The 261,492-nt window shown below is 30.9% G+C and overlaps 3 protein-coding genes and 1 long non-coding RNA gene across 11 annotated transcripts; 2 read left to right on the top strand and 2 right to left on the bottom strand.

Moving 5' to 3' along the window:
- Positions 1-21,851: 21,851 nt before the first annotated feature.
- Positions 21,852-76,039, bottom strand: LOC142332862 (protein takeout-like). Of its 2 annotated transcripts, none has more exons than XM_075379538.1 (6): positions 76,012-76,039; positions 46,321-46,413; positions 27,987-28,137; positions 26,621-26,763; positions 25,217-25,366; positions 21,852-22,615 (listed from the first exon to the last, which is right to left on the bottom strand). In XM_075379538.1, exons 1-6 carry the CDS (start codon positions 76,022-76,024, stop codon positions 22,443-22,445), a joined length of 723 nt encoding a protein of 240 aa, XP_075235653.1. In that variant the 5' UTR covers positions 76,025-76,039; the 3' UTR covers positions 21,852-22,442. The 2 variants fall into 2 exon arrangements, with proteins under 2 accessions (XP_075235653.1, XP_075235652.1); XM_075379537.1 differs by lacking the exon at positions 76,012-76,039 and adding an exon at positions 62,072-62,308.
- Positions 76,040-80,123: 4,084 nt separating this feature from the next.
- Positions 80,124-120,139, top strand: LOC142332874 (uncharacterized). Of its 3 annotated transcripts, XM_075379560.1 has the most exons (8): positions 80,124-80,184; positions 82,848-83,001; positions 91,211-91,826; positions 93,332-93,480; positions 103,481-104,174; positions 110,793-110,972; positions 114,093-114,380; positions 119,270-120,139. In XM_075379560.1, exons 3-8 carry the CDS (start codon positions 91,218-91,220, stop codon positions 119,897-119,899), a joined length of 2,550 nt encoding a protein of 849 aa, XP_075235675.1. In that variant the 5' UTR covers positions 80,124-80,184; positions 82,848-83,001; positions 91,211-91,217; the 3' UTR covers positions 119,900-120,139. The 3 variants fall into 3 exon arrangements, with proteins under 3 accessions (XP_075235675.1, XP_075235676.1, XP_075235674.1); XM_075379561.1 differs by lacking the exons at positions 80,124-80,184; positions 82,848-83,001 and adding an exon at positions 80,190-80,320; XM_075379559.1 differs by lacking the exons at positions 80,124-80,184; positions 82,848-83,001 and adding an exon at positions 83,946-83,974.
- A 7,325-nt stretch (positions 120,140-127,464) lies between these two features.
- On the bottom strand, positions 127,465-166,140 carry LOC142333506 (uncharacterized). The gene is made up of 6 exons (XM_075380763.1): positions 165,859-166,140; positions 156,749-156,841; positions 138,740-138,890; positions 134,303-134,445; positions 130,189-130,338; positions 127,465-127,892 (listed from the first exon to the last, which is right to left on the bottom strand). Exons 1-6 carry the CDS (start codon positions 165,941-165,943, stop codon positions 127,738-127,740), a joined length of 777 nt encoding a protein of 258 aa, XP_075236878.1. The 5' UTR covers positions 165,944-166,140; the 3' UTR covers positions 127,465-127,737.
- Positions 151,095-243,467, top strand: LOC142333507 (uncharacterized). 5 transcript variants are annotated; one of them, XR_012758621.1, is made up of 4 exons: positions 151,103-151,303; positions 199,453-199,717; positions 226,669-227,177; positions 243,362-243,467. It is a non-coding gene; the product is annotated as an uncharacterized LOC142333507 (long non-coding RNA). The 5 variants fall into 5 exon arrangements; XR_012758620.1 differs by lacking the exon at positions 243,362-243,467 and adding an exon at positions 230,078-230,215 and having other exon boundaries at positions 151,104-151,303; XR_012758619.1 differs by lacking the exon at positions 243,362-243,467 and having other exon boundaries at positions 151,095-151,303; positions 199,456-199,717; positions 226,669-227,436.
- Positions 243,468-261,492: the final 18,025 nt, after the last annotated feature.

Raw genomic sequence — 261,492 nt, 5'->3', positions numbered from 1 at the left:
ATAAATCATGTAGTGTAACTATAGGTGACAAACATTTGTGACTTTATTAGATATAAAATAAAGCAGTTAGAAAGATTAAATAAAGGAGAATTATTGAAGAAAATTGAGATTGGTTTTGAAGTAGATGAAACAATGGTTAGAAACCGAAAAATAAAAAAAAAGCCTGCTAGTATATATTTTTAAATTATCCTCTGAAGGCCTTATCTTATTCCTGTAATATGCTAAAGGACATAATTTGAATGATAAACTTTGGTTGTAGTTTATCAAACAGAGAATAATAAAAAAATTATCAAAACATCTGTCGGGCTGATTTATTCATTTTTGATAGTATCATTTATTTAATCATTAAGCAAAGAATAAAAAAGAAAACAGATGTACTTAGTATTGTTTTTTTTTATCTCGGATAAAAAAAAAAAAAAACAATAAAAAGAAGCATTAATTGAGGTCAATTAAATTTGTTAAGAGGAAATCTATTCTACATATAATAAAAATATAAATTCAGGAATTTGTTTCTGATTATTCAGAAAAATTAAATAAAGGTAAAATCAGTCTCAATTGTAAACATACATTCCAGCTATTTATTTACATCTTGTCTCTTGCAATTTATCAAAACATGGAACATTCATTGTTGTGTGATGTGTATAACTATTGGTAGATTCGCGTGATTTTATCCTGATTGAAAAAAATAGAACTGAATCCAGATTCATACAAGTGAGTTGTTGCAAATAATTTTCTTTTTTTAATTTTTCTAATGTGGATGTTGGCCCAATGTGATGAGGATAATTATGATATATAAATGAGGTCGTGTACAGACTCAGGCTGACCATTCGGTTGTTAAACAAATGGCTTGTTATGATGAGTTAACCAGTAGATTAGCTCAATAGGTTAAAAAATGGGAAGATAAAGTTGTTTGCCAGGTAAACAAATAAGTCGCTTTTCTGTTAAACATAAAGTGTTTTCTGCTAAGTTTTAGGAAAACATCCAACATAGCACACCATAACATCTTTAAAGACTTACCTTCAAATTGCATTTCATATGCGTAATTTATCTACAAATGAATAAAATATTCCTTTTTTTGTTAATCATATAAACCTTTTAAAAATTTTAGAAATATGGATTCATGATTCATTTTTTGAAGTCTATAGCAGTAAAATATTTATTAAACAATACTGATAACATTTCAAAATAATCTATAATCTCTTCCCATATAATAAGAATTATGAATTCAGTTGCCTCTAACAAATGAAAATCTAAGGAGATTAAATTAACAATGAAGAAATATTGACTGTATAATTATAATTTACCATTAAAAAATACATAAAATACTGGCAGCTAGTTGAGTGATGATTCCAATACATCAATCAAGGACTTCTCATTGTTTTACTCTCTGAATTTCTACCTTGCACCCCAGTTTAGATACTTCTAATTTATAATATTTTCACCTTAATATCTAAGAGTGAATGTCAACCAGAATTATAAAAAATATGTTATAATGTTATAAAAAAAATTGTTAAAAAATAATTTCTATATTTTACTGCTGGCCACATTATTGCATTAATTTTATTAAATACAAAAAAATAATATACAAATACATACTTGCAATGTAATTTATGGTGATTTTAAAACAAATGAAAGAAGTTGATGTATATGGTACATGAATTTGTACAATTATGATGCAGCAGTATTAATATTATTTTAATTCTGTATTTAGTTTCTTAATACACTTTCTATATATATATATTTATTAACTAATCAAGCAAATCATTTTATAAAAAATTCTTAAAAAATCATTCACCAAAAAATAAAATGTAAAAATTTTATTGTTAAAGTTAGCTAGTAGATAAAGGGATATTATTGAAGACATGTGATAAAGATATAAAAAGAAATATTTTTAAAAAAATTTAAAAATAATAAAAATTAATAATTTTAGAATAATTATTTTATCATTATTGTTAATATTTCATCCCGTATGAGTAGAGACAATGTATATAAAGCACTGTTTCTTATCAAAAGGAATTTATAAATGTGTTGTTTTATCAGAATCAGATTTCAGTTCTTTTCTGTTAATTCACTGCTGTTTTAAATATCATTGTGTAATTCAACACTATTCTGTATTTACTTTAAATATCACTTTTGTTGTTATTAATAAGTTGTATATAATTTGCATATTTAATGTTAATTAGGCAAGGTTAGCAAGCAAGTGTTAGGTTACGTTGGTATCGTACGAAGTCAAGTACAGGGAATCATTAGTTATAACCTAACCTTAACCTTGACATAAAGCTAGCCAACTTTTCTGTATTAATCTAATACATAATCTAGTTTTATATATTATAATATATATTATATATTATAAAATGTATAGTTAATATAACCTAGTTAATATATATATATATATATATTAACCTAGTTAATACAATATATAAAATTAAGTATGTATTGTAATAAAATTTTAAGGTGGTAGTGAATTAATGAAAAAGAACCCAGTTTTCTTAGACCTGTGTCACCTGTAAAGCCCCAAAGATATATAACCATTAATTAGAGTGGTTTTCTGAGGTAGTAATGATGTTCATTAGACAATCATTATGCAATGAACAGAATGAAGGTGTTGTTTATATAACTTAATATCACTTGCTGATCGTGTGAATAGTATATTTGACGCCTTAAAGAAGACATTAGGAAACTAATTCACTCCTTAATTAATCTACTAATCGTGATATAGGTTGTTTTTTGATTTCTGATGATGGACTTGCCATTTTCAGAATGCCTGTTGTTTTTTAACAGGTCACCTGTAAATGTTCGGGTTGTGACACACATAATATGTACAACATTGTATTATTATTTTATTTACATCTAAAAAATAACTGTTATGGTAGGATTTACCAGATCATTGATTGCTCATGAAAACATTTTTTTCATTGTTCTCTGTTTTTAAAGTTATTACTTTTAGAATTCTGGTTAGATTTTCTCTAAAATTTTATTTTATTTACATTTACTATAAAAGGTTTTTTTTTGTATAATTCCTGTTGCATTTATATTATATGTTTTTCATTATAATTTTATTTATTTTTACAGTAATTTTATTTTATTTTTCAGCTTAAGTAATTTAAATTTTTTTAATCTTCTTTTTACTTTAAATTGGAATCACTGGGTATAGGAATTAATTTGAAATATGTTTTAGTATTTTTCCTATCTATTTTGTTATTTTTAAAGATGATTTTGTCATTTTTAGCAGTGAGTTGTGATTCTTGTAAGGTCACTTACAATTGTTACAGTTGCGATATTTAATAAAGTTATAATTATGTCCAGTTTGTATAAAATCTTTATTAGTGGATAGTTGTAAAATACTTTTTTGGTATTTCTTGAAGCAAGATTAAAGTGGAATATATTGGAGGATAATTTTAACAGGACTATCATACATCATGGGTTTCTATATAATTTGTGTTGATTAATATTTTACATCAAGTAATGTAATGTATTGTTTAATTGATTATATGGAATTTTGTATATTTATCAATCTGGATTGTGGTGTTCTCTCAGGATTTTTTTATTTTAATAAATTAAGTTTTTATTATTAACATTTATTTGTACTTTGTTTCATCAGTTCTTTTTTCTGATTTTTTTTTTAATTTTGTTTTTTCAAAATAAAATTGAAAAAAAAATTAGAAAATTCTGTATTGTTTATTCTTTGTGATGATTTATTAACAATCAAAATTTATTTTTATTTTTAGATTTTTATTCTTTGTTATTTTTTGAGCATTTTTTATGAGGTTCATTCAGATATAAATCAGAATTTGTTTACATATCTTTATTTATATTAGAAAAAATTATAATAACTAAATTACCTTATTTTCTACATATTTTCTTTTAACAGCAATACATTTTCTCTACGAGATAGATAGCTTCCTGATCCCCTCATCAAAAAAACAAGATGTCTGTCCCAACAACCAAATGTGCGCATAATGCTCAACTGTGGCATTGTCTTTGAATATTTCCTCTCCTAAAACTTCTTTCACCAAATCAGACATGTAAAAATCACATAGTGACAAGTCTGGACTGTACGATGGATATTCAAGAGTTGTCCAGTGAATTTTAGCAAGTTTATGGTGAGTATGAGCTGCTGCATGCAGCTGTACATTGTGGTGGAGGACATTGTGAATCATTTGCTGGCGTCATTTGTTGCAATAAGCAGATCGTCATCATGCAACAGTTGGCATTAGTTTGCCACATTTACCATCCCATCCTTCATTCATGCAGCAAATCAATCAGCAGCACACGTTTTGAGTCCCAAAAGGATTCAAAGTTCTGACTGTTGTCAGAATCTTTCCAGCTTACAAATGTTTCCTGACCTTGGTCAGTGCCCAGGTCACTATACGATTAAAAAATACCCTTCCTTCTTCTTCAAAGCAATTCAGAAGCTGTTGGTAGATATCTTTCCACATATTTCTCTGTGCTTCAATGAGAAGATGTGTTGACCCGCCTCACCGACACTTTAATTTATCCAAAAGTGTCTGAGAACAGTGTATGCATACTCCCAATACTTATACCTACCTTTGATCCAATTTCAGCGACAGTTATGTTTCCACATTTCACGAATGACCTGAATGTTGTTGTCATTGATGCTGGTCCACAGACAACGTTTGTGACTTTCATTCTCCATTGCATCACGGCCACATCAAAATTTTTTAGCCCAAACATTTGAATCTTTTGAAGGATCTCTGAACTGTGCCTGTAGTACAGTCAAAATTTCAGAGTATTTGACATCGTCGTTGGGGAGAAATCAGATTATAATTTGTTGCTCAAAGGACGATGGTACTTCCTGCTTAGACATTTTGCTACTGATGAAGGTATGTGATGTACAGATGTGGCTGGTCGATTGCTCCCCTCCACACACATCAACTAACTGTCCGCAGAGCCCCACCATATTCACTGCTCTTAGTCCAGACAGAAAAAATTCCACTTTATATTTGAATGACCCTGGTATTTAGAAATTTATTTCAATAACTTTTTTAGCAAAGTTATCTCTTTGTATATAAATTAAGTAGTATTAAACCAATTACTATTTTGTACATTTTTTATTTAGGTAAATAAATAATTTTTTTTACCAATATATATAAATAATATTAACTTCACTTAAAAGTGATTCTTTTTTTAAAGATTCTACATTTATTGTTAAATGTTATTTTATATTTTTTTAGAATTTTATTGTTTTGTTTTGATATTTATTTTTTTATTGTTGTATTATATTTTATTTTAAAAAAAAGTTAATTTAATAATTGTTGATTACTGTCAGTTAAAATGTTTTTTTTAATCAATTTTAATTTGGTAAATAGTGCAGAATTTATAAATGTAAGTATTTTTTTAAAATGATTTTTAAGATGAGTTTTCAATGAATTCATAGCTTGTACTAAAAATTAGTTTACTATTAACTTTGACAAATGAATGTTGAGGACGGGGAAAACTAGGTATACACTTATGGAATGTCCAAATAAAAATGTAAATATAGTTTTATTAAGTAAGAGTAAGGATCACATTTAAATTGTAATAAAAAAAACAAATCTCTTAAATATTCAGATTGATATCCTTCAACATTAATACACTCCTGTAGTTTAGATTTTACATTCAACTTTGTTACAAAATTGTTTGAGTTCATCAATTTCTTGGTAGGCGGCTTCCTTAATGAACTGAATCATATAATCAACATATGTGGTTTACTTGAAAATATCTTTAATAACTCCACAAAAGAAGAAATAAATTGTGGTAAGATCAAGAGGCCATACATTGATTGCCATTCAACTCATCCTCAACAACCTATCCATATTCTGGGAAATTTGTGGTCAAGTAAGTCGAACATACTTAGAGCATAGTGGGCAGAAGTCCCATTTTGGTGAAAGTAGAACTCTTCATTTTCTTTCCGACAATCTGAATTAATATAAGAAAATAAGTTATGCAACTGTATACCTACTTTTTGAGCCCTCCTCTTCCACTGGTTTATTATCATTTATTATTTCTATTGACTAATATGAGTCATTTTTTGAATTAATTTTTGTCAATTGTGATTCTAATAAAAAAAAGATGAAGATTACACTAGATAAAGAAATTAGATTCATAACTAGATATGTTCCAAATTAATATTAGAATATTGAATTATATATTTAAGGTAATTAATTATTTAATTAAGCACCTGTGTAGAAGTCATAGGTCAATTATAGTACATGAATGTTAAAAAAAAATTACTAGTACAATATTCTTTTTAATTTTTAAATGCTTCTCTTATATTTTAAATAGTAAAGTTTTAATACAACTAATATCAAATCTATTTCTTTACTCTGCATTGTTTTTAATATTTTACAACTGTATTAATGTTATTATTAAATTACGTTAGGTTTTTTAACTGTGTTAAAAAAACAGTTTGTGAAAGGTTTATATTCTGGTTATTTACTGTATGTCCTACAACTATGGGTAGGATGAGTGTTTTCTTAAGGATGTTTGTACTTGCTTGTTCTTCATACAGCCTTTTAATTCTCTAGAAAAGATGATTTTTATTGTAGCATCAGCTGTTAATGCATTATTTTTTTCAAATGGATAAAACTTATCATCTTCCAAAGAGTAACAAACAGAATTGTACATTCTACATGTTGTAAGTGGGCTTTAAACTTATACTATTGATGGGGTTGTTTGTCTTATTCTGCGACTATTTTATAAGTAAATCATTTTTATCACTATCTATTCGTTTGTTAATCATTAATAATATCTTCCCCGCTTTAAATTCTATGAATGTAGATTAAATCTTGCTGCTTGATCCACTTTGATACTTCAATGGTTTGTAGAGCCTGGTATATGTTGTGATCTGGTGGGAGGCGGCACCTACCTGTAGGTCTGTCTAGAGACTGTTCCATTCTGATTGGAGTACATTAAACCTAATACCTGAAGTGTCTTTTGGATAAAACTGGATTTCTACGAAAATAAAAGTGATAATAATGTAGATAATAAATAACAGTAAGAGCTATTTGGTTGAATGTTCAGTTTGAGCTTCTAAATGTATGTTCAATTCCTCTCTACTAAAAAATAAACATGGTTTAGGAAATAGAAATTAAAACCAGTTTTGTGTACTTATATGTTTATTTTAAAAAACAATTTAGGAATTGCTTTTAAAAAATGAATCGCTCCTTTTTTTATATCTTATCTATAAATTTTTCTCATCTCTAACAAAGTGTGATTTTTGTAATTTTAATATATTTAAAGTGAAAATAACAAACATATGTGTTATTATTTATGATAAAAATTCTTCATTTTGGAAACAAAACTTACATTTAAAATAATCCAGTTCATCTTATAACTTGAGCTGAAATTAGTTTTTCCATTTTTCTTTGTTATTTTATAAAAATATAAAAATTAATATTTTGCTAAAAAGAAATTTGAAGGAATATAAATAATATTTTTATATAATTATTATTTATTACCATTTATAATTTTTTTTAAATAATAACTTTATTAGTATTTTCAAGTGTAATTAAAAACAAAATCCAGCTTGAATGGTTTACCAGGTATATACTATGAATAAGACCAAACACGAGCAATTTTTCTATTAATTTTGTACCAATTTTTACTTCATTATTATTTTTATATGTTTTACTTTTTATATAAATTGTTTTTAATATTATTACAGTACTTATTGTTAAAAAGATTATTAAACAAATTAGTTGAATCATTTTACAAAATTAGATGTTCAAGGTCCTTGAACATGAAAAAGTAAACAATGAAATTTTACATGAACAAAGTAAACAAAACTGTTCCTGACAGGCAAATAAAGAAAACCTTGATTAGAATACTATTTTGGAACATCCACCAATGAAAACAAGCATCTGTTTTTCTGGTACGAACTCACCTTAATAGTTAATATTTATTTTCTCAGAGAAATACACTGGGTTTATATTTATAGTAATTATTGATTGCTGTAGTTGGTGCAGCCCTGATTTAAATAATAAGTAAATGAATCAGTAAACATCTCACTATAATGAACTAATTATACTATATAACATAAATTTAATCGTCTAAACCCATTTTTAAAATGAGGTTTGACTTGTCAACCTAATTAGGTTGACTAATGCTTATTTGGTCCAAATCGAATTATTTTTAATTTGTTATATTTTTTTGTTGTACTCACTAGAATACCATTGTGTTTGGTAAACTATCAAGGCCACTTAAAATTAATAATAAGAGGCTTGGTTTATCCAATAGGCACTTCAATCATTAGTTTTACTTTTTATGAAATATTCCAACAGGAAATAAAATCCTTAGATAGTTTCACAAAAATACAGGTTCACTAGCCCAATAAAGAAGTGGTTGACGTTCCAGCAAGGGAGTTGATCTAATGCTAACATTTGTCCAAAAAAGAAGGAATGTAGGCTTGGGAAAGGGGATGTAAGAAAGGGGAGTGAAGAGAAAGAAGACAATTAACCCATAAAGGAATTACCTCTGATCAGGATAGATTACAGTTAAGCCTAATATCTAATTTATCGAAAGGTCACTTATATCAATTTTAATACTTGTCAATATTTAAATATAAGTGACATAAATAACCCAGAAAAAATATATATGCAAAGAAAATAGATTGTTGGACTAATCATTTAACAGAAATGGATTTATCCATTTCTGTTGAAATTTGAAGAATATGTATTACTCAACAAAATTAATTATTATGTAGGGTGATGCCCGGTGATGTAGATTGCGACTGACTTCTTGCTAACTACTATGTCCTGTTGTGATATATTATCCCCTCGGCCGTAGTATTAGCAGTGCCAATGCTATCCCATGTAAAATTACTGTACATTATGTATTTAAACTTTGAGAGGTAATAAAATTGTTATTCAACTTAAGTAGTACTTACTCTTAAGGATATTAATTTCATAATCAAATGAATGAAACCTTATCAAACATGCATATTCAATCATTCTACTATTAGTTGTGATGTTAGGTAAAAAAGCTTGATTAAAAAATCATTCTTAGTTCATAACATGACAAATTAAATTGTAATTTTATTTTTAATAATGTACTTATGATTTATTACGGAGTTTATGTAGAAAACAGGAAAGAGAAATACTAAATGTTAAATTTGAATTGATTCTATTTTATATCTATAAAAAAACAAAATAAAAATATTTCTGTTTGTTAGCAGATTTTGTTTGCTTTCATGTATTTTTTTTTTGTTTAATTTTTTTACATAACATAACCTTCTTACCATATAAATAAATTGTTTGTTTTGAGTATAAAAATTTTAAAAAATAGTGGTTGAGCTTTAATGTTTTATTGGTGATAATGCTTTTTAAGGAAGTATTTAATTTTAAGAACCTAAAACAGTCCCCAAAATTTAATTGAATTAAGAACCTAAAATAGTCCTCAATTCAAAATTAATTCTGTTAATTTAAAGTAAAAATCTTCCCAAATTAAATTGATAATTTTTGTAAAATAAATACAGAATTTATACATGAACTGAATATAAATTATGGTATATCATGAATTTCCAAATTTTTTATAAAAGTTTATAAAGTTTACAGTTTCCTATATCTTAGTGCTGTTTGTATTTCAGTTTAATTTAGAATTTCTCTTTGTCATATTATGCAAAAACTTTTTGTTATATTTTTAACATTTTATATATATATATATGCTATTACTTTATGAAAAATGTACTTATATCATTTATTTTCACTTAACATTTTTCAATTAACACTTTTTTTCACTTTTTGAGAAAATTTGTTTAAAATGCAAAGTTTTAAAATAAAAAGTACTGCATTAAGTGGATTTTTAAGCACTGTACAAATAAATTAAGTGTTATAGATGAAGAATATTTGTTTTTTTTTTGTAGCCCTATCTTTTTAATATTTCTCGTAATAAAAGGTGAAAATTTACTATGTAAATTCAATATTAAATATAAGTACTTATACTCAATGACAGGTTTAGTTGAGCTGTTGTTTAAATGGAGATGACTTGAAATATTCTTCTCAAAAAAAATTGCAATTCACAGTCAGCCGTGGGAAAAGGAAATGTTTACATTTGATATCGCATTTTGTTTAACGTTTCCATGTGTATTTATTTTTATCATTAACACATATTACACCATTCTTATTAGTACATATATGTATTTACAAATTAGTTGACAGGTATTGACAATTGTGATTAATGACTGATTATAATGTTCTGATTCATATAGAAATTTTTCCTTTACATTTAAACCTACTTAATCAGTATTTGTATACCTTGTTATTATATTGCAGCTATCATATTGGTTCTGGCAATGGTGTGATAAACTGCCTATAACTGAATAGAATGTTTTTATTGTGAATATTAGTTATAAACTCCATTAAAAAAGTCACGATATATGCTACTTTATAGTCTCAACTAAACATGTCATTGAGTGTAGTTGATAATTTATTTTGTTATTCTAAAACAATTTATTTTATTAGCATTTTTTTTTTTATGTCATTCAATTAAAAGTTACTTAATAGAATAATTTAATAGATTTTAAGTTAAAGATGAGGTTAATCTACTACTTTATTCAATAATTTTTTTATTTTCACTTTTTTTTAGATTGTTTTATTAAAGTATGACTGCAAAATTTAAAAAAATCACATTTTTTAAAACTCTTATTTATTTTAAGTTCTAAAAATTATTGAAATTAAAAGTGAAATACTTAAAAAATTGTACTGTAATTTTTTTTTTTTTTTAATTATGCAACATAATGTGTTATTAAATCTATTTAATACATATATATATATATATATATAAACAAAATATTTTATAAGTTGTATTTGACATTATGAATGAACTACATTAAAATAGAAGAGTTAAATTTGAATTAATTTTTAAATATATTTTAAAACATAAAATTAAATATATTATTTTTAACATATATTTAAATATAAAAGTAGGTAAGCCTTAAAATCTATCGATCATTGTTACATTTAGAAGATAATTACATAGTGTTAATTTAGTTTCATATGTTGGTACTTGTTTAATGTAAGAATTAATATTATATTAAATGTATGAATGTGATATCTTAGTAATAATTTTATACAATTTTTGTGGTGCTATTTTTTTTCTGGGTAGTGTTAAATTAATTGCTACTTTTTTAAGTTTATGTAAATTAGATATTTGTATTTGGTATAATTACATTTTGTTATATAATTATTTTTATACTTTAAGTTAAGTGTTTGTTGTAGTGCACTTACAGCATTTATTATTATTATTATATAAATAAAATTTATGTAAAAGATAGCACTATTAAGTTCTATATTTTCAATTAAGATTACTTTATAAATGCAAACTTCATTTCATAACTTTTTTATATTTATGGAATGCTACAACCTAGTAAAGTGAGTTTTGACCTCTTTCACAAGTCTTCACCATCCCTCATGATCCTTGGTTTCATCTCTTCATCACCTCAATACCAGCTCTCTTAAGTCCCTCAATGTTTGTCACTCATCTAAGACTCAGTCTACCAACTTGCCTTTTCCTCTCTAGGTAACAGATAGTAATTTCCTTAGCAATCTAACCTATAATCAGTCACTTCCTTTGTAAAATATCGTATAGCACCATTCTTTAAAGACTGTGAATACATTTAGAAAAAAAGCCTAAAATCGTTTTTCCTTTAGACATTTCAGGTCTAGTTGCCTTGAACCCAGTTTAGTTTCTGTTAGTCTTGCTTTTTTAATCAACTAAAAGTTAAGGTTTGTAGGACCAGTAGTTAATTGCAGGTCCTAATATGATGCTGACATCTCTTAGGTCATGTTTTACTTATTTGAATTTACCTTCACTTGGTAACAAATTTTCAAGTTTCTACTTGTTGAGTTGACAACTGAGGACAGAATCTTCAGCTCCCTATGTAAATATCCTAATCAACTCATTTACCATGAGTTTGGATACCTGAAAAATTACTGGGTTGCTTAACTTAACAGAGGCATCTTTTATAGATTAAACATTTGAGTTGTATTGATAGAGGCTAAGAGAAATCTCTTGAATAAATTCTTATTTTGTGATGTAGATGCAACATCATTCTTAATCACCAGAGCTGAAGCTCTCTCAGGTTGCTTCCTAAGGCCTACGTAAGTACCTACATATATACATTACTTTTACAGTGTTACCACCCACATTCAGATAATTATCATACTACATCAGCTTTCAGAAAATCTTATTAAAGAACATTATTGTCAGAGCATTCAGCTATTTATTAACCACATTTGTGATTAAAATCATTGAATGGCTCATCAGTTTTTCATCTTCATGAAAATATGCCAGTCATTCGGCATAAAGTTGTGCATTGTACAAGAATTTAAAAATCTCCCATTTTTGCTACTCGATTACAGATTAAGGATTCAACTTTATTTACTACTCGACTTTATTGTGGATTCAATACATTTTATTAGTACATAAAAAAAATTCATGGACTTTTGTAGAAGAAATAGCAGATTTTAAATTTCAAAAGTTATTTTAAACTGCAACTATCCTAATATTTTTTTTGTTTTTATAGAGGAATCTCATATACCAAGTTTTCCTGGGACAGTCCCAGTTTTTTCTTGGCTTGGTCTTGAAAAATTCCCTGAAAACTTGTTTTATAACAATGAATGCAGTGCTTTTATTTACTTATTTTTAAAATGCTTTCTGATAATAGGTACAATTACTAGATACACAACATCTTGATTATTTATCTTATTTTATAGTCAATATGTTGGTAGATCAATCTTTCTAGTAAATTACACCTTTTTTTTTTTTTTTGTTTAGCCTTGATATTAAAATAGATCAGTTGTGACAATCTGCTAATATTTTATTGAGTTTTTTCCAGTGTATTTAAATTCCTAACTATTGTCTCTAACTTTTCATTTTTTTTATAAGTTTTAATATAATGCAGAAACCTCACTTCAAAATACTGGATTTTATTTCTCTCATTTTTAGATAAATCAACCATTTCTCTTACACTTATAAGATATTATAGAATATGTATATTCTGATATAAGTGTATTATACAGCTGTAGTTTTATAAGTTTAAAATTAAATTTCTTTCCTTACTTATTAGTTTATAAAATTTTTCACACTAATAAACAAAATCCCACAAAAAACCTTTAAAGTTTGCATTCTTTACTGTAGCAGCTCCTATGAGGCACATATTCCAGTATTCTATCACTTATCGTAATCTTTGATTTGACACAAACAGCACTACTGGAAGCAACACATAGAGCACATCAAATACATACACTGACAACAACACACAAGAACCTGCAGAAAACAGGACACACTACTAACATCCACAACACCCACGCTTTACACACCCACACAGCCGTCAAGACAGAAATCTTAAATAGTCACACCACTTACCAGTAGCCACCATCAAACGCACGAACAGAGTGTCTCCGGCCTCATCGCACACAGGCAACCCCCACCCATAAGGGGGCAGGGGGGCGCTAGGCACTCAGCCGAGAACCTGTCCGCCTCCACGCCCTCTGGCGCCATTCTCCTCTGTGGGACTCCTCATATAATTGGAGCTTCCTCATGACCATCCTCACGAATCTTTCCACAGACTTCCACTGTACCTCACCTTGTAGTAGGACTCGTAGGGTATTTTCAGGGCGAAACATGTGCTCACGTCTCAGGTTGCTGATCATCTCTCTATGCTCTATGGCGAATCATGAACACAAAATGAAAACATGTTGGGGGGGGTGTTTACCACCTCGCACTCCGGACAATTTTCAGATTGATAGAGCCCAAATCTATACAAATAAGAACTGAATCCCCCATTACCCGCCAGGAATTGCGTTAACTCAAAACTCAGCATGCCGTTGGTCCTCCGACATCATGCCCTGATGTCCCCAATAAGGTGGGGTCCACCTACACTTCATGGCCCGATCCCACCGCTCCTGCCATGTTTGTGCAATCTCTTCTTCTAGTTCTTCAGCAGAACGCTTCCTTTCCTCTAATGTGAGTGTTCTCAGTTCCCTAGTTCTACTACGCCGCATTATCATCAAGTCTACAGGTGGGAATCCAGCAATCACCTCAACCTACTCTGATGCAACACCTCCTATTGATGGATTCCAATTTACCACTGTACCTGGCAAATCTAACAATGCCCGCCCATAACTCGGCGCCATATAGCAGGGCTGAATAGACCATACCAGTAAACAATTGCCTCCTATGTTGAGAGGGCCCATTCGTATTCAGGAGTAAGCTAGCAGTAAGCCTCCTCGTTTTCTCCGCCTTTTCTAAAGCCCAGAGTACATGAGTACTATCTTAGTCTGGAGTCAACCCAGATTCCCAAGTATTTTATAGCCAAGTATTTTATGCTGTCAAGGCTCAGACATAAAATTGGCCTCCTCCTGGCGACAGAGATCACTACCATCTCCGTCTTTTCAGGAGCCAACTCCAGTCCTACCCCAGCCATCCACTCACTAATCCTTGTATACGACTCAGTTTTTTTGCCTACAGCCTCATACCTTTTTTCCGCCTTCACTAGCAACGCTATATCATCTGTGTAGCCAAATAATGTAACCGTTTGTGGGAGAACAGCCCGAAACGCTCCATTATAAGCCATGTTCCAGGGGGTCGGTCCAAGGACCGACCCTTGTGGCACCCTCTAACGAAGTTCTTCTCAACATACCCATCATACAGTCTAATGGTCATTTGACGCCCAATGAGGTAATTTCGCACCATCCGTCGCAGGTAAGAAGGAACACGAAGGTCCTCCATTATTGCTGAGTGGTAAATGCAATTAAACGCGTTTCGTACGTCCAGTGTAACAAGGACACAGATCCTACCATCACCTCTCCTCAAGGCTCTTCCCACCAAGTCGCAGACAGCAGTCATAGCGTAGAGGGCGGACTTACCCCGGTGAAATCCATACTGATTTGCAGAGAGCCTGCCCTGCTCTTCCAGTACACCAACTATCCTTTGCTGAAGCATACGTTCCAGTACCTTCGCTAGCGCATCAATCATCGCCAGCGGCCGGTACGAGGAGCGAAGTACCAAATCCCTCTCTGGTTTAGGAACCAGCACCAGCCGCTGATGCTTCCATCTGCCAGGAAAAACTGTCTTGTTATGACAGGCATGTTTCTAAAAATGCCTCTGGCTCAGCCCGAGCCGCCACCTTGATAACCATATTAGGCAGGAGATCCGGGCCATGGGCTCTAGCCGACGATATTTGTGTGATTGCGGCCTCCAGTTCTGCATCGGTAAACAGCAGTGCAGTCCCAGCCGCACCTCTTACCTCTGGGAGTAATTCGACCCAACAGTTATCCTAACACCTAGCTCATCACTAATGAGTTTTACCAATTCACGTTTTTAGAGATGTTCTATTGATTTTAATTTATGTTCTATAGTTCAACATTACATTTTCTTTTTATCCTGCTCATTTTAAACAAGCTCTAATCACAAATGTAATTAAATTAAATAAATAACTAAAACAGTATTATTAACTATTAAAATGTCATGTACCACCAGAAAAAATATTAATAAGTGCACTATATAGAGTTACACCGGATAGCAGCAGTTAAGGCAGGAAGCAGCTGTCCTAAATCAGTCAAGACAAAAAAAGGATCACTTTATAACAAAAGACAATTGCCACTACAGTAAATTGAAATGAATCATTTCTTGGAAGGTAGGTGCATTTAAAAATAAGTAAGTTAAGAGGGAGTCACTCTATTATACAAACTGTAAATCACAGCTATGTATATGCTTATACACACCGAACCCTTTTTGTTATTTTAATCCTTTGTTGTTTTCTATGCATTGTAAAACACACTAGACACCACTGGTTCTTTGTTAAAGATATGAAGATCTTTAAGAAGTAATTGTGTAGTTTGGTAGGAGTAAATCTGCCTGTGGACCCATCCTAGGATTCCAACCCAGTGAATAAATTAAAAACCTAACCAGGGGTGAGGTAACTGTTCGGTATGATGAGATACTTGTTTCAATATATTACTAACCATGAATCATGCCAAACATTATGATTTGGATATACTTTCATCCAATTCATTATGTTATTGAAAATAACATTTGAATTTTATTTTAATTTATAAATGCTATAAGCTTGATAATTTGTATATGTGAAAGTTATTCTCAGAATGAAATAAACAAGAAAATTATCTAAGTAACTTTTGTTGTAGGTTGTAAATTTTATTATTTTTTATTTTTGTATTTATTTGAGCTATAAATCACATTAATAGTCAATTTTTACTGCGATTATTAATAATATGTGTATAATATGTTGTTATTAATTAATGCTGTATTGTTGATTGTTGTACTTATTTATATAGATAACTGAATAATATTGATATATAAATTTGAAGAATGTATTAAATCAATAAATAATTATTATTTTAAATTTAAAAATTACCTAAGTCTTTTATAATACCTTTCAAGATTCCCTCCTTTTTTATACTTTTGCATAATTTGTATATTTTTTATATCACATTAAATGGAGTGGAGGTTTCATAGGCTAATCCTTCTTCAGCAATTACTTTATCTGTCTTGCCTGTTCGTAAAGATACTACTGTTCCTAAGCTTTACTTTGATTACATCTGTTTAACTTAGATTGCTAAAGAAATGTTGGACAATCAGCAGGAACTACTATGGTAGAAATGCTGGAAATTGGAAGAAATAAACAACAAATCATAAATGTTGAATGAATGGAATATGCTATAAGAAGTTAAACTAATTTGAGCTAATCATTTTAAGGACAGAATTAACCGCTGTTAGTTGATTAGTAAAAAAAAAAATTATTGATAAAAGTAAAAGCGTACGATTGCTTATTTAAAGATATTGTCATTGAACTGGAATTTCTATAACAATGTATGATTTATCTTGATGATAAAGTGAAGTAAATTAATTTTATGAATGTAACAAGAGTTTTTTTAGGTGCAGTTAGATCCTTTTAGATCATCAAGAGGCACCAGTGGATTTCCTGGCAGAGGAGAGATTACCAGGGCACGGACAGGTCTATGGCTAGGGTCTTCCTAATAGGCCGTTAGCAGGAGAGATGTAGTGCCCTAATGGGCCGATGGACTTTCAGGCTGATACACTGTATTGAGAAATGGATCTTTAGGAAGTATGGCGAGATAGATTTTTGAATTGTCCAGTGGCTGTCTGGCCACAGATCGTTCAACAAATACTTATATAAAATAGGGAGACGAGCGTCACCGGAGTGCCTGTATTGTGATCTTGAACGATGCAGAGCATACCTTTCTTTGGTGCCCAAGATGAGCTCTGAATAGACCATTTGGGGCAGAGATCTCCCCGCAAGAAATTATGAACATTATGCTTAGTTCCAATGACAGTTGGAGTCGTTATCGTGGTTCCAGGAAGTACTGTTCAAGAAAATGGAAGAAGAGGAACTAAGGTAGGACGGTGTTTAGTCCGAGAGAAGTGGTGGAGAGCTAGCCCTCGGGGTAGGGTAGCGGGGGTTCTACAGGGTCGTCGCTCGCTTAAAGCCGCTGTTTCAGAACGACACAGGTAGAACCCAAGACACTCGTGGGGATGATGTGTGTCTGTTTAGGCGGTCCCATCCCCATGCTGTGTGAGGAGGAGGGTTTTTAGTGGGTCCCTGCTTAGGTAGGAAACCCCACACATCCAGTAGTAAGGGTTGCTGGGCGTCTAGTTGCAGATTTTTCCCTCCTCCTCTGTAAAAAAAAAAAGGAAAAAAAAACATCAAGAGGACCACTGCATTGGTCTAGTGGTGAACGGGTCTTCGTAAATCAGCTGATTTGGAAGTCGAGAGTTCCTTCCATAGTGTTTTAGTCTTACTAAAGATAATTACTTTTACATGGATTTGAATACTAGATCGTGGATACCGGTGTTCTTTGGTGGTTCGGTTTCAATTAACCACACACCTCAGAAATGGTCGACTTGAGACTGTACAAGACTACACTTCACTTACACTCATGCATATCATCCTCTTAAGTAATACCTTATGGTAATTCCCGGAGGCTAAACAGGAAAAAGAGAGATTATCAAGAGGGGTTTCAGTGATACTTCAGCAACAAATTTTTTACATTTTCTGCTTTCAAAATAATTAGATGACGATTAAGTGATTGTGTTATACCCCTACCTACAACATTGATTATGGACTGCAAAAACCTCTTTAAATATTGAATTTAATTTTAGCCTATAAAATATAATATAATTTTACTGATTTCTCAAGAGAAATCTTTCACATAAAAAATAAAAAAGTAATTTATATATGTAGCCTATAAAAATAATAAAGTTGTGAACATTTATGGAATTTTGTAAAACTATTAGTTCAAGAGTTAATCCTTAACAGAATTTGCAAGTTATTTAGGCAAGTGTCATAGCACAGCACCAGCTTCTATGACTTTTGCAAAAACTGTCCCATGACTGTTATGTTGAATTTTACCATGCCTATATTACAAAAACAAACCATTTTAAAAATGTAAACTCGACGTTCAACCACTGTCATTAAAAATACATTAGCGAAATCATTCAAATTAATTCTTCAGTACAAAATATTTGTAACCGAAATGTATTACATTACATACAACATAAATTATTATAATTTGTATTAATTCAAAATGTTTGAATTCTTTTGTATTACTATTAACTTCATAAATTTTGAGATTACCAATATACCTTCAACAGTTAAATTAACATCTCGTTTTTATTAGCTTTGTGCTAGCTATCATTTTATATTTCAAAAGCTATGAATATTATTTTAGTTTTTGTGTGGATGACGTCAAGGCATTATCAAGCGTTTGGCGGATGATTGATTCTCGTGAGTTAAGACTTTCTTTTTCTTGTTTAGCCTTTGGTAATTACCGTTCAGATAATACTTCAGAGGATGAATGAGGATGTGTATGAATGTAAATGAAGTGTAGTCTTGTACAGTCTCAGTTTGACCATTCCTGAGATGTGTGGTTAATTGAAACTCAACCACCAAAGAACACCGGTATCCACGATCTAGTATTCAAATCCGTGTAAAAATAACTGGCTTTACTAGGACTTGAACGCTGGAACTCTTGACTTCCAAATCAGCTGATTTGGGAAGACGCGTTCACCACTAGACCAACCCGGTTGGTTAGTATGAAACAGCTAATGAACAGCTTTATTATTTTATTAAGAACATCAGTGTAGTGAACCTTAGAATGTTGCATAGTGAAAATTTTGTTTGGATTATGATATAAAGTTGAAATAACTTTAATTGTATTGGTCACTGCATGATCTGTTAGAACTGGCTTTTTTTAAAGCTGTATTGTTTTTAATTTAAAAAATACCGTGCCTGTGAGAACTTCCTCTGTTTTGAAGTTCAATCTGTTAACAAAATTTTCATATAAAAAAGTATCTCTTTAAACCTAAATTCATGAAATAAATATGCATCTAATAAAGGATTTTAATTTAAGTTCTACAGAGTAACCAATAAACTTTCTACATAAAGAAATAAACAAGTATTGTTTATCATTATTTTGTTTTATATTTTTATATAAAACTTATTTTAAAATACATCTGTACGAGCTCCTCCACTGTTTCAGACACCAAGTAGATTCAGACATTCTCTTCCATATTGATAGATCAAAGTTGTAAAAACAGTGTGACGTAGTTTTTAACTCATCAACATTTTCCTCCGATGGGAAGTCTTATTCTTTAAGACTTTGAGGGTTAACATCCCCATGGCCTTTGCTTCGGCATATTTTCTTCCCACTACACACCGAGGTGCCAAACCTCTTACACTACACACATATACCACACCATAAACACTACAAAAATTACAACATATACTGTTACACAGCTACACAACATCTTACTTTGTTCTATTTACACTCGGTGGTGTTGTGACACCCTACGAAACGCAACCATAACCCAAGGTGGACACTATTGTGCCGATGGGTGCGTAGCTCTACGTAGTGAGTCTCGAACAATGTTCTCTGGGCATCAGGGTGAACCCAGTTGTATGAAGCCAGTACGCGCGCGCTATGCTGGATTGGTCTGTTATATCGCCGGTACTCGTGGGAACTATATGTCAATCCCAGTGAATATTCCTTCGGTGATTGTTGATCCACCTAAAAAATCAATAAACCTGGGAGTTATAAGAGACTTCGACCGACTTTGTTAGTCGATGATTTAGCTAATGGTGAGGAAACAAGAAACGTTACAGAGGGGTGAAATTTTCCTGTGTAAGGTTTCTTGAGAAGAAACCCAAAATCCAAAACAAATTTGAATTTTGGAGTTTTTGTTAAGTGCAGTAATTAGTCCTCATTGAGAGCTTTTTAACGATATATCATAAGTGGTACTTACTTTCATTAGTTCTAGAGTTATAGCCCAATAAAATTTTAATTAATGAAATTTTTGGATTTTACAAGGGTAAGACACATCGGCGAGAATCCGACTTCATTTCCTTTTTTAACTTTATTTTTTTTAATTGAAATATATTTATTTATTAATAATTATTAACCTGTAATTGCAAAAAAAAATTAAACAATAAATAATAATTCATTAAGAAAAAAAATAAAAATAAATATGAAAAAGTAAATAAAAAATATATGTAATGTAATAGGTTTACAAGGAAGTCGTGTGGTGACCACATCAGATTTTTTCTTTAATTATCCCCCAAAGAGAGTTATCAAAGTTATTATAGCCTTGACTTCTAAGTGGCCATTGAATTTTTGTGCCCCTACCAATTCACTGTCTTTCAAAATGTTAATTTAAAAAGTACCTTACCAACTGAATGTAATAAGCTGGAACTCTGTCTTGATGAAAAGAGGCAGTTAATTCCATACCCATCAGTTGAAGCTGAGGAATGAAATAATTTCAAGCATTTTAAGGTAGGAAATGCTGTAAACATTTTCATCAAAAAATTATGGCCCTATCAAATGTGTTTCAGATATCACTATCCACAACATTATTTGTGATGGACAAACTGTGTTCTCATAAAAATAAGCATTTTCTTTACATGAAAAATATACATTCTGAGGCGTTATTACTCAGGAAAATTGTACAATCGTAGAACAAAACTGGTTTCCTTGATTGGAAATCGGGTAAAACCTTAAAAGAGGTTTGAAACAAGTTTCCCTTAATCCCATATCCCTGTTGAAAGCTCATTAAAAGAAGCAAGTGGCTTAAAGATATAAATTGAGATCTTTTTTCATTATATTCTGATGTATCTTAAATGGGAAATATTTAGCTTAGAAAAATGTTTTCTAATAAACTTAAGAAAAGGCTGCAAACAGGATTCCTCAATAATATCAGACTTATTCAGTCGACTGGAAGGATATCCAAATCATTTTAAATCGAGGACTGATGCAGTGGAAAGGCTTCTTTTTCCCTACATTTGATGTGTTACTACTGATGAGCTTCCTTACCAAAATGCTAAACAAATCTTTCTCTTATGTTTTCATAGTTGTGTTTCTATCCTCATGCACCTGAACACTATTAACAAGCCTTACTTCAAAAAGTACTTTCTTTGTCTACCATTTTAACTGAATACTGCATAAATCAAAATGCTATGTGAAAATAACTTCAACTTTCAACAAACCTGGCACTTTGTTGAGTAAATGGAAGGAGTGATGATCTTTATGAAAATTTGATGATGTACAGTGTTACCAACCTAAATTTTATATCATGGAAAGGGGGTTTGTGGCTAATATGTACAGTCATACTTTAGATAAGGGAGTTTACAGTTTTTTAGTTGTCCTTTACACAAGATGTATAAAATATTACAATGTTACAGACTCATTTTGTTTATCATAATAAGGAAACAAAGATGAAAAAATCTTACATTAACTTGTGAAAATTGATTAGTTACTAATTACTTGGAATTGAGTTTATATTGGTTAATTGGTGATAGGTTAATAAAATATATAATATAGTAATAAAATTTTTATTACATAATAACACAAAACATAGAATTAAATTTTTATTACAATATTGTACATAAAATAAAATAAATCGCATATAATTTATTTAGTTTAAAAATATTTTGTGCGCTTAATTTTTGTAAAAAAAATAACCTTAAAATGTTCATATAATAATACCATATTTACAATATATATATCATTGCATTTACTATTCTAAGCCCTTAATGTGTGCATCGTTATTTATTTTCATGTTACGTGTAGCGTTTTTTCTCATTTTAATTGTATAAGTGTGTTTTACTTATTTATTGAGGTTTAGATGTTAGAGAGATTACTTTGTGATGTAATGAAGCAATGCTACTTACTTAGAATTACTTTGTAAAGTTGTGAAGTAATAAAATAATTTCTGTGGCTGTGTGCATTTTATTTTTTGTATATTTAACAGTGGTAAGTATTTTGAAATTTCAGGCTAGATTTTAAGAGAAAGTGTATAATTATATTTATAACAAACTTTCTTAATACAGACACCCTTATGATACATCTATATTTTTTAATATTTTGTATCTGTTATTTTATATATATATATAATAAATGTAACTGTTTTTAAACTACAGATGGTGTTTGTGCTGGTGGAAAGAGTTGGTCATATGGTATTTTAAGAAATACTTTATTGACTAATTGTCTTAATATTTTATCAAAACTTTCTTCAGCATATGGTAACATTTCTTGATATAATACTTTCCAAAATCTGTTTACAAATGCGAGGGCTACTTGACCTGAAAAAAAAAATTATATAAATATAGTTTTTTCCTTATGAATTCATTATTAAATATCACTGGTAAGAAAAGATATAGCAGTGAGAATGTGAAGAAAGATGTGAAACAATGTAATTATGAAGAAATTAATTGTTGAAGAAGCTTTGTACAATAGTAGGTCTGAAATATCCTTACGGAAATAGTTTCTACTTATTTTTTCAGCAGTTACCTTTTAATTTTTCTTAAAAATTATTAATAATAGTCTACTTTCAACAAATCAATTTTTTTTTTAATCTTCTCTCTCTTGCTTTTGCTGTCCTATTTCCACCTCCCATCTCATCAACAAAACTACAGCTAAAGATGAGAAATATAATTTTTTTTGCTCTGTGATGTAAGGTAATCTTTTATTAAATAAAATCTGATTGTTAAATTTATTAGTTTTTTATAACTAAAAAATAACTTGTTTTTAATACACAGTTCTAAAAATAGTTGAAAAGCTTTTAAAAATCAACTTAAGGAGAGTTATAAAAATGTAATATTTACGTTAGTTTGTTTTCAACAAACTACGTATTCTTAACAGCTCCGCATCTTTGGATATGTGTGTAAGAGAGAATTACTTTTCTTAAGTGTAGAGGTAAATGTTTCTCTCAGATCCTGTTCTTCCTTATCTCTCCATCTTAATTTTGATCTGCCTCTTTTTTCTACCATTTTTAACCTTTTACTCTTGTTTTCAACATACTCTTAATTTTAACATTCCATATTCCGAAGCTTTTATGTATTTGTTTCTTATCTCATCCTTTCATGTCACTCCACTCATCCATCTAAGTTTCACATATTTACAACAAGAAGAGTAGCATGGAGAGAATAGACATCTTTGAAATGTAGTATCATAAAAAGATTATGAAAAATAGGTTGTTTGATAAGTTTGAAATAAAGAAGGAAGGCTTAAGAACAGATGAAGAGAGAAGAATTTCTTGTAGAGGTGAACTTGTGTGTTGATGAGTTTATTAAGACAACCAAGCTAAATTATTTGGTGTAAAAGGAAATAAAACTGTAGAGGAAGCCAAAAATTAATACATAGTAATGTTTGATGTTACGCAATGAAGTAATCTTAATCCATCAGTATACCGTTCTAAATATGATTACTGATTATTAAGTGTTTTTAACAGACAGTATGTATAATCTAGTATACTTATGTTTATTCATCATCTCAAAGACTGGTTTGAGCTCTTCATTGTTACTTTTCAAAGATTAAGCGCGATGTGAATCTAAACAACTTGGGGAAGTTAGGGCTGTTGGGCTGTATATATGTATATATGTTACCAACTATTGATTAGAATGTTCTCATATGATAAAAAATGTGTTATAAAATTAACACACTTCCACCTTGTTCTGACTTGCTGTAATCAGTCACCAAAACCACAGCCAGAGGGCTTGTGACCACACTGTGTATAATTTGATTTACCTTTATGTATTCCCTTCAAATTGCTAAATATCATATCAATTGCTTTAGCATAGATCACGACCTTTGTAGCTATGTAGTCTTGATTAAACTGTCAGACATCACCATATATATTAAATATATTTATAATGATAATTTCTTTAAATATAATTTTTTTTTTCTTACTTGGATGTTAATAATTATGATGAGGATAAGAAATTAATAGAACAGAAAGGAATGGAGAATTGTATTAAACAAGTCAGTCAAGTGATTGATTACTAAAAATAAAAATTATACAGAATTATTAAATTTTTAAATGACAAAACAGACTTATTTTTTACTTTCATAAAAGCACTTTCAAATGCTTATATGGTTATTTTTTGTGATATTGTGTTGTACATAGGAACACACACACACACACACACACACACATACTTGTTGTTTCTAGGTTACAATACACATCAGCTATTCGGAGTCCTTAATATCCATTTTACGTTAATTAAATTGGAAAGTACAAAAGAGGTTTCTCTGTTGTTATAAATTAAGCATTTTTCTTGGAGAGGTGAGTGGTTGGAGGTTATTAAAAAAGTATCTATTTTAATACTGCGATAACTAACCCTAGATTGCAGTATTTATTTTATGAAGAACAGAAACCAATCTTACCATGAATTCTCTTGTATCTTTTATGATATGTTTTTTATAATATGATTGGTTATCATTTTTTTCTCTTTGTCATAAGAGATTTAGAACATCTATGATGGTGTAACAATTTAGATTAATAATTAATTGCATGTGTACATAGGCTTTTTGTTCATTTTTTCCACCTTGGCCTCTCAAATGTTATTGCAGTGTGGTAGATTTTATATTACACATAATTTATATTTATTTTTTGTTATTTATTTGTATGTTGTTTAAATTTTTTAAACTGTACCGTACGTAGTAAATATGTGGAATAGTTAGTCTGAAGTAAGATTTTCTTTCTCTTTTATTTTGTAAATTTGATGACAATGTAATTAATTATAATTTATACATTGTAATTGTTATTATTATTTATAGTAATTGAACTTAATTTTGGTTGTTATCAGTGAATAATGAATAAATAAATAATCCTTTGTTATAACACACTGAATTATCTATTTAAATTTGTTTTTTTGGATATGTACAATCTTTTTTATACTTACTTAATTCAGGATTGTCGTTGATTAGATTTGAAGCATGTACTTTTAAGTTACCAACTTCTGGTCTTACTGATAACCTATCGATACGCATAAATTTTTCCCCATCTTTAGTTACTGGACTACCAATCAAATTCCATGTTCCAGTTACTTCGGCTATAATAAAAGAATTAGATTATTATTTATTAATAATATGTTATTGTATTTAATGTTAACAGTTTTAATGATTGAGATAAGGACGTGAGTTTTATCATTGAATAATATAAAAATAAAATAATTTATCTGAATGTAATTTATTCAACAATTTGAAGGTGTTAATTAAATGTGATTAAATTAGATACATAAAATATAAAATTTTTTCCTCGTCAAATTTCAAAATGGTAGACATTCAAATATTTTAATCCTTAATATTTCAATAAGTGTATTATTTTTTAAATTTTGGTTCATTATCAAAATTATTAAGCATATTTTTATGAACAAAATGATACTTCATCTGCACAAGTGCAATTTCAAACAACCGAGGTATATTGGAAAATATCTCAATTATTTTGTAGCTCTTTCGATTTCCTCTGGTGTGCTTATGTACAGATTGTCCCGGGAAGATTCTGCTAAACTTCATAGGTGTATTTATCTCATTAAAACAATGAAAAAAGTTCATATAGACATGGGTCCGAAAACGCTTCATTAGCGAGTTACGGCTAGTAAAAGATTTCACCCCGATTTCTGCTCCTCTGCTGAAGTCCTAGCTGAAATTCTGGGAAGGTAAATTAAGGGGCAAATTTAGTGGTTTCTTATGGGTTTTGACCTGAAACATTTTTAAAAATGGGTCAGAACTGTATCCCCATTATTTTCTACAAAATAGGGTGTAATAAACAAAAAAATTGAGTTGAAAAAGATAGTTTTTTAGCTTTGGCATAAAATAAATTTTTTAAATTGTCAATAAACAAATAAAACTTATTAAGTCGATAGAGAATTTAATTCTGAGAAAATTGATGTAAATAAAGCCAATAAAAAATAAATAATAATACAAGAAAATTTTGTATTCTTTAATGCAGAACAATAAGGAAAAAATTACCAAAATACTGAATATGAACTTTTTTCATTATTTTAATGAGAGAAATAATGAGGTTAGTAGAATCCTCCCTATATATATATATATATATATATATATATATATATATATATATATATATTTTTCTGCAGTACCTATCAACTGTATAAGAATGTTTTATTAGTATTCATCATTATGCTGAGATTGTTTTACATTACAGTGGGGTACCTTCAAATTATAAGTGTTTAAAAAGATGCTTAGATAGTAAGAACTGTTTCTTACCATCGAATGAGACTTATTTCAACAAACATTACAAATTATTTAGATGATTATTAATTATGCTTATTTTTATTACTTACTTGCAGTAATGTTGTAGATTCCTTTTCCATTTATTGGGAACTTAGCAATGCGTCCATCCATTTTATAAATACCATTTGTTACAACACGTGGCACATAAAAGTCTATTTCCATACCAAAGAAATTTGGATCATCTGTCTTAGATCTGTTAACAGAGTAATGATTGTATGTTGTAGTAAAAATTAATTATACTTAGAAATTACTGTTTCATTTTGTAATCTGTTACGGTTTTTTTTATTTACCTTGCATCCTTTTCTTCGTATTTTTTAATCCAGTCGGATACAAATTTCTCAAGAAATTGGTAGGTCTCTCACTATTTTTTGTGAGTATTGTATGACTGTGAATAGTTAGTATTTAATTGGTTAAAATAATCCTGTGAAATAAAGTTGATTTTGAAGATAGTTTTCTTATTTTTATATGGACAGGTAAAATAATTTATTTACAAATAGCATTTCATTTTTCTTTAATTGTACAAGGTACAAATATTTTCCTTAAAGGTTTCTTTTTTTAATTTAATCCATTGATTTATATATTTAAATGTTCATGTAATGATATCACATAATGATTACATTAAAAAATAAATAAATAAATAAAATTATATGTAATTTGATAAATTTAAAAAAATAGTGTATTAAAAAAATATAGGGAATAAATTTAAAAAAAATTTAAATGAATAAATAAAATGAAATAAAAATAAATTAAATAAAAATTTTTTTGAAGGAAACTAGATAAATGATTTAAGTAACAGATATTTTAATATGGTGTTCAGAGCAAGAGATGGACTGCACTTAAACAGTGTACCATGTGGGCAACTCAAAAGGTGCACATGCTTCCTACATAACATTCAAAAGCAGAAAACCATTGTACATATTCTAGATACGTATTGAATTTGAAAGAATATTAGATTCTTCTGATATGGAAGAAATGAATCAGAGGAACAGAATATCATTTCTATACTTAATAGACAGGATTGGACTAAATTATTTAATTATATCCAGGATGCACTAAAATTTAGAAAGCAGGTGGTAAATTTTAATTTGGAAAACCAATATTTCTTGCATAGCCTGTCTTTGAGTTACGACTTTGTACTGAAACTAATACTGAAAATTATTAAAATTGAACTGTTTTTATTTTTTCTTTGCATTCTTGAAGCCAATCCGCCAAAGACTCGTGGTCATGCTAAAGATGTAAAAGTATTATTTTTATATGAATTTTTGTACATTAATTTTGTTTTTTGACCAATATATTTTGTTATAATAGTATTTTATATCAATAAACGCATTTATTAATATTGTTATTTTTAAAAATATGTAATGAATATTTGTGTATGTGATTATTCTTATCAACTAAAACTTATTATTCGATTACCTGACGTCTATTATTTTAACTGCAGAAAATCCTCTTGTATATGTATCTAACAATGTTACCTTGCCTGCAATATCACCTCCATCATATGTCATTATAAGTTCAGCGATTTTAAGCGGATCAAGGGTCTCTAGTTCCAGCTCAGGAATACCAGCTGTAATAAAAAAAGAAAATAAGAATGAAATAAATATTAAGTATTCGATTTAGGAAACTTTTTTATCATGTTTTAATGTAATACATAAAAAACTTGTATAACTTCTTGGCTGTTTTATACAACACAATCATGGTTTTCTTTTTTTTTAATCTAATGTAAAAAAATATATATATTCTCTGTTAAACTGTGATGATCAGGTTAAATTTTTAGATTTAAATGGTTGTGCCAAAAACATTTTAATCTGTATGTTTGAGTAATTAAGCATCCCCTCCGTTGCCCAATGAGATTAGGATGATATATATAACTTGTAAATGAGATACAGTCTTGTTCACTCAGGCTGACCATTCCTGAGATATGTGATTAATTGAACCCCAACCACCAAAGTATATCAGTATCCACTACCTAGTATTGAAATCCATCTAAAATAAACTGACCTTAACTAGAATTTGAACCTCAGAACCTTCAGATTTGAAAGTCAGCTGTTTAACAACTTAATTTGATGAACAAAAAATGTTTTATGAAATAATGGTGATTTCCTCTTGATTTTTTATTTTTTCTGCCATTTTATGTTTTTAAAAAAAAATTTGTATATCAAGACTGGATTGAGGAATTGTGGTACTCCTTAATCCGGTACACATGGTTTCACGAACTTTCAAAAATGTAATTCTTTTATTTGTGGTGGATATGAAATCTGGTTGAAGATTATGTCATTAGTTTTGTGCAATAATTTGGTTGTTGACACAATTTTTTTAAAATAAGGTTTCTTTTAATTTATAACGAAAAGTTTCATAATTGGGTTAATAAAACATATTTTAATCTGATATATAAAAAATTCATGTGACTGCTATGAATTTATGAATATGTTTGCTCTGTAATTTTTAATTATTAGAGAAAATTGGTGTAAACATGTGTATCAAACATTTTAAAAATTCCTTAATCCGATCTTCAGGTATAAATTTTTCTTTAAAAGCATAATATGGTGGACAGAAGGAAAACTATTCGGAATTCTATTATTTTTTTTTTTTAAGAATGCTGCACATTTTAATAAGTAGAGTCTAGAAATCTTTACCTAGATATACTTTTTTGTTACAACCAGTATAACCTTGTATATAACAGTAATAAAATAAAAACAAGCTTTGGTCATATTGACATTCTTTTTTGATTATCAAGGTATGATCAATCACGAATATGCTCCTCAAGGACAAATGTCAATAAAGAGTGGTAAATAACTGTTTTTAATTGGCTAAGAAGTGCTTTCGTTGCAAGAGACTACAGCTTTGCGAAAATGGTTATTGAAGAATTCATCACAACAATGCTCCAGCATATGCGTCACAACTTATCCAGAAATGTTTGGCAAAACACAGGATCAAATGACTTCAGCAGGTTCCATACTCACCATATGTGTGACTACCTGGAATTTTTGGCTCTTTTATAAAATTAAAACTCCATTTTAAGGAAAGAAATTTGAAGATGAAGAAATCAGATGAAATCCGACAAGAGGACTTAGGCCTTCACTAAAAATTACTTTGAAAAATGCTTCCTATTATGGAAACATTGCTAGGATAAATGTTTTACATCAGAGAACACGTCATTGAACTAAACCGGTTAAGTTTTTTTGAGCCGAGGTCGGATACTTTTTAATCATATCACAAATAAGTGCATAGCTTCCTTATTTATTTCCATTGTGTTATTTATTTTTGGATTTAATAGAAAGAATTAATTTAAAGGATTTTTTATTTCACTTCTTTCATTTTCTTTATCTCCCTCTTATGTGTCATAAAATTTAAGGACGTCGATCAACTTGTTCCTAATCCACAGTAGCCAGTCTTTTCAAAACAAACTCTATACTTTTCATGATGATCTTTTTACCTTTTTTTTTCTACTTCCTCTTAGCTCTTTCTCAAATTTGTCTTGCCTTTGTAATTTATTTAGGTAACTTTGTGTCTGACAACCATAGGTAGGAGCTCATCTGAATTTCTTTAACTAATGGACTTTATCCAACTTTCCATGCGCTTTAATATTTTCTTCTGTAGTCCTGTCTTAAACTCGTTCAAAATTGTTTAAATAGCTTTGATTAATTAAAAAAGTGAAGTAATACTTATATTAAAGTAATTATAAAAAGTTTGTGACATTCAATTAATTCAATTTTGTTTATAAAAGATACCTGTTTACTCTTTTTTTAAATTTTATTCTTAAATTAAACTTCATGTAATAACTGGTGATATGGAGCCAACTGAAAATCATAATTTTTTATTTACAGTTTATGATGCGACTCATCCATAATAATTAAAATAATTTAATTTTCTTTCTTTTTTGTAAAAAACTGTTTGTTTGCTTTTAACCTATTAATTTACTTGGAGAGAACGTTTGCATAAACTGGAATCTGAAAACCATAATTTTGGATAATCTATGGATGATGGCTTTACTTGGTGAATTTACAATAATTTTGTGTTTATATCTTTATGGGTGGCTCACTTACTTATTTATATATCCCTTATTTATAGAAATCCCTTTGATTATTCTTCTCTAAATTCTTAAAATATCTATAAATTATTCATATTGTATTTATGAACGCTAAGAAAAGTTTCTCTGACTTTTATTGAAATTTAAATTATTTTCATTGTTATTTAAAGTTTTTTGTATTATGTATCCATTATATTACAGAACCAAAAATGTTTTCAATGACCTTTTTTGTTTCTGTGTTTTTTTTTTTAGTACATTATAATATATTTTATGATCTACATTATTATTTATTCTTATTGTACTTTATGGTAATACATATGTATAATTGACCTTAAAGATGGTTTTTGTTTATATTAGCTGTTTATAACTATTTTTTTTTTTTTTTTAATATATTTCTCTGTAATACAACAGAAAAATAAATGACGTCTTTCAATGAGCGTTTATTATAATACTATTTTCTAATATTTACATGTTTCAAGGTAAGGAAAGTGTTTGCAAGTCATCCTCTTAAACTTTTATATTATTATTACCATATTTGCTAATGAAATAATCATTTATTAAATTGACAAAGTTTTTTTTTTCTTTGACTTTGTGTGTATTTATATCACCTCAAACATTTTGAAACCTTTCTAAATATAATTGAAAGGTTAGTTTTTATGTACTTATATAGCTTAATCATAAAGAGTGGTCGAAAATTGTATTATTTAAATTTATATTGGTTTAAAAACATCTACTTTCGTAAAGTTTGCGTTATTAATTATTTCTCAGATGTTAATATCGTCCAAGATTTGATTTGAATGTTTTATAAAACCAGGAAACGTAAAAAAATATGAGTTCCTTTAGAATAAAAATGTGTTAAAGTAAGAAGGAAACATATGACTGTTATTAATCAATTTACTCGCATACGACGAGCACCTTTTTTTAAAAAAATCAATCAGAAATTTATAGGTGCGCGTGATATGTAAAGATTTCCAAATGAGGGTCGTAAATGAGAGTAAAGTAACAAATCGTAGCCTGAATTCTAATTACCTTTGATTTCTCTTCGGTTATGTAGGCTATATCATAATTATCTGTTTATAAATAAACTTTTCCCATAACCATTTTTGTTTATCTCCGCATTTCCGGTTATTACAAAATGTTTATTATTCATTATCCTGTATTTTTATATCGGGCAGAAGTCGTCTTAACTAAACATATGAGTAATTTTGCTTTAGTCAATTGAAGATAGGTTATATGTTCAGTTTACATTTATACTAAATTTTTCCAGTTTGCATTTTAAACGCGCTAATAAAAATTAGTTCTGTAAAACGTTTGCATTCATTTACTGTTGGCGAAAAACTAAAAGTTATTCGCTTAGCTGAGGAAATCGATAATCGTGCAGCAGGCCGTAAATATATTTCGTAATAGTCTGTAAGAGATTAACCCACCGGGTCGGTCTAGTGGTGAACGCGTCTTCCCAAATCAGCTGATTTGGAAGCCGAGAGTTCCAGCGTTCAAGTCCTAGTAAAGCCAGTTATTTTTACATGGATTTGAATGCTAAATCGTGGATACCGGTGTTCTTTGGTGGTTGGGGTTTTCAATTAGCCACACATCTCAGGATTGGTCGAACTGAGAATGTACAAAGACTACACTTCATTTACACTCATACATATCATCCTCATAAATCCTCTGAAGTATTATCTAAATGGTAGTTACCGGAGGCTAAACAGAAAAAAGAAAAAAGTCTATAAGAGATTGGTGAAGAAAAAAAGAGAAGCTTATGAATATCAGTAAAAGTAGAAGAATATTGCTTGGTAATCGAAGTTTCCTCAAGCAGATCAGTTGTTTTATTACATTCAAGATATACGCGAGCAAGGATTTTCTGTTTCAACATAGATTGCACAATTAAAAGCCGCAAAAATTGCGAGGGGCCTTCAAATACCGAATTTTAAAACAAGTTGAGAGTGAGTAAATCATTTTGTGAATAGGTATGAATTATCTATAAGAATACATACATCTATTTGTCAACTTTTTCCGGATACCTTTGAGGAAAAATTATGATTTTTCCACAAAGAATTTCTTTGAGGAAGTAACTGCATTCCAGAGAAATGTAATTCAGTTAAAAGAAAATAACTTTTTAATGGGACTTATGAAAAACTGCGATCTAAAGTCATGTTTGCGGTATTTGCAGATGGAAAAAAACTTTCGCCATTTATTGTATTTAAAAGAAAAACCTTCCACCGGTTGAAAATTATCTGCTGGTGTCAATGTGTTTATCAAGAAAAAGGATGAACGGATAACGCGCTAGTTTTAGAACGGGTAAAATGTGTGTGGGAACTGCGACCTGGTGCTCTTTTATAACTGAAAATTATGTTAGTTTCCCTGAATGTGTAACAGACAGTCTGAAAAAAAGACTTTAAGAAAGTAAAGCGGTGCAAATTTGTATTCCTACTAGAATGACGTTATTACTCCAGCCGTTTTATAATGGGCCTTTCAGAGCTCATTTGGAACATTTTTATATAAAGTGGATGGTGACTACAGTCCATGAAACGTCTCCTACAAGAAGATTGAAAAAGCCGAGTTTGACATTAATATGCGAGTGAATCTTGGGTGCATGAGATCTTCAAACGATTTGGTTGTGAAGAGCTTCATGAAATGCTGCGTTTCTAATAGTCTAGATGGAAGTGAAAACTGCCGTATGGGATGATGAAGACCATCACGTCCCTTCTGAAGTTGAAGGTTTAAACAGCGATGAAGATTAAAAAATCTGATTCCTTTTAAATTACTATTAAAATCCTATTAAATTACATATACACATTTCTTTAAAATGAAAAGTACATAAAATTTTATTTCATTAATAATTTCTGATATTTTTTAAGTTTTTTTTTTTGTTACTATTGAATTATTATCTATCATAAAATTCTTTTTACAATTGGAGATTAATAATTATTAATAAATCGATATATTTAAATAAATTAAAAAAAAAGTTAAAAAAAAAGGAGATGAAGTCTGATTCAAACCGATCTGCTCTTGTAAGTTCCAAATATATCGTTAATTAAACTTTAATTTGACTATAACTCTGGAACCAATGAAAATAAGTACCACTTATAACATATAGTTGAAACGCTCTCAATGAGTGCTTATTCCTGTAGTTAAGGAAAAGTGAAAAATCAAAACTTATTTCGGATTTTGGGCTTTTTTGGACAATTTTGGTTCAATCGATTGCATTTAAAAGAGAAGATGCACAACTAGATGTTACAACAGTCCTAAATCCAAAATTTTAACATCCTACGGCTAGTCGTTTTTGAGTTATGCGAGATACATACGTACAGACGTTACGCCGAAACTAGTGAAAATGGATTCAGGGTTGGTAGAGAATTTTGTTTATTTTATCAATTGCAGGCTAATCACTCATTTGCAGTTGTTAGTAACAACTGTTACGCTTAACTGTTAATGCTTATGAAGCATTAGTATTTTATTTCATTAACAACTTGTGATATTTTTTCTTTTCTTTCTTTTTTTGATTCAATTATTATTTATCGTAAAATTCTTTTTACAATCGGAGGTTAATAATTATTAATAAATCGATATATTTAAATAAAAAAACAAGTTAAAAAAAAGGAGACGAAGTCGGATTCTCCTCGATGTGTCTTCTCCTTGTAAGATCCAAATATTTTATTAATTAAAATTTCATTTGGCTGTGACTCTGGAACCAATGAAAATAAGTACCACTTATGATATATTGTTGAAAAGCTCTCACTGAGAGCTTATTACTGCAGTTAAGAAAAAGTCCAAACAACAAATTTTTTTGGATTTTGAGCTTTTAGCAACATACGGCCCGCGGGGCGGATCCGGCCCGTGTAATGAATTTATGCTGCCCGCGAAAAATTTTTCAATATTAGCCTTTTTTTAATAAGAAATTGAATAATAGGAAATACGGAAATTTAAAAAATTAACACGCCATATTAGTTTTTTTGTTAACTTTTTATACTAAATTACTTACATTTATTCATATACGAATTCCATAATAAATTTTTTTATTTAAATGAATTGTTTTTGTATTTACCATTTTTTAATTTTTTTTTAATTTTTCGGTCCGTAAAAAAACCTTCCAATTCGGCCCGTAGGCAAACCTTTTGGCCACGTCTGTGCTAATGAAAGAGTACATTTTGTAGTGTATGAAAAATGTCAAGCTTAATCATGATTCAAACCCAGAATCATGTTATTAAATGAGAAAAAACAGACCTGATTACAAATAAAATTTGAATAGGTAAAAATTTTCAACTAATGAGATTACCTTTGACTATTGCGTGTAGATAAATTGAAAAAAGAATGCAAGTAATTGCACATTAGAATACATTATGAAATATTTTTATGTAATCTGACTCGTTCAAAAATAGGGTTCAATTTTTTCTTAATTTTAATTATTTTAATATGAAAAAGTGTTTTGTACATTTCTTGTGTATGGAATTTACCTGTATTTAGAACATGTTCCAATTAGAATAAGTTCTACCGTATCAGTAGAAATGAGAAAGAATTTCAACTTCTGTTGGAAATTCATTGACTTAGTATTAATTAGTTATTTTAAAGATATATTAATTTCGTTTAATTCATGTATTTTTCATATAGGAGTTATACCTTAACTGCTTCAAACAATCAAAAAGAGTTTTTATTCCCATTTGCTTGTTTCTACAAAAAAAAATACATATAATTTTTTATAATCTGTTATAACCAATGATAAACGGAGGATTAAATAAAGTGTAAAATATATTTTGTAAAATGTTTTACAAAATACAATTTAAAAATACAAAAAATATAAATTTTTAAAATACAATTTTAAAAATAAAATATTTTATTTTTTTCAAGGATCAATTAATTCTATACCAGACTGAAAAAAAATTATCACAGATCCATAACAATGATATATAGTATTAGTTTCCTTTTTAATTCGTGTAGGAATTATAAATTACGAGGACACTTTACTAGAAAATACCATCAATGTCGATAAATATAATCATTACATCAGTACGCCACCAACTGTATTGTGTGTTCTGTTGTATGTGTGAACTGCTAACGGTGCTAAACAACATTATATAACATCTTAACAATCAATTTATTTAGAAGATCTCGCATTCTGTAATGTTATACTCTTTAAACAATCAAATATATATAAATAAAAATGTAAATGTTCGTTTATTCAAAATCTTAAATTTCCGAAAGTTCTTAACCGATTGCTTTGAAATTTTGAGACAACATTGCATTCTAATACTTTCTTTTTCGTGTTTAGCCTCCGGGAATTACCGTTCAGGTATTACTTCAGAGAATGAATGAGGATGATATGTGTGGGTGTAAATGAAGTGTAGTCTTGTACAGTCTCAGTTCGACCATTCCTGAGATGTGTGGTTAATTGAAACCCAACCACCAAAGAATACCGGTATCCACGATCTTCAGAGTGATTTTTTAGTCCTGTTACCCAATTGTTAATGTCTGATGATTTTTTTCTAAGAAAGGGAAATTTTGTTTTGTGACACGACGTTGGTAGCGCTACTCAACCGGTATAGATACGGCAGTGTGAGTTGATTCTCCTTGAGCTGTATAAAATTTTGTGCCGTTTCCGGTCGTGTTACGAACATAATGTCTTTTACTATAGAACAACGAGTTTTCATTCTTGAACAATATTTTGCTACGAAATCGTACGCGAGTGTAAAAGAATCATTTGAAATTAAATTTGTTGGTGTTTCTCCGCCAGAAAAAATGTCAGTTTCTAGACTAGCAAACCGATTTCGAGAGACAGGTAGTGTTTGCGACCGAAAACGTAGCGGCGGTCGACCGACTCGCTTGACAGATGACGTTTTAGAGAATGTGAAAATAAGATTGCTCAATTCTCTACGGAAAAGTTTACAAAAACTTTCTACGCAAGTCGGTTTGTCATATTCGAGTGTTCAGAAAGATGCTTAAACAATTGAAATTGTATCCGTATCACGTACGATTAGTCCAAGAGCTTCAGCTCACCACTACGTTTTCTGTAGTGTTGAAATCCGTGTAAAAATAACTGACTACTAGGACTTGAATGCTGGAACTCTTGACTTCCAAATCAGCTGATTTAGGGAAGACGCGTTCACCACTAGACCAATCCGATGGGTTTGCATTCGAATACACGCGTGTTTTTATATACCTAAGATGTCACATCTGGACAGGTAAAAACATGCTTTTTTTTTTTTAAAACAGCGCTATCTGTTGGACGTAAAAACAACACACGCTATACTAAATATTTTACGATTCCATTTCTATGTTTCCGATGTGTGTCTGCTATAGACTAAAATAATATTGGACCGATTAACGCGCGGGGAAATACGGAGAAAGGGAAAAATCGAAAAAGGTAAAAGGGAAGAAGGGGAAAATAAAAAAGAAATAGGGGAAAAGGGGAAAAGCGAGGAAGGGGAAAGGAAAAGGGCGATGAGGAGAGGGGATGGGATTGGAAGGGAAGTGAAATATGGTAAAAATGAAAATAGGAAAAGTAAAATTGGAAAATCAAAATGAAGCAAAAGAAAGTGGGAAAGGGAAAGGTTAAAAAGTTCCGTAATGTTCATTTTGTTAATGTTTTATCAAATTTTCAATTGTGTTCATTTAATCTATATATATATATATATATATATATATATATATATATATATATATATATATATATATATATATATATATATATATATATATAATATATATATATATACACGCACACACACGAAGCATTGCCGGGTCTGCTAGAGATATTTATCAAATAAAAAAATTAACGAGTTAAATTTGAAGGCTAATTACAAAGTTTTTTAACTACTATTTGCAAAGATTGTTTAAAAAAATATGCACTGAGGCATGGAGAACTTTGAATGTAATTTACGTTTAACATTGTGTAATTAATTTATAAAATAATAAATTTTGTCCATGAATATTCTGATCAATCTTTTTAAATATGCATAAATTGCTTTGTTTTTTTTTTTTTTTTTTTTTTTGTTGTGAAACCAACGTTCATGACTATCGAATTAAGTTTTATTGTTTATTATAATTAAAGAACTAAATATTTTATTCAGATCAGTATATACAATTATGGTGTGTGTAAGTTGTCCTTGAAAACGAGAATATTAAATTAATAATGTTTTACAAACCTTAATTAATGACCTTTTATAATTAATTTTATACGATTAGGTTTAATTGATTATAATTGTAATTTGTATTGTTATGTTATAATATTTCTCTTTGAGAATTGTATGATTAATTACTTTTTGTTATCTATCATTAAATTTAAACGTCATTAGACAGCGTACATTAGAGGTAATTAATGTAAATTATTTTTAGCATATTTTTTCTCATTTTTGTTTTCGTTACATGATAATTAAGAAATCTGAATTATAATTATAATTAACGCTTTTATTATAGAATTATTTCTTTATTTCAATAATGTTTTGCTTATGTTTTTAAAACGTATTGTTTTTCTACGTTAATTATATTTTAACTATCAAAATATCTTTTTTCATAATTTATGTCTGTGTTAGATACAGATGTTTATTAAAAATGAATTTATGTTTACATAATGAATGTACTACATGTTTATTTGAGAAATAATAATCTTATGTTTTAAAATATTAAATAATAATATTTTTTTTTATAATGAGTAAAATTAACTTTCTTAGATTCTTCATAATTAAATCACATGTTGACACGTTTCGGATATATTCAATTTTTAAAATTTTAATTACGAAAAAGCTAAGACAAGTAGATAAATGTACTCGATATAAAAATTATGATGACATAAATTTTAATCGTTTAAGAATCTTCTTTTTTAAATATATGGATTTTAGATATCTAACTTTATTTGTTGAGTTGTGCTAATCCTGTAGTTTTTAATTACACATTGGAACAATATATTTTACATTAATGATAATAGTAATATTTTTGTTGCCCTTAGAGTGGAATTTTTTGGTGTCTTATTATTTGATAATATATTATTGGACAATAAAATTGATTTTTTAAAATAAAATCGAAACAATTTTTTTCTTTGAAATTACTTCTGAACATTCTAAGTTTGTCACCATTATTTATAATTTGTTATGTCTTATGTAATTATATTATAATTATAACATAACATTGTTGTCCTAAGCAAACTTAGGCGGAACAAAGAGAACTGGTACAAAACCTTGGATTTCAGACGATATAGTGCAGCTGATATAAGAACGTAGAAAATAAAAGAATGCTAATGATGAAGAAAGTAAAAGGATCTATTGACAATTAAGAAATACTATAAACAGCAAGTGCAAACTAGCAAAAGAAGAGTGGATTAAAGAAAAGTGTTCATCAGAAGTGGAAAGGGAAATGAACATTGGTAAAATAGACAGAGCATACAGGAAAGTTAAGGAAAATTTTGGGGTACGTAAATTAAAATCTAATAATATATTAAACAAAGATGGTACACCGATACATAATATGAAAAGCAAAGTCAATAGGTGGGTGGAATATATTGAAGAGTTATACGAAAGAAATGAATTAGAAAATGGTGTTGTAGAGGAAGAAGAGGAAGTCGAAGAGGATGAAAAGGGAAAAACAATACTGAGATCTGATTTTAAGAGAGCGTTAAATTTGAATGGCAGAAAGGCTCCTGGAATAGACGGAATACCTGTAGAATTACTGCACAGTGCAGGAGAGGAAGTGATTGACAGATTATACAAACCCGTGTGTAGTATTTATGAAAAAGGGGAAGTTTCATCAAACTTCAAAAAGAGTATTGTAGTCATGATACCAAAGAAAGCAAGGGCAGATAAATGTGAAGAATACAGAACAAGTAGCTTAACTAGCCATGTATCAGAAATCTTAACTAGAATTCTGTACAGAAGAATTGAGAGGAGAGTGGAAGAAATGTTAGAAGAAGACCAATTTGGTTTCAGGAAAAGTATAGGGACAAGGGAAGCAATTTTAGGCCTCAGATTAATAGTAGAAGGAAGATTAAAGAAAAACAAACCAACATACTTGGCATTTATAGGCCTAGAAAAGGCATTCGATAACGTGGACTGGAATAAAATTTTCAGCATTTTTAAAAAATTAGGGTTCAAATACAGAGATAGAAGAACAATTGCTAACATGTACAGGAATCAAACAGCAACAGTAAAAATTGAAGAACATAAGAAAGAAGCCGTAATAAGAAAGGGAGTCCGACAAGGATGTTCCCTATCTCCGTTACTTTTTAATCTTTACATAGAACTAGCAGTTAATGATGTTAAAGTATTTAGATCCAGAGTAAAAGTACCAGGTAAAAGATAAAGATGCTACGATTTGATGATGTTATAGTTCTAGCTGAGAAGAGTAAAGAGGGTTTAGAAGGAACAATGAATGGCATTGATGAAGTCCTAAGCAAGAACTACCGCATGAAAATAAACAAGAACAAAATGAAAGTAATCAAATGTAGTAGAAATAACGAAGATGAACCACTGAATGTAAAAATAGGAGGAGAAAAGATTATGGAGGTAGAAGAATTTTATTTAGGAAGTAGAATTACTAAAGATGGATGAAGCAGGAGTGATATAAAATGCTGAATAGCATAGGCGAAACGAGCTTTCAGTCAGAAATATTTGGCTTATATCAAAAATTAATTTAAACATCAGAAAAACATTTTTGTGAAACTTGGACGATCGGAGTACCCAAGAAGAAAATATTAGAAGCTTTTGAAATGCAGTGCTATAGGACAATGTTAAAAATTAGACGGGTGGATAAAGTGACAGATGAAGAGATATTGCCAAAAATTGATGAAGAATGAAACACTTGGAAAAATATAGTTAAAAGAAGAGACAGACTTATAGGCCACATATTAAGGCATCCTGGAATAATCGCTTTAATATTACAGGGACAGAAAGAAGGAAAAAATTGTGCAGGCAAGCAACGTTTGGAATATGTAAAACAAGTTGTTAGGGATGTAGGATGTAGGGGGTATACCGAAAGAAACGACTAGCACTAGATAGGGAATCTTGGAGAGCTGCATAAAATCAGTGAAATGACTGAAGACAAAAATATAAAAATAAATAAAAAATAAATATTCTAAATTTTCATGTGTGAATAGAGCTCCATTTGCTAAAAAAAAAAGAAAAAAAATAATAATAAAAAGGGAGCTCTGTACAATACTTTAGTCTATGAGAAACTGCTTCATTATGAATTCACTGCCATATGTTTTCATCATCGTATGTTCATTATTTTCAACATTTAGTCTCCCCACTATCTCCGTCCCCGTTCTTTTCTATTCTTAGATAATGCTAGCACTAGTAATTTCCATTTCCTTTTAGATCATTTTTAATTTTTTACTCTTTCCTGTCTTACATTCATTGCACTTTTTATTACTTCTTCTTGCATTGTTTTAATTAACTCTTCTTTCAAATATCCCAAGTAGTTACATTGCATTTTTTAATTAGTTCTCCTAAAGCATACTCCTATTCTTGCTACTTTTCTCATTATTATTATTATTATTTTTCATTCACATTTCTTGTAAATTCTAATTCAATCTTTACTACATAATAACTTTTTATTTCTATTAAATATTTCCTTAGCCGTTATTTGTTTTTCTAATTTTCTCTTTGTACTTAAAATTACTTTCTTTTCTGAAGAAATATGACAGTATTAAACTGTCAATGAGACTTTAAATAACACCTAATACTTATTAAAAGAAAATCCTGAAAATTTGTTACATCATTTTTAAATATGTATAAATAATTTTCATAATGTTTTGTAAACTTTTTTTTATTGATTTTATTTAGAAACGAAAGAAAAAATAAAACGAATCAGAATTAATGGAAAATCCATACATTATATCCTCCGCTTTGCAGATGATATTGTGTTACTGGCAGAATCAGCAAGAGGAATGGAGATTATGTTAGAAACACTATCTAAAGTACTAAATTAATAAGTAGAAGACAAAGATTATGACTGTAGGAAAAACAAAGGAAGGTACTGTTGAAGAGAAGGATGACAGTTTTAGTTATTTGGGAAGCACCATCACTAGTGATAGTAAATGTGCCACTGAAGTAAAAAGAAGAATAGCACTGGCAAAATGAGCTTTCCATGGTAAAAAGAATATACTGACTGATAATCATATGAGTATGCAAATAAGGAAACAGTTCACTAAATCTTATGTCTGGAGTGTTGTAACTTATGGGTGTGAAACATAAGATGCTTGGGAAAGCAGAAAGAAGAAGACTGGAAGCAATGGAAATGTAGATTTGGAGGAGGATAACATGAACAAACTGGGTGGGTAGGAAAAGAAATGTCAAGTGTTAGCAGAAGTGATTGAGAGGAGGTCCTTCCTAAATGTTATACGATGAAGAAGTAGAGAGAACTTGACAGGACATGTAGTAAGACATGACTAGTTCTTAAGGAATATATTTGAGGGCAAGGTTTTCGGTAAAAAACCTAGAGGTAGACCAAGATCAACCATCATCAATAATGTTAAAGAAGAGATGGGCCGCCTTGGTTCATATAATGACTTGAAGAGAGCTGGAGATGAGAGTGACGTGGCTAAATCGACAAGGTGTAGCCTTTAGTGAATGATGATCATATTTAGTATAGATATTTAGTATTGTCATATATAAAGATATTTTTCGTTTACAGAAGGTAAAGGAAATAATTCATATAAACATCATCTGAAAATGCATTTTTTATGGAGTTATGGCTAGCGAAAAATTTCGCCCGTACTTCAGTTCCACCGGTGAAATGAAGTTATATTGAAATTTTTAAGGCGTTATATAAGGAGTAAACTTTTTTTATGTTTGTTGCTCTGAAAAATCGAATAAAACAGGTCCCAGAACTGTATCGCCCTTAGTTTTCCTGATATCGAACAAAAATATTTCGTGACAAAAATACTTTTTTTTAGGTTTGAAGAACAACAATAAATTTGTTAAATGATTGATAAATGTGTAAATTTCATTATCAAAATGTGTAGAGAATTTAATTTTTAGAAAATTTATGTAATAAATTCTATGAAAAAAAACGTTTATTTAAAAAAAAAAAACAGATTAGAACAGAGTTTAAGAGAAAAATGTTATGGATTATAAAAATTAAAAATAGCTGTTTTTAGTACAATAAATTTAAATATTTGAAAAATTAAGTTGGCAACATTAACTGTATGCTTTAAAATTAATTTGACTACTCATTGTTTTTGTAATAATGTAGTTATGTGTTTTTTTCTGTTTAACCTCCGGGTCCGCATTAAGCATTAGTGCACAGAGGATGAGATGATTGAATTGTAGCGTGTGTGAAAAGTTTTTTTTTCGCCATTTTTTTTGGTGAAAAACGCGCCACGGAGGCCAGCTGTATGGCGTGGAGGTTACCTGTCGTGGAGTTTACCGTGGTCATGTAGTTATGTGTTAGTAGTAATAAATATTACGCAGTTTAGTTGTTTTTTTATATAATTTTGAGTGTGTTTAATTATTTTTGAGAATCAAGTTATGGTAGAATTTTTGTGTTGTAATCTAAACTGTACCTACATTTTTCCAATTGAATCTGAAAGTGAAATTCCTTTTTTAAATATTCTTCAATACGACAAATTTAGTTCTACAATGAACATGCGAAGAATTTCCACATGACTAAATATTCTACAAAATACGGTATGGAGGTCATTACATGCCTACGGACTGCGTTATTTTCAGAAAGTTCAGCACCTCCAGCTTGTGACCGTACCAGACGACTGCAGTTTTGTGAATGGTTTAACAATAATTCCGTTCACAGTATTTTTAGATGAAGCTACGTTTACCCGTAATGGCATAAACAACGCACAGAATTCACATCGGTGGTCTGAAAAACCCCACATGTTGTAGTTGAATCAAATTTTCAGCAACGATTTTCGGTGAACGTTTGGTCGACAAACAATTAGTAGGCTCTTTCATACTAGAACGTGTCACGAGGAAAATGTATCTGAAATTTTTAAACAATGAATTTCTGAAATTTCGCATTGGTGAAACGAAGTGTATTATAAACTTGGAGTACAACACATTTCACTGAGGACTTTAACCATTTATATATTTTCTATTTTTTATAATCAAATTTGTATTTTGTAGAAAAATTATACACCTCTGATGCAGATTTTACTATGGTTTCCCTTGAATTGTCCAGGTAAATCCTAGTGTAATTGCTTCTTTCTCTCACTCACTGTTTGTGTGTGTGTGTGTGTTTTATTTTTTTATCCGTAGAGTAGTGAACTTGTTTATGATCTACAATGTAGAATTTGAATAAAATATTATATATTTATAAATATTATATTAAAAGATATATATATTTAAATTTAGTTTTTAATGTATAAATATGTGAAACTGATTGTATTAATTTTAACTGTAAGATATATAATATTTATATTACATGTACACATGCACACACGCATACACACATATAACCTACACATATCATGTATATGAACAATATACAAGCTTCTATAATTGTTTATTTGTATCCCTCCCTCTCCATATTCACGCTCTCCCTTTTGTAAGTGTGTGCATCAAACCACTGGAACTTCTAAGTGAAATTTACTATTATGCAATAACCTACCTTCTGCTCATTAATAACTGCGTGCTAAAATGCTTCTTGATCATTTGCCAGTTTCATAACTACTTGTTTATATATTCTTGCATACATACATATATATATATGCACACACACACATGTTTAGTTTTATTCAATATTATACAGCTTGTGTAGTGCAAATATTATATAAAGTGAAAGCAAATTGTATATACTTTAAATTAGAAATGTGATTGAACTTTCTTGTATTTTTTTACATTTTGATTTTTAGTAACGCATTTTCTTTCTTTTTATTTTAATAAAATTAAAATAGTACTAAAGGAAGAAAACATTAATAAAATAAAATTAGAAAATAGAATAAAATTTCCATTTTTATTTTAAAATGAAATTAAATTTCAATTTTATTTAAACTTTCTACTAATTACATTAGAAAAGAATTAATGATGAAAACAAAAGTACAATTTTAGTTTTTTTTTTGCCAGTCATTTGACTTGGTTGATGCAACTCTCCAAGATTCCCTATCTAGTGATAATTGTTTAATTTCAGTATACCCCCTACATCCTACATCCCTAACAATTTGTTTTACATATTCCAAACGTGGCCCGCCCACACAATTTTTTCCTTCTACCTGTCCTTCCAATATCAAAGCGACTATTCCAGGATGTCTTAATATGTGGCCTATAGGTCTGTCTCATCTTTTAACATCAATATCTTTCCAAATGCTTCTTTCTTCATAATTTTGCCGCAATACCTCTTCATCTGTCACTTTATAGGACAATGCTTTTTAACATTGTCCTATAGCACCTTTAGCATTGTCCTATAACAAAAGCTTCTAGCTTTTGAAATGAAGCCATGCCATTCATTGTTTCTTCTAAATCCTTTTTACTCTCGGCTAGAATTACTATATCTTAGCAAAATCGTAGCATCTTATTCTTTTCACCTTGTACTGTTACTCCGAATCTAAATTGTTCTTTAACATCATTAACTGCTAGTTCCATATAAAGATTAAAAAGTAACCGGGATAGGGAACATCCTTGTCAGATTCCATTTCTTATTACGGCTCTTTAGAGAATATTTTAAGAGTAAAAATGAATCTCGCTTACTTATTGTAAGTTGTATCATGTCTGTTTATTTTGATGAAATTTTGAAATTAATTAAATCACTAATTTCTTAAAAATATCTGTATCATTATTATTATTATAATCTATCTAAATGTTATCTTCTTTCTGAAATTTATTCACTGATTATTATATAATATGAATGTAAAATTTATTAAATATTCTGTACTTGCTTAAAATTTAAGTAACTAATGCAGTGCTATGTCATTTAATATTTACTTTTACAGTAATTAATATTATTATTAATTTTGATATTTTTTGTTGTAAATAAGGGTGCCCATTACCTCTGGTTCTCTTTAAGACTTATATTAATTTTGTTCTTTGATACAGGTTAAAAAATGTATTAAGATACCTCCTGATTGGAGGTGGTAAGAATATTTACTATTTTATCTATAGATGATCAGGTGGTATTGGCTGAGGATAAGCAAATATAAAATACATGATAAGAAAGCCTATTGATTATTATGATAAGGAGGTAAATATTAAAAAACAATATATATGATAGCTGGAGGTAGAGGACAAGATACTGGTACAATAATTAAATGAAAAATATTTTGTAAAACATTGATAAAGGTAAAATGATCCCCAAGCTCTAAAATTTTATTTTATGGAATATTAAAAATATAAAATTATACAAAAAAGGAAAATTCTTTTTATTTTGTTATAGTCGTTCCACATATGGATCCGAAGAATGAATTCCCCCTCTAAAATTTAAAGTTAGAGTGACTGCTACGAAGATTAATTTAGAACAGAAGTGGTTTACCTTTGATCAAATAAGAAATAATAATAATTCTTAAGAAAATGAATAGCAAATCTCTTTTCGTGGATGAAATGGAAGAAAGAAGACAACAGATGTTTTACAGTCATCTGAGATGTATGAATGAGAGTAGGAAATTTGATCCAGGATTCTTACTAGATGGTAAAAGAAGGGTCGACCAATAAGAGGCTGAATGAATGATATTGTGCTATAGCGAAGGAAGACTGCAAGATGAAGACACTTAAAGTAAGTAGAGGTTGATAATGTTGAGTTGTACTACAAACTTCTGAAGAAAAAAATTGAAAATACTACTAATTTTTTACTTACTTTTGCTTAGTTTTCCCATAAGTAGTTGCAGTGCATTTCTGATACATTTGTTAAACTCTGGTGAATTTCTTTGGCATGGTTCCAAATAAGTTGCTGTAACATAAATTAAAATAATTAGTACACATGTAACAAAACAAAAAAAAAATTAGTTTACTATTTAAAATGTTTGCTTCTCCAATTACTAGTTGTAATTTATTGCTCATGTTACTGTAGAATTAAGACAGTACATATAATTTATTGTTTTACTACAGGATGAGAATATTAATTTGTTTTCTTTACCCTATATATCCCAGTTTATCCTATGTCTGTAACGCATATAAAGTACCTGATGTATACTAACCACCAAATTTATGTTGCTTTCTCCGATAAGGTTAATAATATACAATAGCCATTCATTGTAGTGAACTGAGTGGTTATGTCGTCTGCAGAGTTAAATGTTGCCTGGATTTCTGTGGGTTAACAGACACACTGAGGTCCAGGGAGCAGAAGTCTCTAGCTAGATGGGAAGGGCTCGCCCTGACCGGCTAAACATCCCCTGACCTTTGTGGGAAATGCAAATAACCACAGCGCAGGCAAAGCCGCAGCAGGGGAGTTAGTTATAATATATATTTTTAAATAGCAAGTTGTGGTTTTTGTTAATTTTTACAAAAATGTAAATTTCAAAATTCTAGTCAGTTTATCTTCATAAAAACAGAAATTGATACATAGTTACTAATAATAATTTTAGAAAGTTGTTTAAAAAGTAGGTTTAGCTTTAAAAAAATGTTGAAAATTGTTTACGAACTAAATGATTTTTTGTCCTTGGGTAAATCATTAAAGTTAGAGGGTTAATGAACTTTTTGATCACGTAGTATAGATTAATATGCTTTTATTCGGACTCTGGCTATTTTATGAATATGTGTGTGTGTTTGACATTATCTTTCCGTTAACCTGTATAACGCAATACCGATATAAAATTAAATGTAAATTATTATGTTCACAATACATTTATACAGGTTAGATTACTTTCACCGATGTTTTAATGTTTTATATACTTCAAAGGGACATACATCAACTAATTTCACGGTTCAGTTAAATGCTTTCTCCTCTTATTTTATATGTTTCTTTGGTAATTTATATGTATAATTATTACAATTGTAATAAAAAAAAACCTGTTATTAAATGAGTTATTTACTAGTCATAAAGTAATTTATTTTTTAAAAAAGTAAAACATTTTTTTCTATTTACTGTTGAATAAATGATTGTTTGACTGAGTGAAGCGAGTTATTGTTTTAACTTAAACTTTTGGTACTTCATTTGTTTGTGAAAGATACGGCCAAATATATTTTCTAATTTTTGTAAAGTTTTGCATTAAGGTTTCTTAAAATTAAGTAGAGTGATGTAAATGCAATAAACATTTTTGGGAAAATTTTCTGTTTAAAAATTGATTTCTTATACAGAAGGTCTACGGTGAGGTGAGGTGGAGGGGACGTTTTTGTTGCTAAGCCACTGCTGCTGCAGATTTCCTTCCATATATACTTAAATTTTTAGGTTTACAGTCTGATGTTTAAGACCATTTTACTTCTTTTGTAGAATATTTTGTCATTTTCATTACATTATTAATTACTTGATCTTCATTTTATCTTTGGACACCTTATTTTCAAAAAATAAGATGGGGATATTATGAAAGTACTTAAACAGTCATCAGTCAGTGATGTAATATACAATTTTGGGATTGGCCGAGCAAACTAGATGGTCAAAATTAATTGTTAAGATGTAACCTGACTGATTTTATTTGTTTTGAGGTTATACTATAACGATTAAAACTTATTAAAAATAAGTAATTTTATTGCTCTTAAGATATAAATCTATAAGAAAATTTGTTCCATTTGACCCAAAATACTTGTATTTAAAATATTTATCCTTCAAACAAAGTTATTTTGTAAAACAATTCCAGATTATTTATTTTAAGATAAATTATAGTAACATAATAATTGCATCCACTTTAAAAATGTTCTTAAACAGTCTGCACCATAATAAAATCTTTATTTTTACATTCTTTGCTTTATTTCAGAAAAAAAAACTATCATCTGTCAAATGCTTGCAAATACAATGTTGAAAAAGTTTGTTCTGTTCTACAGAACTTGTTTGAGTATTACTCCCTGGGACTGAAAGTATTACCAAGAGATGATAAATGAGCTTGCACCTATTTCTATATTATACAGATCACTTAGACCTAATTACATCATAACAATCATCTACCTATTGTTGAATGGGATCATGCTTCCTTGCAGTACTAATATACTGATAAATATTATGTTGATTGTCGTCTTAATAGTCCATAGACTACACTCCTATATCCACATATCAGTTTTGAACTTCAAAACAAGCACTTTTCATCCATTGCATATCCAGTTGCCAAAAACCACTGCACCAGCTTTATGTTAATGTGAAGTATCGCTTCATATTTCTATTGGGATTTGAAACTAAGAGGAATGGGTTTTTCTGGGTTCATTTAGGCTTCAAGCACACTAACCCTATTTTGGTGCAGTCATGCAGCTCCAACATAACCTAAAATTGCAACTCTGCTGAGGAGCAATCAAACACAGGGACCTGACTCAATTTGAGGTTATTGTTGCTTATCATTATGGTGGAGTGTGGTAGAGTCTGCTTTTCATCCGTTAAGTCCTGGTTTTGAATCCCAGTCAGGCTTGGTATTTATCCCATTCTATAGAAAATCATCTATTAACAGTGGTATTGCACGGCTAGCCTATAATTATTATTTGTTTTTATAAAATTGATTTTAAGTGTTTTTTTACTAACATGGTCATCACAAACTAATAAACGTTAATCTAAAAAAAAAAAAATTACAAACATCTCAAACTTATAAAAAAAATCTGATTAATTAAGCTTTTTTGCATCGTCTTTTTTTATTAATTGAAATATACTGCTGCTGCTTATCAACTCATGCCCAAAAAATAAGTGATATTCAGTTCTACAAAAGGTGATTCTTTCATTGTGTTTCACCGCATAATGAACATCATTACTCTAACAGAAAGAAATTTTCATTGGTACTTCATGTCCTTAGATCTTTTCAAATATCATATCCAATTGAAAACATCGGACATAAACTGTTCAAAAACAAACAGTTAACCTTATTTCTGTCTAGAAATGACACATTAAAGCATCAATATATGAAGATTGAAGAATATTCACACTTTCTATACTTCCATTGATAATGTATACTATGATGTGTATTAAATATGCACCGGAAATAATAAAATACTTTTTTTAACAAGTTTTTTTTTAATAATTGGAGAAACTGATTTTTTGTAGCTGACCTAATGAAACTGGATCAATCAGGCCTTGATTTAAGGACTTCCAGTTTGTGAAGACTATAAGATTGTTGTTTACTGTTTATTTAAACATATAGATCTTTTCCTTTTGTAATTGACCTATGATTAGAATTAATACAAATAATTGAGATTTTTAGTTGTAATCTGTTGATTAAAGTGATTTTTTTTTTTAAATAACTATTCCAAATTTATTAAAAAGTTTTAATTAAGTTATTCATGAATTAATTTTAAAATGTTTTACTTCTTTACCCCAAAGCAAAATATTTGTGAAAGTTTTGATTTAGGCTATCTAATTTTTTAGCATTATCTAAATAGAATGACATAAAATGCCAAAATCTATTTTAATCTTGAATTAAATCTATGTTTTTTTATAAATATCAGTTTATAAAAATTTTATTAATGTAATAATTTAAAAAAATAAAAAACCTTGTGTATTTTTTATTCTAATGTGTACGCACTCGCATGCACATATACCATATCTGAATGATCTGAGCTGCAGAGAGGCATGGAAAGTGTTGTTGATGTTTGAAGGACAGCAACATTTTAACTCGATGAAAAATATAGTCTTTAATTCAGCTGGCTGTGTTCAGATTAGTTTAATACTGGGTTATTTAGTAAGGCGATGTACGTAGAAGATGTTACCTTGGATGGTTCTTGTTTTCACCTCCCCCCCCTCTTTTTTTATAATATAGACACTTTTTCGTTAGTAAAATTTACACGTTATTACATGTAGCAGTAAATTATTATTTATGTATGTACTGACTAGTAAACTGAGTTGGGCAATTAAAATAAAGTAATTCAGTTTTGCTTCATTTAATTTTATTATTATTATTCTATAATAAATTTTTATTGTATTTTTTATTTTTAGGCTTCTTTATATTTGTTAGATATTTCAACATGTGTTTTCTACAATATTTTTTTAACATGTTTTTTTAAAATTTAAATTAATTTTTCTGTATAAGGGGAGAAAATATTATAATTTATTATGAAAATGTTTTGTTAACCTATATTTTGTTTTTCCTTTACTGTTTACCTTTACCTTTTTTGGTACTATATATATATATATATATATTTATATTTTATTGCCCATAATTCTTTTGTCTAATCTAACTGTAAATGAACAGATTTAAAATAAAACTTATAGTTAATTTTTACAATCGCTCTCCTCTCCCACTACTCATTTTCTGTCTCGTTTTCTCTCTTTCTTAAAAGAATATGTAAATATATACTATGTAAAGAAACAATGTCTTTCGTTTGTTGAACATAAAATTGGAAAAATTGAGAGAGAATGGAACTTGCTGGGTTCCTACTATGCCTGTAAAGTTTAGCAGGAACATCTTTATTATTCTATATACTAAAAAAAATAGAAGTGTAGATCTTATAAAAATTACATCATTCGGTAAATACAACCGACGTAGGATTGGTTATAAGTTTGATTATTTAGTTATCAAAAGGGTGTGAGTGTGTACGTGCCTGCAAAGTATTGCATGACTTTCCCTATTCATATTGAAAATTAAATAGAGTTAGTCACTTCTTAAAAACAAAAAAATATATTTTTTAGAAGTGAGAAATAAATTTTAAGAAAGATTTTTCTAAAAATATTCGTATATAATTTAAGCTTAATAAATATTTTTAAATAAAGTTTTCACTAAATCTAACAACCCTTTCATTAAAGGCTAAAATAAGAAAAGTAGAATTTAAAAATCTTTTCTGCATTTTAGATCCTATGAGGATGATATGTATGAATGAAGTGTAGCCTTTTACAGTCTCAGGTCGACCATTCCAGAGATGTGTGATTGATGGAAACCCACACCGGTATCCACGATTTAGTATTCAAATCTGTATAAAAGTGATTGCCTTTACTAGGATTTGAACGCTGAAACTCTTCAGTTCGAAATCAGCAGATTTACGATGACGAGTTTAACCACTAGACCAACCCGGTGGGTAAATCCAAGGTCTATAACTAAAAAATCTGTTGTGGATAACCCATGATTTCCTTGTACGCCTATTAAATTATATACACACATTTTGTTTTTTTTTTATATTATTGAATTATTATAAATCGTAAATTTGTTTTTACAATCGGAGGTTAATAATTATTAATAAATCAATACATTTAAATTAGAAAAAGAAGGAAATGAAGTCTGATTCGAATCGACGTGTCTTCCTTTTCCTTGTAAGATCAAAATATTTCATTAATTAAAATTTCATTTGGCTATAACTCTCTCTTTTTCCTGTTTAGCCTCCGGTAACTACCGTTTAGATAATACTTCCGGAGGATGATATGTACGAGTGTAAATGAAGTGTAGTCTTGTTCATTCTCAGTTCGACTATTCCTGAGATGTGTGGTTAATTAAAAAACCCAACCACCAAAGTACACCGGTATCCATGATCTAGTATTCAAATCCGTTTAAAAATAACTGACTTTACTCTAGGACTTGAACGCTGGAACTCTCGGCTTCCAAATCAGCTGATTTGGGAAGACGCGTTCACCACTAGACCAACCCGGCCGGTTGGCTATAACTCTGGAACCAATGAAAATAAGTAGCACTTATGATATATCGTTGAAAAGCTCTCAATGAGGGCTTATTACTGTCGTCAAGAAGAGTCCAAAATCCAAATTTGTTTTGAATTTTGGGCACTTTTGGTTCAGTTGATTGCAATCAAAAGGGAGATGCACAACTAGATGTTACATCCTAAGGCTAATCGTTTTTGACTTATGAGAGATACATACGAACAGACGTCACGCCGAAACTAGTGAAAATGGATTCAGGGGTGGTCAAAATGTTCTGGAGTTCATTAAATGTTATTTTTTATTCCATTTCATTAACTGTATCAATTTTCAATTCAAACGATTGGAAGGTACAATGAAACGAAAAAATTAAATAAGTCGTTTGTACAAACAACACAAAAACAAATATTAATGATTTGAAATTTGGCAGATGAATTATAAATATATAATGTTACAAGATTTAAAATAACTTGGTTACAGGTTTTACAGACTTTTAGAAGAAAAGTGCGGTCTATTTTCGGTCGTATCGAGGGAATGGGGGATGGAAATGAATTTTTTCTACGTTTTGATGTATGAGGAAAACGAAAATATCATTAAATTAAACTGGGTTTCCTTATCTACTATATACATAAAAGAACATGTTCTAACCGACTGACTAATTCATCAACACCCAGAAAAGATTGCTCAAGATTAATCGATGAAACCTTGTATACATGTTATTCTGAATGTAAAGTTCACATTAAGAGAGAAATTTTTTGGAATTGCGAGTTTAAAAGATAAAAACGCAGTAACAATGAAATTCACTGTTTTTTTAATTTCTCTGTAATAAATGAAGATATCAATTTGATTTTTAGTATGCATAATATTCATGTGAATATCTAAAAACAATTTCTAGATTTTTCGAAATTCAACCTTGAAAGAGGTAAAGGAAGGTAAACAAAATCTGAACAATGATTGAAAATTTTCTTCATTTCAGACTATAATAAACGAAGTACTCATCAGATTAGGTCTTTCAAATACTCTTCAGATAAATATCTGAAATCCATTTTCAGGGTTTTTTGAATTTTGATTTTTTTAAAGAGGTGTGACGGTGTATGGCGTGCCGGCTCAACCAACACAATTACTATATGTGTGACATGACTCTGGTTATTTGATTCTTTTTTTTGTCTTCAGTCATTTGACTGGTTTCATGCAGCTCTCCAACATTCCGTATCTAGTGCCAATCGTTTCATTTCGGTATACTCCCTACGTCTTACATAATTTGTTTTACATATTCCAAATTTTGCCTGCGAACACAATTTTTCTCATCTACTTGTCCCTTCAATATCAAAGCGACTATTCCAGGTTGCCTTAATATGTGGCCTATAAGTCTGTCTCTTCTTTTAACCATATTTTACCAAATGCTTCCTTCTTCATAATTTTGCCGCGATACTCTTCATCTGTCACTTTATCCACCCGTCTGATTTTTAACATTGTCCTATAGCGCCGCATTTCAAAAGCTTCTAATCTGTTCTTCTCAGGTACTCCGATCGTCCAAGTTTTACTTCCATACAAAGCGACACTCCAAACATACACTTTTAAAAATGTTTTCCTGACGTTTAAATTAATTTTTGATATAAACCAAATATTTCTGACTGAAAGCTTGTTTCGCCTGTGCTATTCGGCATTTTATATCGCTCCTGCTTCGTCCATCTTTAGTAATTCTACTTTTCAAATAACAAAATTCTTCTACCTCCGTAATTTTTTCTCTTCCTATTTTTATATTCAGTGGTCATCTTCAATATTTCTAGTATATTTCATTACTTTCGTTTTAGATTACTCAAAGTTTCGGATCCTATTCTGATCAAACTGTTGCTCTGATGAATTTGCAATACACTGATATTTTAAAAAAATTGAACAGGCTTTAATTTATCTTTATCATTATTATTCTCACAAGCATGAATTTAATGAATACAGAGGAGTTCAAGCGGAAGAGCCCTCTGACTAGAAAGTAAGAGCGAGCGAAGCATGCCCTAACCTGATAACATCTTACCGTGACTGAAAACGCAAATAACAATGTAATGCGGGCGAAGCCGCGACGGGTCTGCTAGTATATCTATATATATAAAACTACAAGTCATGAATAATTCGTAATCAACATCCAGCAAAAACTATAAAGATAAATTTAGAAAATTTGTATCCGCGTTCTTCTTGCGATGTAAGTGGACACTAAGAAAGAATTTTTTTGAAATTCCGAGTTAATTTGGAGTGACGATAAAATTTACTGTTTTTTGTAATTTCTCGGTAACATGTGAAAATATCAACTTTATTTTTATTGCGTGTAATCTTTATGTGAATATCTAAAAAAAAAATTTCTAGATTTTTCTAAATTTGACCTTGAAAGAAGTGAAGCAAGATTTCGACGAATTATTGCACATTTTTCTCGATTTTCGACTGCACTAAACGAGATTTTCAGTAGATTTTGACTTGAAAATACTCTTTAAATATTTAATAACCATTTCCTTTTTTTTTATCTCAGTTTTTTTAAGTTGTGCATCGATGTTTGGTACGGCGGCTCAACCAACACAGTGAATGCCTTTGTTACTGTGCATTATGTGCGACGCGACGGACTGCACATGGCACGGAGGAGGTGGTGTGCCGACCGGAATCCTCACAAGGTGGGTATCTCTTCCCCTACGAGGTCAGGATGTTTTAAAAAAACGGTCTCTATTATTTTTCAGTTTTACTTTTTAAAAAAATCTTAAATAAAGGAGTTTGAAATATTTTCTAAAAGTGTTTTTAACAAAAGCAAAAGTGTATTGACTAATTTTTGTGTATACTTCATGTAATTTGAAGATTGAAACACGTTTCGATTTCTCTTTTTTTGTTTACTAATTTTATATTAATTCTCTTTTTTTTTATTACCATGATCTATGCGAGATTCATGGTACGTAACCTATCAGTCGAATTTTGAAGTACTCGCTTATCCATCGCTCTGAAATTTTGTCTACAGGTTTACTCCTGATGTCAACATATTTTAGCAACATTTTCAAGTCGCTAAGATGCCCAGTTGCTAAATAAAAAAAATGCCCGTTGAACTTATGCAACCTCGTTTACTTGCATATTTTTTTGTAAAAGATAACATAACCTGTTTCGGTAAGTTTGAATCTAAAATTCGCACACGTTTGAATTCCTCGACGAAATCTGAAGTTGAACCTGCCTAGTGCGATTACGCACCGTCATGTTGTAGCCGGCAGTGTCTGTCTTCCTCTTCAAAGAGTGCGATGAACTGAAATAAAATATCCTGATACCGTTCTGCATTAATGGTGTACTCGAAAAAAATAGGACCGACTATTTTCTTCCGCGATATCGCGCACCACACGCCCGACTTCTGCGGGTGTAATTGTTTTTCGTGATAAACGAGGGGATTTTCAGCGCTCCAAATTCTACTGTTTTGGCTGTTTACGTAGCCGTCCAAATGAAACCGTGCTTCATCTGTGAAAAATAACGAATCCATAACGTTAATTTCCTCACGCAGAAAGAGGCGGAACCGTTGACAATATTGTAGCCGTTTTTCTTTGTCGGGCTCAATAAGTCGATGAACCGTTTGAATGCGATAAGGTCGTAATTGTAATCGTTTGGTCGCCCGATAAAAAGCTGATTTAGAGAAATTAATTTCAGCAGACAAACTTCTGATCGATTTATTTGGCGAGGCGAGTAATCGGTCTTTGATTTCAGTGACTGTATCTGTATTCAACAGTGACGCAGATCTTTTGTGTTATTAACAGAACCGGTCTCTAAATTTTGCGACTGACGTTAATACTGATGTTTTGTTAGGAGCTGGTTTATCCGGGTACTTATGGCGAAACAAATCTTGCACTGCAACCGCTGATTTCGTACTGAAGTACGACTCAACAATGAAAACACGTTCATCTAGCGAAAACACCATCTTGTCTCTAGCAATACACTGAACGTTATGATTGCATTGTTGTTACTATCGGTAGTGTTCTACTGTAACAGTAGAGTAAGCTTGACTTTTGAAATTTCATGGATGAGTGATTGATGGGTTGCGTTTTATATGGGACACCTGTATATTTGGGTGTGCAGATGCTATTATAAATTCTATACAGTACCGACCGAAGTTATGGGAAAATTTATTACTTTTTAACCGGATCCGAATTTTCGGTCGAAAATCGCAAATATCTCGAAAACAGTCGGTCGAAGCGTTCTGAAACATTTTTTCGACCTTCCTCGATCATACGCCATTCGCTTGCAGTGGTAATCGTCGGATGATAATATTTTCAAGTGCCCCCGGAGCGCCGTTTGGAAATTGGTGAGGAGGTGCGATGGGGTGCCACCGTAGTATCTCGGGAACCGCTCGTCCGATTTTCACAATTCAAACGGCGTATGTATCAGCAGGTCGAGCGCTAATTATTTAACGCATCGGGAACACTCTTGATGACCGGATCTTGGTTATTAGGAAATTAAACTGTTTAGTCGTATATTATGATCATACTCGCCTATCGTAAAACGTACTGATCCGATCTTTCACTAAATACGCTCAAACCTGTGTGCTAGAGCAGATGTAAAGTATAAATTGGTGAAGACTAAAAATTAGAAAATAAAAGATATGTAATTTAAATTTTTAAAACACCACTCTTAAATTAAACGTACTAAAAGGGAAAAAATAAAATTACTTTTTACCTTTTAGTGCGTTTAATTTAAGAGTAATGTTTTAAAATTTTTTTAAATATTTTTTTAATAATTAAATACCTACAATCTAATCCTTCGGATTTAATAGAAAGCATCTTCCGAAGGAAGACCTTCTTCTTCTTTCCAAAGAATCTTTTGATTCTTGGAATTAATAGATTGTTAAACTTTATTAGTCTTCAATAAGTTTAACAACAATTAACTCTTCTGTATTACATTTTTTATTTTGGCTGGTACTCTTAGTAACTGTCGATGGATGATAATGAAATTAATTTTTTGGTAATGTGTGAAAAATTGCCATGCCTAACCGGGATTCGAAGCCAGAACTTTGGGATTAAATGCAGACAAATACGCTACCATTCTGTCACGGAGATCGGCCAATCGGATGAAGTTAAATTTATTATTTTATTAAACGTTGTTTATTCATAATTAATTATTAACAGGAATTGTTTTAAAAATATAAAATTTAAAATAGGAGTTATTTTTAGAAAACTTAAACTCTATTAAATAAAAATTGTTTATCAGTTACCGTCTGCGTAAATTATAAGGAAGTATTATTGGTTAGCAATGTTTTTTATTATTATAGAAATAGGAAAAAACAGAGTTATTATCATTTTTACTACTAATATTTACACCTGCGACATGAAGATGCGATCGAACCTTAATATCTCAATCGGAAAGTTCTGGGTTCGTAAACCGATCAAGCATGTCATCTTTTTAAATATTAAAAAAAAGTTCTCAGATAGATATTTAAGTTGATTTATTTGCCGAGTTGTTTATCTCGGGTATAATAATAAAAAGTCGATTTATATTGTTAAATCAAGCAGAGCGGAGTGGTTTCCAGTTGCCATCTTCGAGCATATTATAAGATACTGTTTCATATCACGTATGCTAAGTTGTAATATAATACTTTTTCTTGATTAGAAAGTAACGATCCTTATTTTTCTTTAGAAAGTATGCACACGCATGCATGTACCAACACGAGCGCGTAATGAAAGTAACAAATCATCATTATTTTTAGAGCATATAAATCTGATTAGAGTGTTTTATTGTACTTCAGGTATTTTATGTACGTAAAAAATATTAGGAATTTAGTATAAAGCAATAAATTCATATAAAACTTGATAATAAAAAAATTCCTCGAAAATAAGATTGAATTCATGTTTGAGATTTCCAAAAAAAAAGTATTTTTTGCTTAAGTCGCCCAGGTAAACTTGAAGCTTGTACGGGAAGTATGGAAATTGAAATTTGTAGCGTAAGAAAAATTTCATACCTGACCGGGATAAGAATCGGGGGATCACCGGATGAAAGACCAATACACCATTCCGTCACAGAGATCTTTAAATGCTATCTTACTTTTCATACTATTAAACTTTTTTAATTCAAGCGAATTCTAACGGAATAAATGCCAAAAATAAAAAAAAAAAATCGTTGCACAATTCTAATATTTCAGATAGACATCTGTCCTAGTCATTTCAAATCAGCAGAAGTAATTCCTGTTTTTAAGTCGAGCAAGAATAAATTAGCTATAAATTAAAAACCTATTTCATTGATATCGAACTTTAAAAAATTATTAAACCTTTTTGAAAAGTACAATATTATATCTAAGTCTCGGTTTAGAAATGGTAAAAGAATTTATTTTCACCCCAATTCCCACCACGCGACCGAAAGTAATATCGTAATTTTTTTCGAAAAGTCTGTGAAACCCTTCCGTGAACTTATTATGTCAATGGATTATTAAGTCATGAAACTTGATAGTTATTAAATAGTAACTGAAGATGATATTCTATAGGAGAAAGAATCAAATAATGAAAATAATATCTTCAGGTGTTATTAATTATGATGATAACGTTAATTGAACTACTGTTCGTGTGTTATGAGTGAATTTTTGAGAAGTAGTGAACTCTTTAATGCATTTTTTTTCATAAAACTATAGAAAAATAATAAAGATTTTAAAAATGCAACCCTTATTATTTCTTTTAAAATATTTCTTACTAAATATTTTGTTCAGAATTTTACATTTTTACTTCCTTGTATGAAATAAACGAAATGTGATCTCGAAAAATTTCGGTTTTCATATTTCAAAAAAATATCCATTTTGACTAGTTTCGACGTGACCTCTGTACGTACATACTTGTAGCACTGATTTAACTTAAAACTTGTTCGTTTTCTGAGACATTCACAGTCACGAACGGTGCTGTCAAATTTTGACTCGGTGCGGGTTCGCGCTTCCGCGGTTTCGGTCAGTTAGTTTGAGAGAATAATGTTAGGTTGGATGTGAAAATATCCGTTTGAGGCCTACGTGAAAGCGAATTCTGCTGAGGCATTTACATCGGTGGTATACCGACCGAGGCCTGGCTGATGATTGTGAGATGTAATTTGTTAGAGGGTCTAAAGACTACCTCCGGTGAAGCCCGTCAGGGCTTGGAACGGAAGGGGTAATGTAGCGATCGGTAACGTCACAAAGTGGTGGATATCTTCTACCTACGGGGTTGCGATGTACGTACATACGTATGTATCTCTCATAACTCGAAAACGACTTGCCGTTGGATGTTGAAATTTTGGATTTAGGACTGTTGTAATATCTAGTTGTACATTTCCCCTTTTGATTACAATCGACTGGATCAAAAGTGTCCAAAAAAGTAAAATATTCAAAACATTTGGATTTTGGACTTTTTCTTAACTTCAGTAATAAGCCCTCATTGAGAGAGATTTTAAACGATATATCATAAGTTGTACAATTTTCAATTGTTTCAGCGTTATAGCCAAATAAAATTTTAATTAATGAAATATTTGCATCTTACAAGGAGAAGGCACATCGGTTCGAATCCGACATCATTTATTTTTTTAACTTTTTTTTTTTAATTTAAATGTATTGATTTATTAATAATTATTAACATCTCATTGTAAAACATTTTTACAATAAATAATTATCAATAAAAACAGTAAAAAGAATATATATAAAAAAATCAGAAGTTATTAGTGAAATAAGATTTTAAGTACTTTTAAAAATGTGTATATGTAATTTAATAGGCGTACAAGGAAGTTCACATCAGATTTGTTAAAACATCTGATTATTTAATATTAATTGAGAATTGTAATTTAGAATCGTATTATTTTTATTTATGCATTTGTTTCAGTCTACTTGACAATAAATATCGCTATAAAATTTAGTAACCTTCTCCTGTTTCGTTTTTGTTTTCATTTTTTTGATGGTTACATTATAATATTTTTAAAAAACATAGTATTAGACGCATATAAGACTTAAATTTATTTAAAGAATAATAAAGGGACTTTTTTCTATCCTAATATTTCATGTAAGATTGTTGAATTAATAATTGTATAAATATTTTATGTTAATAAAAATTAATATTTTCGCAATTGTGTAACTGTCGACTTTATTAATGAATAGGAGAATCGTATCTCACTTTCAAATGAAATAATTTTAAATGAAGTACAGCAAAACTGTGTATATGTAATTTAACAGGCATACAAGGAAGTCATGTGGTGTCCACATCAGATTTTTTTGTTTAAAAAATATCTTATTTTTACACCTTACCCGGAAACAATTTACAGCTGGAACAACAAAGAATTTTATCTAAAAAAACAATGATAGACTAGGGTTGTACATAAAAAAGAGAGAAAACTAAATTTTCGGTTCAATTTGAGAGAACCTGCTCTTTAAAAAAAAAAAAAAAAAATGAAAAACTTTCAAATTTATTTTTTTTAAAATTGGGATTCCATTCAAACCATTGAAAAACTGTAATTTTCTTATTAATTTATTCTCTGATTATAAATTTAGTGTTATTATATTCCATTATTTTTCTCTTTCCTTCCCCCACTCCCTTATTTTTTCTTTCCTTTTCTGCCAAGGGGAAAATACGTGCCCAAAACCTACTTCCATTCAGTCCAGACGTTCTACTGGATTTATCGGGCTGATTTCTTTTTATTCTACTCGGCATGGCCCAAAGATATAATATCAAGCATCGACACACCTTCAAAGTGATATTCATAGGAGTAATAACCTCGGGAAATTTCCCAATTAAGGAATAAATAAAGATTTTTTTGAGGGTCTTCTCTAAGAGGAGATCCAAGTTTAGGGTTCGATGACGCTTGAATCTTTGGGCATTCCGAATAGAATAAATAAATAAAAAATCCGCCCGATCCGTTCAGTAGAACACCTACATGTACTGGAAATAAGTTTTCAACCCAATTTTTTTAATATATAAAATTTTATTTTTAGGGAAATGTTTCTTTAAATTTAAAAATTAATCTTGTAATTTTCATGGAAATCTTTTTTTTTCTAATTATTAATTATTCCAATTTTAATACCATAAAATTGTTTTCAAAACGATCTATTTTTCGGTGTGAGACCAGTAAACTTCCAAGCCCCCCTCCCCCATTGGGGATAACTAAAGATTTTTATATGAATTGATTTAAGTCGTGATAAACTATTTTAAAGAACATTGAAAAACAGAAATTTTAACGTGAAAAAAAATCAGGGTTACGACGACATCCTTTAACCAAAATAAATGGAGATTTAAAAAAATATTTTTCTCAATTTCAAAAGTATTCTATAATACTCAAGCTGAGGTTTCATATTTTATATTTAAAATGCGTTCATTTTAAATTTAACTTCCAATTTTTTTTTTAAATTAAAAATTAATTTAAATCCTACATTATATTTCGTATAAATTAGATGTTAAGAAATAATTCGTTAAATTTTAAATATTCATATTAAAAAATTACTTTTTCTAAAGATATACGAAAAAAGTAAAATAAACAGTATTTTCATATTTGTTTTACAATTTTAGTTATGTTATTCACGAATTATAAACTATATATTATTTGTTTTATTTTTTAAATAGAATTGAAATTTTATAGTTGTAAAAAAAAAGAAACAAAAAACAATAATATGTAGATAATAAAAGAAATGAAGATGTGTAAAATTTACGAAAACGATTCTAATAAATATATATATATATATATATATATATATTATATATATATATATATATATATATATATATATATATATATATGTATATATATTTTGTATTAAATTTCATTAGGTCTAGTAATTATCCAATGAATTTTTAACCAAACATTGGTCAGATATTAATTTTTAATATTTATTAATAATACAAAACAAAAATATAATTTAAAAAACAAATTGTACATTATAATAATAAAAATAATATTAATAAATACTTACGGACTTCGATTCCACCTTTGATTGTTGCTGAATGTACAAAATTTATCCCTAAAATTGTTAATAAAGCTAATACACGTTTCATGATTGTTATTTGTTAATAATAAAATTGAATCAAATTTATATAAATATAATTATTTTTTGTCGTTAATTATTTTTGAAAAAAAATGAAATGTTAGTTGTAGAGCTTCTTTAGGTTTGTTTCTTCGTGAACGTTCATACAAGACAAAACCCGAGAGTATCTTTAAGGTGTGTTTTTATATTTAACCCGATTTCCAGTAGGCTATAACCCCCACTCCTGGTTGTTTCTTTTTTTTACTCTTCGTTGCTTTCATTATGTTATTATTATTATTATTATTATTATTATAATACTCATATCTGTTATTTCTAATATATGCTATATAATTGCATTGTAGGTTGGTTTCATTTTTAGTTTAGTTATGTATGCACTCAGGTTTTTTTCTTTTCTTCCTCTCGTATTCTTTTTTGTTTTATGATTTCAATTCTGATTCGTATTCCTAAGACGTATGTCTTGTCACATAAGGGAAAGTAGATTGTTTTTTAATATCTTTATTTTATTCTATATGCTTGTTTTAAATCTCTCGCAGTATTTGCCTTCACTAAATCTCTCTCCCACCCCCTCACTTTCTCTCAAACTCTTTCTCTCTCTCTTCTCACATCATCTACCTTCTCATTTATTAATATATATATATATATATATAAAAGAGAGAATATGAAATTTTTTTTCAATACAATGCTTATGTGATTTTTTTCATGATATCTTGCGTTTCATATAAAGCTAAAGGAAATTTATCCATTGTATTACACTCGTGCTTATTTATTATTATTTTTTTTTTTTTTAATGCAAAAAAGTGCTGAACCGATTTTAATAATAAAATTTACTAAAATAGTTTTTTATTATTTTTTCGTATGCTTATCTTAACCGATTTAAAAATATATATATATATCTTTTCTATTTTTACTTTCCCTGGCGGTTATAGCCGGAATAACTAAAAGAGGAAACTACAGTGATCGTATAAAAGAATGAGGTATCGGTTTTATTTTGTAAATTTTTACGTTTTCATGGCCAGCTACTTTAACAACACAAAAAAATCTGATGTGGACACCCCATTATTTCCTTATACGTCTATTAAATTACATAAAAACATTATTTTTTTTTTTTTTTTTTTTTTTTTTTAATGAAAAGTACATAAAATTTTATTTCATCAATTTTATTTCATTTTACGTTTTTTCTACAATCATAGGTTAATCAAATATTAATAAATCAATATATTTAAATTAAAAAAAAAAGAAGATGATGTCTGATTCAAAGCGATCTGCCTTCTCCTTGTAAAATCCAAATATTTCATTAATTAAAATCTTATTTGGCTAAAATTCTGGAACCGATGAAAATAAGTACCACTTATGATATATTGTTGAAAAGCTCTCAATGAGAGTTTATTACTGCAGTTAACACAAAGTCTAAAATCAATTTTTTTGTTTGGATTTTGGACATTTTTGGTTCAGTCGATTGCAATCAAAAGGGGAGTGCACAACTATATGTTAGAACAAATCTAAATCCAAAATCTCAACATCCTACGGCTAATCGTTTTTGAGTTATGCGAGATACATACGTACGTACAGATGTCACGCCGAAACTAGTCGAAATGGATTCAGGGATGGTCAAAAATGATAAAATTAATTCTTTTTTTCAAGAAATATTAAAGAATAAGGATATCAAAAAAATTACGATTTTTACATTTTAAATGCAATGGATTACTTACTTGAATTTAAATTTAAAATAAATTTTTAAAATAAAAAAATTGTTACCCTAGACCGCTGGAGTGGGATGGTCAAAAAGATTTTGTACTAGATTCGCCAGCACATATATCGGCGCAGAGACTGAAAGTCTTTGTGCTATCATTTTGCATGCAATGACCTCGGTTATAAACAAACTAAAAACATTGAAATTTTCTATATGTGTTTTGCGGTATCATAATATAAAAAACACAGGTTTCATTAACTTGCTGGAGCGTATGTAATTGTTGAATTTTATTGTAAATTATATATTGTTGTAATCTAGTACTACTTCCTGTCCTCTAGAAACTAGTAATAGTAGAATCATTCATGAATCCTACGAGTCTAATGTGCTATTTATGAATAGTTGTAAACACAATACTTAATTCTAAGAATTTCATTTACTTATTTTTAATCTACTTCAATCATTGCGCTGTGAAGAATCATATGTCACACATCGCTTGTAATTACGTTCTTTATTTTTTCCTGTTTAGCCTCCGGTAATTACCGTTCAGATAATACTTCAGAGGATGATATGTATGAGTGTAAATGAAGTGTAGTCTTGTACAATCTCAGTTCGACCATTCCTGAGATCTGTGGATAATTGAAACCCGGCCACCAAAGAACACCGGTATCCACGATCTAGTATTCAAATCTGTGTAAAACTAACCGACTTTCCTAGGACTTGAACGCTGGAACTTACGACATCCAAATCAGCTGATTTGGAAAGCCTGCTCTAGAAAGAGCAGGGTATAGCGGAGTAATTAATGGAATAGCCGGTAGCCTTTCCGGCGTACCAATTGGACACCTCATCGCACGGATTGTGCAGGCGTAACTCGGTGGGTATCATAGGATTGTCGGACGAGTAAATTTACAATAAACGTCCTGATATTTGTTGCCAAGCCCGTACGCTACGCCCACTAGCATAAACTGTTCGCTGTTAGCGTAACTGATTTGAGCACTGTTTGTTACAAACGGCAGCCTAAATCCTATAGGCTGTGCACGTTTTTCTTTCTTTTTCCTGTTTAGCCTCCGGTAATTACCGTTTAGATAATTCTTCAGAGGATGAATGAGGATGATATATATGATTGTAAATGAAGTGTAGTCTTGTACATTCTCAGTCCGGCCATTCCTGAGATGTATGGTTAATTGAAACCCAACCACCAAAGAACACCGGTACCCACGATCTAGTATTCAAATCCGTGTAAAAATAACTGGCTTTGCTAGGACTTGAACGCTGTAACTCTCGACTTCCAAATCAGCTGATTTGGGAAGACGCGTTAATCACTAGACCAACCCGGTGGGTTTATATGCTGTACACTACACTGCACCTTTTTCACTTCCGATGTGATGGATATATTCTTAAATTCGGCCGGCGACAGGTACCATGGCAGAATGTCGACAGGAACGTAGGCGAACGGCGTGGTGACGAATCCGACGTTCATCCAGGTGGCCGGTACGGCCGGTTTTTTATCCTCGGCCGGAATGTGCGCGGTCCACTGCGTCTTGCCTGTCAGGAATTTGAACTGGTAGCCGTGGAACTACATGAAGCTGTGGTGGTTGAATTTCAGTCGGCCGGCTTTAAAATTGGTGCACGAAGTCGGTCGCGCCGGCCGCCTGGTTGTGCGCAGTCTTCCCGTCCACTTTGGCTAACTTGGCGGGAGGTTTGTCTGCAGCCATGTCCATATCAGATGTCCGGCTTCCCGACATGCTTGGATATAGTACTCCAGTAAACGATGCAATTCCGTATTTGAGCGAAAGACCTGCGGCGCCCAAAAGGCTGTGCCAATTCCCAGTCCTAACGAAGTCCCCAGCAAAATCGCCGATCGCGCGTCGATCAGCCGCACGTATATGACTATGTTCTCAGGCCGATTCGTATCGTAGGTCGTGCTCAAGCGCGATCTGATCATCTATGTCGACCGGAGGCCCGTTGTCTATCGGGTTTCCGGGTCCCAGATAAATGTATCCGGGAAAGTTCATGCGACACTGAAGCGGCGTCGGCGGCGGTACGGCTTTTATACGCTTTCACACGGCTACCGTCTCCATCACCCGGTTCTAGCGAACTGGTCACTTGTTCGGATCTTTATCCCGAAAGGGAAAAGATCCAGCCTCGCACCGAACGACCGAACCGCATAGCCGCTAATGTATCGGAAGTAACGAAGCGACTACTAGACCAACCCGGTGGGTTGTAATTATGTTCTAGAAATGGTCAAGTGAATAGCTGTTGGTGATTTATTTTTACTATTTGTTCTGTTGTTTTGATTTAAGGTTTTGTCATAAATTCAGTAATTTAAATTTTTACTATTTCAATACAGTTATTTCTTTTAAAATGCCCAAGTTAGGAGGAAAAGGTTCATAGTCAGTAGAGGGAAATTTTATTCAGTGTTTACAATTTCTTTTACGAAACAATCTTGAAACCGGAATAGTGAGAAAAGCTGAAGTGCTGAATACGGTTGTTTAGGAGACAAAAGTATCAAATCGAACGGTCCAAAGAATTATTGTAAAAGGGAAATCAAATGAAACTGAGAAGCAATCCGTGTTCGTTTCGCCGAGAAAACGTGTAAATCGCCCCAGTACTGTGTACAATTTAAATTCGTTTAACACGGATGCTTTAAGACGTTTAAAAAATAATTTTATGTAACCGAAAAATGCGTTCCTATTGTGAAAAGAATTATACAAAAAGTTTGCGAAAGTAAAATTAATTTCAAAGGGAATGAAAGATATTTAAGGAGAACATTACGTAAAATGGGAATTAGATGGGAAAAAACAGAAGACAACCAGAAAATACTAATAGAATGGCACGGTATTAAAATGCAAAGAATGAAATTTATACGACAAATTTCCCTGTTTCGTGAAAAAGGGAGACCGATTCTATGCACAGATGATCACAATAGTCAGACGACACCAAAATCGTGGGTTGACACAACAAACCTTCATGAGGAACTGAAAACACCAGTGTCCAAGGACCCACTATTACATGCCGACTGAAATAAAGGAATAATTAACAATGCTTTAGTTATGCATGAGTCAAATAAGAAAGGAGATTGTCACAAATCGATGGATTCCGAAAAGCATACGAAATGGTTATCTCCATTGTTATCAATTGAGACATTCATACTGACACGACGGATAATGTTTATATTATTTCACCTTTTGACGATCAATTGTTATATTTATAACTTTTGTCTTTAAAATTCAGGTAAGTATAATAAATGATATGTGAAGTAAATAATTATAACACATCAATGTTCCTGAGGATGAATTACTAATCCGAAAGCGTTCGAACATACTATTAAAGATTGTTGGTAAGTGGAAACTATTATATAAATAAATTATTTGTTAATACCAACGGGCTATGATTAATAAAAAAAATAATAAATAAATAAAAATATGAATTAAAATTAAAAGTACATAAAATTTTGTTTCACTAATAACTTCTGATTTTTTTTGTATTTATATTGAATTATTATTAAAAGTTTTTTTTTTACAATTGAAGGTTAATAATTATTATTAATAAATCAATATATTTAAATTAAGAAAAAAATATTAAAGGAAAGGAAATGAAGTCTAATTTGAACCGATGTGCCTTCTCCTTGTAAGATCCAAATATTTCATTAATTAAAAATTCATTTGGGGCTGTAACTCTGGAACCAAGGAAAATAAGTACCACTTATAATATATCGTTGAAAAAATTTCAATGAGAGATTATTGCTGCAGTTAAGAAAAAGTCCAAAATCCGTATTTGTTTTTGATTTTGGGCTTTTTTGGACACTTTTGGCCTAGTCGATTACAATCAAAAGGGAAGGTGCACAACTAGATGTTACAAAAGTCCTAAATCAAAAATTTCAACATTCTACGGCTTGTCGTTTTTGAGTTATGCGGGATACATACGTACGTCACGCCGAAACTAGTCAAAATGGATTCAGGGATGGTCAAAATGGATATTTCCGTTGAAATCTGAAAATAGAAATTTTTCGCGCTTACAATACTTCCTTTACTTAGTACAAGGAAGAAAAAATAGAGATATCAAGATTCTCTGATGAAATTTTTTGTTTGTAGTAATTAAAAGAAATGCGGAATGACATGTATTTACTAAAACTCTCACCTTTAATATTCAATCATTTCAAGTAAGACGTAACATTATGATTTTTATTTCATAGGATGGATGAATAATATCATTAAATTTGATATATTCCCTAATTTTTTTGAATTTATGTTCTCTAGTTCGATTTCGAATGTGTCGATTGTTTCTTATTCCTTTGGCAAGAGCATTTCATTCTAATTTGTATTTTCATTAGAACATTGATGTTAGTAACTGAATAATGTTTTAAATATTTACCCGTTATTTAAATAATATTTAATAATCAGTAAATAAATTATTTATTACTATTTAATTTTTAATAAAACTTTTTAATTCGATTATGTATTTTTTTTTTCTCTTTTATTTTAATTATTTTTATTTGTTACTGTATTTTTAATTTTATTTTAACGTAATTGTGTTAGTTGCCGCGATTTATATAGGTAGATTCATAGGAATTATAACCGATTGTAAAAGGTGGACCAGGAAAAAGAAAAATTTTGAATTATAACGTCATTAACGTTATAAAGTGTTTTCGAGAGTTTCATTGTTGAAAATTACATACCATTAAGGGTTCACATACCAATTTCCAGTTTTTTTAAAAGAAATCGAGCAAGGGGTGTCCGTCCCGTTGTATGCATTCCTCGAATGATTTTGTATGGTTTTTTGTATGACGCGAAGATTTTGTATGGTTTTTTGCAATATCACTGTGGGAATCTCGCGAACTTCCTCTTGAATTCTGGTTTTTGACTTCGCGATTGTTGTTGATCGGGTGAAGTAATGGTTGTAATTTTGGGTGTATTCGTTAAACGGTTGTTTGGATGTTGCGTATTTATGAGCAGAACTTCAAGGTTTTCTGGTGAACGAAGCCCGAACAGCCTCAATATTCTTTGGGATTCGACGAGCTCAGAGCTCGTAACACTTTGTTCTTTAATGCTGAACCCTTGTCTTGAATATTTTCAACCCGTATTTTGACCGTATCCCAAGAGAGTTAACGATCATGACGTCCTAAATTTGTAGTGACACCGAAATTCCCTGCTAGCAGCAGTCAAACTGTCAGTTTTTGAAATAGGCCTTTCCCGTAAACGGCTTGTGAACTAGTTCACCGATCAATTGTTACTTAATGGCAAGGTTGTCTCTTCAGTAGCGCAGTAATGAATTGCTGCCACCTTTACACAGCTGCGACTAGGCGTTTCTAAAAATCCCATTTTCCTAGTTCACTGTATGAAAATGTTTTAGAATATATTTATTTCATCAGCGGCACACTTTCGGCACCTCTATAAAAAATTGTTCGGAACATTTTTGAAATCCATTTTGAGATATTGTTCGCAGCTGTTGTTCGTCGAAATGGCAATCATATCATCGACGTTTTTGTATCTTATCCTTTTATCTTTCAATTTAATTTTAGGGAGAATTTTCAAATGAAAAGATTAAAACAGATCTAGTTGTATATAAATTTCAATTTTTTTTAATTAGTTCAGACGAAAGTGGATTTTTTAATTTCTTTATATTACACATTTCTTTACCCAGAAGCACATATATTTTTTTTTTTGTAATTTACTTGATGATAAATTTTAGTAATTTTTTTTCAGTGGGTAGGAAACAATAATTAAAGGAAATTATATTTGAAATAATTTTCGTATGAAATATTCTTACCGACTTTTCGAAAAGTACGGTGTTACTTTCGGCCGGACACGGGGAGGAGGGGTGAAATTGAATTTTTTTAACGTTTTGAGGTATGAGAAGTACGAAAATATCATTCACTTAAAATGTAATTTCCTCACATATATATATTTGATGATACCTAGGCCTATATAATTATATACGAATGTATAGAGGCCTAGGTATAATTTGCGGCTCAAGATATTCCAAAACTGCTTGAACAATATCATTGAAATTTAGATACGCTGTAGAAATAAATCTGAAGTTGTACACGTGAAAATTAGATAAACATTGATGGAGTCGTTCCTGAGTTGCGCTCAATTTAAGGTAGACAACAGACAATATAAACATAATCTGAGATATTTTTACGGGGATGAAAATTATTTTTTTTTACTTTTTAAGGTATGAAGATACCGTTCATACATAAAATTTTGTGGGTCAAAAATCTCCAAATATACTGGATCAGTTTCATTGAAATTTAGATATGCTTTTGTAAAGGTGTATCTAAAGTTGTATATTTGAGAGTTTGATGAAGATTCACTCGGTCATTCTGGAGTTACGCTCAATTTAAGGTCGATAACAGATAACATAACCTCAATTTGAGGTTATGGTGACTGTGTAGTGGTATATTTTTCATACGCGCTTATGCTATAAGTCAGTGGTGAGTGAATAACCTTATGCTTGTGTATAGGGTTTACTCGTTAATTAAATGTATGTAATGCGTTGTTCTTAGAAAATCAGCGCGGTTTTTGACTACGAAATAGTTAGGGCGTCGAGAACGAAAAGTCGGTCTTCTTGCCCAGAACCGCACTAGAGATTTTTATTTTTATTTTGCGATTTTTTTTTAAAGGTTGACTTCTGGATTAGAATCTATAAACTTCGATTCGCTATCCTTCCTTTCTTATCTTACACTTATTATCCTACAGATATCGATCGCATGATGGACCGTCAGATGCATTCCTCCTAGACTTGGCCTTCAGTGGACGGACTGAAGGGAAATCGCGTCGGGAGAAGGACGCAAATATTTTGCTGATGTGCAAGGAATCACCCAAGTTAAAAACATTTCAAAACCCGATTTACGAAGGACCGAAACGCAGTCTCCACCAACTCTGTCCATCTTAAAATAAAAACAAATATATAACCGCTATTAAAAATTAAATACCTTCCAAATAATTAGAAATATCCAGAAACAAGGGACAGTCGTCCATGTTTTAGGATGCATAGGAGAATAAAATGTCTACCGTAGTGGAGGCTCGTGGCTAAAATTAGTGGGGGTGCTGCTCCAGAAATTTTTTTTCTGAACCTTTCAAGGCCACGGTTAAAGTTTTCTGTAAAATAAAAGAACCGAAAAAATGACTCAAATAGAATAGTTGGAAGCTGGAAAATAATCTAATTCTAAACTTTATCACATTCAAGAATATGATACACGGTTTTTAAGCACAGCACACGCGGAAAAAAACAACCTTCTACAGCACGCCAGGGTCGGCAATGCGGGAGTGACAGTATTCTCTCTCCCTCGTAGCCTCGCTTGCTGTTTCGTATGTGCGCATGCGCATAACAGCCGAACACCACACCACTGGAACTGTGAAGTACACAGTTCCACACAACGATTTTTGTTTCTTTTTCATTAACTAGGGGATGGCTACTGACGTTAAACTTAAGGATTATATATTGTACTTATATAAAGAAAGAATTAAAGAAAAAAGGACTCATTATATTAAATGTTATCGATAATATCAAGTGAAAATAGAGGGTGCTGCAGTTTCACAGTGCCTATACGCGAGCCACCACTGGTCTTCCGATACCCTTAATTTCCGTTCCGTTACTGCTGGGTCATAATTAAGATCTGTTTTTACCCGGAGGAAAATTTAGGTTGCTCAAATTTAAACATTTATGGTTTGAATATTTTTAAAAAGGGTTTATATAGGGGAAAACACTGAAAGCAATGGTTGAGTAGTTGAATAGGTAATATTTATATACGTATTTTTTTCTTGTATGCCCTAAATGTATATATATATATATATATAGATCTGTGTGTGGATGTGTATATATATATATATAGAGCCTCAAAGATAATAGTTATTTAGAACAGAATAGCTACTGCGTGTTAAGTTGAACGCATGAAACGATATACGTAATATGTGGCCGCATAATTTACTATCTAAAAAGAGAGCTAAACAGCTAACAGCTATTAACAAAGAAATGATATACAACAAAAGAAGAAATTAAAGAATAGAGAATAAAGATGAATGGTAATAAATAAATATATATCCATCTTCACTGTTTTATTAATTAGAAAAAAAAATTAATTAATTTAATCATATATGGGTCAATGAACTTATGACCTGCTAACATAACATTGTATGAAATGAATATATAATTTATTATTAAATTAATGATAATATTTATTATCATATATGGAGTGAAATTTACCGTGATTCTGTATAATATTACGACGATACCGTGTATTTTAATTTTTATGACAAAAAATCAATAATTTTCTTAGGAAATTTGTCGATTATTAATCAGGTGCTAACAACTAATACTCAGGAAATCCGCCGACTTTTACATTCCCAGTTATTATATTGTGTTAGAAAGTAATATTAAATTATATAAGAATAATCCTTACTCGTATATGTTTAGGATTTATCAGAGTTTTAAGGACCCAAGTTGCTTTAAGTTCGTTTTACAAAATTTGTATTTGATATCTAAAAGGTGGGGCAGAAGTAACTTCCATATTTTGATAATTAATAAAATAAAAAAATTAATAGGTACACGAAAAATCTTTTTATTATTGAAAAGCACATATGATGAAGTTTTTTTAATTAAATTTAAAAATTAGTCGACCGTCATCGGTCGAAGCCTTTCTCTTAAGTTATCCAGTACTCTTCGACACATCTCTGGAGGAATCAACCGCCCCAATAACGAAATATTTGTTTGTTGAGGGCACCAGAGAGATATGAGCTTTGCCATTAAAAAGGACAATAGTTGTAGAAGGATCAGCTGAAGATTTTCGTACATACTCTTAGATTATCAAGTGTTTCTCGTTTAATTTGTGCACCATCACCATTTTATAGGGATTCATTTGAAGGTCTTTATGGAGAATTCTTCTTACACTTCAAACAGAAATCTCAAGTACCAATGGCGGCTCGCGTACCGGCACTGTGGAACTGCAGCACCCCCTATTTATGAACTGTGCCAACACTTAATGCAACTATTTTTGCTATATGTTCAACTGTAATACGTCGGTCTTCACGAATAATGTCGTCATTGTGGGTTTCAAGCGAAAGAGTTGACACTTCAACTGGCCGGCCAGAATGTTGGTTGCTCATCAGTCACTGAGGTTTGACCTCTTTTGAAATGTTCTATCCACTTATAAAAATTTGGACGGTTTACACAACTTTCAACATGCTGTAAAATCATTCGAGAAAAGATTTTAGCTAGTTTTTCACCTTTCAGAAAGTAAAAAAAACCACACTGAGCGTTGTTCAACTAATGTTGAAGGTTCAAGCGAACACGCCATCGTTAAATGCAATGTTGAGGTTATAAACAAAACAATTATTATCCGTCAGCTGTTCTCAGCTCATCTCAGATGCCAACCTAAAGTCATGAAAGTACAAAACTAAATATAAGGAAAGGAAAAGGAGAATATTGTGACAAGTAATTTTAAAACAAAAATTTTTACATAAAAAACTTACAGTTACAATTTAAGCAGAATGGCGGTCATTTAATAATTTTCATATTTAGTTTTGGAAGTAGGATAAAGTATAGTAAACGGTGGTGATGTAATACTGAAAAATAGATAGTTTTTAGACAGGAGCATTTGTTAAATTATATATTTTTTTGTGTTTCATTGTTGAGCAGTTGTTAAAAATTATTGTTCAATACTTTTTAAAATAGCTGTGAAAAATATTAAATGACCATTATTTTGGTTAAAGTTATTTAAATCAAAATTTTTTACTTTAAATTTGTTGTTTTTCAATGTCTTTTAAAATATTTGTAGCATAGGGACTTATATTTCCTTAGAGATTAGGGAACCTTTACTCAAATGAGAACAGTAAATTACTGTTCAATCAATAATTTTTGCATTGACTGGCTTAAACGTACAGATCTACTGGAAAAAAAATGTATTTTACCCTACGAATTATACAACTAACAAAGTAGATGTAAAGGGTCCCTGAACATACATTTTTATTTATTTCTGGAATTGTACATTATGCTAAATTATTCCAGATAAACTTTAAACCATTCGGCTAGACCCTCACTGGAATTAAATATCTATTAGGCTATTCGGTTTTTTGGTTGAAGCCTTCATCTTTATAGCTTTATTTATTTTTTTGAATAAACCATTTCTGGATTTTGTAGATAACAATGATAATAAGTTTCCGCATTTCTTTGTAGTATCATACATTTTGATAAAAAAAGAACTTTTACCTATCTTTTTTTTGAGGGAAAAGTAGGAAAGCAAGGAAATGAAATCTAATATTTAATAGTTGTAGGTTAAACCGTTTGTTTAAGTCTATTGTCCTAAAATACAGAGAGTTGCAAAAGTTGCGCGAATCAAAATTCAAATGTCAATAAATGATAGTATAATTGAAAAAGTTCTATCGGCTAGTACAAGATAGCACCATGGGTATTAACAACAACAAACCTAGACCCCATTGTGATGTTTATTGATCACATGACGCTTGCAGTAGGAATGGAATGCAAACTTGGCGGGAGTTTCAAAAATTCTCCCTACAGATCGCAGAGCCTGGAGAGTGTCCCTTGCTGTAACCCACCGGGTTGGTCTAGTGGTTAACGCGTCTTCCCAAATCAGCTGATTTGGAAGTCGAGAGTTACATCGTTCAAGTCCTAGTAAATCTAGTTATTTTTACACGGATTTGAATACTAGATCGTGGATACCGGTGTTCTTTGGTGGTCGGGTTTCAATTAACCACACATCTCAGGAATGGTCGAACTGAGAATGTACAAGACTACGCTTCATTTACACTCATACATATCATCCTCTGAAGTATTATCTGAACGGTAGTTACCGGAGGCTAAACATGAAAAAGAAAGAAAGAAAAAGTGTCCCTTGCTGCTGGATGATTCTCGAATCGGGCGTTTTAAGGGTTTATTTTTAATGACGGGTGTAAATTTTAAGTTTTAAATTTTAAGGACGGAGTTAATAGCATTCCAGCTTGCAGTAGTACTTTGTTTATTGCTTTTTAAACTTGTCGTTTTCCCAAGAGCGACAAGTTTTCATTGTTGAACATTATTTTTCCAATCATTCCTATGTACGGGTTGTAGACAAATTTTGTGTGAAATATCCGGATATGGCAGTGTCTAACAATTTGACCATAGCGAGAGTAATAGTCAGTTTTAGAGAATATGGATCAGTTGTTGACAAGAAGAGAATCGGTAGACCGGTAGTTTTGACTGATGCTAAATCGGCTGAAATTATGAATGTGATTCAGTATTTGCCTTCAAAAAGCTTGAGTTAACTCTCAGCGCACTTTAAGATTTCATATGGAAGTGCTCAGAGACCGATCGATGAAGCGGTTACAATTTCGTGCATCTTTGCAGTGTTCAGAAATTGAAGGAACCGGATAAAGGAAAGTGCGTAAAAGAAAAACATGGTAAAAAGAATTCGTACATGCATTACTGAACGGGGAAGCCATTTTGAGCATATGTTGGGAAAATAAAATAAATCTTTAAATATTATTACTTAATGTCTTATTTTTTTTATTACTTCGATTTGTGCGACTTTCGGATCTCTCTTATATATAAATATTTCCCGTAGATGATATGAATTAAAATTTTTCTTTATGCTGTTTATGAGTTAGGTAGGATGTATAATCAAATTATTTAATCTTTAACGTATTGTGCTACTTAGTAAATGTATTAATATACATTTACCGTCGGTGTAATGTTTTCAGTACTAATATTATGTAATTTTATATTTATTTAGTAAGCATTCTTTATGTTATTAAATTACATACTGCATAATTTATTTTTATTTTGCACGCATAGTGCAACTTTGTTTCTTCTTTGTTTTCAAATAGAGGCAATATTTTTTATTTTTTTATTTATGTATGCATCTGATTTATAAATTTTATTTGAATTTATTAACAAATTACTATTGTTACACGTGTAATTTACACAATAATTTTAATTTCAGTTATTGATTGTGCTACACTCAATTATATTGACTAATTTATTTATCTTACTCGGTTAATTATTCACAGCATTTATGGAGGATTTCTGCATGGAGAGATTAATGAGTTATTCTTTCAGTTCGAGAAAGTTTTAAATTTTATAATGAAAAATTATCTTAAACATAGAAATATACTCTATACTCTAAATAATAAGTCATTTCATAATATATATATAGTACAGAATACTGTGATAAAACACATCTTACCGTAATTTTTCATTAATGTACTTTCATTGGATCTCGCACCCTTAGTTATGATTGAAATAATTCTATTACTGCAAAATAAAAATACTAAAATAAATGAGAATTGCGTATTAATTTACATAAGTGCTGCTATCTGTTGCAACGTCTTCAATTACTAACGTTCATAAGAAACGTCTTCAAATACTGTCTGATGGTTTTTTTCAAATTGAAATTTTGTTTGTATTTATCTATATAACATTTTTCTAATATAATTAATCTGTTATAATTATTATTAATAATAATTATTATTTATACCCTCGTAATAAACAATGATTATCTAATAATATTAAACAAATTAAATTCTTAAAATAAAAATTTTAAAACCACGTTTGAAATAGATATTAGGATTTTAAATTATGTAATGTCAATATTGAAATAAACAAGGGCAATCAAATTATATATCAGTATATAGAAAACCTCCACCTAATAAAAAAACAATTCATAAAAAATCAAATCACTCTTGATCTCATAAAATTAGCACATATACAAATATGATTAATAGAAAAATCAAATACACACATAACAAAAAGGAAAAGTTAAATAATAAAATTACACCATAAAACATATAGCGATTGAAAGTGGATACAATAATACCTTAATTCATAGTATTTATAAAAAGAAAAAAAACTGTTAAAACACGTTAACAAAATAAGTATCTTATAACCAATACATTATAAGATACAAAAGAATAAAAAAATATACATAAAGTATTTATTCACTAATACCACCATTGAAAACATTAATAAAACTTACAATAAAGAAATATTTAAACCGGTATAGAAACCTCACAATAACCAGGTAATAAAATATTTGAAAAACGAAAATAATAAAATAAACAATCTGCGTATAATTTTTAAATTAGGTTTAACTAATTAGCAGACCATTTAATATACAATTAAATATTCAAATTCTGATATTAAAACAAATTTAAAAATTATTAACGATGACATAAAATTAAATGTTTTACAAAAATATTACGATATAAATACAAACAAAATTTAAATTAGATGAACCATCAGATAGTGTTTGAGGGAGATAGTCTTATAAAAACTACAACAGATCAGCACTCGTTTAAATAATATCCAATTTTCATTATTTAAATATTTATAATTTTTTTATGCGATAACAGTTACTTCAATTTTTACTTTGCGGGATCCCGCAAAAGTACGTTCATGAAAAATTAACGTAAGATTTGTCTTGCCTCAATATTTTTATTATTATCCGTGTATATCACGAAATTCTCCCGGTACTTTCATGACCTATTCTACTCGTGAAAATAATGGAAAAAGATCATATTAACATATTTACTAAAATGTTTCGTTTACCGAGTTGGCTAGGGAAAATTTCGTTCGGATTTCAGCTACGCTTGTGAAATTAGATCGTATTGAAATGTTTCGGACGTTAATTATGAAGCAGAATTAGTAATTTATTATGGTTTTTGACCGGAGAGGTGGAATAAAGTAGGTCCCAGAACCGTATCTGCAATAACTTTTGAAAAATCTGGGGTCCAAATCAATAAATTGGGAGAAAACCACTGGTTTTTTTATATTTGACGTACAATAATTTTGTTAAAGGGATAATAAATACAAAAATTTTAAACAAAACTCATAGAGAATTTAATTCTGAACAAAATGGACTAAGATAATTTGAATAAAACAAAGAAAACTTAGAAAATTAGAAATTTTATTTGAAGCAGTACATTACTACATTTATCAGGAAAGTTCTTACTTAATGCAAACAAAAATCAAATTCTTTTTTGGTAATATGAAAAATTTGTAAAACCAAAATTTACTGTTAAAAACAACTGGAAATTACACAATTGTAAAATAAAAATTACTTAGATAATATTTTTTTTATTAATGAAAGAAATACAATAAATTATTTGAAAAATTATTTCAAAGTTGGCAGTAACAACAGCTGATCAACAATGTGCAATATTGTATTAATAATTAAATCATTCTCAAGAGAATGCACCTTAGATTCTGTGAAGCATTACTGTTACATACACCCAAAATGAATATTAGCATATCACCGTATTCCTCTTTTGTAAATCAGTACGGCATTACTTAAATGGCAAACCGATCACGTTCAAACTAAAATTCATAGAAAACCTTCGCTAACGACAGTAAAGTTAACAACTTGTCTGCTTTCAGAAAAGAATCATGTTTGCTAGAGGGCTCAGGTATTTAGATACAGCTCCACAGCTATTTTAATGAATCAAGTATTATTTATTGTACATCCCATGAACAAATAATTTTAGGCAAACTGACACAAGTCAAGGGTAAAAACAGCATAGAATTTTTTTTGTAACCTTTTATCAATAAATAAATAAATTCTCAGACATAACAGTTCTATTCAAATTTCTATTCTATTCAAATTGTAGTGTGATCCTAAGAAATGAGACATTTTCTTTGCTATGTTGACAAGAGTGCAATTTGTGTAGCATGTGTACACGTATTATTGCCATTAGTCGAGATGAAATAGCGGACAGAACTTCAATATGCATTTATTGTAAAATAATATTATAAAAATAGAAACTGTCTAAGCCTCTTATAAAAAGTTTATTGACACTTTAATGTTCATCATCATGATCCTATCCTATCTGCTCATTATAAATACTTGGGTTACAAATTTAAAAAAAAAAAAAAAAACATTCTCAGCACAAAAGAAATAACCTATCACTAAAGCGAGACCAGTTCATACAACTGCAAACTGAAACTGTTAAAGTTGCTGTTTTGAAGAACAGTCATTGGCTCAAGGTCATTCAAGATAACTAAACATTTCACCTACAAGTTTATGAAGAATACAGTCAAAGAATTTGAATTTTCATCCATATAAAGTGCTGTTTGTTCAGTTTGAAAAATTATGAAAATGTTTGTGAGTTAACTTTACAAAAGATTGAAAGTAATAAAAACTTTCTTTCCATTTTATGGACACAAGATAAAGCAAATTTTTACTGAAATGATTTTGTAAGTAAACAAGATTTCCAATATTGTGTGTTAGAAAATTCAAATGGGTTCTTGAGTGATTCTCTCACATAGAAATGATAAATGATAGTTTAGTAAGTTTTCTCATCCTGTATTTCTTGGAAAATGAGAATGGCCATGCTACAACTGATACTGCAGTTTGATATGTCTATATGAACAAAATAATTAAATAATCAATTAGGATGATTTGGAAGGGGTCATCTGTATTTCAATAAAACAGTGCAACAGCATATATTTCTTAATTTTTTTTATTACAGCAAAGCAACTGCTGTTTTTGAATCATGTTATCTTGAAAAATAAAGGCTTCTATGGGCATCATAACTCCCAAATTGAAGTGAATGTAACTTATTTTTTTTTTAGTTTTTTTTGAAAAATAGGGTGTACAGCACTAAATTAATGTTATACCAAATAACTAAGGAATGAGATCGGTATTAAGGCATAAGGAAAGCAATCACTAATTTTTTATCATTAACAATTTCAAGTAAGCTTGATGTATTTTTAATTTTTTTGGTGTAAAAAAATTGTTTTTCTGGCAAATGCAACTTCTAAAGATATGCAGGCTATCTTAGTAAATACTGAAAAATGAGAAATGAAGCAACTGTAAAAGAAAAAAATATATAAGTTGGCAGATGATTTTAAGAGAAAATGAGGAGTAGAACTTGGAAAAAATAAATAAAGGTCATGAAAAGATAAGAAAACAATTGATGGTTACCTAATGTTTTTTTTATCTTTTGTTTGAACCTTCATCTTTTATAAGGATAGAATTCACTCTTTAATCCTGGTATTGTTAGGTGTTTTTTTTTTGTTTTTTTTTTTAATAAAAACAAATTCTAGACAAGTTTCCTTTAAATCGAGATGATTTAAACTTTGGGTAAATATTGACCGTAAACAATGAATAATTACCTTTTTCAGAACAATCTAAATAATAGCTTTATAGTCTTATTTTATTAAGGTGATTTTAAAATAATGAAATATGTGCATAAAGTAGCAGCAAATGTTCAAACATAACTGTTTATTTACTTCAAAACATTTGTTGCAGTGTTTTAACCAAACATGAAACAAAAACAATTGATTTTAATTTGTTTTATACTTTCATCACACTTATTACATATCTTTTCTTAATAATTAATTGTGAATTTTTTACATTATTGTAAGTAATCATATTATTTAATATTTATTATTCTATTCATTTACACCAAAATTATATAAAAAAAATAATGTAATTTAAATTTAATAAGCATCAATAACAATGCATAAAATTATAACGTAAATTTAGATTTCTAAAGGTAGGATATCTATAAGTATAAATATGTTGCTTGTTGATGTGGTACATTATATTATTTTAAACTAGTGTATCATTTAATAAAAATTACTTAACCGACTGAAATCATAAAAAAATTAAATAAATAGTGTTTATTCATACGCATTGCATTACAAATAAGGTATGGATTTTGATTATAGAATGACTTATGTTCCAATTCTATAAAGAACTTTTAAAATTCAGGGTACCCATTTACCCAATACTAATTATAAAATTATTTTTATTTTTTTGAGGTTTTTAGGGGCATCGACTACTTTGGTCATTAGCCCCGTCCCACTTCAAAAAAAAAAGTAAAAAAAAAGGTTCAATATTTTACATTCTTCTATAACTTCAAATCCAAAAATTACCGCCTAGGCTTTCCTTTCGGCCATTCTTTCTTGCACCGTTTTTCTATTCTGCGAACGGCCTCAACTTCCGATGACAGGTGTCTGAGGACTCGGACATGGCATCTTCTTCTCTTTCTGATGCCAACGACGTTCGCCGGCTTACATCAGGCGATGAAAGCTTCATTGGTGCTGTTAGCATCGTTGCTATGGAATCTAAACTAGCAAGCGATGCACTTTCGGCGGCTGATGAGCTGGATTCAATCTCTAATGCAGTGCTGGGTCCAGCTGAAATAGATGCTCTCGCTGAAGCTGTTCTTTGAGCTTTTGGAGGCTCCATTGTTGTAGTTTTTATATCATCTGTGTCTGGTGCTTTTTCAATAATGACTAGCACCTCCATTCTGGTAGACTCAGACTATTCCGGTACTCTCGGGACAATTTCTTTAGTCTTATTACTAGACGACGGAATGATTTTTTTTCCTTTTTCAAGACTTTTATTTATTACATCAGTTGGTGGCGTCATAATCGCTGGTTTTATAGGCTGTGCTGGTACGTGTCTTATGTCAACGGCGTCAGTCGGAGAGTGAGCCTTTTCATGTTTAATTGGTTCTGTCCGATGAGTCGACTCAATCTTTGAATCAATGATTCTTTCAATCATTGTCCCAAGACTTGGTGCCATCGCGTTAAGCAACTGCTCCACGTTAATTTTAGATGTGGAAGGGGCAGCAGCTGCTTTTGCATAAGTGGTCAAGGTATACGTTGACTAACAATTCTCTTCGCCTCAGAATAACTAACCTTTTGAAGCGTTTTAACCTCCTGAATGGCAGTTTCCAATTTATATACTGGGCAATTCCTTGATCGGCAATTATGATGCCCTTTACAATTAATGGAGCTTGGAGGATCTTTACATGGATCACCCTCGTGTGTTTTCATTCCACATATGAATATTTCCTGCGCTTCACATCTAGCTGCAGTGTGTCCGAATCGTTGACACTTAAAGCATCTAATAGGCTGCGGAATAAAAGCTCGTACATCAAGTCGATGAATGCCAGCTCGTACCTTTTCAGGAAGGTTCGGCCTATTAAATGTTAAAACATGCGAGGCCGGAGGAACAACTTCACCATTTCTCCGCATGGTTAGTCTGCGACACTGAGTCACTCCCTGACTCGACATTTTTTGTACAATTTCTTCTTCTGTACAACTTAGAAGATCGCGACAAACAACAACTCCTCTTGATGTATTAAGTGTGCTATGCGGTTGCATAGATACCGCAAATTCACCGATCTTCTTCAACACCTGGACTTTCTGGTTTTGCATGTCGTTGATAGTTTCGACGTGCAATCCATTAAAATTCTTTCGGATTTCTTTAACAGGACCACCAGCACAATTAGCAGTCTCTCTAGCGATTAAGAATGGACTAACTTTTTGGAAGTTTCCATTCTCCTTAGTAATAATTAAAAATCTTGGCTTAGGTACGTTATAGCCAAATAAACTTTTCTTTAAGTCTTTACTGATTCTATCAGCATCTTTTTTTATCTTATCAGACTCCTTACTTTTTTCCTCTTCGCTTGTGGCGAATCGGAAGTTTCTAAACGAGGGTGTTTACGTGCAGCCTCTGCCACGTTTGTTTGTTCAAGTATGTTCATTGTGTTAATCCCTTCTATAGCAAGGCTAGCCGCCGGAGTACACCCCCACTCCAGGTCTACTAACCTTGGAGGTCCGATCCGGTACTCCGGTGGAACCGGCATATGTCCTGGCAGAGAGCGGATGCGCAATCTCTGCACTGACTCCAGGCTCCTACTCACTGAAGCTTTCAGAGCTCCCATGCACCGACATACATGGGCACCATTGCTACATGCTTGCCATCGCAGGGGGCATTACTGAAAATTCTATCTTGGTATGAAACCAGTTTTGTGTACAATTAAAAAATAAAACAATCAATTTTTGATGCTTAATTTTACAATATTTAGAGTACAGAGCAGTTTAGAGTACAATTTTATATTATAGTATTATTTTTTAGTACATTCTTTTTAAGTGTTATTTTATTTTAAATCTGTTAGCTTTATTTTTATTTAAAGTATGAAATTGTCCATGCATAATAAAAAGTAATTTAAAAAGTAAAAGATCGATAGTTCTGCATCTTGATAAAAATTATTGGCTGTTACGCAGATCCTTTCCACCAGTTGAGTTAAAAGGAAAGAGCTCCACAAGAAATAATATTATTCGCAAACTAATAGGTTCAACATGAGAAGCAAAACCGTTAGTGTTTCAGGCCATGGCAAGACTCTGTGTTTGTAACAGGAGAGTACATAGTCCCAGTATGGTAAGCATCTATATCTGTAAACTTAGGAGTGTCAATGTAACTGAATGATGTAGTGCACATTGTAACTGGTTGTCTGTAATCAACACCGGTTTAAAGGATTTACTCTTTAGCTGGTAAAGAACCTCCTAGCATAAGACAGAAAGTGCTGGCGGAAATGGAAAGGAAAAACAGATGACTTACACATCCTTTGTATAACCATGTGACTGTCAGTCCTCAGCTTAAATCTAGAAATAGCTTCATCCATAGAAAACAGCACTTCTGGAGGTTCCACCTGAAATCCAACACAAATAGTTGTGAAATAAGACATTACCAGATGAAATGGTCTTATACTCAAAATAGAGCTCCCTAGAGGACATCAGCCGCCATATTGTACTTGGCGGGCCCTGAATCGACTTAGGACTAGAATGGCAAGAAGTCAAAGTAACGTGGTAAGAATATGGTGTGGAGAAAGTGATAGGAATGATTTTGGGGAAATCCAGATAATGGAACATCTGCTCCTGTGCACAAATATGGGAGAAGTGTACACATGAGGAACTACTGTTGTCAAGTGATAAGATGATCATAGCTGCTGAGTACTGGAAGTGAAGAATATGATGGAGGTTTTTTATTCTTGGACATGGAAAGTAAGTGTCTTCTCCAATCTGCCAGTTATTCTTGAGTTATCTGAACTATATGAGGCCAGATGTTATCATGAAGCAGAATGATGCCTTTGAACTGAAATACATATTGTTTTCCAATAAGTTAAATCTAGTTTCACTTTGTTCGTAAGCATGTCACAGTTGTACGTGCTGTTTATTGTTCTCTAATCAAAAAAATGAACAAAAACTAGGCCTAATGCATCCCAAAAGATTGTTTTTCTTGCTAATGTTCGGTTTCAATTTTTTTTCTTGACAGGTGAACTCTAGGTATTCTTTCGTTCCCTAGCTGTCTTTTTGATTCCGGTTCATAATGGTGAATTCATGTCTCATCACAGGTTAGAATGCCATAAAAAAGTATCACTTTCCTGCTAATATTGTTGTTTCAGTTCTTTGCACATGCCAAACCCTGTCTTTTTATGGTGATCTGCTAGTCTGTTGGAATCCATCTTCCACTTGTTTATAGTTCTTGAACCTATTGGTGATAATGTTATGAACTGTACTGACACTTGTAATTTTTCAGCTATAATCTCAACTGTAATCCGTCGATCTTCTTGGATGAGAGAGTCTATGTGAGTTTCAGATGGTAGAGTTGAAACTTAAATTGGACATCCAGAACAATGCTCATCGTTGCGGAAATTTGATTGTCTTTAAATTTTTCTTTGCTTGTAAACATTTCTGTGGTTTATACAATTTTGTCCATATTCTTTGGTCACACAAGATTGAATGTTAAATTGTTTTTCACCTTTGGAAAGCAAAAAACAGATCACTGAACATTGTTCAACTAATTCGCAAACTTCTACAGGATTTACATTTGAAAATGAGTTTTCAAGTTTATCAGCAAAAAAATTTTACTCAAATCTAATCAAAAGCATCATAGGTTACCAATTTACTGTTCTGAAAGCATCATAACCTTCTTACCAAATGTTTTGCCTCACAGTTATTTGTATCTTTAATTATTGAATGACTCTTGTAACTTAAATACATATCCATCTATCCTTGCCTATGCAATATATTTTACCACCGCTTTTCTATCGCTCTGAGTTAAATGTTTCACATTTGATATAGACACATTTGTATCATTTAACACATTATTCCATATTTTGTGAATAGCCAATTTTCTTGTGAAGACACTTTCTTTACAATGAGAAATGAATGATAAAAAAATTGTCATTTATTCATAGATCTGATGATGTTTAAGTTCTCTATGCTTATTGAATTTGTCCATACAATCATTTACATTTATTGTAAGAATACACACTTGTCTGAATCCATAATAAGTGGTTAGGTAAAATAGTACCATTCTGCATTTTTATTCTTGTTTTGTCATACATAATTTTTATTACTTTCAAAATATGTCAAAGGAATCTTCATTCTTTTTTATTTGCAAAACTGGGATTTATTAATATTATAAAAAGTTTTTTCCATTTTTTTCCACTCTAATCATAAGATTTGGGGTTTTTCATATTATAACAAGACCAATATAGTAGACCTGAGTAATGGATTCCTACCAATTAAGAAGAAAATAGAAGAAAATATAATAATGGGAGGAATTCAGAAAGGGGCCAACAGTTTGTTTAACATTTGTCTTTTGTAATACTGCCCCCTGTCACACAATAAACACATGTTGTTTCGTGAGAAGAGTTACTGGACCAAGGTTTGGAATGCATGGAATGAAAGTGCTCGGTTTATCGTTCTCACGCTCAACTGGGGACTGTTCAGGTAGGTAAAAAAAATACGAGTATAAATACTCCAGGAATCACCAGTTAAAAATTAGTTTCACAAGGAGAATCTGCAAGATGTGAGTACTGTGAATCAGTATCAGTGAAATGTTATGATGGAGTCGTGAGGAGGTCATGAAGGAGTGAATTCAAAGTGAACTAAGTCAGCTCAATTAAGGTGACATCACAGGTAATGATTTGGTGAGTTACTGTAAGACTATAAGTGAAAGAGATAATGTACTAAATTTCATTCATAAATTGTTAGGGTAGTTTTATTTGTGAACAACAAAGGCATTTACAGTGAAAGAACTTCATACTTGTCTTATCTATTGTACTATAGTTGCTAATACAAGACTAGTGGTTAAAAGTGTTAAGACTAGTAGTCTTTTGTCAATGGGACTGAATTCTGGTTTTCATTATTTATCTACATGTGAATAAATCCTGACGATTACTTTAAATTCTGTTTTGTATGTAATCTCTGTTTACTATTATTATTGACATTTATGATTATTTGTGTTATTGATATTTAATATTATTATTTTTTACTGTTGCCATTATTGTCATTATTCTAAATATTATTGTGAGATGTTTCTTTATTATTATTTTTTCTAAATTTTAGGGGCATCGATTGCTGTGGTCATTAGCCACTTCCACATCAGAAAAGAAAAAAAAAATATATATATCTTTTCTCCCCTAAAAAGAACACAAGTGACATAGTCACGGACTAGTCTTGTCAAAAAGAGCATCTAAAGATAGACTTGTAAATGGTTATTGAAACCCCGAAAACACAAAATAACAAGGGTGTAAAGGCCCTTGTTATTTTAAAATCTTTCTAGCCATTTCATAAGAAATCTGGTCAAAACTGTGAAAAACCAAACTTCTCTGTGATGAAAACTAACCTGTACATTAAAAAATCTATTTAACAAAATATGACAAAGGTATGAAGGGCCCTTGCCATTTAACACCACATAGAACACTTATAATAAAACCTTCAAAATTTCATAGTAATAAAAAATAAAAAATATAATTCAATTGTAAAATTCTTCATTTAAAAAAAACATCTTTCACTTCTACAAATTCTATCGCCTCGGTTTCCCTTTCGGTCACACTTTTTACTTCTTTTTTCCATCTTCCTAAACGCCTCAATGTCGATATCCGTGTTATCCGAGGCCTCGGAGATGGAGTCTTCAGTTCCTCCGCCGTAAGTCTCGGAAGATCTCCTGCTACCGGCATCGGATGACGCCGGCTGCTCTGGTGCAGTCAGAAGTACATCGCAGTCCAGACTGAATGTACTCATCGTTAGAACGTGTGGGGCAGCTGAGTGTCTCGACCTCTTAGCCAAAGGCTTCCGTAATTTCGAAGGCTTTATTATAGTTTTCCCTAAATCTTCCTTTTCTAAGATCAGTATTTTCGATTTCGCAGGTGGCATTTGTTCAATGTGAATTTTAGCTTCAGAGCTTCAGCTTCCTTCTGCATTTTAGCTTGAATTTGCGTCGCCTTTGAGTTAGTCGAAGGGCTCATTCTTCGGTGAAGTAAGACACTTTGGTTTTGGCAGGTCTGCTTTTGTTTTAGACGACTTTGAGCTGCTGTCCCTAGTTGTTCGGTTCTTTAATTTCTGAAAATATAGAAACTTAGGAATATTATTCTTTCCAATAATATTCCTAAGGCTGGCGTCAGTTCTGTTACCACGTCCTTTGGTTTGACGGTGACCGTAGGAGCAGCAGCAACCTGTGCATAAGACGTGGTCTTTGGCGTTCTGCTATGTACGATTTTCCTAGCTTCAAAATAACTGACTTTCAGAACGGTTTTTACTTCTTGTATCGCAATATCTTCCTTATATTTTAGACAATTCCTTGATCTTGCGCTATGTTATCCGTTACAGTAAACACATATCGACGGGTCCCTGCTCAGATCATTCGGGTGCAACGGGTTACCAGATGTGCAAATCTGTTTCCTCTTGCATCTCACTGCCGTGTGTCGGAATTTTTCACATCCGAAACTCCGCAATGGTGTTGCGATGATCGGACGCACATCAAGCCTATGAAATCCTGCCTTTATTTTCTCCGGACTTTAGGTCTGTTAAATGTTAACACGTGTGACGTGAAGGGTAAGACTTCTCTGTTTCGTCAAGTGATTAGCCGTCGATATGCAATGACTCCATGTCCATATAGAGTCTTTTTTCCTCTTCTTTTCCATTTTTCGAACAGCTTTGTGTTTGATAAGTATGTCATCGCTTGTGTAGCTTCCGGCATTCGAATCGGAGACCATCCAGGCCGCGGAAGACGATGGGCGTTGATCGGCTCTTGCTTTAGGCGCCGATTGAGAGGCGGGAACCTGGAAGTTCCCTGCAACAGGAGTCGCACCAGTCACTGCTTCAGACAGGGGGGAACAGATCTCCTCCTGTGTGATTTTTTGTGGCCTCTGTAGTTTAAAGGCCACCTCGGTTGCAGGAGGCTTGGGAGCCTCCATAGAAGACTGCAAAACAGTTATTTTCCTCGCACCATCATCCAATATTTTACTCAAACGAACTTGGACTTCTGGCTTGGTATCTGTTTTTTCTGATCAAGAGCACCTTTGTTCTTAATTTGTTATGATCAGAAGGCCGTATTTTATCGATGGATTTGTAATTTCTTTACGAGTGAGACACTTCATTTTGTTTTCTATTATTCTCCAATCATACTAGCTAAAATTGGTTCAAGTTTGCCAAGAAGCTAGTTTGTATCAACAGCAGCTGGAGTAGGAGCAGAAACAGCTGCCTCAGCCTGAGTATAAGTTGTTGTTACTCTAGGCTTGCAGGCGTTTACAATCTTCTTTGTCTCAAGGTAGCTAACTTTCTGCAGGGTTTTGACTTCCTGTACAGCTACTTCATCTTTGTAAACAGGACAGTTTCTCGATCTACACGAATGCTGTCCTTTACTGTCTCTCGCATCGGGCAACGGTGTGGCCAAAACGTTTACATTTGAAGCACCACATTGGGTGTGGTACAAAAGCCCGCACATCCAATCGATGTATTCCTGCACGCACTTTCTCCGGCAGGGTTGGTCTATTAAAGTTGAGGACATGAGAAGCAGAAGGTAAGACTTCGCCGTTTCTTCTTATGTTCAACCTCCGGCAGTCTATCACTCCTTATGGTGCAAATTCCTGAACTATTTCCTGCTCTGTTCAATTCAGCAGATCCCGATAGACCACAACACCCTTTGAGGTATTGAGTGTGCCGTGCGGATCAACATGTATAGCAAATTCCCCAATATTCTTAAGCCCTAAGATCTTCTGCGACTGTGCATCATTCATAGTCTTCACATGAAATCAATTACATGTTTTCCTTATTTTTTAGCTGGGTTTCCAGCACATTTACTTATTTATCGAGGAATAAGAAACTTACTCTTCAAAAATTTCCATCATCTCCCGTAATTACTAGATACTGTGGTTTTGGTACATTACTCTTGAATAGAGCCCTCTGCAAACTCTTAATCTCCTTTTCCATTCTTCTCTCAAGGCTCTTTCTCCGTTTCGCCTCAGGTGAAACGGCTGGTTCTAGACGAGGATGTTTACGTAAACACTTTTTCATTTTTTTTTTTTTTTAAGAGGTAGAGGAACTCCATTTACGGGCGCCTGAGCAGTGTCGGACTCGCCAACAGGTTCCGCAAGATGTTATTAAGTGCATATATATATTCCTGCGCACTACCGATTAAACCTCCACCCCTGACTGTCCACTCCTCATGAAAACCGCTTATGTAGCATTACTTCCGGAAGGGGGATACGCTCACACACATAATCGGATACCGCAATTACGACTGATAACACCCATATAAACACACACTCACGCAACACTCACACAGTCACCAACGCCAAACACCATATCAGGTTCAACACACAACCCATACACATCACAACACTCACGAATACAGTGACTTTTTTTGTAAACTGGGAACATCCGTAGAACCACACGCAAAAGGCAATCACTAACATACAGGCAACCAAATCACACAGACAAAATTCATACAAACTCACAGAATAACACACAACCCGAACTCACGATCAGTACTTACCACACAGTACTTATCCACGGCAAGTTATGGAGAACGGTTGCAGATATGCAACCGTCCCGGATCTCCGTTCCAGATATGGAGTGCCCACGGCTTCATCGCACCAAGACGACCTCCAAATGCACAGGAGGCACCAGAGGCGCTCGGCCGCGAGTCTATCTGATCCGGCTTCCTCCGATGTCTCCTTCCCTTACAAAACTGCTCTATAGTATGTAGCCTCCTAGGTGCTCCGCCGGCGAGCAGTCCCCCAACCCCGAGCCCTCCGTCTCCTTCGAGCTCCTTCCAAGGCTCGTAACTCCTCCATGACAGTCCTAGAAAATCTTGCTACTGCCGCCCATTGCTCCTGTCCTTGCAATATAATCTCGTGTACATCCTCGGGTGGGAACTTGTCCTCCCGACCTAAGTTGCCCAAAATTTTTCTCCGTGCAACCTGAAAATGTGGACATCGGAAAAAGACATGATATGCCGTTTCCTTCTCTTCACAGACAGGACAACTGTCTGAATAGTCCACGGTAAACCTAAAAAGGTACGCTCTGAAACCACCATGTGCAGCCAAAAACTATGTGAGGCTATGGCCAATCGTACCATGCTCTCTCTCACACCAGTTCTTTATATTATCTACCAAGCGGTGTGTCCACCGGTCTTTCATGCTTGCGTCCCACCATTGTTGCCAAAAACACCCATCATCTGCAAATTAGCTCTAATCAGTCTACTTTTTTTCAACGGCGGCATCGCCCTTAGCTTCCTTGGTCTCCTCCTATGAGCGATTAACAAATCTATAGGCGTGATATTTTATTCCTTCTTTAGCAAGGCTAGCCGCCGGGGTACACCCCCCTCTCCAGGGCTACCAACCCTGGAGGTCCGGTCCGGTACTCCGGTGGAACCGGCGTATGTCCTGGCAGAGAGCGGATGCGCAGTCTCTGCACTAACTCAAGTCCCCTACACACCGAAGTTTTCAGGGCTCCCATGCATCTACATACATTGGCACCTTAACTACATGCTTGCCATCGCGGGGAGCATGTGGACAGCTGAAGGGCCTCCGTTACACCTGCAATCGCTTCGACCCTGGCCGCCACATCGCCAGCTCTAAAGATGGTGTGAATCCATTTCCTTAATCATTGAAGTTTTTCATATCTGCAGGTGGTCGAAAATCCAGTCCTTGTATTACGGCCGTTAAGTGGAATCAGGCCGAAGAAAATTCCATCTTCGAGAGAAAGCACTCGGAACCCCGTTAGCCAGCATTATGAATAGTACATATGTACAGTTGTTTCCGCCCTGGACGTGGAACGTAGATCTTACGTTCCGGATGTGGGGATTATCTACTTCAGGTCAATTATTATTATTGTGGCTTTTTTTTGTTTTCCGTAGGGGGAGGAAAAAGATCTCCCAGTCGCCGTCAGGCCCGCACTAACGGCAGTGCGGGGCTCTCACCCCCTGAAAAACTTCCGTCTCTTTTCATGCAGGGGCCGGATCTAAACATATGGTATGTACACAGCCACTGCATGAATACCCGGGCACTCTACTATCCGAATCTAGATGACCGGAAGGCGTCCCCTGGTGGCGATCGACGACTCCGAAAACTATATATTCTACTTTTTTATGCAATTTACGAGTATTTCTGGGATATGATAAATGAAATTGTGTATTAAAAATTGCTAGTAGCTTGACAACAGTTGAATCATTGACAGTTGATTCAGAAGACATCATATGAAGTAGCATGTTAACTGATATGTATAATGTATTTATTTCTTTGTATGTATGTTAATGTTTATTTAATAGTACAGTTATATTTTTATTTTTGTTTAAGGGAAAGTATGGAGATGAAAAGAATTATTTGGTTACGCTTTGTATTATTTCTGATTACAAATAATGGTCAGTTTGTGATTGACGCACAAGAAACAAGATCCAATGAATTAACATCAGATGAACCAAAACTCCTCAAAGAATCCTATGTTTCAAAATCACCTGAATCAGAACTTGATAAATCAAAACATCTTAAGTCAGAATCCACTCAACCAGAACTCCCCAAATTAGAACCTCAGGTTTCAAAAGACACTGAATTACAATCAAATGAATCTAAACTCCATGAATCAGAATCCAAAGAATCAAGAGACCTGAAATTAGAATCTAAGGCTTTAAAGCTCCCCAAATCAATACACGATGTTTCAAACCCCTCCACATCAGAAACCCATGAAGTAAAAAGCTCTGAATCAATATCCAATGAATTAGAACTCCCAAAATCAGAATCCCACAAATTAAATCTAACTGAATTCGAATCTTTAAAATTAGAATTCACTACGAAAATGGTAATGTTTTGTAAACATTATTATGATGAGCAAGTTTGTATAGCAGACTTTGGAGAAGTTTTTAAGCTTGCAGAAACAAAAGGACTTGAAAAAAAATATTATGATAAAATTTTTAAGGTATGTCAATTACAATTTTCAAATAATACACATATATATTTAAATTTGTAATCATTTATTAAAAAATAATGAATATTTGCTTACCTTTATTTCTATCTTTTAGCTGGTGTTTGGTTCAATACATACTTCTTATACTGGGCTTTAACTAGCTTCTCTTTTGACTGTCTATGCATATACTTTCCTACTGTGGATACTTACATCACTTATTATAACAGTTATAATTTACTGTAGAAAACTATAACTGTTCCTGATGCAGAAGTTTTGCCACTTCTTTGGCGGGATATTGAGATGCTTTGATTTATAATGCTGAATCTCATTTTGAATCACATCTGGTCATTCACATCCCCAGATCTTACATCTACATATTTTTATTTATGGGGAGCAATGAAAGCATTTGTTTACAAGAATAATCCTCACATTCTGATGTACTGAAAAAAAATTAAAACATAATTGACTTTGTATATTACTCTTTCGGTGCTTCAGCATGTATTTTCGAAGATGTTGAAACATGTTTAAGTATGCATGCAGTCAAATGGCCATATTGACATCTCTTGTATAAAAAAGATCATTATACTATTAATTATTCTACGGTTGTTATTTGAACATAATAAATTAAATATTTTTAATATTGGTGTGCAGTTTCATTTGGTATACCTGATGTTTATATTTTCTTGTTATTTTTACCTTTTTTTATAACTATTTATTTAGTAATTTCTCTGAGTAATGAATTTTTACGTGACTTTTTATTTTCATTTTGTTTCTAGGGGTCCCTTATAACATATTATTGTAATTTCTCTTTCTCCATGTACTCCCAAAATTTAATTTTTGTTCTTTAAGCTTGACATTCACTCAACTTTATTTCAAATTTATAGAAGTATTTTTTTTATTTAGCTATTGAATTGATGCTTAACTGTGTAAGGTTTTTTTCAGCAGTAATATCATCGCTTATTTACTCATTTAAACAATTACATTGCGATGATAAAACAAATTACATGATTCATTGTCGAAAAAACTGTTGATTCTTATTCAGATTTAATTTTGTTGTATCTATGAAATGATGCTTTGGAATTGAGATTCTTTTTATTTAGAAAACGAATAATTTTTTGTTTAAAAGATACAAGTTTTAGCTCATTATTATTCTGATTAATATATTGTTTCTGATTATCTCTTCAGATTTGAATTCATTGTAGATGATGAATTCTTATAGTCACTAGATTACTTCTGAAATGGTTACAGATTGCATTGTTGGATACGTACATGTCTTGAATTATTTAGAGTTGGATAAATATTGCTTATAGAGAAGTAGAACAACAGCTGAAAATGTGTAGGATCTGCGTTAGAGAAATTTTGTATTACTCACATTGTCAATGAACAACACTAATGTCAAGAAAAAAGAATCATTGGATGGCAAAAATCAGCCATACTGAATAGTTTAATCTTGAAAATGTTCTATTTAGCTCTTGTCAAAAATTATTTAACATTTTATGTTAATTTGTTTGTTTTAGGTTTTTGAAAAATGTATATCTGTATGCCAATATTCTGATGCTGTTATAGTTTCTCATTTAATTATAGAAACTAATGAAGAAAGTGTTGATCTTTTATGGCAAAATTATTATGAAAAAATTAATTGTACAACTTCTTTTATTAAAAAGAGGTAAATAAAGTAATTCTTAATATTACATAGTTTAGTAGCACTTTCAGTAGTGGAAAGTGAGAGAAGTTTAAATGGCAACTTGTGTGTAATTCGGTTTGTTTTCACCAAGTGTCTAAACAGAATGTAAAGTTTTTACAAAACAAAATTTAACTTCAGGTACAAATGTTTTCCTAACAAGGACAGCTTACAACAGAGTATATTGTCATAAACTTTTGCAGGATGGTAGGAGGGGAATCTTATTTTAAATCTAAAATGGCAACTTCCAACTTGGCTCCGTTTTGGAGAAATACCAAGCTTTTTGAGTCGCTTATTTGTTTATCAACAGTAATAGCACCGGCAGTAGCCAAATGTTTCAGTCACATAATTGAGTCTCTGGTTCAAGTCTCCTTAAATTCTTTTTTAACTTTATTTTCTTCTTACACATAGTAAGGCAAATGATTTTTCACTATACAGTTTTTGTAATAACTATGTTTATAAGAAGCTGGAAAAAACTATGAATTTCATGTTTTCTGATTAATATTTTATTTGAATATAAGAATATTAAACTAATAAACTTTATGAACATGTGGGAATAGGGCTTCCATGAGGAATGAAGGATTAACAAGTAGTAGGCAAAAAACAGATTTTGTTTTGTAAAAGTTGAAAAAATTGAATTTATTTTTATTTTCTCTCTTACAATCTGCAAGATGATAATAAAAAAAGAAAATATATATAGATATTTTTGTAAGCTGAAAATGAAAAAAAATCTATTTATTTTAATTTTTTCAAATATTATAAACAAAATTTGTTTGTTAGGTTAATAATTTGTTATATTCAAATAAAATAATATTCAGCCAACATGAAATTTATGTAGTTTTTTCCATATTCTTTTGAATATCATTGTTTTAAATATTATGTAATAAAAACTCATCTATATAATAAAATGAACAAGAAAAATGAAAACCATATGAAAAAGAAGAAATGATACTAGCTCAATAAGCCGCTTTGAAATTAAAATAAGTCATCTGCATTTATGTATATGTAAGAAAATTAAAGCTTAAAAAATGACACATAGACCCAAACTAGAGGTTATTAAATTTCTCAATTATGAGACTGGAATGCTTGCAACTAGGCTATTGCCAGTGCTGTATGTAGATATACAATACAAATAAGCTACTTGAATCATTATCTTTAAATGAGGTTTACACCAAAATGGAACCGAGTTGAAGTTGCCACTTTGGATTTAATTGTGATTAAGGAATGTTTAAATTAGAAAAAAAATTTGCTGAATCATATTCAAAACAGTGTTATAACAAGATTACACTGTAACTAAAAAAAAACGTTAAATACTCCTAAATTAATAGTATACATGAGCAACTGGTTTGACAATATTATAATCATTTGGGATTACCTCAAAAAGTTAGAACAAGTTTTTAAGATACAAAAAACCAGATTATTGTTTGGCACCCGTAAGAATGAATCATTTCAACCAATATTAGGGAATTAAACATGTTAACCTGTATATTTGGACATAGATAAGCAATAAAGAATTGCAAGAAGGAGTCAACCGGCTTACATGATGCATTATATACATCAGTTAAACTTATATAATTTAGGTATTCATGTTGGAAGTACAAAGACAGGTATATTTAATAATCTGGTGTGAAAATGTAGCAAGGTATGAAGCTCAAGAAGCTGTATTGTATGTTTACTTAAGTATATTAGGAAAAATATTAAGACCCCGGTTAATGAACTGTATATGTTATCTGATTCTTGCAGGGAACAGAATCAGACATATTCTCCTATTAAAATACTGCCTGTTAAATCACCAGTGGCTACAAAAAATATTATGATTTTGGGGATACATATTTATCAAATTATTCAGAATTTAGAGATATCTAGTATTTATTAAAAATTCAGTAAAGATTATATGCTGTTATAGACTACATCATTATGATAAAATAAAACATCATTATGGAGAAGCCATGAAATAAAAGTAGTTAAGGATGAATCCGGCTTACATTATTTTTAGAAATTATCCGACAAGCAATAAAGATTTGCAAAAAGTAGACATTCATAAAAGTGTTTAATGAAAATTGACAGTATTAGCTTGTTTTAATTGACTGAGCTGTGGCCTAATGACAAGATCTTGTCAGACGTAAAAATTAAAGATTTGTTAAAATCAATGAAACACATTCCTAGTGAAGCACAATACTTTTTAGGGACAGTACCATGAAATTATAGTCTCTATTGGTAGGATAAAGTTTTTAGATAATTTAGAAGATTTTGTTGAAGGTATTGACTTTCATGCTGAAGAAATTTATTACTCAAGATTATTTTTTTACTGAAAATATTCTAGTTTCAAGAGGGAAATTTTTTTGTCTGTTATTAACAAATTAATATTATTTTCTTTACAATGTTTTACAAAATAATTTTTATAGATATTGTTTCTTATCTTTAAAAACAAAATTATACTTTTTCAATATCATTATTTTATTTTAACAAAAATAATTATTTTACTATCATAATGTTTATAATAATAAATATTTTAATACTGTTTAGTCTCAATTTCACTTTTTTTGCTAAAAATATTCTGTTTCTCTGTAAATTATTTGTACATATATATTTTTTTATTTCGCTGGTTATGTTGTGTTACTTTATTTATTGTTGTTGTTATGTTTTGTTAGGTTTTTTGTGTTGCGTTTTATGATTTGTTGTGTGTCGAATTCATTTTTACCTTTCAGGTAGGTAGAGTTCAGTTCCTTAGTTCTTAGAAAGTCATTCATTCTTGTTCGAGACTTAGCTAGATGTGTTTTGTTTGGAGTTTATGTTAGTTAGTAGTACACCGATGGGAATGTTGCTTGTGGCATTTCCATCAGTGGCATCCTGTCTTAGGCTTGGCTGAAAGATGTCATTGCCGAGGTACTGAAGGTGATTTCCGATAAAGTCCATAAGGGCTAGGTACAGAGGGGTTGGTGTGGCGACCGAAACCATCATATCGAGGGTGTCTTCCCCTATGGATTCAGGATCTACATACATTGGAATTTTTGAACTTTTCAATTTTTTTATTTTTTAACTTATTAAATTATCAAGATTATTATTATTAAAGCATAAAGAAAATAGTAATAAAAAAAAAATTCCATTAATGTTCAAGTATGAAAAGTAATCATAAAGTTTAAAAGCTATTTTCTTGAAAAGTAGAGAATGATATTTTTACATTTGTTTATGATTGTATTATATTTATTAAAAAGAACTGCCAGTTATTCGAAAAATAACAATATTCACTTCTGTTAAGCCTAACAACAGAATTTTTTTTTTCTCCGCTCTACTTGGGATGGATTTGCATTAAAGCTTAGCACGGCCCAAACAGAGTGTTCTTTGACTCTAACGAGCCTCCTCACCCGCCGACTGTATGTCCGGTACGGTAGGTCGGCTCGCCGGTTCGGATCTTTTGAGATTTCTTCTCTTGCCATCCCTCTAACAAACCAGAGTGTGGTAGTGCGGCCCCGACTAAGTCGTTCTCGGCCTCTCCCTGGCTGTCGGGACTCGGTTTTTTAAAATTTTTATTCCTATCCCTTTATCTGTTTCCTCTATTCACCTCCTTATTTTCCATCGTATTTTCTGCCTGGGTTAAAACTATCCATAGAGAGCTTCTTCTTTATCTACCATCAATTTCTATTCATAAACTTATCAAGGCAAGATGATTGCTGTGGGTTTCGTCTTTGTTTACCACCGGCCAACCAGAGAGGGGTAATCCGGACCCGACTATATCGTTCCCGGGTCCATCTCCAGCCGCCGGTTGTCTTTTAATTTTATATTATTTCCTGCAGCCAGCTCTTGCTATCTGATTCTTTCGTATCTAATATTACGGTAATCACGTTCTTTATTTTTCTCCACTCCTGTGCACCACAAGCTTATTACGGTATCTGGGGTAATATTCGTGATTTGTTCTCTTACTCTGATGCCCAACCACTTTTCGCGAACGAAGCGTGTGTGCTGTGGCAAGTCAGGTAACCCAAGTAACACGATTATCAAATTCTCTTTTCTTGAATCTGTTTAAATAATCTCCAAATTCCCCATGGCCAGAGAGAAACTGGAAGATGTAATATCCCACTCCTCGTGACCTCTCTCCAACCATGGGCGCAGTCTGGGTATCAGTCGTTTGGTCCACAAACTATTATGGGCTATATCACACATCGTCTTCCAGACTTGTAATATCATTTCAGCCGCAACTTGGCGATTCATACTATCATATATACGTTTACGCTTCCTTGCCAGAAGATGAATCGGCGAGATCCACGCAAGGATTCCCGCCACGACGGTAGACAACGTTCTGTAAGCAGAAGAGATCTTTAGATTCAATCTTATTTGTAATGAATTCAATCTTCTTATATTCCTCTGTGTATTAAAGCTGTGACAACGCGGGAGTCTCATATAATATAATAGATATCATAGCAGCCGATATCACTTTACGTTTTGATGCTTTGGGATCCCCCCCCTCATTTGTGTTCCGTCAGTCGACCTAGGGAATTTATTGTTTTTTCTTCTTTTATTGTAATTTCTTCAATATGCTTGTTGTATGCTCCTGACTGCTGGAATTAAATCCCTAAGTATTTCGCTTGCTTCGTCATCTCTATTATGTGATCACCACGCTGACACGGATAGTACTAATTTTTCATCTGCCAGTAATCGCTAGATTACGACACCACTCTTCTCAAGGCGTCAACGGTGGATCTACCCTGTATAAATCCGAATTGTGCTTGAGATAAGCCTCCAGTCGCTCTGATTTCTTCTCCCATTCTGTCCGCTATCAACCTCTCATATAATATGCCGACTGTCGGTAGAAGACATATAGGCCGGAGTGCCGGCGCCGTATTCTTTATTTCTTGTTCGGAGATTAACAGTAAAATACCGGTTTTCCATGTTCTGAGGAAGCTGCCCCTCTCCAGCGCTTCGTTAAATACTTCTAGAACTCTCCATGGATATGTCTTAGTCAAATCTTTTAGCAGGACACTTGGCACCCCATCAGGAACCGGACTTTTATTGTGGGGGGGGGGGGTTAAAACAGGAATTGCCCGTTGAAATTCGTCCATGGAAAAAACGTCTTCTATCGAAATCTGGTTTTATCACTTGTTCATCTGCTCTAATAATAAATAGCCTTTCGGTTGCTTGTCGAATCTGTTCTCGTAAGCTTTGAGGGGGGAGGCGTACCGAACCTTTTAATAATAATCCTGTACGCCCGCCCCCGTACATTGTCTTCCAACTCTGATACAAAACGCTTCCATGCCGCTCTTTTGGAAGCTTTGACCGTTGCACTAAATTCTTCGCGGGAATTTTTAAACCGAATTTCAACTCGCGTAATCTCGTCGAACCTGTTCCTTCTAGCTCTTTGTAATTTCCTGCGACCTGCCCACATTGATGCTCTCAGTATCACGATTTCAGGCGTCCATCAATATATGTTCCTTCTCTCCCGTGCTGGTGGTGGTCTTAGTCTAACACATTCTTCAAGCATTCCTTACTATCGTAAGGAATCCATCCGGACTTCTGTCTCTTATTACGTTCATTTTTCCTTCTACTGCCTGAGCAAAGGCGCGTGATTGAATCATCGTAGGCTTCCATCTTTGTCTCCTTCGTTGTACCGTTGACTTAAAAAAAATTCCTAGATGGTCACTTGTAAAATCTTCCTGTAGTATGCGCCACGAAGTTAGCTTCCCAATACTGTTGCTCGAAATGGCCGTAAAGTCGACTACCGAGCCGCTACCGCGACCCACGAATGTTCAGATCCCCGGTGTATTGATAACCTCCATGATAAGTGACATGTTAAGTGCATTTAAAATTGCCGCCAGTTTGTAACCACGTAGCGTGGATCCGGTGCACCAAGTTCGAACGCTTCAGCGTTAAAATCCCCCGTAAGGATTACCGGTTTTCTTTCCGCTCTGATCGTATCTTCCAGCTCGTTTAGAAATTCTACATATCTATCGTCGTCACAATTTTGCGAATATACCCTTTCTTTTTCCTGTTTAGCCTCCGGTAACTATCGTTTAGATAATTCTTCAGAGGATGAATGAGGATGATAAGTATGAGTGTAAATGAAGTATAGTCTTGTACATTCTCAGTTCGACCATTCCTGAGATGTGTGGTTAATTGAAGCCAAACCACCAAAGAACACCGGTATCCACGATCTAAATTCAAATCCGTGTAAAAATAACTGGCTTTACTAGGACTTGAACGCTGGAACTCTTGACTTCCAAATCAGCTGATTTGGGAAGACGCGTTAACCACTAGACCAACCCGGTTGCGAATATACCCGCAATTGATTACGTACACAGACAGTCTCATTACTATAATGACTCTACCGTGTTTAGTATCAAAGGTCGCCCAACGGCTCGACACATTTCCGACCGCAGTGTCCTGCAATTCATTTGTATACCAGTTGTCAGAGGAAATCGACTTGATATCTGGTTTAACAGCCGGTAAAAAATCTGCCGTCTTCCAAGCGAGGTCATGTGCCGTCACCATTTTATTCATGTTGAGTTGAATAAATTTTATTCTTTGTTCGTTTCACATATCCTGCCTCCGATCCGGTATCCTAAGAACAGAACTAATTTTTCCCCCTGTTTTAGCCTCCGGGAATTACCGTTCAGGTATTACTTCAGAGGATGAATGAGGATGATATGTATGAGTGTAGTCTAGTACATCTCAGTTTTTACCGTTCCTGAGATGTGTGGTTAATTGAAACTCAACTACCAAAGAACACCGGTATTCACGATCTAGTACTCAAATCCGTGTAAAAGTAACTCCCTTTACTAGGACTTGAACGTTGGAACTCTCGACTTCCAAATCAGCTGATTTGGGAAGACGCGTTCATCACTAGACCAACCCGGTGGATTAATTCTAACAACAGAACTGTTTTTGTGCAACTCAACACAATACTTTGGTTTGTGATAAGCGGTCTTATTTTGTTGTCATTACCTTTTTTAATAAATTACTGAACCATTTAAAAAGTCTTCCCACCGATCTATTTATTCAAAATACAATTAAAAGATTTTCTTTTAAAGAAATAATTTTGCTTTGTCAATAAATCTTTAAACAATACTAATAAAAAAATTGATAAAACTCGTGAATTTTCTGTATTCCATTCAACATTTACGTAAATTTATGCTCAAATAATTTTCAATAACGTCTTCTGAATTTTGATCTATTTGTAGTTATTTTTTGTAACTGAAATAAATCACTTATTAAACCATCAGATAAATTCTGGGAAAGTGTGATTTTTATCTGTAGATTAGTATATCTACTCACTCCTGATGTGATCTACATAATGCATAATTATGTATCGATCAGAATAAAAGATTTATTTATTTGTCACAAGAAAACGGAATATCATACCAAATATAAAATATAGTTAATACACATAATCACAGATAAAAGATAAGTTAACTGTTAATTGTTACTTATATTAAGTATTGAAACATGAAATTGAAAGTCAAACTTTTCCTCTTTAAAATGATTTTTTTTGCAGTCTCTCTAAAGATTATTTTTTTTTATTGTCTTCTTCAAACTTCTTAATGAAATCATTTATTTAAAATTCGCAATTATAAAAATAACAAAGAAAACCTTTTTTGTGTAAAATTTTCTCCCCTTTTGGCTTTTGATACTAGTTTTTACACATTTATTTTATTTTTTAAAGATATTTGAGTAAAACAAACCAAAATTTTACTATTTTACTTTGGTGAAAATTTTGCCTGATTTATTTATTTACTTATGTATATTTATTTACATACACATAATTAAAACCTCATTGACTCATTTATCACTAATTCTCCTTTTCCTGGAATTATTCTAAAGTTGGTATCAAAGAAAATATAGTAACGATTATTTTGAAAGGGTTCCACGACTGGATACTTTTATGAAGAGATTTTTTTCGCTTGCTCATAAAGGAGTGAAAATGGTTATGGAAAACCTCTCATTATTAGTTTTATATAATCGACGGCTAAGAAGCAGAAATTCGGCAGAATTATTGAGAAGGTATTAAAAAAGTGATGATCTATAGATTACTCAACAAACATGTCACCTGAAGGCCATATAGAGTTATGTTTCTCAACCTTCTTAAGCAATAGGACTGGTAAAATGTCTCAAATATTCTATGAACCACTGTTAAGTAGGCCTCATTCTTCTACCTAAATGGGCATTTCCAGCAATTGGGACATACTATGTCATTTATTAACATAATAATTCTAAAATCATGTTTTCAATATATATGAAAAATAATTAATTAAATGGAAATAAACTGTTTAAAGTAATGCATCATTGAACAATGATTTTGTCTTTATTAAACAAGTAAGTTATGATATAATTATGTTATTTACTTTTAATAAGATGTACTTGTTGGCACTTACAAACTTCCTGGTTATCAATGCTCAATATTGGTCAACATCAGTCAAAGATTTACACTTACATTAAAGTGATTTATTTAATTTTTTGTTTTATTTGAAGGAATGTTGAAAATCCTTCTTACAAAGATAGGTTGTTGAAAACTAGATGATGATTTTCAACCCTTCTTTAGATAATTTAGTAAATTCTCCTCGCATTGAAGTGAGATACAAAATCAGGCCAAACCAAGATCACAGAATTGCATTTTAGGTCCACTGCGACTTGATAGCTCAATCAACTATTCTCTTTACAACAGAAAAACTTTGTTCTTGTGAATGTAAGCCAGAAATAAATTATGAACCTGCAGAAATTTATCATAAAAGTAATTCTAAAAACATGTTTCAAGTTATTATTTGTTTGTCTGGGTGATTTTCAATTTAATTTAAGTCTGCTTGTGGATCATCTGTCCCATAATCACAGAATAGCTGAGAAACGCTGACATAGAAGAAATCAATGTCATAAAATATAAAAGTCCTTTATTTTTATTGGCTCAAATAAAACTTTGTATAGATCATATTAGGATGGGTAGATGTGTTACAACATGAATAAAAATATCTACTGCCACAGCATTTTACTGGATGGATTAAGGGAAAACATGATAAAACCCTGATCAAAGCAGCATTATAGAATACACAATTAAAAGATAAAATTTGATTAAAGTCCTTATTAGTTATTTAAAATATAAACACCTGAAATAATGTTACGGTAAGTGTGTGGAAATATTGAATGTAAAAAATAATTACAAATTAATTCATAATTCAAAAGGCTTATTGAAAATTATTTGAGCACACATTTTTGCACATGTTGAATAGATATAAAAAACTCAGTTTTTTTAATAAGAATTTTAAAATAAATTGGCGGAAAACTTTTTTAATCGGTTCAGTCATTTTTTAAAAGTCGCAACAGAGTTAAAATAAGATTCTTGTCGTAAGCCTAAGCATGTCATTGTGTTATATGAAAACAGTTCTGTTTTCTAATTTGAAAAAGGTGGATATTGCTACATTTTAGAGAGGTCTTTTTAATAAAGATTACAAATTCATAAATGTAAATACAAGGATAAGTTAACGTTTTTAATTTTCTAAATATGTATTCATGATTTATACTTATGGGGTCACCAAACAATGAGTTAATGATCTGTTTTTGTATTGTGAAAACTTATTTGACATTTTGTAGTGTACCAACACACGATATTATAATTCAGACAAGAATGTATGATATGTAAGAATAACAATTATTTAATACGAGTAATATTAATAAGCTTAATGTTTTATTAAGACACTTCAAAGAAAAAAAGAAAGATTTCATTTTGTGCAAATAAAATCAATTTGATTATCCCAAGAGAACTTTCCATTTACTAAAATATGCCAAAATTTCACTTTATGGTTAACAGAGAACTTATCATTAACATTATTATAAAAATTATTGTGCACTGTGTGGCTAATAATAATTGCTTCACAATAATTTTAAATAAATAAAATTTGTATTGGTTTGGCCAGTCTGATGTAACTACTACCAATGCTACATTCAATAGAATATTATCAATTAATTAACTAGAAATGGTTTTTGATCACATAATTTTTTTTTACAGCCGTGCCACTTATTATTTTTTGATAGATGTTTTTATCAGCATAGTGCAAGAAGCTAAAAACAGTGCAACAGGAAACACAGAATGGCCAACTATTGAAATAACAAAATTTATAGGTAAATTGCTCTCAAATGCTTGGAGTAACATGGAAATTGGCTTATTATTTAAATATGGTTATGATATCGCATGTTTGATGAAAACTGGTAGATATAACATAATTAATCATATTTCTGCAATCGGAAAAAGATTTAATATTAAAGATACTGATGAATTGGGATTTAAAACATATTACAGTATTTATAAAACTGAATTAAAAAAATTTAAACTAGAACATATAAAAAAGTTTATTTTTGATGCAATTTTAACAAAAGATATTAAAAATGTACATTACTCACTTTTTGCTGTATGTACTACCTTTTTTTATGGTAGATTATGGAAAGGATCCAATTTATCAGCGACTGAATTCAAATATATATACAATGGTATTTTGCCACTATATTTTCATTGCAATGTTAATACACGTGCTGATACAGATAATTTAATACATAATCTAACTGGTCGTTTAATTCAAATTAATATAGAAATGAAAAATCTTAAGACTTTTGTCGATAAAGCTATTGAGTTGAAATTAAACACAAATGATATCTCTAATTTTATTTATATAATTCCATCTGGAGATCGGCTGGAAATTGAAAAGGTATGATTTCAAAATATATTTTTACAGTAATTTATTGTATTTCAAATACAGCATAACCTTCTACCTTGTATTTCCTTATGAAACACATACAGTTAAATCTGTTTCAATTAAAAACTAGTTAATTTTTTCTTTTAAATTTATTGGTACAGATATTTTTATACGAGCATAATAATCTGTTTATTCACTGACCAACCATTCAGGTATAACAGAAAGTGTCGTATAAAAGAAAGAGTAATAAGCCAAAAAACAAAATCAACTTAAGTCAACATCAATTTTACGCTCAAGGAACTCATAAAAAGATTAAAAAGGGTTCATAACAATCCAGTCAAATAACTTTAGTTTAAATATTTTCAAAGGAGCTTTCTTCACTTGCTTAGGAAGGGTATTAAGAAATCTAACACCTCTTACAGACCAGCTATGCTTTAAATTAGTACGGCTATAAGGAACATTAATGTCATGTTTATTTCTCATGTTATACCTATATACATTTAATTTCTGATCAATATTTCTCAAACTACATTTAACCTCCAACAAACTATAATAAATATAAAGATTGCAATCAGTTAAAATCTTTAGTTTTACAATGTCTTAGTGTCCATTAGGTGGTTTATTGATAATAATTTTCAGTGCCTCTTCTGAGTTTCATTTGATGCAATAAACTCTCCAGAGTTTATTGCATCAAATGAAACATGTGATTTCCAAGTAAGTGAGATCCAAATGAAAGCCCAGAAATTAACACCATCACCATCATCATTCAATTTTCTTCAGACCAAACATCATCACTTGGGTTTTGTTTTCATGTAATGTAAACCCATTGGAGAAAAATTATTTCTTAGCCCTTAATAGGATCTGTGCCTGCTTTCCCCCAAATTCACTTAAATAATAATGACCAACAATGAGAGCAGTATCATCAGCATACAAAACTGGAGAAGAATTGAGACCCAGAGACAGATCATTAATCATGATCAAAAACATAATGAAGTGATTATTAATGTTAAAAAAGGAGGACCTGGATAACCTCATAACCGCTCCGTTGTCATCAGCTTCACTTACTGGCTCCCAGTCAAACTCATGAATTACCCTTCCATCCAATCTGAATCCTTGAATAACCAATATTCTATAATTATCATTAACATAACCTTCGCACTCAGAAAAAAGCATGTTAATGTGACCAGTTCTATAGCGATTGAACCCATTAGAACTAATCTGAATTTCATTAACTTTATCCAATTACTTAAAGAACCTTGTCATTCTTTCTTACATTACTTGGTATTTAGAACTGGTTCTCTGATGCATTATTCTGATTGACGATTTTACAAACATCTCTAATTTATTTAAGACACCTAATATTGAAAATGCTATGGAAAGAGTGGATCTTCTTTACAAAAAGATTTACTTATAAAACAATATAATTTTACTGAATTTCTATAATTGTTCAATCTTTACATATGTGGTCGTTTATTAAGAGCTAATAATTGCAATTTTTACTTGTCGAGGAGTGTAATTTGGCGCTCAATAATTAGTCGTCTACCATACCGTACCATTGCAATTGGTTTGTTATTTATAATTCTGATCTATATTCTACAGATTTATTTTCAAAAAATATTTTGCAGCATGAATGATTTATTTTGAATTGTTACCTAACATTATTTATTTTATTATTATAATTTAATTATATCAATGGGATTTTTCCCATATATTTGGAAATAAATAAATAAATGGAACATGGAATACATTAAATTTTGTGAAATATTAAAAAATTGGGGTAGTTTTCACTATTTTTAATTTTTGATTTTTACTTTCCTGGTAAATATAAATAGTTATAATAGCTATATTAAAGGGGAAAGTAATCAAAGTTGTGATGTCAAATTTTTTTTAAAAACTTTACGTTTCAGCATCCAACTAGTTAATCTAGATCAAAAAAGCATGTGTGTTGTACTGCTTTTGGCATTATATCTCAGGATTGAACTAACTAATTTGCAAATTAGGCTCAAATATTTCTATAAGTGAGACATGGATAATGGGGATGGGGATATCACGAAAAAAACCAGATTTTGATTTTCTTCAGAGGCATTTTAGAGAAAATTATATATATTAAAATAAATTTGTTACCTATAATGCATATATATAAATAATCCCAAATTTGTTTTCCAAAAAATCAACCCCACCCATCTTAAATTTGAAATATTTATTTTTTGTTCTTTTGCTCTATCTCCCTTTCATTTAAATAAGTTTTTTAACTTTAAATGTTTATACTTCATATATAGAGCTATGAAGTAATGTCTACATTCTTTTTAACTTTTAGACCCCCAGACCTAAAATGCAGAAAACGTTTTTGAAAATTTTCTTTTTCTTATTTTAGCCTTTATTAAAGAGGGTATTAGATTTAGAGAAAACTTTGCAAATTTGTTTAGCTTAACAAATATTAGTAATTTCAAAAAAGGTTTTCTTAAAATCTATTCCCCCCCTGAAAAATTTATATTCTGTTTTTGCGTCTAACTCTTTTAATTTATATTTTGTTTTTTTGTTCTAACTCTTTTAATTTCTATAATTAATAGTTGGAAAAGTCATGCAATACTTTACCAACTTTTTTGTATAGTGTTTGTAGAAAATTGAGCTTTATTTGATGAAATTTCCTATAAAGTTATTTAAAATTTCAAAATGTTTAAGTCAAACAGATTTAGGGGTGAGGATATTGAATATTATTTCTAAACAATTTTAGCGTTGCACCTTGAAAACCCGTTCACCAAAAAAGTTAAAATTTAGCACAAATATATATTTTATTCTGATTGGCAAATGACAATATATTATAAGATAAATTATAAATATAAAACAGATTATAAGATAAAAACTAGATGTAATTAAAGTTCATATCAATCACTTAAAATATAAAGTAATGAAATAGTGTTAAAGTAAATACATGAAGGTACACATTAAGTACAAAAATATATATAAAATAATTCAAATAATATTTTAAAACTTCAATAAAAATAAAAACTTTTAATTCTATTTTTAATAAACCGGTAGGTAGATTTTTCAAATGGTTTGGCAATTTATTAAAAATGACAAAAAAACATAATAAGGCCTTTTCTTGTAAGCCAGAAAATTGTTTTGAGTTATATGAAAACAGTTCCGTTGTCTGGTTTGGTAAAGGTGAATAAAGGTATTTTTTTAAATAAGTGATCATTCTTTTCACCAAAGACTGCATGTTCATAGATATAAACATAAGGATAAGTTAACATATTTAATTTTCTTAATATTGATCTATGCAATTCATACTTATGGGCATCAGTTAATGATCTGGCAGCCAGCCCATATTTGGATTTTAAAAACTCATTTTGAGTTTATGAGGGAGTTTCAAAAGTTAACATTTTAATTTATATGAGCGTAGTAGGCATAATAAATATGTAACAAACAAATCTATTCAGTGTAATACTGACTCTGAAATGGTTCAATAGTATGGTTGTTTGACATACTCAAAAAGGGATAATTAAATTCCTTTATCTACGGGTCAATCCATTTGAAGAGTCCCAAAAAAACATAAGCTGGTTGCTTAATAAATTAAAAAAAAAATTGAAATTTACCCACTTCTTTCCTACATATCTGAGAACCTTAAATTTTTTATTTAACCAATTTACCTGTGGTGGCCATTTTTGTTACGGTGTGGACACCTATTTTTGTGATTTTTAAGGGTTTACGGAAAAAATCATAAATAAAAAACTATTGGTCCTGGAAGGAGAAACAAAAAGCAATTTAATAATATTTTTCAAGGTAAAAGATTGGTCTAGTGGTTTATTTGCCTATCTCTCTTTTTTCTATGAGAAAATAACAATAAAGTTGAACATGAAAGAGGGTGAAATTTCACTTTTGGTAATTTTTTTCAAGAGGCAGGAATGGCATTCACAGTTTGAATTATTTTTTTATAATTAGGTAAATGTTAGAAGTTTTACCATAAATAATATTAATGGTGACATATTTACCCCTAAATTTTGATGGATTTTTGAAAACTAATTTTTTTTTTAAATTCAAATTTTGGCTTCAAATAACTCTGATGGGACTGTTGATCACAGCTGTTGGTTAATCACAGTAAATAATAAACTTTCATTGCTACAGAAACAGGAAATTTCATTGAAGAATAATTAAAATTTTGCTACAATTTATTTTTTCTTCAATAGTGTTTATAAAAATAAAAATGAATTCTTGAAAAAAAATGTAGGCTTCTCATTGAAATTCAGTTTCAGTCAGTTTGGGTAAGTTTTACAAGCATTTTTGAATCAAAATTGTATTAGGTTACTGGTATTGGTTAAGTTATTAAATACTTTTAATGACCAATTATTAATAATTAGAAAAAAACTATTTTAAGAATATTGAAAACGTCAACTTCAAAGGGGCTAAATATAAAAAATGTAAAGTGCAAAAAAGACAAGACTGTCTGACAGTCACCTCAGATTGTCGTGGCAGCCATGACAATCTGAGGTGACTGTGTTTTGCTTAACGGCGAGGACCAGTTGCCTTAGGGGTGTTTAAAGAAAAAAAAAGAAAAACAAATAGTGTCAAGGCAAAGATCACATCAATACATAACAGATGAAACACTTAGAAGTTGTGACTGTTGTTAAAAAGGTTATATGAGGTAGCTGTCAAGCAAGGGGGTCAATGAAACCCAAATTTTTTTACAATTTTTTTTATTCACTTAAAAAAAAGAATTTATTAAGAATTTTGACTTTTTCCCCTTTGATTATATTTTTAATACTGTACAAATTTTAAGGTAAAATGTCATTATCAAGAGGGTTAAATCAGACCCAAATTTTAATTATAATATTCACAATTTTTATTTTCATTCAAATCAGACCCAAATTTTAATTATAATATTCAAAATTTTTATTTTCATTTATTTAATAAAATTATTGATTTTGATTAATATTAATAAATTAATTATTAGGCTCAAAAGTATCCATTACAACCTTCCAATAGACTTGCTAATCCACGAGTGGATGTTGCTTTCTAAAACTTTACATCACTTTTTTTTGGAAGCTGATGTGTAATGTCCCCTTGTCTGGACAATATGGTACTGAGAAGGACTGTGTTGGTCCTTATCAACAGTAAGTATGGTTGGAGGAAGTTCAGTATTTCTCTTTAATCATTCATGATCTAATCTATATCTGAGAAGTAAGCAACTGTTCTCTTAAAAAATTTGCATTGTATACTAGTATCTTTTTTTAACAATTATATACATTTGTACTTGCAAATGTATATACAGATATATGGATCTGTATGTGTGTGTGTGTGTGTGTGTGTGTGTGTTTGTGCATACAATTATACTGAACCCATAGAGTTATGCTTCTCCGCATCCTTCTTGAAATGTTGAAAAACATCTCCAAAGTTATGGTTCTAAAGACTTTCTTAGCATTGTTAAGTAACTCTTCAATTGCTTCACAATGATGTTGAGACACATAGGACTTATAATTCCCGATAATGAATTGTCAGGGCTTTATAGAGGCCAATAAATGAGTATAATGATGTTTGTGAACCGCAGTCAATTGAGTAATCTGGAAATTGTTCATTTAGGAAATTTTGCATTCAAAGAGCAAAATGAGTTGGAACCTTGAATTGCTGTATCCAGATGAATCCTCCACAGACACCCTTCTCTTGAAGTTGAGGTGTTAACCATCTTTCTAACATTTGTAAATAAGAATTACTATTTATGTACTTTAGAATATATGTTCCGAATAAGTACTGTAATGTCATCCTGGCCCATAACATGTCATGAGATGAATTCCTTGTCAAGTTTAGAATTCCACACTCCTGACTCATAACAGCACATAACAACACTCTTGTGTGGGACAATGCATTTGAAAATTATACTAATAAACCGCGGCAGGCTGTAACACACTTCCATATCTTTATCTGAAATTCATTCATAAAAGTTGATCTTTTTTTGTTCACTAAGGCCTGTCTTTAACACTATCGTTACTAAATGCCCTTTTCTCCTGATCAAGTATTTTTGATTTACAAGGCAGGTCCTTGTTAAAGCATCCATGAAATGGATTCATTATTTGCCCATACATCAATCTAAACAAATATCACTGATTACTCTTTAGGTCTATAAATGTATTCCATTCACTCACATCAGCCATCGATTTGCAACAGAAGCGAAAGAGTGAGTAAGTGTTCTATGTGACCTTCAGAGGAGGGATACCAACTTCAGTAAAAAAATTATTTTCTAAAAATCCTTTCATTCATAATTTTTAATATCTTTAGTATGTTTTTCCTCCATTTTTTTCTCTATTCATAATTTTAATAATATATATGAAAGGGTAAGAGTTGCTGTCAATAAAAAAAATGATTTTCATAAGTTTTGAAGCCAATGAAAAAAAATGCTTAGTTATAAAATTCTACTTGTCTTGATATGTTTAGTTAAGGTCATCTTGACTGTTTATTTTAAAATCCTTGATTATCTTATTTTTGACCAAATGTTTTATTTTGTTTAAAATAAACCCAAGAGAACACGTTGGTAATTCGACTAGTAAGTACTAAAAATCTCCTTGTATTGTATCTGTGTTTGTATAATTTTTTTTTTTTAATTTACTATCAAAATTATTTTTCATTTCTTTTTTTTAGGTAATCGCTATTTTAGAGTGGTACAGTGAAATGCAACCAATGTTTAAAATATTTGGAAAAGATGTTTGGGAAACTCTTCGTGATTGCCACAATCTTGATTTGAAGTGTTATAATTTCATTGATAATTTCAATCCTAATAATAATTTTTTAATTTATTATGGATTTATTTATTGTTCAAAAGTAAGCATTATTTTTTATACCATGTTACTGTGAAATTTCTCAATAACTGGTCATTATATGAATATCTGGCCAGAAGAAGGATTCTTGCACATGTCTGTCTCTACTTGCCTCCACTAGCTAACAAACTAAACTACTGAAATTCTGATAGCTCCCATTTCCTTTTAAATCATCTGTAATTTTAGTCTATTGATCTCTTTATTTTGCATCTGCTATCAATCCTTCTAGCACTGTTTAAATCAGTCCTTCTTCTGTGATATGTCCCAGCCAGTTATCGGTACTATTGTAATTGTGGCAGCTCATGTGTAGGCAGTATGTAACTGCAGCACTCCCTATTTCCACTTGATATTATCGATAACATTTAATATTATAAATCCTTTTTTCTTTAATTCCTTCTTTATACATGTACAATATATAATCTTTAAGCTTAATGTCAGTAGCCATCCCCCAGTTTATGAAACGATACAGAAATTTTTGTATGCAACTGTGTACTTCACAGTTCCAGCAGTATGATGTTTGGCTGTTGTGCACATGCCCACATAGGAAGCTGCACATGAGGCTGCGAGGGAGAGAGAGCACTGTTGCTCCTGCAGTGCTGACCCACTTGCATATCAATTAAGTAAAACAGAAGGCTAGTCTTTTAAAAATTCAATAGACAGAACTTCAGAAACTTAAAATCAAGTTCAGTGAAAAATATGTTGAGAGCAAACAAGCACCTTTTAAAAAATTTGAAGAATTTAAAACATGCTCCTGGAAACCACAGAGGAGATATCTAAAGAATTACAGCCATTTAGAAGTAACCTAAACTGGTTGTCCAATGAAACTGCTCAGCTTACAGAGGAACAAAGAAGAATGAAAGACACCAGCAATAAAAATTTGCAATTTGATTTTTTAAATAATAAATAATTGTAATTACTGAATTTATTAAATAAATACTCAAAAAATTACGGTGTTAATTAGTCAAGGTTAGCGAGCGAAGCGAGCGTAGGTTAAGTTTGGTTAAATTATATTAATAAAATAAATATTTATTTATTTATGTTAAACTCTATATCGGCCCATTTTCCACCGATATCTGATTGACTACTTTGTTTTTAAATAAAACTGTAGTTGCGGTGGTGTTAATATGTAAGTACTGAACAAATTTATTCTAATAATTGAACTACAAGAATATTTGTTATCAAATAAAAATTAAAGGTTTAAATTCTGTTTTTATGTATTTGAGCTAAAGAAGAGCTCTTTATAAATTAATGTTTAATTCTATATTGTCTAATAATTTTATTGTGACATTTTCTAAAAACATATTTTTTATCATCTGTGGTTAATAAAATTTTATTTATTTCTGTTGCACACAGTAAGTTTATTCCATCCTTTAAAGGCATATTTCTGTCATAAAAATAATAAAAAGAATTGGTATGAAATAGATCTGGAAGTAATAGATCTTTGTTTTTGAGTTGTGATTAACAAAAGACTTCACCCAAATTTTTGTTCTGAAGTTCAAATAATGTTATATTACTACAAGGATCATTGAGAAAGTTCTCTGTCTGACAAAGAAAACATAATTTTTTTTACAACTTAGTTACTTTACAGTTCAATACATTTAGACCAACAACTTTCCAAATTTTTAATACAATTATAATAATATGACTTTTGCAATATGTAAAATTAGCGGTTATCTCAACTTTGATCGCATCATTTGAAGTGAATCTTCATCCAGCAAACTATTTTTTCAGGATTAGGAAAACAAATTAATCAGTGGGAGTCAAATCCGATGAAGATAGCACTTCATTGTAGGCCGAATTGTAGGCGGTGGTGTTATGCAGTAATAATCTGAGATGTGCTTGCAGGAAAATTATAGCGATGAAAGAGTACTCTCTTTTTGGCCAGATGTGAATCTTTAGCCTGAATAGCATCCTTCAATCAAACCAGTAGTGAAGCATAATACTCCCTGCTGATGGTTCTTTTTCCATCATCACTCCATGAGAATTCCATAAAACTGTAGCTATGACTTTTCCTGCAGATGGAACCATTCTTGGTTTCTATTCTGCACTTTCACCTTCTCTCCTTCCCATTGATTGGACTGTTATTTGTGCTCTCTGGCATGTAATGGTGAATTCATGTACTGTTTTCATCTACTGTTAAAAAATATTGAAGAAACTCAGAGTAATTGTGTTTAAAAAATGTAAACTCCTCGAGAAGTGTTCAGTCAAACACTTTTTTTGTCAACTGTTAACAAATGCAGCACCCATAGAGTAAAAAGCTTTTTTTCATATCCAAAGTACTGTATAACACATAGCAAAGATGATTTTATGAGATATTTGTTGCGCCATCAAACTTACATTTCTTCAGTCAGTGATCATTTAATAGAATTGTGAATTTTTGTGACAATTTCATAAGTCATAGCAGTTAATGGGTGTTGCAAGCGTTCTTCATTTTAAATCTATGTACAATCATGTTTAAATTCAGTAGTCCATTTTTTAATATTAGAAATGAAGGGGAAAAGTCCTTTAATCTGGAATCTAACTCTTTTTGTATGTTCATCCATCATTTTGTTTTAAAAGGATTAAACCTTTTAAACAAATACTTTATAACAGCTCAAACTTCACTTTTATATATTTCTTAGAGAATGTCAATGTTTGCTTTTCTTGATCCCCACAACCAAGCAACTAAATGTTGCTCACTCCTGAAACTTTGTAACACACCATCTAAAGGATCCTACTTATACATCATAATCATTTGGTCATATCTGTGTCAACTAAAAACTTTACCAACAATCTTGGTAAAATTCTGTGTATATAAATTACTAAGCAAAATTACTAGTTTTTTATGTAATATTACATGAAAAATTGGAATTTTTAAGTTTGGTGTATTTCAACATGTTCTAATTTTTTGTTGTAATTCCATTCTAATCTATTGAATATAGTTTCTATTTAATTTTGAAGGTGAATCATTAACTTTTTAATATTTTTTAAAAAGTGTTAGCATAATGCTGATCAATGAAGAGAGGACGACACTAATTATTATTAATTATTTGGTAAAGATATCTTATATTTATATGTTAGCTTGTTTCTCTGTTATATTGCTAGATTTAACCACATAATTATTTTAAATATATCTGCATTTCAGGTGGAACATACAAATTATTTGAAATGTGCAGTGGATGCTGGTACGAAGTTTGTGGAAAAGGTTGGAGATGAAATTAGTGTAAATTTTGGAAAAGTTATACAGATGATCAAAGATAAAAATATCTATTCAAACAAATGGAGTAATGAAGTGTTGGTAAATATACTACAAAAAGGGTTAACTGGCCATAGCAAAGAAGTACTAATGGTTGCATCCATTTTGGAGCATTTGACTATTGAAAAATTTGAAGAAAAATTCACTGGTACTCAACCAAAGAATCTTTCCATTGATGTAAATATGCTTTATTATCTTTTTACTACCTCCTGTTATGTGGCTATTTGAAGATCACTTTGAAAGCACAGAATTGTCTGTAAAGTTTTAATCCAGGATCTATAAATAACACAGAAAACAGAAACAAATATAGCTGTTATGTTCAATTTTAATAATTTGTTATTCATATATTTATGTTAGTATATATATATATATATATATATATATATATTAGTGTGGTCCCTATTAATTTCCAGAACAGCGTGCAATATTTTAGGTTAGGAAGATAATGCTATTTTATGTTATGAAGAGCAACTGTGAGATATCCTACAAGGGTGTCTTGAGAACTGGATTTTGGTTTTCTATTCAGACCAGGCAACTCCCTAGCCATTCAGAATTTTCAAAGAATTAGAAAAAAACATTATTCTGAAATAATTATTGTATTGAATTTGCCTTAAAACCCGTAAGGCTTTGTCATGCAGAAAACAAAATTATTTCAAATTAGTGATTTGTAAAAAGATAATCATGATTTCTTCCAATATTATGTGTCTGAAATATTCATCACTCCCACGAAATATATTTTTGCAGGAGGATTTGCCTTCCTGCTTCTTGAGGTAAATCCTCCTTTTTGATAATAATCTGTATCAGTCTGTTCGTGATGAAATGAAGTGAATTCTGATCCGATCTGTTCCTTACTGATTTTCTGGTAATATTATAATTTTCATTCAGAACATCAATACCCTAACATTTTGTTAGTTTAATTCTAGATTATCAATATTAGAAATTTTTTCTTGGTGGAAAATAAATGAATCATCTTCATACGAATTTTTGAGATAATCATAAATTTTATTTAGTTGAACTTATTTCTTAGGTTTGGGAACAACATAAAAGGTCTTAAACCAATAAATCTGTTCTAACCTGTTAATTTTTTTTAATTTCTGAAACTAGGCGAATTACTTCAACAACACTTTTCCACTTCTATTTTCAATAATCGGTATGTTCTCTTGCAAAGGTTTTTCTGGGTCTTTCATTAGATTCAATCTTGCAGTTTTCATAATCCTTTTTTAGATTATTAGTAACTTACCGGCTAAATTTCCTTCAGGCTCTAAATAATTCAGAAGTAAAGAATCTGACGTAGACACCACAAGACTTCCTTGTACGCCTATTAAATTACATATACACATGTTTTGCTGCACTTTATTTAAACTTATTTCATTTGAAAGTGAGATTCGATCCTCCAGTTCTTTAATGAAGTGGATAGTTACGCAATTGCTGAAATATTAGTTTGTTATATTAACATCAAATATTTATGCAATTATTAATTCAACAATCTTACATGAATTATTAGGATAAAAGTATCAGATTTCTGGTGTGTTGTATAAATAAAAGTTAATAATAATTAAACTATTCTATTTAGTGAACTCCTTGGTTACAAATGTTAATTTTGACCTTACGATGTAAAATATTCAGTTTTTATTATTGGATTATTTGGTGAATAATTAAAAATGTAAAAGAAACAATCACACAGGATAAAGAAAGATAACATGAAGAAATACATATTAAAAAAACAAAAAGAAATGAATATGAAGAAGAAAATGTTAAGAACAAGGAAAGAATAAAAAAATTAAGGGAAGATGATAAATATAAAGAGGAAGAAAATGTTAAAACCAAAGAAAGAATAAAAAGATTAAGAGAAGATGATTAATATTTAAATTGCAATCAAAAGGAGAGGTGCACAACTAGATGTTACAACAGTCCTAGATTCAAAATTTCAACATCCTATGCCTAATCGTTTTTGAGTTCCGTGAGTTACATACATAGACACTTCACACCGGAACTAGTGAAAATGGATTCAGGGATGGTCAAAATGGATATCTCCGTTGAAATCTGAAATTTTTGTGATACAATACTTTCTTTACTTCGTACAATGAAGTAAAAAAGGATGTGTAGAAAAGTGATTTGTGGTGAATCACTTGGCCAAATTAATCAAGATATTAATTTTGATTCTGGTATTGCTTTACATGTATATATAAAATAATATTTAAACTACCAAATGGTAAGTTAAACTTACCATATTAATTCCAAGAACTGATTTTCACGTGATCCAGCACTGATATTTAATTTTATAATAACATTAAAATCATTTTTTTTTATATTTGAATTTAGAAATTGTCAAAATTGTTACTGTTATATCAATTTTGAATTTTGTTATGGATGAATATACGAATTATGCTGTCTGAATTGGAATATATATAATTTTTATATACTGTATAGGCTCATATATAAATATGTATTATTTTTATTTGTGTATATAAAATTTATTTCTATGCATTTACATGAATTTATTAAATGTATATGTTTAAGGAATATTTATATATATCTGATAATAGACCATGAAAAAATTAACTTATCTAATGGCTTTCAATCCTAGTCTTCTTCAGAGTATTCCCCTTTTGACTCCACACTTTTGCAAGCCATCCATTACTTTCTTTTCCTGTTTAGCCTCCGCTAACTACCGTTTAGATAATTCTTCAGAGGATGAATGAGGATGACATGTATGAGTGTAAATGAAGTGTAGTCTTGTACATTCTCAGTTTGACCATTCCTGAGATGTGTGGTTAATTGAAACCCAACCACCAAAGAACACTGGTATCCACTATCTAGTATTCAAATCCGTGTAAAAATAACTGGCTTTACTAGGACTTGAACGCTGTAACTCTCGACTTCCAAATCAGCTGATTTGGGAAGACGCGTTAACCACTAGACCACCCCGGTGGGTTAAACCATCCATTACTGGAAATATTTTTCATAACACTTTCTTGAAACATTTTCCAGCTGTGATATCACCTTTATGAGATTGTGACAATTAAATTGAGACCATTCAGCATTATCTTCAGCTTGAGAAATAACAAAAAAATTAGAGAAACCTGGTGAACCAGATGAATTCCTTAAGTGATCAAGAAATCCCTAAACTGGATGTGTCAAGCTAGTGTTATAATGCAACTGTAATTTAAAAAAATTAAAACAATTCACTACTCTACGATTTCTGACCAATGATATAGGTCAGAAATTTGGGTTTTGAATAACAGATTAAAATAAAGAAATGCTACAGGAATTATGTACCGTTGGAAATGCTGTCAGGTGATATTAGTACGAGGGATATCTCTAAAGTAAAGACCGCTGGGAGATTTCTCTCCTTAAGTTTGGCGAACCTGTGTCGTTCATAGCCACGCTAGTAATGTACACACTGCATTGTTGTCTGTAAGTTGTAATATCTTTTATTACGTGTGAGTTATTACGTCATAAAATGAATAGGAAAATCGATGTTGCCCCGACTGTGAAAGACGTGGAGTTATACGTTTTTTAAAACATCGGCTAAAATTCATAGGCAGCTGGTTGCTGTGTACAGTGATAATGTAATGAATGAAAGAAACGTCCGAAAATGGTGTGAAAGGTTTAGAACTAATTTGCACGATGAGGAACGTTTGGGGAGGCTCTCGATAATCACCGAGGACTTGATGAAACGTCTCGATGATGAAATCGGAAAAGATCGTCGCTCAACGATTTCTAACACGACCCTTCTTTTTCCTGTTGTTTCAAGAGTTGTTATTGGTCGCATTGTTCGTGATCATTTCGATATCAGAAAGGTTTGTGCACGTCGGATGCCGTAGGTCTTAACAGAACCTCACAAAAAAATCTTAATTGAATCTGCTTTGGAATTTTAGATGCGCTGCACAGAAAAAGATGATGAGTTCCTTACTTAATTCGATTGACTGACGATGAAACATGGATTTCGTATTACACGCCAGAGAGAAAACGGCAGTCAACTGAATGGCGTCATTCTCGATCATCAACCAGACAGACAAAGGTCAAGCCACATCCATTTGGATACAAACTGATGGTCGCAGTCTTTTGGGATCGGTTTGGCATACTGCTGATCGATTCAATGACATGTGGAACGACTATAAATGCAGAAGCCTACTGCGAAACTTCCGACAAGTGATTTACTGAGAACATTTGGATGGGAACACACCCGCCATGTAGTTCGGACTTAGCTCCTTCTAATTACCATTTGTTTCGGAAATTGAAAAAACGTTTTAGTGGTAAGCAATTCGGGAGTTACAATGAACTTAAAAATGCTGTTAATCAGTGGCTAAATTCCTGTCACGATTATATAGAGAAGTAGTATAAGGTATATAGTTTAAAAGAAGTAAAAAATATTTATAAAGTTTTCAGAATAATTTTTTTTACAATGAACAATCTACTTTAAAGATAACCTTTCGTAGATAGAGTAATAAGTGAGAGGGTCAGGAATATTATGAAGATTTAATATTCACTGACTGACAATATCTCATCTTTTGTGGTCAGTCAAAAACATTGAATGAATCCAGAGAGAGATTACCATGTCAGATTTGAGAGTGGCAGTCATCTAACAGAAGAAGGGAAAGACTGTGGAGAGTGTTACTAAGGACTGCTTTCTAACATTCATCTTATTTATTTGAAGTCAAATCTTGTTTGATTTATATATGACATTATAAAGTTTATTTATTCTACGAGTATTGTATTTTCTAAATTTTTTTTGTTTAATGGATTATTTTGATTTGTTAGCATTCTGAAAACCACATTATATCCAGATCTATTTAAGTTGTAAGCTTTTTGATGTTAGCCATTGCAGCAGCTGAAAGATTTTGTTACAAGTTATTCATTAATAACAAAAACTTTATAATAATTTTGTAATTATTAAATTTTGCTTTCTTTGTTGTTTCATAAGTTTGTAGTTTTAAATAAACTCCTTTGATTATTGCATTAAATTTCAACGATTCATATTTACAAATTTATCTCAGTTTACATAATTACATGTAGTATTTTAGATTATAGAATCTGTACTAAGTTATGATTAATTGTTACAGGTTTTGTTTTCATATGTAGATAAAATGAAAAACAACTTTAATAATGATTATGAATATTTATTTAAATTCATAAATATATTTAACAGTTATGAAAATTTTTTTGTAGAAAATAATTATTTAGATATTGCTGTAATAAAGAAAATTCCTTTATTTATTCTTAATAAAATATTTTCTAGTGAAAATAGTGGAATGTTGTGGAAAAATATTGTTGATGCTATTAAGGATAACTGTTCATTTAGTGAATCGTTTCATCTTTATCAAGAATACGAAAAAAACAACAATATAAATTGTTTAATAAATCAATTTGTTTTTTATTCTGAAGGAACTTCATGGTCGTGTTTAGAATTTAACAACTGGTTACAGTTGACGATTCCATTGAAATTTACAAATAAATGTGATATTTTATTAAAAACTTTAAAAAAAATTGATTTTAAAGCAGGTGGTTTAATAAAAGCTATTCAGAAAATTAATTCACAATGTATTTATAAAGAAAACGGTTGCGAATCAATTATGATAAGTAATGATGTTCAGTTAAACATTCAAAGTAATGAATCGAAATGGACATTTCTACAAAATAATTTGAGTAGAGTTGCTACAGCATTAAAACTCACGAGCAAGAAGAATGAGTAACTTACTATTTTTTAGCCATAAAGATGAATACATTTTTTTTATTAAACTGAATGCAATGAAAGACAAAATTCAATGATTTAAAAGATGTGAAATATTGTTTTCAAAATTACAGTGTAAATATGATCAGGTGTAACCAGGGTCAAGGAAGTAAGTATATTTTAATAATATTTACTGAATTAATAAATTAAACTAGTCATAAAAATTACATTTTTTATGAAAATAAATATACTAAAACCTGAATTGAGTTTTTTATTTATTAAAGATATAACCAATTTTAATTTTATCATTTTACTCAATATTAGTGTGGTGATCCTCATTTAAATTACATATTTATAAATTATACAGCAGAAGAGTTGATGGTATTTTTTTTTTATTATTGGTTACTGACCATGAGGGTCTTGGGGATTCCACTGACTTTTCAGTCACCATGGAGATGTGAAAACATTTTCCAAAAAAAAATGATTCTTTCATGCTTATAGACAGAAAATTCTGCCAACATTTCAATGTTGGTCACCACAGTCCTGTGTCTTCTTGTAATGATAAAATTTTGGTTGGAGAATTTCAGGAGGGCATCCATCATTAGCATCAAAAAGAAAATTATCTGGAAGATTGAGATCAATACAGATGCCAAAAACATTGAATATTTAAGGCAGGCAATTAAAGCTAGTGTTTGGTGCATCAAAATTACTCCGCTTTGAAAATTCCCAAACTATGAGAAGAATACATGTCCTGACTTTAATTTCCCTCCTCTAAAAACTCCAAACTGATGGTTGTTCAATGAAGTGACTCCTCTTTATCAGAATTAATGCCGAGTTTTTGCAGAGACAATATTGAAAATGATGAGAAAAAATACAGTAATCCTCATGATTTGATGCAAACACATGATGGCTTCATGAACTTTATACACAGAAGATAAGAGTATGGTGCCAGCCTTCGTGGTAGCGTCTCGACCTTTCATCCAGAGGTCCCGGGTTTGAATTCCAGTCAGGCAAGGCATTTTCACACACTACAAAAATTGTCATTCATCTCATTCTGTGAAGTAATACCTAACAGTGGTTCCGGAGGTTAAGGAAAAAAGAGTCAGAGTATGGTGTGAATTGGCACAGTTTGTGGTGATTAGCCAATATTTATAGATAAAGTAACTGCCTTATGACTGTCTGACTAGGCAGTCTTAATGAATGCAGAATAGTACACTTTGATGCTGCAGAACTTCACGAAAGAGATAAACCAAGCCAAGCACTGGTTTCAACAGGATGAGGCAACCGCTCACACATTTCCATGGAAGTATTAAGGAGGATGTTTCCAAAATGTTTAATTTTCCTAAATGGAGACATCATCATCTGGCCATCTCATTCTCTCTTCTTCGATTAATCTTTTCTCTTTTCAATCCACTATTTGGCTTTGCAATATTTTGATTAGTTTATCCCATTTGACACAATTGAGTGCTTTCTCCATACCTACCAAACTTATACTTATTCCTTTACATTTTTCTGTACATTGTCATCAAACAGTTTTTATTAGCTTTCCTGAACTCATACTATTCTTTTGTACCATTTGTTGAATGTGAAATTAAAATAATTGTCTTATAATCTTAACATTTTACTGTACTATGATTTTGGGACAAAAATCATAGTGCAATAAAATGCACTAAAAGTAAATGATGGAATCGTGGATATTTTAAGAATACCTTCTGACTATATTCCATTGTTGTAGATTATATAACACAATTTCACCATCTCTTATAATTCTTCATTAAGAAATTTAATTACTTGTATTGTCAGTTCACCTATTTCTACAGTTAATTCATTATTTTTATATTATATTGCTTCAATAAATTCTGATTAAGGATTGTTGTTCCTATTTTATTTTCTTCCATTTCAGCCTCATTTTTTATGGATAGATCATATGGTTTTTCCTAGACCAGTGTAGATCAATACGTGTACTAGAGCAGATATTCCTTTTATCTTTTAAGTATATCTTTCTCCTTGTGTAACATTTTGCCATTTCTACGGACAATTTTTTTGTGCCAGTACTATTCATTCACTTCCCATGTTACTTTATTATTTATTACATTAGTTCATACTGTCTTTTTCTTTGTAAATCTTCTATACCTGAGAATTCATCTGCAAAACCTTTCTCCTTTGCTTTTTATTCTATTCTTCTTAATTAATTATTAAATTTCTTGTAGATCCTACTACCTTTTTTGTACATTCTGTTCTTGTATTTTCAATAATCTCTAGTAACCCATTTTATTCTTTTTCCCTTAATGAACTCAGTTGTTGTTTTGTTGCCTGTTTTTAAAGCATCTTTTATATTCAAAATTCATTTATACTACTGTATTGCGTTATCAATCTCTTCAATTTTCAAGTTAACTTCTTCCTTATTGCCTTTTTTGCAGGTTCCATTGAGGTCGACTCTTCATTCTTTTTATTCACTTCATTATTACTTTTATTTCTACTAGAAATTTATGATCAGTATTTATATTGGCTCTTGGCAACCAGTAAACCTTTTATTTTTGAATCGGATCTTTTATCGGCAATAATGTAGTCGATAAGATATCTTTTTTCTTTTTCTGTGATTAAAATGTATTTAACCCTTTTTTTATAATTTTAAATCAAGTATTTATTATTAATATTTTATTTTATTTGCATAACTCAATAAGCCTTTTTCCCCATTCTTTCAGTGTGCCTAGTCCATATTTTTCTACTACTTGTTCATCCTATTCTGCTACCACACTATTCTAATACTTCATTATTATTATTCTATAACAGTTTTTATTTCCTTTTCGATAATCTTCTCTATCTGTTCATACATCACTTCAGCCTTATCATCTTCATATTAACTAATTGGTACTTACATCTTTATTAAAGCATATTTTTGGGGTTCATTCCTGGGACCATTTATCCTAATAACAAAAACCACCCTTTGGAGACATTTTGCTATTTCTTTCTTTGGAGTAAGTGATTTCTACATCATTTCTTCCTTTTCTTTTTCTGCATAATGTATTGTAACATTATTCCTTGTTATCTCTGCATTTTCTTCCCATCTCACTCAATTATTCAGTTATATACATTCTGTTTATTTTTATTTTTTTATAGTTTTTTTAATTCACCTGCTTGCAGAAGTGTTCTTATTCTCCAAATGACTATTTGTATCATCTTTTCACTTTTTATTAATTCCATTTTGGAATCTTTCCACAAAAATATATCTGACTCAGTGAAGATATCAATGTAAAACTACTTTACCCTAGATTTTCATAACAAGTATGGAATAGGTTTCTTGTTATTCTTGGAAATGGCTGTACCATTTTTATATCAAATGATATCATGATTTGATTATGCTGTAGTTTTAAACATAAAGAATAAAAATTAAAAACAATTATTAAATATTACTCAGTGACAGTGTATTAGAAATTTTTTTCTGCTTAATTTTCTTGTTAAAAATTTTTTTTATTTTTTAAATTTTTATTTGGGTCATTTTTTATTATTACTGTACATCCATTTCATTAACTTCACAATATAATGATTTATGTGCATAAACATGTTCCATACAAATTAATGTTTTTCATATAAAAATTCAGTCAAACCTTACAATATTTTATTACTAATAATTCTTCTATTTTTTTAAAACAAAAATTTTAATCTTTTTGAAATGTAGCAAGTTATAGTAAATTTTCAGATCTGCGTAAATATGATGGACAAATCTATATTTTTGAAGTTGAAGGTTCTGAGGTTCAAATCCTAGTAAAAGTTACTTGCTTTTATATGGATTTGAATACTAGACAGTAGATATTGGTGCACTTTGGTGGTTGGGGGTTAATTAACTACACATCTCAGAATGGTCATCCTGAGTTTGTAAGTGACTATACCTCATTTACATGTCATACATATCATCCTCATCACATTGGGTCATGGGGGGAGGGTTGCACATTGTTCACTCACTAGTTGAACAGATTACAACGTACATTTACTGATGATATAAATCATCAGTATGGTTTTTTCAATTAAAATTGTTGTCAACTTTAATACCATGAAATTGTTATGATGAATTTAGATTTGTAATTCAAGAATAACTTTAAGGTGATTTGTTTTTCTTTCTTGATTTTGGGTGATTTAGAAGTGAAGCAATTTTTTTTTGAAGCCAAAAAAAATTATCTGAGCTCAAAACCACTCAGATAATCCTCAAGGTTAAATAAGGCTACTTCTTGGAGGTTTTTCAAATCAAGAGACTTACAACACCAGAAGGATCATCTGCAAAATGATATCTCAATAACAATCTTTGCAAACAGGTCACCTACATAAATTACAAAGAGAAATAGTGTGAACTGTAGCCTATAGAAGATGAGGTATTTCTGTTAAAATCTATTAGAGATGTAACACTTAAACCAAAATAAGAATGTTGCCCATGAGATACATTTTTAATTTAAAGATGTAATTAAAAACCTTGCACTAAGTCACAAAACAGTTCCAAGGCCAACTCATCCAGACTCTTAATATATCTGACATTAAGGTAAACAAGTGTTCCTTGTAGATTTAATTTTTCAAAACCCAAATTGATTCAGGATTAAATTTTTTTTCAAGGTAGGACATTATGAGTATTATTTCTTAAAACATGGCAATTCTGGTCACCTCACCACCTCCTCCAATCCTGTTCTAGTCCTGATAAGCTTTTCTGCAACACTTATTCTATATCAAAATCATCAACACTCTGAGGATCTTACAAATGTTTTTAACTTAAATGTAGAAAGAACGTGTTATACCATCAATAAAAATTGTCTATGAACCTACAAGTTTACCTGGAAGTTCTCAAAAGATTGAAATTCTGTACACAAAAAAGACTAGAATTGTGGCGAACAGGTAATTGGTGTTTTCATCATGACAATGCCCCCTCCCACACCGCACTCACTGGCAACAGTCAAGGAATCGGCTGTTTTTTGTTTCTCCTCTTCTATCATACCAAATTGCTTTCCCTTGAGAACCTTCTACATCCTTGGAAATAAAAGGAATCTCAAGATGAGTGCAAAGGATGTGGAAAAGAGGTCACTTCATTTCCTGTCTTTTGAGACACAAGACAACTCTGTCTTGTTTTTATGGTATCGAGTATCTGTGGCCTCACCACAGATAGTCGCTAAGGTAGCAAACAAGTATACATTATCTGTTTTTTCAAAGGCTTGAAAATTTCTTTGTGAAGGATATCATATTTTTAACAGAATTCTGAAATATTCACCTATAACTTGGTGTTTTTATTGGTTTTACACATTTTAACTTGTTTAAAGAATAACTTCTGTAGACATACTTCATTTTTGATACTTCACATCTGACTACAAAGAAAACTGATGAATTTCAATTCTAGGATTAAAAAAAATTAATTTTACAACTGACCATAGTTTTAGGAAAAAATGACTTGTTGACACAGCTATTACTCAGTTTTTGAAAATATTTTAAATAGTGTAGAGTAAAATTTCACTTTCAATATTTTGTGATCTCAATGAACCATTCAATTTACTTTCACATTTTTAACTAATTAATAACGTTGTTGTTATGGTATCAGAGGAGCTGTTTAAAATTAATTAAAGACAGAAATAGTAAACAGGCAGTTGAAATTTTATATTTTGATAAGAATACACATTTTAAATGTAGGTCGTCACTTCGAAGATTAAAACACGAGTTGCCATAACCAAATATCCTTGCTTTTCTTACTGTCTATTAATGATCTGTCTCAAAATCTTGAACCATTCACTGTTTCCCTTTCTGCAGATGTCATAAAAGAATGATAACTGAAGATAATTATTCAAAAGGACCTGAAAATTTTGCATTAGTAATTCAAAAAATTATTCATTTGATGGATTGTAATCATCTAACTTCAAATATGGATATAATTTTTGCATTGTACTTCTAAGATGGACGTAAAATCACCTAGATAGAATATACACTTATGATAATGATAGTATTCCTTTTAACCATAAAGAAAGATTTCTGGGTATATTATTATATAAAAAATTCTCTTGTGGTGATTAAAAACTATTTCACTTGCTTTATTGCTTTAAATCACTTTAATAAAATAAGCTTGACATCATTATTAAATATTTATTATGTTTATATTATATATTTTCACCAAAAGTATAACATTTCTTATGGTTCCCTTAAAAAGTTAGAGTGAGTTTTCAAAATACAAATGGACAGTCAGATCATTGTTTGGTGCCCATAAGTATGAATCATGTAGACCAACATTCAAAAAATTAAACATATTAACTTATCGTTGTGCTTATATTTATGAAATGCAGTCTTTACTAAAACGAATTGTCACTTATTCTTAAAAAAATATCAATATCCACTTTTACCAAACTAGACAATTAAACTGTTATCGTATAACTCAATACAATACTTTGGCTTATGAGAAAGGTTCTCATTATACAAACATTTAAAAAAATCTTCCCACCAGTCTATTTATTGAAAATACAATTAAAAGATTTTCTTTTACAGAAAAAACTACTAATTTGTGGATAGATTTTTAAATAATATTAATTAAAAAATTAGAAAGAAAACCTGAATTTTCTACAATCCTTCAACATATTTAAAAATATATGTTCAAATAAGTTTTATAAGCCTTCTTAATTGCAACTTCATTATTTTTTTTAATTTAATATCTTCATACATTAACCTTGGTGTTATTTCATGATTTTCTATTTAAAATATTAATATGGTTTTTAATCACATCTATATTTTTTAATCTATATTTATTTGTGAATTTTTCATTACTGCTCTGATCAAGATTTTAACATGGTTTCCCTTGATTCATCCAGGTTAATGCTGTGGCAGTTCCTTTTTTTAATACATGGAATAGCATATCTACTCATTCCTGATGTGATTTATATAACATGTTATTTATTAATCAAAATAAAAGGTTTCGATCCCATAAAAAAAGGATGATGCGTGGTTTTGTTTGTTTGTTGTGTGTGTTTACATTTTTATTTTAGCTACTATTAGCACAGAGCAGACCAATAGTGGTGCACCACCATAAGATTTATACTTCTTGAACGATTCATTCGTTTGTACTTCTTGATATGATTATCTAAAATTATATTTGTGTTTTTGGAATATAAAGGAAAACGTTGGGGTTAGAGCTGTGTTAAAAAATCACAACTCAAGTAACAGCTAAAAATATTCAAGATTTTGAAGCTTTACGTTGTAAGTTTTTGTTGTTGTTAGTATGTTACATTCATGAATGTTATTTAGTTACAATTGGTAAAAGCCTTTAACAAAATCATATGTAATAAAACATAAACCATGTAACATTTTTGTGGCTGGCTGTAGGCCACTTTTTTCCTAGTATTTATAAAAATTGATTTTACATGAAAATTTTAAATGGATATAAATCACTTGCATAGTTACTTGAAAATAAAAATTTTTCAGTTTTAGTTCTATTTATGTGCACTTACATATAAATATAAGATAATTTTCTTTTTGATTTCTCGCAAATTTGATAATATAAAGATAAACAATTTTTCAGAATTAAATTATTATCAATTCAGTATAAAATAAAAATAAAATAATAAAAACATTACGATGATTCTTAGAAATTTTATTGTTTTTTCTAAAAACAGAAATAATAATAAAAATGATTCTTATAATTACTATATCATTAATAATTAAGTATTTATTACGTTCTTAATGAAAAGTCATACTTAAAAAGTGATACTAATTATAATTTGATGAGTTTTATGAATATTTACTACAATGTGTGTTTGTTTGTGGTATGTGTGTATTTATCCACATATTTTAATATATTTCTAATATTATATACATAAACTATGACTAGAAATTTTCTAATATTACTTATTATTCCTGAGCAATCAATTGTTTATACGGTATCGAAAGAAGTATTTTATTCACAAGTACTCTGGATATTTTATCGAAATATTCTTGGCCAATCGGTAATGTTTCTGCATAAAATAATCTCCAAAATTGATTAATAAACTGATTTGCTACTTTGGCTGAAAAATAAATAAAATATTCCATCAATTAAACATTTATTTATTATATTATAATTAAATGTATTTAATTATAGGTTAAAAATTAGTTACAGTTAGACATTGTATGTCAAAGTTATGAAATGAATTTTATAGCATGAGAGAAATATAAAACACAGAGTATAAACCTTCCAGATAATAGGTATTAAGTATTATTCATTACCATACTTGTATATAGATGGGTTTTTAATGTTATTTTTGAATGACATCAGTTCACCCTTTTTTGGGTGGTTGTTTTAATTTCACTTTTTTATGTATTAAACAGAATCCTAACATACAAGTTATATAACTGATATATTGTAAATAGTTTATTTTTTTGGGTTAATAACAGCAAATATATATTATGGGATAAATATATTTAACCCATGATTTATGTGTAAAATAAACTATGAATATCTAAAGACACCATTGATTATAATTCATTTACTCTTTATGTATTTGATTTGATTTGAAATGATTATTTAATTCGATTACATTTTATCAAATATTAATAATGTTATCCTTAAGTATTAACTAAGAAGCTCTTGTTTTCACTCTATAAACTTGAATTACCGGTTGCACTTTAACAATAAAGAGTTGTTCAACATATATAAAATCTTGAAGTTCAATCGATATATCTATAGGATCTATTTTATTAGCAGTAGTAAACTTACTTGGATTCCATTTTTCAGTGTATATATAATATATATATTCATATATCATAGAATTTGTGCTGCATAATAAGCTACAATACACTCATGAAATTGTAGGTTCTCATAAATCTTCTTCAAATTCTTCCCAGAGATTTTTAAATTCCATACAGATAACATGATAAATATTATGTTCTTTATTATAAACCTCATTTTGTTCCATTTTATGCTGCTGTCTCATTTGTCTTGATCTATTATTAAGCAACTAATAACGCATTATCTGCTCTTTGTGTCAATATTGATTTACATAATAATTCACAGTTATAATCAAGAATGCAAATTCCAATTCTTTTTGGAATTTTAAAAATAAATTTAACAAATTTTTCATTTTAATTTATTAAAATCATTTTATTTTAACATACCTTTCTACGTGTATATCACTATAACAAGACTATTATTTGAAATCTAATTTAGAAATATTCCAAAAAGTTGTTTACTTATATTATTCTCATATATTCATACAATACATTTTTGATAAGTTAAACTTACCATATTAATTCCAAGAATATATATACTATTTCAAATCACTATTTATGTATACGTATATATATTTATACGTATACATAAATAATGATTTGAAATTTGATAAAAAAATTTGTAAGTAACATCCTTATTAAATCCAATTAACTTATTTTTTAATTAATTTGAATTGAAAAATAATTGAATTATATGAAAAATTCCACTTCATAATTTTAAAAATTACCATTAGAAGTCTCTGTTCACTGTGCAACATTTTGTATTACTGGATTTATTGCTTGTCACAAGACTTTTATAATAATAATAATAATTTTTATAATAATTATATAATACAAATTTGAAGTAAATAAATATAAATGTGTATAAAAAAATAGAAATAATACTTAATACACACTTACATATTATTTTACTGAAATTAATCTTTTTAAAATTCATATTATTCCAGGGTACTGTTAAATTATATTTAAATTCTATTAAATAAACCATTTAGTACAGTATATTGAGATAAGACATATCTTATCTTAATTTTTCAAGAAAATTATTTTAGTATTTTAAATTTTATTATGGAATAACGTAATTATTTCAGTCATGACTGAAGACTTTGGATCCTGCGAAAGTACTTTTCATGAAAAATTAAAGTAAGATATGCTTTATCTCAATATTTTTTACTAGGTGGTTTATTTAATAGAATTTAAATATATATATATATATATAAAATATTTTTTCAGCCTGTGCAAAGAACAGAATTAGAGAACACTCTTACCTTTACTTTTTTACGTTCAAAACGTTTCATCACACCAAAACTTACAAGAATGTATAAGAGTAAAGTTTGTAGAAATGAAAAATTCACTTACTTTGCAGAGTTGGACAAATCACATTATACTGAGAGTATTAAAACGTTAGAAAGTTGTTCTAAATTTAGCGAATTGCAAGGGTTTAAAAACAAAAATAAAAAAATTTCTGAAAAATGTTGTTTTTTCTTTGTCAGGCCAAAAACTTTCCGAGTGGCCCTTGTAATTTTAAAATGTTAAGAAGAAGATTTGTGTGTTATGGGATTTCTGGATTCAAAAAAGATTACATTTAATTATACTTACACAATTCAGGATTTCCATTTACAAGATTTGATGCGTGCATTTTAACATCACCAATATCTGGTTGTGATGAAATTTTTGTTGCTTTCAAAAATTCCTCCCCACCAATTTCAACGACTTTAGCTTCCATACGAAGTGTGTCATTTACATTAACTATAAAAATAAAAAGTCAGTTAAAAATTAGTTTTTAAATAATAATTTAATTTATTATGCTGTTTAGAATTTACATTTAAAAAATAAAAAATAGCAACACAAATATCTTTTTAGTATTTCTATTGACTCTTACTAAGATGATTTGTTACATCATTTCCCTTTTCATTAGATGCTACATTTAAAATCTAGTTTTTAAATATCCCTCATTTATTCCCTTTGATAATTACAAGTTGACACTTGATTGTATCTTTCTGTACTAATAATAATAATTCCCTTTTTTTCTTTTTTTTTCTCCTCCTCTGGGTCAGTCGAACTGGTGGGAATAACTCCACCCAGAGAAGTGTCTGTTTACTCTAATGAGCCTCCCCACCTACCAGCGGTAAGTCTGGCATGGCAAGTCGGCTTGTCGGTCAGCTCTTTTGATTAATCTTGCCCACACTAATGAGCCATGCCAAAGCACACCCCGCTGGTATCGGGTCTTTTCAATGTTCCTAACATTTCCCATGGAGTCACCAATCGATCATTGGAACTGGCACAACTAGGCATGCCAGCCCTCATAATTGGGGCCATCCACCCTTCCCTACGTTAGTATCCCCGTTTCCTTCCCTCTTCATCTTTTGTCCAAATAGCCGTGACCAAAAAGTCATCTACTAGTCTCCACTGTTCCAGAGTTGGTAGCATGTATTCAAGTAAGTTGTCTGGTGTAAGTCCAGCTATCCCTGCCCTAGATTCGGACATTGGAAGATTGTATGCTCGGCTGAACTTTCTTCAGAGCAAAACATGCAGGTTGTTGTATCCCTTCGACCTATTCTGTTTAAATAGAATTCACAATTCCCATGACCAGTGAGATCTTGGAGGTATAAAAATTAACTTCACTATGTTTCCTGCAGTATCATACCAGTAAATCGTGTATTAGCCTCTTTGTCCTCTGTGAGGCACCTCCGGCTCTCCCTCTTTCTACCTAATTTGCCATGGTCTTAACCCTCGCTTCTTGTTTGCTCACTTCTCTAGATAATTCCAATCTTTCTAACATCTGCAGACCTATCGGAGGGACAGACACCAATACATACAAAGCATCATATGATACGATTTGATATGAGGACATCACTCCCAACAGAAATTTTCTGTTGCCAAATTCCTTTTGACTCCAAGCAGTCCCCCAAACTGGGACAGCATACAATAATGATGTGACCACTGACATAATTAATTGCCATTTAGATGCCTTAGGAGCCTTCTGTGATGACATCAGTAAATTGAGAGTTTTAACCATTTTTTCCACCTTGTTGCAGCTTGCCTGTATGTACTGAGTGTATCTGCACCCTTTGTTGATTATTATCCCAAGATATTTCAAACAACTTTGGACTGAATTCACTGGTCATTCACTTTCAAGGTTATTGGTGAGATCTGGCTATTCCTTGTGAGAGTGATGTACTCACATCTGTTGGAGGCAAGCATAAGTCCTCGTTCTCTCATCCAGTTGCTTACTAAGCCCAATGCTATGTTTCCACGTTCCTGTATTTTATGGTCCGTTCTGCCGCTCATCAAGATGGCAATATCATCAGCATACGTAAGCACTTCTGTGCCCTCAGGCATTTGTAAGGCTAGCACGGCATTGTAAGTTAGGACCCACAACAGTGGTCCTAAAACTGAACCTTGGGGGACACCTCCAAATGTCTGAAATCTAAGCAGTCCTTCTTGCACCTTTATAGTATTCCATCTATCGGAAAGATATTCATTGATTTGCCTACGTAGATATCGGCTTATCCCCTTTTCCTCGAAGGCAGACATGATGACCTTTCAGGATACAGTGATGAATGCATTTCTGACATCCAAAAATATGAATAGCAGAATGCTCCTGGTTCTCCACATCCCTGTTCGAACCTCACCTGCCCATCTTACGACCCTGTCTGAAGCCTGGGTCACAGAATCTCCTCTCCAAAATCTGTATTGATTAGCACTGATTCCTACTCCATTGTTTAGCTCATTTATTATTCGAGTGACCAGTATTTTCTCTACCAATTTGCCCATTGTGTTAATAAGGCTAAGCGATCTATATTCAATACTCTCTGCTTTTTTTGGTGGAAAAAGACTCATGGGCGTCTTTCCAAAATGTGGGAAAATCTTGATTTCTACGCCATGACTGGCAACATCCACCATTTCCCAGAAGATCTTATTTACAAGTCCTTTTAGCATGGCTGCAGGTATACCGTCTGGTTCAGGACTTCTTTTATTGCCTAATTAGTGTACAGCAGTCGTTACCTTCTCCAGTGTAAACCTTTGTTCACAGTCAATTTTGACCCACCAGGTTGGTGTAGTGGTGAACACATCTTCGCAAATCAGCTGATTTGGAAGTTGAGAGTTCCAGTATTCAAGTCCTAGTAAAGGTAGATATTTTTACGCCAATTTGAATACGGGTGTTCTTCGGTGCTTGCGTTTCAATTAACCATACATCTCAGAAATGGTCGCCTGAGACTGTGCAAGACTATAGTTACACTCATACATATCATCATCATTCATCCTCTGAAGTAATACCTGACGGTAATTCCCAGGGGGTAAACAGGAAAAATGAAGTATTGTTCACAATTTATGTCCTCTTTTACCACCTCCTCGGTGCAGGGGAATCGTGTGGAAGTCTGTACTTCTGTCTGTCCTTTTGACAGGTAAGTGCCTGTCAGGAGGATGATGATTAATTGCTCAGAATCCACCACCAATACTACTGGTGGGTGACTTCAATGTATATAGTTCTCTTTGGGGGTTGGATCGAATAGATCCCTATGGAAGAGAATTGGAAACACTCCGGCTGAATTCTGAATTCAATATTTTAAATGATGGTTCAGGAACTTTTTTCAATGCCAGAGATGTATCGATGTCCTGTATAGATCTAGCACTTATAAGTGGATCGATAGCACCGAGGTACGCCTTCCATGTTTTAGAGGATCTACATGGAAGCGATCATTTTCTGGTGCAAATTGTAACCGACATTACAAGAAACACTTATCCCATCTCCAAAAGATGGCTGTTTGATAAGGCAGATTGAACAAACTTTACAGTTAGGACGATACTCTCTGAAACAACTGGAGTTATCGAAGCCGATGTCGACTCTATAACTAATGCCATACTTGACCTGGCATCAAGATATATTCTCAAAACATCTGGGAAACTCAAGAAGCAACCCGTTCCGTGGTGGAACGATGAAATAAGTGAAGGTATTAAAAAAAGACAAAAGCATATAACGCTTTTAAGAAACATCCAACACTAGAAAATCTAATTGCCTTTAAAAAATACAGGAAGTATGCAAAAATACTTATGATAGATTCTATAAAACGATCCTGGTAGCAATTGACAGAAACGTCAATGTGTTATCCATTAACAGTAATACAACTGCATCAGACATTTGGAAGAAAGTGAGGGAGATTTGTGGGCGTGCAAACGATGCTCCCATAACTTGCCTCCAATATAAAGATGACATTAAAGATTCTCCAAACCAATTTGCAGAACTACTAGCCAATCATTTCAAAGAAGCCAGCAAGACGGCTAACAACGATGAATATGTTAGAATGCATAAAATAGAACTTGAAGGTCTACTAAATTTCAGAACTGAAACAAATTATTCATATTATTTACCTTTTAAAAAGGAGCAACTTGTGAAAGCATTTGAGAAAGCCAGCAACACAGCTGCTGGTCCGGATGAAATTCATTATGATATGATCAGGCAGCTGAATACCACTGCAAAACGTAGAATGTTAGACTAAACTGGGATTTCAATTACTGATCTTGTTTACAGCTACTGATCTTCTCTAGTTTTAGATTAATTACTTCTCTAATAATGTTGGGGGGGGGGTTACTATAAACCCCCCACCAGTTGAACTATGATTAATAAGTAAATCATAAATGTTTAAATTCAATTCTAACAATATTTAACTGGAAAATAATAATTTATAAACATTATTGCTGTTTTACTTACCAACTGTCATGTTATATAAACCTCTTCCATTCAATATAAAATTTCCAATTCGGCCATCCATTTTATAAGACCCTTCTGTAAATACTTCAGGGAAATGTACATCAGCTTCAATGACAATTTTTTCTTTATTATCGAAATTAGCTCTGAAAATGATAATTTATTAATATAAAATTAAAATATTCATTTTACCATTAATTTTATTTATCTATTTATAAATTAATTAAATGCATTTAAAATACAATATCAATTTAGCAATGATATAAAGAGTGTTCAAAAAGTGATGCAACCTTATGGAAGAATGTTTCCTTTTTTGTTGCAGGTATAATTGAGGAAAACTGAGTTATACAATGCAGCAGAGAATATTCATTGTCACCCAATACATTAAATGTGCCAGTTTTGCCCAGACGTAGAACGCCTTCACGAAAATTATGGTGTGACTGCACCAAACAAGTCCTCCATCAAGCAGGTGTACGACAAGTTCCAAAAGACAGGGAATGTGGCAGATGCAATTAGAAGTGGTCGACTGAAAGTGCTAACACCAGAAAAGTTAATTGATGTGCAAGTTGTATATTCTTTTAGTCCCAAGAAGTCTATGTGACGCCTATCTAGCCAGTCTGGTCTCTCTGTTGGTAGTGCTCATATGGCATTACATAAGTGTTTAAAGATGCATCCATATGGAATTTGTGTTATTAACGAGTTATTTGCAGACACTGGAAAACATGTGTAGCTTTCTGTTAGCGGTTCATGTTACCATCTGTAACACCAGACAAGGAAGAACTTGATGATTGGTTTTGGTCTGATGAGACATGGTTTAACATTGATGGATATGTGAATGCACAGAATTCAAGCATTTGGTGAACAGAAAATCCATATCAGCTGCATGAGTCTCCTCTGTACAGACAAAAAGTGGGTGTTTGGTGGGCAATTTCATATAGGTGAATCTTCATGACTTTTTTCATGGCACACTGAACAGTGAGCCCTACATACAGATGGTGCAATAATTTGTACCACCATTTCAACAGTATTGTATTGTACCTACACTACAACCTACACTACAACAGTATTGTACCTACCATTTCAACACTATACCTGGAGACCGGATAGAGTGCACATGGTTTCAACAGGACAATGCTATGGCTCGTACAGCCAAGAACACTATGACTTTTATAGATAAGTGTTTTCATGGAAAAGTGATTTCGAAGAGATTGTGACCCTCTAAGTCTCCTAATTTATCCTCTCCTGACTTTTTCTTGTGGGGATATCTTAAGGGTGTTGCTTACAGAACTCATCCTAACACCATTCCTGAATTGCAGAGGAAATTGAACGATGTGTCACTGCAGTTCCTCAACAACTGTTATAACATGTGCTTAATAGCATGCAACATTGTATTCAATTATGTGAATCACGAAATGGAGGCCACTTTCAACAATTAAATTAAGTTCCTCATTTTCCCATAAAGTTATGTCACTTTTTGAACACTCTATATAACAGGCAACATACAATCCAGGTTACTTTTAAAATATTTCAAATGTTTTCTATAAATACTTTGACTTAAATCTGTCTTGGAATTTCTTTATTTGTAACAAGCACAAGAAAAGACATATTTCAGGAACAACTTCCAATGTTAGATGCAATTATTTATTAATCAATTACAATTAATTAATAATTAACAATTAATAATTAATTAATCAATTTATTAATTTTTGTGTAGGTTATGATGTAACAGTCTTTATGTATAACTTTCTATAAAACAATATCTTAACAATAAGAAATATTGAAAATAAGTTATCTCAAGGAAGCTGGAACCTATTCTAAGATTGTTATTAAAATCTAAAGCAACTTGTTGGTATCATATATTTGTGGACGTCAACAGGAAATTACTTCATCAGTCTAATACTGCATACATCTTGGGTAATCTCCCATAGAACTGTGAGCAAGTTGGGCATCTATGAACTGCAGGGGCTATGAATTAAAAAGGACTTCAGCCTCTTTAATTTGGCCTCTTTGACTCATTTTGCATTCCCTTTTAAGGATAATTATTCCTTTCTTATTATCCATCATCCTTTGTTCTCTGGATTTTGGTTAGAAGCATTTGCTGACACAGGAACCTTAACTTACTGGACATATAGAATTTGTATAGTTTGTGCTCAATTTATGGACCAATTCAGATTTTAAATGAAAATAGAACTAAAAAATATTAAGTAAAATAAACTTAAAAAAACTGCATTAAAAATTAAAATACAGTATTTTTTCAATTATTTTTGAATTTGATTTTCAGTTAACAAATTGCAAATAAATAACTACAACCAACTTACTAACTCTTAATGTAACATCAACCTCAAATTTAAAAATATCATTAATATTTGGTGCAGTTTCTCATTTTAACTTAGTTTTTTTTCAAATGCTTAGTTGTCTGCAGCAGTGGTTTGATGGTAAAAATGTCCTCTTTATCAGTAATCCCTTTGTTTCACCTACCCGAGGTAGATAACAGCCACCAGGTGATTAATTAAATAACATTTTAAATCCATGTTTGATCCTTAGAATTAAATTAATTACTTGGTAATGTATATATATTGCCTCTAACTTCAAGTATTGGCTTCAATCTCTACACTATAGGAAAATACATATGAAATACAAGTTCTGTAACTAAAATAATGAGACTAATTTTTTTTGGCAGCCAAAGTGGCAATACTGTAAAGTTACATATGAACTGTTAGTATATGTAAAGTTATTAAATATGTAAAATATGTTGTTAAATATGTAAAGTTAGTATATGAACAGTTGATTTATATTAGGTATATTTTTAGTCTATTGTTTCCATGTGAGACATAAACAAACTTTTCGTGAAACGAGTTTTTGTTGTGAGTTATAAAAATTAGTGATACTAATTATGAGCAATTCGATGAGAATGCTACTGAAACTTTTTCAAAATTGAATAGGGCATATGGAAATGATGAACCCAAGTTTTTAGGTGGTTTAAAGCATTTTCAGATGGCTGGTAATCAATTGCGGGCTAACCACGCTCTGGAGGACCATTAACATCAGAAAGTGATGACAATGTGGAGCGAATTGGAGACTTGATACGGTACAACCGGCGATTAACTGTCAGAATTATTACAGAACAATTGAATTTGAACCATACCACAGTCCATCTAATTTTGACAAATTAATTGGACGTGAAAAAAGTCTGCAAAATTGGTCCCATAAAACCTCACTGTTGAACAGAAAAACAACAGGTTGGAAGTGTGCCAAGATTTCTAGGGAGAACTGAAACTGATTCTGATTTTCTAAAAAAAATGTTATTACTGGTGATGAATCTTGGATATTTGAGTACAACAAAATGCCAGAGCAAGGAGTGGTACACTTCAAACTCACCACATCACAAAAAAGCAAAAATGAGCAAATCAAAAATCAAAACCATGCTAATTTGTTTCTTCGATAGTAATGGCATTGTCCATAAGGAGTTTTTACCTACAGGACAGACTGTAAATCAATATGCTTACTGAGAAATTCTTGAAAGACTGCGGAAAAGAGTTGCCCACGTGAGACTAGTCATCAAAGACAACTGGAGCTGCCTCATAACAATGCACCTTGTCACACTGCACTTTCAATTAATGAATTTTTGGTAACAAAAAACATTCCTGTAGTTTCTCTGCCACCTTATTCACATGACTTGAGTCCCTGTTACCTTTTTTCCTGTTTCCACTTTAAAAAAACACCTCAAAGGACAAAATTTTGGAACAGTAGAAAACATAAAATTTAACCGACCATCTGAAGGATATTCCCGTTTCTGAGTTCAACACTGCTATGAAGAGTGGGAAAACCATTTGAAGCGTTGAATGGCTTCCCAAGAGAACTATTTCAAAGATGATAGAGTCCATGTATAATTGGATTGAAAATAAAAAGTTTCTCTGAACCAGTCTCATTACTTTATTTACAGACCTTGTATGATCATATTATTTTCTGTTACAAACGACAATGTAACCTAACCATGAGATATGGATTGCCACATTAGTGATTGCATGAAGAAAATTTATTTTTTCACTTGTTAAGCTGTTATCTTTCAAATTAGAAAGCATTAGAGTTGTACTGGCTATCCCAGAAAATGTTTTATTAAAAACTCATTGTATATGTCATTATTGGAATCTACTGGGAAATATAAATGATCACAAATAAATGAAATCCTAAAAGTCAACTTAAAACAGGACCTCATTTCACTTGGCTAATTATTATTTTAGTTACAAAATAATAGTTGAGATAGTTTTACAAGAAGTAGAAAAAATTTTAATCGTTTGATTTCTTTGGGGCTCTACTACAGATATTTAAAAATAATATTTTTTTTGTAACCACATTATATACCAAACTCTCTAATGGTTGGAAAAAATCCAGTCATGACTTAAAAAAAATAATCAACTAATTTATTTTACTTTAACATACCTGATTTTTTTTATATCAACATTAGTTGCTCCATGTACATATATATTCTTTAATAACACATTTGATTCCATATCTGCTCTTTTATACGTTAATATTTGTTCTGCCATATAGAATGGTTCCAATGGTGGTACACCTATATGTCTAGCACCATCTGAAAATTGAAAAAAATATTTTTATTATCTTGATGAAAAAAATCTTGCATAGTTCTTCACAAGAATACTGACTTTTCGTTAATTTAATTTGGTTATTTTTTCAATATTGCTAATCATAGACACTGGAGAAAAAGAAACATTCCAGTTTGCAGTATCATAACGAACTACACTTCTAACTTACCCTGGTCCAATTTTTTTAAAACTTAAATTGAGCTTAAGAATGACTCAACCATGCTTTATCAAATTTTCATGTGCACAACTTCAGATAGACTACTAGAGCATATCTAAATTTCAATGAAATTTATCTAGTAATTTTGGAGATTTTTGCCAGAATTATGTACACACACACACACACACATATATATATATATATATATACATACACACACACAAATATATATCCTCATACCTCGTAAAACAAAGAAAATTAATTTTCACCCACTCCCACCATGCGACCGAAAGTAATAGCGTACTTTTGTTCTAAAAGTCAAATTTAAAACACTTCTTTAAAGTAGTTTTATAACATTGAAGTATACTTCCAAAAGATCTTTCAAGACTAGTCCATCCATTAATCAGTGGTGCTTATCTCAAAGTGACTGGAAAAGCTAAGTGTGTTGGAAAATTTCTGATTTGAAAAGATGATAAATTAATTTCATTTTATTACTTGCTTTATTTTAACTCACAATGTTTTTTCAATTTTGTTTTCCATGTTTGTCCTCAAATCTTGCATCCTTAATTTAACATACTTCCTGACATTGCGTATTGATGAAATTTTGCACAGTTACTAAGGTCAGGGACAATACAATATTCCACCATTACTTTTGTTAACATTCTCCCATATGAGGTAAATTTGTAAAATCTATTTAAGCGATGAAAAAAGTTTTGTAAATTTACAATTGTATTTTAATAATCGAAAACTTCACTACTTTGTTACTTTGAAAAGTAAAGGTTTGATTGAAAATTTGTTTGATATTTTATAAATATATTAGGTATTTCAATATATGATTTTATCTGTTGAAATCCAAATTAACCTACTAATTAAATTCATGCATGTATGATAATAATTTGATTAAAGTGATTAAAAAGTATAACGCAAGTTCTTAAAAAAATTAAAAATATTATTATAAATATATTTCATATTATTATACAGACCTCAAATTAAAAACTTGAATTAAAATTATGATAGAAGTGGGGTTCTGAGGTTTCATTAAAAATAAATCATTTATCTATTTAAAACACGTTGATGCTGAATTGTTCCATGTAATTCAGATAAGCAGATATTTTAATATCTAAAGATGAATGTTTGACAATTTGAATGAACACATCTATTTTTCTAAACAGTATTTCAGAATTCCTGTATGAATTTTATTTTTTGAAGCTGAGCTTAGAAAATACTTGTAATACTAGTTGAGCCTCTGCATTTGCTTTTTATAATAATTAATTTAATAATTATTTAATAATAATTCTATTTAATGAATTGTGAATGTTATGAATTCCATTCAACATCAAAGATTCCCCAAGAAGTCAATAAATACAAATCATAAAAAATTCAAAAAAGTTAATAAATTTAAATATCTGGGGGAAATAATCCAAATTAATGGTTTAGATAAAGAAGCGAATCAAACAAGAATGAGAAAAATGGAATTGGCCGACCAACAAAAATATTTTTAAAAAAATGAACTTCTCAATAATAGCCTAAAATTGACATTTCAATATGGTAATAAAAAGTCGCATCAGAATATATCTTCAGTTTGAAATCAGGTGAAATAAATGTAACAAACAAAAGAAAGGAAACTTTTAAGAAAATTCTTAGGACCAGTAGAAATAATTCAAAACAAATATAAATTCAAATGGAGATCTTTAGAAAATAAAATAAAACTGAAAAAATTCCTTTAGAAAAAGGAGCCAAATTCTTCTTGTTATGAGAATGAATGATTCTCATGGTTCTTGTTTTTTAGAAAAAAAGTAAGACTTTTGGCTTTCTATGTATCTTTAATTTTAAAGATTTTATATATTATAAAAATTAAAAAAGGAACTTGAATTAATTCCCTAGCCTTTATCGACAATGTTATAATCTTCAACCACATTTAGAATTCAGTGGTACAAAAAGACCTTTATTTTAGCCTCTGTGATCACCATTAGACTTAGAAGAAATGAAATATCTGAAGAAATAATAGAAGATAGGTCTATTGAGATAACTGGTACAGGATTTCAAGGATTTTCAAAAGAAGGAAAAACCAACAATGTCTGGTTAGAAGAAAGGCAAAAACACAATAAGTAATGAAGAATTGGTGAAGACCAGGAAAGAACACTGAAAACAAAGAGAAATGTATGTAAAGTTTTGCTTCACATGGTCTGTTCGCCATACTCAAAAAAAAATGTATTAGAAATTTTATTTTCAATTAATTTATCCTACTGAATTGTTTTTTTTTGTGGTTATAATAATATTTGCAGCTCTCTATGAATCATGAGACCTTGCCAATGGAGAGGGGGCTTGTGCTCAGTGATACAGAGTAGCTGGACCAAAGGTGCAACCATATCGAAGAGGTATCTGTAGAGAGTCAGAGTATGGAATGATTCCTAAAAGAGGGTAGCAGCTGTTTCAGTAATTGTTAAGGGTGCAGGTCAGAAGGACTTAAACGGCCACATCAAAATCACTGAATCTTCTGAGTACTGCACAGTTGTAAGTAATGGAAAACTACAACTGTTTTTTCGAAGAAAATGTAGCTATCTGGATTTTCATGTAACAAAGATGGAGGTGCCTTCCTTGATAAAATATTCTGGAAGTAAACTAGTTCCCCGTTTGGATCTCTGGTGGGGACTACAAGGAAGGAGCCACCAGAAAAAAAAAAAAATAACATACTAAAAATCAGAGCGTTGTATGTTAGAAGTCTAAAAAAGGTTGGTAGGTTAGAAAATCTAAAGATGGAAATGGGTAGGTTAGGTTAAATGTAAATGTAGTAGGAAATAGTGAGGTTTGGTGGGAAGAGGAAAACAACTTTTGGTCAGATGATTTTAAAATAATTAACTCAACGTTAAATAAAGGGCAGGTAGAAGTAGGTTTCATAATGGACAAGAAGATAGGAAAGAGAAAAGAGCATTTCAAAAAGCTTAGCAACAGAATCATTGTAATCAGGAAAAAACAAAACCTAAGCTGACAACGATTGTTAATGTCTATATGCCTACAAGTAACCATGATAATGATGAGGTAGAGTGTGTATATGAAGAAATTGATGAAGCAATTAAACACATAAAGAGGGATGAAAATTTTATAATAGTTGAAGATTGGAATGCAAACGTAAAGGCAAGGAAGGAAATACTGTAGGTGAATACAAGGTGGGCAAAAGGAATGAAAGAGGGGGCTGACATATTGAGTTTTACATGAAGTATAATTTAGTAATTGCCAACACCCAGATTAAAAATCATAATAGAAGAATATACACTTGGAAAAAGCCAGGTGATACTGCACCGTATCAGATTGATTATATAAAGGTTAAGCAAAGATTTAGAAATCAACTTGTCGACTCCAAAGCATAATCAGGAGCAGACATCGATAGCAGCCATAATTTAGTGTTAATGAAATGTAGACTGCGGGGTTTAAAAACCCAAAGAAAAGGTGTCAGATGAATCGGTGGAATTTAGAGAAGCTTGAGGAAGAGGAGGTAAAGAAGATTTTTGAGGAGGATATTGCAAGAGGTTTGAGTAAAAAAATAAGGTAGAAAATATAGAAGAAGAATGGGAGAATGTTAAAAAGAAATTCTTAAATAAGCAGAAACAAACTTAGATGAAACAAAGAGAATTGGTAGAAAACCTTGGATACCAGAGGGTATATTGCAACTGATGGATGAACGTAGAAAGTATAAGAATGCTAGTGATGAAGATGATTAAAGAAACTATTGACAATTAAGAAATACTATAAACAGGAAGTACAAATTAGCGAAAGAAATGTGTTCAGAAGTGGAAAAAGAAATGATCATTGACAAAATAAACGGAGAATACAGGAAAAATAATATTATTTTGAATATATAACAACATAATTATGAGTTAAAATGTTAAAACAAAACAGAAAGGAATGTAGAATAGCATTAAACTAACGAATACAGTGGTGACAAAACATAATATGAGATGAATCTGTTTAACATCTTCAATTTTTTATATTTATCATAAAAATTGACCTTATGAATGACATGTAAAATGAAAAGTGAGAGTTATTGTAAACTAAAAGTTAGTAGTTCATTGTCCTTATTTTTACATTTATTAATGTAGGCAACACTGAAATAAACCTGTCTCTCACTTAACAACCTGACATCCTTGAATTCTTTTTTTTTAAATCCTTAACCTTGATATAAGTTTTTATTTTGGTTTGCTATTGTTTATTTTTGTTTTGCTGATACTTACTATATAATAATATTATTAGTTTATTCCGTATGAGTTATAATTAAGTTGAACGTATAAAGACCTTAATTTTAATCAATTTGAATAATTATATTTTCTCATCATCATTCACTCTGATTGGTTAGATGTATTAAAAATACAATAATAATTTTTTTTTAATCTCAATTTATTTGGTATAATATACAATTTCATTCTTTTTTGTTTATTTGTGTGTTCTAATCATTGTTTTTCAATATAATTTTTTAGATTTGAACTAATTTCCATTATTAAATTAATTAAATGTGGATGCTTTAATAAAAATATAATGTATGACAATAAATTCGTCTTAAAATTATCTTAAAATTTCATTAATTTAACTTTCATTAAGGATGAATACTAGAAGCACTCAAATTATAAAAAATAATTTTAAGTAATAAATTCATATATATAAATGTTATGAAGAAATAATGATTTATAAAGTCAATAAAACATATTGGGTTGCCCAGTCAGGCATAGCATTTTTCATATGCTACAGAATTCCATTTCAATATTCCTACATATAAGTTTCAAAAAGCTTCTGCGGTGAATTAAAGAATTAATTCATTATTAGAAAAAATTTATCATTATCATTCTGAGTGAAAAATATGGTGAATTTCAAAATTCTAAGCTTGCCAAATTTTCACTTTGGCTATAAAATGGAGTGTAATTCTCAGAAAAAGTAGTTTTGCCCAGTATCATTTATATCTCAGGTGCTTTACATGTTTCCAAAAAAAAAAGAATGAGATAAAAAGTGCAAAGTAAAAAATTAATGTTCCCCTTTCTTTTCTTTTGTGGATAATGAATTATAAATACACTGTTTAAACTCAGCAAAGGAAAATATATAAATAAGTATTGAAAGATTGTTTAATTACTACAACAAAGAAAATTGGAAATACATAAAAAGCTAGCAAAGGGTTGAAACAATTTCCTGGCTTTGCCCATGACTGATTTTTATTTCAAATACTCCAAAGTGTTTTTAAGTATTAATGACTTAGTTATGTAGTATTAAGAGTATACTTACAAAAAAGATAAAAATGTTCAGTAAAAAATTTTGATCCAATTTGACCCCCTTGATAAATAAAATGTACACCTTAAAAGTGTAGTATAGTATTAAAAGTATAATTGAGAAGAAAGTTTCTTATTAAAAAATTTTGGGCTGCAGAGCTGACCACCACCTACTTATTAAATGCAATTTTTATCATCAAAATTAGAGTGTATTTATATTAATTATAATTAAATTACTAAACAAAGATTTTATAAAAAAAAGGTTGAATTTTTAAGCTTGAAAATTAAAGTTTAAAAGAATTGATAAATTAAATATAAGTTGCGATCACCTTCTTGTTTTTGGAGACATAGAAATTTATCTATTGTAGTAATTATTTACTTTAATAAGTCAGCTCGATTTATAACATATGCAATGTTTTTCAACGAGGGTAAAAAAATAATAATTAGCTAATAATGAAATATGGATACAGTGATAGCTCCTTGTCTGATGGCGTTTAGTCATTCCCAAAGGTGGATACATTTATCCAAATATTTTTACCAAATTTCAACTTTTTTTGGTAATGGATTTTCAAGATATGAGACAAAACTACTTAAAGATAATGTAGAATATCCACTTCTAAAACTTTTGAGTTTTAAGTAATTTAATAAGTACTTTCATCATACTAAAACTTAACTTTCTATGATCACTGTATACATAAAACCTCAAAAATTAAAAATGGTGAAAACTATTCCTCCCCTTTTTTGATTTGTCTAAAATATAATATCATCAATACCTGTTTTATTGGTATAAAGGGATGTTGAATATCAGCATTTGCAAAAAACCTGCTATCAAAAATTTTGGCAACTTTTCCTTTATAGCTATGTTACTGCTACAGCAATAGATCTATACTTGGAAAATAATAAAATGTTCTGTTTTTAAAATATCTGTAATATTTATTACTCTGTCAATTGTTAAATCTTTATCCCTTGGATCATAATCATTTCCACAAAGTGCATTATTTTCAACATTTAACTAAGTTCATCTTCAAATTTTATTTAAAAGAAAAGTTTCAGTGTGTAAAAAATGGTGTGTTAACAGTATTAGTTTTCATTTTTTGTTACAATTGCTGTTCAATAATACAAAAACTTGTATCAGATATAATTATGACTATTTTAATTTGGATTATAATAAACATGTATCTAATATACTTTGATTATTATTAGAATTCAATTAACATATTTTTCTTAGAACTGGTCGATCTGAGACTGAGTAAGACTGTTCACTGAGTTCTATATTAGTCTACAGGTGATGTGGTATAGTATAAACATTGAATAAAATATAGATTTAAAAAAGAGATTAAAAAAAAAATTAATATTCTTTGAAGCAAACTTTTATGCAGTTTATAATATTTATTAATTTATTCTTCTCTATGAAAAAGCCATTCTGATTGGATTTTAGATCCACAAACCTTTCAGATGAAAGTCAGAGATGCTACTACTATACCACTGAGGTTGCCGGTAATTTATGTTACCATATAATTCCAATAATTTAATCAGAATTTCTCCTCATCAGGAGTCACATCTTTTAGTTTAATTAGATATTAAATTCTTAATAAATTTTTTCATTAATTTCCTCATGTCTTATCCAGATTCAGGAAATAAAAATTTATTATATAAATTTATTTATAAATTATTTATTATTATTTTTATTTTGTCCTTGAATATTTTATTTTTGTCTTCTTCTGAATACAGTTTTGTCTTTCAATTACTGTTAGTTAAAATTCACATAGTTTAACAGATTACTTCTTATGAATTATAAATAAAATATAATCCGAACTTAAATAAATATTTTACTTGTTAATAAATTTTTATTTCTTTGTTCTAAGTTCCCTATTAAAATTTACATTCATTATTAAAATTGGAAAGTTTATTTTAATTTTGTTTTTTACTTCCTGGTACTGGATTTTTTTTCACCAGCTACATAAAAAAAGCAATATGTTGAAAATTATGTAAACATGTTTATGGCATTCCTCTATTCCAAAACTGTTGTACTTATTTTCCTGATTAAATTATTAAACTCTTTGATAATTGATTTGAAAATCAATAAATCAATTGAATATTTATTTTAATCATATAATAATATCCTATGTGAAATATATTAATATTCTTATTTTTAATTATTATTTTTTCTTTAATTTCAGTAATACAATGTGAGATATGTTAGCACATAAATTAATAAGAAAATGTGATGGATGAAATGACAGGTGAGAAACTATTTGAACCTTTATATTAAAGCTTTATATAGCATACCCTTTTTTTCTAAACATAATTTTTTTCTTTTATTATTACTTTTTTTATGGTACCAGTAAGTATGAATTATATAAAATGAACAACAAAGATATTGCCTGTCACCAATTTTTCCTTTTAAATTTAGAGGATATTTTGTGAGGTTGGATGGTGACAAGAGTGAAAATTATACTGGGTGATTAAAAAACGGACTTCACAATTTTAAAAGCATGTAAAAATTTATTGAGGAAACTTACAGATTTGGTTGAGGTCTCATTTCATAGCAAAACACATCAAGTTTTGACTCATGTAGTTTATTAATTCTGAATTCATCCACCAGTACTGTTACCAGTGTTGTTAAAAATGGATACATTTACTGGTTGGAACGTGCTCACTGTGTGTTTTGGTTTCATGATTTGCAGTCAGCAACTGCAGTTCAATGTAGTTTGTATAGAGAGTACAGCAGGGTAATTGTAGGCAAACAATTTATTCTTGGTACCAAAGCTACATTGAGATAGGTTGTTATTCCAGGCAGAACGGTCCAATCTTCTTCCAGGAGGCAACTGTAAATGAATCATCTGGACATGGTTAAAAATTTCCTAATTCCTCAGACTAAATTGATCAAGATGGACGCTATTACTATAAGCAAGATGGGACACCACCTCACTACCACCTAGAAATCCAAGATTTTCTTGATAGTCAACTCCCAGGACAGTAGATTGGTCATGAAGGTCCAATTGCATGACCTACAGATTTGACCCCAGATTTTGCATCCCCAGATTTGACCCCACTACATGTTTCTTGTAGGATTTCATTAAAGATCTGCTTATGTACCACCTTTACCTGCTGATCTTGTTGAGCTAAGACTCTGAATTAACACCTTAGCTGCAGAGGTAACGCCCGACTTGCTGGTGGAATTAGATTGACTTCAGGTGGAATGTATGTTGCATTACAAATGGAAGTCATATCGAACCAAAGTGAATGTTGGGTGACGAATTTAATGTGATTTTCTATGAAATGTGACCTTAACTGAATCTATAAGTTATCTCAATTAATTTTTATATGCTTTTAAAGTTGCGAAGTCATTTTTTAATCACCTTCTCCTGGTGTATATATATATATATATATATATATATACACACACACACACACACATATCAAGTGATGAAAAACATACTACTTAAATTTTAAGTATCTAACAATATGAGGAAATATTGTTGAAAGATTTAGAGAAATATCAGGACGTGTGATTATGTAATTTGAAAAATATAAGTATCTGGGTAGTGTGATATCAACAGAAACTATCTCAAGATGGAAAAGAGATTGGATAAGCCGGACAGAAAACACAAAAACTGAATAGATTACTGTGTATAAAAAACATAAAAAATAAAACTAAAACCAGGATGTATTATACTATATTATAGAGTATTTTATAATTTGACTTAAACATATCAAAATATATTTGAGGTAGAAAAGCATCCAGACTGGATCAGATTAGGAATACTGAAATAAAACAGAGTCGGAGCATGTGGTACGACATTCAATGAAATAGCAAGAAGTAACTAAGCACGAAACTTTTAAGTTAAAAAGCTAAATTTAAATTTGTTATACTTTCTATCAGATTTGGCTACCATAAATATAATTATTTGGGTTTCTATTTTTACTTTTACTTTTAATTCTAATTCTAAAAACCCTAATAAAAAAAATTATTTTAGTTTAGTTTTGTTAGTAATATATTGAATATATAATATTAATGAATTAAATTTTTTTATTATTTCTTTGTTTTTTTAATCATACTATTTTTATAAATGCCTTTTATTATCTACTGATGGTAATTGTTTTGCATTCAAATGCCAATTTAAATTAAGATTTTAAGTAAGAATCTTTAAATGATTTTTTAGAATACTCTTTTTTACAGTTTGGTATTTAAATTTATTTTAACTTGAGAATAATTAATAGTTAAAATGCAGATCTTTTTCAGTTTTTTCTTTTGTAAATATTTCTCAAACTTTTCTATTAAGTATTTATTACATAACCTTACCTCTTTATGTGATTTATTTATAGTTCAAATGAGAGAATATTTTTTATGAAAATATTATTCTATAAATAAGTCTTTAAAGAAAGCTGATTAGATTAACTTGATTTAGTAAGCCTTTATTTAATAATTACTTAAATATTTTAAAATTAACACCTTCAGAATTATTATATACCTTGCAGTGATTTTATTTATTAATATTTGCATAATAGGATTATCATTTTTATACATGAATATGAACTTTAACCATTCCTCTCTCATTTTATATATTATGATCCTGCTTTGATCAAGGTTTTCCTGTAGTTTCCCTTGATTTTTCTGTTTAACGCTGGACAGAATAATAGCTTTGAAAAAAGAATATAAAAGAATAGAATAATAGCTTCGTTATTATTCATAGATTAGTTCACCTATTCCTGACACGATCTGTATGTTTATATCACAGTATTTAGAATAAAATAACTTATTCAACATACATAACTTTATATTTTTTACATGCTTATCTAAGTAAAATATTTATTTGTTAACATGTGGAATTATTCAACTGAACTATGAATCAATGTAGTGGATTAAAATTTACTTCCCTTTTTTACATGTAAACATGTCAAAAGTAAAGATTTTTTTTTATGCAATATACAATTAAATTTCTTTAATTATTTTAATCTTATTCAAAAGAAAGTTTTTATAATGTTCTAAATTAAACTTATTTGTTGTTTTACCTTGACAGATAGTATATGTCTGCCATATTTCAACTTTTCTTGAAAGATTTCTTTTCAAACAAAATCTAGAAATTTCTTTTCAGAAATAAAGGTATAACTCAGTTTTAATTCTATATGTGTAATAATAAGCACAGAATATACTGTATATATATTATAGTATTTATATTTTATAAGCTATCGAGAATCATGAAAACAAATATGTTAAGAATGATATATTATGCCTTTTTCCACAGCTTAATTAATTACGGAATTATTGCATGGGGTGGTGCATACAAAATGTAAACAAACTTAATATAGTCCCTCCTGAAAAGAATATTGAGAATAATAAGTAAAAATACTTTTAGTGCGAAATTACCTATGAACATTGAAGTTTTCTTACCAATCATTTAATTACAATCACATTGAGTTACAAAATAATTTCATCAATTCCAATAGTACAAGAAAAAATATATCCCAATGCCAAGAATAAATAAGATTATTAGCATCAAAAGCATTTATATCAAAGCTATAAAAATATTTACTCTATTGCCAAAAGATGAGTAGAAAATAAGCGTACACTTAAGCAGTAAATTTAAGGAATGGATTAGAATGAATATATAAGTTTTATATTTTGTTAAAATATTCAACAGGGTCCTTTAACTTGTTAAAGTGCTTTAGTTGAATTTTTTGAATGCTATGCTTAAAAGGTTGATGTACTTTTGGAAATATTTATAATATGTATATCTGTTATGTTTAAGTTATTAAGTTTATTTTGCTTTAGTATGTACATTCCATTCCTGCAAACAGGTAATCACTATTATCTCTGCAGGTGTACTGATGTATATTGACTGGTGAAATAAATATTTGTCTGTGTATGTTCTTAGGTAAATAATTTTTTTCTTACATTTTTTCATAGAATAATGATGCTATTTATAATTTTTTTTATAAAAGCGGAACAACTTTTTAAAGTTGTATTACTGGAAATCCCATTTTACATAACAATATGTTTTTTCCTTTTTTATTAAACTAATTAAATATGGTAGATTTAAGAAAAAAGTATTACATAATACATAAGACCTTGATATTAATTATTTTATTTATTTATAAACAGCTTTTGATTAATGTATTAATTTCTTATCAATTTTCAAGAATTATACTGATTTGTTCATGTCTTTATCTTATTTAGATTGTATAATAATAAATTATTATTTTCGTTTATTGCAACCTACACTAAAAAGATTCCGTTCTGGAGTTTTAATTTTTATGATACTTTGACAAACTAAAACTTTTAGCATACTTTTAAATATATAAGCCATCGAGTTGGTCTAGTGGTGAACGCGTCTTCCCAAATCAGCTGATTTGGAAGTCGAGAGTTCCAGCGTTGAAGTCCTGGTAATGGCAGTAATTTTGATACGGATTTGAAAAATAGATCATGGATACCGGTGCTCTTTGGTGGTTGGGTTTCAATTAACCACACACCTCAGGAATGGTTGAACTGTGACTACAACACTTCATTTACTGCTCTCATACATATCATCCTTTGAAGTAATACCTAAACGATAATTCTCGGAAGTTAAATTGGAAAAGAAAGAAGACTTACAAATATATAGCTAAGTACTAGAATTAGTCTGTCCTTTTTTTAAATATTTTAATGTAAACCCAAAATTGGATTGCACTGTAGTCTAATTTACTCTGCCTTTCCAAGTTTAATATAACATGTATTACAATCAATTTTCGAATAGCTCGTAATTGTTTTAATTCAGTAGGTTTCATTACAGTAGACATTTGTTTTTTTTTTTAATTTTTCTATAGCGACGAAATCATGGTATACTTTGCTATTCCATGTGTTTTTCGGCAAAACTCTCGTGGTAGTTTCGTACATAATGGAAACTTATTATGTTAAGGTATAACGAAACATCCTCTTTTTTTCGTGAAATTATTTAGTTTTGTGTGTAGTGATTATAGTTTATTGATAATGCTGAGAATTCTGAAAAGCCAGGTATGGTTATACGGGTTCATAAACAATTTATGTTTTACAATGAGTCTTCATAAAATTAATCCATTTCAAAATAAGTTGTATGTTATATATGGGTATTCCTCAGTTTATGACTTAAGCTGCTGTGCTGAGATGTTTCTTGTTAGTATTAACCTATTTTTTCGTACACAATTTATTTTACGTATATATAGATAATTGAGTTATAAAAAAAGTAGCTGAAGCTGGCTATGAATTAAATTATTTCTTAAAATTTTGTCATATTTGGTAAATGGAAAGAATATAAATTTCCAACTCAAATTTTTCAAATTTGAATTCAAATTTTTGCAGTTTGTCAAAATTTTTCCCATAGATATTAAAATAGTAATTTAATACCGCCTTCATTATTTTTATTATTACTTTGACATCATTATAATTTTATATTTAGTCTTTTGAAATTTAATTATTTATGGTAATGGGCACGCTTTTATTATAGATTAATGATCAGTGTATGATATGAAAATATAATTATAGTATTATTTAAAGATTTACTGTTAAACATTTTAACAAGGTCAATGTGTATGTATAGTTTTTGAAAATCATAATTAAAACTTTTAATTTTACTCATTTTCATTACATGTAAACATAAACTATTTTTTTACATGATAATTATTTAAAAATTTATACATATGTATATATAATGAACCAATGATGAAAAATTATACTGGAAGTCCTTGTATCTAATATAGAAGTATTTCATTTAATGTCAGTATATATATAAATATATATATTAGTTAAAATTTAATAATTAATTTAATCATTATGTAATGATGATAATCATAATAATTATAATATCTTACTTTTTGCACTTTAATTAGCTTGATGGTTTCTTTGTTTTTTAAGGATATGTGTTAATACATTTCCTCGACCTAGTTTACTTGCATATATTTAATATATACATTTGACCTCTCTTTTAACTGCCTCCTTTTTTTTCTTTTAAGGACATTGTCCTTATAATTTCCATTACTATATTATTTCAAAATTCATGTAATTTATATATTTCGTTATTAATTATATTAAACATCATAATTGCCATTATCATAATGGCAATTATCATTGTGGCCAAAATTATAATTTTATTAATTAAAGTAATGTTTAAGATTGTTTCGTTGATTGCAACAGTAAAAATTTAAAGTTTTCAACATTTTATTTAAAGTAATTTACTTATTTAAATTATAAATTATTACCATTGGTCATATAAAATTTCAAACCAATTTGTCTTTAAAGAAGTAATTTTGATATTATTAATTGAAAATAAATGGTTATCGTTCACTTGTATATTATATTAAGATATGGCATTTTAACGGAATAGTGCTCTGTTCAATATTTTTCTACAATATATATTGAAACAATCTTCATCTGTTGCATGTATTATCATGATTAGGAAAAGTTATTTGATAGAAGGTTTTACTTATTAATTACATAAATATAATTAAAAGGCATATTGATTTTTGTGCTTGATTTAAAGAAAACGTTATTAAATTAAAAATTTTTGTTTACTGCTGATATTTATGAATTGTGTAGATTGATTTTTAGTAATCTAAAATTTTCTATGTTTTTATATTTGTAAATGTAAAAAAACAATTGCTAAATACAAAAAAAAAATAATAAATTAAAACTTCTTTATTATAAAAAAAAAGAAAGAATTCATCTGTATTAAATTGAACAATACAAGCATTTTTGTGTTACGCAGCAGAACATAATATGTTGGCTTAAAAAGAACAAGTTTATATTCTTAATAAATTATGTAATAACCTGAATATCTTTCAATTCACATATTTTAAATTAAAGATTTTTTTTAATGAAAGGTTTATTATAGTATATTACTCAGGTTTTCCATTAATGGTTTGTAAGTTATAATTTTTAAACCATAGTTTTTTCATAATGAATTCCTTTTAAAAGATAATTATTGTTTTTACAAAATTTATTCATATATTCTCAAAATTTAAACTTCTTAATGTTTCAGTTTCAAGCATATTTTATAATGATTTATTTACATTTGACAGACAATAAGGTGAGAGTTTCTCCCTCTGTTGAGTGCACATATTGTGTACATCCTTAATATTTTTTATTGTTGAATATTATTAATTAGCTAATGGGTTGTTTTTTTGAACTGAATCTTCGCCTATGTGAATCTGATGATACAACGTACAATATCAACATGTAATAAATGAACTGCTACAGAATTTTTTATACATGATAAATTGTTATAGTATTTCCTTTTTTTTAGATCTCATCTCCTTTATGAAGTTTGGCAGTAATCGTGGATATTTTAACTTTTGATAGTTGGTTCTAAATAATTTTACAGGTATTTGAATTGATCATTCAAGGAATAAGCTTCTTCCTCTGCTTGTTTTGCTCTTTTTTATCTTTTCTTGAATGATAGTTTACAGCAAGATATTTCTCTCATCTTTCATCACTTTGTCTTAGTCAACAATTTTCTTATTTTTATTACATTCTTCATTTTTTTTTTCTTCGTACTTTATTATTGTTTATTATTTTTTCTAACCCAGCCTGATTTCAGTATCTGTCGATACATCCACATGTTAAATTCTTCCGATCTATTGCCATTATCATTATTAATTATCCATATTTACATTTCATAAAATATTACTGAGAGCACATAACATCTCAACATTTTCATTTTAAGGTGTTAACTAAGCTCCTTACTGCACAATACAATTGATTTTATTAAGTTTTTTTAATAGTTTGTTTAATTCTTGATGTAATTTTTTTACATGTGCCCATCACATTGTTAACAATTATTCAAAAGTATTTATTCTTCTTCATGTTTCTACTAACTCATTTTCGTTCCATAGATTTTCCCATTCTTGTGACTTTGCTATTGTTATAAATTTATTTATTTTTTGGTATTCATTGTTAGTTCATTTTCATTGCTACTTTCTACTACTAGATCAATGAATCTGTAAATTCTCCAGTGATTCACCAAAAAGTGAAAGGTGGTGAACAGAAGGTGGTACCTTCGTCAATGCTTTTTGAATTATGTCTTTTGAATATATTATAAATAAATAGTAACACTGAAAATAATCATTTTCTGTTTTATCATTATTTCCTGCGAAAACTCATTATTTCTCTTCATTTTAATTAAAATATTTATTAGTATAACAGTTTTTACATTTATACTTTTCTCCTTAAGCAGCTTAATAAAATGATATGGGAAAGCAAACGTATTGTTTTAATCAAGCTAGCAAGCGGACCACCGGGTTGGTCTAGTGGTGAACGCGTCTTCCCAAATCAGTTGATTTGAAAGTCGAGACTTCCAGCGTTCAAGTCCTAGTAAAGCCATTTATTTTTACACGGATTTGAATACTAGATCGTGGATACCGGTGTTCTTTGGTGGTTGGGTTTCAATTAACCACACATCTTATGAATGGTCGAACTGAGAATGTACAAGACTACACTTCATCTACACTCATACATATCATCCTCATTCGTCCTCTGAAGAATTATCTAAATGGTAGTTACCGGAGGCTAAACAGGAAAAAGAAAGAAGCTAGCAAGCATACATTTGCTGATCGATGCTCGTACATTTTAAGTTAACAAGTTAAAAGCAAATAAGGCCACTCTTGTTCTATAATATTACGTTATTTCAAATTAAATTAATATTTATTGTTATTTTCAGAAAAAATTACTGTATTACTTGAAATTTTATTTTTAATGTGAACCTTTTACTACCTTATTTAAAAAAAAAATTATTAAATTTAACATTTACTGTTTGTATTATAAAATAATACAAATTTAGAATTACTATATTTTTTTTGTCTTCAGTCATTTGACTGGTTTGATGTAGCTCTCCAAGATTCCCTTTCTAGTGATAGTCGTTTCATTTTGGTATACCCCCTACATCCTACATCCCTAACAATTTGTTTTTACAAATTTCAAACGTTGCCTGCCTACACAGTTTTTCCTTCTACCTGTCTCTCCAATATTAAAGCGACTATTCCAGGATGCCTTAATGGTGGCCTATCTAGTCTCTCTTCTTTTAGCTATATTTTTCCAAATGCTTCTTTCTTCATCTATTTGCCGCAACACCTACTCATTTGTCACTTTATCCACCCATCTGATTTTTAACATTCTCCTTTAGCATCACGTTTAAAAGCTTCAAACTTTTCTTCTCAGGTACTCCGATTATCCAAGTTTCACTTCTATATAAAGCGACGCTGCAAACATATACTTTCAAAAATGTTTTCCTGACATTTAAGTTAATTTTTGATGTAAACAAATTATATTTCTGACTGAAGGCTCGTTTTGCTTGTGCTAGTCAGCATTTTATATCGCTCCTGCTTCGTCCATCTTTAGTAATTGTACTTCCCAAATAACAAAATTCTTCTACCTCCATAATCTTTTCTCCTCCTATTTTCACATTCAGTGGACCATCTTTGTTATTTCTACTACATTTCATTACTTTTGTTTTGTTCTTGTTTATTTTCATGCGATAGTTCTTGCGTAGGACTTCATCTATGCTGTTCATTGTTTCTTCTAAATCCTTTTTACTCTCGGCTAGAATTACTATATCATCAGCAAATCGTAGCATCTTTAACTTTTCACCTTATACTGTTTCTCCGAATCTAAATTGTTCTTTAACATCATTAACTGCTAGTTCCATGTAAAGATTAAAAAGTAACGGAAATAGGGAACATCCTTGTCGGACTCCCTTTCTTATTACGGCTTCTTTCTTATGTTCTTCAATTTTTACTGTTGCTGTTTGGTTCCTGTAAATGTTAGCAATTGTTCTTCTGTCTCTGTATTTGAACCCTAATTTTTTTAAAGTACTGAACATTTTATTCCAGTCTATGTTATCGAATGCCTTTTCTAGGTCTATAAATGCCAAGTATGTCTGTTTGTTTTTCTTTAATCTTCCTTCTACTATTGATCTGAGGCCTAAAATTGCTTCCCTTGACCCTATACTTTTCCTGAAACCAAATTGGTCTTCTCCTAACACTTCTTACACTTCTTACACTCTACTCTCAATTCTTCTGTTTAGAATTCTAGTTAAGAATTTTGATTTATGACTAGTTAAACTAATTACTATTAATCAATTCAGAAAAAAAATTTCTATCTTATAAGATTTAATTAAAACTTTTAACAGTTTTAAAAATGTAATTATAGAAGTTTTATTTTTGTAATTTATGGGAAACTAATATACAGTTTTCTTATTTTTTTCTTAAAAAAAAAAAAAAGAAGTTATTAATCACAATTTATTAAGGCAATTTATCTTAAGCCTGCTGTAAACAGAATCTATCTTAAGCATGCTGTAAACATAATCACAGTAGTTGTAGGTAGACACTGTGGTTTGTCTTAGTAAACAGCATTGCATTTTAACTTTTGTAATTTTTGTATTATTATTGTTATTAGTAGTAGGAGTATTAGTTATAATAGTCATTAACTTACCTTTAGCAACAGCTGGGATGAATACTTTAAGTGCATTCAATATGCATTGATTTAATTCAGGATCGTTTTTTTTGCATGGTTCCGAATAAGTAGCTGAAATAAAAAATAAAACTTTTATTTTAATTTATTTATACCACCGAAATGAAGTTATATTTAAATAATAATAATAAAATGTGACCTTTTTTTATAAAGTAAATCAATTTCGGTTCTGAAATTGATTGATCCATTCTACAATACAATATGGGATTTCTTGTCAGGGTGGTACTTATGAATGTAACATTAAGTCGCCTATCAACAAAAGTCGCTTAAATATTATAAAAAAAAATTATTCGTTTGGTAACTAATTAGCAACATTTAAAGCGTATTTTCTTCTTATTTTGTAAACTTAATATTATTGTGAAAGCATTTATTTATAAAGTTAAAAAAGATTTTGGTACTTATTAACGCCACTGCAGCTACAGCTTTATTTAAAAACAAAGTAGTCAATCGGATTTTGGTGGAAAATGGGCTGATATAGAGTTTAACATAGATTCAAAACGGTCTCTTTATTAATTTTAATAAATGGTTATTTATATTTATTTGTGTTATAAATATAATTTAACCAAAGTTAACCTACGCTCGCTAACCTTGACTAACTAACAGGAGTGTTTTGATTTTTAAATAATAAATAATTGCAATAATTACTGAATTTATTAAATAAATACTCAAAAAATTACTCAATGGTGTTAATTAGTCAAGGTTAGCGAGCGTAGGTTAAGTTTGGTTAAATTATATTTATAAAATAAATAAATATAAATAAACATTTATTAAAATTAATAAAGAAACTGTTCATTTTCCACCGAAATCCGATTGACTACTTTGTTTTTAAATAAAGCTGTAGCTGCGGTGGCGTTAATATGTAAGTACCAAGATTTTTTATTAGAAGCACAATAATGGTGAGTTTGATTTAAGAAGACCAAATGTAAGGTTATTGAATAATTATTTTTTGTCTAAACCCAAAATTGTTTAAAAGGAATTTTTATTATTTTGCTTCTAAGATAAGATTTATAAGAAATTACCACAATTTGGTAAGCAAGACAGTGAGTAAATTTTTGCATTTTTCAAAAGAATGGTTACTTAAGTTTTTTTATGTTGAAATCATTTTTTGAACTTAAGTGGGAGTAAATTTGTTGTCTTTGTTTACCTAAAGTTATGTAAATAGTTTAAAAAAAAAAAAATAGATAAATAAGTGAATCCAAATATATAATCTTATAAGTTGCAATAAATTGGTAATTAGAAGCCAACATCTACTGGGTTATAGCTTTTTTTATTATTTATGAAGGAATTTTAACCTCAACTCTGGGTTATTCTCTTCCGAGGTTCCTTATTCTATAAATGTTAGCAGTAGATATTTTGTGCTGACCATTTACATTTTTGCTAAATACAGGTATACATGTTTATTTATGTAATCTCGTTGTACATCAATTCTGTATATTTTTATTTTGTAACATGTTTATAATTTTTCGTTTGTGTATGTTTGTTATACGATACTAATTGTAAAGTATCATTTTTTTGTGTAGTATTTTTATTCTTGTAGATTAAATAAAATATAAATCAGATAACTGAAGATGTAGGATGAACTAATTACGTTGAAGTTTAAAAGATTAAAATAGAACAAAAAGGAATGGAAATTAACAACAAACCAGTTAAGCGATTGACGTACATTTAAATTCTTAAAGGCCAAAGTTATGATTAGCGATAAAAATGCAGATTTATCTGAAGACAAGGTACTTAACTCTGTTATATAATGCCGTCAAACCAGTTAAGTATATCTGTTTTAATATTTATAAAAATAAAATGTAAGTTTTTTTTTTGAGAGTGCGTGATTGCGTATTTATTTTTAGTTATTAAACATTAAAAGTTATTGTTAATTAGTTCTTTTTGTTATTTCTCTTTTCATTAACTTAATTAAAATTTTGAGTTAAACTGCAAGGTCTGTTACTAATCAACTGTTTGTATAAACAATATTACATGGATATTATGTAATGTGTGAAATTTTACTTTGCGTAATAATACATCAGTAAACTTTTTTTTAATAAAACAATAAGAAATGAACGATTAATTGTTAATGCAACATGCAATTTTACATGTTGTATTTAAAGAAAATTTTCTATTTTATTTACATCTACGTATTCAATTTTTTTTTTACTGGTCAGTGTAAATTGATGAGGTAGTTTATGAAGGATTTTTTATCAACTGAATGACCTTTCTGATTGATAGTTTTACCTGATTTAATTTTATCAATCGACTGGTTTGATGTGCTTTTTCATTTCTTTTTATTTGTTGTATGCCGATATTTAGGTATAAAACGAAAATATAGCGTTCAGGCAAAGTTATGGATATCAGGGTTTTTCAAGTGTGGATAACCCCTTAGTCCACCCTTAAAAAAGAACCCAAGTTTTCAAGAACCCGTTAGTTTCCCTTTAAAGAAGAGGAGGGGTAGTTATAACCATTTCTTTTTTTTTGTATACCGTTAGAAAATTTAGCTTTAGTATGATGAAAGTAATTATTAAACTATTTAAAATTCCAAGTTTTAAGCCGATCAGATTTAGGAGTGTGAAGAATCCGCTCCTAAATATCTCAAAAATTTATGTAACCCAGATTTGGTCATACAAGGAGGCATCACTGTTTACATATTTTATTTTTAGTAAATTATAATTTTTTTTGAAAAACATTGAAAAAACTATATTTTTTTATAAAACATCGTTAAAAATCATTTATATACTTTTAAACAAAGTATATAAATAGAATGGATGCTAGTTAATAAAGAATTATATTCTTACATAACTATGTACAATTTTTTTTTTGTCTTCAGTCATTTGACTGGTTTGATGCAGCTCTCCAAGATTCCCTATCTAGTGCTAGTCGTTTCATTTCAGTATACCCTCTACATCCTACATCCCTAACAATTTGTTTTAAATATTCCAAACGTGGCCTGCCTACACAATTTTTCCCTTCTACCTGTCCTTCCAATATTAAAGCGACTATTCCAGGATGCCTTAGTATGTGGCCTATAAGTCTGTCTCTTCTTTTATTTTATATTTTTCCAATTGCTTCTTTCTTCATCTATTTGCCGCAATACCTCTTCATTTGTCACTTTATCCACCCATCTGATTTTTAACATTCTCCTATAGCACCACATTTCTTCTAATAAAAGCTTCTAATCTTTTCTTCTCAGATACTCCGATCGTCCAAGTTTCACTTCCATACAAAGCGACACTCCAAACATACACTTTCAAAAATCTTTTCCTGACATTTAAATTAACTTTTGATGTAAATAAATTATATTTCTTACTGAAGGCTGGTTTAGCTTGTGCTATTCGGCATTTTATATCGCTCCTGCTTCGTCCATCTTTAGTAATTCTACTTCCCAAATAACAAAATTCTTCTACCTCCATAATCTTTTCTCCTCCTATTTTCACATTCAGCGGTCCATCTTTGTTATTTCTACTACATTTCATTACTTTTGTTTTGTTCTTGTTTATTTTCATGCGATAGTTCTTGTGTAGGACTTCATCTATGCCGTTCATTGTTTCTTCTAAATCCTTTTTACTCTCGGCTAGAATTACTATATCATCAGCAAATCGTAGCATCTTTATCTTTTCAGCTTTTACTGTTACTCCGAATCTAAATTGTTCTTTAACATCATTAACTGCTAGTTCCATGTAAAGATTAAAAAGTAACGGAGATAGGGAACATCCTTGTCGGACTCCCTTTCTTATTACGGCTTCTTTCTTATGTTCTTCAATTGTTACTGTTGCTGTTTGGTTCCTGTACATGTTAGCAATTGTTCTTCTATCTCTGTATTTGAACCCTAATTTTTTTAAAATGCTGAACATTTTATTCCAGTCTACGTTATCGAATGCCTTTTCTAGGTCTATAAACGCCAAGTATGTCGGTTTGTTTTTCTTTAATCTTCCTTCTACTATTAATCTGAGGCCTAAAATTGCTTCCATTGTCCCTATACGTTTCCTGAAACCAAATTGGTCTTCTCCTAACAGTTCCTCCACTCTCCTCTCAAAGGAGACAATAAAAAGTTTTAAATCATTAAAAATTAGCAGTAATGTAATTTTTCATCTGAATATGATATATGATCTATATATATATATATATATATATATATTCACAACCCTAATAGATAATTAGTATTACTGATGTACATTATTCATGATATATTTTGAAATAAAATGTTGTTTTATATAAAAACATTTCAACACAGTGTTGTTATAAATTGAGCTGACTTTTTGAAGTTAATATAATTACTACAATAAATAAATTTGTATGCCCCAAATTACAGGGAAGCTGAATGTGACCTATACTTAAAATATCAATTTTTTTAAAATTGTAATTTATAAAATTAAAATTCTGGCTTTTTTAATAAAAAAATTAAAAATTTTTTTTTTTTAGTCATTGTACACTTAAGTCTAATTTTAATGATAAAAAACTTCATTTATCTAAGCAGGTCAACTGTGTGTGGAACCCAAATTTTTTGATTTTATTCTCAATTTTACTTTTAATGGTGCACATAGTTTTTATGTTATAAACTTTGTTTGATCAAGAGGGTCAAATCAACGTGTACTGAATGAACATTTTGATTTTTTTTTGTAGTTCTACTTTAAATATTTTAAAATTAAGTCATTAGTATTTAAAACCCTAAAGCGTATTTGAAGTAAAAATCTGTCAAGGGTAAAGCCAGAAAAGTTAAGCGATTTTGCCAGATTTTTTTTACAACATTTATGCACCAATTTTTACTTTTGTAAATTAATAAAGTTCTTAAAATTTACCCTTAGTTTATTTTTTAATTTAATGTGTAGGCCAAAGCGATACAGTAGGGTAATTTTACGTACCATAAAAATAATATAATATACAATATTGCATAATTCATCTGCCTCTTTAATTAAATTAGTGAATTTATGTATGTACATTATGATGTACATACATAAATTCACTAATTTAAAAAAATGTATTCATGTTATGACATGAATACATTTTTTATCTTAATCGGTACATAATACAGTTTAAAGAGATCACGTCAGGACTGTGTACAAATAAAAATTAAAAAAAATATGTTATTAAAGTTCATATTAATGTAATTAATTTGCGGGAAGATTTTGTCTAGTTTGATATAAGCGGATGGCTTTCTTTCCATAAAGATTGCACATTTGTAAATATAAAACATGCGTTAGTGAACATTTTCAATTTTTTAAAAATCAGTCTACATGATTCGTAGATATGTACGCCAAATAATTGTATCCTAAAAACTTGTTATGACTTTCTGAGAAAGTCAGAAGAGATATATGACAAGTATGTCATATATATATATATACATATATATTTATATATATCTTAATTATAAGTAAATTAATCTTACAAGTTTAAAATAATAAAACAGTATATGTTAGATGATTTAAATAAATCTTATAGATCTTTCAGTTCGTTAAAGAAAAAAAAATTGTAAATCTAGTTGGCAATTACACTTTTATTGTTTTTTTATTATTATGCATTATTCTAGGAATTTCGAGTAAAAGATCTATTTACACTTTCTTTGATAATAACTGTTATGAACAGAATCTACTCTGCGATTCAAACCTGCTACTTTATCTTTATGAAACGTTAAATGCTAATATACCGTGGTAGGGAGTTAATATAGTTTATTATTTTTTGATGACCTTGAAGTGTTTGGAAAATTAATTACGCAAAGGTTAATTTAAAATAAAAGAAGAAAAAAGTAATTGTTATATTATACATGATTAAAGAAAATTTATCATATGTAATTGCTTTTTCTTATATAATTACAATTAAAGGATGGGAGTCATTAATCGAAAGTGTTATTTATTAATAATAGATTTTTTGGATAAATTTACTAGCTTGCAAAGGAACTTGTACAAGGGAATATGAAAATTGAAATTTGTTGCATATGAAAAATGCCATGCTGGATCAGGATTAAACCCGGGACCTTTTTTTTGTATTTTTGGAGTACTTGGGTTATGAAAGTTCGAGAACTTCGAGAAGTTCAAAAAAACCCATACCCCATTTTTTGACAGATTACCGTACTTTTCTTGCAGCACAGTTCTAGACCTATGATGCCAACTTATGAAAAAAATAATGGTATTTGGCCCTAGAGGTGGCATATCTCTACAGCTGTGATTCCAGGAAAGTAAAAAATCTGGGAAAAGGTTACATATCATAACAAATAGCTTTGCCTTTGACAAATTTTGATTTCAAATACGCCATAGAGTAAATATCAACGAATTAATTATGTAATATTTCGATTACAATTGCGTAAAAAATGAAAATGATCGGTAATAAAATTTGTCTGATTTCTCCCCTTTCATCGAATGACCTTTCTTTTAAAAATTACCTTTAAAATGATCTATAAAAAATATAATTAAAAAAAAATTAATATTCTTAGAAAAGACTTCAGATACCAGTCGATTAATCATTGACCAAATGACGTTTTTATCTTCAAAATTTTACCGTATTTTATAGTATAATTGTTAAAAAAAATCAAAGTTTTTAGTAAAAAAGTTCGGTTTCAGTTTAACGTTTTGCTCCTCATCTACGCAGATAACATTTTTAATAACTGCCACGACTTGAAAAACACAAAGATTCAGAAATTTTAAATTATTAAGTTTGGGTCTGTGCGATCTCCTTTTTTTTAAAAAAATTTAAGTTGAATTGGGGTTAAAAGTTTATTTATATGGAGGTTTATTTATTTATTATATAGGTGTGCTCAGTTTGGTGCAGTGTTATTCAGCAACAATTAAAATTTATGGTTTATTAAAAAATAAAAAAATAATTATATAGGTTCCGGGCCTGCTTTTCCCATGGGGTTAAAAATCGAAAAATATGTATTGAAATGTCCGTGTGACAAAAAAATCTGATGTAGACACTGCATTACTTTCTTGAACGCCTATTAAATTACATATACATATTTTTTTAAAATGAAAGTTCATAAAATTTTATTTCAGTAATAACTTCTGATATTCTTTTTTTTTTGGGGGGGGGGAGTGTTTATTGCATTAATATTATTATTCAGTGTAAATTTTTTTACAGTGAGAGTTTAATTATAAATAAATATATTTAAATAAATAAATAAACAAAAAAAAGGAGATGTGTGATTCGAACACCGATATGCCTTTCCCTTGAAAGATCCAAATATTTCTTTAATTAAAATTTTATTTGGCTATAACTCTGGAACCAATGAAAATAAGAACCGCTTATGATATATCGTTGAAAAGCTCTCGATGAGGGCTCCTTACTGCAGTTAAGAAAAAGTCAAAGATCCAAATTATTTTGAATTTTGGGCTTTTTGGACACGTTTGGTTCAACCGATTGCAATCAAAAGGGGTGGTACACAACTAGGTATTACAACAGTTCTAAATCTAAAATTTCAACATTCTATGACCAATCGTTTTTAAAGTTACACGAGATACGAACGAAAGTACATACATACTTATGTACGTTCAGATGTCACACCGAACTAGTCAAAATGGATTTAGGGATGGTCAAAATGGATATTTCCGTTGAAATCTGGAAACCGAAATTTTTCGCGATTACCATACTTCCTTGTACGACAGTTTAGAATTAATGTTGAATATCTCCCACCCCTAAAAACTGTGGAATTTTTATACGACTGCCAAAAAAGGAGTGTAATGTACTTTAATGATTTGAATTAATGAACTGTGAGCCTCTATCATGGGTGTGTGAATCGGATTTGAACTGAATGATTCGAATCAGTCGAATGAATAATATTACAAAAATAATATAATTAAATTTGTGTTAAATAAAATTAAAAAAAAATTCTATTTAATAATGATGGGCTTCCGTTAGGGGCTGTATGTGAGACTAGATTGGTGAAGTCATTCGAGCAACTTGTGCGTGGTTAAACCGATCATCACCATCAGCCGGTAACAAACGGGGAACCTTGGGGCGCTGTTTTAGGAGGTGCAATGGGGTGTCCTAATAGTATCTTTGCAAACAACCGTTCTATTTTCAAAATTCAAACGGGGTATTTGTTAGTTGGTTGAAGGCTAACTTCTGCTCGCATCAGATAAACTCTCGATGTGACAGGTCACGGTTTTTCGAAAATGTTGTTACAACTTCGCAACCAATCTTCCGAGGTATGTGCTAGTATAATACAAATTATGATGGAACCAAACCAGAATAAAAATTAATTAATATACTCGGAAGTGAACCTTATTACACGACTATTCAAAAAGGAATTTAATGTATTTATGTTTCACCGTTGCAGCTCAACAGCTGAAACGATTTCGATGTTTGACTTGCTTTGGAATTGTTACGTTAATGGGACTGTCATAGGCTATATATATATGTTTAATTTTGTTTTCAAATTTTTAAATAAATTTGAAAACAAAATTTCACTAATTACAGAATTGTCACCCGCACGTTCTTTAATTATCTTATATTAGTAATTATACTAATGTAGCAATGTTTTTTTTTTTATATTTATAAATAACTTAAAGTATTTTTATCCTACTACAGTTTAATTTTTTATGATATATTTATAAGTAATATGATATTCCGTTATTTTAATCTGTTTTAGAATCCGATCGATTTAAAACTAATTTTAAATAACTACTTTTGTCGTACTGAAGAAGTTTTAGTTTTCTACTACGAACGTTAAACAATGTTGAAAATACCCCTCAATCTTTTTTAATGCTATCAATTCCCAATGTATTTTTAAATATTTTTAGCCATTTTCGAGGAATTAATGTCGAGCCAGTCCGGGAATATTAATTAAAATACAGACCAACCCTTAGGTACGTACATATATCTTACAGAAATTTTTTACAGTTTAAAAGTTTTATTTTGTTAAGCATGATAAAAAATAAAGTTCGGGAAAATAAAAAATTCGACCAGTTTAGTATTGTACCTGAAGATAATTGGTAAAATATATACTTATGTGAGTTATTTAACTAATATTTGTGCGTATTATAAATAAAATTTTGGAGTAATTTTTGGATGAAATATTAAAATTAGATTTATTTTACAGCTATATTAGAAAAAAAATACAAAAAATACAATTAAAATAAATAAAATAGACTTACGTATATCTACGCTAGATTCTTCCTTAACAGCAGCTGCATTTATGTACGACGTAACAGCTAAAAATAGTATAAATATTTGAATCATATTGACTAAATGAAGTACAAAATACTTTTTAAAAAAAAAATTATTATAAATATTTTTTATATACCAAATGACGACGATTTAGTTTTTCCGCCTAATCTTTCTTGTTGCGCGAAAAGATTTAATGTTATCGGAAGGATAATGCAGAAATGTTACGTGTATATATTTATATTATATACGTGGAGACAACAACCTAAATGTTATACCACCATCTTTATATATACTTATAAGTATACCCCCCTGCCACTATTACCTATATCCTGTGTACACACGCACACGCGCACGCACAAACATAATATATACTTTTAAAGTTTAATTATTTACTAACATAGAACACCTTGAATTTAACCTTGGCTTCTTGACTTCTCCAGTACGCGCGAACTACTCTTTAGTTATGTTATATTCTTTAATGAATTATTTATTTATTATTATTTTTTTTTTTAATTAGGAATAAAGAAATATTAATAATAAATAATTTAAATTTATTTTTTATATTTTTTAATTTTTATTATATTCTATTGTTATTACGTGTGTAATATGGACTTATAATTTTTCTTATATTTTTATACATTAATTGTAAAATTAAAGAAAATAATTTTTTTTATTTTAAATTTTACTTTATTTTATACCAGACGTTTTGCTATATTTCTTACGGGTATTATGTTTTTATTGATTTTCTATATATATATATATATATATATATAAATTAAATGTCATAATAAAAAAAAAAAATTGTAGGGTTTAAAGTATGAATTAAATAAAACCATTCGTTTATTCTGTTAACTCATCGGGTTGGTCGAGTGGTGAACTCATAGCAAATCAACCGATTTCGAAGTCGAGAGTTCTAAAGTTCAAATCCTAGTAAAGGCAATTACTTTTATACGGATTTGAATACTAGATAGTAGATACACCGGTGTTCTTTAGTGGTTGGGTTTCAATTTAACACACATATCTCAGGAATGGTCGACCTGAGACTGTAAAAGATTACACTTCATTCATACATATCATCCTCTGTAATACCTTTCGGTAGTTATGGAAGCTAAACAGAAAAAGACAGTGTTTTTTGTTATACCGTTTTATTCTTTAAATTCATCTTTTATAATTTTTTTTAGAATTTATTTTTGTTAGAAATTATCAATTAATCTCATTATGCACATTTGATATAGGAAAAAACCTACCCGGTTCATTGTTGAGCTATCGATAAACGAATGATTTTTAAATAATGTAATATTTTCGTTTGATCCTATCTTTAACATTAATTTATTTGTTAATAGGCGTGATTTACAAATATCGGAATTTGAAATCGTTGAGGAAGCACATAACACATTTAATTTTAAAAATCATATTATCTTTGCTGAAAAGAGAATTGAAATATTTATCTTGTTGATGTTAATTAATTATAGATTTCCTTAACCGGACAAATTGGAAAACTTTAATCGAATTTATTTCCAACAAGATAATTTAATCACATTTTAATGTATTTGTTGTTACAGATTTGTGGGTAAGCAGAGAAGACGGGCATCCGGGCAACGGGTGCCTGGGTGCTCACCAATTACGCTAACTTGAACCAATATCTGTTTCGGTACCGCCTGGCAGCTGTTGAGCGGTGTGGGGAGGTCCATTCAAATGAACACCTAATGTTTGACTGCCCTGTTCTTGGGGGCCCAGAGACCGGGCCATCCTGGAATTTAGAGGTCAAGGGGAAAATTGGCCACTCATAAGCAATGTGGCTAGAGCCGCATTGTCGGATCGTGTGGGAGTTCCTAGATGCGGTTACTTTGTTCAACCGGCATCCGTAGTTTACTTAAGAGAAAGACTCTTACCGCATTACCGCCGGAAGCTAACCCTAAGTTTGGCTGACCACCAGCCAGTTAAATAAATAAAGGAATTCAGCAAAAAAATAAACACATATGTTGTAATAATGCCTATTATTTCACTTATAACTTGTGAATTTTTTTTATAATTACGTTTAATATTTATTAATAAATCAGTATATTTAAATTAAAAAAAGGAGATGAAGTTTGATTCAAACCGATAAGCCCTTACCCGTGTAAGATCCAAGTATTCATTAATTAAAATTTTATTTATCTATAACTCTGGAACCAATGAAATTAAGTACCACTTACGATATATCGTTGAAAAGCTTTCAATGAGAACTTATTACTGCAGTTAAGAAAAAGTCCAAAATCCAGATTTCTTTGGATTTTGGGCTTTTTTTGGATACTTTTGGTTCAGTCAATTGCAAATGAAAGGGGAGTTGCACAACTAAATGTTTTAACAATCTTAAATCAAAAATGTCAACATCCTAAGGCTACTCGTTTTTGAGTTGCGCTAAATACATATGGACGTACAGAGATCACGCCGAAACTAGTCAGTGTATTTCAGGGATGGTCAAAATGGATATTTCCGTTGAAATCTGAAAACCGAAATTTTTAGCGATCTCACAATACTTCCTTTACTTAGTACAAGGAAGTAAAAAAAAAAGGCGAAGATTACAAAAATGGTAGTACTGTATTTTTAATGTAGTGGGAAATCGAGGGTAGGTTCTCCATTTATAAAGTTTCTCATAAAACTAATAGTTTTTGAGATTCTAATTGTTGTGCCATCTTGAGTTGGAGTCCGGCACCTTTTAGATTCCTGTTAGGAGAAGATCGTTGTTTAGGAGTCAATTTCCTGGGTCAGGCAGCCGATAACTGTTTCAAACTGCAGAGAGGAATTCCTCGGAATGGTTCTTTCAGCTTTGGAAAAAGATTAAAGTCCGGCGGACTCAAATCAAGGCTGTATAGGGATGGCTAAACGTTTTCCAATCATAATCGGCTGAAATATCGACTACAGAAATCTCTTATGTGTGGGCCCGCATTGTCATAGAAGATTGACATAACACTTTCAATTTTTCTGGGCAAAGTTTTCGATCGCAAAGCTTTTCGAATGAAGTTTCTATCGTAAGTAGTAGTTACACTAACACCGTTTAGCACTGTGTCCATAGCCGTAACATCGTAATCGTAAGCGAAAATCATCCTTTGCTTCTCTTTTGATTGCGTGCGATGACATTTCTTTGTGGTCGGAGAGTATTGATTATTATGTCATACATTATTTATGATTGCAGTTTAGATTTAAATTCATTGATCCATGTTTCATTAATAACCGTTTTGAGGAAAAATGTGAAAAAAAATTATTTTTAAAATACCTGACGCCACCACGCGCACAGTTATCACAACTCGATCTATCAATTGCGTGTGAGTGTATCTGTATACTATAAACTTAAATGTGTCGAGTACAAACTTAAAACTGTCTTAAATAATAGCAAGAAAGAAAAAACTCAAATCATTTTTACGACAGGTAAATTTTTTTATTGTAAAATTAAATCTTTAAATATATTTTTAACCTTAATATTAATGAACAGATCTGGCCGGGCGTATGCACGCACGAAATTCATCGCGTCTTGAATATTTTCTTGCATATGACGCGGACTACCAATATATATGATAATGGAAGAATATATGCGGTACCGATGTTTTTGACATAAGTTTTTTCACCTACGTTACTCACAATAGCATCTCGCAAATGAATGTATTCCTCAGAACGTAATGTACCGCAATCGCTCACTTTCGATTTTTGCATACATATCAACAATGAATTGATGAAATAGCTGGCGGCATCGAAGAAGGTTGTTGTCTTCATCGGCACGAATCATCTACCGATATGCGTAGAAGTTCATAGCGCTAACTTTCTTGTTAATTTCTGCACCTGCAAAATAAAAATATAAACGAGACAAAAATAAATTAATTGTACGAAAAAAAATAAAAATAAAATAATGGATATGCTGTACCTATAACTGGATTTCTTTGTTTAATGTTTAAATAATATCCATCTTCTCCTTCCCAAAATATCAGTGGGTATTGAAAAGCATCGTAAGAACGATGATTGTCTTGAATCATCTGAACCGTGTTATTTCTGCGTTGTATCCGTATATCTCGACAACTGCATAACAACTGCAACTTCATTAACAGTTGGTACATTGTATCTGCCTGTGTGCTTTCCGTATGGTACTTTGTCTGCTTTAATGATAATCACGTAGTTGTCGTTTTGCAATCTGTTGGAAACAGTGTTGGACCAACCGGTTATGATTTTGCAAAAACGTTTCCAAAGTTGCCACTATTTCTCGTTCCTCCATCTGCTCGATGTGGTTGTATTGTAAGCGTGTGTTAATATGTTGCTCTTCATTGCCCGTGAAGTAGATTGGCAAAAATTTTGGATCGGCATCAGGCATTCAGAACAAAGAACCAATTTTATGATACACTTGGCCCTGAATCTTAAATGTTGATTCAAAATTACGACCTTCCTCATTCTGAACGATTTTTGTTGCTCAAAATGACGTCATTTGGAGGCAAAAATTGAATTTACGAATTTTACGCATAAACAATTTCGATTGCGATGTGGCTCCAGCCAATATTATGTGTAAGCAGTTCTGGTGTAATTTCAAGACCGTCATCTTTTGCTTTTTAGTCTGTGTAGTACCCATCTCGCTGCCACTTTTTTTTTGCAGATATTCTGTTAAAGGTATGGTGTTTTTGGTACACCATGAACTCGTTTCATTTTCGATTTTTCTCACTGTCATGCGACGGTCATCGTCAATTACCGTGACAATACAAGCGTCGCTCTGAAATGGTTGTGTTGTCTATAGAAGTATACGGTTGGCCAAAACGTGGCTTTTCTGGTGTACTGCTGTAAAAGTTTTGTGCAATATACAGCACTTTTACTGTATATTGCAGTATTGATGCTGCTTGTAGATAATTGGCACAGTATTGTCTCTGAAAGTTTCAATTTTGTCGAATATACGCCGTTTTAATTTTGTCATGCGACCACAGTTCATTTTTGCTCCATCTTTGGACTGCACTGACGTCTGTAAGCACTTAATAAACCCCAAACAACTTATATGGCCTGCGTGACACTTTAGGTTACATACTGCCGTTGCCGCGAGTCGTGTCTTTATTTTTGCGCGCATGGACACAGTGAATTACGTTTGGGACAACGCTGTTGTTTGTATATATACTAGCATCCCTGTGGCGGCTTTATCCACGCCATACGGTTACTTGCCCCGCGGTCATGACTCGTTCCGCTTGCCCTTCCCGTCTAGCCAAAAGATTCTGCCCCTTGGATCCCGCTGTGTTCATTAAACTCATGCTTGTGAGATTAATAATGATAAATAAAAATTGAAGCCTGTTTAATTTATAAAAAAATATCAGTGTACTGTAATTTCTTCAGAACAACAGTTTGGTCAGGAATCCGACGGCGATCCTGTTGGAAACCCTCACGGAAGGTGAACATAAGAAGTACCCGCTGGCACGCGCGGAAGGAACCTTAGGGTTCCTTCCGTCACCGCGTCGTGAGAGGAGGAGGGCTTTTAGTGGGTCCCTGCTTCGGCAGGAAACCCCGTACACCCAGTAGTACGGGCTGCTGGGCGTTTGTTTGCAGATTTTCTCTCCAACGTAAAAAAAAAAAAAAAATCCGAAACTTAAAATGAGCTAAAAAATGTGGGTTTCAAAACAATTGGTCTCCATCTTAAAAATATTACTTATAACCGGATACTCGTAAGAAATAGGGGTAAAGTTGTATTTTGGCCGGTACTTAACGTTACCCAACACCACTAGGAGTTGACCGTACTTAGTTTCTCATTTTAAAAAAACGTATATTTTGTGTTTTTAGTCGCAAGTAACCGGAGGCAGGTGCAGCCAGTCGTGTCACGCATACAGTGAAAGTGGTAATGACTGTTTGAGTCACCACACTGTACCAATTCGAACCCCTCAAAAAATCGAAATTAAAAAAAACTCGAAAATAGTTTTTAGATATTTATCTGAAGAGCATTTGCAAGCCTCAATCTAGTGAATATTGTTTAGTATTGTCTGAAATGAGGAAAATTTGCTATCATTGTTCGACAGTTTATCTTTCTTCATCCCTTTCAAGGTTGAATTTCAAAAAATCTAGAAACTGGTTTTTGTATATATTTACTTGAAGATTAAACGCGTTAAAAATTAAGTTGATATTAACATTTTACAAAGAGATTAAAAAAAATAAATAAAATTCTTTTGCGGCTCGATTTTAACCCTTTAAACTCGAATTAAAAAAAAAAAAAAAACATTTTTTCAAGTGAGCATTTGCACCGTAGAAAAACACAAATTTTCATTAATTTATTTTTTTCATTTTTTGCTGGTCGTAGATGAATTGGTCTGTTATTCAGGACTAGTTGTTTTGTGGATACAGACATATATGTATATATATATATATATATATGTTATATACACACATACATACAGATCAGCGTCAGCATGATCTACGACCCTATCAGATAATAGGATATCACGGTACCCACGTATACATATTTTTCTTTATTTTAGTAAATCATAGATTTTAACCTTGTTGAATAATGTTACATCAGTCTACTGAGTTAAATAATTGCTGCAATAAAGTTTTAAGTTTTAACAAGAGGGCTGAATGGGACTTGTACTTAAAATATCAATTTTTTTTTAATTTTAATTTTCAATATTGAACATCCAGTTGTGTCTAGTATTAATGTTACGACTTGAGAAGTTTTTAAAAAAGGGCTGTTCCTATGAATGGGACTCGAATTAAGAATTAAAATAAATGTCGAATTTTTTTTAATCTCTTATATTTTATATATTTTTCCAGTCGTTGCAGTTAATTTATGACGTAGCTGACATACAAGGGTCAAATGAAGTCTGAATATTTTTTTTTTTACAAAAAAATTAATTTTTTTTTAACAATTATACTTGTTTTATATTAATAATAAAATGTGATTTCGTCAAGAGAATCGACTTGAACCAAACATTTTTTTTTAATAATTTTGAATTTTTATTTATTTATTAATTTTAATTTTATTTGTGCATTATTTTTAAGGCAAAAACATTATTCTATCAAGGGGATCAAATCGGACCTTAATATTTTGATCTTTTTCGAAATAGTACTCTATATGTTACATAGGTCGTTAATATTTAAAAACCTTAATAAAGATACTCATTTCATCGCCTCTTGTGTTCGATTTTGTGATGGTATGTCAGCAGTAGAATTACTTTACCGCAAACCAATAGCAATAGCAAACAAAGCAATAGCACTCGCATTATTTGCTATCTTAAGTAATTTTATAAACGAGGCAAACATAGAGTGGAAAAATTACGTTGGAATATGCATCGATGGTGCTCGTTCAATGTCTGGAAGATTCCAACGTATTCAATGACACATTGCATCATCCAAAGAGAAGCTCTGGCTTCCAAAGAAGTGAGTCCTGTTCTGAATATTGTGCTAAAGACGGTTGTAACCGTAATAAATAATATAAAAATGAGACCCCTAAAATCAAGAATCTTTTCTGCACTTTGTAAAGACACGGGTGCAGTACATTCAGCGTTACTATTTTATTGCGAGACAAGACGGTTATCATCTGGGAAAAACTTTTGCGTTTATGAATTGAGAGATGAAATCGCCATTTTTATAGAAGGGGGAAAACCTACCGGAAGCCGAGAAGTTTCGAGATGGTTTATGTGTGATGGAATTGAACTATCTTGTCGACATATTCGAGAAATTAAATACCTTGAATCTTCAACTCCAAGGAGCAAATATACATATGTTTGATACGAGTGATAAAGTTAATGCTTTTTGTAGAAAATTGGAATTGTGGAGCGGAAATTTTTAAAGCAAAAAAATCTAGAAATGTGGATGAATGTGTTAAAACTTACAAGGCTGAAGAACAACATGTGAAAGCTGTTTTTGTAACCGTTAAAAGTCATTTAGCCATGCCGGAAAGGAATTTAAAAAGTATTTTGTTGCTGACGACAACTTTGGCAGCAAGTTACGAGTAGGTTAGGGATCCATTTCAAAATACTCCCGAAGAGTTTTCAACTACCGAATAAGAAATCTTCATAGATTTCATGGCAAGTGGCGAAATCAAAAGATAATTTAGCAATAAATCGCTCTGAATTTTTGGTAGGGGTGGTTGATGATTTTTCTGCACTGAAAACAAGAGCATTTTGTAATACTATTATAATTTTCAACATCTTACCTTTGCGAAACCGGATTTTCTACGGTGGCTGCTTAGAAAATGTAGATCTCAGCTAAATATAGAAAAAGAATCTGATATCTATTTTAATATTAAACCTTCATTTTGCTACAGAGCAAAGTTTTTCACCAAAAACTTTGCTCTGCAAGACAGGCCCAAGGAAATCGCTAAAAATTATTAAACTTTTTTAATTTAGTACTGATAATTATTAAATAGACTATGCAGTACTGATACAATCCTATTTATAAGTGTATTATATCAGTGTAAATGTGTATTTTATTACTTATGTCAGAATGTATTTTGTTTTGATTTCCTCTCTGTAAAGTAATACATTTTTTTTAATAATATTTTCTTTTCGATATGTTCGCGCCGCACTGTCCTAGGTGGTCTGTTAGCACATCAACCCGATATATTTTGAATGATAAATTACGACAAATTCTATCCCGATCACCTGACCTTCTATTGATGTAAAATTAAAATAAGCGCTGATTCATCTAAATTAAAAAAATTATTTCACTACTTGCAAAGTAGTTGATGTATTATAAATAATTAATAATAATTTTAAATAACTATTATAAACTAAACTATTTAGCTATTAATAAATTTATTGCGTTCAATTAATTTTTTCTTAAATCAATAATTTTTAACTCGTATAAACAATAAAAGGAAAAAAATTAAATTTATTATACCATTTACTATAAGATACGTGAGATTCATGGAGGAGGGAAATCGTATAATGACCTTTATCTGTCCTCTACATAATTGCGTTTTAACATTTAAATCTATTTCATCTTTATGGGAAAAGAGAGAGAAAAAATTGTAATAACTGTATCAACCCTCCTTTAATATAATGTTCATTTTACAACATTATAATGTGAAATTGTTTTCAGTACTAATTTATTGAGGGGAAAACATTACAAAATTCGCTAATGAATATTGCAACTGGTACGAAAATGTATATATATATATATATATATATATATATATATATATATATATATATATAAACAATCTGTACACCAGTAAAATGAGCGATTTTGAAAAGGTAATATATTTTCTCGTGTTCGCGGCTCGATCAGGATATTGAGAGACTGACAAATGAAATTGTATAATTATAATTTATTGGTTTAAAAACATAAGTAAAACAAGATAAATCAGTAATAATAATAATAATAATATTGACAATGATAGTAGTAACAGAAAAACGACAGTAATAAAACAAATAATAATAATAAATAAAAAAAATAGTAAACACTCAAAATAATAATCAGTATTATAATAGTAACAGACAATAAAAAGACATCTCGATAATAATTAGAATAATGACAATAATGGCAACATTAAACAATAATAATATTAATTGTCAGTAACAAACAAATAATCATAGTAATCACACCGACAATAATAATAATAATAATAATCATAAATGTCAATAATAATAATGAACAGAAATTACATAAAACAATTTTAAGTAATCGTCAGGATTTATTTACAGGTAGATAAATAATGAATACCAGAATTCAGTCCCATTGACAAAAGACATAGCATGACCGTTAGTCTTAAACTTTTAGAACACTTTTGAGATCACCGTTCAATGCATCGGTTCTAAATTTCGAACAGTTGTCCATCTCACGCATGCGGAAGAGGCTTTACAGCCTCGCGATGGAAGTATGACAGCAAGAATGGCACGCCACGACTAAAGGAAGGTCCTTGTATAGATTTAACAGGATCTGGGGGGAATGAAGAATCTCTCCTTCATTTTTAAGGGCAACCGAAGCCCAAGTGATCTACAAACCGTATTAAACCAATATTTGTTTCGGTTCCGCCCGGCAGCTGATGAGCTGTGCGTCTGCGGGGAGGTCCAGTCGAACGAACATCTGAAGTTTAACTGCCCGGCTCTTTGGGGGGAGGGGGGTTTAGAACTCAGACCACAGAGATCAAGAGGAAAATTGGCCACTCATAAGCGGCAAGTCAATGTGGCGAGAGCCGCATTGTCGGACCGTATGGGAGTTCCTTGATACGGTCGCTTTGTTTAACCGACATCAGTAGTTTACCTAAGGTAAAAGACTCCTACTTCGCTGCCGTAGGAAGCTAACCTAGAAATATGGCTGGCTACCAGCCAGATTAAGGCTCCAAGCGCTTTAATGGTGGACAGGTACTTGCTGGCATTCAGCGGCCTAGGCGTAGCAGCGAATTTCTGTCTTTGACGAGATAAATTTAATTATTGATAGTCGTATGTGTTTTAGTAGTTGACGGGATGCGGCTACCCGTTTTAGTGATATATGACAAGCAAACAGTGGCACACTCAAGCTAGTGGTGTATGGTATCACGCTTTTAGGTTAGGCTCAGTAGCCGTATGTGACACAAACATTCGGTCTTACGCTTTTGGGCTACCGAATGGGGTGGTGGCGGGAAAAATGCCAGCAAACCATTCACCTCATTACTCTATCGTTACACGCAGCTTTATATTATATAAATAAATGTATATATATATATATATGTGTGTGTGTGTGTGTTGTATGTATGCCTATGTCACTGCCGGTAACATAGGATTCCAACGCCGAACCATATATCTAAATCAGTTCGGCCGTTGAGCTGCTACGAACGTACAAATATATACCCTAAATACATTACACTTCTTTTTGGGCAGTCGTGTAAAAAACATGTGAGTACGTATGTCGTACTGTTTTTGGCTTTATAACTGTGGATTGACCGAACCGATTTTCTTTAAATTTGGCTCAAATATTTCAATGTACGTATATAATTTTGATATCTAATTCAGCTCACGGGGATGTCACTCTTATTTATTAAATCGCATTGTAATCGTTGATACAAATAAAACTGGAGACGGTAGACTTCAGTGATGGGACAAATTTTGGGTACCTCTGATTCAGTGATCAATAGAATCCCTCTACCCTTGAATTTAAAAAAAAATATATATAAAAAAAGATATCTTAGAAAGTATGAAATAATTTTAAAAATTAGAATGAAACTTTTTCTGCTTCTGTATATATATTAACGGTGTAGTCCAACGTAGTATATCTCATGTCGAAATGTGTAGTGTCTACATTCTACATGCTAGTATCGATAACCGGTTTATTTTACTTCCTTGTACGAAGTAAAGGAATAAAGGAAGTATTGCGATCACGAAATATTTCGGTTTTCAGATTTCAACGGAAATATCCATTTTGACTATTTTCGGCGTGACGTATGTTCGTACGTACGTATGTATCTCGCGTAACTCAAATCGATTAGACGGAGAACGTTGAAATTTTGGATTTAGGACTGTTGTAACATCTAATTGTGCATCTTTACTTTTGATAGCGATTGACTTTTCCAAAAATGTTCAAAACAAACCCAAACAATCCGAATATGTTTGATTTTGGACTTTTTCTTAACTCCAATAATAAGCTGTCTTCGAGAGCTTATTATTGCCCCAAGAAAAGCCCGGGACCGGATAGAATTCCAGGTGGCCAAGATATTGGGGGGCATTCCCGTGGACGGTGCCGGACTGTTTTAACCAGGCCTTCACCGGGGGTGCTTTCCCGTCATGCTGGAAGAAGGCACGCTTGGTACGTCTAGCGAAGCCGGGGAGGAATTCAGACCAGCCAGGATCTTTCCGTCCAGTGTGCTTACTCAGTACATCGGGCAAGATGTATGAACGTGTCGTGGAAAGGCGGCTCTTGGCAGAAGTACAGGAGCAAGGGGGATTCTCCCCTCGTCAATTTGGATTCCGGAAGGGCATGTCAGCGGTCCACGCAATTTGTGAGATGATGTACTCATTTGTTTAGCAAATGGTACGCGGCGGACAAGAGCGATTCCGGCCTTGATACTGTTGGATGTCCGGAACGCCTTCAACAGCCTGCCATGGGAGGTCATCGGGCAGGCCTTGAGGGCGAAAGGAGTCTCCGGGCAACTTCAAGCGATCATTAGTAACTACTTAAGTGACAGGGTAGTGTGCACGTTCACGGATACTGGCCAACGGATGTTTCAGATGCGAGCGGGGGTCCCGCAAGGCTCTGTGCTGGGCCCTCTCTTGTGGAACATCACATATGACGGAGTTCTTTGCCAGGCTTATCCGGAGGGGGGTGAAGTCTTCGGATTCGCCGACGACCTGGCCTTACTGATCAAAGGAAGGGATGAGAGGCAGGTGGAGGCCAAGGGAAACATTGCCTTGGCAATTGTGCACCGTTGGATGGTGACTCACGGTCTGCAAATAGCACCAGAAAAGTCGGAGGCGCTGGTGCTTGCAGATCGACGCCAGCTAAGGGAGATGCGCTTCACCATCGATGTTGCAGAGATAAGCCAAGTCTCGAGGGCCAAATACCTCGGGGTCTGGATGGACAAGCGCCGTTCATTCGGACCTCATGTACAGGAAGCAATAAAGAAGGCAGAACAACACCTGAGGGCTATCTCGAGGCTGATGGCGAACACATTAGGGCCACGAGAGAAACGTCGACGAGTCATAGCTGCAACCGTGACATCAGTCCTATTGTATGCGACCCCTGCATGAAAAAGGGCAGTGGCGGTTCAGAAGTACAGGAGGAAGCTGGAGGCCACTCATAGGAGGCTGCTTCTGCGGGTGACATGTGCCTACAGGACGGTCTCCTATGACGCGATCTGCGTCATTGCGGGAACGCCGCCAATAGACATATTGGTTGAGGAACGATGCTTGCGGTTTGAAGGTGTAAACAAAGAGAATGCAAGGGCGCAGATCATGGCCATCTGGCAGCAACGGTGGGAGGCGAGCCAGGTAGGACGGTGGACTATGCGTCTGATTCCGGATGTGAGTGCTTGGGTGGGACGTAAGCATGGTGAAGTTGGATACTACCTAACTCAACTATTTTCGGGCCATGGGAACTTTGATAGCTATCTGCATCGCTTCAAGAGGAGGAGAACGGCGGGTTTCAGGTACTGTGCGACAGCTGACACAGCCGAACACACCTGGTTCGACTGTGTCAGGTGGGAGAACGAGAGACGTCAGATTCCGGTGGCTGTAACACCAGATAACGTCGTCAGACACATGCTCCAGAGTGAGAATGTTTGGAGGGAGCTAGAGAGTGGCTCGTCTCGTACTAACAGCGAAAAGGGAGGAGGAACCCCCTGACGTGCACACGGCCCTCGATGTCAAAAGAGGCTTCGAAATGTGTTTTATTTTTGTAGTTGTTAATGTACTTTGCTAGGTTAGGAATATATGATTGTATTGTGTCTTTGCTCATGTTGTTGTTGGATTATGCTGCCGGATAAACCGATGGACACGGAGTGGAGGGATATTGTGTGCGGTGCTCTACCGCTGACGCCGAGGGAGACATGGGAGTAATGAGGGGTCATGGGAATGCGTGGGGGATCGAGGACAGGTACAAGTACATCTTGATGCGTGTAGGGGCTAGGGAGGCAGCCTCTATGCCTAGGGTGTTCGGGCCTACTCACGCGCAAGAGTGGGTGGGTCGGAGCTCCCCGATGATGGCATGGGGGGGGGGGGGGACGCGTAACTGCGAAGGGCAAACGAAATGTGTGTCTTGATCAGGTACAATAGGGACTGGAAGGGTGCTGTCCTGCGGAGAAAAATTCTAATCACCGGAAGAGGTGATTAGATGTTTTCGAGGAGGCACAGGAAACCCCGATGGGATGTCCGAGTCGGACGAGCTAGGGAGGGCAGACTGCGCTGCCATGAAACCCTGAGGCGACTGTGTTAAGCTTTTTAGCGTGGGCTGGTCGTCTTGGGGAGTTTAAAAAAAAACAATTTAAAAAATTAAAAACATGTTTTACAATAAATAATAATCCAAAAAATAATAATCAGAAGTTATTAGTGAAATAGAATTTTTTAAGTACTTTTTATTTAAAAAATAAAAAGTATATATGTAAAATTTAATAGGCGTACAAGCAATGTAGTGCCCGCATCAGATTTTTATTTTAAGAAAGAAAAATGAAAAATAAAAAATACCTAAAATAACGTTTTTAGTATTTTATAAAGCAAATCTATAAGCAGCGATATATTTTTTTTTTTTTTGAAACTGAAATACCATTCTATTTGTAGCATCATAAAAAATCAATAATATCCTCATATAAAATTTAACTCGCGACCAACAGACCGTACCAACAAAAGACTCGTGTTATTTTTAAAAACATATTTATATAGATCGAGTCAAAGGTGAGTTACGAGTATAACCTGTCGTTTTTATTTATTCGTAAAATTCTTCAAGTATTTTGTAAAGGTATAAAATACCAAACTTTTATGTTTGTATTTTTTACTATTCTAATTAACGATATTGCTAATTTTCATATCCTTTTGCGTTGAACATTTAGATTTAATCGCGCTTCTATTAAAATAAAAACCGTTTTAAAAAATACTTGTCAAAAAAATTACGTAGTTTGATTACTCGTATTTTTAGAAGCGGAGTGTTTTTGCAGAATTTTTATAATTTTTTAGTTTTAATGGAGAGTGATATTTTTTAAAATTAACGTATTGTAAATTTACACTACGGAATTCACTGTAAAACACACGTAAGTAAAATTTTCACACTAGAGTAATCCCTCGATCGATCGTGTGTGATATTTTTAACAATTTTTTAGAATATACTCGTTCGTAATTAAATGCTAATAGCTTCTAAAAAAAGTGTTTTCATATGTTTATTAAATAAAAATTTTTACTTACGGTTTAGAAAAGTTTGCATGATCAAAGTGAGAAAGAGCGTAGTAAATAATCAAAACAGGCTGTAATTCTAACCGTTATTTAGACATTGATAAGTAAATTTGCAAGCACGATTTGTTTTACTTTTTTAATAAAAATACGAACCTATTTACTATTAAAAAAATTAATTTATAAATTCTGAACAATTTTTCACGAAAAAAGTTTTGTTTTTTTAATTTTTTTTTTGTTAACGTTTACATAGAAAAGAGTGAGGAACGTTCGTAAAATTGTTAATATATGTTTGAAATTGTATCGACTAGTTCGGAAATAGAAAATACAGTATTTATTATCGGTTTAATAAACGAAGAAAATAATATTAGAATAATATAAGGTTACGTAAACTAAATTACGGTAAAGCTATATAAAAGTAAAATATATTCTATCCGATCTTCTGCAACGGAGCGGTATATTTTTTTCAACCGAAATTTTCCGGGGGTTCAAAGCCCTCTTTCAGTTACGAAAAAATTATTTTTTATCTGTTTTATGCCGAATAAATTTAAAATCAAACATTACTAATAACTGATTTCTTCGGAAAACAACTCTCATCGAAATGCTTTATAACAGAATTATTTTTCATTCGCTTTACAGACCGGTTTCTGTTTTCATCGAAAAAAATTATCTAGCTACTCGAACAATTCAAATTAATTTTTTTTTTTTAATTGTTTCCTTTTAATTTTTATATTAACGGATTTAAAAAGAAAAGAGGAGGCTCCCAAATACACCAGTATTTATTTTATAGCGCGTTTACCCTTTTTGGCGATAAAAATTAAGGTAAAATCCCAGATTAGCGTGAAAGAAATACATATATCTTCCCGGTGTCGAATCTTTTTGCATGAAAAGTCCCATGGAAACACCGTATCTTTGATGTGTCGGATTTTATTATAAATATCAACCGACGGGTCAGTATTGTTCAGATTCATGTTTTCTTCATACTCTCGATAAATATAAACATATCCTGTCATTTTCTTATTTTTTAATACTGAACCGGATGTAAGTTTAAGTATTATTAAGCGATTAATAACCTATCAGTTTCTTTTAAAATGTGAAATATACATTACTAATTTTATATCTGTTGTAGCTAGACAGTATGTTTAACATATATTTAAAAATGTGTACTTAACTAAAGTACGAAACTATCGTGATTTAATGTAACGATTAATTAATTCAGTGTAAATTTAAAAATAAATAAAGGAAGTGTAAATTATCCACGGTTTATTTATCCGGCAATTATTTAGTGTATGCTATTACCACATCCAACGTATTACACCGCGACTGGAATGGCTGTACAAGTATATCTTGTTACGTTATTGTAAATCAAGTCGACTTCCCAGAGTGAATTCTTATAGATTACGTTGACTGATAACTACAAACATCGTGGACAATAATCGGTCGATGCAGGACATATCTTTATTTTCTACTGCAGATGTCATTTTCAATGTTTCTAATGTATTTCGGGAGTCGGTACAGCCAGCGTGTTTATGGTATTCACCTCTGCTTAAAACAGTACACCGCTTACAACTACCCCCAAAGACGTTTGCAGGGAGATAACCTCTAACAGGCATTGTCTGATCGCTCAACAGATAGATATTGGGACCTGGTACCGTTCCTATAGCACCACCTTAACCGTTTTTGATTGCTCAGAACCCACAATTCTCCGGCCCCTGTGACATTAAAACAGCTCTCTCATCGTACTGCCTTTACATCATTGACATCAAAGCTACTGCGGTACCCGGTGCTGCAGCCAATTTGTTACACTGCCAATGTGGTGGGGGTAATGACGCCATGGCGCTGTGCTACTAAGCCGATGCCATTACAATACCTTAATGCTATAACTGGTCTTTATTATCTACTATGAACAAAATCGGGTGGGGCTGTGTCGGGGCGCACGGCCGTTGATTTAACCTGAAACGTTACAGATCTTAGATGAAGTTCCTCCGAGCTACAGACCGACCAAGAGTTAAATGAGAGAGCCACCATCGTGTTTTTTGAATAAAACTGAAAGTCTGTAGTGGAAAATTTTAGTTCCTTCGTTTGGACGACTGTACAGATAAATCCAACCTCCCATTTCCAACGATACGCGTAATTTATATCTCCGGCTGGCTTCTGCGCGGACTGAGGCTGACATATTGAATTTTTATACTTTTTATACACGTTTACTTAATTTTTTTACACGTAAATATTGTCCAAATACACATATTATTACTTAAATCGATCCTCTCGACAAACTCTAAATACAAACACACGAATCACCGCGCTATCACGTCTAAGTCGTGTGTTACACTGATTGGAAATGAGCGAGAGCGCCAGTTTTGGCCGATCTGTGCTGTGCCCCCTCCTCGCCGACCCGCTCGCCAATGACGCAAAGTCGTATCGGCGAGCTGACCGTGTAATTTATAAATTGACACCGCATTTACGTCTTTGAGACTAATAGTTACGGAGTTACTACGGTGGGACGATATAGACCTTTTCATTACGCTACAAATTTCTGTTCTGGTACTTGTCTGTTTCGGTGTGATTTTAAAAATGTTTCACGTGAAAAACAATTATACTTAACATCTTTGATTTTTCGGTAAAATCACTTTTCTTGGTGAAAATAACTAATAACCTTGCTTAATTGAATATTTTATACTAAAACTGTAAAATTAAAATTTAATTTTGTTTCCTTTTGTAAAAAAGATTCATTCTTCCCAGAAATTTTGTTTAAAACCTTTTATTTTATTTTTATGAGAAAAATTCAGTTTTATTTTTATTTTAGTTACATTATAGCAAAATGTAAGGCATTTTTTTATTATTTAAAAGTTCTTACCTGTATTTGATATTCCTCGGACAATACTGTTACGTTATCCTAAGAACTATAGAATATGAAAAACAAGGGTCTTCCAAGCCCAATTAAACGAAACTGTGCACATTCGATTAGGCGTGAAAATCACCTCAAAAATTTAAAATTCGCTTCATATTTTTACTTAATTGTGTATTTTCAAATACTTTGTAAAAAAAAAAACTTACTTGTCTGTAAACAACTTTGTAGACTAACATATTTTACAAGATAGATTTAAATTAACAAATGTTTATTCTTTATTATATGTTTAATTTTGTCTGCCTATGTAGCAAAATTGTTTTTACTAATATGAAAAAACTGAAATTGTGTTATTTTGTAAACTTAACTAAAAAAAAAAGAATTCTTGTTTAGATATGTTGCCGACATTTTTTTTTTTTGATTACTAAAGATGAACAATTAAAGATTTTATAACTTTGAAACATGTAAGAAATTAATAACAAATTACCTCTAAGTAAATAATAATATACAATATGTCAGTAACCAGGTGGTTTATGCCAGTTCTTTTTTTTTGTAAAGTAAGTAACACAATTGTAGAGTAGAGGTTTAATGTAGGTGTGGTTACAACTGCAGCGTGAAAAAGACCACAACCAGCTCATGTATCAGATCACCACTTTTGAAGTACTATCACGACTTGGGAGCCCCTACGGAGAAATAAAAAATAGCATCACACTTGTAAATATTGTATGAACAATAATTGTTCTCTAAATGGACTGGTCATTTGTAGTTTTAAAAAATGTATTTAATAAAATAAGAATACCTTGCTTTTTAACAAACCCCTGAAATGTTGAAATTATTAACATGTGTAGCAGTAACAATTTATTTGGATTATCTACTGTACAACTTTTCTTTTTCCTGTTTAGACTCCGGAAATTACCTTTCAGGTAATACTTCAAAGGATGATATGTATGAGTGCAAATGAAATGTAGTCTTGTACAGTCTCAGTTCGACCGTTCCTGAGATGTATGGTTAATTGAAACCCAACCACCAAAAGACGATCTAGTATTGAAATCCGTGTAAAAATAACTGCCTTTACTAGGACTTTAACGCTGGAACTGTCGACTTCCAGATCAGCTGATTTGGGCAGAAGCGTTCACCACTAGACCAACTCGGTGGGTCCTACTGCACAACTGGGTCCATAAATGTACGTACTGGAAGTACGGTACGTAAATTTAGTCTAATTCAGTAAATTTTAAAAAAAATTCTTGGAATGTTATTTACATGTGGGAAAGCAGAAAAAAATTAAAAAATACTAATTTTTTTAATTAATTTTTTTTTTGTATTTAAAAATATAATTTTAAATATAACTGCATCATAAATTACGCCCACCCTATAAAAAAATCTTAGATAACTTTTTTAATCGTTATTTTTCCATTATATTAGATAACCAACGCCAGGGAAGTATGACATTTTTTTGTCAGAGTTTTTTTACAGTAAGTATAACCAAAATACAGTATAATTTTGATGATGAAAAATTTAATTCCATCGAGGGTTCTATTGGGAATCAACATTTTTTTACTAGGAATTTTAATTTTTTACCCCTTAATTATACTTTTAATACTGGATAATTTTTATGGTAAATATGTCATTTTTTATGAAGGATCCAAATATTTTTATATTTTCGCAATTGTACTCTAAATATAGCATAATTAAGTCATTAATTTTTTAAATATTATAATATTTAAAAAAAAAATATTTAGAACAACTCCGGATTAGTAATATAACTCTTTCTCAGGTTTTTTATTTTATTTTTACGTATTTTGTATAAATTTAAAAATAATATATTAAATTAAAATCTTTTTTTTTTTATTGTTAAAAATAATATTTTTGTAAGTAAGGTCGATTAAATGTTTGTTTCAATTTTTGATTTATCGCATAAATCTTTATAAATGTAGAAAGATAATCAAGAAAGCTTTCAAGTATATTTGTATATATACTTATTAATTATATAAAATATAATTATACTTTTGTACAACAATGATTTACTTTGAAGTAAGGAAAAAACTAATTGGTCGGAAGCAGCTAATGATGAAGATGACATCGATGTTAAGGATCCCACAGAAAAAACTTATTAGTATTTACTAAAATGTTAAAAGATAAAACCATTAAATAGATTTTCAAGGAAAAAGATAAAACATTTTTTTATTATTACAAGTAAAACCAATTTTGGTTGTCCTTATTACTTTATTATTATTTTTTTTAATATGAAAATGATTTTGCGTTCTATTTAATTTATTTCCGTAGAACTCGTTGATGCTGATTATATTATATATAGGTTTTTTTCCCAGCCACTATATACACATGTATTTAGTTATACAAAAGGAAAACTGTTCAGTAAAAATAAAAATAAAAATCATCTGAATTTTTAACGAATTTCGATGTTTCATATCGTAAGGAATCAATTCTGACCCCTGTAGGGGAAAACACCAGCCGCCTGATGAGGATCCCGATCAACACATCACCTATTCCGTTCCTGACCCTGATGGGCTTTACCGGCGGTCGGCTTTTAGACTCTGTAAACTTCGATAACACAACATAGTCATCGGTTTGGCTTCTGTCAGGATGCCACCGATGCAAATTCCTCGGCAGACATTTCCATCGGTGTATTTATACAACCTACTATCGCCTTCGTACGGCGTCTTCCAATCACGACCACTTACCGTAACTTACATCCTCCATTATCAAATTAACCGATTCGTGGAGACTTGATCCCCGCGCTTTCCTCTAATCCCGAAGGTTTCACACAAAACCTCTTCCTATATCTAACTTCAATTGGAGTATGCACTCGAATCATTACTTGATTGAGTCTTTAAACACCAAAAATACTATTTTCATACCGATAAAACAAGTGTTAATTGCAAAAACATAATAATTTTATCTTACAATTCAATTTACTCAAAGTCTTCTTCTTGATTTACTTAAAATTCAAGATACAGATTCACAAATTTAATAAGCCTCTAATGAAAACATATCTTATCTCTCTCTGCTCTGGTCCGCTTTCGAAAGCGAGGTCAATGCATACGCCCTCCCACACCGCAGCTCCATCGCAGAGTTCTCCACACAGCCATTCGCAAACTAACAGTGAATATATAAGTTAAACGGGGCTTGATGTCAAAACGCCTATCTTTGCGAAGTAAACATCCAGACAGGTCCCTAGCTACCCGGGTTACTATATTATTTGTACATCTATAACAGCATTAGACCCCCTCAGCCATCCTCCTTAGGGCTAAGAATTTAAGAAAGACAGTAACTATGTTCCATTTCCTCCCGGTTTTCCAATTAAATTGCAGATCAAAACCGAAATTAATCCTCTCAATCTAGCTACTTTATTACGTTCAGCTTCGTACATGGGCAGACATATAAAACATAGCGCACATTATCAGTCCGGACACGTGCTTGAATTAAACCAAATCCGGCCAACATATCTCGAAAAGCACAGTGTCCAGAAAGAGGTAATATGCTGATCGGAGAAAATACATCTTAATTGTCTGCATACTTCTCACATCAGTAAAAATTCCATACGTTTAACGGCCATCGGATGATTCAGTCCACCTTACTTGCCCAAAATGGAAACCTTGTTTGTCTATCTTTTTTTTTTTATGCGGGCCTTTTTTTTTAAGTGGGCCTACCTTCTTAGTACCTCATTCGATGAGCACAGACAAGTCCTCATACACTCATATAGAAAACGTACGGTTCTGAAATTAAGTCCCGATCTGGGTGAACTGCTTTCCGAACACCGAAGAAAGCATTACAAGCCTTTTCGGCAGCACATTCAAAGTGCTCCTTGAATCGAAGATTCTTATAATGGATAACATTTAAATTCTTCTGCAGCGGGACATTTATAATTCGACGACCTGCCGTTGAATTATGTTGCAAACTCCACAACGAGTATCTTGCAAACCTGGGCTGCCTCGAATTCGATCTCATTTCTCGAATCATAAGGAGTCGATCCATTAAGACAAGAAAAAAAATTTCCGTATGTTTATACGTACATAATTTATGTCTATAGTTTTTACCTAAATATCTTTGGACTAGATAAACTGATTTTGGCAAAATTTGATCAGAAGATATATGTCCTTCATTTTGTTAAAACTTTGTGGAAATTTTCCGAGCGGGTAAAGCGAAATTTACGAATTTTCATTTTTTAAGCCGTTTAGAAAAAATCTTGTTTGCAAAAATATGACGCTTAATAATACACAAGCTTTCTACAACAAAAAAATTGGAAAATCTGTACTTTTACCCCCGAAAATTTCAAGTATATCTACGTATTTCAGATTTTATTTTCTAACAGGGCGTGCCTACGGCACGTCTCCTCAGTTAGGCACTCCGGGTTGGTTACCCTGGCGGAAGGTGTTATGGTGCTAAGGTATATGGAATTTCGTATATTTTTGCGTGTATATATTAAGTTGGTCGCTTAGAAAGATATTTTTTTTCGATGACGTATATTTAAATGTAATTAAGAGGAAATAGAATGACAATCTAATGATAGGATGACTGAATAATGTAGAGGAGGATGTTAATGTAAATACAAAGAAAATTACTAAATTTAGATAAGATTGAATTAATGTATTATAAAATTCGTGCTTAAATGGTCTGTTTTTTGTGAAGATATGATGAATAAAAATCAATTTTTTTATTTGATTTTTACGTAATAAACAGCAGAAAAAGCGTGGTTTGTTCATTTATTTAATTTTCTTATTCTCTAATTCAGTAATTTTCTTAAATTACAATTCCAAATACTATTAAACCGCAATCATTATCATTAGCATATTGTAATTATCTGATAATATAATTTCATTTATAATTACATTAATAATACTAAAAACCTTATTTACAATTTAAATAATTGATGACAATTTTTAAAATTTAGCTTCGTGTATTATAATAATAAGAAAGATCAGAAAGTGCTAATACAAAGAAAGAAGTGCAAAAAGGATGTAGTAGCTACATCGTATTTCTTTTTGGCCTATTTTTTTATTTTGAATTGTTATACAAGAAGCAGTAAAAACAAACTAAAAAAAATATTTAACAATAGAACAACAATTCAAGGACGAAATATAAAAAAAAGTTGTAATGGAATTTTGACTTCCATTATAATTAGAAATGAGTTTAGCGACTGGTTTGACAAATGAAGAATAGGTGTCTAAGAATTTAAAACGTTAAAAAAATATTATATCTTTTTTCAATTTTTAATTACTTTCCCGTCTAGATAGCGCTACAACAGAACTATAGCTGTAGAAGGGAAAGTATTGTAATCGCTCCATTTTGGACGTTGTGGTTTTTACCGGTTAATGTGCGTATTCGGCTTGGCCTCTGAATCATCTTATATTTACAGAACTACTGGACCGATTTTGACCAAACAGATTACATTGATAGGAAAAAAATTAATGTTTCTCAAATAAATAAGCAATAATAAAAAAGCAATTCAAAAAATGGTATCACTTAAAGCTTCTTTGCGTGCATTACAGATCTGTAAATACAATTTTTCTGTCGTTCTTAGTTTTAAATAAATAACGCTTAAAAAAAAAAAATTAAGGGAAATTAAAGTTAAAACCGGTAAAATTTATGATTTTGCACGGCCATACCTGTGTTAGAATGATTTCGCTGATGCTTTTTTTTTTATAAATAGCCTCAGGCACATCCCTAATTAATGTCAAACGGTAATCGGGTAGCATGATAGTATTCCATTTCCCTTTTTATAGCGGCTTTCCATCACCGAAATGTCTTTGTAGAAACGTTCACCGTGTTCGTGTTACTTACGTCTCAGAGGTTGTAAATCCAGATGTGAGTGGAGGAAATATATTTTCAAAGACATATTACATCCCATAATTTTGTGTGAAGTCGATTAACAATATCGTGGTAATTGTCAAGAGTTTTTTTTGCCGAGAAAAGTTTTGTAAACCTCATTACATGAAGTCCAAGCTGCAACTCTTTATCTGGTGCGTTAAGTCTTGTGACTACACCAGTCTCCCGACCGTACAAGCGAAATTTGTACTCTGTAAGTAGTAAAATTAAATTAGTTTACTTGGTGCTGACCGTCGCCGCTGGTACCGCCACATCCGCGCGAATTAAATACGATATGCGCGCGCGCATTAGTTAGAATCGTTGAATTAAATAAAATGATAAATATTTTTAATTAAGTTGTATTTGTGTGTTCGTGTAAGCCGTAAATCGGATACAACGCACAGCTGTAGGACTTCGGGAAAGTGGGAAAGTCTTAAGATTGTGTTGTCAGTATGTTTTTTAATCCTTAGAATTTTATTTAATTTATTTATTAATAAAATTCATTTTCGCTTGTAAGATTACGATTTTTAAGGTGTGATAACTACATTTACAAGTGCAGTAGCATCTCTTCCTTTTCATCCAAAACATTGTAAATTCAAATCTTGTTCAGGTTTAGCAGCATTTTTTTCATACGTTACGAAAATAGATTTCTCCCATCATTAACGGTAGTTTTAAGTGAGAATTGTTATATGGAAATAAACAAATCGAGATATATTATATTACAAATCGAGATATATTATATTACAAATCGAGAGACAAACAACTGGTAATATCCTTCATAGATTTTTAAAAAGGCATATGATTGCATATATAGGGAATCCCTATTAAAAATACTAAGGAACTTTGATCTGCATCCAAAACTAATCAAAATGATCAGCCTAACTTTAAAAAACACCATGTCAAAGGCTAAATTCAGAGGAGATATATCAGATGTATTTGAAGTAAAAACGGGATTGAGACAGGGAGATGGATTATCCCCATTATTATTTAACTGCGCACTAGAATATATAATTAGAGAATGGAGAAAATTAAATCCAGAAAGAAGAAAAATTAAGTAAATTGTCGGTTTCGGAGACGATCTAGTCCCCTTCTCAAATAACATAAAAGAAGCTGGTACCCAAATAAAAACACTAGAACAACTTGCTGAAAAAATAGGTTTGAATATATCATACGAAAAAACTAAAATTACCGTCAGGGATCCAACGATGCATTAATCATGTAAACGTAAACGGAAACAAAGTGGAACTAGTGGGGAAATTTAAATACCTGGGAGATACCATAACACATAACATCAATGAGAAAATAAACCGTCAAGAAAGAACTGAGAAACTTAAAAAATCATTAATAACTACCCAAAACATATAAAATAAAAAATTCCTATCGACATAAACTAAAATCAGACATTACCAAACAGTAATTCTTCCAGAAATACAATACGCCAGCGAGACTCTCTTTGGACCATACAAAATTGGAGAATTAGAAAGGATCGAAAAGATAGAAAGGAAGATGGTCAGAAAATGCATAAACAAGAAAAACATAGTAGAAGGACAGCGGAGAATAATCTCAAATGAAGAAGTATATAAAAGAATAATCCCACTAACAAATTTCTTCAGGAAAAAAAGAATTTCATTCTTGGGGCACCTACTTAGAGAAGAAAACACCAGACTTGCAAACCAAATAATTAACTTATACTGGGAAAGAACAACAAAACCGAAATGGATAAAGGAAGTTAAAAAAGATATGGAAGAGTTGAGAATCTCCAAAGATGTAATCACAAAATCTGGAAAATACGACAAACTAATTAAAACTAATATGATCACATTTCAACCTAAAATCATAAAGAAATGCAACAGGGTGTATTCAGATGAGGACTGGCGCCACAGATTAGAAGCCTCAAAAAGATGTGGGCAAAAAGAAAAGAAGCAAGAATAAAACAACTCATACGATTCGGTAATAAGAAAACCGGTTACAAAATGGACTGGCCCAGAAATTGAATTAAAGTGATCCTATGAGTTCGTAAAAGCAACAAAAGAACACAAACAAATAAAACCGGTTTTAAAAACCAAACTTTTTTAATTATTTAAAAAAATGTTTATTTAAGTAACCGGTTTGAAATTAAAAGTAGCTAGTCAAATTTTAGAAAGCAAAAACTGGTGGGATATCTGAAATAGTTTTGATACTACTATTAATACAGTGTACGGGATAGTGTAGTTTGACAAAATACTCGCCAATGCAGTAATTCATTGAATACCATCTTAAAAAAAAGGTGACAACAAAATTGTAATACTTTCCTGGCATTGGTTGTTTATTCTTATATTGTGGAAAAATAAGGATACATGAAAAGTTAAAAAAATTAGTATTTTTTTTTTCTACTCCACCATCCCCAAAATCACATCCTAAGAATTTTTTTTTTTAATTTTTTTACGTTATCATGTTAAGGAATTGAAAAAATCAACTGAAAAATGTAAATTCATAAAATGTTTCCTAAGAATTTTTTTGGGGGTCGGGGAGAATTACGATGAAATTTTATTGTAATATTATTATTAAAAGTTTAAATAAACTAAAAAAGTTAGAACAAATTAATGTTTTTAAACTGTGATCGGCTCTCTTATCCCCAATACTGCACACAAACTATTTCCATGCCTTGAAAGGTATAAAAAATATGCAATAAATAAAAAGATAAATATTTTCGATTATCGGGGAAGGTAAGAGAATTTGGGGGGCAAAATGTTTTTTTAAATGTTAAGATACGCATATACTGGCCTTAATGTAAAGTGGGATTATGTTTGCAAAAGTTTTAAGAAAATTTACCTCGAAGTTTTACCGACAAATTGCTCCATATACACGAGTCTCTGTACTAGATTTCATCAAAGTCGGTGTAACCAGTCAAGTTATTAAGCTTCAAACATGCACGTACGTACGAGCATTACTCCCATCTAGATTATAAAGGGTCGAGGAATGTAAAAAAACCCATTCCCATTCTTTGACTGTTTATCATACTTTCCTTCTTGTAGCGTCGGTATGATGCCAGGAAATAAAAAGGTAAAAATTTAAAAAAAGAATTGAAAAGATCTTAATCTATTTTTCATTACCGCGTTAGTTTTACATTGTAGTATTTAAATTATAGTGTTAAGTTTTAATATTATATTTTGTTCAAATTTAAATCACTGTAATGGTAGCTTGATTGTTGTAGTTCCATTTCACGCCGCTAGGGCTCACCAGACGCGTTCACTCTGTTTGGTAGACACTCCGTTGTAGACACACGTGGCAAGATGATTTGTATTAGTTCTGTTATATTCAATGTATACAGCTATTCGATTTATCATTTGTATTAATCATATTCAGTATATTATTTGTACTGTTTATATTCAACGTGTTTCTATTCAATGTACTACTACAACTGGAATGCAATTGTAACAATCAAGACTACCAAATCCATCCAATCAAAAATGTTTCTTTTCAATCAATAAATAGTGCATAAACTTAATATGGATTCGTTTCTAATTATTCAAACTTCACATATTCAACATATAGAGTATCGGGTCAAATTTTGTACGGTGTTGTTTTTTCAGTCCTTGATGTTTCATACCACCTTTACCTAAAAAAAATCACAATTTTAGCATTGAAAATTTTCGGAAGGATATATGTTAGCCTGCTTTATATCTCCAGATTGGTTGAACCGATTTTGATATTTCACACGATGATTTTTGAATCCATGCCGTTTAATTCCAGTAACGATCAGGGAAATAAGAACCGTATCTCAAAATTGTACTCAAAGGTAAATTATTTCACTCATTTTAATAGCCTTTAGGCAGCTAGATACTTTCCAGAGCGTTTTGGTCTTATTCAAACAATCCCCCCTTTCCGTAAAAGGGTTGAGCAAAAGAACCTTTTTTTTTTCTTTTTTGTTGCTTCAGGATTCATAGTCGCATTGTTGTAATAATTATACGATTCTATTACCTTTAGTATATCATTTTCATTGTGTATTTGGGCGATTTCATTCTTGCTTTTTTTTTGCGTTTGTTATCGATTTCTTTATATTTTCATCTGAATTAACTACTCTTAATCAGAACCTCGCGCCACTTGAAATTTTTTGGTCCTAAATTTGCATTAGAAATTTCTCGGTAGTCGGAATCGTACAATTTTACCGGGGATTCGCCTGTTAAGTTACGCAACTTTTCTTCGGATTTTTTTTTATTTTAGTTTTATAAAAGTTATTAATTTTTTTTAGTGCATTTTATTTGACATTTATTTTTTTAAATTTTATTTCTATTAAAAATATAGAAAAGCCTACTAAAAGATTCTGATGATGTAAAAAAAAAACTTTCGCAGCAAATGCAATATCGGGCAAACCCGCATTAAAAAATAAAAATAACTAAACGAACGTTGAACCAAGGTTCTCTAGAATGTGTAAACTTATCTTTTTTTCTAAGATTTAATAAAAAAAATAATAATAAAGAAAAAAAAAGGAAAACGGCTTGAGCTAAGGCTGTCTTGTTTCCCATTGGGCAACCCCGGCTTTTTTTTGTGGAGTCCTTCTCTCCCGATGGACTTTGGAGTTTGCAGCAGAATTTACTGGCTTCACCCGTAAATTTATGAAAACGTACACAATAAGGTGCCAAAACAAAAAACCATTGGATGTGGTTTTACGACAAGTGTACTACTCTTTTTTAATTTTTTTTTTTGTTAGTCGATTACTTTTTACTTTTCTTTGGAAGGGGGACCTGCTTTGAATATGAATACAACCCCAAGGGAAAATCAAGCGGAATTCACCTCTGTACTTCTTTCTCCATCTTCATGCGGATAATTGTGGTGAACATCTTCGACACCGCATTCCATTTGGTCTTCTTTTCTTTTTCATCTTGGATATATACCTTTCGCACAAAGTATGGTTTTATACCTGTGGATATGAGCTGCCGAGCGACATATCTGATATATATATTTATATGAATATTAACTTAAATGTTATTTAAGTTTATTTTCCTCTTGATTGAATAGAATTAAATATAATAAAAAGACTTATTTTCCTTAAAAATATTACCTTTATTAATTTCTTGGGTTAACCAATCAACTATATAGACATAAATTAAATGCACACGTTTCACTTGGAATTCTCTAAGCTTCCTCAGGTGACAATAGACATTCATACACATTATCATACAAAATTTTCTTACATACTAAGAAATTGACTGGTCTACCTATCCTAGATAACAATATTTTATTCCCACTCTGGTTGTAATAGATCTCCGTACTCGTTCCTGATTCGTCTTATCTTAAGATAATTATCTTTTTATATAACCAAATCTGCTTATTTCCTGTATATTGAAACCTTTACAATGGACATATTTTTCTCAAAAATTACAAACATTAAACATTACTTTACTTAAAACAAAATTTATAATATAAATATGATTTTTTAAATTAAATTAACTACTGTTGACAGCGTTTGTATTTTTCTTGATGTATTTCATGTGTAGAGTAGTCCTTTTGTACGTATTTTCTTCTTTGTCTAATATTTTGGTGCTGTTGAAATCGAACGAGTGTTTGTTCCATTGTATGTTTTGTGAGCTCTATCGCTTCCTTTTTTTCTATATTTATGGGCTTCTGTTCTTTTTTTATGGTATTGAGATGTTTGTCCAATAATGTGTGTATGAATATGTATTGTCACCTGAGGAAGCTTAGAGAATTCTAAGTGAAACATTGTGTATTTAATTTATAAGTTTGTATATTTGATTAGTTAACCCAAGAAAGATTTTTTAATATATATATATATACTAGCTGTAGAGGCGTGCCGTAGGCACTCCCTCCGTCGCTAGGCCTTCCAGGCGGGTTGCCCTAGCGGGCAGCGTCTCCGGGAATAGGATTGTTAGGTGTCCAAAATTTATTACCTCTTGTATAAAAATATTTTTTTTGAATGATGAAAATTAATATAAAAAAAGTTAAATTAGAAATTTAACTCTAGAAATTGATACGAACGAATCGGTCTTTTCCGCTAGTGATCAGTACATTCCGGTGCTAAGCTAAGGGGGACGGACACATACACAGATACACATACACAAATGCCCTTTAGTAGGGTAGGATATTGTAAGTTTTCCTAAAGTTTAATATTTACATTAAAGTAAACTTAATTTTGTTAATAACATCAGAGTACGTATTCATTATGATAAATTAATCCATTTGTAAAGAAAAAACAGTTTCAAGTACCGTTAATTGTAAAAGAAAAAAGTATACAAGAACGACCAGAAGGGAAATTTCTATACAAAATAAAAAAACAATCGTCGAAATCGATCCGTTTAAGATAGTGTGAGGATTTATCTCTTCCTTAAAAGATTTTCATGAAAAACAGACCTGTATCTCTAATATGAGGGTCATACAATAATTAAAAAGACGTATGACCAGCGAAAAAACGATTTAATAGAATAAACTGAAACTATTTAACGTTTAAGTTGGCAACCCTGACATAAATATATCCATTATTATAAATTATTTTGTTTATTTCAAAATTTCCGCATTAAACGTGTACCGTGAAAGGACAGCGAAATGAAATAAGTGTTTTATTTTCTGAAGGCGTGTAACCGGCCGAAATTCGTTCATGGATGTTAAAATTGTGTGATAAAAGTGTATTAACTATGAAAATGTTTATAAATAAATCGAACAGATTAAATCGGTTAGATTGAGTGTGTCGCCGGCCTGCGTGACGCGAGTGGTATAGCATATCGGTCTTTCGTCGGGATGTCCAGAGTTCGAATCCCGGTCAGGCATGGCATTTTCACACGCTAAAATAATCTCCATTTCATCTCATCCTCTAAAGTAATACGTAATGGTGGTCCAGGAGGCTAAAAAGAAATTAAGTGCGCCGCTGATTTTCATCGTAGGTGAAAATTGGTGGAATTTTTCGATGATGCTGTGGAAAATTGTATTAATCAGCTTATTCGCAAGGACATTTATAGAAAAATTAGGGAAATTGCTTAAATTTGTTGTGCGATTATCAGTAGCTCCATTTCATTTATCAATGATAGCTGAATTACCGCAAAATGTGTCAGAGATGGGTTTCGAGGCGGTCGACTCAAAATAATACTTAGACACTTAGATTCAGAGTTGTACATCCGAATTTGCCCACCAAGAAAATATTCAAAATCTACGCATCAGTGTGTGTAAAACAACAGTGTTTTGGGATTATAAGATCGCTCGTTCAATGGAAGAGATTACGAGCGGCTACAAGGTCACGCGAGTACGTGCGCGTGTTAATCCCAATGAAAAAAACTGTCGCTACAATGGAACAGCGTCTATTGGAAGCGACTTTTAGCAGACTACTACGTACGACATCAGGCAACAAGCGACAGATTCCCTCGAATCACGATTTACCTGTCTTAGTCGCTACATCGCTAGTACCCTATGGTTTGTTCAACTTGTTTTTAATCGTCTAGCTATTGTCATAAATAAATTTTATTACCGGTGTTTGAACCATATTTCATTGTTATTTTTACGTAATCTATATTGATGATGAAAAATTCATCATTGCAATTTGTGAAAAATCACGTCTATGGGATACGAAAGACAAACGTTATTCCCGGGTATACAACGCAAACTGTGGGCAGTCAATAATTGTTTAAACACCTTAAAAAACTACAAGTCTAAAAAAAATTTCGCAATTCTACACAAGACACCAACTTTTCGTTATTTTATTTCCACGTTACAACTGGCAGCATCATAACTAGAGACCGGATTTTATGCAACATAAAACGCTTGAAATATGTATGCAAATATGCATGAAGAATTCTTAAAATATGCATGAAAACTGCCAAAATATGCAACTTTAAATAATAAAAGAATATTAATTTTTAGTTTTTCTATTTAAAAATCAGCACACAATTAGTAACTAGTTGAATAACATATTGATAAATTCGGTAATTAACAATTATTTAAAATTTTGTTACTTCTGTAAATGTAAACAAAATCATGTACTGTTCCAAATGTCCTGTACACTTCGATCACTCAAAATATTTTTATAAGTGGAAAAGGATCGTTCTACATCCACTGAAGTAACTGGGCAATAGTTTCTGGCAAAAGTTCACCCGCCCCATTAATAAAACTATCAATTTGACAGAAAGGTTCAAAGCCTGGGTGATTGTTCAAAATTTTTTCAAATACCTCTGGCAATGGGGAAATCATTTGGCGGATTTTATTCATTAATAGATTCAGCCAACGCCAAACCTTAAGTTTCAAGCTTTTTAATACTCGCAGGTATCTGGGGAAAATAAGTGCTAATCACAGCTACGCTTTTATTTTGTACTAGAATCGTTAAATGCTTCCTAGGACTGACGAACTGCCATAGCCTCTGCACTATCGAATTCGTTTACTACACTTTTGATGATCTCTAAATGTTCATTGTAAAACAGCACAGCTTCAATCCACGTTCCCCATCGAGTTACCACTGGTTCGGGAAGTAAAAGCACATTTGGCACTTTTTCTTTATAAGCCTTATTGCGAACGAGCAGGTGTCTTAAGAAACAATTTCTTTGTTAATGAAACCAGTTTATTTACAATCCCAAACGTGGATGGTACTTCTTCAGCGAATCGATGTACTCCGTGACCAAAGCACGTCACATGAATCAAATTGGGATAATATACTTCGAGGACTTTGGCTACCTTGATATTGTAGGGAGCAGCATCTGAGAGAAATATAAACATTCTTTCATCTGCAGAAGATTCAGAAAATATTTTTTTAATATCCTAATTCACAAATCTGGCGATCGTAGAATGATTTGTCTTTTCAGGGTTTTTGCAGGCCACCAGATAGAAAGAAGAAGGCTCTAGTTTTAATGTACCGACAATTAAATTCGCAATCTAACGGCCACAACTGTCAGTAGTTTCGTCAGCTGAAATCCAAATAATGATATCCTTGAGTTCGTTGTGTATTTCTTCCAGAACGTGTTGGTAAATTGTCGGTATGTAATCTTTACGCTGTGTTGATTCATCCGGTATAATGATTCAAGCAATATTTTCGCACAAAATTTTTGAAAGTAGGATTTGTAAGTTTGTGAAGAGGAATATTACTTATAAGCAATGCTTGACATAAATCCATGTCAAACTAGATTTTTTGTTGTACGTTTGGAAGTGAAACTACTGCTACTTGCCTTGTTCTCGTGGGTCTTTTTTCCAATCCTGCGATATGAAGACTTGTCTGACATGCTTATCTACTTGAAACTTTTTTGTGCGCGAAATATTTTCCTCGCAAACTCGACAGTATAAAAAATTTCTGTCCTATGTAAATGTTCCTGGATAGGCAGCTATCTACGAAGAAGCACTTTTTTTTCGGGAGGAATAGTACACATTAAACTTTGCACAAATAAATAAAAAACTAAATTAATGCAATGAGCCCGTCAATAAAAACTTGCGTAATTTAATTGCCTAGTTGGAGAAGTGCTACAGTAGGCGTACGCGACGCAGAACGTTCGTCTTTGCCTGGCGTTAGTCTGTACTTTATTTGGCCTCTTAATAATATTATCCTACCAAAACCATAGTCGCGCAAGTGTGCTCTAAGAGCCGTGCGGCTAATAGGTTTGGCCGGCTACAACGTAAGATTTCATTTATTAACAAGGTACCGAAAAATATTGTAAATATAGCGAAAATATACATCATCATTTGATTTTAAGGAAAATATGCAATAACCGGTGAGAATGGGCTTAATATGCAAATGCACATATAATCCACGCTTCTAACTTTCCCCGCTCAAATTTTTAGACCTTAAATTGAGCGTAACTCGGGAACGTCTCAACCAATCTTTATCAGATTTTCACACACGCACAACTCCACTACAGCATATCTAAATTTCAGTGAAATTGATTACGTAATTTTGGAGATTTTCGAGCCGCAAACTGTGTTAGGGACTCTTAGGCCTATATGTATAAGGCAATTTCAATCTAATGATATTTTCGACTCCTCAAAACGTAAAGAAAGTTCATTTAACCCCCCCCCCCCTCAATTCCTTCATGCAACCGTAAATAATACCGTATTTTTCTTTTTATATATATATATATATTTTTTGTTGTTGTTGTTATTAGTGTGATAATTATTCTTTACATGAATTAAGTTAGATTTGAAAATTTCTTTTTTTTTACATGGTGTTACAGCAGACATGATTCACATATCAAGACATTTCAAAATACAGACTTTTTCCTTTTTCCCAAATTGAAACATGTTTTAAAAGGATGTCATTTTGGAGCTCACTCTGTAGAATATTCAAAAGACTGTGACCGATCAATTAAAAGCCCTACCAGTTGAAACATTCCAGCGCTGCTATCAGGAGTTGGAACAACGACTCCGTCGGTGTATAACTGCCCAAGGGAACTACTTTGAAGGGGATAATACTGTTGCTTGAAAAAAATAAAAACTTTGGTAAGTAAAAAGTCAGTCTCATTACTTTTCTCACATACGTATTTTATTATGAATGAAACATATTAGGACGTCAGAATGAGGACAAACGAAACGATTTGGTTCTGAAATGATAAGTTTTTGTTACGGTCTAATTTATTTGGACCTACAATAAATCAGTCATCTATTCTTTTTCCTCTCTCTCTCTCTCTCTCTCTCTCTTTTTTCTCTCTCGCGTGCGTTTCTTTGTCACTTTAACAAGGAATTACCTGTCATGCATTTTTTAAGACAGTATATCATTTCTTCCTACTCCCACTGTCTATCAAATTTAAAATTGATTGGTACTTTTGCACGCACTTCCTTGTAGTTATTAGTACTGCACCTTGTAAGATGACATGCTAATACAGTAACGTTATTATAATTGCTGATTCGCATCAATAAAACGCCCTTCACGTACGTAGTAATATATGTCAAATCAATGACAAAGTTAGTAGTCGTATATTATAAACTTAAATTTTAAGTTCCTACATTAAGTTGCTGAAATAAAAATTAATTTCATTCTGCCATTAAAAAAAAATGGTTTTCCATTTTATACTTTCGTATTATTTCCAAAAGTATTGGTTCTTTTTGAAAATCTAATAAAATCATCTTTTTGATGTTTGATTTTTAGGAGTGTAAATATTTTTATTAAGGTGGGATCAAAATATTTATTAAGAATTTTTTTCTTAATTATAATTTTAATACTAAATAGTTTTTAATGTAAAAACGTCATTTTAACATGAGAATCAAATCGTACTAAAACATTTTTATTGAAAATTTTGATCTTTTTACTTCCTTGTACGAAATAAAGGAAGTATAATGATCGCGAAAAATTTCAGATTTGAACAGAAATATCCATTTTGACCATCCCTGAATCCATTTTGATTAGTTTCGGCTTGACGTCTGTACGTATATGTATCTCGCATAACTCAAAAATGATTAGCCATAGGATGTTGAAATTTTGATTTAGGAATCTAGTTGTGCACCTCGCCATTTGATTGCAATGTCTATAGATTTTTTTTAAATTATACACCTCGGACCTAAAATGCATAAATTTTTTTATTTGAAAATTTTTTTTTTCTTATTTTAGACTTTATTGAGGGGTGAATTAAATTTAGAGAGAACGTTGCTAACAGTTTGTGAAGTTTAACTTATAAATGAATATTTTTAGAAAAATAACTTTCATAAAATTTATTCCCCATCTCTAAAAAATGTATACAATATTCTATTGTTTTTGACGTAACTCTTTTAATTCTTATTAGCAGGGAAAATCATGCAGTACTTTGCAATCTGTATTATTATTATTATTATTATTATTTAAATAAATCTCAAACAGAATATATACAGAGTTATAAAGCATTTAAAAGTTGATCGATTACGACTTTCTACGTGGAAATATTTATTTTAAATTAGATTTCAAGGTAGAAAAAAAAAAAATATATATATACAGGATATACCATATAAAACGCAACCCAACCTTATATTGGTTGGTATTGAAATAATAAAAAGGCATGTGTAAATGTAAATGTAATTTTTATTATTACCATCCATTACCTTACATTTAGAGTAAATCTTGGAAGTGGCCGCCATCTTCTTGAATACAAGCTTCAATTCTTTTTACAGCGTTTCTTACAACTTTTTTCAAAGTTTGTAGCCGGATATTTAATACAGCATGTTCAATATTGACTTTGAATCGTTCAAGTGTTCGTGGTTTGTAGCTGTAGGCTTTTTCTTTGAGGTACCCCGTAGAAAAAAATCCGCCGCAGTCAAATCTGGAGATCTCGGTGGCCACAAGCCTCGACCGATAACACGATTACCAAAGAATTCCTCGACGAAATCAGAAGTTGAACCTGCGTAGTGCGATGTCGCACCGTCATGTTGTAGCCGGCAGTGTCTGTCTTCCTCTTCCAAGAGTGCGATGACCCGAAATAAAATATCCTGATATCGTTCTGCATTAATGGTGTACTCGAAAAAAATAGGACCTATTATTTTCTTCCGTTATATCGCGCACCACACGCCCGACTTCTGCGGGTGTAATTGTTTTTCGTGATAAACGTGGGGATTTCCAGCGCTCCAAATTCTACTGTTTTGGCTGTTTACGTAGCCGTCCAAATGAAACCGTGCTTCATCTGTGAAAAATAACGAATCCATAGCGTTAATTCCCTCACGCAGAAATCGACGGAACCGTTGACAATATTGTAGCCGTTGTCTTTGTCGGGCTCAAGAAGTCGATGAACCGTTTGAATGCGATAAGGTCGTAAATGTAATCGTTCGGTCACCCGATGAACGGTCGATTTAGACAAATTAATTTCAGCAGACAAACGTCTGATCGATTTATTTGGCGAGGCGAGTAAACGGTCTTTATTTTCAGCGACTGTGTCTGTATTTAACACTGACGCAGATGTTTTGTGTTCCTTGTTATTAACAAAACCGGTCTCTCTAAATTTTGCGACTAACCTTAATACTGATGTTTTGTTAGGAGCTGGTTTATCCGGGTACTTATGGCGAAACAAATCTTGCACTGCAACCGCTGATTTCGTACTGAAGTACGACTCGACAATGAAAACACGTTCATCTAGCGAAAACACCATTTTGTCTCTAACAATACACTGAACGTTATGATTGCACTTTTGTTACTATAGGTAGTGTTCTACTGCGTCGCCGCGATGTTCATTTGTTGGACGAGTCAATTTCAATAACGAGTAGGGGAGTATGCTTGACTTTTGAAATTTCATGGATGAGTGATTGATTGGTTGCGTTTTATATGGGACACTGTATATACATTCCATTCCAGTGCTATTAACTTTATATAATTATTTAATGATAACATTTTATTGTGATTTTAAATATACTTATACATTTTAATTAAGAGTGGAAAATTCGAGAAAAAAAACCCAAGTTCTTAATTTAATTTCCTTCCTAATTGATTGATAAATAATTTCCAGATTTATTGTTTTCATTCTAATTTTATTTTATTTAACTCTTAATGTTTTACTTCGTGAAACACTTTTTATGTGGTTGAATTAAAATCTTTCTTACGTTATTATAAAATACTAAAAGGGATTCTTCCAAGGACAAATGAATATCACTTTTTATTATGCGTATTTATTTATTTTTTCAACGAGTTGTTAAAAATAATTATAAGTGTTACTGTTTAGAAAAAAAAATTAATTAAATGAAATATATCGGAATAACCCATTTCTGGTTCAACTATTTATTTTTATTACTCTCTTTTTACTTCTTTTTTTTTTCAAAGGGAATTAATTGTATCAATTTACATTATTTTTATTCGCCAGAAGGTATCAATAATAAAATTAAAAGCAGTAATTTAAAAAGACTTATAAAAAATTAAAAAAATTAAAATTATAAAAATTTAAATATTATTATAAATAACGAGTTTCGGCCTCATCCGGAGGTCCCAGGTTCGAATTGCGGTCAGGCGTGGCATTTTTCGTACCCTACAAAAGTTGGGTTACACTTTTGTATATTCCTATGTAGAACCTTCGATTTTCTGTAGTGAATTTCATCAAGCAAAATTATTATGATAGTTAAGAAACTGATTTCTTATCTACGCACACGCGCGCGCTAGTATATATACAAGTGTTTCTAAAATGGTGGGCTGGCTATACTTTTTCGGATTCTACTTGTAAAACTAAACGAAAAATATCCTTAGGAAAAATTGAATTTTCTCCTTTGTTCTCCCCCTGTCCCTCATTTTGTTATTTTTATATAAAAATTTATAATTCGAGGTCGGATAGAGGAATCATATTATGATTTGGTAAGCGTCTCTGTAATAAAAGTATTCAAATTAGCAAAAAATCAGAACTTAAATACCTTCGCAAATTACAAAATGGCGGCCATGTTTATTTTTCAGTACGTTATATTTCCTTAAATATAAGTTTTATCAAAATGTATTTTTTTTGTCTTCAGTCATTTGACTGGTTTGATGCAGCTCTCCAAGATTCCCTATCTAGTGCTAGTCGTTTCATTTCGGTATACCCCCTACATCCTACATCCCTAACAATTTGTTTTACATATTCCAAACGTGGCCTGCCTACAAAATTTTTCCCTTCTACCTGTCCTTCCAATATTAAACCGACTATTCCAGGATGCCTTTGTATGTGGCCTATAAGTCTGTCTCTTCTTTTAACTATATTTTTCCAAACGCTTCTTTTTTCATCTATTTGCCGCAATACCCCTTCATTTGTCACTTTATCCACCCATCTGATTTTTACATTCTCTTATAGCACCACATTTCAAAAGCTTCTAATCTTTTCTTCTCAGATACTCCGATCGTCCAAGTTTCACTTCCATATAAAGCGACACTCCAAACATACACTTTCAAAAATCTTTTCCTGACATTTAAATTAATTTTTGATGTAAACAAATTATATTTCTTACTAAAGGCTCGTTTAGCTTGTGCTATTCGGCATTTTATATCGCCCCTGCTTCGTCCATCTTTAGTAATTCTACTTCCCAAATAACAAACATAACATACCCAAATGTATGTTTTGCTAATATATTAAGCCTTTTATTTTGAACAAAATTACATTTTATTTTTTTAAAATAACTTAACTAATAGCCGAGTTATGGCAGAAATTTGATATTTTAATTTTATGTCTTGTTTTCATGTCCTCTAATTTACGTTCAATTCGATTAATTATGAATTGTTTTTATTTATTGTTAGTACTGTAAATTAGTAAATTGGTTTAATTAAAGTCCATAGAAACTATTAAATACAAACATAATAATTAAGAAGGTTATTAAAAATACCATACTCTGATTATTGGTTACAGGGATGGCTAAAATGCGAGGTATACAAACAAAATGTTGACACCCTTAATGAATTGATCGCTCGCACCTAGTACTATTCCCCTCATCAATGAACGCGAGCGACTGTATCATTAGGTTGGCGACAGAAAATTAAGGAAACGAGTTAAAAAGTGCATCGATGTCAATAGTCTAATTTTCGATTATTGATTGTAAATAATTACTTGTACGAAGTAAAGGAAGTATTGCGATGCGAAAAATTTCGGTTTTCAGATTTAAACGAAAATATCCATTTTGATCATCCCTGATTACAGTTTTCCTGGTTTTGGCGTGACGTATGTATCTCGTATAACTCAAGAACGATTAGATGCTGAGATTATGTATTTAGGACTGTTTAACATCTAGTTGTGTACCTCCCCTTTTATTTGCAATCGACTGAACCAAAAGTGTTCAAAAAAGCTTAAAAACAAAAAAAAAATTGGATTTTTTCATAACTTCTGTAATAAGCCCTAATTGAGAGTTTTTCAACGATATATCATAAGTGGTATTTATTTTCATCGGTTCCAGAGTTTTAGCCAAATAAAATTTTAATTAATGACATATTTGGATCTTAGGGAAAGGCTCATCGGTTCCAATCAGACCTCACCTCCTCTTTTTTAACTTTTTTTTTAATTTAAATATATTGATTATATAATAATTCAGTAATAACAGTAAACAAAAATGTAAATATATCAGAAGTTATTATTGAAATAAAATTGTATATACTTTTAAATATGTGTAAATGTAATTTAATAGGCGTACAAGGAAGTCATGTGGTGTCAGCATCAGATGTTTTTTTTATTTATAACTGCTTTTAGTAAAATAAATTTAGATCTTTGAAAAATTAAAATTTTTTTAATTTACGTTTAAAAAAATACTAACTTTGTTTATGCTGAATTAATTTATAATAAATGTTCGAAACTTTTCGCCAATCAAAACTCTGTAACAAAAGGTTTTTTCGGACATATGTTTGTATGAACTTTTTTTTCCATATTTCTGCGACTAGAATCTGTACCCAAATTATTTCCGTTTACTTCTGAATCACTCTGCATATTGAACATTATGCTACTGAAATTTATAGTTGGGGGAATCTCAAATTAAATAATAAGGAAATAAAATAGATATCAAATACCATATCTCGGAATGGAAACTTAGTGATAAATTGTACTCTTACTTTCGAACTCATTTAAAAAAAAAAGAAGATTTTATCTTAAAATATATTTCCTAAGAATAAAAAATAACGATTTTATAAATTATAATAATAAAATAACGAAATTATCAACTTTCTTTCAATCTGGTGGTTTTCTTCTAAACTTATTATACATCCTTACATTTGTCGGAAAATTTAAGTAGCGTTGTTGCCGATTTAATTTTTGACCTTCATATATTATGTTAATGATAGATGCGGTAATATTTATATTAAAATAAGTCCTGTATACTTATGCGTACACTTAGTTTAATCTATATATTTATATACTACATTAACATAGTATGTAATCGGTTATATTATTGATAAAATAACTGGTTGTCTTAATTCTCTCGTCAAGGATATATAAAAAATTTCTATTTCGAATTATACATAAATTACAGGTCGTATGACTGAAATGTATGATATATATTTATATTTATTTATCATATAAACGGTTAGGAAAAATACATTGAAGTGAAATGTAAACTGATTTTCAAAAAGGTTGACCTTGAATTTGGATTGGCTGCAATCGTCTGTCTAACAACAGTACTTTCAAATCATTGGTGCGTTTTACTTTTAGATCCCATATTTCAACGTCCAGCTTACAATCCATATCACCAGTTTTAATCATCGCTCTCTAGAGTTATTATTAAAAAATAGAGTTTGGGATATGCTATGGATGAAATAAAAGTTTTTTTTTTTGTCTTCAGTCATTTGACTGGTTTGATGCAGCTCTCCAAGATTCCCTATCTAGTGCTAGTCGTTTCATTTCAGTATACCCTCTACATCCTACATCCCTAACAATTTGTTTTACATATTCCAAACGTGGCCTGCCCACACAATTTTTTCCTTCTACCTGTCCCTCCAATATTAAAGCGACTATTCCAGTATGCCTTAGTATGTGGCCTATAAGTCTGTCTCTTCTTTTAACTATATTTTTCCAAACGCTTCTTCCTTCATCTATTTGCCGCAATACCTCTTCATTTGTCACTTTATCCGCCCATCTGATTTTTAACATTCTCCTATAGCACCGCTATAGGAGTGGAAGAAGTGTTAGGAGAAGACCAATTTGGTTTCAGGAAAAGTATAGGGACAAGGGAAGCAATTTTAGGCCTCAAATTAATAGTAGTAGGCCTCAGGATTAAAGAAAAACAAACCGACATACTTGGCATTTATAGACCTAGAAAAGGTATTCGGTAACGTAGACTGGAATATAATGTTCAGCATTTTAAAAAAAATTAGGGTTGAAATACAGAGATAGAAGAACAATTGCTAACATTTACAGGAACCAAACAGCAACAGTAATAATTGAAGAAAATAAGAAAGAAGCCGTAATAAGAAAGGGAGTCCGACAAGGATGTTCCCTATCTCCGTTACTTTTTAATCTTTACATGGAACTAGCAGTTAATGGTGTTAAAGAACAATTTAGATTCCGAGTAACAGTACAAGGTGAAAAGATAAAGATGCTACGATTTGCTGATGATATAGTAATTCTAGCCGAGAGTAAAAAGGATTTAGAAGAAACAATGAACGGCATAGATGAAGTCCTACGCAAGAACTATGCATGAAAATAAACAAGAACAAAATGAAAGTAATGAAGTGTAGTAGAGATAACAAAGATGGACTACTGAATATGAAAATTGGAGGAGAAAATATTATGGAGGTAGAAGAATTTATTTATTTGGGAAGTAGAATTACTAAAGATGGACGAAGCAGGAGCGATATAAAATGCCGAATAGCACAAGATAAACGAGCTTTCGGTCAGAACTATAATTTGCTTACATCAAAAATTAATTTAAATGTCAGGAAAAGATTTTTGAAATTATATGTTTAGAGTGTCGGTTTATATGGAAGTGAAACTTGGACCATCGGAGTATCTGAGAAGAAAAGATTAGAACCTTTTGAAATGCGGTGCTATAGGAGAATGTTAAAAATCAGACGGGTGGATAAAGTGACAAATGAAGAGGTGTTGCGGCAAATAGATGAAGAAAGAAGCGTTTGGAAAAATATAGCTAAAAGAAGAGATAGACTTATAGGCCACATATTAAGGCATCCTGGAATAGTCGCTTTAATACTGGAGGGACAGGTAGAAGGAAAAAATTGTGTAGGAAGGCCACGTTTGGAATATGTAAAACATATTGTTAGGGATGTAGGATGTAGGGGGTATACCGAAATGAAACGACTAGCACTGGGTAGGGAATCTTGGAGACCTGCATCAAACCAGTCAAATGACTGAAGACAAACAAAAAAATAATATGGAAACAATTTATTATAAACTATTTAGAAAAAAATAATAGAAATAGAAAGGAGAGTCTTCAAAAGAATATACTGACCTAAAAATGACCACAAATATTGCCCAAAATAACAACAGATTAGAAATAAATTGTTGATAAAGAAGATCAAGATTTCTTGGACCTATAAGAATGAATGAATCTAAATTGAACAGACAAATCTTTAATAAAATTTTGAAATACAAAAACATTCAAAGTTACATAAAACAAATGAAAACAGAAATGCAAAAATTCAATCTAACTCAGGAAATTTTCTCAGACGGAAATAAATTTAGAAAGCTGAACAAAAATAGCCCAATTATAGTTGGATTGAGGATAATAAAAAAAAGATCAAATCAGAACAGATGAGAAATTCCGAGAAGAAATAAATAGGAAGATTTAAATATCCTTTGATTCGCGCACAAAAAAAAGTTGTTGCAACACAATTGTTTTTGATGCACGGTTTACTCACTCGTACACAAGCAACTTAATTAAAAATATTTATCAGTTTATTTAAATATAATATTTTTTCATTATTTAATTCAAAGATTCTAATTGAAGCACGCGCGCATACCGTATTTAATTCGCTTGCGTGTGGCGTCGGTCGGCACTAACTAAACTAATGTAATTTCCCAACATGCATAGAACAGGTTTCGCTTGTGCAGTCGGCAAACCGGTGTAGCCTCGAGGCTTAACGCACCAGGTACCGGAGTCAACCGGACGATCGAGTTACTTTTTTACACTTTAAAAATTATTCATTTATTTAATTCTACCGCTCATTTGTGACGTCACAACATAGCAACAGTTAAGCGTTTTTTGTTTGGGGTGAAGTGCGAGTTTTCAAAAATTATTTTTTCGCAAATATTGTTATTTTTTAATCGTTAATTAATTAGGCCTTAATTAGGCGAAATCTCCAGATACTGAGGGCGGTGTTGTTCTAAAGCATCATCCCGTTGACCTTTTAAGTTGAAAATCTAATGGTATCTGTGGATCATATATATAGAAGTAATCTTACTAAGTTTGGTAAAAATCGGTTCAGTAGTTCTGGAGATATAAGGTGATTTAGAGGGAAACACCGAACACGTGCAAAGTAGATACGAATATTACAATCCGGAAAATTTCCATCCGGTTATTCGGTTTATTGGGTTCATTAGGAGTCAAAACGTCAAGATCCGGTGAAAACCGCATTTACCCAAAATGGGCCGATTATAATACTTTTCCTTTTGGAGCTATAGCTCTGTTGTAGCGGCGCTATCTAGACGGGAAAGTAAAAGGTTACATTAAAGAAAAAAAAATTATACGTATAAATAGGACACATTTTTATAGTTAACTTACTATCGCGTTGTCGAATTTCATTAAATAAAATTATTTAAAACAATTATTTATTTAAAAATTGTTTAAATTAAAAAAATGTTATAGTGTAAAATAAATAAGAATAAATTTTTTTATTATTTTTGTAAAAAAAACACCTAATAAAAAACATATATGTATTAAAGATTACTTTATCATAGGTACAAATAATAAAATTAGCCAGCATGAAGTAAAGAAAATAAATAAATATTTTAAATCTAAAAACGTAAAAATTTAAAATTTAAAAAAATAATGTTAAAAAAATAATTTTCGGAATGTGTTGAAAAAATGATAATTTTATACTATATTTATTTATTAAAAAAAAAAATATATATATATATATATATATATATATATATATATAATATGCACAATATATAAACTGTAGCAGTAATTAATGAGCAGTATAAAAAATTAACCTGGTTTGGAAGTAAATGTAAGGAATTAAAAAAAAAGAAATTTAAATAGACAATTGACGGAAGTTATGTGCTGTAATGTATTACGAAATATGTGATTCTTATTTATAAATATTTCATATCTGGGTTTTACTAATACATACATAGGTATGAGTATAAAGTGTGCGCGTGCGCGCTGAAATCTCAAGTAGTATACAATCAAAGAACTAGTCAAACATTTAAAACTACACCCGTGCAAAATAACAGCAGTGCTTCGGTGAGAAAATTATTACCTAATTTGATACTAATTTACAATACCAGAATTAACAATAAATAAAAATAATAAATATTTAATCGAATTGAACGTAAAGTGGAGGACATGAAAACAGACACAAAATTAAATCATCAATTTTCTGCCATCGGCTGTTTGTTACAAACTGATTTAAAAAAATAAATGTCATTTTGTTCAAAATAAAAGGGTTAATATTTTAGCAAAGACACATTTTGGTAAAACATATTTATGAAGATATAACGGATTGAAAAATAAACATGGCCGCCATTTTGTAATTTACGAAGGTATTTAAGTGCTGATAATTTTTTCTAATTTTAAAACTTTATTACAAAGACGCTTACCAAATAATGTTATTCGTGTATCCGAACTTGAGATATTAATTTTTTATACAAAAATAAAAAAATGGCGGACAGTGGGAGAACGAAGGAGAAATTGCCATTTTTTCCTAAGGGCACTTTTTATTTAATTTTACAAGTAGAATCTAAAAAAGTATAGCCTTCTCACCATTTTAGAAACATTGTATATACGCGTAATTCAACATTGTATATACGCATTATCGGGCACAAAATTCCAACCAATAGTATTCGTTGTTTGTTAACCAATCATTAGGGGAGAGTAATTCTTATCATTATCAGGCATACAATTCCAACCAATCGTATTCGTTGTTTTTTTAACCAATCATTAGGGAAGAGTAATTCTTATCATTATCAGGCCTACAATTCCAACCAATCGTATTCGTTGTTTTTTAACCAATCATTAGGGGAGAGTAATTCTTATCATTATCAGGCATACAATTCCAACCAATCGTATTCGTTGTTTTTTAACCAATCATTAGGGGAGAGTAATTCTTATCATTATCAGGCATACAATTCCAACCAATCGTATTCGTTGTTTTTTAACCAATCATTAGGGGAGAGTAATTCTTATCATTATCAGGCATACAATTCCAACCAATCGTATTCTTTGTTTGTTAACCAATTTTTAGGGGAGAGTAATTCTTATCATTATCAGGCATACAATTCCAACCAATCGTATTCTTTGTTATTTAACCAATCATAAGGTGAGAGTAATTGTTACCATTATCCAGCACGAAATTCCAACCAATCGTATTCTTTGTTATTTAACCAATCGTAAGGTGAGAGTAATTGTTATCATTATCGGACACGAAATTCCAACCAATCGTATTCGTTGTTTTTAACCAATCATTAGGGGAGAGTAATTCGTTTCATTATCAGGCATACAATTCCAACCAATCGTATTCTTTGTTATTTAACCAGTCATAAGGTGAGAGTAATTGTTGTCATTATTGGGCACGAAATTCCAACCAATCGTATTCTTTTTTTTTAGCCAATTATAAGGTGAGAGTACAGGGTTATTTTTTTTCAAGGTACGATCGGTCACGAAATTAAAACCAAAGTGAAAATAAATAATTTTTTATTTGTAACAAGTACTTGCATAGTTACGCTATTTCTCTACTAGTAGCCGCTCCGATTGAGACATTTGTCGTAGCGTGGTACCAACATTCCACCCTCGTTATAGAACGGAGCCGCCTGTGTTTTCAGCCATGTTTCTACGCCGATCTGCAGCTCGATGTCTGTGCCAAAATGTTGTCCACCTAGCCAGCGTTTCATGTGAGCAAAGAGGCGAAAATCGGATGGAGCCGAGTCCGGGTTGTATGGTGGATGATCGAACACTTCCCAAAGAAAACGCTGCAGGAGCTTCTTTGTTACAGCTGCAGTGTGCGGCCGAGCATTGTCATGGAGAAAGACAATGCCTGATGAAAACATTCCTCTCCGCTTATTCTTATTCACCCACCATTACAGCCCGGACTTGGCTCCATCCGATTTTCATCTCTTTGCTCACATGAAACGGAGGACAACATTTTGGCACAGACATCGAGTGCAGACCGGTGTAGAAACATGGCTGAAAACACAGGCGGCTCCGTTCTATGACGAGGGTATTGGAAAGTTGGTACCACGCTACGACAAATGTCTCAATCGGAGTGGCGACTATGTAGAGAAATAGCGTAACTATGTAAGTACTTGTTACAAAAAAAAAATTTGTTATTTTCACTGTGATTTTAATTTCGTGACCGATCGGACCTTGATAATAAAATAACCCTCGTATAAACTGTTTTCAAACAGTGGTTGCAATATTTCATTTTCTTGTGGACACGAGCCGTAATAATAACTGCCGTAAATTTTCGTCAATCACTTTCAAATTGATACATAAAATATAAAGACCCAAAATCTCGGTCGAGTTCGTTAATGAGCAAAATCGGATTATGGGGGGGCTTTTGCCCCCCCTTTTTTGAAAAAACAAAATATCCCTATAACTTTCTTATTAAGTAAAATATCGAATTCATATAAATTTCCTACTATTCTTTGGATAAGGGCTTAAAACGTATTTATGTAAAGTTTTTTAATATCACCGACCATTGGCCCAGGGGTGAAAAAAATGGGGTTTTGGAGACAAAAAAATCATACCTCCCTTAATAGACACAGTATCGAATCGGTTTAAAGTGGTATTTAGTCCTCCAAACATTAGCTAAATTTTGAAACGATTTTTGATACGACCAACCCTTACGGCAAGGGATGACCAAAATATTGTTGGTATTGTAAGAAGAAGAGGCTTACCATATGCTAAACATCTGAAACTTGTTTACATATGGAACCGTTGTCGTATTGAGTGAATTTGAAGTGAACGCATATAAACTGCCGTGACAGTACTGTGTATATTTTAATTTTTGCGATTCATAATATTTTATGGGGTAATGTAAGCCTACTGTACTTTCAAATCATCTTCTTAACATCACTGTTGTTACATTTATACATAAAAATTTCTGAAAACATTGCCTTTTTTTATCAATACTAAGAGACAAACCTAGAATCTCCTACTAATCCTCATATAGGTGTGTTATGAAGCAGTTCAGGAAAAATCATAAGGAAGTCTTGATAAATTTAGCAATAGCTTGTAGTCTAATGAGAAAACGTAGTTTCCGTAAAACATGGAAAGTAATGTTTGATACGAGCTCATACAATCGGAGTTCGCCTACCCCTAATTTACCCCGTGAAAGCTACCTCCGCCTTCTGGCGTGCTGAAAGGAATATTTTTAACCTTAGATTTGATTGATTTTGCAAATTTTTTGCCGTTTGTGGGAAAATTTTTTTTTTTTAAAGTATCTAATTTTCGCTATTTGCGAAACATTTTTCCTTAATTTAATTAACAAATTAAATAGTTAATCGCTCATGCCCGCTAGGACACACTTTTAATCTACATATTTTTCCGAACCCATTCCAATAATGTTCTGTAGTAAATTTTTTCGAGATTAAAATATCTGTTGACTCGGCTACTAGCTATAAAACATTCTTACTTCTTTTTACTAAACACATTTTTCGTTTGTCTCCATAACGATGAATTTTTCGAAAAAATAAAAAGAAATCAAAAGTGTTTATTTTTTATCATTTTTCGAAATTCCATCATTGAAATTTGATAATAGCATAATTTTTTAATTTTGTCCCTCAGTTTAGATAAAACAATTTAAGATAGCCTATTTTGTAGCCACCGGGTTTGGTCAAGTGGTGAACACGTCTTTCCAAATCAGCTGATTTGGAAGTGGAGAGTTCCAACGTTCAAGTCCTAGTAAAGTCAGTTATTTTTAGACGGATTTGAATACTAGATTGTAGATACCGGTGTTCTTTGTTGGTTGGGTTTCAATTAACCACACATCTCAGGAACGGTCGAACTGAGACTGTACAAGACTACACTTCATTTACACTCGTACATATCATCCTCTAAAATATTATCTGAACGGTAATTATCAGAGGCTAAACAGGGAAAAGTAAGATGATAGCCTATTTTACTTTGAGACCGAAAACTTGTTACTACTACGATTGTAATAATCGGTTGGATCGGTGTAGCTACAGAAGGGAATTGACATGCTGTTAAATACAACATTATTACTTCTATGAAAGTACTCTGGTAAAAACATTATACGCTTTAAATCGTAATAAAATTGTTGTGATTTATTAATAATGAGGCACTTACCTTTTCTAAGATATATTTATGCACTGTAATGTAGATTGAGAGTAATATGTCTGATTACAAGCTATTCGGGTTTAAAAAATAAAAATAAATAATAATTGATACAAATCAAATATAATCTTATCTTTAAATAAAGAGTAAAATAATTTTAACTGTATTTTACAATTTGAGGTATAACAGCAGTCTTTATTATTTGTATCCAACCATATATGGAAGAATAATATGACCTACTTTAGAAAACAAAGATGCAACTATTTAATCAGGGTTATATTGTATATATATATATATATATATATATTAGTCAAAGAAAAAAAATCGGTAAATAAAATAGGACCTTTATGAATATTTAATTTGAGTGTTTTATGTTATATATGATCTCTCTCTCTCTTTCTGTGTGTGTGTGTGTGTGTGTGTGTGTGTGTGTGTTGTATATATTTTCTTTTACTTAAGTTATTACAAGACATATTCACTCATTATTATTATTACTATTACATCCAGTAAACATTTATCGTAAACCATTTCTATTATATACTCACGACAGTTAAATTGAGTACAATTTATTCGCGGTTAACCAACTCACCTTAACCCACTTTTATAACTGGATTAAAGTAGACTTTACTTAAAAAAAAAGGAAAAAAAAAATTAAGTTTATTTATATCAAGAACTTTTTTTTAAATCTTATTTTGCCTTTATATCTTATTTTTTTTTATTATTCATATTAGAATTTAATTATATTTTTATTTTCCAATATTTTATTATTGTTATATTTTATGACCGTATAGGTTCATTTTACTCAGTCCAATACTCAAATATCTTCGTTAGAACTGTTTGGACCTTGCGTCCTCCCAGTACTTTTTCATATGTTCCGAAATATCATTGTGCCCTTTCTAGTTTCAAAAATGTTCGTATCGTTAGATTTTTCTTGCTAGTGTTTTTGTTGTTTAATTTTAACTTATCTATGGTCTTTCTTTGTAAGGGCAATTTCCTTCAATTCTCTGATCCATCTGCATCCTGTCTTGGTGTTATTCGGGTAGAGAGTATACTGTAATAGCTATTTCATAAATCTTGCATCTTCATGATACGTTCAAAAAATCCCAGTCTCCTCTTAACGCATGGTATCAGTGATGCGTTCTAATTCTTTGTTCACGACTTTGTCGGGCACGATCCACCAATGTCCGTTTTTCTGGTACTTTTTATTGATGCAGTTTCTTTTGATTATCTGGAGTCTGTTTGTCTTTGATTGTTCGTTCTGGTGGAAGAGTGTTTCTGCTGTTTAATTGGCTTTTGGTTTTATAACTGTGTTGTAGTGTCTTATTTTTGCGTTTATTGATAGGCATTTTTTATTGTAAGTGTAGCAGATTAATTTTTGAGCTTTACATGGTTTGTGTCTTTTTATCTGGGTCGAGGTTTATCGTTTTGGTTGTTAGTTATTATTTCTCCGAGGTATTTAAATCGGGTTACTATTTTAATTTTATTTTAATCGTTTTGGTTTTTAGGGCATAATTTTTTTCTTTTCGAATATTTCGAGGCCAGTTTTATTTGCAATGTTCTGTGTTTTAACTTCGTCGATGTCGTTTCCTAGAAGTGGCAAGTCGTCGTCGAAGCAAAGACAGTTTATTTTGATTTTTCGGGCTATTTTTACTTTTGGGGGGCATATTTTGAGCCAATCTCTCATTCAGATACTTAACATTATTATAATTAAGAAACATTTTTCGATACTTATTTTAGCTTTATCTAGCCATGTTAAATGTCGCATTTCGTAAGGTTCTTGGCTTACGAAAATCTTTTATGTTTTAGATAAAAGGTTTTCTTCGTAAAGATAATAAAGAAGAATTCTATAAAAATATAAAAAATAAATTTAAAACAATTTTATTTTTTATGAGTATATTTTTATTTAAAAAATAATCAAAAATCAAATAAGAAACATGTGAAAAAGCTTTTTGTAAAAATGGAAAGTTTCAGGGGAAGATGAATTATTAAATTTAACTACAAAATTTAGGCTCGAGTATGGCCCCTCAAAATATTGGGTGGGATATGAAATTGAGAAATTTATGAATGTGCATTCATTTCTAAAAAGAATAGTCAATCGCTTATTATTAAAAAATAACAATACTTCGGCTTACGAGAAAGGCCTTAGTATGTTTCTGTTGTCTTTTTAAATTGAGTGGTATCTTTTATATATATATATATATATATATATATATATATATATATAATGTATTATATATATATATATATATATATTTAATTATGTACAATTTAAATTCGGAGTAACAGTACAAGGTGAAAAGATAAAGATGCTACGATTTGCTGATGATATAGTAATTCTAGCCGAGAGTAAAAAGGATGTAGAAGAAACAATGAACGGCATAGATGAAGTCCTACGCAAGAACTATCGCGTGAAAATAAACAAGAACAAAACAAAAGTAATGAAATGTAGTAGAAATAATAAAGATGGATCACTGAATGTGAAAATAGGAGGAGAAAAGATTATGGAGGTAAAAGAATTTTGTTATTTGGGAAGTAGAATTACTAAAAATGGACGAAGCAGGAGCGATATAAAATGCCGAATAGCACAAACGAAACAGCATTATAAACCACAGACAGACTTATAGGCCACATACTAAGGCATCCTGGAATAGTCGCTTTAATATTGGAAGGACAGGTAGAAGGAAAAAATTGTGTAGGCAGGCCACGTTTGGAATATGTAAAACAAATTGTTAGGGATGTAGGATGTAGAGGGTATACTGAAATGAAACGACTAGCACTAGATAGGGAATCTTGGAGAGCTGCATCAAACCAGTCAAATGACTGAAGACAAAAAAAAAATATGTATTCATGTATAAAATTTTGTGGCTTGAAAATCTTCAAAACTACTTGATCAATAGATACCAGATTATATGCAACGTAAAAAGCTTGAAATGCATGAAAACTGCTTAAAATATGCATGAAAAGTGTCAAAATATGCAACTTTAAATAATAAAAGAATATTAATTTTTAGTTTTTCTATTTAAAAATCAGCACACAATTAGTAACTTGTTGAATAACATATCGATAAATTCGGTAATTAACAATTATTTAAAATTTTGTTACTTCTGTAAATGTAAACAAAATCCGGTACTGTTCCGAATGTCCAGTAGAAAGATTGTGTCTTCATCACTCAAAATATTTTTATAAGTAGAAAAGGATCGTTCCACATTCACTGAAGTAACTGGGCAGTATTTGAATTTGGATGCTATGTTAGCACTTACTGTTTTTGGCAAAAGTTCACCCGCCCATTATTAGAACTAACAATTTGACACAAAGGTTCAAAGCCTGGGTTATTGTTCAATTTTTTTTTTTAATTTTTCTTTAAGATTACACTGGAATACCTCTGGCAATGGGGAAAACATTTGGCGGATTTTATTCATTAACTCGATAGATTCAGTCAACGCCAAACCTTAAGTTTCAAGCTTTTTAATACTCGCAGGTATGTGGGAAAAATAAGTGTTAATCACAGCTTCGTTTTTTTTTTTATATACTAGAATCGTTAAATGCTTCCTAGGACTGACAAACTTCCATAGCCTCTGCACTATCAAAGTCGTTTACTATCTAAATATTCATTGTAAAACATCACAGCTTCAATCCACGTTCCCCATCGAGTTACCGCTGGTTCGGGAGGTAAAGGCAAATTAAGCAGTTTTTCTTTATAGGCCTTATTGAGAGCAGATGTCTTAAGAAACACTTTCTTTGTTGATGAAATCAATTTATTTACAATCTCAAACGTGGATCGTACTTCTTCAGCGAATCGATGTACTACGTGAGCAAAGCACATCACATGAATCAAATTGGGATAATATACTTCGAGGGCTTTGGTTGCCTTGATCATATACGAGCAGCATCTGAGAGAAATATAAACGCTCTTTCATCTGCAGAACATTCAGGAAATATTTTTTTAATACCTTAATTCATAAATCTGACGATCATAGAATGATTTGTCTTTTCAAGGTGTTTACAGGCCACCAAATAGAAAGAAGAGGCCTCTAGTTTTAATGCGCTGACAATTAAATTCGCAATGTAACGACCACAACTGTTGATAGTTTCGTCAGCTGAAATCCAAATAATGCTATTCTTGAGTTCATTGCTTATTTCTTCCAGAACGTGCAGGTAAATTGTCGGTATATTATTTTTACCCGATGTTGATTCATCTAGTATTTTGGTTAAAGCAATATTTTCGCAAAAAATCTTTGAGCTAGGATTTGTAAGTTTGTGAAGAGGAATATTACTTGTAAGCAGTGCTTCACCACATAAATCCATGCTAAAGTGGTTTCTTTTTGTTTACCTTTGGAAATGAAACGACTGCTACTTGCCGCTGTTACAAGTTGTTGTGGGCCTTTCTTTTTCAATCCTGCGATATGAAGACTTCACGTGCTGGTCTAGTTGAAATTTTTTTGTGCGTGAAATATTTTTCTCGCAAATTCGACAATATAAAACATTTCCGTCGTATGTAAATGTTCCACGATAGTCAGCTATCTACGATGAGACACTTTTTTTCGGGATGCATGATACACATTAAACTTTACAGAAACAAATAAAAACCCTAACTGATGCAGTGAACGCGTCAACAATAAAACGCGTAATTTAATTGCCTACTGGGAGGAGTGCTGCGAGACGCAGAACGGTATTGTCCGTCCTTGTTTCACGTGAGTTTGTGTTTTACTTGGCCTCATAGTAATATTATCATACCTAAGCAATAGACGCACGGCTTCTAAGTACGCTCTAAGAACCGTACGGCTAATAGGTTTGGCCGACTACAACGTAATATTTCATTTATTAACTAGGTACCCTCCAAAAAATATTGTAAATATAGCGAAAATATGCATCATCACTAGATTTTAAGGAAAATATGCAATAATCGGTGAGAATTGCTTAATATGCATATGAAAATATGCAAATACTTATAATCCGGTCTCTAGTGATCAATTTCATTGAAATTTAGATAGGCTGTAGTAATATATCTGAAGTTGTGCATGTGAAAATAATATGAAAATTGGTTGAGTCGTTTCTGAGTTATGCTCAATTTAAGATCGAAAAGATTTGAGCGGGGCAAATTAGAAGCGGGGTGATTCGTTATAATGCTGTAAGTTTTAATGCTGCTGTTTCTTTTTATAAATGTTTTAAATATTTACTAATAAATACTAGCATAGGTTTGTTAATATACTAAAACAAAATTTTAAACGTAAATATTTAAAAAAATTATTTTAAACAATAAGTAAACCAGCAGCAATAAATTAAGTTATATATGTAAAAAATCTATTACTATGTTAAGACCAATAGTATAAAGCATTATAATCAATTATATATATAATCATAATTATGTAATTACATGGAACATACTTTCAGCGTCATCAATATTAATTAGCCATCGTCTTCATCGCTTTAAGAAAGTGTTTAGGTTCCTACTCGTCTTTATATGATTAGGAATTATGTTATACAATCTAGGAGCAGTACTTGAAAAGAACTTCATACAACTCGTCTTATTTACTCTGGGGACATATACATTCCTTTTACTTCTAAGTTCATACTCGGTTATCATACTATCTCTATGACCACTTCTGATAAAGAAAAAGTTTCATTACTTTATAAACATAAAATAACGTAACGGTAATACAGGGTCATTCACGGGAACCGGATGTTTTTGAAGTGGGTTTTACTAGGGCGTTCGTGGTGGGAGAAGCACGTGGTTGGTGTCTGACGTTTCCTTTGTTCATAGCATTTACATTTTAGTCGTTGAGATGGAGCCGTGGACGCTAGACCAACGCCTGTACGCGTATGACAGTTTTGTGCGAAATGACGAATCCGTAACTGCTGCTCAGCGAGATTTCCGTCGTCAGTTTAATATCCATCGTAATGCAAGCGTCCCTTCTCGTAACACAATATTGCGACGGGTAAACGACCTTCGAACAAGCGGTTCAATATTGAAAAAAAAACCACCGGGTCCCCGACGAACCGCTACCACTCCGGAGAACATCGAACGAGTAAGGGAAGCCATTGTCAGAAGCCCACGCCGCTCTATTCAGAGGCGTTCAGCAGCGCTTCAAATGAGCACAAGTACGGTAAGACGAATTCTGCATACAGACCTGCATTTCCATCCTTACAAGATAGCCGTCGTGCAGCAGTTAAACGAGCAAGATTTCACGCAGCGATTACAATTTTGTCGACAAACGCTTACCGTTTTTGAAGAAAATGAAAATTTGTTATTGTTAATGAGTGACGAAGCCCGTCTTCATCTGAATGGCTTCGTCAACAAACAGAATTGCCGGTATCGGGCAGAAAGAAACCCGCATCGGCTTCGCGAGAGACCACTTCATAGCTCAAAGGTGACTGTCTGGTGTGCAATCGGAAAGGTCGGTGTTATTGGTCCGTATTTTCTTTTGAAGAAAATGACGCTGCCGTAACTGTAACAGCTGATCGTAACATTGCGATGCTGAAAACGTTTTTCATCCCTGAGTTACGAAACCGGGGAATCGATTTTCAAAATGCGTTATTCCAGCAGGATGGAGCTACAGCGCACACAGCGAAGGCAACGATGGCTGTTCTCCGTAACTTGTTTCCGGGACGGATCTTTTCCAGATTCGGCGATATTCCTTGGCCCCCTCGGTCCCCCGACTTGAGTAGTTGTGATTTTTTTCCGTGGGGGTTTCTGAAATCGCGTGTGTACGGCAATAAACCGCGTACATTGGAGGACCTAAAGATCGCAATTCGTCATCACGTCACCCAGATTGATGTAGACATGCTGCAAAGAATTGAGGCCAGTTACCGTGAAAGGCTACAACAATGTATTGCCCAAAATGGACATCACTTGCCGGACATAATTTTTCGTTTACGAGTAAGTAACAAATGCTTTGATTTAACAAGTGTTTCAGTACCAATAAAACTTTTTTAAAGTAAATATTCAATTTTTTATGATTATTTTAAAAACATTCGGTTCCCGTGAATGACCCTTGTATAAACAATTCCCTAAATATTGGCAAAGAATGATCCGTAGTTCTTTTTTTACTTATCATCCTAACGAATCTTTTTTGGATTTTGATTATGGAATCTAAATTTGTAACATAAGTTAGTTTTTACTTTAAAAAGGCATTGTGATGTGCGTTTATTTGCCCCCCCCCCTCTTCAATCCTGTATCTCCATACCTTTTCGTTACGATGAATTACAGTCTCTGTTTGCATGAAAATTAGAAAGGTTTATTTGATTAAATGGTTATTTTAACAGCGTTAGTTGACGTCAGTTAGAATATATATGGTTTCTCATAAAAACTAAAGATTATTCAGACGGAATACAGATGGAAAATTACATCAAATGTTTGTAAAGTTTAGTCGAATTCATTAATAATAATTATTATTATTTATTAAAAATTTATAGGTTCGTTGAACTGTAAAATAGTTTTACTATAATGGTAGTTATACTCTTGAATGAATAAATAAATTAATTAGAGAAAAAAAAAATGTCTCTAATAAATTTTTACCTAAGTTAAATAACCTTAAATAAGTTATACCAAGGTAAAAAGTAACTTAGGCAGTCAGTTAACCCACCGGGTTGGTCTAATGGTGAACAACGCATCTTCCCAAATCAGCTGATTTGGAAATCGAGAGTTCCAGCGTCCAAGTCCTAGTAAAGCCAGTTATTTTTACACGGATTTGAATACTAAATCGTGGATACCGGTGTTCTTTGTTGATTGGGTTTCAATTAACCTCGTATCTCAGCAATGGTCAATCTGAGAATGTATAAGACTTACACTTCATTTACACTCATACATATCATCCTCTGATATATTATCTGGAAGGTAATTACTGGAGGCTAAACAGGAAAAACAAAAAGAAAAGGAAAGGTAGTCAGTGGGAGTTTCATACGTAAAGGTCTGATTAATTTTGATTTAAATTGAAATCATCAAAAAGATCTATAATTTTTTTAATTTATAGATCATCTGTTACCAGATTAATTACCTGTGGATTTCATGCACATTTTTTATCGGTATAAAAAACAGCTGACAATACAATTATAAACTTTTCCGTCATACGGCTAAGCCGCCTTCCGAGAAATTCCTATAATTGTGGGTTGCTCCTGATGCACGGCTTATACTCACGTACACAAAAACTTAATTAAAAGTATTTATTTAATTTAAATATAATATCTTTTTGGTTTATTTAATTCAATTATTGTAATTAAACCGCGTGGGTTTACCGTATTTAATTTGCGCGGGTGTGGCGGTACTAGACTTTCTTTTTCCTGTTTAGCCTCCGGTAATTACCGTTCAGATAATACTTCAGAGGATGATATGTATGAGTGTAAAATGAAGTGTAGTCTTGTACAGTCTCAGTTCTACCGTTCCTGAGATGTGTGGTAAATTGAAACCCAACCGCCAAAGAACACCGGTATCCACGTTCTAGTATTCAAATCCGTGTAAAAATAACTGACTTTACTAGGACTTTGAACGCTGGAGCTCTCGACTTCGAAATCAGCTGATTTGGAAAGACGCGTTCACCATTAGACCAACCCGGTAGGTGGCGGTACTAACTAAACTTATATAATTTTACAACGTACATAGAATAAATTTCGCATATATAGTCGGCAGCTGGTGTAGCCGTGAGGCTTAACGCACCACGTACCTAGGCAACCAGGCAATCGTGTTCGAGGCCCAGCCAGACCGAATTACTTTTTTACACTTGTAATATTATTAATTTATTTAATTCTACCGTTCATATGTGACGTCACAACATAGCAGACTACTACAACATTTTTAGTGTGACGTTACGATTTTGCAAAAAATTTTTTTGTAAATAGTGTTATTTTTTAATTGTTGCCAAATGTGCTGGAACTAGCAGTTAATGATGTTAAAGAACAATTTAGATTCGGAGTAACAGTACAAGGTGAAAAGATAAAGATGCTACGATTTGCTGATGATATAGTAATTCTAGCCGAGAGTAAAAAGGATTTAGAAGAAACAATGAACGGCATAGATGAAGTCCTACGCAAGAACTGTCGCATGAAAATAAACAAGAACAAAACAAAAGTAATGAAATGTAGTAGAAATAACAAAGATGGACCACTGAATGTAAAAACAGGAAGAGAAAAGATTATGGAGGTAGAAGAATTTTGTTATTTGGGAAGTAGAATTACTAAAGATGGACGAAGCAGGAGCGATATAAAATGCCGAATAGCACAAGCAAAACGGCATTATAGACCACAGACAGACTTATAGGCCACATACTAAGGCATCCTGGAATAGTCGCTTTAATATTGGAAGGACAGGTAGAAGGGAAAAATTGTGCAGGCCACGTTTGGAATATGTAAAACAAATTGTTAGGGATTTAGGATGTAGAGGGTATACTGAAATGAAACGACTAGCACTAGATAGGGAATCTTGGAGAGCTGCATCAAACCAGTCAAATGACTGAAGAAAAAAAAAACCAAATGTGCCTAAGAAAAATATGACCTTAATTAGGTTAAATCTGGAGATACTGAGGGTGACCTTGCTGTACAGCCGTTACTTGACCTTTTTAATTGAAAATTTAATGACATCAATTCCTTATGTATATAAATAAGCTGACCAAGTTTGGTCAAAATCGATCCAATTGTTATGGAGATTTTTTTTTCTGAATTTTTTTTTTGGTATATTTGAAGGATAGATTTTTTATGAATCAGATACCCACATATCAGTCAAGTATAGGCAACCATTCCAATCGATGGCATCGACACAACCTTTTGCATCAGGTGATTATCAGTATGATCACTCTAGCACTAAAGTTATTAAAGGTAATTTTTGTATAAGTATTTTATTAATATTAATATTTTTGTAATAAATTCACATTTTCAAATAAAGGGGTTGCGTCCTTTTGAAACACTCTTTAGTTTCACGGCTTTAGTAGTAATAATGTAATATAATTGGTTGGTTTTCCAAGAAGCATTAATATTAATTTGTATTTTTTTAAATAAGTTAACCTCTAGAATTGTTTTATAATAAACTAATCATTTAGAAATTGATTGTTTTTTTCGTTTGAACCATCTGAGCACGATGAATAGCATTCAATTGGAAGGACAAGAAATTTCCTGTCCTTCCAATATTTAATCATTATTTTTGGTGATTCATGTTTCTATTGTACATGCTAGTCTTTTTAAGATGTTTTTTACTCTGGAAACTTTTTAACTTCTAAAAAGAGATCTGTCCAGTGGTATGTTCTTTTGATATCTTAAACAGATCCTTCTCGACTTCTTGAAACCATTTTGTTCTAGTTTTCCTGTTTTCAAAAAAGTTAAATATTTGTTCTGTTAATCTACTGTTTTCCATTCTACGCTGTAACTGTAAAGTTTAATCTTTTTTTTCTCAAAATATGATCAATTCTATAGTTTTTCCTTCCGAGTTGTTTGTAACAGTTAATAAATCATCTGTGAAAGTGAGATGATTGGTCAGAAGTAATTTATTTTTGGTCCCAAATTTTACAGAATCAGATATTGTAACTTTAAGGTTCTTGATCCATTCTCTTATATCTTTTCCAAACCACAATTGAACAATATTGGGGAGAGACCATCTCCCTGTCATACACTATATTTAATTCAAAAGGATCAGAAACTGCTCCTAGAAATTTTAGTTTAGAAAAGGCTTTTGTAAATGTTTCTTTAATAATATTTACAGTTTTATTTATCGTCTTTAAATTCTTGGGGAACTTAGAAAAATGATTCTCTATGAATTGAATTTTAAGTTTTTTAAAGCCAACAAAAATTTCTACAAAATTTTGCTTTTTAACTGTACGATACTGCAGAATTTTTTTAAACAATTGATTTATTTAAATTTGTCACATTTATTTCATATTAATAACATTAAAAAAAATATATTTTGCTTCAAATTTTATTAATGTATATTGATTTAAAGCATTTTTATATGATTATATAAAAAAGGTTAAAAAAGAATTGCGTAATAAACCAGTCAATAAGTTTTAATTTGAACCATTTCAGATGTGAGTTGTAATAACATAGAACAAAAATATTCTAATTGAATATTATGATTCTTTATTAACCAACACTAAGCTAATAACGCTATCTCGCGGTACAATAGTAAATTATGTTGAATTTTAAAAACAGTATATTGTATTTTGGTATAGTTTAATTTATAAATTTTCGTTGATGATTTCTCAGAGCCGAACAATAGATACTTATGAAGGCTCTTCGCTTTCATTAAAAAGTTTTTTTTTTAATTTGGTTTGAATGTGTTTATAAAAAAATCAATTAGAAAATTATTAACAGCAAATAAAATTTTTAATAAACATTTTTGAAAATCTTATGTAGATATACTTCAAGATCCTTTTTTTGTGATCTAGATGTAATTTTAAAAAAATATAAAAAACGGTTTAAAAATATCCTTTATTTAACAAGTTATAATATACTGTATATACTTGCAGCCTTCTTAGCAAAATTATTTTTACTCTCCAGCTATAATTGATTGTAAATTTATGTTTGTTCCTTCAGATTAGTTCAAAAACACCAAAAATGTTTCTGCAAAAAAGTTTTTCAAGTTTAAAAATTTTTTTTTTTAAGTTTAAAAAACTAGAAATCTCTGGAAGATTAGTGTACGTACATGAGTTGGCCTGTATTTTAATGTTGTGGGATTGCCTTAACATTAGAGTTAATAAACAAAAAAAAAATATGCATGCATACTTTTTAGAGATTTGTAATAAATTTTAAGAAAGATTTTTTGAAAGGTAATCTTATTAGAAAAGTTTAACACATTTGCCTAAGTAAAGTTTTCTCAAAATCATAACACCCCATCGATAAAGGCTATAATAAGAAAAATAAACATTTTCAAAAATTTTTTCTACATTTTTGGTCGGGGTCCATAATTTAAAAAAATTTGTAGACATTTCTTGATAGTTCTATATATGAAGTATAAACTTTCAAAAAACTTTTGAAAAATTTTAAAACCAATGGGAGATATTTCAATTTTAATTGTTGGAGATTGATTTTTCAAATTTTTTTTTAATGTGCAAAATTGTTTATATATGCATTAAAGGTAAGAGATTTGCTTTCATAAAATTTTCTGTAAAGTGCCTCAAGAAAATTGAAATTGGTATTTTTGCAATATCCATCCACCCCTTAATGAATTTTGAAAAAAAATTAATATGATCAGTGCCCCATATATAGAAATTTGAACTAAATTTAAAAAAAATCAGTTCAGTCTATCTTGAGATATAAGGGCAAAAGCAGTGCGACACATATATGTACATACAGACATATATATGTTTCTTTGTCTAGATAAACTAGTTAGACCCTAAAATATAAAGATTTTCAAAAACCCAATAATCCACTTTTGGGATGATCACCATACTTTCCTCTTTATCAAATAAGAAAGCTAAAACAAATATACTATACTGTAAATTTATACATAAGCAAATTATTTGCTTGAATGATATTTCAAGCAAATAATTGAGTTTTTTTTAAGAAATTTGCTTAGCCATAGTACTGCCTTCTCTGCTTCTTTACTAGAATAATCTATTATTTCATACAATGAATTAAGTTCTAAAAATAAACATAATTATTTTTATGTTGTATCTTAGGAGAGGTTTGGAGGTGATACAGCTTTACCCAGTATGTAGTTCAGCCATTACATTACTTTGCAACCACTGAACCAGTAATTGGACAGACATAATGCATGGGCTACAGATCCCTTTATCAGATCACACAAGGATATACAGGTCCCAGTATCTTCAGATGACCAAACTTACATCTACAGAAATAAATTGGGAAAAAGGGATCATAAATTAAGAGGAGTAAAGTGATACACTATTAGAGGAATTGCAGCAAGGTACAAATAACTTCAAACTGAATAGATTGTTTTGAGTCCTGCTGAAGCCAGTCTATATACACTTACCCCATTACTTCTCAAGTGGTAGGGGTATTTTTACTCATAGTAGCACATTATTGATCAACAATTTTTCATTGTCCAGGTTACATAATTACAAAGTGAAAGAAAAACTGATGTTAGAATCATTTCAGAGCTATTTGAGAACAGATTCAGGCTTCCTGAAGGAAAGTTTTTCCAATTCAAAGACTTTTATGTGTAAAAGTAAGTATCCATTCAAAATATAAACTTTTCTCCCAAACTATAGAGTAGTTAATACTGAAATAATACATAATATTCATCTTGAATCAGCCATTAAGGAACAATTATATTTAAGGGTAATAATACTATAAGGGTAATATATTATTTATAAGGGTAATAATTGTATTTACAATTATTACCTAATGCATTTAGTTTTATGAGATGACTGTACTTAACCACGTAATTTAAAATAAAATGAATGTAAGTTGTTTGAAAATAAGAAGTAAACTACATAATTTGTAAAATTGTGTTTTTATTTTCAGAATATAAAAGAATTATGTCATCTAACACACATATGAACAATTTTTATAACAAACATTTACAGAATAAATTTTAAAAAATTAATTAAACTAAATCAAAATTAAATTAAGTAAATTGTTTTATAAAAGTTACACGTGTGTGTATTTTAGATGTCATAACACAAAAATAAGTTATCATCCTGAAATAATATACAGTTCATAACTGAAAATGGCTTTACCTGTCAGAGTATTAACCAACATCCTATGCCAGACTCTGAAAAAAATTAAATAGTAAAATTGCTTTCCTTGCTGTCTTCTTCCAATATACAGTTGTATATCAGTATGTCAAGCTAAGTTATGCTAGTATGTGATGCTAACTAGTTCTACCATCATTTTGTTCACCATAAGAAATGTATTCCTTGCCCTACAACTATGTTCCAATTTTACCTTTGTAAGATATATAAGATGTGATACCAAAATAGCGAGAATTATTTAATCTTGCACACTTTTCAACTAAGTTTACCATTTTTCCACGTGATGGCTGCACTAACTATAATCAGACACTTTTTCTTCGTAGTTTATATCAGTATTTTCAGCTACATTAGATGTGTAGTTCAAATTTGGCATCCGAATAATTTGGATGTATTTTATAAGGAGTAGCGACTTATTTTGTTTGAAAATGATGAAACAAAAGATTTGGATTGAATTTTATGTTATATATGTAATGAAGTACAATGAAATGGTGAAGGTGTTAGAGAATACTTTTGGCAAAGATGTTATGCCAACACCAAGAGTTAATGATTTCAAGAAGCTTATGAAGAAGATAGAAGAGTTGAACATCCTAATATAATAACAACTGATGAAAATATTGGCAAAATAAAGAACATTGTGATTATTAATCATCAAATCATTATTAGAAAAGTTGCTGAGGAAATGAAAATCTCTTACGGCTCTTGTGGAACAATTTTAATGGATAATGTGGGTATGAAATGAGCAAAATTTGTTCTAAAACTTAATTTTCAACAAAAGCAGCATCGCAGAATAATTATGTTAGTTATATTATTAATAATAATAATAATTACTCAAACATGTCTTAATAGGTGACAAAACTTGAGTATATGGTTATGAAATTGAAATGGAAGATCCAGTTGTCGAGAATCACAACCAAAAAAAAAGCATCCGATCTTGATCAAGTGTTGATAAAGATTATATTTATTATTTTTTTTATTACAATTTCGTTATTCATTATGAATTATTACCACAAGGTTATGCAGACAAGTAAACAGTATTACATAGCAGTTTTATACCGTTTATGTGCAGAAATCCAAAGAAAAGAACCACAAATTTTTAGGCAAACAATATTCTTGAATTTTTCACCAGGATTATTATCGAGTGGTTATTTAGCCAAAATAACACCATACTAATGCCACAGATTTGTATTCTCCAGTCCGCAGATTTTTCTTATTGCCTTTAAGAGTATATTAAAAGGACAATCATTTGCAACAATAGATGAAATAAAAAATCATTGAGTAAACTATACTAAAAATGCTTTCATTAATGTTTTGTGGATTGGAAATGGCATAAATGTGTTCCACGCTTGATTACTAGATTACTTTAAAGAAGACAGTATCAATATAGTAGAATATGTAAATTTTATTTTTAAGAAATATATTTTTTTTTATCACAACTTGTATAATCTGTGTTTCTATCATTATCTTTAGAGGTGTTGCTCAATCAAAATAATCAGTCATTTGATCATAATAAATTTCAAAATTTTACTTATAATTTGATCTCCTCCTTTGAGACTTGTGCTTCTTTTTTTTCAGTTCATTTTACAGGAATGAAAAATTTCAGTTTCATAGTGATTTCACCTATGCACTACATGTACATTGGATGATTTTAGAACCCCAATTTCATATGAGTATGAATTTTATATGAAAACATGATAAAGAAAATGGTTATGAAAATACTTCGTTTTTCTGACAAATAATTCATAATTTATAAAATAATTTAAGAGACAATTTGTAACGTAATTATTCACAAAACTTTTATTGGCTGCTAATTAATTGTAATATCAATTTATTAGCAGCCGGATGTATACACATTACATATGTGTAACGTAATTATTCACACAACTTTTATTGGCTGCTAATAATTTGTAATATCAATTTATCTTTTGTCTTTGTAGGGAAAAAATTTGCTATGCTTATTGTGATTTACCCAGCGTTTATAACAAACCCGATGAAAAATTATGCCAAAATGGTGGTCTCAAAGCAAAACTATGTTTTTATTTTACCGTTTTATTTGATAAAAATAAAGGGTTAAATTGCAGGAAATTTTTTCCATGCAAGTATTATGAAATTTTTTATCATTTCCATTTTGAAATATTTGTGTCGATTTTATCTATTGATAATTTGTTGGCATTACCAAAATATTTTATTTTGTGTAATGCCAGTTGTCATTTCATTGAAGTGATCTCTGAGAAGCATGGTTTTTGAATGCTGAAAATTTGAGTCGTATCTGGCAGTTATAATAGTAATAGATTTTAAAAATCTATGTCTCTGTTTATATGTTCTGTGTAACTATGAGATCAATATAATTTATAGATTTTTGTCTTTTTTATAGTTAGTGGTGATGAGCCTCTGTAAATTCTGTTGATGTCTATGAGGAATCTTTTACATTATCTGGTCTTTCACACTGCATAGAAACATGATACCCATCAACACATTTTTTTCAGTATTCTATTTTATGCAAGAATCCCGTTATTACTTGTAATAAATTTTACTTGTTCAGTGTATTTTAGACATTATTAACCGATTTGATTAAACGAAACTATTTTTCATATTCTTTTGTTTTGTTATCGTTCATATATCTATACTGCATACCAGGAAATTTTATACATTTTGATGAAACAATTTCTAATTGCAAAAATTATGTTTAAATATATTACCTCGATATATCGTAGAAAATTTTGTTATAAAATAATAAACGCTTACAACGCAGTTATAGGACTTTCCCACCATGCGGCTTTTTTCTGATCCATGGCTTACACAAGCACAACTTAATATAAAATATTTATCATTTTATTTAAATGTAATATTTTCCATTTATTTAATTCAATGATTTTAACTAAACTGCGCATGCATACCGTATTTTATTTGCACAGGCATGGCGATACTAGTGGCCACTTTAAAAACTTTTTTACACTTTAAATATTATTCATTTATTTAATTCTACCGCTCACCTGTGGCATCACTACATAGCAGATGGCTACAACAGCTGTATGTCAGTGCTACACTACACTTCTTGTAGTGATAGGGAGTACTATTGACACAGTATATTCACTTAGCCATTAGTTTATTTAAAGCATTTTTTGGGGTAGTGGTGTGATTTAGCAAAAATTTTTTGCTGCTATAATTATTTTGTAATTGTTAACAAATGTGCCTAAGCAAAATAAGACCTTCTTTAAATAAAATCTCGAGATACTGAGGGTGACCTTGTTCTACAGACTCACCTCCTTGACCTAAGTGGAAAATTTAACAGCATCAATCCAATATAGAAGTAATCTGACCAAGTTTGGTCAAAATTGGTCCAGTAGTTTTGAAAATATAAGGTGATATGCAGAGTGTGACACCGAACACACACATATACATACAAACATTAACATCTGGAAAATTCCATCTAATCTTTTAGTTTTTTGGGTTCCTTAGGTGTCAAAACGACAAGATTCAGTGAAAATTGCGTATGCTCAAATTCGACTGATTACAATACTTACCCTTCTACAGCTATAGCTCTGCTAGAGGGGAAGAGGAATGTATTTATATATATTATTCCATGAGTCTCAGCACCATTTAGGCGACATGTGACTGAATGATTAGCATTGACTTCTACTTCAATTGTTGTAGTAGTAGTCTACTGTCTTGCTGGTGTAGAATATTATGATGTTTATTACATCACAATATATTATAATGTAAAATTATTAATGATTGTTTCTACCCAAGAGTTATCCCTTATAGTTTATGCAATTAACATTTAAGGATTTTTTTTATTTTTATTAATATTCATCATTATTAAAAAAGATTAATTGGTTTTGTAAATACTAATTAATGCTCAGTCAGGCATATCATTTCATAAGCTAAAATATTGATTATAAAAATGTGTACCATGACTGTAATTAGGGATTAGCTTGTCATTGCCAGTAAGAATAAATAAATAATTAAAGGGAAATGAAGATAAGTAGATATGAGTTTTTGGATAATAGTACTTCATTTGTATGAAATCGTGTCTCATTAAAATTATTTTTCTGATTCCTTTTATTTTTAAAACATGGGATTAAATTAGGAGCAGCATTTTTTTAGGGTAGAGAAAATTAGCTGATCTGGCTTTATTTGATAGAAACTTTTCTGTCACCAGACAGAAAATAAATCTCTTAAGTCAATCCACAAGCAGTACCTTTACCATGTAATTCAGAAGATTCATTAACTTGTAGCATCCTCAGTATGAAGAACATCATACGGTCAGGATTGAACCTGTAGAATTAATATTTTAAAAAAAGAATCAAAGATTAAAAAAGAAGAGTGGAAGTGAGAAAATATGATAACTATTTAGTGACTTCTAGGTTATATCTCAGCTTAAAATGATAAAAGATTCAGTAAATGTTTGATTGTAACTGGAACAATTTTTTTTTATTGTTAAGAAATCATTTTTATAAAATATTTTAAAAGTAAAAACAGAATATACATTTTGAAACATTTTTTTAATTTTTGATAGTTGTATCCATTTTTTTGATAATTAAAAAAATATTTATAATTAAAAAGAAGCCAAATAATTCAGTTTGTTGCAAATACTGTTCATATGATTTGTGGTCTCGTACAGGAAACCACTGTCTGCAGGCTTTTATTATTTGTTAAACAAGCAAGTTTGTTTTACACATATAGTATATATATATATATATATATATATACTCATGATTATTTATTGTCTTGTAGTCATGTGATTTGATTAGTATAGGCTCTTCATTCTATTCAATGTTGTGCTAATATTTTTCTACTTAAATGTTCTTACTGCATCTTATCATGTATTTCTTTATATTCTATATTTCCTTACTGTTAAATTAATTGAAATTTTTACTATTGACAGTTTGCATTTTTAAATTTATGTATAAAATTTATATATAAACATTTAATTCATATTTACATCCATTCTTATCATAATTTTTTTAATAAACTATTTGTGGTATAGTACAGTGGAGCATGTGCTGCAATGTGATCGATTCCTGTTTGAATGAATTTTTATGGCAATGATATTATAATAGTATTTTTTTTTGGTAAAGTGATACACACTTTCAGGAATTTCATGTCTCCTCAGTAATATTACTTATTAGAATATACAGTTAATTATGTAATAATGTATAGTTTTGGCAAGAAAGTAATTTCAGTTTTGTACTGCGAATTAAAACTCAAGTGTGATTTCAGGTCATCATCAATTAATAAAAGTCATACCTTCAAAGAATTTTCCAAACTTTTTAATAAGTGGTAATCGAATTATGCTAGATAAGGCTAAATGAGGGATGAGACGTCGCTCCCCAATCGAGTTCCAATAATTTTACATGAGTTACCAAAGATGTGTGAAGCCCAGCATTGTCTTAGTGGAACACAATTATTTTGCTGTTTGCCAATTTTGGCTGTTTTTCTTTGATCGCATGGGTTGGTCTTCATTTTGATTAATTTCTCCAGATTTCTATATTCTTCAAAAATGGTTAACAAAGTTTTCATATATAGGGTAATGATGGCATTACATTTTGGAATAATACAAGTGGTATTACAAACCTTCAAGTGTATTTACTGCTGAACTGTATGCTATCAATAAGGCTTTGAATATTGTTTATTCAAAATACCACCATATCCTTACCTGCAGTGACTTGTGCAGTGCTCTCCAAGGTTAAGAAGATTTCTATTCTAAACATCCTCTTGTTGCCAAGATCTATATACAACTGCTCAGTTGAACCACCACAACACACAAGTGAGTTTCTACTGGATCCCTAGCCATTTGGTAATTCCAGGTAATGAATGTGCAGATTCTGCTGCTAAAGATGCATGTAATCAACTGTCCTTCCTGCTTGTATTACTATATCTGACTTTATTAATGGCATAAAAAACACTATGCTTACAAAGTGGCAAGGTTACTGGATTGCTAATAAACTTTAGCGTCCCATTTGCCATGGGACTCTTCATGCAGAAAAGTTTGCAGAGAGGAAGTGGTCCTCTGCCAATTAGTTACTACATGCGAGAGCTACTCATGAGTTTTTGATGTCAAGAGAAAATGCTCCGTTATGCATATGATCGGACAGCCACTTGACTGTGTGCCATGTCCTTGTGGACTGCATATGTTACACGGCCTTGTCGTAAATATAAATTGCTCGTGTGTTATTTCTCCAGTCAGTATATTACATAGAACTTAATATTGTTTTTGTTTTTTTATGATAATTAGTTATTTAATATTGCTGTTATCTGAAAAGGGGTCCTTTACACTCCTTTCAGACTTTGTTAAATTTTATTTGTGTGTATTTAAATTTTATATTTTTTGTTTTTATTTTTAAATTCCTTAAATAAATTTTTATTATTATTCTGACTGTTATTAGTTGTAAGTTTTTGTTTGTTTAATTTTTAGTTTTTAGTGTAGTTTTTATTATTTGTTTGTTTTTTAAACTTTTATTCCGGGCAATGTTAATGTGAAAGCGTTTTTCACTCCTTCAAGAAAAAAATTAAATTTTAGACAAAATTAAAAAAAAAGGTATGGGTAGTTTTCATTATTTTTAATTTTTTACTTTTTGTATAGTGGTAGTGAAAAATTGAGTTGTAATACAATTCAAGTACTTAATTACTTAAAATTCCAAATTTTTAAGTTAATTTGATGATGTAGGAAGACATTCAACAATTTTTACTTCATACTTAAAAACTCATTGAACAAAATAGTTGATATTTGGTTGTATATGTGTATACCAGCTTTGGTCATATTTTCAACCACATTGGACCTCTAGTCAAATTAATATTTAAAATTAATTTTTTAACGGTGAGTTTTAGAGATATGAGACAAAAACTGTTTAGAAATAATGATGTATATATCCCCCTACCCTGAAATCCAATCAACAGTTTAAAATTTTAAATAGCTTAATAAATACTTTCATTGTATTAAAATTTCAATTTTCTTTGACCGCTATACAAAAAATAAAAAATTAAAGGTAAAAACTGCCTTTCAAAGAAATTATAAAATATTCTGGAAGTTTTTGTGATTTTTTTATACTAAATGATGATTTTTTTTTTATACTAAACTTTTTTATACTAAATGTTTATATTGTACAAACCTAACACCCAAAATTTTGACCAATTGCTAAAATTTTCCTTTATAGCTATGCTGTTGAAGCAGCAATAGATCTATGACCAGGATACTGAAATAGGATTACAGAAATTACCTTTTTTTGTTATGAATAATACTGCATACACAGTAAAATAATAATAAAATATATATTTGTTGAACTGAAAACTTCCTCTGTTTTATTGATGTATGTTTAAAAATTAATATTAGTAAAATAAAAGAGAAATTAAGTTTAAAAAAAAAATAATGAAATAAGTACCTTCAGTTGGTAATTGCACTATTGAAGTGTAATTCTAAGAGTTTCATTTTAATAATGCGCTTACTCTTTAAATGATTCAGAATACTGTCAGTTACAGAGAAAACTAATTATCTAACTCTTGCTGCTTTAATGTACTTCCTATCAATTTTTATCGTTACTAAGATCCTGTCACAACCTTCTGTTTAGTCTGATTTATTTTAATCTTTCATATATCCTATTACCTATCTTATATTAAACACTAATCTGTTAGATAAAGTTTCATTTCAAAATCATCCATTTTTTATTCCTTCCGAGTTTCTTATTATCCATGTAATGCTTCCGTGTAGTTTATACAATACGATCATTTTATTGCCCTGTGCATTAGTTGAATAATCTCCAAGGAAAAGTTTGCGTAATTGTCATACTGGAGCAATAGTCAGATCAACAGATATTGGTCAACAAAAAATTCACCCATCACCGCTGTACTCACAAAAAGTAGGGGATTGGCTGTGATTTCTTGACAATGAATAGTGAGCTTGATTTTTTTTACAAAACCCTTGACAGTCTGGCATACCAGGATATAATTATGTAATTTGTAGCTCTTCTCCAGCATGTCAATCGCTATTTTTATGTGCAACAAGACGGGATAATGTGCCACACACAAAAAAACATCATGGAATTTTTGGAAGAAATGTTTGATGATTTGCATGATCTCAAAAGGTCTGTGGCTCCCTCATTCTCCTGATTTAAGTACCCAGGGTTTTTTTGTTCTCAGGGTTTTTTGAAAGGATGTGTATATTGAGAAAATCCACATACTCTATAAGACCTGGAGTAAGCAATTATTGCAGAGATGAATTCCATTAGCCCTGACATCCTGTCAAAAAATATGGTGTGAAGGGTTTACCTTCAGTAAAATGGTGGATATTTCCAACTCTTGCTGTAAGGTTATCTGTTATGCATAACTGTACTCCATGAATCAAATCAAATGTGAATATCTTTGTATTATAGCCATATTAAAGTGTAAGTATCATAATGTACATGATAAAATGATTGCAATGTATAAATTAAAAAAATAAAATTGTATTATTACAATTTTATATATATATATATATATAATATATATATATATATAATAGCTGGACTGATTTTGATGAAATTTTGTGTGTGTGTGATTAAGTTGATTCGAGAATGGTTTAGATTCACAATTTGATCCGAAAGAAAATGTTTTTTTAATTTATTTATGTGTTGTTATTGATGCTGGGATGGTTAACGTTCATAACTGGATCCGGTAGGCAGCTCTGCAATTGCGTTTAGAAATTTTTGGCATATCAGTCAGACTCAGTAGTTGGTGCTGCGATCGGATTCTAGAAAATTTTTTTATTTTGTTGCTTTTTCGCATATCAGTTACTTGCGTTGTAGTTTAGTGTTGTTATTACATTAAAATTTGTATTTTTAACAGACTTTTGTGTTTAGAGAGTAGTTGAATTAAATCCGATGGGTAGTGCTGTTCTGACAATTGGTTTTATTTACTTTTTGACTTTTATAAAGTGAAAGGTAAAATTTTGGGAAATTCCATAATGTTTTGTAAGTTTCTTAATGTTCAGTATTAATTGTAATGATTTTGCAGCCACAACCCTTTTCATTAAAAAATTATTTTCCACCAAATGCTCTGATTAGAGAGTGGTGTGAATTAAATCCGATAGGTAGTGATATATATATATAAAACCCTTGCTAAGAGTCAAACTTAACACATTTGATCTTGGAGCTAGCATGTTAACCAGTATACAAACTAATCAACCCATCTGACTAAATCAAATAGTATTTTATTATTTTTTAAATGTACTGGTCTCTGTGGGAGACTGATTATAAATTGGTCTTTCATCTATTGGTCCGTGTCTCAAATCCCGGTCAGGCGTGATATTTTTTTATATGCTAGAAAATTTCATATTCCTACAGCACAAGTTTCAAACTTATGTGGTGAATTAATAAAAAAAGAAGTCTTTGATACTAGAAAATTTCTTCACTGCACGCATAACCCTTCCTGATCATTGTATACTTTATTTTTTTGGCTCATTTTGAAAAATGAGCCAAACTACCTAATTTCCGGTTTTTTTCTCCTAAATTTAAGCAGTGTATATATAGTGCAACAGTATGCATTGCATTAATTTGTAGTTTTATATTGTCTGATGCAGTTTTTCTTGTTGCTGGGATGCTTGTAAAATATTTGAAGTAGTATAAGTGACATCAGTTAGAGTTGCTTTCTCTGAAAATGATGATATCCATTACATATGTATAATTTGTTATACATTTTAGTGTATAACATTTATAGGACTCATTTACTTCTAAAAAATGTATAAATATTAAGGAAACTGAGGAATAATATGGTTTCCTGTTACCTTCTTCATTAAGCTAAATACAATATCACATCAGTCTTCTGGACCCAGTGGTAGGGAAGTAGTAAAAAGAGAACAAAGATTTAATTATGGGTAAAACATGTTTGAAAAGGTGAATAAATTCTAATACTTCTGTGCAATTTTTTCCAAGGGGAATAAGATCAGGATGAAAATATAAGAAAATGTTGCAAGTGGATATAAAATAAAGCTAAAATTAGCAAATCATAAAAATAACAATATATAAAAATATGATAAGAGCTGTAGATCATATATGGATTAGAAAAGCATGGACAGTTGCAGTAAATGATGAACATTACTTATGAAGGTGAGAGAGAAAAGTTTTAAGGAAAATATACAGTCAACTGTAAGAAGGTAAATGAATGAAGAATGAGAAGTAATGTAGAGTTTGAGCAGCTGTTGTAGAATCTGATACTATCACATTACCCCACCGGGTTGGTCTAGTAGTGAACGCGTCTTCCCAAATCAGTTGATTTGGAAGCCAAGAGTTCCAGCGTTCAAGTCCTAGTAAAGCCAGTTATTTTTATATGGATTTGAATGCTAGATCTTGGATACCAGTGTTCTTTGGTGGTTGGGTTTCAATTAACCACACATCTCAGGATTGGTCGAACTAAGAATGTACAAGACTACACTTCATTTACACTAATACATATTATCCTCATTCATCCTCTGAAGTATTATCTAAACGGTAGTTACCAGAGGCTAAACAGGAAAAAGAAAGGATACTGTCACATTGGTGATGCAAGAGAGAATTACATGGATGGGATATATCCAAAGTATATCAGAGCTGTTAAGAAAGTATTTTTGCTGGAAAAGTGGGTGAAGAAGGAAAGAGAGACCAGGATGATGGGAGTAGGGTGATACAGAGTGTTGCTGAGATTATAATGCATGACTGGTTCATGGCTCATGCTATTTCTATCTTTCTTGAGATTAATTTTATCCTATCCATCTCAATATGTGTTACTTCAGGTGGCCAATCTAAGTTTTATAGCTTTTAAGCTAACTTTACTTTTTTGCTTGAGATTGCTTATTAAAATGGTACTTATTAAATTCTGATCATTTAATTTTATACACTTATTAAAATATTGTTTATTTATTAATGTATTATTTTTTTTTTAATTTGTACTACTTCCTCATTATCTGTTGATGATTAACAGTTGAAATTGCTGTAACTTCATCAATCCTTTGTAATTTTGCTATAAAAATAATAAAATTTTCTAATTTCTTGTATATCGAGTTATGTTAATTTAGTAGTTAATATTATTCTGTAGAATTGTTTTATTGTTTTTTTACGTTTTTTAACTTTTTGTCTTTTAAACTGAATTTTTTTCAAATTGCTGGTACCTTACCATTCATTATTTTACAATTACTCTGCCCAGTTAATGCATTTGGAAAAAAAATTTTCAATAAATCAACTTTCAATATAGATTTTTTTTTTGTTACAAAGAAGCATTAGCTTTTTATTATACTCTTACACCTGTGTCCTCAGTTGTCTGTATTTGTATAATATAATCATCGATTTCATCAGTAATGGATTTACCATAAAGCAAAACAAGCAGCTGCTTGAGGCCTCACTTTGACAGGGGCCTGGAAGTAAAAAATTTTGAAAAATAAAGAATATATTTATAATACTTCATGTATTAATTTTATAACTTATGTATAATTGTAATTGCTATCTTTCTTTTATTAAAAAAAAGGAGAGAGAAGACAAAAAGTTTATCCAGGAGGGAGGGGGGCCTCAAAAATATTGATTTGCTTGGGGCTTCGTCCAAGATAAATCCGGCACTGGATTTCATTTAATATTTTTGTCCCTTATTTTCCTTCTACAACCATTTTATAAAAGTTTTTAAAAAAATTCTCTCTTCAATTCCTTAATCATGAAATTTATCAACCCAGTTTCAATAATGTAAAACTGCATTCAGATATTTCTAATTTTTTCCTTTCTATTTTTCTGTTGTCTATTTCTCTTATATATGACTTTTTTCTCAGTTTGTGCTGGTTTATTTTTAATATATTTTTTATATTTGTTATCCTTGGTAATTTTAAATTTAATATCTCCTTTTGTAATTACTTCTTCAGCCTTATTCCTAGTTTTAGTTAAAATAATATTATTATCGGCAAGTCTTAAAATATTTCTATATTTTGTTTTGTCTGTGGACTGTTACTCTGGTCTCAGATTTTTTCTTTTAGTTCTTTTATTATTCTACCATATGCACAAACAAATCAAAAAACGAAATGGACAGCTGTTGATATACTTGTCTCCCTCTTTTCCCTATTACAATATACCTTGTTTCATTTTAGATCTATAAAATGTTATGCATATATCATTGCTTTTCTCTAAAATACTTTGTAAAATTAATGTGATGCTAAAATTATTTTACGTAAAACCAAATTCATTTTTAAATAATTGTCAATTTGGAAATGTGGGATGTTAAACATAAAATACAGTAGTACATCCTGCTTTCTTTATTATGTTAAACGTGGCAAATCTAATGAAATTTTAGGGGTGAAGTGGAGTTTATTGATTTGATGCCCTTTTGAAAGGTGATAAAACACAAGGTCTCTACTTTAAATCCAAATGTAGCTCCATTTTTTTGTGAACTACACCAAAATGTTCAAGTAGCTTATTTGTATACTTTATATAGCTACAATTACAGCAACAGCATAACCCAGCAGTGATCGTTGCAATCTCATAATTGAGGGATTTCAGGTTTGAGTATTTATGAGTTTTTTTTCTTAACTTTCAGTTTTTTCTTACTTAATATATACTAAACACAGATAATTTTTGTTATTATGTACTATAAGAATCTGGAAAAATATATGTTTGCATTTCATATTTGCTGATTATTACTTTATTTAGATGTAACAAGTATATTTATTTACCTTTATAAATGAGTAAAAATACGAGTCACAAGGGGAATGAAGGATTAACAAATAGCCATTTTATATGTTTCATAAAATTTGAAAAGAAAAAATTAAAATGGATAAATTTATTTATACAATTTAAAATATTTATTTATAATAATGTAATCTTCAGTTTGCCTGTTATAATCCATATAATGATAATTATGACAAACCAAAAAACCAAATCAAATATATTTATATTTTCTCACTGATTGTAACAGGCAAGTTGAAAATTAAAATAAATTTATTTATTTTGATCTTTTCAAGTTTTATAAAAAAAAATTTGTTTGTTACAATTGTTATATTGTTATATGGCTAATAATTGTTTTATTAAAACTGATGGTTTTTTTTTCAGATTCTTATAAATTATAAAAATATTATTATAAGAACTATTTATAATAAAAATTCATATGTACCATTAAATGGGAGAAGAAGAAAAACAGAAATGATATTGTTGCGGTCCATAGTAGACAGACCACTTTTAAATATGCCCAAGTATATACATAAGGAAGGTCTCTGTGCCATGGATGGTATCATCTCATCATCCAGAGGCCCTTTTTTTAAATCCTTGTCAGGCATGACATTTTCACACCTATAAAAATTATAATTTCATTTCATCCTTTGAAGCAATGCCTAACGGTGGTTTCGGAAGCTAAAAAATAGTATATATATTTTAAGTTAAAAAAACAATACAGATTCAAACCTAAGGCCGTTCAGTTTTGAGAATAGAACGCATATCACTTAGAAATTAGGCTTAAGTTGGATGCTATCATTTTGGATTTAAAATAAGATCCCCTCTCCTGTCACTCAGCAAGATATCAATAAATTCCATCACTTGCTCAACTCCTACTCTTGTGAGACTAGATGATATAGAAGGAATATGATGATCACTACACCATATTGTTCATAGATAACAAAATTTGTATTTTATATAACATGTCATCATTTTGGTTTTTAGGACTAAGCACAGTACACTTTTTTAAATTTTCATTTTTAATATGTACTCTTCTGATACTTGTTAGATTATCCAGTTTATCATTATGAGTCATCATTTTCTTTTATTCTGTTGAATTTGTAAATGATACGTTGAAAAATAATTGACTATGGCTGGTTGTCTATATGAACAATGATAATATGATGTTTCCATTCAAGATGATTTTCATTAGTTTTAACTAATGAATTAATTAAAACTAATTATTTGATTGGTTTACACTGTTCTCCATTCCATTCTGTTGGTGAATTTTTTAACTTAATATTATTTAATCTTTTGTCTTCAGTTGTCTTTTTATAAAATCCAATCTTTGCCGTCCTTTACAGTTTTGAACCTATTATACATTCTTCTTTTATCAAAAGTAAATAAACCTGCATATCTTTATGTTTGATACACACAATGAAATAGTCAGCAAACTTCTATAGTACATTTTTCTCCTCTCATCATAAGAAATTTAAATTTTGTACTTTCTCAACCCACCTAGTTTTCAATATCTGCTTGTAACACCAAATTTCCAAAGTTTCTATTATTTATTTTTTTCTTTTTTTTAGCTCTTTTTCACCTTATTTTGTTGCTGATTAAGTGTTACTCTCCATATAAATATTTTCAAGGATTTTATTTTTCAAAATTTCAAAACCTGTATTTAACGTACCAGATTTCTTTACTATATAAAATTGTTTTCCAGCACATGTAAGCTTTTGAATTTTATTTTCTTTCTCCAATGTTTGTAATTTTATTATTTGAGTAACAAAATTCTATTTCTGTTATAATGTGGTCTCCTGTTATTATAAGTCATTATTTTTTGTTTCTTAAAAATTTCTTTACCTATTTTTTTTTTTTTATATTTGTTTTGTATTAAATTTTTCTTTTATAGCACTAAATTCACGGCATCTAATAATTCTTTTAATTAATTGTTTATTCTTTCAGTTTGAGGACTTAATCCACTACCACATTTTTGTAGTTTCTGTGTTGCATATTCTATGTAAAACTTGAATAAAAAAAATAGGGGTAGACTACACTTATTTCTGTTCCGCATCTCGTTTTTCTTCATTTTCCATGTAATTTATTTTTATACAGTCTTAAGTAAATCATTTTTTTTCTGCATTTAACATAAATTTTCTTAAATATTTAAAATATTTTATTCCCCTAAGTAGAAGGAAAAATAACCGAGTTACTCTCAAGATGAATAAAAAATTTCACTGATGTTTGAAGCTGTGTAATGTTTGATTTCCACAGCCTTGGGTTTTCCTTCAATAAAGAAAAGTGGAATGTTATTAATATAAAATAAAAAAGAATCTGTTATTTCTTTGTTTGCAAATCTTTTATGCTACGTCTTTATCTTAATAATGTTTTGTAACATTTCAAGCCAATTTCTGTACTTTTATTTTTTAAATAAGAAAGGTTTTTTAAATATATATATATTTTTTTTATATGTAGGTTTTTGATTCCAGATGTATCTTGATAAAAAAAAAAAATTAAGTTACAATTTTAAAGTTGTGAAAAATTATTAGAAATTCAAAAATGAGCTTTGTGCTATTTTGGTGATAGATTTTTCAATACATATACATAATATCTTTGGAGATGTTTGCCATACTTAAGTGATTGATTCAGGAGATCAAAATAAACAAAAAACCCATAATCAAATCCCTATCACGCATTCTTTTTTCTCTACCAACCATTTTGTGTTCTTCAATGAAATTTGGTATACATGTACCTATCAAAATCTGCAAAATAAATAAATTTGAAAATTCCAAAATCATTAATAGATCCATAAATATTAGTTTTATCAAACTATGTTATATGTTTTTGTCGTTTTCTCCTCAAACATCTTTTTTACAAAAGAAAAAAATAGGTATACAAAATCACAAAAAAATTCTATTAATATATATTGCAATTACCCCGAAATGAGTTAGAACAAATTTTGAATGGTATGAATTTATTCCTAGGTAAGAAATACTGAACAACTAAATTTCATTTTTTGTTTATTACAGGATTATTAATAGCTAATTATTATAGTGTTTCTGATGCTGATTTCAAACGTGTAAATGGAATCTTTCTAGAGAAAAGAGATGAAAATTTGGTTGCAAAAGATGCTGCATTACACAATCTTAACTTAAAAAAAATGTTTCTGAAAAAAAATTAAATATAGTATATATATATATATATAATTTCCAAGCAACCAAATTATTGATGCTTGGCAAATGTAAATTAGAAATACATATCTTAGATGGAAAGATGAATATAATAATATACAGAAACAGAAACAGCAACAAGAATAAGATAATAAACTGGTTTGTACTCCTGTTTCTATAAATAAAAACAAAACTATAGCATTATATATTGTAACTTAGTATATTTCTAAGATTACGTACATTGTACTCATGTTTAAGAGTTCATTAGCTAAGTATTAGTTTACACAATGTTAAGTATTGGCTACTTGTATATTACATTGTTGAGAAAATATGATTTATTCTTACGGATTTTATTCGTAAGTTGATAGTTTTGAAATCTTGTATCAAACATCTATGATTTGTTACCGTTATGAATACTGTATTTGTAAAATTGAATTAGCCAATATTAGGGAAGTAATGCAGTCACAAATGAATCAGATGTGACTTAGAAGTACTTTTTATTTGCTACAAAAAGAAATCATTTACAAAAACATATTTTACATACTGGTGAACCAATTTTGTCAATGAAGAATTCTGCAGTAATTGTTTGATCCTCAACCTTACTGCATTCTTCAGCTCATCACCCATGGGGAATTGAGTGCCTTTTGTATCCACTATTTAATTGCAGAAAGAAATGAAAATTGCAGTGTGTATAAAGGATATGAAATGGTTTAAATTTCAACTTTAAAAAAGCATCATCGGTTGCACGTGATGTGTGGACCAAGCATTAGCACATTCCAAATTGTTATTTCTATGGAATGTTGAAAACAACACTGTCCTAAGGTTTAGAAAGGTTTCTATGTATTGTTCAGAATTTATAGTTCACCTGGTTTAAAACTTATCTGTTATGAACACATGTTTGAAATCCCTGAACAATTCAACAAAATTTTTTTGCGAAGGGTTAGGTTTTGATTTCTTTTATTGGGGTGAACAATAGTGCCGATATTTCATGGTCGCTATTTCTCTTCTGGGTTGTAATGATATATCCGAGTTTTAATATTAAGAAGAAAAATAAATTGTAAAGGAAGAGATAGACTTCATCTCCCAGTACAAAACTATGTTATTTTTTTTTTTTTTATTAAATATGAGTTAGATATTATTCATTGGTTTTTTTCTATTAACTCTTTCTTTTCTACATTAGTATTTCTATTAATCTATTTACAATTAATTATTTAATCGTTATAATAAATAAAAACCTCACGATCATTAAATTGTATTTACATAAAAATAAATGAACAGTTAAAAAATTAAATATTTGAAATGAAGGTGGTCACAGATTTTTGGAGAGATTGGAGACTTAGATAATAAAATTTTTTTCTGTTTTTCAAGGTGAATGATAATTAAAATTTATTTGTTATCATTGTGCACAGAACAAACAGCAGAACCAACCGTCAAACAGCAAAACTGTATTGGTAGTTAAATTTACTTATCCGTAAACTAGACATATACTTCTGTAAAGTGTTTTGGCATAGATTATAGGCAAATAAACGATTTTTCAAATTTTTAGTGTTAATATTTTTATTTAATAGTTATAAATATCCATAAAATTAAAATAAAATGCGATTATCAAATGAGTTGATCATTTGTTTGTTTAATCAGTCTATATGATTCCATTAGTAAAATATATGTTATTCTGAAGAAATTGTGTAATCTCAGCGCACTGACCGATTTTATTATTACGAGTCAGTCAATTATTTTACTGAATGTTTTATCAGTTACCCCATGTAATGTCTCTATTGAATTTATCCAATATTACTAGTGACACTCATCATGAATATTGAGGGAAACTAAATAAACATTAAAGAAGGTGCGTATTAAGTGCCCTTTAAGAAAGGTAACTTTAAATAAGTTGTTATAAAATATAATTAACGTTAATTTGAATTTGATATTTAACAAGGATAAACAGCAATTCATTTTTAGTATTGCCTATGGCTGTTTCTTGCATATCACTTGTAAAAGAATTAAATGGATATATATTATAATCTGTGGCATTCGAGTTTTATCTTATTTTGGATGTTATCGTACTTAAATACATTTTTATTTTGGCTATTGACAAATTTATGTTGTTGCCTCACTACAAATGTAGTGTTGTACAATCACTGTTTCAAATTCAATATCATTCATTAGTTTTTTTATTTGCAATCCAAAAATATACCTTTCTTTATCTTAGCATCACTGTTATTATGGAACTTGTTTTTTAGAAAGTGAAATTTAATCTTATCACGATTCATTGCTTTAAAGAAATTTTTCCATTAAATCTAGCATTATGTGTAGTGTCAAAAGGTAAAATTTTTCAAATTTTACTAATTGTGGGCTCACAACATTTGACAAGTATGGGGACTCTGTATGGGGAAACTGGTTGTAGTGATGCCGTCTTACAGTTAATGTTTCTCTTTTTGGCCACTCTTTTTACTTCCTTGTACAAAGTAAAGAAAGTATTGTAATCGCAAAAAATTTCAAATCTCAATGGAAATATTCATATTAGACATCCCTGAATTTATTTTGACTAGTTTCGGCATGACATCTGTATGTACATACATATGTACGTATGTATCTTGCATAACTCAAAAAACGATTGTAGACTGTAGAATGTTGAAATTTTGGATTTAGGACTATTGTAACATCTAATTGTGCACCTCCCCTTTGGATGGCAATTGACTGGACCAAAGGTGTCAAAAAAACCCCAAAATCCAAAAAAATTAGGTTTTGGACTTTTTCTTAACTGCAGTAATAAGTCCTGATTGAGAGCTTTTCAATGTTATAAGTGGTACTTGTTTTTATTGGTTCTAGAGTTATAGCCATATAAAATTTTAATTAATGAAATGTTTGGGAAGGCACATCAGTTCGAATCAGACTTCATTTCCTTTATTTTTTAACTTTTTTATTTTAATTTAAATATATTGAATTATTAATCTCTGATTCTAAAAAAAATTATAATTGAAATAAAATTGTACTTTTCATTTTAAAAAAGTGTGTATGTAATTTAATAGGCATACAAGGAAGTCATTTGTTGTCCACATCAGATTTTTTTATGTATAGGTTTCGGTTGTACATAAAAAATTACTTTCTGGGTTTTACATAATAATAATTACAAATTTCAAAGGTAGATAGCTCTTATGTATAATTTTTATTTAAAAAACACAAAATGGTCAACTGAGGGAAATATGAAGTGAGATGGAGCATTTGTCCTTATGAATTTTTTTTGTTTATTTTGATATCTCGAATCAGTCACTTTGGTTTAGTCCAACATCTCTCAGGATGTTTGGGTCCCGGGTTCGAATCCCGGCCAGGCATGGCATTTTCACGCACACTACAAATTATTCATCTCATCCTCTGAAGCATTCCTAATTGTGGACCCGGAGGTTAAACAAAAATAACCTCAGGATGTTCTGTATGTATAAAATATCGTTTTAGAAAGGAAAAAGGTTAAATTAATTTGTATCTTTACCATATATGTATTTCATGTAAATGTAAAACTTATAAAGCACTTGAGGTATGATCATGGTCATAATTTCTTTCCCTGAAAGTAATGATGTTCATAATAGAACCACTCCGTGTGGTAAACACAGTGTTGAGTCTCTTGTACAACTGAATATCTCGTGTATTTCTATTAAAACTAACAGGATTGATTGCTTCGATCCCCTCACTTTGGATTAGCTGCTTGTTATTTTTTTAAATAACTATATAATTTTTTGAAGTGACTTATAATTCATGTCAAATTAGTCATAACCGTTATAGTTATGGAGTTATATTACATTAATATAATTATTGGCAAATTAGTATCGTGGTTAATAAGTTGGCTTCTATATTTCCTCGTTTTTCCTATTCGATTTCCAGTATAGATATAGCTTTTGTAATTTATAATCTCTACGGGTTTTTTTTTAAAAGTATGTTTAAGATGATAATTTAATTTAAAAAACCTCCGAGAAAAAAAATTGTTTTTTTTTATTAATTAAAAAAAATTTAAATATATACACGGAATGTTCGTAGACGTAAGTCTATAATTCTCCGAACTTCAGGTACTGATTCAGGACACCAAAATGAGCAAAAAGGTTCATATCGACGTAAGTCCTATTTTGTTTTGTTTTACTTCTGGACGCCATTTTGTGATTTTCAACAAAAAAATTTTTTCTCAGGAACAGGTAAACCTACTTTAATTAAATTTGGCAGATCTAAGACTATATATATATATATATATATTGTTTACTTCTACAAAATGAAAACGTCATCTTCAAAATTGCGGCCATCTTGATTTTTTAATCTTCCATATCTTTGTAATTATTTGTTTGATATAAATTTTATTTTAATCAAATTTGTTAAGGATTTTATTTTGAAAAAAATAAAAATCCGTTTACAAATAATACAGGTGATGCAGACAATTAACCCGGCAGTACGCTTTCGACCGAAATGCAAGGTGATAAGTTTTATTATTAACTAGTTCTACCCGCCACACTTCGCTGTGGCACATTGTGGTTGCATGGATGAGTAATGAGAAACAAAACAAAGCATACGTATCATAGAAGTTTAATTTTGGAATACTTGTGGATACACAATATTTTTTGTTTTTCCACTGTCTGCGTAGATATAAAGGCTATCTGGTTTGCCGACTCGGGAACACGCAACATACAGTTGCCCATGTGAGAAGCAATCCGCATCTAAATCTAAACCACACAATTCTAAAGATTGACCTTGAGCTTTATCGATTGTGATTGGGAATTGCAATCTTTTAAATTAAAATGGTGTATCGGTCGGGATTATGGGCATTCGAGGAATGAGGACATCTTCACCTTTGAAAGGCCCCGTTAAAATTGTTGCTTCCACTACGTTATTCATCAATTTCTTAACTGCAAGTCGCATGCCGTTGCAGAGTTTTGGCTGATTAATATTCCGCAACAGATTAATTCTCATTTTTTGATCGAACCGTTGCTAGAATCAATCTAATGAGGAATGTTTTCCCAGTTCCAACTGGCGCATCCAAGAAGAAGGGCCCCCCAACTCCGTCATTTATCATTTGTATTATGCGATCATAAATGCCTTTCTATTCACGCGTTAATTTGGGAATGTTTGATCGGACATATGACTGAAGATCACCAATGTTGTAACTCTGTTCACAGCGTAAATCAACATCAAATGAAGCAATCGCAGCTCGGGTGAGTGCTGGCATTTCCAATTGACTAAGAACTTTATTTGCAATAGCTAAGCACTTGTCTTCAATATTTATCAATGCTTCGTTGTAAATGCCTTCTGTAAATTCCACGGTCATATTGGTATTTTCTGGACGTACTCTATGCAAAATATCTTCAGCCATATGCGATAGATATCTTTCCCGTAACTCTGTGGGAGATGAAGGGAAGCAAGCGGTCAATATAATTGCGAATTTGATTTGGATGTGCAGTGTTGCACGCGTCATTAATACATATATCCCATTGTTGGTCGTTTTCTAATAAATTCAGAGCTTGATGAAAAGCGCAGCTCAATCACACAAAAGTACCTCGATTAAAGTGAATATTTAATTCAGATTGTATAATAATCTGAATCAGATGCAAGTGTTTACGTTTTTTTTTTTTTTTTTTTGTTAATAAACAATGTAATTGGGAATAGGTATTGTTTCACACGTGACTGCGGTTGTCATTAGCTAGTATGGCGAGTGTTCCCCTCGCTTCCGGCAGATGGCGCGGTCACTGGTACACAACTGACCGTTAAAAAAACTGTTTTCTCGCGGTCGCGGGTATGTGACTGATGCGAAAAATATATAAAAACAATCGTTGATGCGGGTTATATATCGTGCTAAAATTTGAGCTTAATCGGTGCGGAACATTTTGAGTTTTTGAAGCGTACACAAACGAACTTAACATTTTTATATATAAAGATTTACTATTGATATTTATTATTAATAATTTTTATTACATTTAGTGGAGGAAATAAAAACAGGCAACAAATTATCAGTTTGTATAATAGTATATTTCTCTTCAAAATCATTTAAATAGATTTTAAAGGTAAAGATCTATATCACTAAAAATATAAACGGTGTTTAATAATCTCAACCGATATATCATTTAAAAATGAAATCCAATCTTTCAATTCTATTCAAAATCATTTAAAGGGTTTTTAAAAATCTATTTATATTTTGAATGTTATAGATTTTCAAACGGAAAATCTCTTTAAATGATTTTGAAAAGAATTGAAAGATTGGATTTAAATTTTAAATGTATTTTTAAATTATATATCGGTTGGGATTACAAAAATCGATTTATATAAGTTATGCTAGTTAATAATAAGTTATATAAGTTATGTTGTGTGTGCGCGCGCGCGCGTATGTGTGAGTATAAGTTAAAATGATGCAAACGAGATTGGAAGGTAACAGGAATTCAAAAGTTTAGCTGAAAATATAGTAGAATCGGGACGGACGATGAAAAGAACCTGCATAAGGGCAGACAACTCTGTTTATGATATGACGAGAAAATCGGAACAAAAGTTATAGAATATATTCTAGTAGATTGGTAGTTTATTTAATTTTTTATATTTTATTACGTATAGATAATATACGCATATATATTATGCAAAACATTCTTTTTCCTTTCAATCCGACATCCTTTGTATTATTAAATTGCAATAGCAGTTTTAATTTTATATATATTAATAATTCAATGTCATGACGTCATTACATGCATTTGGAATAATATATTAATATTAAATAGCAAAAAACAAAGAACTACGGTCTTGACGTCATATTGGGTCAATACAAGACATAAAATTTGCATTTAAATATGATATGTACTTTACTAAGTAATAAGCATATATATATATATATATATATATATATATATATATGTATGTCCATCCATTTTTATTCTAAATCAACTCTGTTGTGGTCGTATAAATAATTAGAATTTTTTTTAATATGATTAATAGTTTAGTATTACTGGTAGTCTTATTATACTGTAGTAATGTGATCGTTATGGCGTAATATTATGAGTCATCACAACCTGATGTACCGTTGTAAGTGATTCCATGTTATTACTAATTTATCCTTGTATATTTCTTGAATTTATTACATTTGTCTGATTTCTAATTTCAATTAAAGTATGAATCATTTTATCTGTCTTATAAAACATGAAAAAATTGTTCGAGACTGATGAAAACTTATCAGATATTTAACGAAGATTTTGCTATACTTTAGTTTTAGAAAACGAATCGTTATTGGAAACTATTTGTTTTTGGTAAGCGAAAGATTTCGATAAGAAAAATGTCTGTTCTACAGTTCAAATAATGTTTTTTATACGGACACAAATTATTGAGCGAAATTAATAAGATATTAAATTCAGATTTGTTTCTATTAGTTTCTGAGAAAATTATTATAAAACATAAATCTTTTTTTTAGGTTCGATATAAATTTTCTTTATTGTAATAACCAAATAAAATTTTGAAAAAAAAATTATAGGGAATTTAATTCTGAGATAATTTTTGTGATTAAAGTCGATAGAAGTCGAATAACATTTTTAGAACAGAAATCTAGGCCAAAATCTTTTGTTAACGTAATGTGAAAACAAAGAACTAAATTATATTGTAAACCGTACGGTAAGAGTCTCGCAGGTATCATTTCTTCCGCTCAAAAAACAAAATTTTTGTGTTATATATAAAACTGTTTTTAACAAAATGATAGTGATGTCAAAAAAGGTAATACACTACGTTTTTATCATAAAAATCTGTTATTAATTAAGAAAAAAATACGTGTTAAATGTATGTAATAGACAATAAGATATATAATAATAGATAATAAACAATGTTTAAGCTTTCTATAGAATAAGCAAAAAATCTAATGTGGACGCTACATGACTTCCTTATACGCCTATTAAATTAAATAACACATTTTTTTAAAATGAAAAGTACATAAAATTTTGTTTGATTAATAACTTCTGATATTTTTTTAATATTTTTTATTATTATTTATCGAAAATTTTTTTTACAATCAGAGGTTAGGAATTATTAATAAATCAATATAATTAAATTAAAAAAAAGGTTAAAAAAAGGAAATTAAGTCGGATTCGAACCTATGGGCCTTACCCTAAGATCCAAATATTTCATTAATTAAAATGTTATAATTCTGGAACCAATAAAAATAAATACCACTTATGATATATCGTTGAAAAGCTCTCATGAAAGCTTATTGCTGCAGTTAAGAAAAAGTCCAAAATTTAATTTTTTTAGATTTTTGGCTTTTTTGTACACTTTTGGTTATTGAAATTTTGGCAAATTGTTGAAATCGGCTAATCGTTTTTGAGTTATGTGAGATACATACATATGTGTACATACGTCACGCCGAAAGTAGTCAAAATGGATTCAGGGATGGTCAAAATGGATATTTCTGTTAAAATCTGAAAACCGAAATTTTTCGCGATCACAAAACTTCCGTTACTTCGTGCAAGGAAATAAAAAATGTTATCCGTAGAGTAATTTGTAGTTCTTGTAAAATAATAAACTGTTAATTTTATTTCTTTTGAGTAAGATAAAAAGAAAAATTAATTTAACTTAGGTAACGATGACATGAATTAGCTAAAATTAAAAATTTTACTGAAAGAAGCAACTTTAATACCCCTACAAATTTAAAGTAATTTTATACGATTTAGCTGAAATTTTGCTTCTTTTAGATCATCTGTATTAATTCTATTTTCGACTTTAACTTGATCTCCAAAGATTTATAAAAGTAGAAATTAATATCTGGAGGATTCAAAAATTGTTAAAACAATTTTTTAATTTTTAAAAATTCGTATTAAACGCATTTTGTATAGTTATGTTGCTTAAGATGGGTTAAGAGAATATAGGATTTCTTTTATACCTAAGAATTCTTGATCTCTGAGGAATGAAAAATTAATTTTAAAATTTTTATTCTGATAATACGTTAAGATTTTACGATAGGTAGAAATACATTTAATAATTATGTTATTTCATAATAAATAAATTTGTACTAATTATTAAAAAAATATAAATTATTTATTGCATCGTACAAAGTATTTATTTTATTTTTTAAGATTTTTGTGCCTTTCTTTCGTAATTTTGATGTAAACTGGCGTAAAAGTTATTTCGTTTTTAAGTAGTTACTATTTTTATTATTAATATATATATATATTTAATGCTTTTATTTACAGTCGCATCAACAACTACAGTCATTAGCGACTAAAGTAACACTATATGATCATAAACAACAAAAATAAATAATAAACATAGACAAGTTACAACAAAAACAAACTAAAATACATAAATCAGACAAAAATCACTTTTTTTCTTTTTCCTGTTTAGCCTCTGGTAATTACCGTTCACATAATACTTTACAGGATGATATGTATCGAGAGTTGAATACTAGATCGTGGATACCGGTGTTCTTTGGTGGTTGGGTTTCAATTAACCACACATCCCAAGAATGGTCGAACTGAGACTGTACAAGACTACAGAGTGTGAATGAAAATTCACACTCATACATATCATCCTCATTCATCCTCTGAAGAATTATCTAAACGATAGTTACCGGAGGCTAAACAGGAAAAAGAAAGAAAGAAGGATGATATATGTATGAGTGTAAATGAAGTGTAGTCTTCTAGAGTCTCAGTTCGACTATTCCTGAGCCTTGTGATTAATTTAAAACCCAACCACCAAAGAACACCGGTATCTACGATCGAGTATTCAAATCCGTGTAAAAATAACTGACTTTACTAGGATTTGAACTCTGGATGTGTCGACTTCCAAATCAGCTGATTTGGGAAGACGCTTTCACCACTAGACCAGTACGGTGAGTTGACAAAAATCGATTTAGAATACTAAATCGTATTCTTCATTCCACAGTAAAACCGCCGGTTTATAGGCCTACAACATTTTTGAAGATAAATAACTAAAAAAATGTCAATTTTATAAAAAAAAGTCTGAAATGAAATTTTAATTTTTTTTTGCAAAAAATTCGATTTTGCAAGAAAATATATAGGTTCCTATTTTTAAAAAAATTAAGTTGACCTTAAAATGACCTTTATTTGACCTTATCAAGGACAACATAATTGTGAACGTACTTCCTCCCTGAAATGGAAAAACTTTAATAAGAAATACTTTTTCCTAAAATGTGTAGTTTTTGAGACATAAATGTCTCTCAATTTAAATGGACCACCTGTTATAGCAAGTATATGTCGAATTTATGTTAATTATGTATATGGCATACCCTGATGAAACTTTTTAGTTCAGGATATAAATATCTACATTAGTAGATATTTATATCTACTAATGTAGATATTAGAGTAATGTAGAGTGCTACATTACTCCCGTGGATTATGGATTAAATTTAGTAAAACATATAAATAACTTTTTGGAGAAATCGATAATGATATCGAAATTCATTATTCCTTAAACCATTAAAACTTTGTCAAATATGTAAATAGTCATTTCCTTTAATTTTATTATCAATTTAATTTACTTTTACGTGTATTACGATGATCTACAAACTGATCTTATGTAGACAATGACACTAAATTTAGTAATTCACATAACTTTCTGAAGCAGTCGATATTTATAATATCGATTAAGATATTTATTAATATCGATAGAGACGACCTTAAATTTAGTAAGTTATTTATTTATACTTTATTTATGATTTTTATAGTAATGAGATATGCGAGATTTTAATAATGGTAAACATCCCGAAGGTCATAAGAAATATACAGTTAAAATTTCGTAATTATTGGTTCAATAATTTTCGCAATAATTAGGAAAAATGAAAAAGAAGTTTCTTTATATACTAGTGAGATGTACATCAATGATATTTTTTATTTTTCTACGTAGTCCTGTACAAACTCAGGCCAACCATTCCTTTAAGGTAGTTGCTTTTATACGGATTTGAATACTAGATCGTGGATACCGGTTTTCTTTGATGGTCTCTCTCTCCTTTTCTGTTTAACCTCTGAAACATAAGGTATTACTTCAGAGGATGATGTAAATGTAGTGTAGTCTTGTACAGTCTCAGGTCGATCATCCCTGAGGTGTGTGGTTAATTGAAACTCAGCCACTAAAGAACACCGATCTAGTATTCAAATCCGTATAAAAGTAACTGCCTTTACTATGATTTGAACTTTAGAACTCTTGACTTCGAAATCAGCCGATTTGCGATGACGAGTTGATTAATTAGACCAGCCCGGTGGGCTCTCTTTGGTAGTTGGGTTTCAATTAACTACACATGTCAGAAATTATCGACCTGAGACTGTACAAGATTACACTTCATTTACATTCATACGTATCATCTCTGAAGTAATACCTTACGGTGGTTTCGTAAGCTAAACAGAAAAAGAGAGAAAGGTCGACCGTTCCTGAAACGTGGGCTTAATTGAACCCCAACCACCAAAGTAGGGACACGGTAATTTTCAGGATTACCTACATAAAATTGGTAAACGAGAGTCATCGACATGTACGTTTTATCAGGAGGAAGACTCTGTGGAACAAACAGTCTTCAGATGTCGATGATGGGACGATGCGGAATATGGCTGGAATTGCTCAGTGTACACCAGACGACCTGGTGGATTTCATGTTGAGCAGTGAAGATAAATGGAGGAGAGTAGACGCATTCGCTAAGGAAGTGCTAAAAAGTAAGGATCAAGAGGAGCGGCGGCTGGGCTATTAGCACAGGGTAGAGAGGACAGCCCCAGTGGCGAGGGCTGGCACGCCTAGGTGTGACAGTACCAATAAACCTCTGGGGACTCCAGAGGATAGTAGGCTAAACACTAAGAGAAAAGACCTGGCGTAGTGTCTGGCAGAATTGTCCGGACACGACGTCAAAAAGGCACACAAAAGATTCCTCAAAAGAGCTGACCGGTGGGACGACCTACCATGTCGGATGTACAGCCGGTAGGTGGGAAGTCTCATTAGAGTAACCAGACATTCCTTCAGGTAGAGTTATACCTACCGGTTTGGTCCGACCTGGAGAAGTAGAAAAAAAAAACTACCAAAGTACATCGGTATCCACTGTCTAGTATTGAAATGCGTATAAAAGCAACTAACCTTTACTAGGATTCGAACCTCAGAAATTTCGACTTCGAAAATCAGCTGTTAAATAACTAATCTGCGACGATGAGTTAACTATTAGACCATCCCGGTGGGCTACGTACATCAATAAAATAAAATTTTCAATAGAAAAAAGCGTAAAAATGATTAAATTGATTAATTGAATTGATAAAATATATAAAGCAAAATACGCATTTTGATTATTAAATAGTCATCAACAGAAGATTCAATTATTTTTTTTTTCTGAAGTCACAGTGGACCACTTTAGTCAACTCTGGTTCGTCTTTTATTTTTATTTATTTTTTCTTGATTGATTCCCAATACTTCTTCATTGTGTCAGATCTTGCTCTTTTGAGTTCTTCTAAATAAACCCTTTTTGTTTTCTTTTCTTTAATTTTAAATCTAGAGTTTGCTTCTTTTACTATTTTTATATTGTCAGTTTTGTTTCGTAAATCTTCTGTTGTGATTTCTAGTTCTTGCATATCTTGTTTAATTTCAATTATCCCAGTCGGTGTTTTGAACATTTTCCAGTATTTCTCGACCGGTTTCCTGACGAGCCTGTTCGATTCTGTTCTTATTATGTGTCAAAAAAAGAGATTATTTCCTTTCTAAAGTAGTCTAGCGCTGGTTCTACTTCTTTATGTACCTCTTGGTTTGGTATGAGTCTCCATTCCCCCGTATCAGTAAGTCGTCTTTTATTTTTAAGCATGTTCTTAGAATTCTTCTTTCTATTCTTTGCATCTCTGCCGAGTAGGAAATGTTGGATTTTAGTTTGAAGAGTGTTTCGCTTCCATATGATATTATAGGTCTGATTACAGTTTTGTAATATCCGAGTTTTTGGTATTTATTGAGATGCATCTTTTATTATAATGTTGTTTTGGTAGTATTTTGTGCATAATTGAGCTTTTGTGTTCTTTTTTTCTAGTTTAGTTTTTCTTTGAGGTCGTGTGTGATATTTTTTCCTAAATATTTAAACTGTTCAACCAGTTCGACTTTATGTCCGTTTATGATTACGTCGTTCAATACCAGGGGATTTATGGCCGTTATTCCAGTCTTTACATATGACAGTCTTAGGTCTATTTTTCCTCCTAGTTCTTCCAATGAAGTTACTTGGATTCTAGCTTCTGCGTTGTTATTGGCTAGAAACGCTAGGTCATCTTCAAATCCTAGACAATTTACTTTGATATGGTTTACATGTTTCCTTGCTTCAATTGTTACGTATGGTGGGTCTTTTTTTGTACTACTCATTACAAATTCTACACTTTTACAAAACAAAAATCCAAAACTTCAATTATTATTTATTATACGTTATATGAAGTCTAACTATTGAAATTTAATTTTTAATGATGCAGTGATTTCTAATTATTAATTTTGTTTAAATAGTACTTTTTATGAAATCGCCGGGTGAGTAAGGCTTTTAATTAAAAATAAGCTTAACGCTTGAATATACAGAAAAAATATATAGATGAAATTAAGTAAGTATCTCCTAATTTTATTGAAGTGTTAAAAATATGTCAAATTTAAAAAATTGTTTAAAGGCAAATTTCTATATAATTAACCTTTTTTTTCACTGTTTTTAATAAAATAACGTTTTTCTTAAATCAAAAAAGTATATTTTAAAAAAATATTCATAAAAATATATGGTTTTTATACTTTACGAAAATGTATAAGTTTTTTTTTTTTTTTTTAATTAATAAAAAATGATTCATAACCGGGAAGGGTTTAGTCACTGAATGGAAAAAATACAAGAAAATAAGTTATGTTTAACGTAGACCCTAGACATACGTACGTACTTGTTAGGCAAATTGCCAGGTTAGTCTCATTTACTTGACGTAACTAACAAAAAAAGGAACACGTAAAGTCAGTTGAATAAACTTCATTCTAAATAAAAATTTTACCATTGTGTGTGTGTGTGTGTGTTTATATGTTATATTTAAATATACATGTGTATGTACAGAATGATTCATAATGTTTTACCAGTACTACTAAAATACCTATTCCTGGGAATCATTTGAAACAAAATGTTCATGTAAAAATTTACGTATTAATGCTATTAAAAATTAAAGATAAATATTAAGATTGTTTTAGTTTTTTTTAAAAATAAAATGAAAAATATTTATTGCCCCCTTTTTTAAGTAATTTAAATGACTTAGTCAGAGTATATCAATCGATTTATGTCTTCAAAAATTGAATTACTTAAAAAAAAATTTATTTTATGTTTTTACAGTAATTAATATTAATTATCTATTTTATATGCAGAGTGATTCAGGAGGATAAGGCAATACTTTGACAACTCATTCTAAAGGCTAAAAATAAGAAAAAAGTTCATTTAAACATATGTCCAAAAACGTTTCGTTAGCGAGTTATACGGGATGAAAGATTTCGCCCGAGTTTCAGTACCTCCAGATAAATTAAGGCTTTCTGAAATTCTGGGAAGGTCAATTAAGGGGCAAATTCAATTGTTTCTTATCGTTTCTGAGCTGGGAAATCGAATAAAATAGGTCCCAGAACTGTATCTCTCTTAGTTTCTAAGATATTTCATGTAAAACGCCAAAAATAGGGTCAAGAAACACATTTTTTTACGTTTGACGTACAATAATGTTGTTAAATTGGCAATAAATCATACATTTTTTTAAACATAAATTGTAAAGAATTTACTTATAAGAAGATATTTAATTATTAAAGAAAATTAACGATTAGAATTAATTATTAGGATTAAAGAAAAACAAACCAACATGCTTGGCGTTTATAGACCTAGAAAAGGCATTCGATAACGTAGACTGGAATAAAATGTTCAGCATTTTAAAAAAATTAGGGTTCAAATACAGAGATAGAAGAACAATTGATAACATGTACAGGAACCAAACAGCAACAGTAACAATTGAAGAACATAAGAAAGAAGCCGTAATAAGAAAGGGAGTCCGACATGGATTACCCCTATCTCCGTTACTTTTTAATCTTTACATGTAACTAGCAGTTATTGATGTTAAAGAACAATTTAGATTCGGAGTAACAGTACAAGGTGAAAAGATAAAGATGCTACGATTTGCTGATGATATAGTAATTCTAGCCGAGAGTAAAAAGGATTTAGAAGAAACAATGAACGGCATAGATGAAGTCCTACGCAAGAACTACCGCAAAAAAAAATAAACAAGAACAAAACAAAAGTAATGAAATGTAGTAGAAATAACAAAGATGGACCACTGAATGTGAAAATAGGAGCAGAAAAGATTATGGAGGTAGAAGAATTTTGTTATTTGGGAAGTAGAATTACTAAAGATGAACGAAGCAGGAGCGATATAAAATGCCGAATAGCACAAGCTAAACGAGCCTTCAGTAAGAAATATAATTTGTTTACATAAAAAATTAATTTAAATGTCAGGAAAAGATTTTTGAAAGTGTATGTTTGGAGTGTCGCTTTATATGGAAGTGAAACTTGGAAGATCGCAGTATCTGAGAAGAAAAGATTAGAAGCTTTTGAAATGCGGTGCTATAGGAGAATGTTAAAAATCAGATGGGTGGATAAAGTGACAAATGAACAGGTATTGCGGCAAATAGATGAAGAAAGAAGCATTTGGAAAAATATAGTTAAAAGAAGAGACAGACTTATACGCCACATACTAAGGCATCCTGGAATAGTCCCTTTAATATTGAAAGGACAGGTAGAAGGGAAAAATTGTGTAGGCAGGCCACGTTTGGAATATGTAAAACAAATTGTTAGGGATTTAGGATGTAGAGGGTATACTGAAATGAAACGACTAGCACTAGATAGGGAATCTTGGAGAGCTGCATCAAACCAGTCAAATGACTGAAGACAAAAAAAAAAATTAATTATATTTGATATGTTATATATATATATATATATATATATATATATATATATATATATATATATATATATACACTCAAGTGTCCCATGAAGAAACAGAGAAATTTTCAGAACATTTTCTACTGTAAAAATAATAAAAACATCCATATAAACATAGGTCTGGAAACTTTTTCTTTTCGAATTACAGTTAGCGAAAGATTTCGCCCGGATTTCAGCTCTTCTAATAAAGACAAGCCCTGCTGGAATTTTTGGGACCCAAATTAAAGAGTAAAGTTAGTGATTTCTTATGTAATATGAGCTGGGAAATAAGATAAAACAGGTCCCAAAACCGTAACTCCAGTAGTTTTTAAGATATTTTATGTAAAATACAAAATTTGGAGTAGTAAAACAATTTTTTTTAGATCTATAGTAAGAAGCACATTAATTCGAAGCACAAGCTTTGATGGTGTACATATCCATCAAAGCTCCATTGTGAGATACCGTTCTAAAATTATTTTTTACCTTTTAACGGGTTTCATTTAAAAGTGGTGTTTAAAAAAATTTATTTTTTATTTTCTGCTTTTTAGTGGAATTAGAGCGATTTAAAAATTTTTTTTGATATATTTTTTATTTTCTACTTTTTAGACTTCATAAGTTTATACTTTACAGCTGCGCTAGCGCACAGGTTTGAGCGTATTTAGCAAAATATCGGATCGGTATGTTTTACAGTGGGCGAGTGCAGTCAAAACATAGGGCTAAACAATTTAATTCCCGGATAACCAAGATCCGGTCGATCAAGAGTGTTGGGTTAAACAGTTAGCGCTTGACCTTGAAAATCGGACGACCGGTTGCCGATTTATTAATTTATAATTATTTATTAATTTTATTATTTTTATTTATTTATTTATTTTATTATTTGTGAAAGGAAGGGGTACGATGGGGTCGCACCCCTTCTCAAATTTCCGAACGGCGCCCCGGGGACACTTAAAAATATTATCATCCGACTGGTACCACTGGGAGCGTATCGGGTATCGTCGAGAGGGGTCGAAATAATTTTTCAGATCGACCATTTTTGAGATATTTCAATTTTCACCCGAAAATTCGGATCCGGTTAAATAGTATTAAATTTTCTAAAACTTCGTTCACTACTTTACAGAATTCGTAGTAGCAATTGTATGCCCTAATACAGGGTGATTCTAAAAAAACGGGAAATTTTGAAAGTTGTGTTGTTAGCCGTGGGCGATTGGTACCACCTTATAAGTGGCGCCAGCCTCTCTAACCTAACCTGCCATTTAGTTGTCATGGATCCTTGAGGTGGTGCGCAACGTGCATTTGCTATCGTTTAAAAAGCGTTTACAAAAACAATGACAGTGTGGAGGGAGCGCGTAGAGAATTTCGCCGTCATTTTTATCTGGGTCGGCACGACCGTGCTCCATCAGCACACGCAATTAAAACATGGATATCTAATTTTGAGGAAACCTGTTCGGCAATGAAAAAGAAAACTACAGGCCGTGAGTGAACCGTCCGTACACCACAGAATGTTCAAGCTTTACAAGATGCTGTCACACGAAGTCCACATCGGTCAATCCGTCGTCTCTCAGCATCTTTACAATCGCATAGTTCAATTGTTCGAAGAATGTTAGCGAAGGACTTGCAGTTCCTTCCGTACAAGTTGCAGATCGTCCAGGAACTGAAACCGAACAATGCAGTTGTGCGAGCACAATTCTGTAATGTAATGCTTCAGAAGATAAATGATAAGGAAGAGTTTGTTCACGAACTGTGGATGTCAGACGAAGCGCATTTCCACCTCAGTGGATTTTTTAACAAGAAAAATTTCAGATACTGGGCACAAGAAAATCCTACGCAGCTACACCAGCGTCCGTTGCACAGCCAGAAAGCGACCGTGTGGTGTGCTATGTCATCTTACGGTGTTATAGGCCCTTATTTTTTTGAGAATGACAACGGTCTTGCGATTACAGTGACGTCGGCTCGTTACGTAGCCGTGCTTGAAACCTTTGTTGTGGAACAACAAAAGAGATTTCCACCGATTCTTAACACAGCCTGGTTTCAACAAGACGGAGCAACGTCACATACTGCACGAATATCGATGGCA

The sequence above is a fragment of the Lycorma delicatula genome, chromosome 12 (genome assembly GCF_047948215.1).
Source record: "Lycorma delicatula isolate Av1 chromosome 12, ASM4794821v1, whole genome shotgun sequence".
NCBI classification, from domain to species: domain Eukaryota; kingdom Metazoa; phylum Arthropoda; class Insecta; order Hemiptera; family Fulgoridae; genus Lycorma; species Lycorma delicatula.
Note: the sequence above shows the minus strand (reverse complement) of the source record. Positions and strands in the feature narration are given on the sequence as shown.

Excerpts from the sequence above, each read along its gene's own strand:
- LOC142332874 (XM_075379559.1), top strand. Across the intron at positions 104,175-110,792 it reads ATCGGCTGGAAATTGAAAAG|GTAATCGCTATTTTAGAGTG; the intron begins GTATGATTTCAA and ends TCTTTTTTTTAG. Across the intron at positions 110,973-114,092 it reads GATTTATTTATTGTTCAAAA|GTGGAACATACAAATTATTT; the intron begins GTAAGCATTATT and ends TCTGCATTTCAG.
- LOC142333506 (XM_075380763.1), bottom strand. The coding sequence starts at position 165,943 with ATGATTCAAATATTTATACTATTTTTAGCTGTTACGTCGTACATAAAT. Across the intron at positions 138,891-156,748 it reads CATCCCAGCTGTTGCTAAAG|ATGGTGCTAGACATATAGGT; the intron begins GTAAGTTAATGA and ends TTCAATTTTCAG. Across the intron at positions 130,339-134,302 it reads TTTATATAACATGACAGTTG|TTAATGTAAATGACACACTT; the intron begins GTAAGTAAAACA and ends TTATTTTTATAG.
- LOC142332862 (XM_075379537.1), bottom strand. The coding sequence starts at position 62,153 with ATGAAACGTGTATTAGCTTTATTAACAATTTTAGGGATAAATTTTGTA. Across the intron at positions 26,764-27,986 it reads GTTAAAATAATAGACGTCAG|ATCTAAGACAGATGATCCAA; the intron begins GTAATCGAATAA and ends CTCTGTTAACAG. Across the intron at positions 25,367-26,620 it reads AATCTACAACATTACTGCAA|CCGAAGTAACTGGAACATGG; the intron begins GTAAGTAATAAA and ends CTTTTATTATAG.